This window comes from Macaca mulatta, chromosome 4, assembly GCF_049350105.2.
Source record: "Macaca mulatta isolate MMU2019108-1 chromosome 4, T2T-MMU8v2.0, whole genome shotgun sequence".
Taxonomy (NCBI): Eukaryota; Metazoa; Chordata; class Mammalia; order Primates; family Cercopithecidae; genus Macaca; species Macaca mulatta.
Genome location: NC_133409.1, coordinates 32,130,371 through 32,418,728, shown reverse-complemented (window position 1 = coordinate 32,418,728; position 288,358 = coordinate 32,130,371). Strand labels below are relative to the sequence as shown.

The 288,358-nt window shown below is 37.5% G+C and overlaps 4 protein-coding genes, 1 long non-coding RNA gene and 3 pseudogenes across 30 annotated transcripts; 4 read left to right on the top strand and 4 right to left on the bottom strand.

Moving 5' to 3' along the window:
- The first annotated feature begins 26,858 nt into the window (after positions 1–26,858).
- On the top strand, positions 26,859–29,040 carry LOC711833 (charged multivesicular body protein 3 pseudogene; annotated as a pseudogene). The gene has a single exon (XR_013416889.1). The product of XR_013416889.1 is annotated as a charged multivesicular body protein 3 pseudogene (transcript).
- Positions 29,041–54,558: 25,518 nt separating this feature from the next.
- Positions 54,559–55,449, bottom strand: LOC106998156 (large ribosomal subunit protein uL18 pseudogene; annotated as a pseudogene).
- Positions 55,450–58,894: 3,445 nt separating this feature from the next.
- On the bottom strand, positions 58,895–59,793 carry LOC711913 (14-3-3 protein zeta/delta pseudogene; annotated as a pseudogene).
- Positions 59,794–66,430: 6,637 nt separating this feature from the next.
- Positions 66,431–120,807, top strand: ECHDC1 (ethylmalonyl-CoA decarboxylase 1). Of its 12 annotated transcripts, none has more exons than XM_077998718.1 (7): positions 66,431–67,251; positions 70,297–70,418; positions 77,871–78,092; positions 81,756–81,898; positions 92,797–92,849; positions 94,418–94,498; positions 119,240–120,807. In XM_077998718.1, the coding sequence occupies exons 3-7, from the start codon at positions 77,873–77,875 to the stop codon at positions 119,646–119,648; spliced, it is 906 nt and encodes a 301-aa protein (XP_077854844.1). In that variant the 5' UTR covers positions 66,431–67,251; positions 70,297–70,418; positions 77,871–77,872; the 3' UTR covers positions 119,649–120,807.
- On the top strand, positions 85,089–85,392 carry LOC144340277 (uncharacterized). The gene is made up of 2 exons (XR_013416193.1): positions 85,089–85,196; positions 85,326–85,392. It is a non-coding gene; the product is annotated as an uncharacterized LOC144340277 (long non-coding RNA).
- Positions 120,808–121,150: 343 nt separating the features above from the next.
- Positions 121,151–142,468, bottom strand: RNF146 (ring finger protein 146). Of its 14 annotated transcripts, none has more exons than XM_077998725.1 (5): positions 142,238–142,468; positions 129,151–129,260; positions 127,096–128,977; positions 123,330–123,457; positions 121,151–122,900 (listed from the first exon to the last, which is right to left on the bottom strand). In XM_077998725.1, exon 5 carries the CDS (start codon positions 122,897–122,899, stop codon positions 121,820–121,822), a length of 1,080 nt encoding a protein of 359 aa, XP_077854851.1. In that variant the 5' UTR covers position 122,900; positions 123,330–123,457; positions 127,096–128,977; positions 129,151–129,260; positions 142,238–142,468; the 3' UTR covers positions 121,151–121,819.
- Positions 141,565–243,789, top strand: LOC106998157 (uncharacterized). Its single transcript, XM_078001031.1, has 6 exons — positions 141,565–141,926; positions 142,078–143,649; positions 226,642–226,789; positions 231,447–231,561; positions 238,901–238,975; positions 241,313–243,789. The coding sequence occupies exons 1-2, from the start codon at positions 141,565–141,567 to the stop codon at positions 142,826–142,828; spliced, it is 1,113 nt and encodes a 370-aa protein (XP_077857157.1). The 3' UTR covers positions 142,829–143,649; positions 226,642–226,789; positions 231,447–231,561; positions 238,901–238,975; positions 241,313–243,789.
- Positions 208,207–284,153, bottom strand: RSPO3 (R-spondin 3). The gene is made up of 5 exons (XM_015137486.3): positions 283,538–284,153; positions 254,206–254,397; positions 252,444–252,590; positions 247,541–247,738; positions 208,207–209,426 (listed from the first exon to the last, which is right to left on the bottom strand). The coding sequence occupies exons 1-5, from the start codon at positions 283,632–283,634 to the stop codon at positions 209,239–209,241; spliced, it is 822 nt and encodes a 273-aa protein (XP_014992972.2). The 5' UTR covers positions 283,635–284,153; the 3' UTR covers positions 208,207–209,238.
- Positions 284,154–288,358: the final 4,205 nt, after the last annotated feature.

The window sequence follows — 288,358 nt, the reverse complement described above, 5'->3', positions numbered from 1 at the left end:
TGCCTCAATTTCAGAGCCTGCTATTGATCTATTCAGGGATTCAACTTCTTCCTGGTTTAGCCTTGGGAGACTGCAATTGTCCAGGAAATTATCCATTTCTTCTAGGTTTTCTAGTTTATTTGTGTAGAGGTGTTTATAGTATTCTCTGATGGTAGTTTGTATTTCTGTGGGGTCGGTGGTGATATCCCTTTATCATTTTTTATTGCATCTATTTGATTCTTCTCTCTTTTCTTCTTTATTAATCTTGCTAGCAGTCTATCAATTTTGTTGCTTTTCAAAAAACCAGCTCCTGGATTCATTGATCTTTTTGGAGGGTTTTTTAAATCTCTATCTCCTTCAGTTCTGCTCTGATCTTAGTTATTTCTTGCCTTCTGCTAGTTTTTGAATTTGTTTGCTCTTGCTTCTCTAGTTCTTTTAATTGTGATGTTAGGGTGTCAATTTTAGATCTTTCCTGCTTTCTCTTGTGGGCATTTAGTGCTCTAACTTTCCCTGTACACACTGCTTTAAATGTGTCCCAGAGATTCTGGTATGTTGTGTCTTTGTTCTCATTGGTTTCAAAGAACATCTTTACTTCTGCCTTCATTTCGTTATGTACTCAGTAGTCACTCAGGATCAGGTTGTTCAGTTTCCATGTAGTTGAGCGGTTTTGAGTGAGTTTCTTAATCCTGAGTTCTAGTTTGATTGCAATGTGGTCTGAGAGACAGTTTGTTATAGTTTGTGTTCTTTTACATTTTCTGAGGAGTGATTTACTTCCAAATAAGTGGTCAATTTTGGAATAAGTGCAATATGGTACTGAGACAAATGTATATTCTGTTGATTTGGGGTGGAGAGTTCCGTAGATGTCTCTTAGGTCCACTTGGTGCAGAGCTGAGTTCAATTCTTGGATATCCTTGTTAACTTTCTGGCTTGTTGATCTGTCTAATGTTGACAGTGGGGTGTTAAAATCTCCCATTATTATTGTATAGGAGTCTAAGTCTCTTTGTAAGTCTCTAAGGACTTGCTTGATGAATCTGGGTGCTCCTGTATTGGGTGCATGTATATTTAGAATAGTTAGGTCTTCCTGATGAATTGATCCCTTTACCATTATGTAATGGCCTTCTTTGTCTCTTTTGATCTTTGCTGGTTTAAAGTCTGTTTTATCAGAGACTAGGATTGCAACTCCTGCTTTTTCTTTGTTTTCCATTTGCTTGGTAGATCTTCCTCCATCCCTTTATTTTGAGCCTATGTGTGTCTCTGAATGTGAGATGGGTCTCCTAAATACAGAAAACTGATGGGTCTTGACTCTTTGTCCAATTTGCCAGTCTGTGTCTTTTAATTGGACCATTTAGTCCATTTACATTTAAGGTTAATATTGTTATGTGTGAACTTGATCCTGTCATTATGATATTAACTGGTTATTTTGCTTGCTAGTTGATGCAGTTTCTTTCTAGCATCGATGGACTTTATATTTTGACATGTTTTTGCAATGGCTGGTAACTGTTCTTCCTTTCCATGTTTAATGCTTCCTTCAGGATCTCTTGTAGGGCAGGCCTGGTGGTGACAAAATCTCTCAGCATTTGCTTGTCTGTAAAGGATTTTATTTCTCCTTCACTTATGAAACTTAGTTTGGCTGGATATGAAATTCTGGGTTGAAAATTCTTTTCTTTAAGAATGTTGAATATTGGCCCCCACTCTCTTCTGGCTTGTAGAGTTTCTGCTGAGAGATATGCTGTTAGTCTGATGGACTTCCCTTTTTAGCTAACCCGACCTTTCTCTCTGGCTACCCTTAACATTTGTTCCTGCATTTCAACTTTGGTGAATCTGACAATGATGTGTCTTGGAGTTGTTCTTCTTGAGGAGTATCTTTGTGGCATTCTCTGTATTTCCTGCATTTGGATGTTGGCATGCCTTACTAGGTTCGGGAAGTTCTCCTGGATGATATCCTGCAGAATGTTTTCCAACTTTGTTCTATTTTCCCCATCACTTTCAGGTGCACCAATCAGATGTAGATTTGGCCTTTTCACATAATCCCATGCTTCTTGGAGGCTTTGTTCATTTCTTTTTACTCTTTTTTCTCTACACTTCTCTTCTTGCTTCATTTCATTCATTTGATCTTCAATTACTGATACTCTTTCTTCCAGTTGATCGAGTCAGTTACTGAAGCTTGTGCATTTGTCATGTATTTCTCGTGTTATGGTTTTCATCTCTATCAGTTCTTTTAAGGTCTTCTCTGCATTGATTATTCTAGTTATCCATTCATCCATTCTTTCTTCAAGGTTTTTAGTTTATTTGCCCTGGTTATGTAGCTCCTCCTTTAGCTCTGAGAAGTTTGATCGACTGAAGCCTTCTCTCAGCTCGTCAAAGTCATTCTCCGTCCAGCTTTGTTCCATTGCTGGTGACAAGATGTGCTCCTTTGGAGGGGGAGTTGCACTCTGATTTTTTGAATTTCCAGCTTTTCTGCACCGCTTTTTCCCCATCTTTGTGGTTTTATCTGCTTTTGGTCTTTGATGATGGTGACATACTGATCGGGTTTTGGTGTGGGTGTCCTTTCTGTTTGTTAGTTTTCCTTCTAACAGTCAGGACTCTCAGCTGTAGGTCTGTTGGAGTTTGCCTGAGGTCCACTCTAGACCCTGTTTGCCTGGGTATCAGCAGCAGAGGCTGCAGAAGACAGAATATTGCTGCATAGCGAGTGTACCTGTCTAATTCTTGCTCTGGAAGCTTCGTCTCAGGGATGTACCCCACTGTGTGAGGTGTGAGGTGTCGGTCTGCACCTAGTGGGGGATGTCTCCCAGTTAGGCTACTCAGGGGTCAGGGACCCACTTGAGCAGGTCGTCTGTCCATTCTGAGATCTCAACCTCTGTGCTGGGAGATCCACTGCTCTCTTCAAAGCTATCAGTTAGGGGCATTTACCTCTGCTGAGGTTTCTGCTGCTTTTTGTTTAGCTATGCCCTGTCCCCAGAGAAGGAGTCTACAGAGGCAGGCTGGCCTCCTTGAGCTCCTTGAGAGGCAGGCTGGCCTCATTGGCTCCACCCAATTTGAGCTTCCCGGTGGCTTTGTTTACCCACTTAAGCCTCAGCAATGGTGGGCACCCCTCCCCCAGCCTCGCTGCCGCCTAGGAATGAGGGAGGCTCCGTGGGCATGGGACCCTCTGGGCCAGGTGTGGGATATAATCTTCTGATGTGCCATTTGCTAAGACCCTTGGTAAAGCGCAGTATTAGGGTGGGAGTTACCTGATTTTCCAGGTATTGTGTGTCTCAATTTCCCTTGGCTAGGAAAAGCGATTCCCTTCCCCCTTGAGCTTCCCAGGTGAGGTGATACCTTGCCCTGCTTCAGCTCTCGCTGGTCGGCTGCAGCAGCTAACCAGCACTGATTGTCCAGCACTCCCCAGTGAGATGAACCCAGTACCTCAGTTGAAAATGCAGAAATCACCCGTCTTCTGTGTCACTCACGCTGGGAGGTGGAGGCTGGAGCTGTTCCTATTCGGCCATCTTGGGCTCACCTTCATTAACTTTCTTCTAACTTGTTATTTAATCATAGATTTTGAGTTTATTTTAACAAATGTATTTTTTATTCCAACAAGTTCCATATGTCTTTGTTTTCCAAATATTGGTTTTTTTTGACATTCATTGCTTACCTATTTTTGTATATGAATAAGCTACAATCTTTTTTTTTCTTTTTTTTTTTTTCTTTTGAGATGGAGTCTCACTCTGTCGCCAGGCTGGAGTGCAGTGGTGGGATCTCAGCTCCCTGCAACCTCCACCTCCAGGTTCAAGTGATTCTCCTGCCTCAGCCTCCTGAGTAGCTGAGATTACAGGTGCATGCCACCACACCTGGCTAATTTTTCATTTTTAGCAAAGATGGGGTTTCACCATGTTGGTCAGGCTGGTATCGAACTCCTGACCTCATGATCCACCTGACTCAGGCTCCAAAAGTGCTGGGATTAAAGGTGTGAGCCACCATGCCTGGTCTGGATCTGTATTTTTATAATAAGGTGTCAATGTGATTTCTCACAATCCACTGTCTTTATGGTCAGAATTATGAAATTCCAACACTTGAAGTATCATAAAAAAATCACAATTTGACTGTGATACAACATTTATCACAAGATTATTTGGGATATTTGATATTGCAAAATGACTGTCTAGTGGACATGCTCATTTTCCAAATAGTCTAATTTCTCTAGTCTGCATTTGTTTCATAAATTAGCCCTCAGTGAAACAATAATGATGTCATATTTCTGTCATTTACTGAACAATTTCTATATGCCATATATTAACTCAAAACAATTTTACAAGATAGGCACTCACATTATTCTCATTTTACATATAAGAAAATTCAAACTTAGAGAAGTTGAAGAATGTGCACAACAACTATACAACTAGGACCCAGCATTCAAATTCTGAATTGTTTCATTCCAATTCCAAAACCATTTGAAACATGGCATGAAGTAGTTTACCAAAGTAGTACCTAATTTCCCTTACATATAGACTGAAGAAAAAAAATTCCTGGCCGGGCGCGGTGGCTCAAGCCTGTAATCCCAGCACTTTGGGAGGCCGAGACGGGCGGATCATGAGGTCAGGAGATCGAGACCATCCTGGCTAACACGGTGAAACCCCGTCTCTATTAAGAAATACAAAAAACTAGCCGGGCGAGGTGGCGGGCGCCTGTAGTCCCAGCTACTCGGGAGGCTGAGGCCAGAGAATGGCGTAAACCCGGGAGGCGGAGCTTGCAGTGAGCTGAGATCCGGCCACTGCACTCCAGCCTGGGTGACAGAGCGAGACTCCGTCTCAAAAAAAAAAAAAAAAAAAAGAAAAAAAATTCCTGTTTAAATGCAGTCTAAGATTACCACTGTACTCCAAATTATTTGCTTTCTGCTGTAAGATCATGAGAAGTATAACATTTCATGTGATTCACAGATGTTTGGTAATAAACATCAACTTGCTTTTATCAGGTGTTTGCTTTTTACTTGTACGTTTTCTTAAAGAGTTTCAGATATTTTTGTAATGCAGTCAAAGCATGTCTACAAAACTCATTATGCTAGGTATGAAGAATTTTCATTGCCTCAACACTAATTGTCTAGTTTAGCTTATTTCAACTAAAATTAATTACTTGGTTGTTTCAGGAGCTATCTTTAACGTTAGGGATACAAAGTTAACTGTGACATAGGCTCAACCTCTGGGAGTTTGCAGATACAGTCAGTTTGATTCCCAGTGGAGGTGTGGTCTGTTGTGACTTTCTTAGGCACATATATTAAACACTACAGCTAGCAAAAAACTTCCCTTTCAATGCCTACCATCATCACCACTATACCCATACCACATACCCCCCAGTATCAAAATTTTGGATGTATTACTACACTTATATATTTTTAGAAAGATTAGACCCAAAGGATGTGCATTAGCATTTTTTATTTAGTCTGCTAAAAAAGTATTCTAAAAAGTTGCCAACAGGCAAGAGACATATTATGTTTTCTATTGTTGGTGCCACTGAAATCCCATTTGTAACCTTCTATCATGATAATGTTTTAACTTTTTCATCATTGCAAAATGTATATCTTTTAGAATGAACTAAAATTATTTCTTCCTAGTTAAGTCTTTATTAAGAGACTATGATATTCAAACTTGTACTAGATGTTATAAAATAAAATAAAGCAATTGAAGAAAGTTTAAAAAAACAAAGATTAAAAGTATGCAAAAATAAACAACTCTAGAGGTGCAGTTACAACTGTAAAGGTGCAGTTATATGATGCATGCAAGCCAGAGAGGTGCATGTCTCTACACATATGCAGCAAAATGTCAATGTGTAACTTGGTATCAGTCAGACAGTCCAGCATTTTAATAAGATGGAAGGCTTCTCTCATGGCATGGCATGAGCAGAAAGTGTACAGGAGAGAGTGAAGGAGTGTGGTCTCTCTGAGAAATATAATAGGAAACAGGAATCAAAACCATTGTTAACAACACGAGAGGAGAAAGAGTGGAAAGTAAAGAGGATGGAGAGTGGACAGCAGCATAGTACAGCAGCTGAGGACACCAGTTCTACAGCCACATAACTAGAGTTAAAGTCTTGGAGGCCAATGAACAGAGGACCTTAAATTTCAGGCTGATACTTCTGAAGGATAATAGAAAGAAAATATTTCACTTAATTTTCAAAGGAGATGGCAGCTATATCTTCTGTTTGTGCTTGCTATGTTTTAAAATAGAAGTTGTTACATTCACCTAGACAAAACAGTCAGGAATAAATTGAAAGACAGGAGAGGTTCCAAGATGGCCTAATAGGAACAGCTACAGTCTACAGCTCCCAGGGTGAGTGACACAGAAGACGGGTGATTTCTGCATTTCCAACTGAGGTACCAGGTTCATATCACTGGAGTTTGTCGGATATGGGTGCAGGAAAGTGGGTGCAGCCCACAGAGTGTGAGCTGAAGCAGGGCAAGGCATTGCCTCACCCATGAAGCACAAGGGGTCAGGGAATTCCCTTTCCTAGCCAAGGGAAGCCATGATAGATGGCAACTAGAAAATCAGGACAATCCCACACTAATACTGTGCTTTACCAATGGTCTTAGCAAATGGCACACCAGGAGATTATATCCCATGCCTAGCTCAGAGGATCCTACACCCACAGAGCCTCAGTCACTGCTAGCACAGCAGTCTGAGATCAAACTGCAAAGCAGCAGTGAGGCTGGGGGAGGGGCCTCCAGCATTGCTGAGGCTTGAGTAGGTAAATAAAGTGGCCAGGAAGCTCGAACTGTGTGGATCCCACCACAGCTCAAGGAGGCCTGCCTGCCTCTGTAGACTCCACCTCTGGGGGCAGGGCATAGCTGAACAAAAGGTAGCAGAAACTTCTGCAGACCTAAATGTCTCTGTCTGACAGTTTTGAAGAAAGTAGTGGTTCTCCCAGTATGTAGTTTGAGATCTGAGAACAGACAGACTGCCTCCTCAAGTGGGTCCCTGACCCCCGAGTAGCCTAACTGGGAGACACCTCCAGTAGGGGCCAACTGACAACACATACAGCCGGGTGCCCCTGTGAGACAAAGCTTCCAGAGGAAGGATCAGGCAACAACATCTTCCATTCTGCAATATTTGCTGTTCTGCAACCTCCGCTGGTGATACCCAGGCAAACAGGACCTGAGGTGGACCTCCAGCAAACTCCAAGAGACTTGCAGTTGAGTGCCCCGACTCTTAGAAGGAAAACTAACGAACAGAAAGGACATCCACACCAAAACCCCATCTGTACATCACCATCATCAAAGACCAAAGGCAGATAAAACCACAAAGATGGGGAGAAACTAGAGCAGCAAAGCTGAAAATTCTAAAAATCAGAGGACCTCTTCTTCTCCAAAGGAATGCAGCTGCTCACCAGAAACAGAACAAAGATGAACGGAGAATGACTTTCATGAGTTGAGAGAAGAAGGCTTCAGATGATCAGTAATAACGAACTTCTCCAAGCTAAAGGAGGATTTTTAAACCCATTGCAAAGAAGTTAGAAACCTTGAAAAAAGATTAGACGAATGACTACCTAGAATAAACAGCATAGAGAAGACCTTAAATGATCTGACAGAGCTGAAAACCATGGGACGAGAACTACATGATGCATGCACAACCTTCAGTAGCCGATTCAATCAACTGGAAGAAAGGGTATCAGTGATTGAAGATCAAATGAATGAAATGAAGCAAGAAGAGTTTAGAGAAAAAAGAGTAAAAAGAAATGAACAAAGCCTCCAAGAAATATGGGATTATGAGAAAAGACCAAATCTACATCTGATTGGGGTACCTGAAAGTGACAGGGAGAATGGAACCAAGGTGGAAAACACTCTTCAGGGTATTATCCAGGAGAACTTCCCCAACCAAGCAAGGCAGGCCAACATCCAACTTCAGGAAATACAGAGAATGCCACAAAGATACTCCATGAGAAGAGTAACTCCAAGACACGTCATTGTCAGATTCACCAAAGTTGAAATGAAGGAAAAAATGTTAAGGGCAGCCAGAGAGAAAAGGTCGGGTTAGCCAAAAAGGGAAGCCCATCAGACTAACAGCAGATCTCTCAGCAGAAACTACAAGCCAGAAGAGAGTGGGGGCCAATATTCAACATTCTTAAAGAAAAGAATTTTCAACCCAGAATTTCATATCCAGCCAAACTAAGCTTCATAAGTGAACGAGAAAAGCCTCCAAGAGGCTTTTACAGACAAGCAAATGCTGAGAGATTTTGTCAACACCAGGTCTGCCCTACAAGAGCTCCTGAAGGAAGCATTAAACATGGAAAGGAACAACTGGTACCAGCCATTACAAAAACATGTCAAAATGTAAAGTCCATCAATCTAGGAAGAAACTGCATCAACTAGCGAGCAAATTAACCAGCTAATATCATAATGACAGGATCAAGTTCACACATAACAATATTAACCTTAAATGTAAATGGACTAAATGGTCCAATTAAAAGACACAGACTGGCAAATTGGACAAAGAGTCAAGACCCATCAGTTTTCTGTATTCAGGAGACCCATCTCACATTCAGAGACACACATAGGCTCAAAATAAAGGGATGGAGGAAGATCTACCAAGCAAATGGAAAACAAAAAAAGCAGGGGTTGCAATCCTAGTTTCTGATAAAACAGACTTTAAACCAGCAAAGATCAGAAGAGACAAAGGCCATTACATAATGATAAAGAGATCAATTCAACAAGAAGAGCTAATTATCTTAAATATATATGCACCCAATACAGGAGCACCCAAATTCATAAAGCAAGTCCTTAGAGACTTAGACTCACACACAATAATAATGGGGGACTTTAACACCCCCTTGTCAACATTAGACAGATCAACAAGCCAGAAAGTTAACAAGGATATCCAGGAATTGAACTCAGCTCTGCACCAAGTGGACCTAAGAGACATCTACGGAACTCTCCACCCCAAATCAGCAGAATATACATTTGTCTCAGTACCACATTGCACTTATTCCAAAATTGACCACTTATTTGGAAGTAAATCACTCCTCAGAAAATGTAAAAGAACACAAACTATAACAAACTGTCTCTCAGACCACAGTGCAATCAAACTAGAACTCAGGATTAAGAAACTCACTCAAAACCACTCAACTACATGGAAACTGAACAACCTGATCCTGAATGACTACTGAGTACATAACGAAATGAAGACAGAAATAAAGATATTCTTTGAAACCAACAAGAACAAAGACACATTGTACCAGAATCTCTGGGACACATTTAAAGCAGTGTGTAGAGGGAAAGTTAGAGCACTGCAAGCAACAAGAGAAAGCAGGAAAGATTTAAAATTGATACCCTAACATCAAATTTTAAGAACTAGAGAAGCAAGAGCAAACAAATTCAAAAACTAGCAGAAGGCAAGAAATAACTAAGATCAGAGCAGAACTGAAGGAGATAGAGAAAGAAAAAACCCTTCCAAAAGATCAATGAATCCAGGAGCTGGTTTTATGAAAAGATCAACAAAATTGATAGACTGCTAGCAAGATTAATAAAGAAGAAAAGAGAGAAGAATCAAATAGATGCAATAAAAAACGATAAAGGGGGTATCACCACCGATACCACAGAAATACAAACTACCACCAGAGAATACTGTAAACATATGTACACAAATAAACTAGAAAATCCAGAAGAAATGGATAAATTCCTGGACACATACACCCTCCCAAGACTAAACCAGGAAGAAGTTGAATCCCTGAATAGAACAAATAACAGGCTCTAAAATTGAGGAAATAATTAATAGCCTACCAGCCAAAAAACTCCCAGGACCAGATGGACGCACAGCCGAATTCTACCAGAGCTACAAAGAGGAGCTGGTACCATTCCTTCTGAAACTATTCCAATGAAAGGAAAAGGAGGGAATCCTCTCTAACTCATTTTATGAGGCCAGCATCATCTTGATACCAAAGCCTGGCAGAGATACAACCAAGAAAGAGAATTTTAGACCAATATCCCTGATGAACATTGACGGAAAAATCCTCAATAAAATACTGGTAAACTGAATCCAGCAGCACATCAAAAAGCTTATCTACCATGTTCAAGTGGGCTTCATCTATGGGATGCAAAACTGGTTCAACATAGTCAAATCAATAAATGTAATCCTGGCCGGGCACGGTGGCTCAAGCCTGTAATCTCAGCACTTTGGGAGGCCGAGACAGGCGGATCATGAGGTCAGGAGATCGAGACCACCCTGGCTAACACAGTGAAACCCCGTCTCTACTAAAAATACAAAAACTTAGCCGGGCGAGGTGGCAGGCGCCTGTAGTCCCAGCTACTCGGGAGGCTGAGGCAGGAGAATGGCATAAACCCGGGAGGCGGAGCTTGCAGTGAGCTGAGATCCGGCCACTGCACTCCAGCCTGGGTGACAGAGCGAGACTCCGTCTCAAAAAAAAAAAAATAAATAAATAAAATAAATGTAATCCATCATTAAACAGAACCAAAGACAAAAGCCACATGATTATCTCAATAGATGCAGAAAAGGCCTTTGACAAAATTCAACAGCCCTTCATGCTAAAAACTCTGAATAAATTAGGTATTGATGGGACATATCTCAAAATAATATGATCTATTTATGACAACACCAAAGTCAATATCATACTAATTGGGTAAAAACTGGAAGCATTCCCTTTGAAAACTGGCACAAGACAGGGATGCCTTCTCTCACCACTCCTGTTCAACATAGTGTTGGAATTTCTGGCCAGAGCAATCAGGCAGGAGAAAGGAAAAAAAAAAAAAAAAACGGTATTCAATTAGGAAAAGAGGAAGTCAAATTGTCCCTGTTTGCAGACGACATGATTGTATATTTAGAAAACCTCATCATCTCTGCCCAAAATCTCCTTAAACTGATAAGCAACTTCAGCAAAATCTCAGGATACAAAATCAATGTGCAAAAATCACAAGCACTCCTATACACCAATAACAGACAAACAGAGAGCCAAATCATGAGTGAACTCCCATTCACAATTGCTGCAAAGAGAATAAAATACCTAGGAATACAACTTACAAGGGATGTGAAGGACCTCTTCAAGGATAGCTACAGATCACTGCTCAATGAAATAAAAGAGGACACAAACAAATGGAAGAACATTCCATGCTCATGGATAGGAAGAATCAATACTGAGAAAATGGACATACTGCCCAAAGTAATTTATAGATTCAATGCCATCCCCATCAAGCTACCAATGACTTTCTTCACAGAATTGGAGAAAACTACTTTAAAGTTCATATGGGACCAAAAAATAGCCCGTATTACCAAGACAATCCTAAGTCAAAAGAACAAAGCTGAAGGTATCACCCTACCTGACTTCGAACTATACTACAAGCCTACAATAACCAAAACAGCATGGTACTGGTACGAAAACAGATATATAGACCAATGGAAAAGAACAGAGGCCTCAGAAATAATACCACACACCTACAACCAACTGATCTTTGACCAACCTGACAAAAACAAGAAATGGGGAAAAGATTCCTATTTAATAAATGGTGGTGGGAAAACTGGCTAGCCATAAGTAGAAAGCTGAAACTGGATCTCTCCCTTACACCTTATACAAAAATTAATTCAGGATGGATTAAAGACTTAAATGTTAGACCTAAAACTATAAAAACCCTAGAAGAAAACCTAGGCAATACCATTCAGGACATAGGCATGGGCAAGGACTTCATGTCTAAAACACCAAAAGCAATGGCAACAAAAGCCACAATTGACAAATGGGATCGAATTAAACTAAAGAGCTTCTGCACAGCAAAAGAAACTACCATCAGAGTGAACAGGCAACCTACAGACTGGGAGAAAATTTTTGCAATCTACCTACCTGACAAAGGGCTACTATCCAGAATCTTCAAAGAACTTAAACAAATTTACAGGAAAAAATCAAACAACTCCATCAAAAAATGGGGAGACGTTAAGAACAGACACTTCTCTAAAGAAGACATTTATGCAGCCAACAGACACATGAAAAGATGCTCATCATCACTGCTCATCGGAGAAATGCAAATCAAAACCACAATGAGATACCATCTCACACCAGTTAGAATGACGATCATTAAAAAGTCAGGAAACAACAGGTGCTGGAGAGGATGCAGAGAAATAGGAACGCTTTTACACTGTTGGTGGAACAGTAAACTAGTTCAAACATTGTGGAAGACAGTGTGGTGATTCCTCAAGGAACTAGAACTAGAAATACCATTTGACCCAACCATCCCATTACTGGGTATATACCCAAAGGATTATAAGTTATGCTGTTATAAAGACACATGCACACGTATGTTTATTGTGGCACTATTCACAATAGCAAAGACTTGGAGCCAACCCAAATGTCCATCAATGATAGACTGGATTAAGAAAATGTGGCACATATACACCATGGAATACTATGCAGCCATAAAAAATGATGAGTTCATGTCCTTTGTAGGGACATGGATGAACCTGGAGACCATCATTCTGAGCAAACTGTCACCAAGGACAGAAAACCAAACACTGCATGTTCTCACTCATAGGTGGGAATTGAACAATGAGGACACTTGGACACAGGATGGGGAACATCGCGTACTGGGGCCTGTTGTTGGGTGGGGGGAGGGAGGAGGGATAGCATTAGGAGATATACCTAATGAAAATGATGAGTTAATGGGTGCAGCACACCAACCTGCATGTATACATATGTAACAAACCTGCATATTGTGCACATGTACCCTAGAACTTAAAGTGTATTTTAAAAAAATCTGAAAAAAAATGTAAAGACAGATGATACAGACACCTTTTTGCCTACAAATACGGCCTTTTTTCAGTGATAACATTTTGTTTCCTTTCCTGAAACTTAATGTTTAATAGTCTCAAGGAAAGCATTTATAAAATATAAATGATACTACACTGGGGTCGGGGTGGAAGCACCTTGCACTTCATCCTGTTGATTACTGAGCTCAATCCAAAAGCAAATAAGTTCCAGTTGCATGTGGCTTTTGTGTCCAAATATGGTAAAGCCACGAGGTCAAGAGGTTATGAGGTCAAAGCCAGCCTTACTTGTTTAAGGAGTTGGTAACTCCTATGCAATGTTCCTTCACAGACAACAGGAAGGCTGCTTACCACTCAAAAGAACTCCCCTATCTATAGACTGACTTCTGATGCTTTTATAGAGGAAGAAGCCTTCATTCCTTCTTTAAAAAGACTTTTAAATAAAAATACACTGTGCTACAAAAGGTCGTGGTTTAAATTTACTTCAAGGTATAAATGAACAATGTTGATTCAATCATGCCTATAGAATATTCACTTCTTTTTTTTTTTTTTAAGAGTCTCGCTCTGTCACCCAGGCTGGAGTGCTGTGACATGGTCTTGGCTCACTGTAACCTCCGCCTCAGGGTTCAAGCAATTCTCCTGTCTCAGCCTCCTGAGTCGCTGGGATTACAGGCACCCACAACCACGCCCGGCTAATTTTTTGTATTTTTAGTAGAGACAGGGTTTCGCCAGTTGGCCAGGTTGGTCTCGAACTCTCGACCTCAGGTGATCCACCCACCTCGGCCTCTCAAAGTGCTGGGATTACAGTGACTCATGGGAGTCACCGTGCCTCATGTGAATATTCACTTTTGATCAATCAGATAGTGTGATCACCTATCACAATTCTCTTTGCTCAGGGAAAAAATACTTCTCAGTGTGAAGTAACATTAAACATTCTGGACCACTGATTTACTTATTCAAATAACTTATTGAAATACATTAGGAAATGCAGCTTCAATTTTACCCACCATCTATAATTTATATGTTGAATAAAATTTAAATTTCAGCCTTACTACCTTCAAATTTAAAAAAAAAATTTAAATTTCCAATACTAAAGAGCTTAGTCTCTGACCTCTAATAAGTACCATTTCTTAAATATCAAGGACTCCATGTTATTATAGGAAGATAAATCATATGAGAAAGACTCTAAAATGGATTTACTCTTAGATTCTATGTCAATTGCTGTAAAAGGCAGTTACAGTTGGCGTGTAAAAACCACACAGCTTTCAAATATTAACAGATTCCATGTGGAACTATGAGCAGTCTCTTTTAGGCAAAAGGAATAAGGAGAAAATTCAACAGAAGCAGCAGAAGGAGAACCTGACAAGTTAGTATAACAATTAACAAGTGGATGCCCATCAATTTGATAACTATCTAAGTATCTATCTTTATAAGGCAAATCTATTGCATATTTTAGGAGCAACACCTGCAGTTTAAAAAATTTAATAATGCATGTACACACACACCTACACACACATATACATACATACAAATGTATATATGTAATATACATATATATATAAACATATATATATGTTCCATAGTTATAATGCATGGTTTAAAGGAGAGGAAAGGAAGCTGGGCACGGTGGCTCACGCCTGTAATCCCAGCACTTTGGGAGGCTGAGGTGGGCTGATCATGAAGTCAGGAGACGGAGACCATCCTGGCCAACATGGTGAAACCCCGTCTCTACTAAAAATACAAAAATTAGTTGGGTGTGGTGGCGTGTGCCTGTAATCCCAGCTACTCAGGAGGCTGAGGCAGGAGAATTGCTTGAACCAGGGAGTCGGAAGTTGCAGTGAGCCAAGATCATGCCACAGCACTCCAACCTGCGCGACACAGCAAGACTCCATTAAAAAAAAGGTGGGGGGTGGGGAGAGAGAAAAGGAAAAAAGAGAGAAGCCTGAAGCCGGTTAGAGGTCTGAGGGATTCTAGGGAGAGAAAAATAGAAGGGAGGACAAATTTAGGGAAAATCCAGTGGCCCAAAATCCCAGTGTCCCACACACAGCCCAGCCTTGGAGCAGGAGTGAAGAATTAGATCAGTTTTGCACATGAAAAAAAAAAATAAGTTAAATCACAACAAAGCTGACTTGGTTTCCCTTTGAGCCTCCTGCATCACCACATGTCTGTCTGTCACTCTGGTCATTCCTGCCTCTCCACCACATACACTGTTTCGGCTCTCCTAGGCCTGCACCTGTGTGCCAGTCTGGGGTTTTCATGGAATGTGTACACAAAGTTAGAGTGAGGCTGCTTCAGAGTCTGGCCCATGTGTCCATCCAGACTCCAAGTGGAGTGCAGGGGTCCAGGGGAAGAGAGGGGTAGGTGTGGCAGACCCTGCCCAGGCAGCCTTCACATTGGACATGGGTGTGTGTGTTTGTGTGTGTGTGCATGTGTGTATGTGTGTGTATATCTAGTTCCAGAAAAAAGAGCAACTAGAAAGAGGGAAAGGCAATATTTGGAGAGATAATAGTGGATATATTTTTATAACTGATGAAAGACAAATCTTTATAATTAGAATATATAAAGGCATATTCTTCCATAACCTATCATAGTGAAAATAAAGAAAAGCAAAGGCAAATAAATCAGCTAAAAACTGTCAGAGGGGGAAAAAAAAGGATCATACCTGCAAAGAAACAACAATTAGAGTCAATGCAGACTTCTCAACCTCAGCAGTGGAAGCCAGAAATGTTTCAAAGTACTGATACAGATTAATTTCACCAGTAATTATACACAGATAAAAAATTATTCAAGAATATGAACAAAATAAAAACATCTCAGAGCAACCAAAAATAGGTTAGTTCTCCGTCAGTAAACTCACAAAAAAGGAAATTCCAAATACTATATTTCAGAAAAAAGTAAAATGGTCCCAGAAAAATGAAGTCAGATGAAAGAAGAAATAAATGATTTAATAATTAACAAAAATTAAAAGGTTGATAAATCTTTTTTTAAAGACTACATCAAGTAGTCTTCTCTGCCTACATGAAAGAAGAGACTTCCACATAGAACAGATGTCTATCATTATATCTTAGTCTACACATTTAAAGTGAATTCCTTTCAAAATCCTGCCTAAGTGTGCTATGCAATTTGACAGACTGGTTTGAAAGTATATATGCATGAACTAATTTCCAAGAACAGCCAAGACAATCTTGAAAAAGAACACGATGGAGGGATTTGCCTAACTATAAAGCAGTGCTTATTACAAAGCACTAATAATTGAGACAATATTGTATTGGCTCAGGAGCAAACAAAAGACCGAAGGAACAGAATAGTAAGCCTAGAAACAGAATCACACATAAACAGAAACTTTATATATGACAATTTGAATTGCAAATTAATATGAAAAAGATGGAAAATTCAATAAATAGTGCTAAATAATTATTCGCATTTACTAAAAAATAAAATTTTATCCATATGTCACATCATACACAAAAATCAACATCAGTTAAAGTCCCAAATAAGATAAGAAAAAGCATAAGGCTTAGGAAATTATGAAACTACTTAATGACTTTAGACCAAAAAGGAATAAAATTTTACTTGTTTAATACATTTAAAACTAAACCACAAACAGGGAGAAGTTATTTGCAATACATGAGTCCAGTTTCTGGTTAAAACCCTTTGTGTAGTTTCTCAGGCCTAGCTGTAGGCAATTACAAATGTTTTACCCGGCAGGCCTCACAGGGAAGCTGTCCTCTCCACAGCAGACTTGGTGCACAGCAAGTGCCTGACAGTCTCTGAAGACAGTTGCAGTCAAGAACTCATATTCCTCTCTGGCTAGAATATGCTCTTTGCATATCCACATTCCTAGCCCAAGTGCCTTCTTTCCTAGGTTTCTTTATCTGAGGCTTTGGGTAGAGGTCTTCTTCTGGTACCTTGCTGAGACCTCCCTAATGGGCCAAAAAGAGGGGAAGAAAGTCTGAATATGGTTTTCTTCAGTCTGACTCCCCAGTACTTTTCTGCTCTTAGGCCCATTCCTCTTGCCCTCTCCCCACCTCAGGGTTCATAAAGCTGTCAGAGACCTTTGTTCCATCAAAAACAAAATAAAAAAAGGCAGGGCACTCTCAACAGTAACATGACCCCCATGTCTGTGCTGATCCACCTTACCCTCAACCAGGACACCTTTCCATGGAGAAAAATGGAACAGGGAGTGTAGGTGCTTTCTCTGGTGTTAGCCTATTGCCTTTGCCATGGGAATAATTAAAGCCTTGACTCTTCCATTTTTGACTTGTTCTTTAGTCAGCTACTCTGACACCTTACAGCTCAGCTATCTCTATCTCTTAGCTCGTCTGAGCTCTTAACTATATACAATTGATAAATGTTGAATATCCAGAATATAAAATGTTTGCCTACAAACATTAAAAAATTAGGAAATGGGGAAAAACATGAATGAATTACAGAATTAGAAAGAATGGTCCATAAACATACCAAAGATGCTTAAGCTTAAGCTTTTCACACCTATCAGATAAATAAAAGTGTAAATTTGATAATATAAAGTGTTGACAAGGATATGGATAAATAGGAATCCCAATATGCTGGTGGCCATAATCTGCTTTCTGCAAGCTGGAGACCTAGGAAAGCTAGTGGTTTAATTCAGTCCAAATCCGAAGGCTTGAGAAGAAGAGAAGTCCGTAATGTAAATCCAAGCCTGAGGGCAGGAAAAGATAAAATGAGGAGCTCCAGCTCAAGCAGTGAGGCAAGATAAAATGGGCTAATTCCCCCTTCCTCTACCTTTTATTCTATTCATGTCCTCAGCAGACTGGTTGAGACACAATTCTTTTGGGGGGGACATATTCTCTGACTGCAACATAATAAAACAATGTAATAATAAAAGTATTTTTTTTAAAAGTTAAAAATTTAAAACTCAGAGGTTTCAAATTTTTATACAAAAAGGAATAGAACCTGCACTTAAAAACCGGAGCTGTGATTTCCTTATAAACATACATTCTGAAACCCCTAAGTAAATATTAAATGAAATGAATTCAGTCATATGCAGAAAGTAATAAACTTAGTTTAAATGACTCTAATCAAGAAATACTAGAATAAGCTGGGCGTGATGGCTCATACCTCTAAGTCCCACCACTTTTGGAGATGGAGAGAGGCAGATTGCTTGAACCTCAGTGTGTGAAACAAGCCTAGGCATTGTTTCAAATACATGGCAAAACCCTGTATCTACAATGTTGGGGTCTGCGTGTTTCCTAAACAAAGGAAGACAACACACAAGACAACACAAGACAAGACAAACATGGTGGCCACCTCCAATGGCAGCCACCTCGAATGGTGTGCTCTGCTTTACTTTATACAGTCGTTTGTGGAATGTTGCCAAGTTATAAGACACATTGTTGTTTTTCTGACCTTTCCCTGACTTTCTGGATTTTCAAGATGTTTACACATAAACAAGCCCCCAGGGTCTGCTGTTAGCAGCTGGCTCCTTTGTCCTCCCTGTTTACAGGGAAGGAACACCCTGCTTCGTTTGCAAGAGCAGGACTTATGGGGAACGCCCTGCTTCGTTTGCAAGAGCAGGACTTATTGGGAACGCCTCGTTTGCGAGCATGTAGTCCTCTATACTACAAAAGATATAAAAATTAGCTGGGCCTGGTGACATGCACCTGTAGTCCCAGCTACTTGGGAGGCTAAGGTTGGGGGATCACTTGCACCTGGGAGGTTGAAGCTGTTGTGAGCCAAGACCACACCACTGCATTCCATCCTGGGCAATGAAGTAAGGCCCTGTCTCAGAAAAACAAACAAACAGCAACAACAACAACAAAAAAAAAACACAAAAGAAAATAAATACTAAGATCAGGCATGGTGGCTCATACCTGTAATCCTAGCTCTTTGGGAGGCCAAGGTAGGTGGATCATCTGAGGTCAGGAGTTCAAGACTGGCCTGGCCTACATGTTAAAACCCCTTCTTTACCAAAAATACAAAATATGAGCCAGGTGTGGTGGTGGGTGTCTGTAATCCCAGCTACTCAGGATGCCGAGGCAGGAGAATCACTTGAACCTGGGAGGCGGAGGTTGTGGTGAGCCGAGATCTCACCACTGCCCTCCAGACTGGGCAACAAGAGCAAAACTCCATCTCAAAACAAAAAACAAACAAAAAAAAAAAAAAAAAAAAGAAAGAAAGAAAGAAAAAGAAATACTAGAATAGCTTAATTATATTAAAAATGTATTTATATAATTAAGTCCATTTATGGCCACCAGCATATTGAGGTTCCTATGTATCCATGTCCTTGTCAATACTTTATATTATCAAATTCTAACTTTTGTTTATCTGATAGGTGTGAAAGTTTAAGCGTCTCTGGGGTGGTTATATAGGATTCTTCCTCTTTCTGTGAACTATTTATGTTTTTCCCCCAAAGTCCAAAGTGTATAATTATCTTCCTAGAAGTCATAACAAAATTCAACAAAATTTAATATACATTTCTGCTGACTCTTCTCAATAGAATAAAAATATATTTTTGGCACATATTAATTAATAATCACATGGTGCTCTCACTTCTGGTATTAGCAAAGGACTTTACTGTAGACTAGTCCTATAACAAGTACCTAGAAAAGCTAGATAAAATATAAAACACATTAAATAGGGGGTAGGATCTTAAAGAAAAGGGAAACATATCAAAGCTTAGAGCAAAGGAAGACATATCAGAGCTTGACATTCCATGACATTTTCCCTCCTTGGCATTTGTCAACTTACAAATGGCACAGCCACAAAGCCAAGTACAAAATAAAGGCTAAAAGTGTGAGACTAAGCTGAGCTTTCACAAATTTATGTGCTCACAGAGACAAAACTTAAAGTTTGATACTACAAAGGCAGACAAAGCTTGGAAATTCTAGATTACAGAGAGAAAGGAAGTATATTTTCCACAAACATTTGCTTATTTATAACCAGCATGAAATCTAGAGACTAAGTGGCCAACCAGGAATATTCTCATAATGTTCTTATAGTTGCCTCACAGATTTCAGAGGCAAAACTTGCAATTCAGGACCCATTAAGGAAAAGGGTCTATGGCAAATATGTATGAATTTCACTTTGGTTCCCAGAGTAATGCAACTCAAGAGTAAAATTGATTAGAGATGGTTCAATTTTCTTTTTTTTTTTTAAATTTTTATTTTTGTTTTAAGTTCCAGGGTACACATGCAGGATGTGCATGTTTGTACATAGGTAAACATGTGCCATGGTGGTTGGTTGCACCTATCAACCAACCACCTAGGTATTAAACCCAGCATCTATTAGCTATTTTTCCTAATGCTCTCCCTACCCAATTTCTAAGGAGCAAAGCATTCAAGATGTGACTTGGGTGCTGTTAAAGGCATTCAGTTTCAAAAGGGAAACAGAGCATACAAGTTTGGACAATGTGCAGCCTGCCAATGTGAAAGAAAAGAAAATACCATTTTCTGAGGAGAAATTCAAGCTGACTATAGAAATTTGCAAAAGTAAGGAGAAGCTGAATGTTAATCACCAAGACAATGGGGGAAATGTCTCCAGGGCATGCTAGACATTTGTGGCAGCATGTCCCATCACAGGCCCATTTAGGAGGAAAAAAATGGTTTTTTGGGCCAGGCTCAGGGTCACTCTGCTGTGTGCACTCTAAGGACTTGGTTCCCTGTGTCTCTGGCACTCCAGTCTTGACTAAAAGGAGTCAAGGTACAACTTGGGCTGTTGCTTTAGAAGGTGGAAGCCCTAAGCGTTGGCAGCTTCCAAATGGTATTGAGCCTGCAGATGCAAAGAAGTCAAGCATTGAGATTTGGGAACCTCTACCTAGATTTCAGAGGATGTATGGAAACGTCTGGATGCCCAGGAAGAAGTTTGCTGCAGGGGTGGGGCCCTTACAGAGCATCTCTGCTAGGGCAGTACAGAAAGGAAATGTGGGGTCAGAGCCCCCACACAGAGTCCCTGCTGGGTCACTGCCTAGTGGAGCTGTGAGAAGAGGACCACTGTCCTCCAGACCCTAGAATGGTAGATCCACTGACAGCACCATGGTGCATGGTAGTACCATGCACCTGGAAAGGTGGAGAAACTCAATCTAAACCTGTGAAAGCAGCCAGAAGGGATGCTGCACTCTGCAAAGCCACAGGGGTGGAGCTGCCCAAGACCTTGGAAACCCACCACTTATATCATTGTGATCTGGATATGAGACATGGAGTCAAGGGAGATCATTTTGGAGCTTTAAGATCTGACTGCCCTGCTAGATATCAGACTTGTATGGGGCCTGTAGCCCCTTTGTTTTGGTCAATTTCTCCCATTTAGACTGGTGGTATTTACTCAATGCCTGTACCCTCGTTGTATCTAGGAAGTAACTAGCTTGCTTTTGATTTTACAGACTCATAGGCAGAAGAGACTCGCCTTGTCTCAGGTGAGATTTTGGACGGTGGACTTTTGAGTTAATGCTGAAATAAGTTAAGCCTTTGTGGGACTGTTGGAAAGGCATGATTGGCCTTGAAACATAAGGACACAAGATTTGGAAGCAGCCAGGGGCAGAATGATATGGTTTGGCTATCTCCTCACCCAAATCTCATCTTGAATTCCCACATGTTGTGGGAGGGACCCAGTGGGAGGTAATTGAATCACGACAGTGGGTCTTTCCCATGCTGTTCTCATGATAGTGAATAAGTCTCATGAGATCTGATGGTTTTATAAAGAGGAATTCTGCTGCACAAGCTCTCTCTCTTTGCCTGCTGCCATCCATGTAAGACATGACTTGTTCCTCCTTGCCTACTGGCATGATTGTGAGGCCTCCCCAGCCATGTGGAACTGTAAGTACATTAAACCCCTTTCTTTTTTAAATTGCCCAGTCTCAGGTATATCTTTACACCAACGTGAAAATCAACTAATACAATTCCCTACTTAATAAATGGTGCTGGGAGAACTGGCTAGCCATATGTAGAGAATTGAAACTAAATCCCTTCCTTACACCTTATACAGAAATTAACTCAGGATGTATTAAAGACTTACATGTAAAACCCAAAACTATAAAAACTCTAGAAGGAAACCTAGGCAATACCATTCAGGACATAGACACAGGCAAATATTTGATCATGGAATCACCAAAAGCAATAGCAACAAACACAAAAATTGACAATGGGATCTATAAACTAAAGAGTTTCTGCACAGCAAAAGAAAAAATCATGAAAGCAAACATGCGCCCTACAGAGTGGGGAATTTTTTTGCAATCTATCCATCTAACAAAGGTCTAATATCCAGAATCTCCAATGAACTTAAACAAATTTATAAGAAAAAGACAACCCCATTAAAAGGTGGGCAAAGGACATGAACAGACACTTCTCAAAAGAAGACATTCATGTAACCAACAAACATATGAAAAAAAAGATAGCTCAATTTTCACAGTGATTGAAAACCAACTTTAAATCAGCTTAATTCCCACTTGGTTTAAAGTGTTCTATTCTCCTTTAACTGCCTGCTAGAAAGCAAAAGTAAATGCTGAAGGAAAACATGAGTAGCCAGAGCCTTAAATTATCTATTAAAAGTTTTGTATACATTTTTATCATTTAATCAAAATTATTAGTTACATCAAAAAAACAGAACTAAATGATCAAAAAGAGAAGAAAAAAATAATAGAAACATGTACACAGGTTTTAGAATTTGGAATTATTGGGCCTAGATTTTAAAATATTTACAACATAGCAAGAATCTCACCAAAGAATGAAACTCTATTTAAAACAACAAAAAATTTAGAATGCAAAATTTAATAATTAAAAATATGAACTCAAATAAATGTATTTGACAGTAGCTTTAAAAAACAAAAGGTATAGAAGATTAAAAATATGAAGAGAATGGAGAAGAGAAAAATTATTAAAGAGCATAAGAGAGAGAGAGGAAATGTTAAATCTGTCCAATTTAAACATAATCTGAGTTCCAAAAGAAGAGAGAACAGAGAATGTTGTTGAATACTGACTGAGAATTTTCAAAACTATTAAAACGTATTAATTCACATCAAGCACTTTAAAACTGAAGCAGGATAAATACAAGAAGAAGAAAAAACACTGCAAATTTCTGGGAAAAAAAAAGTCAAAGATAAATTTTTAAAAAATAATCTGAAAAAAAGACATATTACCTTCAAAGCAGCAATAATTTACCTTACACCAACTTTTCAGCAATGACAAAAGCCAAAAACTATGGAATGACCTTGTGATGGTTAATACCAAGTGTCAACTTGATTGGATTGAAGGATGCAAAGTGTTGATCCTGGGTGTGTCTGTGAGGGTGTCACCAAAAGAGACTAACATTTGAGTCAGTGGGCTAGTAAAGGCAGAGCCACTGTTAATCTGGGTGGGCACCATCTAATCAGCTGCCAGCATGGCTAGAATATAAAGCAGGCAGAAAAACGTGAAAAGACTAGACTGGCCTAGCCTCCCAGCCTACTTCTTTCTCCCATGCTGGATGCTTCCTGCCCTTGAACATCAGGCTCCAAGTTCTTCATTTTTGGAACTCGGACTGGCTCTCCTTGCTCCTCAACTTGTAGGCAGCCTATTGTGGGACCTTGTGATCATGTGAGTTAATACTTAATATACTCAGCTTGTCAGAAAATATATATATCTCCTATTAGTTCTGTCCCTCTGGAGAATACTGACTAATAGAGACCGCTTTAAGTTGCTGGCAGAAAACAGGTAACAAACTAAAATTTGATAGCTAGTAAAAAATAACCTTCAAAAGTGAAGGTAAAACAAAAGTACTTTCGGGTTAAAAAAAATTTAAGAGGCCAGGCGCAGTGGCTCACGCCTGTAATTCCAGCACTTTGGAACGCTGAGGCAGGCAGATCATGAGGTCAGGAGATCGAGACCATCCTGGCTAACACAGTGAAACCCTATCTCTACTAAAAACACAAAAAGTTAGCCAGGTGTGGTGGTGGGCACCTGTAGTCCCAGCTACTTGGGAGGCCGAGGCAGGAGAATGGCATGAACCTGGGAGGCAGAGCTTGCAGTGAGCCGATATGGCACCACTGCACTCCAGCCTGGGTGACAGAGCAAGATTCTGTCTCAGAAAAAAAAAATTTAAGAGAGGCCAGGTGCAGTGGCTCATGCCTGTAATCCCAGCACTTTGGGAGGCCGAGGTGGGCAGAATGCCTGAGGTCAGGAGTTTGCCACCAGCCTGGGCAACCGTGAAACCCTGTCTCTACTAAAATACAAAATTTAGCCAGGTGCGGCAGTGGGTGCCTGTAGTCCCAGTTCTTTGGGAGGCTGAGTCAAGAGAATTGCTTGAACCCGGAATGTGGAGGTTACAGTGAGCTGAGATTGCACCACTGTACTCCAGCCTGGGTGACAGAGTGAGACTCCATCTCAAAAAAAAAAAAAAAAGGAAATTAAGAAACTTCATGGTTCTATGAATCACCAGATAATAATGTATCTCTATTTTCATTTCAGAAAGAAACACATCATGGACTACAAGTCTCTTTAAATAAACATTGTGTACTGGAGGCCTAAGAATCAGAGCTACTCTTTCTGGGCTCCAAAAAACTGGGTTTTGCACACTACAGTGCTATCACTGAGTGAGTTGCTCCTGAGCTGTGGGGTAAACTCATTTGAGCTCTCTTCTGAATTCCACTCAAATGCTCTTTGAATGATGGCTACCAGATTTCCTACACAGACAAGAGGAAATAGAAGGTATGTACTTTATTGAAATAAGGCAGACCCCATACCCCTGCATCCATTTTGCTCAAGAAAGGAGCAAAAGAAATGTTTACTCTAGGTTTCAAAGCCAGTTGATGATGCCAGAATATACCCAAGCCTGCCACACAGACCAGAGACAGATCAAGTCACAAGTTCCATAAAGTGGAAATTAGTTTTTGCAACAGTCAGGAGTACATTTAAAAACAAACAAACAAACAAACAAACAACAACAAAAAAAAACCTGTCTAAATATTTCAGATGAAAAGCTCCCTCTGATATGGCTAAAATGCACACTATATCCCAATTTCTTTTCTTTTTCCACCTTCAGGCACTGCTACATAAACCTGTCAGTGTTATTAATGCTTCTCAGTCTATTATTCCATGGATTACTAAATATGGGAAGATCAGATAAAGAGGTCCTTAAAAGAAATAAACGTTATTGCCATTGTAGGATGAACAATTCTGCCCTTCCCTTTTCTATGGCTTAGGGTGCTGCAGGCCTCCACAGAGGAGTGTGTGCCATAGAAAATAAAATAAACTAGCTCCATCGAATGCTCAAACAATAAGCTATAGAACAAAAATGCACTCTCTCAAAATCTTAAAAAATAATTTACTGTAATAAAAAGTTTCCAGAGTATTGTTAGCTGAGATTTTCAACTATTACTATCATTCAATTGTGACTGTTATGTTGTACTTCAAACCATTTTGCACAGTTACTGCATAATAATGTTTTTAAGTTATTTGGCTTTTCCTTCACATCGTGTTTCTTTTCCAAAACCTATAAATAACCTGGAAATGACAAGTGTAGATGGTTTCAGAAGTTTGATAGTGATCCTCTTCATGTAGAGACTATGATCTACTCTGCGGCCTCAAATGCTATTTGTTCTCCACCCTGCCCCTGTCACATCCTGGTCTTTGCCCACGTGTCAGGTAAGTGGGACTGGTTGTCTCTGTTTTCACACAACAGGTCATCTTTATCACTCCTTTCATGTTTATTTACCCTGCCAAATTAACAGCTCTTATTTATATTTTCTTTCTTCCTTCCATTCTTCCTTTCTTCTTTCCTGCCTTCCTTCCTGCCTTCCTTCCCTCCCTCCTTCCTCCCTTCCTCCCTTCCTCCTTTCCTCCCTTCCTCCCTCCCTTCCTTCATTCCTTCCCTCCTCTCCTCCCTCCCCCTTCTCTTCCCTCCTTCCCTCTTCCCTTTCTCTTCACTTCTCCTTGTCCACTCCCCTCCCCTTCCCTTCTCCCCTCCCCTCCTATCCCCTCCCCCACCTTCCCTTCCCTTCCTGTCATCCAGCCACTGAGTAACTACTTTACCTAGACCCTGTGCTTGGCTTTTAATACCTTTTTCTTTTGTGTCAATCCTCCAACATTGATTCTTTTAAGATATGAAAATGGAAACAAACCAGTGTTGTTTAGTGACCAACATATTGCTCTGTCATATAACTAAGGATTTGATATCAAAAGTAAAATAAACTCAAATGCATATTAAATTAGAATGAGAAAGTATTTTCTCTTTAGGAAGTTGTATTAGTTGATTCCAGCATTGCTATACAGAAATATCTGAGACTGAGTAGTTTATAAGAAAAGAAGAGGTTTTGTTGGCTCACGGTTCTACAGGCTGTACAGGAAGTATAGCAGCAGCTGCTTCTGGGGAGGCCTCTGAAAGCTTCCAATCACTGAGGAAGGCCAAGCGGGAGCTTGTGCCTCACATGGTGAAAGCAGGAGCCAGAAGAGAGGGGGGAGGTGCCACATACTTTTAAATGACCCAATCTTGTGAGAACTCACTCATTATCTCTAGGACAGGATCAAGGGGATGGTACTAAACATATCATGAGAAATCTGCCCACATAATTCAGTCACCTCCCATCAGGCCCTACCTCCAACATTGGGGATTGCATTTCCAACATGAGATTTGAGCAGGGATGACACATCTATATATCAGAAGTCACAAGTGGAAATAGAAAACATATGAGAAATTGGACAGTTACATAATGAAGAGATGGAAGATTTTTACTGGTAAGAGCCAATGTCCCAAAATGTGAAAATCAACGGAACAACCAAACTGATTTCAAAAAGAATTTAGGCCAGGTGTGGTGGCTCATGCTTGTATTCCCAACATTTTGTGAGGCTGAGGCAGGAGGATGGCTTGAGCTCAGGGGTTCAAGACCAACCTAGGTAACAGTGAAACCTCATCTCCACAAAAAATAAAAAATTAGCCAAGCATTTTGACACGTGCCTGTACTCCTTGCTACTCAGGAGGCTGAGGTGGGAGGGTCGTTTGAGCCTGGAAGGTCGAGGCTGCAGTGAGCTGTTCCATTCTGGTGACAGAGTGAGATCTTGTCACACACACACACACACACGTAATTCAACTTGATTTGTGTTTATAGAAGGGAATAAATATTTTGTGCATTGGATTTGTTAATTAAGAAAAAGAGCACAAAGGTAGTATTGAGAGGTGACAACATGCTAGCAGCCCTCACCAGAAGGGGCAAGACGGGTTCAATTCGTCATGGGACTGTTTGGAAAAACCCAGGAGAAGCCTCCCAAAGAACCAGTCAATGAGTGGTCATTGAAGATAAGAAAGGAAATGAGAGTTGTGGACAGGCAAATAAGCGATATCCAAAGAGAAAAAGAAAAAGTGAAATGGTCTGTGAAAGATGCTGCCAAGAAGGGCCAGAAGGATATCTGTGTAGTTCTGGCCAAGGAGGTGATCAGGTCAAGGAAGGCTGTGAGCAAGCTGTATGCATTCAAAGCACACATGAACTCAGTGCTGATGGGGATGAAGAACCAGCTCGCCGTCTTGTGAGTGGCTGGTTCCCTGCAGAAGAGCACAGAAGTGATGAAGGCCATGCAACGTCTTGTGAAGATTCCAGAAATTCAGGCCACCATGAGGGAGTTGTCCAAAGAAATGATGAAGGCTGGGATCATAGAGGAGATGTTAGAGGACACTTTTGAAAGCATGGACGATCAGGAAGAAATGGAGGAAGAAGCAGAAATGGAAATTGACAGAATTCTGTTTGAAATTACAGAAGGGGCCTTGGGCAAAGCACCCAGTAAAGTGACCGATGCCCTTCCAGAGGCAGAACCTTCAGGAGCGATGGCTGCCTCAGAGGATGAGAAGAAGGAAGAGGCTCTGGAAGCCATGCAGTCCCAGCTGGCCACACTCCGCAGTTAGGGGCTGCCTAGCCCACTGGGTGTGCTCACACTCCGCTCAAGAACTGCCATTTTATGTATCTCTTGCACTACATCTCTGTTGTGAGGACTACCATTTTGGAGAAGGTTCTGTTTGTCTCTTTTCACTCCCTGCCCAGGTTTTGGGATCACAAAGGGATTGTTCTTGTAAAGGTGGCATAAATAAATGCATCACTTTTAGGAGTATAGACAGAAATATCTTGTTGTGGGGAGGGGAAAGAAATCCATCTGCTCATGAAGCACTTCTGAAAATACAGGTGATTGCTTGAATGTCCAAAACTCTACTTTCATCTATAAAACACTATATAAATGAATTTTAATAAATTTTTGCTTTCGCACTTGGCCCCACTGTAGATTGCCCTGTGCAGTAAACTTTCCAGGTGTTGGCTTCCCCAGATTACTTCATTTGTTGGGCGTGGAAAGAGTTGCTATGGCCAGGCATATGGGATTTGGAAGCTCAGCAGAAATGACTTCTGCTCTGCAGATGCTGCTCCCCAGCTTTCACAGACATGGTGTGGCAGCCGTTCTTTTATCTATTTAACCAAGAGGATGCTTGGGAATTGTGCTGCTTTTCCTGTTGGCTGGTGGCTGTAGTATGTCCTAGGGTGTGTATGTGGGTCTATTTAGAGCTTCTGTCCCTTCCTTCCCATTGCAAGTTGCACCCAGATCAGAAGCTGTAAGACTAGGTCTCTTTCACCTCTCAGTGCCTGTCGCTGCTTTGAGCTGGTTGTCTTGTGCATGGGACATGGGCCTTCCTATCCTTGTTTTCTCAAAGTCAGGAGCTGACCAGGAGCACACGAAGATGTGGTCATGCATCCTAACCAACATTCACTCATCCGGGACATTCTTGAGATACATTTATAAATCATTTCAGCAGTAGCACTTTGTATGTGTTGAGAGGTTACAGAGCTTTTCGACATATGCGATCTCATTTAATCTTTACAAATAAGGAAAACAGCTCAGTTTGGGAAGTATCAGAGCTGGGATTCAAACCCAGATCCTCTGGTCCAAGTTGTATGTGCACTGAACTAATCAGGCAGGAAAAAAGCCCAGTCACTGTCTCACAGATTGGTTTTCATATATTATAGCAAAATCCTGAAACAATAGGGTCCTTCCAGTCTTATCATACAAAATGGCAATCTTGGCTGGGTCCAGTGGTTCATGCATATAATCCCAGCGCTTTACAAGAGTGACACAGGAGGCTCTCTTGAGAATAGGAGTTCAAGACCAGCCTGGGCAACATAGCAAGATCCTGTTTCTACCAAAAAAAAAAAAAAAAAAAAGAAGTCATTCTTGAGTCCAGAGGACCCTCCTATTACTCTTGATTTCATCTTTAGAGTATAGTTTAAAAAAATTTTTTTTAAATCAGTTGTAGGTTCACAGCAAAATTGAACAAAAAGAAATTTGTGATATATCCCCTGCCCTCACACATGCGTAGCCTCCCACCACTATCAATATCCCACACCAGACACATCATTATTGCCCAAAGTCCATAATTTACATGAGGATTCACTCTTGGTATTGTACATTGTATGGGCTTGGACAAATGTATAATGATATCTACAATTATGGAATCATACAGAATAGTTTCACTGCCCTAAAACTTCTCTGTGCTTCACCTATTCATCCCTTTCTTTCCTAATCCCCTGGCAACCACTTTAAAAAAATTATTTTAGGTTCAGGGGGTACATGTGCAGGTAAACTCATGACAAGGGGGTTTGTTATACAGATTATTTAGTGACCCAGGTACTAAGCCTAGTCCTCAATAGTAATTTTTCTGGTCCTGTCCCTTTCCCACCTTCTACCTTCAGGTAGGCCCCAGTATGTTATTCCTTTGTGTCCATGTTATTTCACTCCCACTTATAAGTGAGAACATGCAATATTTGGTTTCCTGTTCCTGTGATAGTTGTTAAGGATAATGGCCTCCAGCTCCATCCTTGTTCCTGCAAAGGACATGATCTCATTCTTTGGCAACCACTTTTTACTGTCTCCCTAGTTTTCCCTTTTCTAGAATGTCTTATTGGAATCAGACACTATGTAGCCTTTTCAGACTGGCTTCTTTCACTTAGTAATATGCAATTAAGGTTCCTCAGGGATAGTACGAGATGCCACCCGGCGTTTACAGGAAGAGACTTCTAAAATCAGACGCCTTTCAAACTCTTATACCAACCTCTGGAATTGGCAGCATGGCTTTCCCCCTTTCTAGGTCCCATGGCAGCCATTTTCCTGTTACTCACCTTTGGACCCTATATCTTTAACGTTCTTGTCAAATTTGTTTCCTCTAGAATCGAGGCCATCAAGCTACAGATGGTCTTACAAATGAAACCCCAAATGAGCTCAACTAACAACTTCTACCAAGGACCCCTGGACCAACCCACTGGCATTTTCACTGGCCTAGAGAGCTCCCCTCTGGAGGACACTACAACTGCAGGGCCCCTTCATCACCCCTATCCAGCAGGAAGCAGCTAGAGCGGTCATCGGCCAAGTTCCCAACAGCAGTTGGGGTGTCTTGTTTAGAGGGGGGATTGAGAGGTGACAATATGCTAGCAGCCCTCACTCTGGGTGCCTCCTCTGCCTTGGCGTCCACTCTGGTGGTGCTTGAGGAGCCCTTCAGCCCACCACGGTACTGTGGGAGCCGTCTCTGGGCTGGCCAAGGACAGAGCCCGCTCCCTCTGCTTGCGGGGATGTGTGGAGGGAGAGGTGCCGGCGCCAACCGAGGCGGCGCTCAGCGCTCACCGGCCAGCGAACTCGGAGCACCAGTGGGCGCCGCCAGCCCCAGACAGTGAGGGGCTTAGCTCCTGGGCCAGCAGCTGCAGAGGGTGCGCTGGGTCTGCCAGCAGTGCCAGCCCGCCAGGCACTCAAATTCTCGCTGGGCCTCAGCTGCCTCCCCGTGGGGCAGGGCTCAGGACCTGCAGCCCGCCATGCCCGAGACTCCCCCTGACACTCTGGGGTCCTGCACAGCTGGAGCCTCCCCAACGAGTGCCACCCCCTGCGCCACAGTGCCCGGTCCCATGGACCGCCCAAGGGCTGAGGAGTGCGGGCTCACTGCACAGGACTGGTGGGCAGCTCCACCTGCAACCCCAGTGTGGGATCCACTAGGTGAAGTCAGGTGGGCTCCTGGGTCTAGTGGGGACTTGGGGAACTTTTATGTCTAGCTGAGGGATCCTAAGGGCACCAATCAGCACTCTGTGTCTAGCTCAGGGTTTGTAAATATACCAGTTGGTACTCTGTATCTAGCTAACCTAGTGGGGACTTGGAGAACTTTTCTGTCTAGCACTCTGTGTCTAGCTCAGGGATTGTAAACACACCAATCATCACCCTGTCAAAACAGTCCAGTCAGCTCTCTGTAAAATGGACCAATCAGCTCTCTGTAAAATGGACCAATCAGCAGGATGTGGGTGGAGCCAGATAACGGAATAAAAGCAGGCTGCCAAAGCCAGCCAAGGGCAACCCGCTTGGGTCCCCTTCCACACTGTGGGAGCTTTATTCTTTCACTCTTTACAATAAATCTTGCTGCTACTCACTTTTCGGGTCCACACTGCCTTTAAGATCTGCAACACTCACTGCGAAGGTCTGCAGCTTCACTCCTGAAGCCAGTGAGACCATGAACTCACCAGGAAGAACAAATAACTTCAGACCTGCTGCGGTTAAGAACTGTAATACTCACCACGAGGGTCCGCAGCTTCATTCTTGAAGTCAGCGAGACCAAGAACCCACCAATTCCGGACACAGTAGAATAGAACACAGTATATAGTACCATTAATTTAGAGTTGAATTAGAAAGATGGAGGAATAGCAGAAAATTAAAAAGAAGAAGATAAAAGGAAAAAATAATATATAAACAAAGACACAAAACAGACACAGGATAGGGTGGGGAAAGAATGAGAAGAATAATTTATGTTGAACACAGTCAATATCAGGCACTATATTCGTGATTTGTTTATAGACTTAATTAAACCCATATAGAACTCTGAAAAGTAGGCATTAATTACTTTGTTTAATAGATGGATATTATTAGCTACGAGTGGAAAGAGGATATACGTATCTCCCCACTTCTCATAGCTCTGCCTTTGGGATCAGCTTATTAATACAGCCATTCTGCTCTCCTCCTGTTGCAAGGGAACAGGCTCAGCCTCTGTGTGACAAATCTGCTGCAACTGACTCAAGAGAGCTGTGTGATTTCAGGGGTGAGTATTACGAAACCAGTGAACAAATATACTTAAGTCTCATTCTCCAAAATACTGTTGCAACAACACTGCATAACAAAGAAACACAAAATTTCAGTGGCATCTGGTAATAAGTATTTATTTCACTTCTAGATGTGTGGGTCAGATGGTGAGGCTCTCCTCCCTTGTGTGTTGTTTGTTCATTTGTTTGTTTTGAGACAGAGTCTCGCTCTGTCGCCCAGGCTGGAGTGCAGTGGTGCCATCTTGGCTCACTGTTGCCTCCGTTTTACAGATTCGAGTGAGTCTTGTGCCTCAGCCTCCCTGCCAAGTGCCACCAGGCCAGCTAATGTTTGCTGTTTAGTAGCGATGGTTGCACCATGGTGGCCAGGCTGGTCTCACTCCTGACCTCAAGTGATCCACCCACCTTAGCCTTACAAAGTGCTGGGATTACAGGCAAAAGCCACAGTGTCCAGCCTGCATGTGTTCACTCGGGGGTCTCAGCAAAAGAAACAGCAGCTACCAAGGGAAGCTTTCTGCATAAGAAGAGCAGAAGAGCAGAGGTACAAGAGGGCAAGCCCTCCTCTTCGAATACATTTCAAGTATTTGAAATGCCTCAAATATGTTTATATCCCATTGACCAAAGTAAAGCCACTGGGATAGACACTTTGCTTTAGAGTGAGTGGCAAAGGGCAAAGCAGCAGATATACGGAGAGAGAAAGAATGCGGTCAATAATTTAATTTACCACACTCTAAAATCCCCAACAATTATAATCAAGAAAAATAGAAACATGCAGGCAGCTTAGTAGGCATTTGAGGTGTTCGTGTTTTTCCCCCCACTTCCACTAGCCAGCTATACTTTCAGTTCTCTGAATGAACCATGCTGTTGCATACTTCTGTGTCCGAAATTGGTGGGTTCTTGGTCTCCCCAACTTCAAGAATGAAGCCACGGATCCTCGCAGTGAGTGTTACAGTTCTTAAAGATGGTAGTCCGGAGTTTGTTCCTTCAGATGTTCAGATGTGTCCGCAGTTTCTTCCTTCTGGTGGGTTCATGGTCTTGCTGTCAGGAGTGAACTGCAGACCTTCATGGTGAGTGTTACAGCTCTTAAAGGCACTGTGTACCCAAAGAGTGAGCAGCAGCAAGATTTACTGTAAAGAGTGAAAGAATAAAACTTCCATAGTGTGGAAGGGGACCCAAGCCGGTTGCCGCTGGCCAGCTCAGGCAGCCTGCTTTTATTCCCTTATCTGGCCCCACCCACATCCTGCTGTTTGGTCCATTCTATAAAGAGTTGATTGGTCCATTTTACAGAGAGCTGATTGGTCTGTTTTGACAGAGTGCTGATTGGTGCGTTTACAATCCCTGAGCTAGACACAGAGTGCTAGACAGAAAAGTTCTCCAAGTCCCCACTAGGTTAGCTACATACAGAGTACTGATTGGTGTATTTACAAACCTTGAGCTAGACACAGGGTGCTGATTGGTGTATTTACAATCCCTGTATTTACAATCCCTTAGCTAGACATAAAAGTTCTCCAAGTCCCCACTAGACTTTGGAGCCCAGTTGGCTTCACCTAGTGGATACTGCACCAGGGCTGAAGGTGGAACTGCACTCCTCAGCCCCTTGATGGTTGATGGGACCCGGCACCGAGGTGCAAGGGGCCACACTCATTGGGGAAGCTCCAGGCACATGGGGGCCCACCGCAGGGGCAGGGGCTGGGAGGGAGCGGTTCTGGCATTGAAGGGGTGGCCTGCCCCTTCACACCTGTGGGCGTTTCTCGTTAGGTGGAACTAGAGACTTGAGAAAAGAAATGAGACACAGAGACAAAGTATAGAGAAAGAAAAAGGGGGCCCAGGGGACTGGCACTCAGCATACAGAGGACCCACGCTGGCACTAGTCTCTGAGTTCCCTCAGTATTTATTGATCATTTTCTTTACCATCTTAGAAAAAGGGAAGTGGCAGGATAATAGGATCATCCTAGGGAGAAGGTCAGCAGTAAGACATATGAATAAAGATCTCTGTGACATGAATAAGTTTAAGGAAAAGTGCTGTGCCTTGATATGCATATGCAAACATCTCCACAAACCTTTTTAGTGCATAAAGAGCAGCATTGCCGCTAGCACGTCCCACCTTCAGCCCTAAGGCGGTTTTCTCCTTTCTCAGTAAACAGAACAATCCTGTTTTACACCTAGATGTTCCATTGCCCAGGGACAGGCAGGAGACAGATGCTTTTCTCTATCTCAACTGCCAAGAGACCTTCTTTCCTCTTATACTAGTCCTCCTCAGCACAGACCCTTCACGGGTGTCAGGCTGGGGGACGATCCGGTCTTTCCCTTCCCAGGAGGCCATGTTTCAGACTATCACATGGGGAGAAACCTTGGACAATACCTAGCTTTCCTAGGCAGAGGTCCCTGCAAACTTTGGCAGTGTACGTGTCCCTGGGTACTTGAGATTAAGAGAATGGTGATGACTTTTCACAAGCATACTGCCTTCAGTCACTTGTTTAACAAAGCACACCCTGCACAGCACAAAATCTGTTAAACCTTGAGTCACCAGAGCACACGTCTCTTGCAAGGACAATGTTGGGGGTAGGGTCACAGATTAACAGCATCTCAAATACAGAACAAAATGCAGTCTCTTATGTCTACTTCTTTCTATATAGACACAGTAACAGTCTGATCTCTCTTTCTTTTCCCCACAGGGCATGGTGATGGTGGGCTGCAGGTCCTGAGCCCTGCCCTGCAGGGAGGCAGCTGAGGCCCGGCAAGAACTCGAGCGCAGTGCTGGTGGGTCGGCACTGCTGGGGGACCCAGCGCACCCTCTGCAGCTGCTGGCCCAGGTGCTAAGCCCCTCACTGCCCTGGGCTGGTGGTGCCGCCCGGCCACTCCAAGTGCTGGCCCCCGAGCCCGTGCCTACCGGAACTCATGCTGGCCTGTGTTGCCATGTTGCCCAACTCCAGAGGTTGGTATAAGAATTTGAAAGGCGTTGTCTGATTTCAGAAGAAACCTTTTCCTATAAACGCCAAGGTGGCATCTTGTACTATCCCTGACTGGTTAGTGTAAAAACAACACTTCCCCTAAGAAGATGCAGAGTCCTCCTTTCTCAGCAGTGAGGAGATCTAGGCCTTGACGGTTTTGGAGAGTCACTGCTGCTAAAGAGTATATTTGGGATTGAAAAGTAAGGATAGATTTCATTATTTCTTGCAAACTGTCTGAGAAATCCTTTGAGAGCATGTGGTAGTAGGATAATGAAGTAGATAAACCAGCTATTCTGGTTCCTGTAGCAGTAGCCATTCCTAACCCTACAAATAGGGGTATTAGTTGTACGACTCTGCGCTGACGGACTTAAGCTGTGATGGGTACTGATAAGGTCTGATTTCCTGGGGCAATATTAATGTTGGGACTTAGAAAGACTAAGGTGCAGGTGCCTGTCCACTTAGTGGGGAGGCAGATAGAGGTCGACATTCCACATAAGAATATGCCTTGACTGGGTAGACAGAACTTTACCCTGGCTTTTAAAGGAATAGTGTACACTGTTTTTTCTTTACTGCTTCTTTCTTTACTCTTCTACTTCTTCTTTGTCTTTTTCTGAATCTCTTTCTGTCTTTCCTTCTTTGACTGTCTGTCTCTTCCTCTCTCTGACTTCCTGTCTCTCTCTCTCTCTCTCCTTTCCGCTGGTCTTTCCTTGCCTCTGCCAGCTGCTTAGGATGCTGTTCTCCCTCTCCTTCCCATTTTGATGGCTTTGGCAGTGTAAGACTGCCACTTCCTTGTGTTTTTGCATGGCGTGCTGTAACTCCATGATCTCCTTGTGGTATTTAATGGGGGTTCCCGCAGAGGTTAGGAACTCTATTTCTTTCCATATTTCAGCATGGGCATGTAGTAGTAGATAAGCATACTTGCTATCTGTATACACATTTATTCTTTTTCCCTTTCCCAGTTCTAAGGCTTGGGTAAGTGCCACTAGTTCTGCTAACTGGGCACTGGTCTCTGGGAGAAGAGGCTCACTTTCAAGTACAGTTACATCACTAACTGTGGCGTAACCTGCCCTTTGTATCCCATTCTCCACAAATGAACTTCCATCAGTATACAGGTTAAGGTCAGGATTAGTTAAGGGGACTTCTAAGAGATCATCTCGGGCGGCATAAGTGTGGACTATAATTTGGTGGCAGTCATGCTCGACTGGTTACATTACTTTGAATCTGTTCATGTCTGTCTGGTTGAGTGATAACATGATAAATATGTAGTAAACACTTTTTTAAAAAATGGCAACTTAACAAAATATAGTGCTAAACAGTTTATTTTTTTATAACCTTTCAATCACCTCCTCCTTCATGGTATAAATGGAACCACTGTAGCCATACACCAAGGATATGCTATTCTCTGGGCTATATGTAGCTCATCTATTTTAATTTCTTGTGAATATTTTAAATCAAGGCAACAACTGGAAGTTCTCTGTCCTTTATCCTAAATTGATCATAAGAACACCCCAGAGGGGCATTTCAGAATATGTTACTGACATAGAAGAATTTGGATTCCTGAGCACTATTTACTGTTGTGCAATTTCATCACACAAAGAGATTGTTTGTTCAGTTCATTATATTTGCTTGCCGACTACATGACCTTTGCCTACCTTGTATAATGCTTCATTTTCTTCCACTTCCTTTTTGTAGTAACTGAGTTACTTTCTTTTAATCATGGCAAAGGACTGACATTAACACATCCCTCCTTTACCCCACCAAGGGGCCTTCCTGCTGACCTCATGAAGAAGGACAAAATGTCAGCGAGATTCATCGTGAGATCTGATGTGATGAAAACAGATGTGAAAAATCCAGACACTGCCCACATTGTGACTCCTGGAGAGAGCATGTGTGCCTTTGCACTCTTAAAATTAATATAAGCCAGGTACAATGGCATGTGTCTGTAATCCAGCTACCTGTCAGGCTGAGGCAGGATGATTGCTTGAGGCCAGGAGTTTGAGGCCACCCTGGTCAACATGCAGAGATCCAGTCTCTAAAACAACATTGAAAAAATTTTAAATTTAATACATCTTGTAGGGTTTCTAAAATTTCAAAATAAATTCTTCCCTGTTTCCTACTGAAGTAGATAAATAATATTGAATTTCAAAATGTCTGAGTCACTGGTAAGAGTCATTCAAGTTCAAATTATTTGACATAGAAAAAAATACAGGAAACAATATGTTTCACATTGAAAGAGAACTAGTTCAGGGTTCACGTGGTTTTCTTCTGGTTCTATACATCCACATCAGGCTTAGCATCCCCACTGTGGGCTTTTCAAGTTAGTTTCATAAAGTTCCTTTTTTTGCCTTTGGTGCATTCAAATATTCCACCTTTATTTTAATTATTTGAGCAGTTATTACTAGTTTTATGTGTGTGAATTGACTTTTCCTGGCACTTAGATGACATAAGTTTGTGTCAATAAATATAGAACCAAGTCAGCTCTGCTCTGTCTGTTGCAATTTTACCTCATTACGTCCAGTAGCAATACAAGTGAGGTGGTGACTGAGATGCCTGCAAGAGAGAAAGACTTTATCCATCCATTCATTTGTTCAACAAGTAATTAAAGCTCCTACCATCTTCCAATCACTATGCCATAAAAAGGTGAGGAAGATAAATATGGTCTCTCCTCTCATGGAACTTAGAGTGCACCAAAGAAGACATTTATTTAATATATAAACATGAGTTTTATACTTACACATAAAGTATTATGCATCTGTGTCAAGATCTAATCACAAAACAAAAACCACTTGTGTAACTAGAACAGAGGGAATTGGGAACTGGCTACACAAGTGATAAACAATTAAGAAACCCAGTGGAGGATGGTGAGGCCAGGCAGAGGCTAGCAACAGTGGGAAACCACCATTTTCCTTTTCACAGCCCAAAGGGATATAAGGAAGAGGCAATGTTATCAGAGCACAAGGGTCACGTCACCTGGCAGGAGCTGGAGCCACATTAGGAAACACAACTACTGTCAATTACCACACCAGTGAAAAGAAGATTGAGGAAAGCCTTGACTTCCATTTTTCTCCACCCTCCAGTTTCTCTTCAATAGTTGTCATTGGCTGTAAAGCAACTTGCATGGGAGTTCATTCTTTTTGCAAAATAGAGCAGAGCAGGACAGGGATTGGAGGGTAAATTGGCCCAGAATATACAACATGACAATCTAACCTAATATTGGGAATATCAGGGACAAAACCACTATTTATTCCTGACCATCATGTCAGCCTGGCTATGTAGCTACATAGTTAGAAATAGTTGCTGACAGTCTTAAGATATTCTTTCCTCTTTTCATTCAGACATAAACCTGAGTAATGGGAGGAAAAGAGAGAGGAAGTTCTAAAAATGGTATAGGCAACCAAATGGAGGGTGGGCTTATTTTTTCTTTATAGCCAGGAGCTTAGTACAGACGCAAATCGGAAACATAACAAGTATTGAACTACTATTTTCAAAACCTCACAAGGTTTGTGTTCAAATTTTATCTTTTGCATTTATAAGCTTTGGGACCTTTGGCAAGTTCTTTAACCAAACTGAATTTAGTCTCTTCATCTGTAAGATGAGGTTAATAGTATCTACCGTGAGATGTATTATGAGGATTTCCATATAGCAGAGACATAGGGATGTCAAGCTGGATGGGATTAGGGGGTAGGGGCTTCAAGTCACATTTGCACAGAAAACCAAATGCCCACTTTGTACTGCCACCAACTAGAGTTAATATATGTTAATGACTTGGATACATAGTAGGTGCTCAATAGTTACTTGTGTTACATTTCTAAGTCTGCCTAGAATATGGTTTTCTAGGATGCAGAACTTCCTAAAATAGTTGTTAAAATGCAGGCTATACTTCATTAATCCTCTCTCTGTCACCCAGGCTGGAGTGCAGTGGCACCATCTCGGCTCACTGCAAGCTCTGCCTCCTGGGTTCACGCCATTTTCCTGCATCAGCCTCCCAAATAGCTGGGACTACAGGCGCCCGCCACCATGCCCGGATAATTTTTTTGTATTTTTTTAGTAGAGATGGGGTTTCACCATGTTAGCCAGGATGGTCTCGATCTCCTGACCTCATGATCCACCCGCCTCGGCCTCCCAGAGTGCTGGGATTACAAGCGTGAGCCCCTGCACTCGGCCCATTAATTGATTGTTTAACTGGTAATTCTGAAATAATTAAGTTGCTGAGAGCTACAATTACAAAAGATTGCTTCCTTCCTAACACACCTTCTTAGACTGGATATTAAAACTACTGTTTCCACAGTGGAACAAATAATTCATGGAAATAGAATGAGTTGTGCAGTCAACTCAGCTGAATTCGTCAAGTGCCAGTTTAACTTTATAAATAGGAGCTTACTATAAGATTTTAAAAGTTATTCAGATAAGCAAATTTTAGAATAATGGTTGAAACAAAAGGACTGATTTAGTTAAGTTCTTCTCTGTGAGTCAGAAAGACTAGAATAACACTGTGAATAACACTAAATAAGACAGATGGACCAAGTGCGGTGGCTCATGCCTGTAATCCCAGCACTTTGGGAGGCCGAGGCGGGCAGATCACGAGGTCAAGAGATTGAGACCATCGTGGCCAACGTGGGGAAACCCCGTCTCTACCAAAAATACAAAAATTAGCTGGGAGTGGTGGCACACACCTGTAGTCCCAGCTACTTGGGAGAATGAACCAGGAGAATCGCTTGAACCTGGGAGGCAGAGGTTGCAGTGAGCCGAGATCACACCACTGCACTTTAGCTTGGGTGACAGAGTGAGACTACATCTCAAAAAAATAAAATAATAAAATAAAATAAAAAGCTGGGTCTGGTGGTGTGCACCTGTAATTTCAGCTATTTGGTAGGCTGAGGCAGCAGGATGCCACTGCAATGCAGCCTGGACAACAGAGTGATACCCTGTCTCAAAAAAAAAAAAAAAAAAAAAGAGAAAATCTACTAAAACTCAGTGAGAACACTAAGAATCTGGGAATCTAGATCATTTGAATCACAACCTGCTCCCTCTCTTCCTTCTTCCAACTCAGTATGAGAGAAATTTCACTTCAGACAAGCAGCCAAGGACAAGGGTTCCCTCCTGTCATAGCTGTCAGGCAAGGGGTAGATTTCCAGCATTTTTCAAATGCACCAGCTATGTTTTGCAGAGGCAAAATTTATCTGCTCCTGAGAGGTCAGAGGCTCCCTTCTTCCATCCAGCCCCTACTTAGTGCAGAATCTCTACCATAGGTGTTGTGGCTGGCTGAGAAGACTGAGAGCCTAATTGCTTTCACCAGAGTTCATTTATAGGGTGAAGGTTCCACTTTCGTGAGGAAAGCCGGGAGGACCAGAAGGTGCTGCCTCCATCTTGAATCCTCCTCTTAAAGGAAGGGTGTCATTCATAGCAAAGTCCCTACTTTAAGCCCCATGGCTCGGAGATTTTTCTCTCAGGAAAAGAAGTAGGCCTTCAGAAAAGAGTTTCCCATTTCTCCACAAAGAACTAGCTTTAATCTGAACCAAGTGTAAGAAAGTTCAAGCTTAAGGGTGTTCTTTAAAACTGAGGTGTTGAAAGATGGTGAATGCAACAAATTAAAAAGTTGGCCAGCAAGTTTGCTAAAGAGAATAAATGATGAAAACAATACAGAAACTACCTCTAAAATGAGGCCAATAGTTTAACTGTGTCAAACTACGGAAAATTTATGCCCAAGGGCATCTTAAATATAAAAAGGCAATCAGCCACCAATTAAAGAAGGCTAACATCTGGGTGTGATGAAGGAAAGAAAGAGGCAAAGAGAGCACTGCTAAAGCTGCTCTCATCTCAGCTGAATGTTCCCATGCCCAAGGTTGTGCCCTCTAAGGAGCCACATCAAAGGCTTCCCACTAAAATAGTACCATCAGAAACTAAAGGAAAAAACAGGCAAATAATAACAAGCACCATGAAATGAGGGACAATTATATCCACAATTGCTACAATATATTATTTAAGTGTCTAGTTTTCAGAAAGAAAAAAAAAAATGACACATGAAAAGCAACAAAAATGTGTGACCCATACATACACACACACACTTTCACACTCACACACACACACAGGGCTGGGTGTGGTGGCTCACGCCTGTAATCCCAGCACTTTGGGAGGGGAGGAGGGCAGATCACGAGGTTAGGAGATCCAGACCATCCTGGCTAACATGATGAAACCTCGTCTCTACTAAAAATACAAAAAAATTAGCCGGACATAGCGGCGGGAGCCTGTAGTCCCAGCTACTTGGGATGCCGAGGCAGGAGAATGGCCTGAACCCGGGAGGCGAAGCTTGCAGTGAGCCGAGATCTCACCACAGCACTCCAGCCTGGGCGACAGAGCAGGACTTTAAAAAAAAAAAAAAAAAAAAAAAAGCAGGCAATAGAAACTTCCTTTGAGGAGGCCCAGACTTTGACCACTTCTGACAAAGACTTTAAAGTAGCTATTATAAATATGTTTGAAGAACTGAAAAATAAAAATCAAAAACAAAAAAACAGACTTAAAGGCTTAAAGAATTGTATGATGGGTCTGGCACGGGGGCTTACGCCTGTAATCCCAGCACTTTGGGAGGCCGAGGCGGGCGGATCACAAAGTTAGGAGATTGAGACCATCCTGGCTAACACGGTGTGAAACCCCATCTCTACTAAAAAATACAAAAAAAACAAAAACAAAAACAAAAAAAACTAGCTGGGCGAGGTGGCGGGCGCCTGTAGTCCCAGCTACTCGGGAGGCTGAGGCAGGAGAATGGCGTGAAGCCGGGTGGCGGAGCTTGCAGTGAGCCGAGATCGCGCCACTGCCCTCCAGCCTGGGCGACAGAGTGAGACTCCGTCTCAAAAAACAAACAAACAAACAAAAATCAAAAACAAACAAAAAAAGATTGTATGATGGTAATATCTCATTAAAGAGAGAATATATTAAAAAGAAATTATTAAAAAAAAAAAAAAAAAAAAAAAAAAAAAGGACCAGGCCAGGCGCAGTGGCTCACGCCTGTAATCTCAGCATTTTGGAAGGCGGAGGAGGGCAGATCACCTGAAGTCAAGAGTTGGAGACCAGCCTGACCAACCTAGAGAAATCCTGTCTCTACTGAAAATACAAAATTAGCTGGGCATGGTGGTGCATGCCTATAATCCCAACTACTTGGGAGGCTGGGGCAGGGAATTGTTTGAACCTGGGAGGCAGAGGTTTCGGTGAGCTGAGATCACACCATTGCACTCCAGCCTGGGCAACAAGAGCAAAACTCCATCTCAAAAAAAAAAAAAAAAAAAAAAGACTAAATAGAAATCCTGAAGTTGAAAGTACTGGAATCAAACTTTAAAAATCACTATAGGGCTCAACCACAGATTTGAAGTGGCAGAAGAAGAAATGAGCAAACATGAAGCATGAAGATAGGCTAATAGAGAATATCCAAAAAGCAGATAGAAAAAAAGAATAAATAAAAATAAAAAATGTCCCAGAGGAATGTGTGACACTAAGAAACTCACCAACACACATATAATAGGATTACCAGAAGAGTAGAACAAAAGTATTCAAAGAAATAACTAAAATTTTCCCAAATTTGAGGAAAAACAATATAGATATATCCAAGAGGGTTAACAATCTCCAAGTAGGAAAAACAGAGCGCTATACATAGAAACATCATAGTCAAAGTGTTGAAAGTCAAAGACAAAAATAACTTTTTTTTTTTTGAGATGGAGTCTTGCACTGTCACCTGGGCTGAAGTGCAATGGCACAATCTTGGTTCATTCTGACCTCTACCTCCAGGGTTCAAGGGATTCTCCTGCCTCAGCCTCCCAAGTAGCTGGGATTACAGGTGCCTACCACCACGCCCAGCTAATTTTTTGTATTTTTAGTAGAAATGAGGTTTCACTATGCTGGCCAGGCTGGTATTGTACTTCTGACCTCGTGATCCACCCACCTCGTCCTCCCAAAGTGCTGGGATTACAGGCGTGAGCCACTACACCTGGCCCAAAAAGAACATCTTAAAAGCAGCACAATGGCCGGGCGCGGTGGCTCACGCCTGTAATCCCAGCACTTTGGGAGGCTGAGGTGGGCGGATCACAAGGTCAGGAGATCGAGACCACGGTGAAACCCCGTCTCTACTAAAAATACAAAAAATTAGCCAGGCGCGGTAGTGGGCGCCTGTAGTCCCAGCTACTCAGGAGGCTGAGGCAGGAGAATGGCGTGAACCCGGGAGGCGAAGCTTGCAGTGAGCTGAGGTCGTGCCACTGCACTCCAGCCTGGGGGACACAGCCAGACTCTGTCTCCAAAAAAAAAAAAAAAAAAAAAAAGGCAGCACAATGAAGCTGAAACAAGGACAATTGCAGACAAACAAAACCTGACAGAATTGTTAGCAATCCTATCTCATAAGAAATACTAATATAACTGCCCAAGGGGTTCCTCCTGCCTCTTGCACAAAGACAGACCATGGCATTGCAGTAAAAGAGTTTAATTAGACATGAGGCCAGCCACACCACATGGAAGGTGGAGTTAGTACTGCAATAATTCTCCTCTAAAGCTTCTAAATTACAGATTTTTCACAGGCAGTTTGGGGGAAGGGGTGGGAGGTTGCTAGGCTTGGTGCTGATTGGTTGGGGTGGAGATGAAATCAAAGGGGGTCAAAGCTGTCTTCTTGCACTGAATCACTTCTGGGTAGGGCCACAGGAGCAGGGTTGGAGGGTCCAAGTGGTGTCAGACGTGAAAAAAAACCTGAAAAGATATCTCAAAAGGCCAATCTGCAATAGTAGTATCTGCAGGAATGGTTGGCAATCTATGTCTACACCTCAGCAGAATCAGTCTCCTCTCTGCCCCCTAGCCTGATAGCCTCTCATTAACTTTATGAAAACAGATGAGTTTGGGGGAAGGTCTATTATTTAAACAATCATCTGGCCAGGCCTGGAGGCTCACACATGTAATATTAGCAGTTTGGGAGGCCAAGGTGGGTGGATCATGAGGTCAGGAGTTCAAGACTGCCAAGATGGTGAAACCCCGTCTCTACTGAAAATACAAAAATTAGCTGGGCATGTTCTCAAAAACAAAACAAAACAAAACAAAAAACAAACAGCCTTCCAGAGTTAGCTCAGCCTAAGCCCAGGAATAATTGAGGCAGCTTGAAGCTAAAGGCAAGAGGAGGGGTGGGCTAGATCAGATCTTTTTCACTGTCTAATTTTGCTGCTGATATAATTTTTATAAAGGGGGTTCACTAGGGGAACTTCCTCAGGATGAAGGCAAGTGGCCTCAAAACATATTTTATAAGAAGCAAAATAGAGGCCAGGCGCAGTAGCTTACACCTGTAATCTCAGGACTTGGGAGGCTGAGGCGGGCAAATCATGAGGTCGGTAGTTCAAGACCAGCCTGGCCAATATGGTGAAACCCCGTCTCTACTAAAAATACAAAATTTAAGCAGGGATGATGGCACATGCCTGTAGTCCCAGCTACTCAGGAGGCTGAGGCAGGATAATCGCTTGAACCCAGGAGGCGGAGGTTGCAGTGAGCCAAGATCATACCACTAACTTCAGCCTGGGCGACAGAGCAAGACTCCATCTCAAAAAAAAAAAAAAAAAAAAAAGAGGCAAAATAGAAAAAGAGCATGCTTAAAGGTAATTATGTAGTTGTAAAGGTAGTATAAATGCATATTAATTCTTCTCCTAATTGATCTACAAAACAAATGAATAAAACATCATGCTTATAATTTCATTGTTAGGCCTATAACATATAAAACCAATAATATTACAACGAATATGGGTGTGAGCAAAGCAGTATTGGAGTAAGGATGTGATACCAGATGATAACCCAAATCTACAAGATAAACAGAAGAAGAAATGCTAAATGAGATGGCTAATATGGCAAAACCTATAAGCATTTGATCTCTTTTGTTCTCTCAGGTTCTTTAAAAGACATACAATTATATAAATTAATACTTATAACAATGTATTGCTGCATTTGTAATATGCTTAGATGTAATATATGTAACGATAACTGCAGCAAAAGGCAGAAAAAGAAAAACTATGCAGGGGTAAATTTCCATATCTTACTGGAATTGTCAGTAAAACTCTGTAGTAGGTTCTGACAAGTTAAGATGCATGTGACAACTCTTAGAGCAACCACTCAAAAAAAGAACTTAAAAAAATTGTTAAAGAAATAAAAAGTATAACCACACAATATTTATTAATACAAAAGTAAGCAACGAAGGAACTAAAAGACATGAGGCATAGAAAAAAAAAGTGGCAGAATTAAATCCATTTTACCAATAGTAACACTAAATATAAGTGAATTAAATAACTCAATAAGGCCAGGCACGGTGGCTCATGCCTATAATCCCAGCACTTTGAGAGGCCGAGGTGGGCGGATCACAAGGCCAAGAGATAGAGACCATCCTGGCCAACATGGTGAAACCCCATCTCTACTAAAAATACAAAAATTAGCCAGGTGTCGTGGCATGTGCCTGTAGTCCCACCTACTCAGGACGCTGGCGCAGGAGAATTGCTTGAACCCAAAGGCAGAGATTGCAGTGAGCTGAGATAGCGCCACTGCACTCCAGCCTGGGTGACAAAGCGAGACTCCATTAAAAAAACAAACAAACAAACAAACAAACAAAAACACCTCAGTAAAATGGCAGAGATGATCAAACTGGATGAAAAAACAATAACCAACTATATGCTGTCTAGAGTTGACACACTTTAGATTTACAGACACAAATAGATTGAAAGTAAAAGGATGGAAACAATATATCATGCAAATAGCAACCATAAGTTTGCTGAAATGCCTATATTAATGTTAGACATATAGAACTTTTAAAAATGTTACAAGAGAGAAAGAGGGACATCTTTAATAATAAAAAGATCATCCTTAGGAAGATACAACATTTATAACCACATAACCACATATTCACCTAAAAATGGTCCCAATATACATGAAGAAAATTAACAAAATTGAAGGGAGAAACAGACATAAAGAAATAGATATTCAACAATAATATTCAGAGACTTCATGGTCCACTTTCGACCAATGGAGAAACAACTATGAGGAAGATCAACAAGGAAACAGAAGACTTGACCAACATTGTAAACCAGTTATACCTAATAGATACCCATAGAACACTCTATACCTAGATGAGACATATTATTCTCAAATGGAAGTGAAACATTCTCCAAGATAGACTACATGGTAGGCAACAAGAAAAGCCTCAACACATTTAAAATAATTGAAGTCATACAAAGTTCATTATCTGGTCACATTGGAATGAAGAAATCAATAACAGAATGAGAAAATAACAAGAAATTTGGGGGATGCACAAATAGTGGACATTAAACCACACACTTCAAAATAATCAATTGGTCAAAAAAATCATGAGGAAAATTCAAAAACACTTTGAAATGAATAAAAATGAAAACATAAAATATCAAAACTTATTACCTTAGAGCAGGTAAAACAGTGTTTGGAGGCAAATTTATGCCTATAAATATCTATATTTAAAAATTAAGAGATTTGAAATTCATAAAATCACCTTCAGATATTAAAAAGGAATAAATTTAAAGTAAGCAGAAAAAAGAAAAAAATGACTGAAGCAGAAACTAGTAAAACAAGAGACAATTAATGAAAATTAATGAAGCCCAAATGTAGCTTTTTGAAAAGATCAACAAAATTGACAAAGCTTTATTTAAACTGACAAAAAGAAAAAGAGAGAAAACTCAAGTTATCAAAATTCAGAATTGTCTTTGTTTGGGTTGCTCTAAAAAGCTACCATAGACTGCATATCTTAAAAACAACAGAAATGTATTCCTCACAGTTTTGGAGACAAGGAAACCTAATATCAAGACAGGCAGATTTGGTGTTTGGTGAGGACCTATTTTCTGGTTCATGGATAGTAGTTTCTTGCTGTGCCCTTATATGGTGAAAATGGGAAACCGGCTCTCTGGAACTTTTCTTATAAGGGCACTAAACCCAGCCTGACCTCATGATCTAATCATCTCCCTAAGTCCTTACATCCTAACACTATTATGTTTGTGATCAGGTTTTCAACATATGAATTTTGGAAAGACACAAGCATTCAGACCACAGCAAGAATAAAAGAGATAATATTGCTAGCAACATTACAGAACTAAAAAGGATTATAAGGAAATACTATTGCAATTGACTTCATGTTTATGTTCCCCATGATTTATATATTGAAATCCTATCTCCCAAAGTCATGGCATATACATTATTCTCAACTTTACATGGAACATTCTCCTGGGTAGGTCATATGGTAGGCCACAAAACATGTCTTAACAAATTTAGGAAGCTATAGATAATATGGAGTATCTTTTCTGGTAAAAATAGTGTAAAACTAGAAATCAATAATAGGAGGAACTGTGGAAACTTTACAAATACATGGATATCAAACAAAGTATCTTTGAATAACCAATGAGTCAATAAAGAAATTAAAAGTGAAATTAAAAAATTTTATGAGACAAACAAAAATAGAAACACAACATACATGCCAAAATCTATGGGGTACAGCAAAAGCAGTTCCAAGATAGAAGTTTACAGCAGTAAACACCTACATTAAAAATGAAGAATTATCTCAAATAAATGACCTAACATTGCACAGGTGGAACAAGAAAAACTAAAACCAAAAAAAGCAGAAGAAAATGATAATAAAGATTAGAGCAGAAATAAATGGAGCCTAAAGAAACAAACTTCAACATCCTTCATGATTAAAAAAAAACCTTCTCAACAAATTATGTGTATAGAAGGTCCATAGCTCAATGCAATAAAGACCATATATGACAAACCCATAGCTAACATCATACTGAATAGAGAAAAGATGAAAGCTTTTTCTCTAAGATCTGGAGAAAGACAAGAATGCACACTTCCATCACTTCTATTCAACATAATATTGGAAGTCATAGCCACAGAAATTACACAAAAGAAAATAAAAGTCTTCCAAATAGGAAGGGAGGAAGTCAAATTGTCTGTTTGCAGACAATATGATCTTATGTAGAGGTAAACCAAAAGGCTCTACCAAAAAACTGTTAAAACTAATAAGTGAATTCACTAAAGTTGCAGGGTAAAAGTAAATATGCAAAAATAAATAGCATTTTTATACCTTAATAGTGAACAATCTGAAAAAGAAATAAAATACAATTTCATTTATAATAACTACAAAAATCAATAAGATACCTAGGAATAAAGTTAACCAGAGAGGTAAAAACTGTAGAATACTGATGAAAGAAATTGAAGAGGACACAAATAAATAGAAAGATATCCATGCTCATAGATTGGAAGAATTAATATTGTTAAAATGTCCATATTATACCAAAGTATGTAGAGATTCTCTGTAATCTCTGTCAAATTTCCAATGACATCCTTCACAGAAATAGAAATGCAGTCCTAAAATTCACATAGAATGACAAAAAACTCTGAATAACCAAACCAATCTTGAGCAAAAAAATCCCCACAACAACAAAGCTGGAGGCATCATACCAGTGAACTTCAAAATATATCACAAGCCTACAGTAACCAAAACAGCATGTATTGGCAGAAAAACAGGCATAAAAAACAATGGAACAGAATATAGAGTCCAGAAATAAATCCACACATCTACAGCCAACTGATTTTGGACAAAGGAGCCAAGAACACACATTGGGGAAAGGACAATTTCTTTAATAAATGGTGCTGAGGAAATTGGATATCCATATGCAGAAGAATACTGGATCCCTATCTTTCACCATACAAAAATCAACTCAAAATGACTTAAAAAACTTAAATATAAGACCCAAGACTATGAAACTACAGAAGAAAACACAGAGAAAATGCTTCATGACATTGGACTAGGCAAGGATTTTTTTTGACAAGACCTCAAAACACAGGCAACAAAACCAAACAGAAATTGAGATACACCAAACTAAAAAGTTTCCACACAGCAAAGCAAACAATCAACAGAGTGAAGAGGCAACCTACAGGGTGGGATAAAATATTCAAAACTATACATTGACAAGGCATTACTATTCAGAATATATAATGACCTTGAATCAACAAACAAAAAATAAACAACCTCATTTTAAAAATGGTCAAAAGACTTTAACGGGCATTTTCCAAAAGAAGGCATACAAATGGCCAACAGGCATATTAAAAAATACTAAATATCACTTATCATCAGGGATAAGGACCCTGGTCACTAATAACCATGTAAATGCAAATCAAAACAATGAGACATGCCCTCACTCCAGTTAGAATAGCTGTTATTAAAAAAGACAACAGAGGCCGGGCGCGGTGGCTCACGCCTGTAATCCCAGCACTTTGGGAGGCCGAGGCGGGCGGATCACAAGGTCAGGAGATCGAGACCACGGTGAAACCCCGTCTCTACTAAAAATACAAAAAAAAAAAAAAAAAAAAAAAAATTAGCCGGGCGCGGTTGTGGGCGCCTGTAGTCCCAGCTACTCGGGAGGCTGAGGCAGGAGAATGGCGTGAACCCGGGAGGCGGAGCTTGCAGTGAGCCGAGATCGCGCCACTGCACTCCAGCCTGGGCGACAGAGCGAGACTCCGTCTCAAAAAAAAAAAAAAAAAAAAAAAAGACAACAGATAACAAGTGTTAGCAATTATGTGGAGAAAAGGGAAACCTTAATACACTGTTGGTGGGAATGTAAATTAGTACAGTCATTATGGGAAACAGTATGGAGGTTCCTGAAAAATTAAACATAGAACTATCATATGATCCAACAATCCCCCTATTGGCTATATATCTGAAGGAAATGAAATCAGTATATTGAAGAGACATCTGCACTCCCATGTTTATTGCATTACTATTCACAATAGCCAAGATATGGAATCAATCTAAGTGTCCAACAATGGGTGAATGGATAAAGAAAATGTGATATAATATAATGGAATATTATTCAGCCATAAAAAGGAAGGAAATCTTGTCATTTGTTACAACATGGATAAACTTGGAGACATTATATTTAGTGAAATAAGCCAGGCACAGAAAGACAAATACCACATGTTCTTACTCATATGCATAATCTAAACACATGAATCTCACAGAAGTAGTGAATAGAATAATGGTCACCAGAAACTGGGGAGAGTAGAAGTAAGGAGGAAAGGGGAGAGGATGGTCAACAAGTACAAAGTTACAATTAGAAAGGAAGAAAAGGTTCTGGTGTCCTATAATACAGTAGGGTGACTATAATTAACAAAAAAGTATTGTATATCTCAAAAGAGCAGGAAGAGAGGATTTTGTATGTTCCTACCACAAATAAATGATAAATATTTGAGGTGATGAGTATGCTAATTACCTTTATTTGATCACTGTACAATGTATACAGGTATCAAAACATCACATTTTACCATATAAATAGGTACTATCATTATGTGTCAATTAAAATAATTTTTTTAAAAGTGGTTCTGGGAAGGTGAGATATCTACATGCAAAAGAGTAAATGTGGGCCCCTACATCATACCACTTACAAACATGTACTCAAAATGAATCGAAGTCCTAAATGTAAGAGCTAAAGGTATAAAACTGTTAGAAGAAAATATAAGGATAAATCTTCACAACCCTGTAGTAGGTAACAGTTTCTTAAATGTGACACTAAAAGCTCAAGCGACAAAAGAAAAAGAGATAAATTGGATTTAATCATCATGTAAAACATTTGTGTTTCAAAAGACACCAGCAAGAAAGTAAAAAACAACCATGTGAAAAAAATATTTACCAGTCATATATGTGAGAAGAGATTCATATGTAGAATATAAAAATAACCTTCACAAGTCAATAATTAAAATATAAATTACATAATTTAAAAGATAGGCAAAAGATATAAAGGCAAAAGATATAAGTAAACATTTCTCCAAATAAGATATGCGAATGGCCAATAAATATATCAAGATATGCCAAAATCAATTAACTATAAGGAAAACACAAATGAAAACCACAATGAGATACCTCTTCACACTCCCTAACATGGCTATAGTCAAAAACACTGAAATATCAAGTGTTGGAGAAGTTGTGGACAAATTGAAACACTGTTGGCAGAAATGTAAAATGGTACAGCCACTTTGCAAAACTGTTTGGTAGTCCCTCAAAAGGTTAAATATAGAGTTACCATATGACTCAGCAATTCCACTCTTAGGTGTGTACCCAGAAGATATGAAAGCTTATGTCTACACAAAAACTTACCCATAAATGCTGATAGGAGCATTTTATTTGGAATAGCTAAAAAGTGTAAAAATGCAAATATCTATCAGTTGATAAGTGGACAAATAAAATACGATTTAGCCACAAATGGGAATATTATTTGCCAATTAGAAGGAATGAAGTACTGATACATGCTATGGCATAGATGAACCTTAAAAATGAGATAGGAGGCAGGACTCAACACGGGGCTCAGAAAGTGGACCAAATTGAGTACTAGCTAAAACAGATCTGATGCAGAAGCACCTGCCCATAAGACATGCCCACTAATGTGCCATGTCAGTTTACCATTGCCATGGTAACAACATACCATCCCTTTCCATAGCAATGACCCGATAACCCAGAAGTTACCACTCTCATCGTATAAATTTTTGCACAAACCACCCCTTAATTTTCATATAATTAACAGTGGGAAAAAATATGACTGCAAAACTGCCTCTAGGCTGTTATTCTGGGAGTATGGAGTAGCCTTGCTCTGCAAGGAGCAGTACTTCTGCTGCTGCTGTTGTATGCTGCCACTTCAATGAAAGTTGCTGTTTAATGCCACTGGCTCGCCCTTGAGTTATTTCCTGGGCTAAGCCAAGAACCCGCCCAGGCTAGGACTCAATTTTGGGGCTTGCCTGTCTTGCATCATCTGGTGACCAGCGAAGGGAGGAAGACAGTGGAGACGGCAGTGATTGGTGGAGATGGCAGTTATTGATTGGTGGAGACGGTGAGACCTGGATGCTGAGGCAGTACAGAGAGGTAGCGATTGGAGAGAGACAATGAAAGATGGCAGTCAGAGAGGCAGTGAGATAACAAGAGAGAGCAGTTGGTGAGAGTGAAAGATGGCAATCTGCAATACCACAAGGAGAGAGACAGCAAAAAAGTCTGTGATCTTGAGGCTGCAAGAGCTGTAACACTGAGGCTGTAACAATAAATAGCTTCTAACACTACAGAGCTATAACAATAACCAAAGACTCTTTTAAGAGCCATCATCTTTCCCTGGCAGGCAGCAGAGCAAAGTGGAGGAGCAAGTAGCCATGGTGCTGCTGCCTCATGGGACCCACTGCTCCAACCAGCAGGTCAGTGGATTACAGGTCACTGTGCTGCCCCTCTCACAATATGGCAGCTGCGCCCACCCAAGCTGGGGGAACCTGGAGAGACCTATACCCAAGTCATGCATGGGAGATCACTTGGTGCAGTTGGGTGAATGTCTCCTCTCTTCTCCTCCCCAACCATAATATTAGGTAAGGTAGGAAATAAAGGCCTTTGGCTAAGTGGTCAGTTAAAAGTTACCGGCAGTAACTTTTACCTGAAGCACATCTTTGTCACCATTTTTCCTGTTGTTTTTTTTTTTCCCCCCTCACTTTATTTTATTGCTCCCCATTTGTTTTATTTTTAGTTCTAAAAATGTATGTTTTGATTGCAATCATTTGTTTGTGGTCATGTTTGCTTTCACTTTCTGTTAACTATTTGGCAATTGTTTAAGGCGGGATACTTGGTTGTGAGAGGTCCCCCATTGTGTGGACTCGAGAACACCAGAGTCAAATTGTTCTGCGATCCCAACTTGGTCTGGAGTTCAGTCTTGGCCACCCCTGGGGTGCCTCAAGGTTTTTGGCATTTGGTGAGAGAACACTCATTGGCTGAACTTCGGACACTCCAGGTTTTCAGCATAGGTATTTTTGGTCACTCCACTAAATGCTCTGGGGTTTCTGGCATTGACATTCCCTCTAGGACTCTGGGTTATAGTCCTTCCCCCTAGGGGACTATTGGGCTTGCCATTTTCTACCCTAAAGTTGGAAGTATTATTTTCCTAATAGTCAGCTGCAAGCCCCTTCCTATGTGCTGTCATATAACTGCCTTGCTCAAGCCCTTCTTGTTCAAAGAAACTGAGAGTTCCCAGACTCCTGGCCTGATGAACAGCACCTACAGTAATAGGCAAGTGGCCACCTGAATATTTTTTGGTGTCTCCACTTCTGGGTAGGTTCTCCAGCAAGTCAGGGCCTCTGAAGTCTCCCCTTGGGCAATGCAGTTTACCCTTCCCTTCTTCCTTTCTACAATCACTATTTGTTAGTCCCCCCTTGTATATCGCTCACTCTCTGTGGAATTTAGGTTCAACATCCAACTGCCATTTGTAGTTTGTAATCTACTTTTGTAACACCTTGCTATCTGTAGAAAGTGTGAATTTAAAAAGGGAAAAGTAACTAGGCATTTGCTAAACTTAGGCTAACTAAAACCCCCTGTAGAGATTCTTAGTGTACATGGGGACAACAGTGAGCATCCCAGAGGATTCACAATTAGGGTGTCTTTTAGACAACTGAAGTAAGTTTAAATTAGTGCAAAGAAAACTGGCACGAGTAAAGTATGGGGGAAAATGTCCCCCACGATCCAATCACCTCCTACCAGGTCCCTCCCTCAACACATGGGGATTATAATTTGAGATGATATTTGGGTGGGGACACAGAGCCAAACCATATTATTCTGACCCTGGACCCTCCCAAATCTTGTGTCATTCTCATACTTCAAATCACAATCATGCCTTCCCAACAGTCCCCCAAAGTCTTAACTGATGATGGTATTAAACCAAAAGTCCAAATCCAAAGTCTCTTCTGAGACAAGTCAAGTCCCTTCCACCTATCAGCCTGTAAAATCAAAAGTAAGTTAGTTACTTCCAAGATACAATGGGGGTACTGGCATTGGGTAAATGTTCCTATTCCAAATGGGAGAAATAGGTCAAAACAATGGGGCCACAGGCCCCATGCAAGTCCAAAACCTGTCAGGGCACTCATTAAATCTTAAAACTCCAAAATGATTTCTTTTGACTCCATCTCTAACATCCCAAACATGCTGATGGAAGGGGTGACCTCCCACAGCCCTGGGTAGCTCTGCCCCTGTGACTCTGAGGGTACAGCCCCTGTGGCTGTTTTCACAGGCTGGTGTTGAGTGCCTGCAGCTTTTCCAGGTGTATGGTGCAAGCTGTCAGTGGATCTACTTTTCTGTAGCCTGGAGGACAGTGGTCTTCTTCTCACAGCTCCACTAGGCAGTGTCCCAGTGGAGACTCTGTGTGGGAGCTCCAACCCCACATTTCCCTTCTACACTGCTCTAGCAGAAATTCTCCATGAGGGCTCTGACCCTGCAGCAGACTTCTGCCTGGACATCCAGATGTTTCCATACATCCTCTGAAATCTAGGTGGAGGCTTCCAAACCTCCGCTCTTGTCTTCTGTGCACCTGCAGGCCCAACACCACATAGAAGCCACCAAGGCTTGGGGCTAGCATCCTCTGAAGCAATGACCCCGAACTGTTCCTTGACTCCTTTTAGCCACAGCTGGAGTTGGAGTGGCTGAGACACAGTGTGCTGGATCCTGAGGCTGCACAGAGCAGCAGGGCCCTGGGCCTAGCCCAGGAAACCATTTTTCCTTCCTAGGCCTCTGGACCTGTGATGGAAGGGGCTGCTGTGAAGATCTCTGACATGCCCTGGAGACAATTCCTCATTGTCTTGGCTATTAACATTCAGCTCCTCATTACTTATACAAATTTCTGTAGCTGGCTAAAATTCCTCTCAGAAAATGGGTTTTTCTTTTCTACCATATAGTTAGGCTGCAAGTTTTCCAAATTTTTATGTTCTGTTTCCCCCTTTTTTTTCTGTCCATAAGTTTATTGTCTTTATTTGAAAACCCTTATAGAAAATTGGTTTAGCTCTCAGCAGTCTGCTCCTGAGCTCTGAGGAAGCCTGTCTTCTTTTGAGCTACCTAATCTTTCTTCTGAGCAAGGGACATTTTGGAATGGTTCCACTTCTTCTTTCTAATTTCTTTCTTGGGCTTCTTTTTGTAGACTGGATTCTCTCATATAGCAGCACGAGCTTTCTTATACATTTCCATCATGTCTAGAGTTATACTCTTCTTTATGTATTGAGATAACTGTTTCTTGTAAGCATCTTCATCTTCTTCCATTAAGTAGCATATGTAATCTGCAACATTCTGGCCCATGATGTGCTTCTGGTGTACTTCTGAATTAAATTCTTTGCTTTCAGAATCATAACCAGGGAATCATTTGGTACTGTGAGGGATACAGAAGTCTCCATCCACAGCTCCCTTCAGGGCACCAAAAACTTTATTGCCAGTGGTAGTTCTGGCAAGGCCTGTATCCAAACAGCAGGTAAAGGCACCCGGATGACCATCAATGCTTTCCACGTTGTATTCATTGCCAGTCATCTTCACTTGGCCTTCATAGATCTTGTCCACATCAAACCTTTTGAGAAGCCTGTGGATCAGCAGCAGGCCAGTATAATATGCTGCAGCATAATTTGTCAGGTCGACCTTCACACCATATTTTGGTAGTTCAAGTGCATATGCTGCACAGACTATCATATCCCCCTCTATACAGGCATAAGCAATCTGACAAATGATACCTCTTTTTGTTACATGAACGATCATCCTATATTTGGGTGTGTTGTATTTATTTTTATCCTGTATCACCAAGCATTTCTGAGCACAGTAATCATTTTTACCCTCTCATCATCTTCTAAATTTCACTTGGTATCTCTCAAAGTAGGCCTTATTCTTAACAACTTTAAGAAACCCCATTCTGTGGAACAGAGACCTCTGCTTCCCTTTTAAACATAAGTTCCAATTTTGAACCATCTCTTTGTGAGTGCATATAGCTGAATGCTTTCAGAATCAGCCAGGCCACATCTTGAATGCTTGGCTGCTTAGAAATTTCTTCTGCCAGATACCCTAAATAATCTCTCTCAAGTTCAAAGTTCCACAGATCTCTAGGCCAGAGAAAAAATGCTGCCTGTATATTTGCTAAAGCATAGCATAAGTGACCTTTGCTCTATTTCCCAAAAAGTTCCTCATCTGCATCTAAAACTGCCAGAGGCTTTCAAGCAAAGCGACTCCATTTTGAGTGAGGGTTAGGAAAATGAGGCTGAGACTTGCTGGGCTACATTTCCAGAAAATTAGGTGTTACTAGCCTCTAGATGTTTTTGGTTAAGGGAACAAATTTATGATGTTTATTGAAACAGACCCAGACTTGGGATTGTCCAGATATCCTGATATCTGGAGAACAAGGACATTCCTAATTTTGCTTTAAAGATAATAATATTGATTCTTATAAAATATAGTAATTAAGAAAATTAACCGTTTATCACAAACCCTTGTAGCAGAGCACATCTCCCCAAGAGCTATTTTTATCCTATAAATATACAAGCATTGTACCTAGGGTGGAAGGGTTCCTCTTCTTACTTTCAGGAACATCCTACTCTGTCTATGGAGTAGCTGTCCTTTCACTGCTTTACTTTCTTAATAAACATGCTTTTACTTTGCACTGTGGACTAACCCTGAATTATTTCTTGTGTGACATCCAAGAACCCTCTCTTGGGGTCTGGATCAGGACTCCTTTTCAGTTAACAAAACCACCTCAGCCTGGACTTCATTGTCTATGTCACTGTCAGCATTTTGGTCGAAACCATTTAACAAGTCTCTAAGAAGTTCCAAATTTTCCCGCATCTTTCTGTCTTCTTCTGAGTTCTCCAAACTATTCCAACCTCTGCCTGTTGCCCAGTTCTAAAGTCACTTCAACATTTTCAGGTTATCTTCATAGCATGACCACACTCCCAGTAACAATTCTCTGTATTAGTCAATTTTCACACTGCTATAAAGATACTTACCTGAGACTGGGTAATTTATAAGCAAAGAGGTTTAACTGACTCACAGTTCTGCATGACTTTGGAGGCCTCAGGAAGTTTATGATCATAGGTAAAGGTGAAGGGGAAGCAGACACCTTCTTCACGAGGTGGCAGGAGAGAACTGGTGAGTGCAGAAAAAACTGCCACTTTTAAAACCATCAGATCTTGTGGGAACTTCCTAACTATCACAAGAACAGCATGGGAGAAACCACCTCCATGATCCAATCACCTCCCACCAGGTCCCTCTCTTGACATGTAGAGATTACAATTTAAGGTGAGATTTGGGTGGGGACATGGACCCAAACCCATATCACATCCCAATCTTGCTTATTTCCTTCCTTCTGCTTGTTTTAGATTTAGTTCACTGTTTTGTTTTCAGTGTCTTAAAATTGGAGGTCCTATTATTGATTGGAGATTTTCTTGTATAGGTATTTACAGTTATAAATTCCCCCTTTAACCATTGTTTTAGCCATATCCCATACTTTTTTTGTTGTGCTGGGTTTTTGTTTTCATTCATTTCACAGATTGTCTTTTTTTTCCCCGCTGTCTTCTTAAGGTATAATTGACAAAAATTGTTTATATTTATGGTATACAATGTGATGTTTAAACATATGTATACATTGTGAAATGTTTAAGCCAAAGTAATCAACACATTTAGCACTGCATATATTTATCTTTTGTGTGTGTGTGTGGCGACAGCATTTAAAATATACTCTCTTAGCAATTTTCAAGTATACAATACATTATTAACTATGGTCACCATGCTGTACAATACATCTCCATAACGTATTCATCCTAATTGAAATATTATACCTTTAGACCAACATCTCTACATTTTCTTCCACCTCACCCCCACCCTAGCCCCTGGTAACTACTATTTTACTGTCTGCTTCTATGAGTTGAACTTCTTTGGATTCCACATGTAAGTAATATCATACAGTATTGTCTTTCTCTGCCAGGATTATTTCAGTTAGCATAATGTTGCCAAGTTCCCTCATGTTGTTGAAAATAACAGGAATTTTTTTATTACTTAAGCCTAACTAGTATTCTATTGTACATATATACCACACCTTCTTTATCCATTCATCCCTCAATGGACACTTAGGTTGATTCCATATCTTAGTTATTGCGAATCATGCTACAATGCACATGAAGGTGCAGATATCTCTTTGACATACTGATTCTACTTCCTTTGAATAAAGAAAATATGGCCCAGCCTGGTGGCTCATGCCTGCAATCCCAGCACTTTGGGAGGCTGGGGCGGGTGGATCGCTGGAGGTCAGGAGCTCGAGACCAGCCTGAAGAACATGGCAAAATCCCGTCTCTACTAAAAGTACAAAAATTAGCCAGGCATGGTGGTGGGCAACTGTAGTCCCAGCTACTTGGGAGGCTGAGGCAAGAGAATCACTTGAACCTGGGAGGTGGAGGAGGTTGCAGTGAGCCGAGATCATGCCACTGCACTCCAGCCTGGATGACAAGAGTGAGAGTCAGTCAGAAAAATAAAAAAAAAAAAAATACATTTTTTTTCTTTGTGTATATACTATAGGTTTTTAAAACTCAGAAGTAAAAATGCTGGCTCATATGATCATTCTATTTTTAATTTTTTCATGAACTTCCATATATTGTTTTTCATATGGCTGTTCTAATTTACATTCCCACCAACAATGTGTTAGGGTTTCCTTTTCTCCACATCTTTGCCAACACTCATTATTTTTTGTGTTTTTGATGATAGCCGTTCTAACAGGTGTGGGGTGATAGGTTCTTGGGGTTTTGATTTTCATTTCACTGATGATTAGTGATGCTGAGCATTTTTTCATATACATATTGCCATTTGTATGTTTTCTTTAGAGAAAAGTCTTTTCAAGAGCTTAGCTCGTTTTAAAATCAGGTTACTTGCTTTCTTGCTATTATTTGATTTCCTTATATACTAGAATTTTTTATGGGGGGGTATTTCAGTTTCTCACCCTTATCATCAAGACTCACTGCCTCCCATCATCAATATTTATTGAGCATTTACTGTGTACTAGGCACAACAGAACATACAGAAAACATTGTCCCTGCTCTTGAGAAGCTTACATTCTAAAAAGGTGTAGATAAGAAGCTTACATTCTAAAGAGGTGTAGAAAAAATACACCTCTTTTAAAATGGAATTTTTGTTTGGTGTTTTCTGCAAAGTACTGAGGAAATATTTTGAAAAGTGTCTTTAGGTATAACTTAGCCCCATCATTATTTAGAGAATAGAGGAAGAAAAAGAGGAAGGATTTGAAAGACAGACAATGACAGGTCATTTAGGATAGGTAGGGTTTTAAAGGGAGATAAACACAATCTCATCAATTAAGGAGAGATGAGCTGCAGTAAATAGGATGAGGGAAATAGTTCATGGGATGCAAGCAAAGGAAGCAGGGTGTCTTAGACATTGAGTGGAGCCAGAAAGATCATGCGGCCTTTTTCCAAGTACATGGCCAGCAAGTAGGAATGGTTTTTTTAGTAGACACGGGGTTTCACCATGTTGGCCAGGCTGGTCTCGAACTCCTGACCTCGTGATCCACCTGCCTCAGCCTCCCAAAGTGCTGGGATTACAGATGTGAGCACTGCACCTGGCCGAGAGCAGGCTTTCTCTGGGGAGTTCAGAATCTCATAATAGAACACAGAGAAGTTAAGGGCCAGACCCAATCTGATAGGATGTGTTGGTTGCATTTCCTTTTTGCTGATTTCAAAAGCTTCTTGGTAGGATTGTTGTGACTGATTCACAATCCCTTTCTTGTCATCACCAGCAGCAACCTCAGCCAAGTAATGGTAGTAATCTCCTTTCATTTTGAAATAAAAGACTTTGCTCTCTGCATGTGAAGCATTGGGGAGCAAGACCTTTTCCAAAAGAGACAGTACATCATTGCAGATATCTATTAGCTCTGTCTCAATTTTCTTTGTATTGTCGGGCCATCTGCTGTTTTTTCTCAGCACCTTCCATCTTTTGTTCAATAATTGAAACGACCTTCAAGATGACCTATGGGCTCCTACAACATTTTTGCAAGCAACTGAGAGAAGGTTCCTCTCCTCACTGGACAATTGGGCTTCTCGCTCTGTTACAGATTTCATGCAGGCTACCATGTCATCATATCGCTCAGCCTACTTGGCCAGTTTGGCCTTCTGAAGCAGCTCATTTTTATCCATGATTAGATGTTCTGTTTCTGGATTGGGTGGTGGTGGCAGACCAATGGGGGCTCAGCAGTCTCTGGGGGGCAGCAGTGGTGGCAGTGGGAGGCTCAATTTCCTTATAAACTAGAATATTCACCCCTTTTAAGAAGTATGGTTTGCAAATATTGTCTCCCATTCCACAGCTGGTCTATTTCCTCTACTGAGCCTTTTTTGTGCAGATAGATGCTTTTTATTTTGATGTAGTCCCATTTGTCTACTTCTGCTTTTGTTGTCTATGCTTTGGGGTCATATTTTTTAAAAACCACACCCAGATCCATATCAAGAAGCCTTTTTACCTTTTTCTGTTTTTCTCCTCTTAGTTTTACAGTTTCATGTGTTACATTTAAGTATTTAATCCATTTTAATTTGATTTTTGGATATAGTATGAGATAAGGATCCAATTTTATTTTCTGTATGTGGTTATCTAGTTGTCCTAACACCATTTATTAAATAGAGTGACCTTTCCCATTGTGTCTTCTTGGTATCTTTGTCAAAGATGAATTGACCAAAAATGTGTAGATTCATTTCTGGCTCTCAATTCTGTTGTATTGGTTTACACATGCATTTTTATATCAGCACCATGCTGTTTTTTGTTAACTTTGTAGTACATTTTGAAATAAAGTAGTGTGATGCCTCTTGCTTTATTCCTTTTTGCTTATGATTGCTTTGGCTATTTGAGGCTTTTGTGGTTCCATACAAATTTTAGGATTGCTTTTCCTATTTCTGTGAAAAAATGTCATTGGAATTTTCATACGAATTGTATTGAATCTCCACATTTCTCTGGGTAGTATGAACATTTTAACAATATTAATATCTTCAATCCATGAAAGTGAAATACGTTTCCATTTATCTGTGTCTTGTTCAACATCATCTATCAATGTTTTATAGTTTTCAGTGTGTAGGTATTTCATCTCTTTGGTCAAATTTATTCTTAAGTATTTTATTCTTTCTAATGCTATTGCAAATGAGATTGTGTTGTCAACTTCTTTTTATTGATAGCTCATTGTTAGTGTATAAAAATGCAACTGATTTTTACTTGTTGATTTTTATTCTGTAACTTTATTGAATTTGTGGGTTAGTTCTAAGAGTTATTTGGTGGAGTTGTTAGGGTTTTCTATATACAAGATTATGTTATCTGCAAACAGATAATTTCACTCCTTCCTTTCCAATCTGCTTGTCTTTTTTTTTTTTCCTGCAATTGCTGTGGCTAGGACTTCCTGCATTATATTGAATAGAAACGGCAAGAGTGGGCACCCTTATCTTGTTCCTGATCTTAGAAGAAAAACTATCAGTTTTTCACTATTTAATATGACATATTAGCTGTGAACTTATCACATATGGTCTTTATTATGTTGAGATACACTCCTTCTGCTATGGTTTGAATATTTTTTCCCTCCAAAACTCATGGTGAAATTTAATCCTCACAGTGGCAGTACTGAGAGGTGATGCTGAGCCCTCATGAATAGACTAATCCATTTATGAATTAATGGGTTAATAGATGATCATGGGAGTAGAACTGGTGGCTTCACAAAAAAGGAAGAGAGATCTGAGCTAGCATCTTCAGCTCCTCCCCATGTGATAACCTGAGTTGGTTAATGACTCTGTACAGAGTTCCTATCAGCAAGAAGGCACTCACCAGATACAACCCCTGCCCTTGGACTTCTCAGTCTCTATAACTGTGAAAAATAAATTTCTTTTCTTCACAAATTACCCAGTTTCAGTTTGTTATAAGCCAGAGAAAACAAACCAAGAAACCTTCCATACCTAATTTGTTGAGACAATATGAGGGATATTGGCTTATACTTTTCTTCCTTCCCTGGCGTTTGTAACAAAGTAATGCTGGCTTTATAAAATTACTTTGGAAGTCTTGTCTTCTCTTTACTTTTTTGAAAGAGTAAGAGCAATTAGCGTTAATTCTTCTTTAGGTGTTTGGTAAAATTAACCAGTGAAGCCATCTTGTCCCGGGTTTTTTTTTTTTTTTTTTTTTTTTTTGCTGTTGTTGGTAGTTTTTTTATTGTAAATTTAACCTCTCACTCATTACTGGTCTGTTCAAATGTTCTCTTTCTTCATGATTTAATCTTGGTAGATTGTATATTTCTAGAAATTTATCTATTTCTTCTAGGTTACTGAATATATTGTTGTATAATTGTTTATAATAGGCTCTTAGGATCCTTTATATTTCTGTATCCGTTATAATGCTTTCTCTTTCATTTATAATTTTTAGTCTTCTCTTTTTTCACAGTTTAGCTAAAAGTTTGTCAATTTTTATGTTTTCAAAAAACCAACTGTTTCTTTGATTTCTGTTATTTTTATTATCTCCATTTCCTTTATTTCTGCTCTGATCTTTATTATTTCCTTTCTTCTGTAACTTTAGGATTAGCTTCTTCTTTTTCTAGTTCCCTGTGGCATCAAGAAAAGTTGTTCAAGATCTTCCTCTTCTCTTATAGGCATTCATTTGTCTCTATAAACTCCCCTCTTAGAGCTATGTTTGTTATATCCCATGAATTTTGATTTTTTTTCATTTTCCTTTGTCTCAACATTTTTTTTTTTATTGTAAAATTTCTTTTGTAAGACATTGGTTGTCAGTAGTGTGTTGTTTAAGTTTCATATATTTGCAAATTTTCCAATTTGCCTCGTTATTAATTTCTAGCTTTATATCACTGTGTTTGAAAAAGTTACTTGACATGGCTGGGCGTGGTGGCTTATACCTGTAATCCCAGCACTTTGGGAGGCCGAGGTGGGTGGATCACCTGAGGTCAAGAGTTCGAGACCAGCCTGGTCAACATGGCGAAATCCCGTATCTACTAAAAATACAAAAATTAGCTAGGTGTGGCAGTGGGCATCTGTAATCCCAGCTACTTGGAAGGCTGAGGCAGGAGAATCACTTGAATTTGAGGGGCAAAGGTTGCAGTGAGCCAAGATCATGCCGCTTCACTCCAGCCTGGGTGAAAGGGTGAAACTCCATCTCAAAAAAAAAAAAAAAAAAAAAGAGAGAAAGTTACATGACACAACTTCAAGCTTCTTAAATGTCCTAAAACTTGTTTTGTGGCCTAACACAGGATCCATCCTGAATAATGTTATGTGCACATAAGAAGAATGTGTATTCCACTAGTGTTGGATGGAATAATCTGTATGGTTCTTAGTTCTATTTGGTCTACCATGTTATTCAACTCTGCTGTTTCTTTATTTTCTGTCTAGATGATCTATCCATTGTTGCAAATAAGATGTTGAAGTCCCCTACTATTATTATATTGCTGTCCATTTCTTCCTTCAGTTCTGCTAATATTTATCTATTTAAGTGCTTTGATATTGGGCACATATGAATCTATGATTAATACATCCTCTTGGTGAATTGACCCCTAGATCATTTTATAATGACCTTTTCTCTTGTGAAACTTTTTGACATAAAATATATTTTGTCTGATAGAAATTTAGCATCCCTGTTTTCTTTTGGCTACTGATTACACGGAATATTTTTTCCATCTCTTTATTTTCAGACTGTATGTGTCCTTAAAGCTAAAACGAGACTCTTAGAGAGAGTGTATAGTTGAATTTTATTTGTTTTTGCATCCATTCAACCACTCTATTTTTGATTGGAGAATTTAATTTACATTTAATGTAATTATTGATAGGTAAGGAATTATGATTGTCTTTTTGACTGTTTTGTAATTTCTTTATTCCATTCTTCCTCCTTTGATGTCCTCCTATGTGATTTTTTTTTGTAGGGGGAGGGCGACGGAGTCTCACTCTGTTGCCCAGGCTGGAGTGCAGTGGTGCAATCTCAGCTCACTGCAATCTCCACCTCCCGGGTTCAAGTGATTCTCCTGCCCCAGCCTCCAGAGTAGCTAGGACTACTGGCACCCAACACTGCGCCCGGCTAATTTTTGTATTTTTAGTAGAGACGGGGTTTCGCCATGTTGGCCATGCTGGCCTTGAACTCCTGACCTCAGGTAGTCCACCTACCTCAGCCTCCCTAAGTGCTGGGATTACAGGCGTGAGCCACCGTGTCTGGCCAAGTCTTGTAGCTTTCTAATTCCACACTTCAGCTAAGGCATAGGAATTTTTCTGTAAATTTTCTGAGTGCCCATGGCCTAAATTCGCAGCCATCAGAGATACTATAGCTCTTCTCAGTGGCTCTGCAATGAAGCACTAGAGTACATTAACCTCTAGTTTGCAGTTTAGCGCAATGTTTATTGCAGTGAAAGGTATTTTCATACTAAGTGGTATGTGCAGGTAAACCGAAATGCTATACATATAAATGAGCCCTGAGAATATTATTGGAGGAAAAGTTTTTAAATGAGGAAGACTAAATCTTGGGTTAGAAAACTTTCCCTCTTTCTCCATGGTATGCAGAGTAAGTACCAGATATTTTGGTCTCAGCCCTCCTAGATCCCATCTGCCTGTCTTCTCAGGATGCTTAAATATCTTTTCTGTTTAGTCTCAAAGTCTATTCCAATTTATAAGAGTTAATTACTAATGCACATATGGGTATTGGGGGGAATTGCATGAAATACAAACCAATATTAACAGAAGTTATTATTTTGGTGTATTGCCTACCACTGAACATATACCTCCCTGCGGATCCCCATCTGCCTCCAATTATACTCCCACAGCTGTGGGTGAATAGGCATTACTTAAGTGGGAGTAAAAAAAAAATATGCTATTTTATCTGTTAGCCTATTAAATAGTTACAGTACTGAAAATATGTCTTTTGTGCCACCCTCCTGGAATTTTCACCAGCTGCCAAGCTTTTTCCCACCTCCAAATTCTTATTGGGCTTTGGTCCTCTTTTAATAGCTTTCATGTAATTTTTTTTACACATTTTATCTCAACTTGTTGTCAGTACTTATTGAGGAGATATAATTGAGAACTGGCAAGTAACCAAATCCTTGGAAAAAAGATAAAGCACGAGATAGTATCAACAAACAAATTTCACCCTTTTTTTCTATTTACTTAAGCAAGCTACTATCAGGGAGGTTCCCAAACATGTCCAACAGTTAAGCCGTCTTACCTACAGCTTCCACCCTGGAAGGCTGTAGTATCACATAACCATATACATACTTACAGCATAAATCATATATCTAATCATCCCCACTCACTGCAAAATGATAAATTCTCCCAAATTATCATTTAATCAAGCGACTTTCCTGTTCAAGAGTGTAATGGCTTAAGGTGCTCATTATATAACAAACTGGAATTAAATACGGTACTTCTAATAATGACTTCTTCCAATCAGTCCAAACTGGGTTCCCACTTATTCCCTATGATATACATCTCCGTACCGTAAAACTTTATCCTTTCTGCTCGGCGTGTTGGCACATTCTGTTCCTCCCACTAGAATATTTCCTGCACTTATTCAAATCATACCTATGACCACTGCAGAAATCCAGGCACATGATCATTCCATCCAAACCCCTGCGCTCAGAGACTTGACCAAACTCTAGCACAGCTTTAGCAGCATAAGGTCCTGTGCCCAGGACGACTGCCTCAGTAAGCTGAACTACGTGATGTAACCAGCACAGAACTGATGATAGGTCTCTGACATCCCTTTCTTAGAACATTTACTAAAGGGCCTACAGTTGTAAATACTTATTTCTTGCTACTCAGAAGTTCTCGCTCAAGGACCAGAGAGCCATTCCCTGGAAATGTAATCAAGAAGGATAAAATCCTCCGTAGGAGGATACAATCCTGCGGTAACTGTGGAAACACACACACACACACACAGCTGGCCTAATCACATTTACACTAACAACTCTGTAGGTTCACTTTCTCTACTGAGCGCCCGCATATCCCTTTTCTCCTTTTAAAAGGCCCCTTTAAAAATGCCCAGGTCACCTCTGCACAAATCGAAATAGTGCTCAGCTCTTTCCTGTCAAGTAGTTAACTGAACAAATGTTTTCACCGCTTTAACGTCCAGCTGCGCTTATTTTTGACATCGACTACCTAAGGTCTACCTTTAGTCCTACGACTCTGACAAAACGATCTCAATATTGGCGCAAAATGACCTCCCCTTTCAAGGATCTTCCAAAGCACTTCCTGTCTGAGGCATACAAAATGTATTGGCACGGAATTTTACACTTACTGAGCTTTATAAACACCTCGTCACATCCACACATTCAGGACACACACTAGGTATTCGGGTAAAAACAAAAAACAAACAAACAAAAACACAAAAAACTGGCTAAATACCCATTCCCCTCAATAACTCGGATGAGATATCTAAAAAGGGTCGACCTTCGGTACCTTTCTGTCCTCTCCCCTCTCGCTGTTTGACTACACTGGCTTCCTTGCCTCCCCTTTTTCCCACGTTTATCGGAGCCAAAACAAGCACGGTTCAGGAGCCTCCTTTCCCAGCCCTAACCCTGTGCTGCAAAAGCGAAAATTCCAAGCCAAGAACAGTAAGAGATCGCCCACCCGGGCTCACTCGCGACACTAGGGGGAGCGATACGGCTGCAGGAAAGGGGCAGCCTCGCGGCAGAGGCGGGATTTCCGGGGTCACGGGAACCGGCAGGGGAACAGGATAAAGTCCTCGGAGAAAGGAAAAGGAGCGTGGGATAGTAAAGGCGGCGACGCGAAAAGGAGGGGCTATACAGGAACGGAGGACAGGCGCGGAGGAGGTTCCCGGGGGGAGCAGAAACAAAGGCACGCAAAGCGGAAGAGCGTGTGTAAGGTAGCGGAAAAGGAAGTCACCGCCGCGGCCTGCGGGGCTACGAGGTCGTAAGGGCTGGCCTTAGCGCTTCAGTTTAGTGTTGTTAGTGGGAGAATCCTGAAATGTCGCCGTGGAATGGACTGTAGCGCTCGCTTCTCCAAACGTGTCCCAGACGGCGAGCCTCGCCGGCTCTGCGGCTTGTCTCTTGCAAGCGCCGCGCAGGCCTGCCACCTGCTGGACGTGGAGACGCGGTGCTAAGCGCCACGGGCCGACTGTACGCCGGGCGGGGAAGAAGGGCTGGGGGAAGAGATGAATCGGTCTTCGCAGAGCGCGCCGGGAGATCGCGAGATTACACTTTCAAAAGCATAAGGAGGCTTGCTTTCTACACACTAATTTCGGAGTACATTCGAGGCCCTGTGCTTAGTTAGGTAATGTTCCCTGTGACTTCTGTAATTGTCTTTTATGTATTAAATTGTCTTGCATAACTAAAACTTTTCCTGTATCGTGCCGCCAACTTTTCAAGAACGAAAGATGAGCAACTCCATTCTGGTAGAGGTGTTTTCATTGGAGAATTTTTGAGCTGCAGTAATCCTTTTAACGCTGCACACACATACAGGGGTTACACGTGTAGGGGATTAAAACCACAGTTAAGTTATAGGTTGAAGGGGCTGTTAAGGACTTCAGGCAACATCTAAATAAACACTCCGTTCTTTTCTCTGTTCCACATCTGGGAGCCTCCTGTATAGCACCTGTTGCTCTAGGTGCTAGAAGTACGCAGAGGAACTGGACAAGGGCAAGAAAAACAAAGGACCCCTTTCGAAGAACTAGCGTTCTGTTGGGAGAGACAAGCTTGTGGTGAGAAGTGTATTTGTGAAATCTACGAGGGCGGGGGAGGAGCGCAGTAATAAAACGGGTGATCCTTTCTTGATTTCTTATTGGGTTCTGGCCTGAAAGGCGACCGTATAATCAGCTGAGATTACTGCAGTGATTAACATTCCAGGAAGGGAAGCCAGCCTGTGAAGGAGCATGGCATTGAGACAGGGTGAGTGGTGAGATTAATAAACAGGATAGTTGGAGGTTTGATTTGTGGCCAGATTCTTAAGTCCCTGTATGGAATTTACGCTTAAGAAAATTATCGTTAGGCACTGCAAATACCCTCTTGCAGCTAAGACTAATTGGAAGACCTGGTTAAAAAACTAATTACAGCAAAGAGTGAGAGAGTGGTGATGAGAGATACAGATGTTGTGAGAGCAGACAATAAGGGGACTTTATGTAGTCCTATGTTAGAGGAGATGATTTGAAGTTACTCTGAGGAAGACAAAAATGTAACGGGAAGAGAGATCGCATATGCGAAAGCTTGAAATGGCGAAAAAATCAGAAGGATTTCAGGAACTGAAAGTTGTGCATTTTGCCTGTGTGAGGGAGAGTGTTGTGGGTGGCATGTAATGAACCTTGAAAGGTAGTTTATATTATGACAGCCTACAACCGAATCAGAACTTTTAAAAACAGGCGATATACAGACAGTCTGAAATCAAATGCTTCTGATTTCTATTGCGTGCTCTAGGCTAATTGTTTTCTAAGTATGAGTTTGCGTTAGTGTTCTGGATTTAGTGATTACAATATAAGGTGAAATAGGTAAGGGCTTTTAAGAGAAAATCTCACTTATTTCCTGTGCACTAAGGGGGAACAGATCACCTTTGCAGAACTTGAAAAAAAATGGAAAGTGCGACCTTTGAGCTCAGATGGGCTTTCTTTCCTCTTTTCAGTGGCTTGGTAGTGAGCTGCTCAGCTGCACCGAATCTTCTTTGTGGTGGGGCTGCGGGCTGCAACACATCCTGCTTGGCAAGTTTTAAACATAAGTTTTACCCCGAAGAAAGCTTATAAAATTGTAAATGCCTCAGAACCTTTTCATCTTCCTGTGATTCTGGAAGAAATCCAAAATACCAGTCGTTTAACTACATGCTTCTGCAGAACCTGAATCTTAAGCTCTGTTCACTTTGTACTATTAGATTCTATAGTAGATTAATAATGACTAACACCTTGTCATCTCATCGCTGAGCTTTTGTCTAAGATAGTCTCTGAATTTAGAACTGGGATGAAAGTATACATAATAGGCTATTATAAAATTTTTAGAATTGGATTTCTAAACTTGGGGTCAGTGAATCTAGCAGGCTCAAGCAGTGTTCTCAGGTTTTTCTGGCACAGACAAGGAATGTAAGAGGAGGAGAGAAAAGGAGAGACGGTAGTGGGAGAGAATAGAATGAGAGAAGAGAGAAAATATGGAATTAATAGTGAAAGGAAACGTGAAGTGTTATAAGATTTTCTTGGAAAAATTGGCATTTCAGTGATCAAAGATACTAATGAGACAAAATACTACTATTACATAAATATTTAATGTTTTAATGATTTGAGGATAAAAGGATATCTGATGGCATTCATACTAAATGCTGTAGTGTTGATGTTGGTGAGAGGGATAATGTATCAAGACAGAGCAGACAGACCCCTTTACAATGAGAGCAGAAGATATGTTGTTTACTGATTCTACTTTCCCACAAAATGCTAATGCTTTTATAAGTTCCTACTCTTTATTTTCTAGATTAACTCTTTGTTTCTTCCCCTAAACAGGATTATGGAAGACAGGCAAAAAGAAAAAAAAAAGGTTTTTTTTAAAGCAACCATCTATGTCCTTATCAGGTTTCTTTAGCACTTTTATTCTGAAGATATTATCAAGGTGGAAATCAGGGCCTCTGCCCCACATGGATCTCCTTCATTGAATTGTATCTTCATACCTGATTAATGGCATATTTTAGGCAAAAGCACCCAGGCATACTGTATTTGACTCTGAATGTGTAGGCCTTCCAGGTTTATTAACTGAACTGGTACGGGACCTTGACAGCTTCCCTAGACTAGAAGCATTCCTCAGGAACCCTGAGCTCTAGTCTATTTGGCCTTCTTAGAATGGGACACTTCCCAAATTGAAGGCAGCCATAGGTTGCAGAGAGGAGAGAGGAGGGAGAAAAGGAGAGAGGGAGAAAGCAAGTTCCCTTTGTTGCCTCAGTAAATAGAATGCAGAAGGGAGGGACACATTAAGTCAAGTCTTATCTCAATACGTACTGGGTAAATTGCCTCTCATTCTGAGAAAGTTGTAGAAAGTGTGTCAGGTTATCCTTAACTCATAATACCTAATAGCCTTGTGAGAAAAATCTGTTCAAATAGTTAAAGTAGAAAGAATACCACTAACCAGACCCTTATAAAATATGTATTATATATAGATATGTAGAATGACTTTGTATTGTCTATTAACCTCATTTTTTTTTGAGACGGAGTCTCGCTCTGTCACCCAGGCTGGAGTGCAGTGGCGCGACCTCGGCTTACTGCAAGCTCTGCCTCCTGGGTTCACGCCATTCTCCTGCCTCAGCCTCCTGAATAGCTGGGACTACAGGTGCCCACTACTACGCCCGGCTAATTTTTTGTATTTTTAGTAGAGACGGGGTTTCACCGTGTTAGCCAGGTTGGTCTCGATCTCCTGACCTCTTGATCCGCCCGCCTCGGCCTCCCAAAGTGCTGGTATTACAGGCGTGAGCCACCGTGCCCGGCTATTAACCTCATTTCTTAAAAAGTGTTAATATTTTTATTAGTGATGCAGTAGAGATTATGTTGCATACAAACCCGTTTTGTAAATATGAATAAAACCAGACAAGGAGCTCTTGCCCTTCTTTTCTGAAGAGGAGCAGAGATTCCTCAGCTAGGAGCGATGGAGAAGTTGTGGCTCTTTGGCAAGCTGACCAGAGGCCAGTGAAAGATTATTTGGCTATGCTACCCTCACTTGTAGCTACACCCCTGGGTTTGCATTTTTAAAGAACCCAAGAGTGAAATAGTTCTTCTTTCTCTTTCTTTGAGACAATCTCTCACTCTGTCACGGTGGGTGGAGTGCAGCAATATGATCTCAGCTCACTGCAATTTCTGTCTCCTGGGTTCAAGCTATTCTCCTGCCTTAGCCTCCTGAGTAGCTAGGATTACAGGTGAGTGCCACTACCCCTGGCTAATTTTTGTATTTGTAGTAGAGATAGGGTTTCGCCATGTTGGCCAGGCTGGTCTCGAACTCCTGACCTCAGGTGATCTGCCTACTTTGGTCTCCCAGAGTGCTGGCATTACAGGCGTGAGCCACCACGCCTGGCCTGAAATAGTTCTCTTTTCTTATTTTGTAAATATAGATTTTATCTTTAGTTTAGAAAATGATGACTAGGTACCGTATTACCTATACAGTAATAACCACAATATGTGTCATTAAGTTCCACAAAAATTTAATGTAAAATTCTGTGTTAAGAGCTGTGAGTAAGATGCAGTCCCTGTCCTGACCACCCCTAAAATTCTACAGCTTATCTCATATGTACCTTTCTGTTATGTTTTCTGGTTGTGCATGATTTTTTAAGAAATATCATTACCTTTAATAAGGACCCTTGCTTAGCTGCCAGACTTGTCAACAAAGAAATTTCAGACATCTGTAGGTGGTAATTATTGTCAGTGGCTACTGATGCAATATATAAAGCAGAGTTCTTAAGAAACTAGTTTTGCAACTGGCAGTTTAGGAGACTGGAAGGAAATCCTGGACAGGAAGAAAATATTTCCCGAGAAGTAAATGTAATGTAGCACACATATAGAGAGAGTAAAATGTGTCAGATGAGTTTAAAGAACAACAAAGTAAATAACTGTGGATGACATTATCTAGGTTAAGAAATAGAATTTACCCGTCTTCTGAAACTTAACTTTTTCAGCACTGGTTAGGTGACTCAACTGATATTTTTCTTCATTCTTCACATCTGTGTTTCTTTTCTTTCTGGTGAAATGCAATGTAACGTAAATTTCAACTCAGGGAACAAAAGTCATTTGTTATAGAAGTAATATATAGCTGTGAAACACTAGTATTGCACTGTTTCATAACCATAAAAATTCTGGTTACACATATGTAGGATAATTCTGGTTTTATATATGTGTGTATGAGTATATACATTTGATATTTACTTTACTCCCTAGCAGAGCTGGTATGTTGCTTGATTTTGGTTGTACTTCTGCTTAGAATTTTAAAAATTAGAATGAAAGCCAATAAAGCATCATAATTCCATGCACTGATTTAATGTTATTGGATCCATTTGTACCTAAAGAAAATCCTTAGACTACATGATAAAAGTTTACTGGTGGAAAAAAAAAAGATATCCTTTTATGAAGTTAAGATTATACATTAAGTTTAATGGAACTCTCTAGTAGAGCTCAATAAAAGGAGAGACTTTGCTCTATTTTCAATTAGATATTTGAGTTATTTTTGCTTTATGTGTGAGTATTTTGTTTCTCTGACAAAACTGCAAACTTTTAAAGATGTTTTGTTTCTCTCTGAAATAGCTAACAATGGGGTAATCACTAATAGGAATTCAATAAATAGCTGTTGAATTGCTACAGAACTACCTCTCACCAAATGCTCTTAACGTATGCATATGTGTCTATACACTTGGATCCCATTTCTTGACCAGAAAAGTCTACATATGAATGTAAATTTAATGGTCCATATGCCAAGAAACTAATAACTGTTTTTATTTCTGAGAATGCAGCTAAATGTCTACTTATCTACTTCAAATAATCCAATAAAGAATACCATCCTGTTTTAAAATATTTGTCTTAATTGCTAATCTAGTTACTATGTTTTTAAAATTTTGCCTTTAAAAAAGTAAAGGGAGCTTCAAAACTCATTTTGAATGACATATTTTGGTATATTTTCCTATTTTTCTCACAGACTTTGACCACTGAACTTCGGTCTAAGGGTAGTGAAAGGGGAGGTGAAACAGAAAGAATAGTGGTTGAGTATGGGAGAGTTATGGTTATGAATGGAGATTACAAACATAAACTTAATAATAAATACATCCTACCATGAGAATATAGGTGTTGCTGATGAAAAGAGTCAAACTCTGTAAAATATTTTAAGAGATTTATTCTGAGCCAAATATGAGTGACCATGGCCTGTAACATAGCCCTCAGGTCCTGAGAACATGTGCCCAAGGTGGCTAGGGTACAACTTGGTTTTACATATTTTAGGAAGGCATGAAACATCAATCAAATACATTTAAGAAATATATTGGTTTGGTTCAGAAAGGAGGGACAACTTAAAGTGGGGGTGCTTCCAGGCTATAGGTAAATTTAAACTTTCTGGTTGACAGTTGGTTGAATTTGTCTAAAGATGGGGATCCATAGAAAGGAATGTTCAGGTTAAAGATAAAGGGTTGTGGAGACCAAGTTTTTTTGGGGAGAGGAATCTCAGCAGACTTCAGAGAGACAGCAGTTGTAAAATGTTTCTTATCAGACCTAGAAGGGTGCTTGGCTCTTAGTTGATTATCTCCTGGATCTGGAAAGAAAGCAAGGAAAACAGGGGGAAGGAGATGCTCTATATTATGTGGATTTTTCCCATAAGAAACTTTGCAGGGCAATTTCAAGGTATGGCAAGGAAATATATTTAGGAGTTAAATATTTTCTTGTTGTCTCATAATGTTATGCCAGAGTCAGATTGAAAAGTAAGTCACAATATATAGGGTCAAATAAAACCCATCTGATGAGAATTTATCATTTGTAGGGCATGAGTCCCCAGACCCCTTAGGTGGGAATTTGGGCAAGATTAAAAAATCAGAGCTTAGTCCTCAGTGTGAATAACCAATTTGTTTCAAGCCACATTGCTTGACATTTCTCAATAATGTCTGAAATTTTTAGTTTAGGTTTCTTCCACTAGCTAAGAGATTTTGAGGTAACTTGATATTTACATTTGAGTGATAACTTAGTGTCTAAAATCCCTGGTGTTTTTTTCATAACCACTTCGTACTTTGTAATTGGTAACAACATTTTATTTATAAGACTTTTCCCCCCTTCTGTTTTCCACAGACTTGAATTTTCTATGCTTATCACTTTATTTCTCCTTCAGGGTAAAATATTTAAAAATACACTTCTGTGTGCCTTAGAGCAAGAAAACTCTCAACAAAAGAATTTGTCCTTGCCCAGGAAAGTTTTGCTTTCCAGTTAAAGAGAGATAGTTTATTTGACCAGGATAGCTCATTTTCTAATAATGGTAGATAACTAATGGTAATAATTTCAGAAATACTTCCTTTCCATAGACAGAACTTTTATTTCCCTCTGGGAAAGCAGGGAAATAGGTCTTTGAACCAGACTGCAGTTTTGGGTAATGGAACTATATAAGGGAAAGAGATAAGTTAAATATGGGGAATAATATTCAGTGAATTAAAATCATATTTGCAGGAACATTATTCAAATGAATCATTTGTTTAAAATTAAATAATTTATTATTTAAGTATATGGCAGTAATTTTTGGCATTTAAAAATTTTGTTTAGTTTCACAGTATCCTCTCATTCTTCTGCATGCCCAGTAATTTTATATAGTACTGGTAAAGTACCTATTATTGCACTAAATTAGGTGGTGAGAACATCTGTGATGTAAGCTTTCATTCTGCCTTTATTGTGTCAGTAAACATTTCCATGTTCTAATTAGATTCTTTTATTTTGAAGTTTATTTTAAAAATCTTGCAAGGTCCCTTGAGTTAACTGAAAATATCCTGGAATGTTGCAAAATCATGTGTGATCATTGTTCCCACTAGCTTTCTAGTTCTTCAGGAGGCCTTAGATACCTTAAAATCTGTTAATACCATAGAATCAGTTAATATCCTTTTCTAATTTGACAGAACAGGTGATGGGATGGAAGGATGTCACGAAAGTTACACTATATGAGTTTTGGAAAAGGAGTATGGAATTGCCATAGATGAAGACATTAAAGTATTGAAAATACTAAATATTTAGATATTTTGCAACTTGTAACATTTGACTTTCCTTATTAGTTGCTTATTAGTTTTGTATATTACATTGACCCAAACCTTATTAATCACAATTCATTAAGTAGGTCACCCAGTGCTTTCATTATTCTTTATTCGGGAACCATAGCTGTTGGCAACTGGTGACTTTCGGTGGGAGGGAGGATACAAAGAAAGATGATAAGAAATTTGAAATTAAGGGATAGAATAAAATTATGACAGTTAAAAGCAGGTCCCATCAAAGACATGATGGCAAGTTAGAACACCTTTCTTTTCTTGGAAAAACAACATCCAGTTTTTATTCTTAGATATCATTTTTTAAGAAGACAAGCATCTCGCTACTTGTTTTTGTCAATCTAAAATATAGTGTATTAGGTCATGATTTCTCTGAGTTACACTTCAGTCTCCTTGAGGAGATTTAAGAAATGTCTTGGTATCTTCAATATTGTAGTTACAAGCCACCTTAGTTGGTAAAGTTTTGAAATACTGTTCTCAAGTTTTTGAAATATATCTGTTTGAGGAGATTACATCCCACTGTGTGTTCAGATAAGTATTCATTGGAAACACTTTGGTAAAAATGTCACTTGAAGGCCACGTGACTTAAAGTGGAAAGGGGATATTGTATTGTAACCTTTATGAGGCATGTTCTCAGACAGTTTTTGATACCATTTTATAACTCACATAGTAGATACATTTTTAAAGCTATAAAACAAGTTTGTGGCATTCCTTTTGACTGCCTGATGAGTTATTTTTTTTACTTGCCTACATTCTCCCTCATTATCTACTAAGTACCCTTTATGTATTCAGTACTGTAGCCACTAGTGACACAAAGTATGTACTCAGAATAACTACTCTATAGTCATGCCAAAAGCTAGAAATAATTCAAATGTCTATTAAGATTAGAATAGATAAACTGTGGTATATTTATATACTATGTGAAAGGAAAATAGACCTCAGGACCCCAAAATCACTAAGCCAAGGGAAAAGTCAAGCTGGGAACTACATCAGGCAAACCTTACTCCTATATTATTCCTAAATAAGATGGCTGAAAAGATAACAGCTACATACCTCCTTCACAATTTGCCCACAAGGAAATTCCTTGTGATCCTCACAATCTTTACCCTAAAACTAACTTCTGTTGAATTTCACTCTGACATTTAAACAGATAGCTTATGTTCATAGGTGCTGGACAGAAAGCCATCCCTCTGGGCTGGGCGTGGTGGCTCACACCTGTAATTCCAGCACTTTGGGAGGCCAAGGTGGGCAGATCACTTGAGGCCAGGAACTGGAGATCAGCCTGTCCAACATGGCGAAACTCTGTCTCTACAAAAAATAGAAAAATTAGCTGGGCATATTGCCACATGCCTGTAGTCCAAGCTACTCGAGAGGCTGAGGCATGAGAATCGCTTCAACCTGGGAAGCTGAGGTTTCAGTGAGTGGAGATGGTGCCACTGCAATACAGCCTGGGCGACAAAGGAGAGACTGGCTCAAACACCCCTCCCCTGCCTGCAAAAAGGAAGTCATCCCTCTGCTAACCTCAGACAAATGCACATCTGATTACTTCCTCTGCCCTATTTATGTGAAAATGCAGATTCACTGAGCCAGACTAAACTGCGTATTCAGTAGAAGGCTGATCAGGTACTCAAAAGAATGCAACCTTTTGTCTGTTATCTACCTATGACCTGGAAGACCTGCCTACATCTACCTCCTGTCCCCTCCCCACCACCACCCTGCCCCCTAGAAGTTTAGAGTTGTCCTGTCTTAGCTCGGTCAGAACCAGTGTACATCTTACACATATTGATTGATGTCCCATGTCTCCTCAAAATGTATAAAAGTAAGTCGTACCCCGACCACCTTGGGCATGTATGGTGAGAACCTCCTGAGTCTGTGTCTTGGGCGCATTCTTAACCTCCGCAAAATAAACTTTCTGAATTGGTTGCGATGAGACCTGTCTCAGATATTTTGTGTTCACAAATAGAATACAGCAATGAGAAGAATGGGCTATTTAGACTCTGATTACACATAACACTAATGGATGTTAATAAAATTGAAACCAGACACACAATATATAATATTCAATTTATATAAAGTTCAAAAGTAGTCTTGTGTATTAGAAGTCAAGAAGTTACTTTTACTTGAGGGTTTTTTTGTTTTTGTTTTTGTTTTTTTGAGAAGGAGTCTTGCTCTGTCGCCCAGGCTGTAGTGCAGTGGTGCGATCTCGGCTCAATGCAAGCTCCACCTCCCGGGTTCACGCCATTCTCCTGCCTCAGCCTCCAAGTAGCTGGGACTACAGGTGCCCACCACCACGCCCAGCTAATTTTTTGTATTTTTAGTAGAGATGGGGTTTCACCGTGTTAGTCAGGATGAGCTTGATCTCTTGACCTCGTGATCCACCAGCCTCGGACTCCCAAAGTGTTGGGATTACAGGCATGAGCCACCGCGCCCGGCCTACTTGAGGGGTTTTGACCGAAAGGCGACACAGAGAATCTTGTGAAGTTCAGGTTATGTTCTGTTTCTTGATTTGGGTGCTATTTACTAGAATGCATTCACCTTGTGAAAATTCATTGAACTGTAACTTATATTTTATATCCTTTTCTGAATGTAGTCTTGTATCAACAATAATGTTTAAGTAGGGTAAGAAAAGCTTATGGGCAGAGAAGAGATTACTCAGGAGGTGAAAGAATAAGAGGAGAAGAGTGACAGAACCTTGGGGAACAGAAAAACCACACAGACATTTGTATTTCCCTCCCCATTATTCTTAGGACCCTTTCCAGCCGTTTGCCTGAAAGCTTTGCAGAAAGTAAGAATAATGTTAAGAATAAAATTTCTGTTAGAGAGTGGGATTGCTCTTGTAGCATTTCTGCATAGAGGCTGTTTCCAAAGGGACACTTGGACTCTATTTATTCTTAGATTTTGAAAAAGTTAAGAGTTGGAGAATGAAGAAGCATGTGATGCAAAAGGCTACCTGGAGGCAGGAGATGGTGCAAAATACAGAGCAGCATTTTTTCTAAGCTTTCCTATTGTATTAGAACACAGTAAATATACTGAAATTATGCCATTGTCTCTCAGTGATATATACTGAAATGATATGCTTTGTGAATTATTTGGTTTGAGAAGGCGGGAAAAATGAAAGGAATTCTGTACTGATCATTTCCTGAAAGAGTGCTTTTAGAAATGGGGAAGTGGCCAGGCGGGGCGGCAGGCGGGGCGGCTGACGGGGCAGCTGACGCCTATAATCCCAAGCACTTTGGGAGGCCAAGGTGGGTGGATCATTTGAGGTCAGGAGTTCGAGACTGGCCTGGCCAGCATGGTGAAATCCTGCCTCTACTAAAAATACAAACATTAGCCTGGCATGGTCGTGGGCACCTGTAGTCTCAGGTAATTAGGAGGCTGAGATATGATAATCATTTGAAGCCAGGAGGCAGAGGTTGCAGTGAGCTGAGAGAGCTCCACTATACTCCAGCCTGGGCAACAGGGTGAAACTCTGTCTCAAAAAAAAGAGAAAGAAAGAAATGGGAAGTATTCCCAGTTCCACAGAAGGGTCCATTACTACAGCCTATTAACACATAATGAGTGCCTATTCATCTGTACTACTGCATACTTATTTCTCTTTTCCAGAAATGGCAAAAAGTCTTTTGAAGACATCCTCTCTGTCTGGAAGGACAAAATTGCTACATCAAACAGGATTGTCACTTTATAGTACATCCCATGGATTTTATGAGGAAGAAGTGAAAAAAAAACTTCAGCAGTTTCCTGGTGGATCCATTGACCTTCAGAAAGAAGACAGTGGCATTGGCATTCTTACCCTGAACAATCCAAGTAAAATGAATGCCTTCTCAGGTATTAGGGATCTTTTTATTCCTGAAGAATGACACTAAATCTAACCCGTTATCACATATTTTTTTATCCTTGCTCTGGTGACAGAATGTTTTAAAGTCCTGGTACTCTTGGTAGAACATGAAAAAAATAACAAAAACAACAACTCTGTAATATGAACCAGAAACACTTTAAGTAATTTTTAATAATTATGGATATTTGAATGCTTTCAGAAAATTCATTAATACAGATAATAATAAAAAGGAAACCTAAATTAATCTTGATTATATTTTCCATTGAAATTCATTAACTGTTTAATAACTTCTTTGTTCTCAGCTAATTCTTCTAGGAAACAAGGAGGAAGAGGTTTCAAAGAGTTCCTGAAACTAAAGAGAAAAGAGAAAAGCCTGTTAATGGAAAGAATTATTTAGCTTAATTTTTTTCTATGAATTGAGATAAAATCAGTGTTAGTTTTTAACCTTTTAATTCAATGGTTACAGAAGAAAAACGGCACTTGTCTAGCTGTGGACTCTTCCCTAACTCTTAGATGCTAGTGAATGCCTTCTATTTTCTAGTCAACACTCTTAGCATATAAGAATTTTATGTTTAAGAGAACTGAAGATGCAGGACATGTGGTACTTTGTAATTTTTGCTGAAGCTCAAATTTGAATTATGCTACAACTATGTTATGCAAGAGCTAATGAGTAGCCTTGTTGAATATTCACCACTCCTATTTTCAAGTTGATTTTACTAATCTCCCCTTTTCAGTTATGCACTTCATGATTATAATCTTTAGTAGCATTTGAAATTTGGGGCTTAGAAAATCTCACAAAATTTTCATATATCTACTTTATATACAGTCGTACTATAGACATAATTCAATAGTCTGTAAACTTTTTGTAAATTACCAGTGGTGAGTCTTTAAACCCAAGATGACTTTTCTCTCCACTTATCAGAATTCAGAGAGATTTCTCTGTACCATTGCTGACCAATGGAAACATAATATAAGAAACAAAGGTGAGCCACATGTGCAATTTTAAATATTCTAGTCGCCATAGTTTAAAAAAATAAAAAAAGGTAAAATTAATTTTAACAATTCACTTATAACTCAGTATATCCAAAGTATTTTTTCAATATGTCACTAATCTAATAATTATGAGGTATTTTTCTTTTTATTTTCACACTAAGTCTCTGAAATCTGATATTTATTTTATACTTATGACACATCTCAATTTGGACTAGCCACATATCAAGTGCTCAATATATACAGGTGACTATTGACTACCTTATGAGACTCTGTAGTTCTATATGTTCTGTTGGTTTAGGGAGTAAAAACCAATTTAATATTAGTCCAGGAAAAATAGAAATTGAAAGGTAAAATTTCTCTAGAAGGTTAAATTTGGATCAATAGTGATGATTTGTTTCTGAAAAGTTACAAATAATTTTTCATTCAATTAGAAACAAATATTATTTTGATACATAATATATAAAACTAATAAAAGGAGTCGTGCTTTGATTTGGGTAATGATATTTGGTGAAGTTGGATTGAGACAGGATGAATGAGCACTCAGGGCCCTTGTTTAAAAATCATTCAGTTAGATATTCTTTAAGGTCTCTTCCATCTTTTGAGGTTTACTTTGCAAAGTTGAAAAGATTAGTTTAATAGTAAACTACTGGTATGGATTTTTCTTATTCTCATAGCCAGCGTTTCAGCATCGTAGGAAAGGGTTAAAAAAAATCAGCACCATAGGAAAGGTTTTAAAACAAAGGCCAGCATTGTTTATTTATTTAACTATTTTTATTTTATTTATTTATTTATTTTTGAGACGGAGTCTGGCTCTGTCACCCAGCCTGGAGTGCAGTGGTGCGATCTCGGCTCACTGCTAGCTCTGCCTCCCAGGTTCATGCCATTCTTCTGCCTCAGCCTCCCAAGTAGCTGGGACTACAGGTGCCTGCCACCACGCCTGGCTAGTTTTTTAATATTTTTGGTAGAGATGGGGTTTCACCATGTTAGCCAGGATGGTCTCGATCTCCTGACCTCATGATCCACCTGCCTCCACCTCCAAAGTGCTGTGATTACAGGTGTGAGCCACCGCACCTGATCTGTTTTTAAGAAGCTTAAATATTATGAATGATTAAAGATGCATATTAACCTATACAGATTTATTCTTATACTAAAAGTGTGGGTTTCTTCTTTCCCTTACTAGACTGTAAATCACTTGAAACAAAAGAATGATATTTCTGAAGCATCTAGGACATCCTTGGAAAGGGTTACAGTTTTAAATGCAGTCATTTGTTGCTTTGTGATGGGGATACATTCTAAGAAATACGTTAGGTGATTTTGTCATTGTGTGAACATTATAGGGTGTACTTACACCCATAACCTATTACATACCTATACCATATGAAATAGCTTGCTGCTCCTAGGCTACAAACCTATTCAGTGTGTTACTTCCCGAATACCATAGGCAGCTGTAATACAAACATGTGAATAATGCGTTGTACTACATTACAATGACTATGATGGTTACTAGGTGATAGGAATTTTTTAGCTCTGTTTTAATCTTGGAACCACCATAGTATATGTGATATATTGTTGATGCATGACTGTAGGTCATAATTAGCCATAAGAAAGAATAGCTACGTTAGACATTTGTGAGTTAGTACCATTAATATAACATTTATTGTGGAACCACCTCACTCCTGGTTACTTCAGAAAATGGCAAAGAAAATAAGTTTTTGACATTGTGGGATTTATATTCCAAAGAAGTGTACATAATTTAATGGGGCCATGTTTTGGAACCTTGTGGTACTAATTTTTTGCCAGTTTTTAACCCTCTGTTATGATCTTTATACATTGGCTTCTAAAAGCATTGCCTAGGCAGAGGAAAATAAAACTAGTCATGTTGAAAACCGTGAACTGTATGAACTTGGAAGATCACCAAAGATAAGCATATCTAAAAGTTATTGATTAGATCTTAAAATGCCAGTCCCAGCTGTTCCTGTGTTAAATTTGTCTATTATAAAGAAGCTCTAATAGAACTTTGGAGTGATATCAAGGTAACAATCTATAAATCATAGAATTAATGGTTGGTAGGCCTGTGAAGAACTTCCATCGTATGCCTCAAGCCCCTCAGAGGACAGTTTGTTAACCATAGAGAAAGATGGTATTTATTACTCATTTCCTCAACTAACATCCTATTCTGATGTCAGTAGTATAGGAATTGCACTTTGTTCTGTATACCGTGTGTCCAATGTATCATAAGTCTCACAGTCATGTTATACCCATAAAGCTTTATTGACTGAGACGTGTATTGCTGAGAAGTCAGGTCTATGTCTTGTCTCTACCCTAAGAAATAATTTTTTCTTATTACCATATCATTTTCTTATTCTTAGGACAGCATGGTATATTCTTATTCTTCTACATAATCATATATTTGTGTGATTTCTTAAGATAGATGGAGAGAGAGACACATAATAAATTTACACTTACAATGCAGGGCCTGCCATATATATCTCTCCTATATACTCCATAGTGCCAGTGCAGTAGGCATTTGATAGACATTCAGTAAATATTTATAAAATATAGGACCTAAGAGTATGCTTGACACCTTATGATTTATAAATTATTTCTATTTTTCCAGTCACCTTCATATATTTGTGATTTCCCCCTCCCATCTCTGGCAGGTGTTATGATGCTACAACTTCTGGAAAAAGTAATTGAATTGGAAAATTGGACAGAGGGGAAAGGCCTCATTGTCCGTGGGGCAAAAAATACTTTCTCTTCAGGATCTGATCTGAATGCTGTGAAATCACTAGGAACTCCAGAGGCAAGTGTTATATGAATTATGCATTAGATTCTACATGTTTATTAGACATGTATGACTGTGACATTTATATTTTACTAATGGTTATTATGATGACTTTAATAACTTTCAAAGGATTATAGGGATATTTTGGTTTGTTTTCTTTTTTAGAATTATAGGAGGAACAAGATAACAAGCAAATGATTCTGAGGTTTTATTAGTAGTATATCTGCAAAAGGCTCTTGTTAAAAGCTTTGAAATTACTATAATTTCTAGTTTAGCAGAACACTCTCAGTTGTGTTAGATATTTTGGAGGGATTCTCTCTCTCTCTTGCTGTTAATGTTGCTCCAGCCCCCTCAAATGCCCCACTTTGTCTCTTTATTTTTAAGGTGAATTGATTTCTTTTTTAAAAATATTTTTAAGTTTAGAATAATTTTAAATTTACAGAAAAGTTGCACATGGAATACAGAGTTCCTATGCACCCTGCATCCGGTTTCCCCTTTTGTTAACGTCTCATATTCCTGTGGTACATAGATTTGTTGTTACTAATGAACCAATGTAGTAGTCTGTTCTCACACTGCTATGAAGATCTACCTGAGACTGGGTAATTTTTGAAGAAAAGACATTTTATTGACTTACAGCTCTGCACGCTATATAGGAAGCATGCCTGGGAGGCCTCAGGAAACTTACAGTTATGGTGCAAAGGAAAGGTGAAGCAAGCACATCTTACCATGGTGGAGCCGGAGGGCGGGGGGAAGTGCCACACATTTTTAAACAACAAGGTCTCATGAGAACTCATTCACTATCACAACAGCAAGGGGGATATCCACCCCCACAATCCAGTCACCTCCCACCAGGCCCCTCCTTCATCCTTCAACACTGGGAATTACAATTTGACATGAGATTTGGTTGGGGGACACAGAGCCAAACCATATCATCCAACATTGGTACTTTACTATTAATGAAACTCTGCTGTATGATTTCATTTATATATGGAATCTAAAATAGTGAAACTCTGCCTAGCATGGTGGCTCACACCTATAATATGAGTGCTTTGGTAGGCTGAGATGGGAGGATTGCCTGACTGACCAGGAGTTCAACACTAGCCTGGACAACATAGCCAGTCCTTGTCTCTACAAAAAAATAAAAAAATTAGCTGGATTTGCTGGCACATACCTGTAGTCCCAGCTACTTGGGAGGCTGAGGTGGGAAGGCTGCTTGAGTCCAGGAGCTTAAGGCTTCATTGAGCCATGTTGGTGTCACTGCACTCCAGCCTGGGTGACAGAGTGAGACCCTGTCAAAAAAAAAAAAAAAAAAAAAAGTAAAATTCAGAGAAGCCAAGACTGGAATGGTGATTGTCAGGGGCTTGGTGGTGGGGATGGGCAGGGATTGATGTTGAGTGTTCTTGTTACACATACACACAAAATTAATATTAATAATAATAAAAGGGGTGGGAGGAAACTTTGGGAGGTAGTGTATATGTCTAGGGCCTTGATGGTGGTGATGGTTTAATGGGTGTATACTTGTCCACAGGCTCATCAAGTTGTATACATTAAATATGTACAGCTTTTTACCTGATAATGATAATTCAACAAAGTAGTTAAAAAAAGAAAAAAGAAACTCCACACTTCGTTCATATTTCAGTACTTTTTCTACTGGTGCCTATTTTCTGCTTCAGGATCAAATCCGGGATACCACAGTACCTTTAGCTGTCATGTTTCAGATTCCTCTTATCTATGACAGTTTCTCAGGCTTACCTTGTTTTTCATGACCTTGGCAGTTTTGAAGAGCACTAGTTAGATATTCTGCAGAATATCCTTCAAATGGAATTCGGTGTTTTTCTCATATTAGACTGGGGTTGTGGGATTCTGAGAGAAAGACCAGAGGTAAGCTTCTATTTTCATCACATCACATCAAGGGAATATGCTGTCAAGGTGACTTATCACTAATGATGTTAACCTTGGTCACCTGGCCAAGGTAGTGTTTGCCTGGTTACTCTATTTTAAATTTACTTTCCATACTCCACTCCTTGGAAGCAAGTCACTAAGTTTAGTCTACACTCAAGGGGGAAGGGAAAATAAATTCCATCTCCTGGAGGGGGGACATATATGTCCATTATTCTTATGTAAGGGGGATTTGGGTCTTCTCCCCCATTTATTCATATACTTATTTATTCAGTTGTTTATATCAATATGCACTCATGGATATTTATTTTATATTCATTATTCATTTTGTTGCTCAAATTGTTCCAGCTTTGGCCATTGGGAGCCCAAAGACCAAAGGCCCAAAGTCCTGTCTTCCTTTGACACATCCTTTTGTTTTTTGAGTATTCCCTTACTTTCTAGTATTATAAGATACTCCAAGTTAATCTTATATTTTCCCTGCTCCAATTATGTAATGAGTGATTTCTTCAAGGAGTCCTGGTTATGGAAAATGGTAGAGGATGGTGTTAGAAACTAAGATCTAGGTGTTAGGTGTTTCTTTTTTTCAAGTACATTGATATAGCACATTCCTGGGTTAGTTGAGCCTACCTGTGACTATAATAGGATCAAGAAAAGCTCTTAATGCAGAGTGAGACGTCTTGGGTTTAGACATAGGTCTGCTACTCATTGCCACTCAACTAATTAGCCTTAGCTCCATGGGATATATAAAATCTATCTCACTAAAATCTATTGAGGATTGAGTTAGCTATTCTAAAGTGCTTTGTAAGCTAGAGGGAGCTACTATAACATTTTAAATAGGTAATATAAATTAATAATATTAAGATGATAGATCAGCCAGGTGCGGTGGCTCATGCCTGTAATCCCAGCACTTTGGGAGGCCGAGGTGGGCGGATCACGAGGTGAGGAGATCAAGACCATCCTGGCCTACACAGTGAAACCCCGTCTCTGCAAAAATACAAAAACAAAAAATTAGCTGGGCGTGGTATCAGGCGCCTGTAGTCCCAGCTACTCGGGAGGCTGAGGCAGGAGAATGGTGTGAACCCAGGAGGCAGAGCTTGTAGTGAGCCGAGATCGCGCCACTGCACTCCAGCCTGGGCGACAGAGTAAGACTCCGTCTCAAAAAAAAAAAAAACAAAGATGATACATCAAATTCAATATCATCACTTTTCCTTTAGCAGTCATATGAAGTTAGTACTTTTGTTATTGTTGTTTATTTGTTTCGCTTTTTAAAGATGAGGGTGCAGTAGTGTGAAGGGCTGAAAAAAATGAAGGACAGGAAGATTAGCAATGAACAAAGATGGTCATCATTAAAATCAGCAAGAATTTGAATGCTTTTAAGTGGAAGCTCTTTAGCATCTCATAAGAAGTTTTACATGAGGTATGTACATAAAGCACCTAGTTCTGGCACATAGTAAAGTTCAAGAAGTAGTAACAACTTTAAAAATATGCTTTTGAATTACCCTGATAGAGTAAAAATGCTATCATCTTCCTTTATCAATCTTACAAGGAACCTGTTTTTCATGAATTCAGTGCTCCTTCCCCCTCTACCACATCTTCTAGGAGAAAAAAAGAAAGGAAATGAAATTAGAAAGGGAAAAAAGTAAGTAATATTTGTTTCCATTTAATTATAGATGTGGGCTGTAGGTGGGTAATAAAGTTTTCATGATATTATACAAGTCTCATACCACTGTATGTAGTATATGATTATTATTTGCATATGTGAGAAAGAATCTTTCAGATAATCAGAACACTGGCTTTGATAAACTTGGATTTGAAAGCTGGTTTCAATACTTTCTGGCTAAGTGATTAGGCAAGTTACTTAATCTTTCTAAATCTTATTTTCCTAATCTATAAATGAGGATTATTGTAGATATTTCGCTGAGCTATTGTGAGGATTCAAGATAATATATATAAAGTGCCTACTAGAGCTGTATCTGAAAAAGGTAGCTATTATTTTTATTTCAAAGATCTTGAGATTAATAAACATTTTCATTAATGAGATGATGCATAATTTGTAGCACTCCCACTAGACTTAAATTTGTGATGTATCTGAATGGTTATAGCACTAATCTGGAAATTTGAAAAGACAGATTTTTCTCCCCCAAGATCTAATTATTAGCTATGTCACCTGCAAGTCATTCGATTATACAGGTTGAGTATCCCTTATCCAAAATGCTTGGAACTATAAGTATTTCAGATTTTACATTTTTTCAGATTTTGGAGTATTTGCATATGTGTATATATCTATATATAATGAGATATCCTGGGAATGGAACCCAACTCTAAACAAAAAATTCACTTATATTTCATATACACCTTAAACACACAGCCTAAAGGTAATTTTATACAGTGTTTTCAGTAATTTTTTACATGAAACAAAGTTTGTGTACATGAGGTCAGCTGTGGAATTTTCCACTTATGGTATCATGTCAGCACTCAAAAAGTTAGATTTTGGAGCTTTTAGATTTCAGATTTTCGATTTTGGAGTGTTTAGATTTCAGATTTTCATAGCTCAACCTATATATATGTATTTTTCATCTCTCGAATGGTTGTATCACTGTTCACCTTAGTTCATGAAAGACACTGTTAAAGACAGAATAATATAATAGACTCTTGTGGGTTTGATAGAAGCTGGTTAGGAAAACATCTCTAGTAAGATGAAGGGTTATTTTACTTTCTTATTTTCTTCTAGTTAGAAGGTTGTTTCTGCCTCTTTAGATCATATAGCCACTATTCTTTTTCTCTGTACTTAAAGATGGAAGTGGAAACATGCTCATTGCTTTATATATACATCATTATATATATGTAGTATATATACATCATTGGTCTGGCGTAAGTCATGCAGGAAAACATGGAGAGAGTTTTTATTCCAGCTTCAAATAAGGAATCACTTAGTAAAGTTTATTCTTTCTAGTACCTACATTCTCCAAGTAATCTGCTCTTTTCAACGCCTGAAGTAAATCTTGATTAACAGCTGAGGAGTAGTATTACTGCAAGTGTTTGTCACTTGTTGCTATATGCATCTGCCAGTCTCATCAAGGAAATGTGGAATTGTGAATCTGCTTTACAATGAGTGTGCTTAGAACTCAGATCAGATTCTTATTTTATTTAAAACATTGATCTCATTTTATTTTATTGAGACAGAGTCTTGCTCTGTCGCCCAGACTGGAGTACAGTGGCAGCAATCTCAGCTCACTGCAACCTCCGTCTCCCGGGTTCAAGTGATTCTCCTGCCTCAGCCTCCCAAGTAGCTGGGATTACAGGCATGGGCCACTATGCCCAGCTAATTTTTGTGTTTTTAGTAGAAACAGGTTTTCACCATGTTGGACAGGCTGGTCTCAAACTCCTGACCTCAAGTGATCTGCCCTCCTCCACCTAACAAAGTGCCAGGATTACAGGCATGAACCACCAGGCCTGGCTGGTTTTTTGTTTGTTTGTTTTGAGACAGAGTCTGGCTCTGTCACTCAGGCTGGAGTGCAGTGGTGTGATCTCGGCTCACTGCAATCTCCACCTCCTGGGTTCAAGCAACTTTCCTGCCTCAGCCTCCCAAGTAGCTGGGATTACAGACATCCGCCACCACACCTGGCTAGTTTTTGTATTTTTAGTAGAGACGGGGTTTCACCATTTTGGCCAGGCTGGTCTCAAAACTCCTGACCTCAGGTGATCCACCCTCCTTAGCCTTCCAAAGTGCTAGGATTACAGGCGTGAGCCACTGCACCCAGCCCGACACCTGGCTATTTAAAGCATTTTATAAGGTAGATGAATTCTTTATTATCCTTTTATGAAATCTCTGAAGTCACAGTATAAGAAATATATAGCATAAAAATAAACACTTTGAATATTTATGGATAATTTTAAGAATTGTAACAATACGTGCAAGAATTGTATGTATGTAACAATACATACAAGAATTGCAATAATACATATGGGGTGTGTTTATCACATTATGATATTAAAATTAACAAGAACTAGAAGTAGTTTATGTAAAGTTCCTGATGTTTCCTATAAACTATATTCCTATATACTTGAGAAGGAACTATAAATCTGTGTAAAGCTGAAATTTAAAATGACCTCAGGACTTTTGAGGCTCATACATGTGTTATATATGAGTTACAGCTGCAATATATAATTGCATCTCCCCCTCATGGCTGAAACATTCTGAAACTTACCATGACTTTAAGTTGTAAACAGTTTGTCTGTCAGTGTCTTTGTTGTTACAGATGCATCACTAGCATCTACTTAATTTGGTGAATTTGCTTTCTGAGGATGATGAGATAACTGAAATATATGACAATTTTGGCAACTAGATTATAATTCCTTCTAATTGTAATAAAATGCTTGGAAGTGATTATTAAATGGCTTTTTTATCATAAAAATATAATTATTTTGATGTTTTTGCTATTTGTTCAGTTTTCAAAAGCTTTTTATTAATATAAATTACCAAATATGGGTAAAAGCAGAGACTAATACAGTGAAACCCTCATGTACTCATAAGAGCGTCAAGCCTATCAACATTTTATTATATTTGTTATCTATTATTCCACTTTTTTTTTTTTTAGTGTAACTGATCCCATAAGAAGTCGGTCGCATCTTGGTATGCTTTGTTTATTGTGTAGGAAAAGAGCTCCAACTGTCCCTATTAGGCAGGTAATTCTTGGTTCAGATGGTAGAGGCCAGGAGATCCACTAGGATAACACAAAGATTAACCCTGCTGAAAAGTTATGTATGGGAAAGACAAAGGAATAAAATAGAAAAAAAATATTTAAATATTAAGACTTGGATTTGGTGCCACAGATGTCCTGTAGGCTACAAGAAGTTTCCTTTCAGAGGGAATATGTAATCAAAGTGCAGTTATAGGCTTTAGAACGTAGGGAAATAAAACCTGCTTAGTCTGCAATGGATGGGTATAATGCCTCAAGGAAAAGTGTGGCATTTAGAAACCTTTCTGTTCTTAATCTGTCTCCTCCTTTGTCCCTTAACTTTCCTTGTTACTTTTCTCCCAATCTATTGTTCCTTAGATCTCTGTTCCTTATATTTCTACAGTGACCTCAAAGTTCTTGTCTAACTTCCTTGTATTTGCTACTACTATTGTACAGTTCCATACCCTGATTAATTTATAGACAATCGGCCAAGCACAGTAGCTCACACCTGTAATCTCAGCACTTTAGGAGGCCGAGGTGGACAGATCACCTGAGGTCAGGAGTTCGAGACCAGCCTGGCTAAAATAGTGAAACCTGTTTCTACTACAAATACAAAAATTACTTGGCCATGATGGCAGGTGCCAGTAATCCCAGCTACTCAGGAGGCTGAGGCAGGAGAATCACTTGAACCCAGGAGGAGGAGGTTGTAGTGAGTCAAGATCACGCCACTGCACTTCAGCCTGGGTGACAGAGCAATACACTAGCTAAAAAAATAAAAAAAAAAAAGACAAGCTATTTTAATTTTCTCTAAACCTTTCCGTGTATTTTGAGGAAATTAATAAATCCATATAATAAACAAGAAAGAGGCTTATTTATGTTTCTAAATAAGATACTTCTACAGGCTGGGCATTTTTCCACTGTAAACATGGCTTAATATGATGTTAATCCTTCCTTTTGGCATTTTGGCTGAGCATTGTTCTTCTTGTCCTTGTTTTATGAGAAGGATCTAGAAGAGTAGGGTTGGATCTCAGGTATCATCCAGATAGCATGAAAATACCACTGTCTGCAGCAACTTTCAAAACCTTGTTTTAGTACTTCTCAGCTTCCAGCTTTTATACATAGAGCAGGTCTAGCTTTTTATTGGTTCCTCACCCACAGCTTACTCTATCACAGGTATCTCTTACTGGCTTGTTTGCTTTCTTCAACCCAGTGAGAGGACAGAGCATTTAACCATTGTGGGTTTAATAACTTTGGGGGACAAATTTAATGAAATCTTTCTTATCTCTAGGGCATGTTGGCCAATACTGCTTAAACTTCTGTTTTATGATACACTTAAAACCAAAACATACTCATTATCTATTGCCAGTATTGTTAGTAATATTAATAATAATGATAGATAACTTTTATTCTCTTACTATATGTCAGACACTGTTCTAACCTCATTTGGTGCCGTAACTTGCTTAATCATTACTAGCTCCCTTAATAAAATAGGTACTACTACTAGCACAATTTGCAGATAAGAGACTGTAGGACAGAGAGGTTAAGCAGGTTGGGCAAAGTCAAACTAATTAGAAAGTGCTAGAGCCCAAATTCAAACCTAGGCAGACTGGCTTTAGAAACTGTTGTTCTAACCGTTTATTTCATATGGCTTCTAATAGACATTTTTAGTGTGTGCCTTTTGTCTTTTGAATGAAAATTATAGTAGTACACAGGCTAATACTTGCTTTACCTTTATTTCTACCAATTCTATATACTTCATGGGAATTTTAAGTAATCTAAATCTAGCAAGAGCAAATATGCATATTAAAATTATTTGATGTAGGTAATAGAACAGGTTTTATTGGAAAGGTTTTTAGCAGAGGATAAACCAGTTCACTTTGAAAACTTTTTAGCTCTTTGTGCCTGTGTTAATTTTCTCATCACTTTGTGAGCTACACTGATCTTCCTGATAACAGCTTTGGATTAGGAAATTCCTTCCACATTGGCTTTTACTTTTTCTTGACTGCATTTGTTTTATAAATCAACATAGTTCTCCATCTAAAATTCATCTAATTTTGTTAAGTTCAACAAACACTATGTGCAAAACATTTTACTAGCATCTGAGGAGGGAGAAGGCATAGTATCACCATCAAGGGACTTACTGTCTAGACCTAGCAAATGCCACGTTCCCTTCTCCTCTCTAAAGCCTCTCTAACTACCCCCATCCCAATTGAAATGAATAATTTCTTCTTTGACACTCTTCTCAGTTTGTTCAAGCACTTTTTATAATACTTATACTTTGATAGTTGTTGTATTTCTGTATCTCTGGCAAAATTATTGAGAACTTATTATTATGTTCTCTAGTCCCCGTCTTGTAAAGATGATGTGTCTGATAATGCATCTAAACACATATTCATACAACACAATTTATAAGTACTATAATTAAGGCATAAAAGTAAAAATACTATGGAAACACAAAAGAGAAAATTGTTATTGTGAAATTTAGAAAATCTTGATGGAAAAATATATGATCTGGGCATTCCTTGAAATACGTAAAGAGAAGGACAGCCTACTCCAACTAGTAGGAATGATGAAAGCAAAGACACAGGAGCCACAATAAGTGTAAGGTGTTAGAGGGATGACAAATAGTTTGTGTGGTGAAATTAGGATGCTTGGATGAGGGGTATGGTAGTCAAAGTTGATAAGATAGTTTGGAATCAGGTGGTCTTGCCAAGAAATTCAGGTTGTATTCTATAAGACATCATCATCCTACAGGAAGGATTATTAGGTAGCAGGATGGAAGATTATATTTAAGAGGAAAAAGAAATTAAATACAGAAATCAGTGAGGAAGCAAAGCTGTTGTCTCCGGCCATACCACCCTGAATGCACCCAGTCTTGTCAATCTTGGAAGTTAATCGGTGTCGGGTCTGATTAGTCCTTGGGTGGGAGAAAGCAAAGCCATCTTATTGTACTTATCAAGGCTTGAGTAACACAGGTATGAACTAATGCAACAGCAGCGGAAATATAAAAGAAGGGATCAATATTCGAAATATTTCTAAGGAATATCCAAGGAGAAGTACTTGGTAAATAACTGAGTGTGAGAGAATTGTGAAATAGGAAAGCCAAACATAGTACCAAAATTCTGAGCCTTATTGACCACTAGCTCAGAACTCTTACACTAACTTTTTCCACTAACACAGAACTCTTATGCAATCTTTTACAGAGTTTCTAGGTATATTGTCATCTTTCTAAACATCCTTTAAGTCAAATAGTGCAAATGTTTTAAAAATTTCTCATTTCTTATGGATGAGGAAACTGAATTACATAGTCATGACTTGCTCAAATTCATGTTGTTATTAAGTGGCAGCACTAGGATTCAAACTCAGTTGTTTTACTTTCAGTTGGTTTTGCTGTGCTGAGTTTGAGGTGCTATCAGAATGTGAAAATGTCTAGTAGATTTTAGCACTTTATATGGAAGTAGATGAGACTTCCAAAAAAAAAAAAAAAAAAAAGAAAAAGAAATTATAAATAAAGAAGAGAGTAAATCATGGATTGGATTTTTGAAACTGCATGGATTTAGGGGATTAGTTGGATAAGAAGAGCCATGGAAGAAGACTGGAAAACAACAAACAAAGAAATAAGAGAATCTGGAGTGTAAAATGTTACTAGAATGTGAGAGCAAATATGAGAATGAAGAAACTGATTAAAGAAAAGTACTGTGTGTTATGAAGAGAGAAAAGATGAATAAGGAAAAGTCATTTAATTTGACAAGTAGGAGATTATTAAAAGCTTTTCAGGAGAGATTTTGGGATAAGGCAGAGGGCCAGATTACACTGGATTGAAGAAAGGTATGTGAGCTAAAAAAAAGACAAGGCAATGAGTTTGGAGTACTCTTAGGAAATTTGTTTAAGAAAATTATAAGTTGTGGCAATACCAAAATAAAGCCTTAGAAACATTTTTTTAAGAAACCAAAACTTAACATAACTTTTCCCTTCTTTCCCTTCTTCTTTGATAAGTTTATCGTCTTAAGGATAACAGATGGGTATATCTTACGCCTTTCCCCCCATCATTACCCTGAGTAGAACTCCATAGTGATCTAGAGTATGTGATCTGTCACTTATCCCTACATCTTTGCTAATACCTCATGCAAAGCTGAGCTCAAGGAGCCCTAGGATGTCAACAAAGTCAAATACAGCATTATTTGCATTTCAGACAACATCAAAGAGTTTTAAATGGAAACATCATTGTTTAAAAAATACATATTTTTGGCTTCATTACTTTGTAAAAACTTAATTAAAAAAATTTAATGTAATATATTTGCATTATACCTTTGTGTTTCTGCTTATTTTTATTTAAAGGATGGAATGGCCGTATGCATGTTCATGCAAAACACCTTAACAAGATTTATGAGGTAATGCATCCTTCTTTTTAAAACACGATTTCTAAAAGACCAAAAATAGCTTTTTACTATTCCATTATTTGTACTAGTTAAGAAATAATAGCTAATTTTTAAATTACATCTATTCTAATGATGTCCTATTTTTTGTGCTATAGAGGATAATCATTTAATTACTTATAAGGATAATCATTTAATGAGGTATATACATATATATTTTAAAAATAAAAGAAATGAAAGATAAGAAGAATTTAAGACATATCCCCTAAAGAGCTCATATAACTAGCTGTATTTAGGAGTAGATATTAGGAAAGTTAAATACTGGTGTTAGAGCAGAATAATAAAGACACTGATCTATATGTGACACATAAAGGTTACCTAACATTCCAAATTAGTAGAATGTGTAGTGAAGTGGTCTGTATCCAGAGATGAGAGAAAGAACTATGGATTGGAAAGTTTTTACAGCTTTCTGAGGAAGATGAATTGACTTTGTACCTACGTAAAGAAGCAAAGAGGAAAAATTCTTGTTGGCCTGTCAAGGTATGTTTGAGGTTACAAACTGTGACATGTTTTGGCTGATTAGTTTCCTACTTTCACATTCCAAATGTAGACAAATTTAAAATTAAGAAAACTAAGGAAATTCTTATTTAAGCAAGGTTATTAATTGTGCACTGCTGTATTTTTGGTACTCATTGTATCTGAGAGTCTAGAGGGAGTAATAGAATCATAACATTACTATTCTAAAATAGTATCTTCATTTTCTTAACCCCTGTTCACCTCCCTTTTCCTATTGCATTTGACTTTTTCTTACATAAATCTGAAAAGTTACTATTTTTTAAAAATAATTCTTTCTACATGGGAGCGGTGTATATTAGGAAATTTTCAATTAGTTTAGACCTGCACCTTTGCATTGTAGGTTAGAACCTACAAAAATTCCATACTTGCAAAACTTTTTAGATTTACCTTGTATTCACACACCCCTGCAAAGTGGGTCTTTGCAAACAGGAAAGGTAAAAGATTTATTTTTACCGCAAAATCATGCCTTTATATAGGATTAGTATGTGGATTATTTCAGGCAGCAATGAGTTGATTTTTGAAGGAACCTTCATAACACAGTTTTGGAGCTCTATCTTGTGTAACACATTTCGAACCTTTGGATATAGCCTTGATTTTCCAACTTTTAACCTGATACCAATAAAAATGGACAAGGATGATATCACATGGAATTATTCTGAAGAACCACTGCTGCTGATAAGTTCCAGGAGCTATAAATTAGACAAAAGCATCCATTTATTTGGGAGTAAGTTACAATATGGCTATAGCCTAAAAATATGTAATGATTCAAGGAGGTATTTTGATGAACTTACATGGCATTTATTGTGAACTACTGTATCTTTAGTATTACACTGTTTTTCTTCTCATGATGTAAAGGTTCAAGCTTCTGCTATCCTTTGATGTGTGTTTGTTTTTATGAAGACTGCAATATTTTGTTTCCACTGCATTTTAAGATTTTTTAAAAATAACATTTGTAAGTGAATATTGAAATTAAAAATTGTAACATCAGTTTTTTCTTCAATATACAGACTTCCTTTAATAAGTGTTGCGCTGGTTCAAGGTTGGGCATTGGGTGGAGGAGCAGAATTTACTACAGCGTGTGATTTCAGGTAGGATGAAAATTGCATTAATTTCTTGCACAAATATAATTAACTTGCTCAAATTCATTTTTGTCTTAATATCAATATTTCATATATTCTTAAATAGGATAAACCTATTTTCTTTTTTGAATATTTTCTTTTTGTCAGTCATTAGATAATTTTTATCTAATATAACTTCATGATCACTTCATTATTATGCATTTTCAAAAAATTAACAAAACACAAGGTTTTAAGATTTTGAATAGAGCAAATCCATATTAGCAAAACTCCTGGAAGGAAAGCTAAGGAAATATATGAAACTTTAAAATCCAAAAGAATTATACAAACAAAGTAAGCAACGTTAAAAAAGAAAAATAGAATGCAGAAAGAGAGACTGCTGTAGCTGTTTTCTCACCAATAAAAAGAGATTTTCTGAGATCCCTTTGTCTTCTTTCTGCTGTGATTTATAGCAACTTTGTGGGACTTTTGGGAAGATTAGGGAGTAAAGATAGAGAAAGTTCTTTGGGACCAATAGCTCTTCAGTCCCTATAATTATTTTCAGTATTTGATAGCTATATTATATAGAAATGACATTTTGTAAAATCTAATGCTTTAGACATCTAAACTGCTTTCTCAGTACCATTCCCAAGGCCTACTAACACAGCTAGCTATAAAGGGACCAATACACTGCTCCATAAGTTATCTGTACAGGCTCACACACTGGAGCCTCTTTATAATGCAAAAGGTAGTATATATAGCATAATTAGAGGTAAACTGGCAAAACAGTAAATAGCCTGAGCACTGATGTCAGGTGGACCTAGGCTGAATCCCAGTTTGCCACTTTTACCTATTTGACTTTGAACAAGTATTTTACCTCTCTTCATCTCAGTTTCTTTATCTATAAAATGAAGTATCTCCCTTAAATATCTATAAATTTAAATAAGATAGTGAATATATAGGTTTTAGCATAATGTTTAACCTAAAGTGTATGTAAGTATTCACATAATATTCTGGCTTAGAGTTTTAAGATTGCCTTATACAACTGTCTCTTACCAATGCCAATATGGTAACATTCTGGCATACTTTGAAACTCATTGTCTTTTCATTTGGAATGTTTTTCAGTCTTTGGGCTAACCCTGGCCTTGCCATTTTTTAAAAAAATCATTATACGCTTGACCCTAGCTAAGAAAAATATTGGAGTATACATTAAGAGAAGACTTCTAGTAAACTTTTTGTCTCACTTTCAGACACTGAAGAGAAAGTCGTTCTGCGCTGGCATGTAATGCTCTAGATATTTCAAAACATCATGTTGTACATTTAAAACATTTTTAGGCCTGGCATGGTGGCTCATGCCTGTAATCCCAGCATTTTGGGAGGCTGAAACGGGTGGATCACCTGAGGTCAGGAGTTCGAGACCAGCCTGGCCAACATGGTGAAACCCTATCTCTACTAAAAATACAAAAAATTAGCCAGGTGTGGTGGCACATGCCTGTCTGTAGTCCCACAACCTGGGAGGCTGAGGCGGAAGGATTGCTTGAACCTGGGAGGTGGAGGTTGCAGTGAGCCAAGATCACACCGTTGCACTCCAGCCTGGGCAACAGAGTGAGACTCTGTCTCAAAAAAAAATAAAAAATTAAATAAAAAATTAAATTTGTTGAGCTACAAATTACATACAATAAAATGAATCCATTTTAATTGTATGGTATAAATGGATTTTGATGCATATATACATCCATGTAACCACCTCCACAATCAAGATTGAGAACATTTTTATCACCCCTATCTGTATGTCTTCGTATACCTCTTCCCAGTCAGTTCCCACCAAGGTAAACACTGATCACTTTCTCATTTTAAAATAGATTTTTAAAAAAGAATTTTACATAAATACATTTCATAGAGTATGTACTTTTTAATGTCTGCCTTCTTTAATTCAGTATAATTACTTTGAGAGTCATCCATGTTGTACCATTTATGAATACTTTGTTCCTTTTTAATGTTGGAAAGTATTTTATTATGTGGATATTAAAGTTTGTTTCTGAGATTTATCTGTTTTTGCATTTTTCAGTGGTTTGTTCATCTTATTGCTTAGTAGTATTGCTTTCTATGCCTATGTAGCACAGTAAGTGTCATACATTAATGGGCACATGAGCTATTTCTGGTTTTGGCCTATTATAAATAAAGCTGTTGTGAACATTCATGTATAAGTATTTGTGTGGGCATATGTTGCCATATCTTTTGGGTGAAAATCTAAGAGTGGAATTGCTGGGGTGATATGGTAAGTGTAAGTGTATGTTAACTTAAGCAGCAAATATATTGATTTCTTATATTTTCTAGGTTGGTTGTATAATTTTTATTCTCATAAGCAGTGGAAGAAAGTTCCAGCTGCACCTGTCAAGCTGTTTAGATTTAGCCGTTTGATGGGTGGGAACCATTGTGAGAGCTCATTGTGATTTCAGATTTGAATTTCCACAGTGAGTGGTGTTGAGGATCTTGTGTTTATTGGCCATTAGATATATCTTCTTCTTTGTTGCTTCAAATCCTTTGACTCTTTAAAAAAAATTGATTTGTCTTATTATTATTGAACTGTAGGAGTTTTTTATATATTCTGTATAAAATTCCTTGGGATAGCAATAATTATAGTAGCAGAGGTGAAGTATGCTCATGTGTCTATGTCTATCTCGACTGTAATACTAAATACTATCCACAGCCTTAGGAGCAAGAATACTTTCTCACAGCCTGTGAGTTGTTTTTTTATTAGTAGTATCTTTGGAAGAGCAGAAATTTGAATTTTTAAAACACTTTCAACTTCTCATTTGCTCTAACTATACACTTATTACAAACTTGCAGAAATCATACATGTAACTCCCACATAACTTTCAATCAGTTTCCCCAAATGTTAGTATCATATGTAGCCACAGTGCAATTATGGGAAATTAACATTGATTCAATACTTGTAATTAATCTACAGACCTCATTCAGTTTTTTTCAGTTATCATACTAATTTTTTTTTTTTTTTTTCTGGCCCAGGATTCAGTCAAGGTCTGTTTTTTCGGATATAAATATAGCCATCCCAATTTTCTCCAATTTTCTTTCTTTTTTCTTTTTCTTTTTTTTTTTTTTTTTTTTTTTTGAGACAGAGTCTCTGTTGCCCAGGCTGGAGTGCAATGGCATGATCTCAGCTCACTACAACCTCCACCTCCTGGGTTCAAGCAATTCTCCTGCCTGAGCCTCCTGAGTAGCTGCAATTACAGGTGCCTGCCACCACTCCTGGTTAATTTTTGTACTTTTAGTAGAGATGGGGTTTCACCATGTTGGCCAGGCTGGTCTCGAACTCCTGACCTCATGATCCAGGGCCCACCTCTGCCTCCCAAACTGCTGGGATTACAAGCGTGAGCCACCATGCCTGGCTCCCAGTTTTCTTATGGTTAAGATTTCTGTGGTGTATCTTCTTCTGTCCTTTCATCTTTAACTTGGCTGCCTTGTTCAAAGTAGATTCTAGTAGACAACATATACTACGGTTTTGCTTTTTAATTCAGAATGACAATTTCTGCCTTTTAATTGGAGTGTTTGTTCCATATATATAGCCAATGTTGTATTGATATAACTGGGTTTAAATCTGCCATCTTGGTACAGGCATAACTCTGAGATATTACAGGTTTGGTTTCCTCCAGACCACCCCTATAAAGTTAATATCACAATAAAGTGAGTCACACGAATTTTTTTTGTTTCCTAGTGTGTATAAAAGTTATGTGTACACTATACTATAGTCTGTTAAATATGCAATAGCATTATATTTGAAAAAAACAATGCGTCTATCTTAATTAATAGGTAATTTATTGCTGAGAAATGCTACCAAGCATCTGAGCCTTCACCGAGATGTAATCTGGTGGGGAATCTTGCCTCAATTTTGATGGCTGCTAACTGATCAGAGTGGTGCTTCCTGATGATTGAGGTGGATGTGGCAATTTCTTAAACTAAGACAACAATGAAGTTTGTTGACCGATTGACTCTTCTTTCACAAAAGATTTCTGTGTAGCATGCAGTGCTGTTTGATAGCATTTTACCCACAGTAGAACTTCTTTCTGCCATTGATTTTTCAAATATAAATTTATGTAATATTCTAAATCCTTGTTGTCATTTCAACAATGTTCACAGCATCTGCACCAAAAATAGATTCCATCTCAAGAAACCACATATTTTGTTCATCCATAAGAAGCCACTCCTCATCTATTCATGTTTTATCATGAGATTGCAGCAATTTGGTTACATCTTCAGGCTCTACTTCTAATTCTAGTTATCTTGCTACTTCCATCACATCTGCAGTTATTTCCTCCACTGAAGTCTTGAACTCCTTAAATCTTCATGAGGGTCGAAAGCCAACCATGAGGGTTGAAAACAATTTTTTTTTTTTTTAATTTTTAACATAGTAGATGTATGTATTTATGGAGTACATGAGATGTTTTGCTACAGACATGCAATATGTAATAATCACATTATGGAAAATGGGGTTTCTATCCCCTCAAGCATTTATCCTTTGTGTTACAGATAATCCAGTTATACTCTTTTAGTGATTTTTAAATGTATAATTAAGTTATTATTATAGTATTGACTATAGTCACCCTGTTCTGTCAAATAGACCTTATTCATTCTTTCTATTTTTTTTGTACCCATTAACCATCCCCATCTCCCTGCCAACTCCACACTACCTTTCCCAGACTCTGGTGATTATCTTTTTATTCTCTATCTTTATGAATTCAATTGTTGATATGGTTTGGTTCTGTGTCCCCACCCAAATCTCATGTTGAATTGTAATCCTCAGTTTTGGAGGAGGGGTCTGGTGGGAGGTGATTGAATCATGGGGACAGACTTCCTCCTTGCTGTTCTCATGATAAGCGAGTAAGTTCTCACAAGATCTGGTGGTTTAAAAGTGTGTAGCACTTCTTTCGCTCTTTCTCTCCTGCTCTGTCATGTGAAGATATGCCTGCTTCCGCTTCGTCTTCTGCTATGATTGTAAGTTTTCGGAGGCCTCCCCAGCCATGCTTCCCATACAGTCTATGGAACTATGAGTCAATTAAACCTCTTTTCTTCACAAATTGCCCAGTGTCAAGTAGTTCTTAATAACAATGTGAGAAAGGGTTTGTGGAATATTGCTCAAGAAATTTTTGCCAAGTACAGTGACCCTGAGATTTTCCCCAGTGTTTTCTGGTAGTAGTTCCAGAGTTTGAGGTCTTAAATATGTCTTTAATCTATTTTTTCCTTTGTGTGTGTGTGTGTGTATGTGTTTTGTTGTTTGCTTTTTGGGTGTTTTTTGTCTTTGATTTGATTTTTGTATGTGGTGATAGATAGGGGTCTAACTTCATTCTTCTGCATACAAATATCCAGTTTTCCCAGCATCATTTATTGAAGAGAATGTGTTTTCTCCAGTGTATGTTCTTGGTGCCTTTGTTGCAAATGAGTTGCCTGTATATCTGTAGATTTGTTTCTGGGTTCTCTATTCTGTTTCATTGGTTGTCTGTTTTTATGCTATTTTGGTTTTTGTAGCTCTGTAGTATGATTTGAAGTCAGGTAATGTGATTCCTCCTGGGCTGTTCTTTGTGCTGAGGATTGTTTTAGCTATTCTGTGTTTTTTGTGGTTGCATATAAATTTTAGGATTTTTTTTTTTGATTTATGTGAAGAATGTCGTTCATATTTTGATGGGAATTACACTGAATATCTAGATTGCTTTGGGTAGAATGGACATTTTAACAATGTTGTTTCTTCCAATCCATGAACGTAGAATATCTTTTCATTTTTGATGTCCACTTCAATTTCTTTCATTGGTGTTTTATAGTTTTCATTATAGACATGTTTCACTTCTTTGGTTAATTCATAGGTATTTAATTTTATGTGTGGCTGTTGTAAATGGGATTACTCTTTTAATTTCTTTTTCAAATTGTTCACTGTTTACATATAGAAAAGCTACTGATTTTTTGTATGTTGATTTTTTATTTCTCAACTTTAGGCTTTTTCCAGACATAGATTGTATAATCTACAAACAAGGATAATTAGATTTCTTCCTTTCCAATTTGGATGCCCTTTTATCTTCTTCTTGTCTGATTGCTCTAGCTAGGACTTCCAGTACTATGTTGAATAACAGTTGTGAAAGTAGGCATCCTTGTTGCGTTGTAGATCTTAGAGAGAAGGCTTTCACCTTTTCCCCACTCAGTATGATACTAACTGAAGGTCTGTCATATATGGCCTTTAGCATATTGATGCATGTTCCTTGTATACCTAGTTTCTTGGTGTTTTTTTTTTTTTTTAAATCATGAAGGGATATTGAATTTTATCAAATGCTTTTTCAGCATGAATCCAAATTATTATATAGCTTTTGTCCTTCATTCTGTTGGTATGATGTGTCACATTGATTCATTTGTGTATGTTGAACCATCCTTGCATCCCAGAGATAAATTCCACTTGATCATGTTGAATGATCTTCGTAATGTATTGTTTAATTCAGTTTGCTAGTATTTTGTTGATGATTTTTGCATCAATATTCATTGGAGATATTGGCCTGTAGTTTTCTTTTTTCAAAGTGTCTTTATCTGGTTTGGTATCAGGGTAATACTTGCTTCAGAGAATGAGTTTGGAAGTATTCCCTCCTCTATTTTTCAGAATATTGGAATAGTTTGAGTGGGATTGCTATTAGTTCTTCTTTAAATGTTTGGCAGAATGTAACAATGAAGCCATTGCATCCTAGGTTTTTCTTTACTGGAAGACTTTTTATTACATCTTCAATCTCTTTACTAGTTATTGGTCTGTTCAGGTTTTAGATTTCTTTCTACTCAATCTTGCTAGGTTGTATGTGTCTAGGAATTTGTCCATTTCTTCTAGATTTCCCAATTTATTGACATGTAGTTGCTCATAGTAGCCACTAATAATCCTTGAATTTCTGCAGTATTAGTCGTAATGTCTCCTTTTTCATGTCTGATTTTATTTATTTGGAATTCCTCTTTTTTTTTTTTCTTTGTTAGTCTGGCTACAGATTTGTCAGTTTTGTTTAACTTTTCAAAAAAAACCAACTTTTTGTTTCATTGCTCTTTTGTATTTCTTTTCTTTTCTTTCTTTTTTTTGACAGAGTCTCACTCTGTTGCCCATGCTGGAGTGCAGCAGTGTGATATCAGCTCACTGCAACCTCCACCTGCTAGATTGAAGTGATTCCTCTGCCTCAGCCTCCTGAATAGCTGGGATTACATGTGCGTGCCACTATGCCCAGCTAATTTTTGTATTTTTAGTAGAGATGGGCTTTCACCATGTCAGTTAGGCTGGTCTCGAACTCCTGACCTCGTGATCCACCCACCTTGGCCTCCCAAAGTGTTGGCATTACAGGTGTGAGCCTCCATTCCCAGTCAGTATTTTTTTAAATTTTGATTTCATTTATTTCTGCCCTGATCTTTAGTATTTCTTTTCTTTTTTTTTTTTTTTTTTTTTTTGAGACGGAGTCTCGCTCTGTCGCCCAGGCTGGAGAGCAGTGGCTGGATCTCAGCTCACTGCAAGCTCCGCTTCCCGGGTTTACGCCATTCTCCTGCCTCAGCCTCCCGAGTAGCTGGGACTACAGGCGCCCGCCACCTCGCCCGGCTAGTTTTTTGTATTTTTAGTAGAGACGGGGTTTCACCATGTTAGCCAGGATGGTCTCGATCTCCTGACCTTGTGATCCGCCCATCTCGGCCTCCCAAAGTGCTGGGATTACAGGCTTGAGCCACCGCGCCCCGCCTAGTATTTCTTTTCTTCTACTAATTTTTCGTTTGGCTTGCTCTTGCTTTTCTAGTTCTTTAAGATGCATTATTAGGTTATTTGAAATGTTTCTTGTTTTTTCATACAGGCACTTATAGCTATAAACTCCCTGTTAGTACTGCATTTGCTGTATAGGCTTTGGTATGTTGTGCTTCCATTATCATTTAAGAGAATTTTCAGTTTCCTTCTTAATTTTTTAATTGACCCATTGGCCATTCAGGAGCATATTGTCTAACTTCCATGTATTTGTGTAGTTTCCAAAATTCTTCTTGTTATTGATTTCTAGTCTCCATTGTGATCACAGAAGATGTTTGATGTTGTTTTAATTTTTTGAATGTTTTAAGATTTGTTTTTTGACCAAATATATATGGTCTACCTTTAAGAATGATCCATGTGCTGAGGAAAAGAATGTGTATTCTCCAGCTGTTGGATGAAATATTGCATAAATATCTATTAGGTACAATTGTTTCTATAGTGCAGATTAAGTCTGATGTTTCTTTGTTGATTTTTTTGTCTGGAAGATCTGTCCAGTGCTGTATTAGTCCATTCTTGCATAGATATAAAGAACTACCTGAGACTTGGTAATTTATAAAGAAAAGAGGTTTAATTTGCTCACAGTCCTACAGGCTGTACAGGAAGCATGGCTGGGGAATCCTCAGGAAATGTACAGTCATGGCAGAAGATGAAGGGGAGGCAGGCACATCCTACATGGCTGGAGCAGGAGAAAGAGAGAAAAAGGGGAGGGTACTACACGCTTAAACAAGATCTCATGAGAAATCATTCACTATCACAAGAACACTAAGGGGGAAGGCTGCCCCCATAATCCTGTCACCTCCTCCTACAACGTTAGGGATTACAATTCTACAAGAGATTTGGGTGAGGACACAAATCCAAACCGTATCAAATGCTGAACGTGGGGTGTTGAAGTCTCCAGCTATTACTGTATTGGGGCCTATCTCTCACTTTAGCTCTAATAATATTTGCTGTATGTATCCAGGTGCTCCAGTGATGGGTGGCATGTACATTTAAAATTGTCATATCCTCTTGCTTAATTGGCCCGTTTATCATTATATAGTGACCTTCCTCATCTTCTTACAATTTTTGTCTTGAAATCTATTTTGTCTGAAATAAATATAGATACTCCTGTTTTCTTTTTGTTTTCATTGGCATGGAATATCTTTTTCCATTCCTTTATTTTCAGTCTTTGTGTGTCTTTATAGGTGAAATGTGTTTCTGGTACGCAACAGGTCATTTGGTCTTTTTTTTTTTTTAATCCATCAACAGTCTGTCTTTTGATTGCAGAGTTTAGTCCATGTACATTCAATATTATTATTGGTAGGTAAGGACTTACTCCTGCCATTTTATTTGTTTTTTGAGTTGTTTTGTGGTCTTTTCTTTCTTTTCTTCCGGTCTTCCTTTTTGTGATGATGATGTTCTCAGTGATTTGTTTCAGCTTCTTGCTTTTAATTTTTTTGTGTATCTTTTACATTTTTTGGCTTGCAAATACTGTATCTTATTAGGCTTGCAAATACTGTCTTATAACCCATTATTTGAAGGTGATAACAACTGAACATTGTTTGGATAAACAAACATGCAAAAAGAAAATAATAAACACTTTATGCCTTAACTTTATCCTCCTGCTTTTTAATTTTTTGTTGTTTCTAGTTATATCTTATTGTACTGTCTATGTCATGTAAAGTTGTTTTAGTTATTATTTATGATTGGTTCATCATTTGGTCTTTCTACTTAAGACACAGTTACAGTGTTTTAATATTCTGTGTTTTTTTGTATGCTTACTATTACTAGTGAGTTTTGTACCTTCAGATGATTTCTTATTGCTCATTGACATCGTTTTCTTTCCGATTAGAGTGCTCCCTTTAATATTTCTTGTAGGACAGGTCTGGTGTTGATGAAATCCCTCAGCTTTTGTTTGGAAATCTTTATTTCTCATGTTTGAAGGATATTTTTGCAGAATATACTATTCTAGCATGAAAGGATTTTTCCCTCAGCACTTGCAATATGTCATGCCATTCTCTCCTGGCCTATAAGGTTTTCACTGAAAAGTCTTCTGCCAGACATATTGGAGCTTAATTGTGTGTTGCTGGTTTCCTTTCTCTTGCTGCTTTTGGGATCCTTTCTTTATTACAGACCATGTTTTTATCCTTGACCTTTGGAAGTTTATTAAATGCTTTGAGGTACTTCTGTTTGGGTTCAATCTGCTTTACTGCTCTATAACCTTCTTGTACTTGGATATTGATGTCTATCTCTAGGTTTTGGAAGAGCTTTGTTATTATTCCTTTGAATAAACTTTCTAACCCTCTCTCTTGCTCTGCCTCTTCTTTAAGGCCAATAATGCTTAGATTTGCCCTTTTGAGACTATTTTCTATATCCTGTAGGAACGCTTTTTTATCTTTTTTCTTTTGTTTCCTCCAGCTGTATTTCAAATAGCCTGTCTTCAAGCTCACTTCTTCTGCTAGATCAATTTTGCCATAAAAAGACTCTGATGCATTCTTCAATAGTATGCCAGTTGCATTTTTCAGCTCTAGAATTTCTGCTTGGTTCTTTTCATTTCAATCTTGTTCTTAAATTTATCTGATAGGATTCTGAATTCCTTCTCTGTGTTATCTTGAATTTCTTTTGAGTTTTCTCAAAACAGCTACTTTGAATTCTCTGTCTGAAAAGTCACATATCTCTTTTTCCAGGATTCGTCTGTGATGCCTTATTTAGTTCATTTGGTGGGTACATGTTTTCCTAGGTGGCCTTGATACTCGTAGATGTTCTTTGGTATCTGGGCATTGAAGAATTAGGTATTTATTATAGTCTTCACAGTCTGAGCTTGTTTGTAGTGGTCCTTCTTGGGAAGACTTTCCAGATATTCAGAAAGACTTAGGTGTCATGGTCTGAGCTGTGTCTGCTTTAGAGGGCACCCGAAGCCCAGTAATGCTGTGGTTCTTGCAGACTTGTGGAGATACTGCCTTGATGGTCTTGGAGAAGATCCAGAAGAATTCTCTGGATAACCAGGCAGAGACTCTTGTTCTCTTCCATTACTTTTTCCCAAACAAATGAAATCTCTTTCCCTGTGCTGAGTCCCATGGAGCTGAGGGTGGAGTGAACCAAGTAGCTCTATGGCCACCACCACTAGGACTGTGCTGGGTCAAACCTGAAGCTAGCACAGCACTGGGTCTTGCCCAAGCCTTCCATAACCACCCCCTGGATACCTCCTATGTTCACTTGAGGCACTAGGACTCTATAATCAGCAAGTGGCAAAGCCAACCAGTCCTGTGTTCTTCCTTGCAGGGTGGTGATTTCCACTAGACTCTGGACAAGTCCAGAGGTGCTGTCTGGGAGCCTGACACTACAGTCAAAAACTTTAGAAGTCTAGCTGGTATTCTGACTTGCCTGACCTGTAACTCAGACCACAAGACGTAGACCTTTCCAGTCTTCTCTCCCCTTTCCAAAGGTGGAGGAGTGTCGCCCCATGGCCATTGTCACCACTGGCTCACAGGGAATACTGCCAAATGATCATTGATATTACGGTGAAAATCTGTTATCTAGTGTAGCCACCTTCATCAATAACCCTAGCTAGATCTTCAGGATCACTTGCTGCAGCTTCTATGTTACACCTTACTGCTTCACTTTGCACTTTTATATTATGGAGATGACTTCTTTCCTTAAACCTCATAAACCAACCTCTGATGGTCTCAAACTTTTCTTCTGCAGCTTCCTTACCTCTCTCAGCCTTTGTACTATTGAAGAGAGTTAGAATCTTGTTCTGGATTAGCCTTTGGCTTAAGGAAATGCTGTGGCTGGTTTGGTCTTCTATCCAGACCACTAAAACTTTCTTCATATTAGCAATAAGACTGTTTCACTTCCTTATTATTCATGTGTTCACTGGATTAGCACTTTGAATTTCCTTCAAGAACTTTCCTGTTGTATTCATAACTTGGCTTTTACCCTGAATTTTATGGTAATTACTTTCTTGCTTTTCTTTATAGTTTTATAAGCTAAATATTCCAAAATAAATATAATTTTTATTTTTTTGACTTCATATAAATGGCATCATATGGTAGTAGAAATAGAATGAGAAAAGATTCATATGCTAACTTATGAAAAACAGTAAATTTTATATTTTTCTTTTTTATAATTTATGACTCAGGTTTCAATTCATCCGTTAAAATATGTCACTTCATGTTCACACATACAGAGATTTTCCAGTTTTTTTGGTGTATAAGACAGTTTACAGAAATCCTAACCTCTTGAAAACTAGTGTTCAATAATGGGCAGAATTCTTATGCACAATTAAAAAAGGTTATTTTATATGACAGTGCCCTCTGCTGTCATCAGTGCAGATTGCATTAGAATGCTGCTATTACTACATTTTATTATGTGAGGAGAAAGCAGTCATTGGCTTTATGCTTGATATGTGACTAAACAGGAAATGTTCTATGTGTGAAAGTATTAAATACATTCCTCACTTTACATTGAAATACAGGTAGTTATGAAATATATAATTTCAACACATAAATATAAAATGTACATCTCAATGTATAATTTAAAAAAATTTAAGACTGGGCACAGTGGGTAAGGCCTGTAATCCCGGCACTTTGGGAGACCGAGGTGGGTGAATCACCTGAGGTCAGGAGTTCGAGAGCAGCCGGGCCAACTTGGTGAAAACCCATCTCTACTAAAAATACAAAAATTAGCTGGGCATGGTGGCAGGCGCCTGTAATTCCAGCTACTCGGGAGGCTGAGGCAGGAGAATCGCTTGAACCCGGGAGGCGGAGGTTGCAGTGAGCTGAGATTGCGCCACTGCACTCCAGCCTGGGCAACACGAAAAAGAAAAAAAACAGAATCTTAAGCTATATGCAAGTGTGTGTTATTACACTGAAAAATCCTCTGTGTAAAAGAAAATGAAAATTCAAGAAAATTAAGACTTTCTAGATGTCATTTGGAACAAGTGAAAACCCTCTAACGTAGATTCCGGTGTTGATCTTTATTAGATTTTTGCACCATCCTTCATATTGATTTCTCATCGATGTTTAAGTGTATTAAGGTTTAGGACAGAAAAGCACAATAGCAGGAAAAATAATCCTTTAATACTGCTAAATTGCCTAGCTGTCATTCTCTAATTGAAGAAAATGTGATGAATCCTAGAGCTTCATAAAATATTTAATTTTATTTGTTACAAGATGTCTGAGGGTATTGCCTACTCTCAGTATCTGGAGATACCAGGTGCTTTTGTCAAAAAGCTTCTGATGAAATCTTATTCATTTTTGGACCAGCTTTTCTGAAAGTGGTGTTTGTTTATTAAACATATTTTAGCACCCACATGTGCTAGGCACAGCCATTCACAAAACTTATGCCTTGGTTTTCTGTTTCATTTTTCTAGTAATATGTTTTTGTTATATTTTACCAAATTATTGGTCTGCAATCGATTAGACAGCTTTTTTAAAAATGAAGAAATTGATCCTTGACCAGAGAAATTTGACAAGCACTGTCCTAGGCTATTGAGCCTTTTAAAAACCCACATACCAAAAGCAACTATAGTTCTTAAATGTTAGAGGCTAATAGAGAGGATTGCATACTGAATGAACTACCTTGGTAGCCCCAGTTTCCAGGAAGTGATAAATCAGTACAAGTTCCTCTAGCTGATTTTTTCCCCTTTATTTTATCAATACCTCACCAGTTATTTTCTATGACAGATTGTTTTAATTATTTCCTAAGAATGTCTGCTTGTTCTAAAACAACACGGAAAGCTTTGATATTATTTGCTAAAAAGATATGTTCCTTCTTTTATGTGTGTTGGCCCTTTTAGCTTGTTTAACTTTCTTACCTTGGAGAATTGCCTGGAATTCACTCAACTGACATTTTCATCCATGCCAATGGAAGTACTTCAGCAGACGGAGATACTTAATATGAATATATAAAAGAAATGAACTCATGTAGCATTCTAACACTGTTCCCTTCCCCCAAAACCCTGTGAGCAACAGCTGAAAATAGATGTAATGAATACATATGTCAGAAACACTCAGTTCCATTTTGCATCAATAGACCCTCACTTGAGTCATACTTTTCATGTAAAATATTCCAAGAGAAAATGGCTTTTAAAAACCATTTTTTAAAAGCAAAAAACTAACATGAATTAAAAATTGGTATTTCTCAATGGTCAGAATCTAGTCAAGCATTATGTTTCCATTTTAGTGACAACATTGATGTGAGGAAATGAAAAGCTAGAAATGTGATAAAACAATATAGCCTCTCATTTTTAATCCACCTTGACAAATTAAAGATATTTAGAATGAAATATAAATTAAGAAAATGTTAATACATGTAGTAGTTTTCTGTTGCTGCTATAACAAACCACCACAAATTTTGTGGCTTAAAACAACACAGTATTATCTCACAGATGTATAGGTCTGAAGTCCAGCTGGGCTCAGCTGGTTTTTCTAAACCTTGTCTCATGAGACCAAAATCTAAGTGGAGTGGGTTCTGAAGACTGTAGGGGAGGATTAACTCCCAGGCTCATCCAGGTTCCAACGGGTAGAATTTGGCACTTGAAGGACTGAAGTCCCTGTTTCCTTGCTGCCAGCTCGGGGATGAGTCTTTGCTCCTAGAGGCTTTCTGAATTCCTTCTCATGCTTTCCATGTGGCTCCTCCAGCAGTGGCGAGTCAAATTCCTCTCATACTTTGAATCTCTCTTATTTATCCTTATGCTTCATTTCTCTGACTACAGCTGGAAAATTTTCTCTGCTTTTAAGTGTTCTCATGATTAGATTGGGTCCACTCAGATAATCCAGGAAAATTTTCCTATTTTAAGGATGTGACTTTAGTTACATCTGCCGAGTCTCTTTTGCCATGTATGGTAACACATGCACAGTTGCCAGGGATTAGGTCATCTCTTCAGGGCCAATCTACCTACCACATATGGGCTTGGCATAGGGAATTTAATTGTCAGATTTGTTGCTAACTTTTATATTTCTATTTCATTGCCAGTGAAAAGTGATAACTTTGTTATTCTAATTTTGTAAACTGTATTTTTATTTTTTTTAATGTTTGCTTACTTTTTAGAAAACAGTAATAGTACCTACATACAGTCATGCATTGCTTAATGATAGGAACACTTTATGACCAATGTGTCATTAGGTGATTTTGTTGTTGTGCAGACATCATAGTATGTAGTTAAACCTAATTATACCATCTAGGGTGCAGCTTACTACATACCTCGGCTATATGGTATAGCTTATTGCTCACAGGCTACAAACCTATAAAGTCTGTTACTGTATTGAATGCTGTAGGCAGTTGTAACACAATGGTAAGTATTTGTGTATCTAAACAGAAACGGTTCAGTAAAAGTACCGTATAAAAGATAAAAAACTGAAAGCTCGTTTAGGGTATTTATGGTGAATGGAGCTTGCAGGACTGAAAGTCGCTCTGGGTGAGTGAGTGAGTGAGTGAGTGGTGAGTGAATGTGAAGGCCTAGGACATTACTGTACACTTAGAATGTATTCCTTTTACTTTTATATATAAAAAATTAAATGTAAACAGCCTAAGGCAGGTCCTTCAGAAGAAATTCCAGAAGACAGAATTAACTGTTAACTTTTGTACTATATAAGCTTTTTAATTTAAAAAAACTTTTTTTGTTCTTTTATAACAGCACTTCATGTAAAACACAAAATACATTGTACAGCTGTACAAAAGTATTTTCTTTTTTTATATTCTTATTCTATAAGCTTTTTCTATTTTTATTCTATTCATCTTTTTTTTTTTTTTTTAAAGCTAAGACAAACACACATATTAGCCTAGGCCTACATAGAGTCAGGATCTTCAGGGGCAGTAACATGCATGCATGGAGCTGTCATCTACTATGATGATAATGCTGTCTTCTGGAATTCCTCCTGAAGGACCTGCCTGAGGCCATTTTACATTTAATTTCTACATATAAAAGTAAAAGGAGTACACTCTAAAATAAAAAGTATAGGTCGGGTGTGGTGGCTTATGCCTGTAATCCCAGCATTTTGGAAGGCCAAGACAGGAAGATTGCTTGAGCTCAGCAGTTGGAGACCAGCCTGGGCAACATAGTGAGACACAAAAAATACAAAAATTAGCTGGGCATGGTGGCACATGCCTGTAGTCCCACTACTGGGGGGGGGATGAGGCAGGAGGATCGCTTGAGGCCAGGAGGTCAAGGCTGCATTGAGCCATTATGGCACCACTGCACTCCAGCCTGGGTGACAGAGTGAGAACCTTTCTCAGAAAAAATAAATAAATAAATAAAGCATAGTACAGTAAATACCTGAACCATTAACATGGTCATTTGTTATTATCAAGTATTATGTAATGTACATAATTGTATGTGCTATACTTCTGTACAGGTAGCAGTGCAGTAAGTTTGTTTTTAACAGCATCACCACAAAAATGTGAGTAAAGCATTGTTCTATGACATTACAATGGCTATGATATCACCAGGCTATAGTAATTTTTCAGCCCCATTATAATCTTATGGGACCATTGTCATACAGTCCATTGTTGACTGAAATGTTGTTATTCAATGCATGACTGTATACCTAATTTATAAAGGATTCTCTGATAGATATTATTTTAAACATACCTGTAGTATGAATGGTTAGCTTGGTTTCAAGATCAAGATTCTAGAATGTGCTTCAGGAAGTACTTAAAACACTCATTCCTTGATTCTACTTTCTAATTCTAGTTATTCTAAAAACATGGGAAAATAGAGAAAAATATTATTCTAAAAACATGGGAAAATAGAGAAAAATCTCTCAAAACTACCTTAGAAAATAGAAAATGACAGACTGCTTGGCTTTTAGCATCAACTTTTGGCAAAAAAGGCATGTACACATTTCTATATATCTAATATTTAATATTTTACTATTGAATTTGGTGTGAGAGAGAAACTGGAATTGTGTTTTTTAATTTTAAATTTTGAAATAATTACAAACTTGCAGAAAAGGCATGAGAGTAACACAAGTAATTTCCCTGTGCCATTCATTCAGATCCAACGATTTTTAACATTTTGCTATTGTGTTTTATCTTTGTGTATCATATATTTTTTTCACCCAGACTAAGGGTAAAGTATTGTACTGTGTTCAAAAGTTACTTAGATTAGTTCACTGTTGTTTTTGTTGTTTTTCCTTCAAAGGATGTTGAAATGGTCTTGGGTGAATGGTCTCGTTGTCTGAGGTGTTATCCAAGCTCGTTGTCTCACAATCAAGAAAATTAAGGAGCGTCGACACAAGGGGGGAGGTTGGAGTGAAAGTTTATAAGTGAAAGAAGAAAGCTCTTCACAGTGGAGAGGGGGCCCGAGTGGGTTGCTGTTTTTACAGTTGAATCCAAAAGCTTTTATAAGAAACTCCCCTCATCTGTAGCTATTTGTGTAACTCTCCTTATCTGTGCAGCTGTGGGTATGTCTTGGGTAAGCACAAAGTGCAGCTTCTCTTGTTTGTGTAACTTGCAGGTCTGTTTCAGGTAAGCCCACCCCCGTTCCTGTGCAAGTTCCCACAGAGCCTACCATGTATATGCCTGAAAAGGGGAGGAACCTTTTTCCTGGAAGCCCGCTAATCACACAAAGGAAAAAAGGCTCTGTTGGGTCTTGCTTTCTTATTAGTGTAGTTGCAGTTTAGTTTTTCCCCAGGCTGTTCTGTTTGTGCCTGTAGCTGTGATTTTTCAGGCTATTTCTCCAAGGACTAGCCTTAGCTGTCTGCCTGATTTTTCCTTTTCTCCCTCAGTGTGATTTCATTTGAAAATACCTTCCTTTAGTTTTTGCATTCAGTTTAAATTTTTTCCCTTGTTTCCAGCCTTATTTTATGTCTTGAATATGTTAGAATGTTGCACTGAATAACTTTATGTATACTTTTTAGTAATATTAGTGGCATATCTTAAGGATAAACACTAGAAATAGGATTGCTGAATCAAAAGTTAAACAAATATTAATGAGTTAATGAATATTTATTATTGCCGAATTTTCTTCCATAAGAGATAGACAAGTCTGCATTCCCTCTAGTCTGTTTCACTTAGCCTTGTCAACAGAGCCTACTATTAAACTTTTGAATTTGCAAATTTCATGGGTAAGGAACAACATTTCAGCATAGCTGTAGTATGCATTTCTTTCTTCTTTTTTCTTTTTTTTCTTTTTGAGGCAAGGTCTTGCTCTGTCTCACCCAGGCTGGGGTGTATAGTGGTACGATCACTGCTCACTGCAACTTCCGCCTCTAGGGCTCAAGTCATCCTCCCACCTCAGCCCCTGGAGTAACTGGGACTACAGGTATGCACCACCACACTTGGCTAATTTTTGTATTTTTTGTAGAGACAGGGTTTCGTCATGTTGCCCAGGCTGGTCTCAAACTTGTGAGCTCAAGTGATCCATGGCCTCCCGAAGTGCTGAGATTGCGGGCATGAGCCACTGCACACAGCCCATTTCTGTTAAAGTGAAGTTGATTATGGTTTAATATGTCTTAAGGACCATTTAAAAAAAATTTTGGTGAATTATTTATTCACATTTTGCTTATTTCTCAACAGGATATTTGTTTTTTTCCCTCAATTTTTTTTAAAGTTCTTCAAGTATTAGGGATAGTGTCATTATCTGTGGTATGTTTTGCATATATTTGCTCAGCTTGTCTTTTGACTTTGCTTGTTTTTGGTTTTTATTCTTTTTTGCCATGCAAGCCTTTTTAAAAAAACACAATCCACTTTGGGAGGCTGAGGTAGGCGGATCACGAGGTCAGGAGTTCGAGACCAGCCTGGGCAATATGATGAAACCCTGTCTCTACTAAAAATATAAAAAAATTTAGCCAGGTGTGGTGGTGTGCACCTGTAGTTGCAGCTACTCTGGAGGCTGAGGCAGGAGAATCGCTTGAACCTGGGAGAGGGAGGTTGCAGTGAGCCAAGATCGTGCCACTGCACTCCAGCCTGGGCAACGGAGTAAGACTCCATCTAAACACACACACACACACATGCGCGAAAGTAGTCATATCTGTCAATCTTTTTAAAAGTTGCATCTGGATTTCGAGTGGTAATTTAAAAGCCTTTCCATATACCAAGGTTATAGAGAAGTTCATGTGTGTTTCTTCTAGTACTTGAATGGTTTTGTGTTTTACATTTATATATCTAATCCATTTTGAGCTTATTTTCATGTATGGTGTGAGTAATGGATCTTATTTCATCTTTTTTCCAAATGATTATTTGTCCCAACAGCATTTGTTTTAGAAAGCCTTCTGTGTTCCAGTGATTTGAGATAACACCTGATCATGTACTAGATTTCCACTTGCAGTTATGTCTGTTGAGAGATTTTCTGTTGGTCTGTTGTTTCCAATTTTTCTCTAAAATGATTAATGCTGTGATAATTACCTTATGCAAAAGGCTTTACCCACATTTCAGATTATTTCCTGAAAATAAATCATGTAAGTAGCACAAATACTTAATCAAAGGATATGCAGTGTTAACAAGGCTTTTGATAATTGCTACGTTATCTTCTAGGAAACATTCTACCAATTTATATTACCACCAGCAGAAAATGTTTGAGAGCATCCTTTCTTACAATGAGTATAATCTTTTAAAGTATCTTTTATAATTTTGATAATCAAAAATTATATTTAAATTTTATTTGCCTTTTTAGAGATTTTTGGTGATGCATAAATTTTCATGTTGGCTTATTTATATGTGTATGAATTCTCTGCATTTTCTTTTCCCATTTCTCTTTTGGGGTATTGAGCTGTTTATACACCAAATGAAAAGCACATTTTTATTCCTTTATCTCCCTAGTGAAATAAAATTCTCAACTATCCAATTAGAGCCTGCCTATCTGATTTGTTTTCAATCTCTAATGCTGTTTTCATGAATATAAATAACCCTCAGCCAAGGTATTAGCATTTCCAGCTGCTACGCATTAGTTCAAAGTATATTACAAAGAAAGGGAGCTATAAACATGCTTATCCCAAAGGAGCTTACAAGGTAGCCTTTTGCACTTTGGGAGGCCGAAGCAGGTGGATCACCTGAGGTAAATAGTTCGAGACCAGCCTGGCCAACATGGTGAAACCTCGTCTCTTCTAAAAATACAAAAATTAGCCGGGTGTGGTGGTGGGCACCTGTAATCCCAGCTACTTGGGAGGCTGAGGCAGGAGAATCACTTGAACCCAGGAGGCAGAGGTTGCAGTGAGCCGAGATCGCACCACTGCACTCCAGCCTGGGCAATGGAGTGAGACTCTGTCTCAAAAAAAAAAAAAAAAAAATACTGGCTTAATAAATAAAGTACAATATTACACACACTTGCACATACACAAATAAATGCATGCACACACAATCCCGCCCCCACCCCAATTCGAAAATAACAAATCCCATTTTTGATTTGGAAGTAACTTTACTCTGAATAGGAGATGTCCACCTCAGGAAGCAGTCACATTGCCCATGTTGCTTTGTTTTTGTAGTTACCACATTACTTGGAAGTTCTTACTTCAGAGCTGTGACATCAAGAAAATCTACCTCTGATCATGCCAGGATTACTGAATGTTAAAATCAGACTTAAATATCACAAAACATTTTTATGTCTGCTCCCCCCTCTCAACCACACACACAAATAAAAATTTTCACACATTCAACTATATACCTTCTTATTCAAGCAGTGTCTTTGCATAAAATGAATGGAAACTCATGAAGCCAATCATCTGAGACTTGGAAATCAGAAAGCTGAGATTATAGGGAGAATTTTTGGGTTCTCTTTTCCATAGTTTGTTTTGTGATGTTATAGATGGTAGAAAACAAAAGGGAGAAGGTGCCAGGAAAATATATGTGTGAACAAGTAAGTTTATGTTTGAGGCATAATTGTAAAAGTATTATTTGTGGTCAGAGATGCTGTTGCTAATTCTATAATTTTCTATGCTATATTTCCCCATGTGAGCAATTTACGTTGTTGTCCTTGGCCCTTTATGCAATCAGTGTAAATGGACTAGCAGAGTTTCTGGCCCTAAACTAAAGCTTATTTATACTTAAATCAGTGATTCCAAACTTTAAATGTGTAACATGATGTTAATTTTGTAACATCAATGGTTTAAAATTTCAAGATATTTATCTTACTTGTATTGAACAGTTCTCTTTAAAGAAATCTTAGAGGGATAAGTGTCTTATCTGTTTTTTAAAAGATCAGCTTGCAATCTTCTGCTTCAACTGTATCTGTAGTAGAATACAGCATTATTTCTAATTTTATTTGGCAATATAAAAATTTAGTATGTCTTTTGGTCTCCATTTATATAACCAGCATCGAAGAACAAGAGTGTTTGCTGGTTATACAGTGTTGAGCATTGCTCTTTTACTTTGAATATTTAGAGGTTATGTGATTTTAATCCAGGGGACAACTTTATACTACTTCACTAGCAGAAACACTACTGTTATTTTTACTGACCTATCAATACCACCAACTTAATAGTAATAAAAGCTAGTATACATAGAGTTTATTATGTATCAGACAACAAAATATGTACAACTTTTATATTTCGAAATAAAAGTAGGTAATACTGTATTCTCTTGTAGACTTGTCTGAGGCAATTTCACACAGATTTTTTAAAACATAAAGACACTATAAAAGAATTGTGGAGTACATATGTTCAAAGCATCTATCAAGAGATGCAGAGATGTTAAGTACCTTCCTAAGATCTAGAGATGAATCTTCCTCTCCTCTTTGTACCACGTTTCTTTTGCTTTCACTATATTTTACAATGTGTGGTATGTAGCCAGTCTAGTGGTCATGCTAGGATTTCAAGCCCAGCAGTCTGGCCCCTGAGTATATGCACTAGGACACATCAAAGCTGTACATTCTTCCAATTCAATTATTTATATTTCCATCCTTCATCACAGAATTTACTAGGAGTACCTTGCTTTAATAATCAACATTACAAAAAAGGCTGGTTTTTTTTGTTTGTTTTTGTTTGTGTTTTTTTTTTTTGCAACTTTTCCACTAAAAAGTTCCTATTAGAGTAACATTTGATAACTTTTTTTTAGAATGTTCTTGAATACATTTGTTCAAAGACCTGAAACTTAAGTTACTACATCAAAAAGTAGTAACTCACTGAACAGTCTTTCCTGGTGCCATCAACACTTGACTTTGTATCACCTGTCAAAAGTGAAACTCTTTCCCCAGTTGTCAGTAGTTTTTCCTATAACATTGTTTCATCCAGACAGTGGTAACAAGAAGTATATCCACATTTGATTAATCTCATCTCATCTCCTTTGCCCCAGGATGTCAGAGGAAATTTTAAACATTGCCAATGATTATGCTATTAAACAGTCAGAAGACACCATTCTTTTACTTGTCAAAAAAAGCTAGTTTAATATGGCTTTATAAATTAAGTCTGTCATAAGTCTTCAAAATTATAAGAACTAAGTCTTCCATTACTCTGCATAGATTATCCCTTGCAATAATTATATTACCAGGCAACTGCATCTAAACTCTGGAAGGAATTAGTGTATAATCCTGTAGGATCTATCAGGAAACTGTTTTGGGATATATCTTGTTGATAATAAAACAATGTCCTTCTTAAATTAGGTTTTTCAGCATTTTAAATTTTATATTTAAACTTTAAGTTTTAGGTTAAATTAGTCTTGTAAAGGTTACCATCTGAATGCTGTGTTTATTAGAGGAAACTACTTGTGTTCTTTTGTCACCAATGAATTTTTTGGTCATATTTATTTAATATATATTTAATGTATATCAGTACACAAGCACACCCAAGGTATACAGTTTGCAAAGAATGGATGTTAGATTTTGATCACAAAAGGTGTTTTACAAAGATAAAATTTGTTGAGTTGTAAAATATTTGTTGGAGTTGTAAAATATGATTCCAAAAGACATACTTTACCTTATAAAGTAAGGCAAATGGAAAAAATTCACCATCGAGATGATGATTTTTCTTTAGAAGCAAATAATTCCAAATATGAATGTACTTACATAGGTAATAACTTTTGTTGTCATAAGCTCATCTACATTAATCCAACATCTAGGACTTTAACCACTTTTTATATTCAGCTGATTCTAAATGAATTTATTCCTGGCATAGTCCTTTACTCCATATAGTCGCAGCTCTGAACCAATTCCAGGATTCAGTTCAGAACAGTTACATATTTAATGTATTATGTGAAAAGCCTATAGGATTGGGTTCAATATTGACAATATTCCTATTCTAAGAATATTAGACATTATTTCTATAATTTCTATTCCTTTTGACCTTCTTTTGTGTTTAACAAAGCAGTATTCCTCTTACAATGTTGTGATAAATTCAGATTTTTATAAGACTTGTTCTTTCTTCCTCCCAATTTGAAAATTATTTCTTGAAAACTATTATTTTTCATAGCTATTTGCCTCTAGAAGCAATTGTTCATAATCAAGGCATATTTTCCTTTGTAAAAATTCACAACTGTGAAGACAAAGTTTCCCAGTGAGTTAATAAATGGGCATTTGTCAGAATTCTCTGGGGTCAAAGAAAGACTGAGTTTTTTGTTCTTAGTGCTAATAGAACCAAATCACCTGCATTTCAGTATTTAACATGTTGGAAAGCCAAACCAACTTATCTTCTTTTTTTGTACTGAGTAATTTGAAAGTGAAAGCTTTTTGAAGCATGCATTCAAAGTAAAACGCATCAGCATCATTTCCTAAATCGTGTAACTTTACTCAGTCTGTTGAACTGGCAAATGTCAGGCCGTTTGCTATGCCCACCAATTTCTTTGTGTTAACTCCCCTTTATTGCTATTCTTTCCTTATTAATCATCCTATTCATAAAAATCCCATGATTGGGGAAAATGAACCCGTTAGGGAAACTCACTGCTATCAGTCTAATCCAAGCCTCTATCAATAACTTTCTTACTGGTATACCTGATTCTACCTTGCCTAGCTAACTATTATGTGTACCATGAAGATACTGAAGCCAACCTGCCTAGGTTTAAATCCAACTCTGCAATAGTTGTATTGCCAGTTCCTTAAAAAAAATGGTATAAGAGCTTTGAAATGCTAAATAAGGTCGTCATGCACATGTCAACTAGAGCAGCCCTTGTAAAGTGTCAGACGCTAATTCTTTGGTTGACCTCCTCTAAATAACTGCACACTTAAAAAATAAATAAAATCCGAACTCCTTACTAAGGCCTGTAAGTGTGCTTCTCATTTTATTCCCCATGTTTCAGTTACACTGTACTTGTCTCCAGAGATACTAAGCAGTTCTACTTCAAGACTTTTGCACTTCCAATTCCTTCTTCCTGGAACATCTTTTCCCAGATTTTTGTATTGCTCACTTCCTCAGGTAGCTGCTCAAATGTTCAGTCCTTCTTCGTCCCAAATAGCACACCCCCAGCACACATATCCTCAAGTCAATAGTCTCCTGCCTCATTTTTTCTTTTTTTGCTATAAAGCACTCATTGCCACTGACTTTATAATAGTTTAGTGCCTCTCTCTCCAAACTGAAAACAAGCTCCTGAGCACAAGGATTTTATTTTGGTCATTCCTGTAGTCTCAGCACCTAAAACACCACTTGGCATTGGTAGTTCTTGGTAAATATTTGCTGAATAGATGCTGTATTTAAAACGGTTTTTTTTCCCCCTAAGGACTTTTGAGAGTCTTAACTTAATATGCTTGTTTGTTTTTCATAGTATGCACCTAACATTTCCTACTCCCATACTTTCACTTGATCCGGATCCTCTCATTAGGTCACCACTCAAGAAATACCAACTTTGGGCTTTTAGAAACAAAGAGTAGGTTCTTGTTTGCAAAGGGTAAACAAGCACAACAAAAAATGTTGATACTGTTTTCAAAGGAAGTTTTAAATACTATTAGTGAATTAAATTCTAGACAAAACAGCCATATTTTTCAAACATTGTTTTTAATATATCTACCTATAAAGATCTGTGGAGAGTTCACATCAGATCATGAATGGGTAGTACTTTATGATTAGGGCATATATACACACACTCAGAGAGTTACAATTAAGCTTTTCTTTTTTCTCTTACAGGTTAATGACTCCAGAGAGTAAGATCAGATTCGTCCACAAAGAGATGGGCATAATACCAAGCTGGGGTGGCACCACCCGGCTAGTTGAAATAATCGGAAGTAGACAAGCTCTCAAAGTGCTGAGTGGGGCCCTTAAACTGGATTCAAAATACGCTCTACACATAGGAATGGTTGAAGAGGTTTTGCAGTCTTCAGATGAAACTAAATCTCTAGAAGAGGCACAAGAATGGCTAAAGCAATTCATCCAAGGGCCACCGGAAGTAATTAGAGCTTTGAAAAAATCTGTTTGTTCAGGCAGAGAGCTATATTTGGAGGAAGCATTACAGAATGAAAGAGATCTTTTAGGAACAGTTTGGGGTGGGCCTGCAAATTTAGAGGCTATTGCTAAGAAAGGAAAATTTAATAAATAATTGGTTTTTCGTGTGGATGTACTCCAAGTAAAGCTCCAGTGACTAATATGTATAAATGTTAAATGATGTTAAATATGAACATCAGAATTACTTTGAAGGCTACTATTAATATGCAGACTTGTTTTTAATCATCTTTTGAATATCTGAACTCATTTACCTCATTTCTTGCCAGTTATTCACTTGGGTATTTACTGCATAATCTGGAACATTTAGCTAAAGTATACACTTTTGGCTTAAAAATTATTGCTCTCAATTCCAATAATAATTCTTAGCTTATAAGCAAAGAGCAGTGTTTAAAAGGAGAGCTTCTATACAAAACCTATTCCTGGTGTTACTTTTCGTAAAATTTTGTCTTACCTGGAAATAATTTACCAAAATAATGAGTATTGCTATTAAAGAGCAAAAGTGGGGAGGGATCAGGGAACAAGAAAACAAGAAAGGATATGATCAATTATTTTCTTCTGCTCCAAACAGCCGGAGTAAAATTCATGGGAAATGGCCCTTAATTTAAAAAAAGATGTACCTCACTACCCACTACAAATTTGGAACTTTATTTGATCTTTTCAATAATTAGTTTTCTATTATAAATTATCTACTAAACAGTGGTAGCCATGACATGGAAAGTCAACTGATTTTACAAATTGAACATTCATTTGTGTGCCCTGGAATTTCCAACTAGTAATAAACAACTACTGTTGATGTAGTTTTAAAATTAAAACCACTCGAAGGGACTCATGAAGCATCTTGCAACATAAATTTGCATTTTTACATCAGATTTTTTTTTCCTGAAAAACAACCTTTTATAACTGTCTTTCAAAAGTAAACGTAAAAATGCACAACATAAAATGTTTATGATCATCCCAGAAATACACTTTTTAAAAAATGTGAAAGTCCAAGAATTAAGTTCTAGTTCTGACTCATCACAAGAGGTCAAAAGTATTTGCTACTGTAACATTCAATTCACATTTGAGAATCATGGTAAAAATAACTTGCATTTGCCTTATACATGATCCTACTGTTGAGTTCGGAAAATATGGTTAGACAGACTTACGTTACTTTTTTTCAGAGGTAAATTCTAGATTACTGTGTCAACCTAATATTTTCTATTTGGCCATAGATGTAAAATCTACCAAATAAAAGTGGATTTTGTGGTCTACAACATTTTGTTTAAAGTGAATTCATGTCTGCTAACACTGTAAGTCTGCCATTTAATCCAGAGTGTTAGACTACTAATGAATATGGTAAGGAAAATATAAAATATTAATGGTATCTGCTTTAATTTTATTTCCATATATATTTATTATATACACACTGCCTATAGGTTCTGTTTAAATAATAATCTGTTAAATAAATAATCTCTTAAGAAAAAAAATCAGACTTTTCTGGGCAGGTGATTTAAAGCTGAAAACAACCAATTAAAACTACCACTTTTTAAGTGACCTTTGGTCACAAATGTCAAAATGTTTCCACACCCTTTCCACACTCAAACAAGAGACAAATTGTTTTTGATAAACTCTAGTATTTATTAAATTATAAATTTTGTAATCAAAAAGAAAAATGCTGACCAGAAAAACCTCAAACTATAAGACTAGACAGCAAAGCCTATGGGAACGCCATGAAGTGTGTTACAAACATTCTGAAACATAAGTTACTGGCTGTTTTCATTTCCGTATCAATAACTTTACTATAAAATAGTAGTTATTCATCTATTTTGAAATCCCAAATTCACATCTATTCTTACATTAAATTATGCTTCCTGCTCATAATATCAAACATCTCACAGGTGCCAAATTTTAGTAATGGTCTTATGCCAATCCATGCAGAAAAATAAGACACAATGCAGGAGTCAGATGAGGACCATTAATGCACAGATAATACAAACACACTGGCCAAAAGAACTACAGAAGTTTTTAAAAACTATAAAGTAAACAGACCTCGAGAAAACTGGGTTATTACTAAACAGCTCTCAACTATTAACACCCAAGTTCCTTACATTAAATAAATTTCTCAACAGAGACATGTTAGACATTTTGATTACGGGTCTATCCTTCCCATACCCCTTCCCACCCCAACTCCCAAAATGCACTACTAGGGATGAGTATAATGTTATGTGGGCAGAAATTTACAGGTAACCTTTTCAACCTTGAGCATGGAGCTGAAGACATTTTTATTTAAACTTCAGTTACTGTGCACTGTCCATCAGGCCTTCTAGATCTGACACTGACACTCACTGTTCCACCCCCTGCTACTGATCGATCAGTTCCCGATTGATCTGATCGATCGGATACTGTCTGGTTTGCATTAGAAACCAAAAGTCTCTGTTGGGTCAAGGAGTGCTGTGCAACAACTGCAGATGATACATTCTCACTATCACTACTGGCATCTGATTCAGTTTCTTCAATGGAGGTGTCTGGTGCTGGTACCCTGCCTGAAGATGGTGATTCATGATCTTCTTCTCCTTCTCCCCTATGACTCCTTTCAGCTATGCTGTCTCCACTGAGTTGTAAATGAGCAAAAGAGTCTTCCAGAGAAGTGCTTGCATCAGGGGATGGTGTTGCAGGGCTTGTTAACTGACCATCTACTGACGTTAGGGGCCTTACAGAAGACACTAGGGGCTGAACAGAAGCTCCACTCTGTGCTGATACACTGTCCGCTCCATCAGCAGAGCTCTCTCTTGCTAGGTTTACGGTATTAGCATCACAGTCTAGCCTAAGTCCAGCTACTCCCTTCTTTGGTATATCTATTATATCTCGCTTAATCTTCCTGCGACGTCCATGTTCATTTCTCCTATATTGAACCATGTTTTCAAGATCAGCGACATACAGAAAGCCAGCAATTAACATTTCAGTGTTCTTTTTACCTTTGGAAAAAGCATCTTCCAGCTCTCTACTAGTGCGCTCATCGTACTGCCACCACCCATTTCTTCCTTCATAATACCATGCATATTCACCATTTCCTCTACTTGCTGCCTTGAGTTCTTCTGGTGACAACAAGGTTGGCTTGTCAAGGAAATCCTCGGGAATTTCTTGTCGACAAAGAGCACACCGCTTTCCAAGCCATGAAGCTCCTTTTACACATAGATAGCAGAAAACGTGCTTACAGGGCAGACTGACTGGATGAACACATGTTTGCAGACAAATGGCACATTCAGGGACGGTTAAAGAAGGTGCAGTATTAGAACAGGACTCGTTTGCTTTCCTGTTTGTAGGAAGCATGTTTATTGAATGATCAATTTCACCACAGCCAGCCATCCTAAGAAAAAATACATAAAATATTAAAGTCATGTTTTAATTCTTGCAATATCTTAATTCAACAATTATGAAAATACTAACCACCTATTATGTGCATTATATGCAAGCCACATTCTAGACAATGGGGATATGAAGATGAAAGTAGAAGAAAAACTCTCCAACCAATGAAAACGTTTTATAAGCATTTACTTGTACATACTTTGGGAATGTATAAAAATTCCATCAGTGCACTTACAGATCGGCCCTGGAGAAACACACTGAAGAACTATATAATGAAAAGCTGCATCCAGTGGAGGGAAAAAGGATCATGGCAGCTATTATACAGTGAAATGAATGCTAGACAAGAAATCTAAAAATCTGAGTTTTAGAGTTCTTTATTAACTATGTGCTCTTAGGCATGCAGTTCAACCCTTAGTCTAAATTTCCTTACCTGCAAATCAGAGTTTACAAAGCTCAGGTAAAAATGAACAAAAAAAGTGCTTTGTAATCACTAAAGCTTCATAAAGGTAACAATCACATAAGACCAAGGGAGAAAATAACATGAATATTGAAGATGCCCTGAAGAGGAGGAAGAAAAAAGATTTGTCAAATTGGATGTATCCAGCTTAAACACTGACATAAAATTTATAATTTCTGCCTTGCTGATTCAGATAAACGTTTACCAAACACCTACCATGGTCTAGATACTAAGTACTGATGGGTCTAATGATAAATAAGACACTCAAGTACTCTGTTAAATAAGGAAACAAATATGCAGATAATTACAATATGGCCTGATTCCTGCATAATCAGAATGTATTAACATACTTACAAAAATAACAATGAGAGAGACAGAGATGAGAGGATGGACATAGGTTAGAAAGTTTAGTGTTCATTCAGAGGGGCCTGGGCAGTGGAGCAGATTCCAGGCAGAGGCATGTGCAAGACACTGAGTCAAATAGTCATACAAGCAATGGAAGAGCAGGAGATGAAGGTGTAAAGATAATCAAAAGCCAAGTCATGAAAGCCTTATTGTGCCCTGCTAAGGAAACATTTAATTTTTTTTTCCCCATAGTTAAAAAAAAAAAAAAAATTAAAAGGGGAGAAAATAATAGAGGGAGGAAACCACTGATAAGTAAAGAAGACTGAGAAATGAAGATGAAGATGTGAGAGATTAAAGCTTAAAATGCATGACAATCTTTGTGCCAGCTAATTCTGCCATTCTAAATGGGTCCAGTAGTTACAAAAGATATAGTCACTAACAATGCTTACGCTCATCAAAAATTGAAAAACAATAATCCTAGGCTATCATCACAGCACATCCAATCTTAAAACAATCCTTTTTTTTTTTTCTTTTTACAGCCTTTTCTGTGTTCTTGGTTCCTCAATAGACAAGGCTCAAAAAGATGGCAATTTTCTAGTAAAGGAAGCAACACATTAAGTTTTTAAAAAGATGGCACATATTTAGTAAAGGAAGCAACACAGTTTCAGTGGAAGAACTGATCACTAAAATGCTTAATTTCCAAATTATTTTCAACTTTTAATAACATTTCCAATCAATTCCTTTACCAAAAATTCTAGGTTATAGACATCAAGAAAGTACAACTTTTTCCTAACCTATGGAAAGTTCTAAGTCAGGGGTGTCTAATCTTTTGGTTTCCCTGGGCCACACTGGAAGAAAACGAATTGTCTTGGGCCACACATAAAATGCATTAACACTAATGATAGCTGATAAGCTAAAAAAAAAAAAAAAAAAATCACATAATGTTTTAAGAAAGCTTATGAATTTGTGTTGGGCTGCATTCAAAGCCACCCTGGGCCGCATGTCGCCCACAGGTTGGATAAGCTTGTTCTAAATAAACCCTAATAGGACGTCTTAGTATGTTAAGCACTATAAAAGCTTTCACATATTTTGAGATAAACACTTGCCTTCAAAGATCTTGTAACTTGAAGCAACAATAAGTTACAAACTAAGGCATATGTTTTTTAAATAGCCAATTAACATTCCCTGCCTATTTCCTCCCCTAAAAGAATTGGCTGTGCACACATTTTGTTAGGTTTTCAGAAACTTTCATCCCTTTCAATTTAGGTCAAAAAAGTAAGTTTCCATAAAATTCCTGAAATTCTTTTTGTTCCAAGTTCCATATTTATTTAAAGCTCCAGTTAAGAAAAAGAACAAGAAAGCAATCCATTTACAAGTAATAATTTAATAGAGTCTACTCATAATTCTATTCATAAGACTAAATAGAAAAATGGGCTGATGATCATCATTACTTTGGAAAAACAACAGCAACATCTTTACATAAGAAGTCTATATCTTAAACCATCTAAGTACCTTATGAACAAAGGACAGGCTCATAAATTTAAAACATAAATAAAAATAAAGTCTGGTAAAATGTAAACAAGATACCCAACATGTCACATGGACCAATGCCATGCTTTTAAATACGTAATTCCAAACCTATTGTATTTGTTTTAAGTAAAACTGGTCCAAGAAGTCAGTTTTCCATCACATACAGCTCGTTTATCTACAGAAAAAAAAGTTTTCAACCTAAAAATATTATCCTCCACCCTACTTAATATGATCAATATTTTGCATGACTCTTACTCTTGCATGTATGAATAAACCAAAACACGTAATTTCAAAACTAAGCAATTACAATCATCCCAGGAGAAGGCATGAATTGTAACAACAACACAATTGGAAAGGCAAAACAATTCGGTTTGTGCAGGTATTTTGGTTCTGTCATTAGAATGAAGTAAAGTTGAACAAAGTTAATCTGAAAACAATGGACACCAGACAGCTAAGTGGTCATTATTTCATCTGAAGCACTCTTAACTATCAATTTGCCATAGCAATTTATAAATTCTGATTCTGTTTAGACCATCAAGTATCCTGTTAGTCTATCACCAACAAATGGGTAGAAAAACTCAGTAATATTTCTTCTTTAATTCTGAATGAGGCACATGCAATAAGCAAGATACACATAAAATGTGTAACAAGATAGACACAAAGTAACCCCAAACTGCTAGTCTACCTGTAAGACATACTTCAAGGCTTTTTAAAAAACCATTTTAATCTACCCTACACAGGCTCTATTTTGCATACTTTCAATGATCTTAAAATAGGTAGGAGACTAAATGTATGCAGATGATCATACCAATATGTAAATAAGAAATGCTTTTCCCCTCCCTTTGTGTAAAGCAAGTATTAATGCTAAGCAAAAGAGGTATTCCCTATCTCATAAGTGTCTCATAAAATTCTAATTTTGAATCATTTTGAAAAAGGGAATTTATTTCCAGTTTACTAAACTAAAAATTTAACACATAGAAATTTGGAGTGTAGTCCAATTCTATTAATAAGTATAATACATCACTTATTTTCAAAGACGTTTTCACTGAATTCTTCATGTGATATTCCAACTTTTAAGTATAAATCACCTTCTTCCAATAGATAAACCATGTGAAGTATTTCTGTAAGACTATTAAGAGTTTATTAATACTAAGTCGTCTTCTTAAGAAGACAAAATATAAGAGGGGTATGGGCAGAGTTAGTGGAAATCTCCAAGAACTCAGATTTCCTTGAAACTTCTTGGTTAATTAGTCAAATGGAAGGCAAAATTATTATAAGCAAAAAAGGTCTTTAGTATATGTAGTATTCAAGAAATTTTTAGCCAGCAATAAAAACTCCAAATATTAAAAATCAGATTTTTAAAGTCTGAATTCAGAATCCAATTACAGACACAAAAAAGGGAACAATCCTACACATAATTTCAAGGGGCTCAAGGATTTCTATGAAGCTGGTCCACATATGAACCACTAATGAGACAAGAGGAGTTCACTGAAAGGTTTTACATCAGGTAATAACAGCCAGTTTAGTAGCTTCCAGACCATTTGAACAGCAGGTTGGAGGAAAGTATGGTAATGCAGGAGGAGGTAGGTGAAAGGGAAACTAGAATATCCAGGTAGTAATGCAAGTATAAGATAATTAGAGGCAGGGTTCCAATAATATAAGAACGCTAAGGAAAAAGAAATGAAAGCATTTGGTTACTGATGGGTGGTGACACATTCACCAAAATTCAGAATTTGAGGAGAGTTCTGTCTCAGACATAATGACTTTATTAAGGTCTCCAGGTGGAGATAGATAGATGACAGCTGAATTTACTCGTTTGGTACTCCAAGGATAAATCTAAGCTGAAAAAAGTCTGGTGACTCACCAACACATACATGGTCCTTGGAGCCATGAAAATGAGTAAATGCCCAAATTAAACCTGTAGAGAGAGCAGTCAAAAGGGCCAGCCACAGAATCTTGAATTACTCCAATATTTGTCTGGTAAAATAGCCAGGAAGGGGTGTAAGGAACGGTCAGAGAAGAACAGGGAATAAAGATAGACCACCACCACAAAAGCCAACAAGGGAGACATTCGCAATAAAGAATAATCAAGCAAGTTACTCTAAGTGACAAAAATTTCACCATACAATTCACTTTTGTGTGGTGCAAAAGTTGTGAACCCCACACACTTAGTAGCTATTTTGATTTCCTAAACACCATCAATCCCAGTAACCTTTTACTCGGCCAAGACATCTTTCTTTCCCTATTCCCCAAAGACTATCATAAAACTTCTCCCTCCTAGTTTATCAATATACTAACACCTCTATCACTGAGAAATTAGGTAAGTCAAAAATAAATCCTGAAAATCTATCTTTACCTTTACTCTGTCTTATCATTATTCCTCCTGGCTCAATATGGGGTACTGCTACTTGTTTACAAAGCTAACCACTCAACATCTAGTTAGTACTGTCACCTAACTCCTCCAAGACTGATCAATATACTCTGTCCCTAAGTATAAAAATCAATTAATATTGATTTTATGTTAAATAAATGTAAAATCTGGTAATATAGTAAGTACTAAATAAATGTTCATTCCCGGCACTTATTTTGAATTCTCTTTCTCCTACCCTGCCTTCCCACATATTACTGTTACCTGACTCCTCTAAAATGTGTTGATGATTAGGCAGTTGTTTCCCTCCTCATTCCCTTGGCTTGAAAAATGTTTCTTAATTTTCTTTGACTGTTAAAATTCTACTCATTCTTTAGAGGCAAAGTGAAACTTACTCTGTTCACTCTGAACCGTTCAGATAAAATTAATCTCTCCCTCTGTTCAGTTTCAATAGCATCTTATTGTTACCTTAATATGGCATCTATTCCACTGTTTGTTAATTACATACATGTCTCATTTACTAGATCACAGTAAGCTCCTTGATGACCAGCACCTAGACTATCTGACCTATTAAGATATTTAAAAATGTATATAGATAGATAAATGGACAGGATTAAATAAAAGATGTATTTTTAAAGACAAATGTTTATTAGTATCATTTTTCAATTATCAAATTTTCAATACTGAATAAAAATATGGTCGTACTTTTAAGTAATAAATTAATTATTGTTAATACATATCATTACATGTAACCAGTATCATACTGGAAGAGTAGATAGCAAGTTTTATGTCAAACTGGGAAAATGTGAAATAGGATCTACTAAGGTCTCTCTTGGTCTAATAAGAAAAATGCTATAATTAAAAGTCAATAAAATATTCACTACATTTTTCATGAGTGATATCAAGTTGCATATGGTTTATATTACTTTAGAAAACAAATATATTCATAGTGCAAAAATGTTTCATCAGTAATAGGGTGAAGTTAAATATGGACAAATCCAAGGTAGTATGTAACACTTTAAAGCATTTCATGCAAAGATAAATGATGAAAGCACAGCTAGTAAAACTGGGGATCAGAGTGAAGTGATATGAATAAAAAGCAATGAGGTACTACATTAAAAAAATCAATTATGTAGAAATTCCTTTAATTTAGTGAAACAAGTTTTTAGTAACTAGAGTTTTTATAACCCAGTAGTTTGTCTTATTTATAAAAGCTAGTACTACTTGCCTAGCTTAGTTATTTAAGAAAATTATTATGTAAAAAGAAGGTAGAACCCAGAGGACCTGGAGATCTCTTCAGTATTTTAGCCTTCTATGAGCAAACTCCTGTGTCTTCAGTTTTTCTTAGAGATTTTTCCCTCTGAGGAGACTTGGAAATCTACATTAACGATAATTTAATGTAAATAAATTGTTAATAAAGCACCTATAAGTCAACAGAAAATGCTCATTTTATATAATTAAAACTAAATATGAAAGATACTCAATTTACTGTGCTTTAAACCAATCCACTTAATTTACTGCAGCACTGAAAAAACATGATGCTACACTTACATTACTATTACAGATCCCACAGATGCCTGCCATAAAAATAAAGCATTTTCTTCATCAGCAGTCAGCCAGCTTGCAGTATTTTCTCTTCCACTGCTGGTTCATTCTTTATGCTGCAAAAGAAAAAAGAGTAATTAAAATCAAGAGAATCAATTAATTATTTATAATCCTTTCACAAAATTCAGTGGAAAACTTTATCTTAAAAGTGGAAAAAATTAAAGACAAGATGCATGCTTTTACCACTGCTATTCAACATGACTGTAAGTTCTAGCAGAGCAAATTAGGGAAAAGAGATAAAGGTATACAGATGCATAAGGAGGAAGTAAAAGTATATTTATTCTCTCTATATAGAAGATCGCATAGAATCCCCAAGAAAGCTAATAAACAAATTCAGCAAAGTTGCAGGTTACAAGTTTGACACACATAAAAACCAGTTGCATTTTGATACACCAGCAGACAACAATCCAAAAAAGAAATCAAGAAAGCAATTCATTCATAATAGCATCTAAGGGAATAAAATAGCCAGGAATCAACCCAGGAGGTGAAAGACTTGTACACAGAAAACTATAAAGCATTACTGAAAGAAATTAAAGAAGAGCTAAGTAAATAGACAAGTGATGTATGGATTGGAAGACTTAACATATTAAAATGACAATACTACCCGAAGTGATTTACAGACTCAACACAATTCCTATGACAATTCCACTGACCTTTTTTTGCAGAAATGGAAAAGCAATCCTCAAATTCATATGGAATTGCAAAGGACCCTAAGTAACCCAAACAATCTTGAAAAATCCAATGTCAAAACTTACTACAAAGCTAAGGCAACAAGACAGTTTGGTGCTGGCATAGGATAGATATAAATATACCAATGACATAGAATTGAGAGCACAGAAATAAACTCATACATCAATAGTCAACTGATTTTTCCAAAAGGGTATCAAGTCTACTCAATGGGGGAAAGAGGAGCCTCTAACTAATGTTGGGACAACTGGATTTCCACATGCAAAATAATTAAGCTGGACCTCTACCTTACACTATATATAAAAGTTAACTCAAAATGAACCAATAACCTAAATATGAGAAATAAAACCATAAAACTCTTAGAAGAAAACACAGGGGCAAATCTTCATGGCCTTAGATTTGCAATGGATTCCTAGTTATGACATCAAAAGCATGAGAAACATAGGAAATAAATTGGGCTTTACGTAAGTTTAAAATTTTTGTGCATCAAAAGACACTGTTAAGAAAATAAAAAAACTGCAGAATGGGAGAATATTTTGGCAAATCATGTATCTGATAAACATTTAGTATCCAGAACATGTAAAGAACTATACAGCTCAACAACAAAGACAAACCAATTAAAAAGTGAGCAAAAAATGAGCAAAGAACTTAAAGAAGATATACAAACGAGCAATAAACACACAAAAAGATCCTTAACATTATTAGCAATTAGGGAAATGTAAATCAAAATCACAATGATACATCTATAAGGATGCTACAACTTTTTTAAGGTGAAAATAATAGTGTTGGTAAGGATGTAGAAAAATAGGACCTTTGAACACTGCTGGTAGGAAGGTAAAAGGGTGTAGCTGCTGTGAATAATAATTTGTTGCTTCCTCAAAAAGCTAAACGTAATTACCAATATAACCCAGCAATTCCACTCCCAGGGATATAGCAATAGAATTGAAAACAGGTTCTCAGATACTTGTATGCCAATGTTCACTGCAGAAATATTAGGCAAAAGGTGGACACAATTCAAGTATCTGTCCACAGATGAATGGATAAACAAAATGTGGTCTACAAATACAACAGTACATTATTCAGTAATAAAAAGAAATATGTGCTACAACATAGATGAACCTTGAAAACATACTAATAAGCCAGATACAGGAAAGATTGTATGATTCTACTTATATGAAATATCAAGAATAGGCAAATTCATAGAAGCAGAAGGTATCAGAGGTTACCAGAGACTGAGGGAAGGAAAGTGAGGAGTTATTTGCCTAATGGGTACAGAGTTTCTGTTTGTAATGCTAAAAAAAAAAAAAAAAAAGTTGTGGAAAATCTATAATGGTGATGGTTGCACAACACTGTAAGTGAAATTAACTACATGGAATTGTACTCTTAAAAAATTGTACCATCTCAGTCATTAACCTTCTTTCTTCTCATTTAGTATTTCCTTCTTCACTTCACCATGTCCACTACAGGACACACATCACATTACACAGAATAATCAAGAACACATGATAACGAAAGAAACGACAGATCTCACAGTAAACACAAAATAGAAGAGACTTGAATATTCTTTTAGTTCCATGTGGCTCTCATACTATGGGCATCTATCTCCCTAAGGTATCTCAAAATTCTAGTGTTCAAAGAAACATATTCTTAAGGCCGTATGTAACCTCTAAATACAAGCTGACTTATCCTACCAAATGTTTAACAGAACAAACAATTTGTTTTAAAATCAGAGAACTTTCAAAAGTGACTGTGATGGTTAACACTGAGTGTTAACTTGATAGGACTGAAGGATACAAAGTATTGATCCTGGGTGTGTCTGTGAGGGTGTTGCCAAAAGAGATTAACATTTGAGTCAGTGGGCTGGGAAAGGCAGACTCACCCTTAATCTGGTGGGCACAATCTAATCAGCTGCCAGTGAATATAAAGCAGGCAGAAAAACGTGAAAAAGAGAGATGGGCCTAGCCTCCCAGCCTACATCTTTCTCCCATACGGGATGCTTCCTGCTTCGAACATCTGACTCCAAGTTCTTCAGTTTTGGGACTCGGACTGGCTCTCCTTGCAGACAGCCTGTTGTGGGACTTTGTGATTGTGTAAGTTAATACTTAATAAACTCATATATCTATATTCTATTAGTTCTGTCCCTCTAGAGAACCCTGCCTAATATACTGACTAAACAGGGTTTCTAAGAAACCTGGCTTTTTGTTTTACTCTGACTTTAGATGATATGGACTCCACTGTTTTGACTTTCCTCTCAACCCTTTCACCACCTTCAAGGAGCCTACAACTTCAATGGCATCAAAGAAGGCTATGTTCATTTCCTTGCTGCAGCCTACTCCAAACAGAAACTGCACATTTTCATACACTCCCTATATATAGGACAGGAGGAGACAATTTACTGCTCCAACATCATTACTTCTTTCAAGTCTCTATCACACTGACTTTAACATACCCTATAATCCCCTAAAACTGCTCTCTCACCACCTATAAGGGATTAATGTCATCTTTTCACTACTGATCATCCTCTTCATCCTAACTGCTGACATAACTATGAGCCTATTTAAATAGCCTTGAAAATGAACCATCCAACACCTATTGCACAGGTTCTGAAACTTGTCCCAACTTCAGTGATCAGAATCACTGAAACTGCTTGTTAGAAATACAGATTCTCAGCCCCTTTCCTTAGGAATTCTAGGCCAGTAGACATAGGTTTAAACCTAGGAATCTCACCCCAGGTGGTACTCATGCATTAGTCCTTCAAATGCAATCTGAGAAACACTGTCCTCAATTTTCAGTTCCTTAAATCCTAAATTCGAAGAAATTAATCTCCTCTCCGGCAACCAAATGTTATGATCACATTTGAAACTAGTTGTCACCTAAACTGCTGCCTCTCTGAAATCTTAATCCGACTCTCAGATCACAAGCTCTGGTTCTTCCAGCCCACTCATTCCCACACCTGCTCTTCAATTTTCATGGGGACCTACAATCTCTTGACCATCTCATTTCCTTTCCTGCCCATTCTGGAACCCAATCTTTTTTACTTCTTACTTAACAGAACCCTTGGCTCCCTCCTATCTTTATCTCTCATATACACACATTTTACAAACCCCCATTTCTGCATAATTCTTACAATATGACATCTCAGGTTTCATGCCTTAACTACTTTTGTGTTCATGGAGAAAAAGACAAAGTCCTTTCTCTCACCACACAGCCTCCTGCTCCCCCACCCCAACCAACCACAACATAAATTCTGTCAACTTTTATTCCTAATCCCTTTGGAATCTATCCTCTCTACCCATTGCTAATGCTCTAGTTTAAACCTACATCATCTCTCACCTGAACTATTGTACAGCCTGATTATCTTGTGTCACTATCACCCTCAAATTCATTTACTAAGCCTTTGAGATTCTCTCTCTCTCTCACACACACACACACACACACACACACACACACACACTCACTCTACAGTCTGTTTCCCAAGCTGGAATGCTGTGGCATGATCATAGCTCACTACAACCTCAAACTGCTTGGCTCAAGTGATCCTCCCATCTCAGCCTCCCAAGTAGCTAGGACTGAATGATATACTTAAAAGGCAAAATGAACCAGGTTTCTTCCATATGTGAAGCACAATATTGGCTCCTCAGCCTACACAATAAAGACAAAGCTCCTTAGGACAACATTAAAAGGTTTTAAAGATATAAACTGTAAATAACTAGTCTCTAGTCTTTTTTATCTTCAACAACCACCCATAGATTAATAATCTAGTTGTATCAAATTACTCATAGTCCTGCAAACCTCCCTTTGTAGCTCTGTATTTCCTCCTGCCTGGTACAATCTATTCCCTTTTACAGCTTATGAATGCCTGTTTGTTCTTTAATATATTACACAGAAATGGTTATCCCTACCATTTTCTCTGACTACCTCCAGAAAGTTAATTGTTCTCTCTATATATTTTGTATGTTTTTTTATTACTGAATTTATCACATGCACTAATTTCATTCATTTGTGAAGTCTGACTCTTCTGTGAAATCATGAACCCCCTGAAGATAGGGACCTTTTTATATCTCTAAGTAGCTAGTAAAGTGTCAATCAATTTTTGTTGAACTGATATTTTTTGGATGAATAAAAAATCAACTCCTAAAAGTAACTATTGTGAGGAACAGAATATCAAAGGATTCGATTTATTCAAATAACACTTGAGTTCTAATCGTGAACAAGGCACCCAGCTGGAATCTGTAAGATACATAAAAATATCTAAGTTTTAATCCTTTCTTTATATAACTTAAAATCTAAAGGAGTTCCTACATTTACAAATATAAAATTCAACACATCTTTGTATCTTCTGGCAAGCAAATCATTTACCCAGCTATTGTTCATTGGCAATGAATTCTCCAAAATGGAGATAAAAATCTAAGCATAAACCAAGATGGGTTTCTGAACAGCCAAAACAGCTTCACAAAGCTCTTTCCCCAATAAAGGTTATGATTCTTCACTAGGATGACCACATACGTTAGCTCAGCATCTGTCCAGTTTGCCCTTGGTCTCCTAACAAAAGTGTTCCAGTTCAGAAAAATTATACAGACATTCTACCCTTTACCCATCACAAAGGTTTTCGGACCATCACTCAAAAGTCAATTTGCTCTTACTTTACCCTTTTGTTTTAAGAGACAGGGTCTGTTAACCAGGCAGGAGTCCTGTGATGCTCCTACTGCAGCCTCCCAAAGTGCTGGGATTACAGGTGAGGGCCACCATGCCCAGCCTTTACCCACAATTCGAACATGAAGTTTTTTGCTCAAGAAAGTCCTGCTGGGTGTTGCTGTTGGTCATTAGCACTGTCTATCCTTCGCTATCTTACAAGTCTTTTAAGATGTACCAATCCATCATTCTCAGAACCTAACTGATTGAATGTTAAAACTTCTAGTGTGGGAGATTCAATTAAAACATTTCTTCTAAAAATTTTGTTTAATCACTATTTGTACTTTAATAATTCAGATGTGTAGAAGGTACCATTTTATTCCTATGAAATACACAAAAAATATGTCCTTGTTTCTAATTCTCCTTATCTCTTGAATTCATTTACACATTATCTCTAACCAATCTAATTTATTCCTCTAGGTCTTCCCCATAAATATCTTATCTCCGAAACAAAAGTTGATTCTTAAAGGAATCTAAGTTAACTGAAACAAAGCAGCTTCAAAACAAGTACAAAAAAATCCTCTAAAGACCCCATATTTGAACACCTAAATAAGCTGTGATCTTTTCTATAAAACTATTTCACATCGTTGAAATAAAGCTATAGCCACAAATATTGAAATAAAAGCTTTGCTGCATATCCACTAGAACAAAGGTACTAAAAAAAAAAAAATCTGATTAATTCAAGGAGATGCAGTTCTCTCATTCTGCTTCCCTTATTTAAAGACTAATGATTAAATTCAAGTAACTTATCAATAGCAAAATTATTTGAAAAAGCCCCTTACAAGGAACACACACACACAAACCCAGGAGCAGAGAACTATTTACTTAATTGTACTGAAATAACAGCAAAGTATCTATGAATAATGACTTTCCATCAACATGACCTTTCTCCTTCAAAAGAACATCCTTGCCCTCATCACACTCCTCTAGTTTAGTTACGTTTAGGAGTAAACAAAAGAATGTATCAGTGACCATAACTCACATTCCAGTTTCATTATATTAATGCCATTTTCAAAAAAAAACACAGCCAAAGACATATTTATTTTAGCCGATTTCTTCAATTTTTTTTTTCTAATTCTTGCCTGAAGTAATTTCTAGGATTCTCTTAGAAACGGCTTTCTCTAATTTTCAAAATATTGATGATTTCATTTCTTCCTTCAAAGATCTTTGACGATAACTTCATACAGTTGACCTTTCAACAACACAGGTTGGAAATAAACAAAATGACTTATATACGTACAGTTTTTTCAATAAATATATTGGAAATTTTTTGAGATTTGTGACAATTTGAAAAAACTTGCAGATGAATCATGTAGTCTTGAAATATCAAAAAAAGGAAAAGAAAAAATTAGGTATATTATGAATGCATAAAACATATAGTCTATTTTATCATTTAGTACTATAAAATGTAGAGAAATTATAAGTTAAAGTGTATCAAAACTTAGCAAACACAGACACATATGGTGCCATTTGAGGTGGTACAAGAAATTTAAACAAATGTAAAGATGCAGTATGAATCATAGCCATATAAAATTATAGTACATATTGTAATAATTTCCTGTTGCTATTATGAATTTCCACTTAATATGCTGTGTGACACTAATCATCTCTGCGTGTATTGGAGTAAAACGTAATTTCTTGTTCCTGCGCATTTTTCATCATTAGTGCAATACCATAAACCTTGACCCATGTGAAGTGCCACTAGTGATGCTAGAAGTGATCCCAAGAAGCCAAGAAAAGTCATGCCATTACAAGAAGTTAAATTAACTTGGTATGTGCCCTAGATGGGTCTGCAGCTGCAGTTACCCATCATTTCAGACAGACACCTTGTAAACAGGTAACATAAACACAGTATCGGTAAATGCAGTACTCTAAATGTAATTTTTCTTCTATTTTAAGAATATAGTATATAATGCATATAACATACATAACGTGTTAACTGACTTTACAGTAGGCTATTAGTAGTTAAATTTTGGGGAAGTCAAAACTTTACTCAGATTGTGCAAGGAGTTGGCACCCTTAAGCCCGTGTTGCTCAAGGGTCAATTGTACTGCCCTCTGATTGTCTTTGAGCATTCTTTTATTTCACCTCTAATTATGCATTATCTTTCAAAAATACATTTGTGTAAAACAACATAACTAGGTCTTCTTGGCTGAGATTTAGCAGTATTACCCAACCAACAAAAGTGACTCCAGCTAAAAGCAGACCAAAAACTTAACAGATGTAAACAGGAATCCTACAGTAACCCTGAGTCCACAGTTCAAATAATTTTAGTCAATCTTGCATGCTTTGGTGACTTTTTCAATTTCTATATCCTCATGAATAATTTTTTCAAAGTGCAGACTAACTGGATAAACGCCAGGGAAAGAAAATGAATTAAAACTAATATAATGCTCTAGATCCTAGCTATACAAACTGGGATTCCCAACTAGCACTATCAGCCCTACCTGGGAGCTGTTCACAAACGAAAATCCTAAGTGCCACCCTAGACCTACAGAACCAGATCTCCAAGTGATTCGCATATTACAGTTAGTGAAACACTACCAAATCCATGTCACTGAATCCTCAAAACAACTGTGAAATATGACTGTACCTATTTTACAAATGAGGAAGCCTAAGCTCAGGAAGTTAAATGACTTACCCAAAGTCACAAAGCCATCAATATTGGGAGATGCGATTCAAACTCAAATATACCTTTAAACAAGTCTTTCTACAACGTATTGTCTCTCACAGAAAAGGTCAAGTATTATCTAACAGAAATATGATGCAAGCCACATATGCAGTTTCGAATTTTCTATTAGCCACATTAATAATAATAAAAAGAGGCCGAGCATGGTATCTCACATCTGTAATCCCAGCACTTTGGGGGTAGTGAGGCAGGGGGATGGCTTGAGCCTAGGAGTTACAGACCAGCCTGAGCAAGATGGTGAGACCCCCATTTCTACAAAAATAATAATAGAAAAAAACAGGTAAAATTAATTTCAATAATATATTTTATTTAATCCAACGTTTCTACATTACCACTTCAATATGTTTCAATATAAATTGTTAATGTAATATTTTATGTTCTTGGGTAAGTGTATGCATAGTCTTTGAAATCCAGTGTGTATTTTACACTTACAGCACAACTTAATTCAGACTGGATACATGTCAAGTGCTCAATAGCTCCATGTGGCTAGTGGCTACTTTACTGGGCAATGCTGGTCTAGAATGTCTTGCATATTAACCTCATTACAAAACTGACAAGTCATTACAGGAATCATTTAATAGAGACAATGAATTCAATGTTAATTTACCTAGACTTTTGCCAAAGACAGATAAAAAAGAAAACTGCATATTCTGTTACAAAGTTAACAGGTTTAGGTAGCCCCAATTCTGCCAAACTGACTCATCACCTACTAACTCAGAGAATTTATACAGTTGACCCTTGAACAATGTGAGGAATTAAGAGTGTCTACCCACTGCACAGTCAAAATTCCAGGAAAACTTTTGACTTTCCAAAAACTTAACTGCTAATAGCCTACTATTGGCTGGAAGCTTTACTGATAATATAAACAGTGGATCAATATATATTTTCTATGTTGTATTATATATTGTTTTCTTGCAATAAACTAAAAAAACGAAAATGTTATTAAAAAAATCATAAGGAGGCCGGGTGCAGTGGCTCACGACTGTAATCTCACCACTTCGGGAGGCTGAGGTGGGCAGATCATGAGGTCAAAATATCAAGACCATCCTCGCCAACATGGTGAAACCCCATTTCTACTAAAAATACAAAAATTAGCTGGGTGTGGTAGCGCACACCTATAGTCCCAGTTACTTGGGAGGCTGAGGCAGGAGAATCTCTTGAATCCGGGAGGCGGAGGTTGCAGTGAGCCGAGATCGCACCACTGCACTCCAGCCTAGTGACAGAGTGAGACTCCGTCTCAAAAAAAAAAAAAAAAAAAACCATAAGGAAGAAAAATATATTTACGTTCATTACGTAGAAATGGATCATCATAAAGGTCTTCATCCTTTTCAGGATAAGGAGAAAGAGGAGGCATTGGTTTTGCTCTCTCAGGGGTGGCAGGGGCAGAAAAAAAAATTCTTGTATAAGTGAAACTGCACAGTTCAAAGCCTTGTTCAATGGTCAACTATAATTTCAACTGGGCACAAAATAGGGCATACATGTAATACTTAGAACAGTCATGTGAAGAAGTCCTCAGAAAACATCCATATTATTTGAAAACAAAGATTTTTTTAAAGTTGGAGGAGAAGGGATGCTTTTATTTTAACCAATAGGGGGATGTAAAACAACAGCATAATTTTAACTGCAGGCCAGAATTAATTTGCCAAACATAAATAACTCAAACATACATAATTCCTACTGGAATGAATGACTTGTAAATTTTACACCAAACTTAATATGATGATCTATTAAGAAGGTAACATAAAAAAAAAGAAAAAGTCTAAAACCAAATTAGATACTTTGCCCCTAACAATTCTGAAGGAAAAAAAAAAAGTGACAAGTAAAACTTAAAAATATACAAAGCGGTTTAGGGATTATCAACGAATTTAAATCTTGACCCATTCAAATAAGTGAAAAATAAATACAACTAAAAATGAAGTAATATTGTACCATTTATAATTTGTAACAACTCCAAATATTCATACTCCCACTTTTCAAGTCAGTCACAAGATCAAAGTCGAGTTTTTTCAGGTAATAGATTCAAGCAAGCGATTATCTTTAATCAAAGAAAAAAAAAGAGCATGTAACATCAATATAAGTACATATAAAAACAAAGACAAATATCAATTATAAATATTTGAAGACTTACTGTATTTTTCCAATTATTAACAGCTAATGTAAGATTTTTACCATTTATTCAAAATACACAAAACAGGAAATGTTCTACATGAAAGCACTTAGTAACAGAAAAAATACTTGAAATGTTCCCACTCTTAGTATACAACTCAAAAAAAAAAATTATATATACATAAAAGGAGTAGATAAATCTAAATGTGAGTTAGCAGACGCATCTTAGTATTTTTTATGAACCAGTCCCAAATTGAGATATGTAACTAAATGCCCTAATCATCGCCTGCTAAAAATTAGCTGAGAAAAAGAATAGGTCATACTTGGAAACTTCAGACAAAACTCATTTCAACTAAATGGGGTCTGATACTTTATTTTAAAGAATCACTTCCCTTTAAGACGTTACTATGTGGCAATCTACTTACTGCCTTCACAATCTTTATACTAGCGCATTAAACCCTTTAATTTTTCTCAAAACAACAAAAAAGTGGGCTTTGCATTTTATTTCAAAACATGAGATGTAAAAGTGAACAAATACTGTCTTTTAATCATATCACACACAGATGTTTCTTAGCCAGCAACGATTTCATAAATAAGGAAGCTCTTTGGCAAATTATCTGTGTGACCTTGGTCAAGTCAAAAGACCCCCAGTCTTTTGTTATCTCATCCTACTCTATAATTCTGTAATTCTAAGTTCTAAATGCTTTAATTAGCAGTCAGTTAACAACACTTTGGATTTGAATTAACCCAAAAGGTCATACGCCACAAAAACTAAACACAGTCCATAAGTAAGCACAGGTGGTTGTAGCCAAGTGTTACATAAATTGGTTTCTATATCTACAAAGATGTTGTTCCACAAATTCAGATTCCTCAGGCACAAGGCAACCAGATAAGAGAATGGAAAAGGCTCAGTACCTTCTGTTACTAACACGGGAGAAAAATACGCATTCGAATTCCCAACTGTCAGAGCTGTTAGATGTTTCCTGGTAGTATATGGTTAACATATAAAATAATACTCTTTAAACAGATCGATATTGTGAAAACAACATATTTAATATCCTTTTCTTCTTTTAACTCAAAATATCGTTTTGGATCCTTTTTAAAAAAAGTCTGTTCCTTTCCTCTGACAATTTTAAGTTGATGGAGACTGAAACAAAACACTTTGTAAGTTGACATCTCCTTTTAAAAAAAGTTAATTTTTTCTTTCTCTTGTCTAAAAGACCAGCTATTTGGAGAAAGTTTTCCTGATGATTATAATTCTACCAAGTTTTGAACAACCAGCGAAGAAAAAAAAATATTTAAATGTATTTCCATTCTGCCCACATGACACACTGGCCCATTTGAGACATAAATTCTAAATGAAAGATTGGACTGAACAACATCCTCCACTTTAAGATATACAAGGCACCAAAACAAACACATCCAAAATCTATTTTTAGAGTGGTGTTTCACTCTTCCGGTTTTCTCTTTAAAACGAGATTTACTTGACCTATTTTCAAGTGTTTTTAGGGCACCCAGGCACTCTATACAAACAATACTTGCTAGTCATAAAACAGCAAAGCAAAAATCACAAATCCTGGTATTAGTGTGGGACATTTTCTCCATGTGTCCTTACGTGCCATGTCTTTTAAAAGTCTAAATATAGATTCACTGACTAAAATGTCCTAAGTCTTCCAAATTCTATAATTATATACTGGATTGAATGCCATCATACGTTCACATCCCATTTGAAAAGTACACACACGGGGTGGGGGTGATGCGCCCAGTACCTGAAACGTCAATCATACAAAGAACAAAGCGTTCCCTATCTTTGGGCTTTCTTCTCACCTCAGTTCTACATTGTTTCAATATTACAAAAATATTAAACAAAATGTTCAAAACTTGAGATATAAGTGCTCACTAAAATGGCACTTGTAGAAAAGAAATTAAAACGTATACCAAAATGATTAACGATAAAAAATTCTAGTTGCCAGGATGTGTGTGTAAACTTACAGTCCTGTAGGTTTTACCTGTGGAGAGGACGGTTCCTTCTCCACACTCTTAAAAACAATTTTACATTCTTTAGAAGCCTTCGCAAAATAAATAGCGACAACAATGGAAGACCGACACTCCTCTCATGGGATGGAGGGTAGGAAGAGAACTCCCCACCCAACAAACAGAACAAAGCAACAGTCTCAGCTTTCAAGATGCACAGAGGGTTTGGAGGCTCAAGGGATACTGTGAGATCTCTTAATTGTCCCGATGCTTCAACAGCCGTCAAAACAACTAACAATATGCAGCGCTGGGCTTCACTAGAACAAGGTGCAGGGATTGCTCTCTTCGTATTAGCCAAGACCAAGACACCGAGGAGGAGGAAAAAAAGGAGGAAGAGAGAGAAGAGAAAGCAGCAGCCAGAGACACTCCGGGAAAAGACAAAAATGCAGACTCTACGCCCTGGCTTCGATCTGACCCAAGGCCTAAACTGTCTGACCCCACACGGGAAACAGGGAGCAGGCTACTGTCGAAAAACCATCGCCGCCCCTACACCTCGAGGCCAGGAGGTCCCCGGGTAAAGGCCTGAAACCACGGCCCAGGGGGAGGAGAGGGACCCGCCTGCCACCCGAGGCAGCGACGCGGGCTCAGGCGGAAGAGGCTGCGCAGTAATGGCCGCTGCTCCGCCCCTCGCACCCGGACCGAGACCAGCTCCGGCCGTCACCTAGGGCAGGGGCTGCGGGGCCCTCGGGCAGCGCATGGGCTGTCACGGTCGTCTTGCCTGCCCCAGCAGCCAAGGCGGGGGTGGTGGAAAGGGCTGAGCTGTCCCATCCCGCCTCTGCGCGGACAGCCGGGGCCGCGCCAGCCCAAGGGCGTCCATCTACGTACCGGCCCCTGACCCCGCCGCCGCCCCTCTCAGGCCCCGAGCGCAAGGCCGACCCGGAGTACGCTGCGGCTGGAGGTGACACCGCGAGGTATGCCTCCTCTCCCCGAGTGAGGATCCTGGAGTGGCCGGCGTTCACCCTGCTCCCCCGAGAGGGCCTCGCTCCGACTCCCACCTCTCCGGCCACAGCTGCGGCCACCTCGCAGTCTTTTCTCTCTGGCCTCGGAGCCCGCAGCGGCCGGGAACGCGCGCGGCCGTCACGTGACCACTCGGCGCGTCACGGAGGCGGGGCCGCGCGGGGCGGAAGCCGTGCCGCGCACCCGCGAGCTGGCTCCGGCGTCTCCTTTTTCTGTCCCTGCATCGCTTCGCTGCCTTCCCGCACTCTCTTGCTTGTGGGGACCGGCGACTTCCCTGCTTGGATTCTTCTGGCTGCTTTAGAGTGTGCTTTGGTTGTATTAGGGCCCAGAGCCACTGAAAGAATGCAGTTCCAGCAGAGAGAGGTTTGGGGTGGAGGAAGTAAAACGTGTGTAGGCCCGGCAGGTGGTGCTGCTCAAAAATCCAGCTTTGCTATCCCGAGGAAGCCCTGGGGCGCCTAGCTGAGTTTCGGCTTGAAGATCCCTTAGCAAAAGTACTGCTTGTTCCACTTCAAGAAAAAAAAAAAAGGAGGGTCGTGGGCGGGGATGGAGGGGAGAGAGTACTTTAGGACTTTCCAATTTATTCACCTTTTTAATGGTTGAGCAATTTAATACGGGAAAAAATTGGTATTTTATTTTGAGCCCTCCCCTTTTTAAAAAAACAGAATAGTGCCTGAGAAACTGAAGAAAGAAATTAATCTGCGTGAGAATCTAAAATTAAATAGGTTATTTTGGTCGCAAGCCTGTGGTTTTAAACATCAGACCTCTAGCAGTAATTCACCGTTTTAGCATGTACGTTTCCTTTTTCAGAACTGATAAAATTTTCCTAATGTGTAGGAAAATGAAGAGGGTGGAAGAGCAGACCTTTTATCTTTAAAAGAGTATGTATTTCAACATTCTGTGACAGTGTCTTCTCGCATTTTGGGATTTCATTAACTGATTCAGGATTGGAAGTTTTCAGTGCCCTTATAGGTATAGAAATGTATATGTTTTCTGTTATTCCCCTGAAATCAGTTTATTTCAGGGTTTTTATTCACATATATTAATATGTCAACCAATCTCTTGAAGGGTGCATCTAGTTCAGTGATGCTTGTGCATGTATGCAATACTGTTTTTCTTATAAGTTCTATACATGTAGAAATATTGAAGTGTATATCCTTTAAGCTTAGTTTTCTATCTTTATCTTCTTATTAGCCACTCAGTTTTGTCCCTGTATCCTACACAGCCCAAGAACAGAGAATCGCTAAAATTTGATATGTACTCGAAGATTCCAGCTTAAAGAGGTAATGCTAGTATTAACTAACGATGTACCGGGTGTTTCTCTAAGTGCTTTATTCATATATACCCATTTAATTCTCCTAATAAACTATGAGGTAGACACTATTATTCTTCCCATTTTACAGAGAGAGACACACAGCTAAGATTTGAATCCAGGCACAGACTGTAAGATGTCAACTAGTTCCACCTCTTCTCACTCATACCCAGGGTCTTTGTATTTCAAATGGCTGCATTTTTCCTTGTTCAAACCCATCTTTAATTCATCTCTTTTATGTCTTATATACATTGGCATATAATCTGTTGGCTCTTCCTTCAGAGTATATCCAGAATCCAACTGCTTACCACCTCCACTACAATCTGCATTATCACTTGTTTGGATTATAGTATTATGGTAGACCAAGAACTAGTCTTTTCTTTGACTCTGTTCTCAATACAGAATCCAAAATTACTTAAAAAGAAGTGAGATCATATCACTCCGTTACTCAAAGTCTCCTATGGCTTCCCAACACAAGTAGAAACCAAAGTCCTAACAATGACTTTAAAATCCTCCCCTCATTACATCTTTGACCCCACAGACTGTTTACCCAGCTTTGTATTCCCAGAAAGCTCTCCACAGGCTCCCAACCTCATAGTCTTTGCAGTTGCGGTTTCCTCTGCTTAGAACACTCTTCCCCGTCATGCTCCCTCCATATGTGCTCAGATGTCCAACTCTTCAGTCAGTCCTTCTACTTGTCACCACATTTTAAATCATGACATTTCCCATTCCCGATATTTCATATTTCCTCCTTTACTTTTTAATACTTATCACAATGTAATGGATAATTTATTTTACTTACTAATCTTCATCATATGTCTCTCCACATTAGGATGCAAGACTTGGGAGGCCAGGAATGTGTGTTCTATTTTGTATCTCAACTGCCAGGAATAGTGCCTGACCCATTTAAAGAGGTTCTCTGTAAATATGTGTTACATGAGTGAATGAATGAATGAATGAATGAATACACGCATGGCCGGGCACGGTGGCTCACGTCTGTAATGCCAGCACTTTGGGAGGCCGAGGTGGGCGGATCACGAGGTCAGGAGATCCAAGACCATTGGGGCTAACACAGTGAAACCTCGTCTCTACTAAAAATACAAAAAAATTAGCCAGGCATCGTGGCACACGCCTGTAATCCCACCTACCCGGGAGGTTGAGGCAGGAGAATCGCTTGAACCTAGGAGGCGGAAATTGCCTGAGATCATGCCACTGTACTCCAGCCTTCACTGCAACAGAGCGAGACTCTGTCTCAAAATAAAAAACCACATTCATGTATGTGACTGTGTTTATATATACACATACATATGTATATACTTATGTATACACATATGTATACATATATACATGATACTTATGTGTATGTACATATATATGTATATACGTATATACTTATATGTATATACTTATATGTACATATATATACACTTATGTGTGTATATATACATATACACACTTTTTATGTATATTAATAAAAGTGAACTCATTATTTTTCAGTAGTTGCATATGAAGAGCAGAATTGAATGCATGGAATACTATACACCCTACCTCTATCAGCCACTTGAAAGAAAGATAGTGAGAAGTTTATATCTTTGAATAATACAGGACAGCACCTCTCAACATTGTCAGAGCGCTGGTTTCCAGTAATTAAGAGTAACTGGTTTCCAGTAATTTTAAGTACCAAAACTTCAGATTATTTGCTTAAAGAAATAAATCCGAGCCTAACAGTTTCAATATATTTCTGTAACAATGTTACTATAACTGGGATTCCATTTCGCTTCATTCAATCAAAGGTAAAGAAGTTGCAGCTGACTGCTAGGAATTACCCAGTGGCCTGTTTGATTATAGCTCATTGTCTATTTCCCACAACTTGCAAAATGCTTTCCTGAATACTACACATCTCCAAGCGCCTACTCTTCTCCACATATCCTTCCAACACTCAAAAGTGTCCAATGTTGTTTGTTTTACTTAAGGATCAAAGCATTTTTTTTGTTTACTTAATATTCTAAGACATCCATGAAAATGCATTTCATGAGAAAATGATGTGTTACAATAGAATGTATGTTGAAACCATTGATGTGGCTAATTTAGGGTGGCGGTGTTCAAAGTGTTATCTAGTGACCTGTATGGGTCTTGTGACTCTTGTGGAGTGTCTGATAGTAAATTGTTCTTATAATACTACTAAGACTCTAGTTACTTTACTTGCACTCTCTCAAATGTACAGTGGAGTTTTCCAGAAGCTACATGATATGTGATATAACAATAGATTGATTACAGAAGCAGATATGAGAATTTGGCTGTATCTATTAAACCAGTCATTAAAACGATGTACAAAAAATGTAAAACTCATTCAGTTAGCTTTGTTTTGGAAAATGTAGGGTTTTTTTTTTTTTTTAAAGTATGGTAATACTTAATGGGTCTTATTTTTAAATGAACTAGTACATATTGTAAACCATTCTCAGTTTCAACTTTTAATTTGGTAAATATTGGTTAACTCATAAACAAAAGTTCTTTGGGGTCTTCTATAACTTAACACTGCATGTGCCACGTTGGTTTCCCGCACCCATTAACTCATCATTTACATTAGGTATTTCTCCTAATGCTATCCCTCCCCCAACCCCACAACAGGCCCTGGTGTGTGATGTTCCCTGTCCTGTGTCCAAGTGTTCTCATTGTTCATTCCCACCAATGAGTGAGAACATGCGGTGTTTGGTTTTCTGTCCTTGTGATAGTTTGCACAGAATAATGGTTTCCAGCTTCATCCATGTCCCTACAAAGGACATAAACTCATCCTTTTTTAAGACTGCATAGTATCCCATGGTGTATATGTGCCACATTTTCTTAATCCAGACTATCATTGATGGACATTTGGGTTAGTTCCAAGTCTTTGCTATGGTGAATAGTGCCACAATAAACATACGTGTGCATGCGTCTTTATAGTAACATGATTTATAATCCTTTGGGTATATAGCCAGTAATGGGATTGCTGGGTCAATGGTATTTCTAGTTCTAGATCTTTGAGGAATCGCCACACTCTCTTCCACAATGGCTGAACTAGTTTACACCAAACTGACAGTATAAAAGCATTCCTGTTTCTCCACATCTTCTCCAGCATCTGTTGTTTCCTAAATTTTTAATGATCACCATTCTTACTGGTGTGAGATGGTATCTCATTGTGGTTTGGATTTGCATTTCTCTGATGACCAGCGATGATGAGCATTTTCTCATGTGTCTGTTGGCTGCATAAATGCCTTCTTTTGAGAAGTATCTGGTCATATCTTTTGCCCACTTTTTGATGGGGTTGTTTGTTTTTTTCTTGTAAATTTGTTTTAAGTTCCTTATAGATTCTGGATATTAGCCCTTTGTCAGATGGGTAGATTGCAAACATTTTCTCCCATTGTGTAGATTGCCTGTTCACTCTGATGGTAGTTTCTTTTTCTGTGCAGAAGCTCTTTAGTTTAATTAGATCCCACTTATCAATTTTGGCTTTTGTTGCCATTGCTTTTGGTGTGTTAGTCATGAAGTCCTTGCCAATGCCTATGTCCTGGATGATATTGCCTAGGTTTTCTTCTAAGGTTTTATGGTTTTAGGTTTAACAGTTAAGTCTTTAATCTATCTTGAATTAATTTTTGTATAAGGCGTAAGGAAGGAATCCAGTTTCAACTTTCTACGTGTGTCTAGCCAGTTTTCCCAACACCATTTATTGAATAGGAATCTTTTCCCCATTTCTTGTTTTTTGTCAGGTTTGTCAAAGATCAGATGGTTGTAGATGTGTGGTGTTATTTCTGAGGCCTCTGTTCTGTTCCATTGGTTTATATCTCTGTTTTGGTACCAGTACCATGCAGTTTTGATTACTGTAGCCTTGTAGTATAGTTTGAAGTCAGGTACGTGATGCCTCCAGCTTTGTTCTTTTTGCTTAGGATTTTCTTGGCAATGCGGGCTCTTTTTTGGTTTCATATGAACTTTAAAGTAATTTTTTCCAATTCTGTGAAGAAAGTCATTGGTATTGAATGGCATTGATCTATAAATTACCTTGGGCAGTATGGCCATTTTCACGATATTGATGTTACCTATCAATGAGCATGGAATGTTCTTCCATTTGTTTGTGTCCTCTTTTATTTCGTTGAGCAGTGGTCTGTAGTTCTCCTTTAAGAGGTCCTTCACATCCCTTGTAAGTTGTATTCCTAGGTATTTTACTCTCTTTGTAGCAATTGTGAATAGGACTTCACTCATGATTTGGCTCTCTGTTTGTCTCTTATTGGTATATAGGAATGCTTGTGATTTTTGCACATTGATTTTGTATTCTGAGATTTTGCTGAAGTTGCTTATCCGCTTAAGGATGTTTTGGTCTGAGATAATGGGGTTTTCTAAATATACAATCATGTCCTCTGCAAACAGGGACAATATGACTTTCTCTTTTCCTGATTCAGTACCCTTTATTTCTTTCTCTTGCCTGACTGTCCTAGCCAGAACTTCCAACACTGTGTTGAATAAGAATGGTGAGAGAGGGCATCCCTGTCTTGTGCCAGTTTTCCAAGGCAATGCTTCCAGTTTTTGCCCATTCAGGATGATATTGGCTGTGGGTTTGTCATAAATAGCTCTTATTATTTTGAGACACATTCTATCAATACCTAGTTTATTGAGAAATTTAGCCTGAAAGGCTGTTGAATTTTGTCAAAGGTCTTTTCTGCATCTATTGAGATAATCATGTGGTTTTTGTCATTGGTTCTGTTTATGTGATGGATTACATTTATTGATTTGCATATGTTGAAACAGCCTTGCATCCCAGGGATGAAACCAACTTGATTGTGGTGGATAAGCTTTTTGATGTGCTGCTAGATTCGGTTTGCCAGTATTTTATTGGGGATTTTGCATCGATGTTCATCAGGGATATTGGTCTAAAATGCTCTTTTGTGTGTGTGTGTGTCTCTGCCAGGCTTTGGTATCAGGATGATGCTGGCTTCATAAAATGAGTTAGGGAGGAGTCCACTTTTTCTGTTGATTGGAATAGTTTCAGAAGGAATGGTACCAGCTCCTCTTTGTACCTCTGGTAGAATTCGGCTGTGAATCTGTCTGGTCATGGACTTTTTTTAGTTGGTAGGCTATTAATTATTGTCTCAACTTCAGAGCCTATTATTGGTCTATTCAGAGATTCATCTTCTTCCTGGTTTATTCTTAGGAGCATGTATGTGTCCAGGAATTTATCCATTTCTTCTAGATTTTCTAGTTTATTTGTGTAGAGGTGTTTATAGTATTCTTTGATGGTAGTTTGTATTTCTGTGGGATTGGTGGTGATATCCCCTTTATCATTTTTTATTGGACCTATTTGATTCTTCTCTCTTTTCTTCTTTATTAGTCTTGCTAGCAGTCTATCAATTTTGTTGATCTTTTCAAAAAACCAGCTCCTGGATTCATTGGTTTTTTTTTTTTTTTTTTTTTGAAGGGTTTTTTGTGTCTCTATCTCCTTCAGTTCTGCTCTGATCTTAGTTATTTCTTGCCTTCTGCTAGCTTTTGAATGTGTTTGCTCTTGCTTCTCTAGTTCTTTTAATTGTGATGTTAGGGTATCAATTTTAAATCTTTCCTGCTTTCTCTTGTGGGCATTTAGTGCTCTAAATTTCCCTCTACACACTGCTTTAAATGTGTCCCAGAGATTCTGGTATGCTGTGTCTTTGTTCTCATTGGTTTCAAAGAACATCTTTATTTCTGCCTTCATTTCATTATTTACCCAGTAGTCACTCAGGAGCAGATTGTTTAGTTTCCGTGTACTTGTGTGGTTTCAAGTGAGTTTCTTAATCCTGAGTTCTAATTTGATTACACTGTGGTCTGACAGTTTGTTGTGATTTTTGTTCTTTTACATTTGCTGAGGAGTGCTTTACTTCCAACCATGTGGTCAATTTTGGAATAAGTGTGATGTGGCGCTGAGAAGAATGTATATTCTGTTGATTTGGGGTGGAGAGTTCTGTATATGTCTATTAGGTCTGCTTCATGCAGAGCTCAGTTCAAGTCCTGGATATCCTTGTTAACCTTCTGTCTCGTTGATCTGTGTGATATTGACAGTGGGTTGTTAAAGTCTCCAATTATTTTTGTTTGAGAGTCTCAGTCTCTTTGTAGGTCTCTAAGGACTTGCTTTATGAATCTGGGTCCTCCTGTATTGGGTGCATATATATTTAAGATAGTTAGCTCTTCTTGTTGAATTGATCCCTTTACCATTACATAATGGCCTTCTTTGTCTCTTTTGAACTTTGTTCGTTTAAAGTCTGTTTTATCAGAGACTAGGATTGCAACCCCTGCATTTTTTTTGCTTTCCATTTGCTTGGTAGATCTTCCTCCATCCCTTTATTTCGAGCCTATGTGTGTCTTTGCACATGAGGTGGGTCTCCTGAATACCGCACACTGATCGGTCTTGACTCTTTATCCATCTGTGGATCTCTTTATCCACAGCCCATCTGTGTCTTTTAATTGGGGCATTTAGTCCATTTACATTTAAGTTTAATATTGTTATATGCTAATTTGATCCTGTCATCATGATGTTAGCTGATTATTTTGCCTGTTAGTTGATGCAGTTTCTTCCTAGCATCGATGGTCTTTATAATTTGGCATGTTTTTGCAATGGCTGGTACCAGTTGTTGCTTTGCATGTTTAGTGCTTCCTTCAGGAGCTCTTGTAAGATAGGCCTGGTGGTGACAGAATCTCTCAGCATTTGCTTGTCTGTAAAGGATTTTATTTCTCCTTCACTTATGAAGCTTAGTTTGGCTGGATACGAAATTCTGGGTTGTAAATTCTTTTCTTTAAGAATGTTGAATATTGGCCCCCACTCTCTTCTGACTTGTAGAGTTTCTGCCGAGAGATCTGCTGTTAGTCTGATGGGCTTCCCTTTGTGGTTAAGCCGACCTTTCTCTCTGGCTGCCCTTAAGATTTTTTCCTTTATTTCCAACCTTGGTGAATCTGACAATTACATGTCTTGGGGTTGCTCTTCTCAAGGAATATCTTTGTGATATTCTCTGTATTTCCTGAATTTGAATGTTGGCCTGCCTTGCTAGGTTGGGGAAGTTCTCCTGGATAATATTCTGAAGAGTGTTTTCCAACTTGGTTCCACTCTCCCTATCACTTTCAGGTACACCAATCAAATGTAGATTTGGTCTTTCACATAGTCCTATATTTCTTGGAGGCTTTGTTCATTTTTTTTCCTCTTTTTTCTCTAAACTTCTCTTCTCACTTTATTTCATTAAGTTGATCTTCAGTCACTGATACCCTTTCTTCCACTTGATCCAATCAGCTATTGAAGCTTGTGCATGCATCCCATAGTTCTCATGCCACGGTTTTCTGCTCCAGCAGGTCATTTAAGGTCTTCTCTACACTGTTTATTCTAGTTAGCCATTCGTCTAATCTTTTATCAAGGTTTTTAGCTTCCTTGCTATGGCTTCTAACATCATCCTTTAGCTTGGAGAAGTTTGTTATTACTAACCTTCTGAAGCCTACTTCTGTCAACTCGCCAAAGTCATTCTCCGTCCAGCTTTATTCCATTGCTGCCTAGGAGCTGCAATCCTTTGGAGAAGAAGAGGCACTCTGGTTTTTAGAATTTTCAACTTTTCTGCTCTAGTTTCTCCCCATCTTTGTGATTTTATCTACTTTTGGTCTTTGATGATGGTGACCTACAGGTAGGGTTTTGGTGTGGATGTTCTTTTTGTTGATGTTAATGCTATTCCTTTCTGTTTGTTAATTTTCCTTCTGTCAGTCAGGTCTCTCAGCTGCAGGTCTGTTGCAGTTTGCTGGAAGTCCACTTCAGACCCTGTTTGCCTGAGTATCACCAGTGGAGGCTGCAGAACAGCAAATATTGCAGAACAGCCAATATTGCTGCCTGATCCTTCCTCTGGAAGCTTCATCCCAGAGGGGCACCCGCTTGTATGAGTTGTCAGTCGGCCCCTACTGGGAGGTGTCTCCCATTTAGTCTACACAGGTGTCAAGGACCCACTTGAGGAGGCAGTGTGTCCATTCTCGGAGCTCAAACACTGTACTGGGATAACCACTGCTCTCTTCAGAGCTGTCAGACAGGGATGTTTAAGTCTGCAGAAGTTTCTGCTGCCTTTTGTTCAGCTATTCCCTGCCGCCAGAGTTGGAGTCTGCAGAGGCAGCAGGCCTTGCTGAGCTGCAGTGGGTTCTGCCCAGTTTGAGCTTCCCTGGCCACTTTGTTTACCTACTCAAGCCTCAACAATGGTGGATGCTCCTCCTCCTGCCAGGCTGCTGCCTTGCAGGTCAAGCTCAGACTGCTACACTGGCAGTGAGCAAGGCTCTGTGGGTGTGGGACCTGCTGAGCCAGGCATGGTATATAATCTCCTGGTGTGCCGTTTCTAAGACCATTGGAAAAGTGCAGTATTTGGGCAGGAATGTCCATTATTCCACGTACAGTCTGTCACAGCTTCCCTTGGCTAGGAAAGAGAAATCCCCCAACTCCTTGTGCTTCCCGGGTGAGGCGATGCTCCGCCCTGCTTAGGCTCACCCTCTGTGGGCTGCACCCACTGTCCAACCCGTCCCAGTGAGATGAACCAGGTACATCAGTTGAAAATGCAGAAATCACCCATCTTCTGCGTTGACCACGGTGGGAGCTGCAGACTGGAGCTGTTTCTATTCAGCCATCTTGGAATGGACAGGTAAATTATTTTCTAAACTGAAACATAATTTCCCAAGAAATATAAATTTAAAATCCGTATCTTTTTTTTTTTGAGACAGAGCCTCACTGTGTTGTCTAGACGGGAATGCAATGGCACAATCTTGTTTCACTGCAACCTCTGCCTCCCGAGTTCAAGCGATTCTCCTTCCCCAGCCTCCCAAGTAGCTGGGATTACAAGTACCCTCCACCACACCTGGCTAATTTTTGTATTTTTTTTTTTTTTTGAGATGGAGTCTCGCTCTGTCGCCCAGGCTGGAGTGCAGTGGCGCGATCTCGGCTCACTGCAAGCTCCGCCTCCTGGGTTTACGCCATTCTCCTGCCTCAGCCTCCTGAGTAGCTGGGACTACAGGCGCCCGCCACCGCGCCCAGCTAATTTTTTGTATTTTTAGTAGAGACGGGGTTTCACCGTGGTCTCGATCTCCTGACCTTGTGATCCGCCCGCCTCGGCCTCCCAAAGTGCTGGGATTACAGGCGTGAGCCACCGCGCCCGGCCTCTAATTTTTGTATTTTTACTAGAGACAGGTTTTGTCATGTCAGCCAGGCTAGTCTAGATCTCCTGGCCTCAGGTGATCTGCCTGACTCGGCCTCCCAAAGTGCTGGGATTACAGGCATGAGCCACGGAGCCCGGCCTTTTTCTTTTCTTTCTGTTCTCTCCTCCTTCTTTTTTTTTTTTTTTTTTTTTTTTTAGTAAAATCCATATCTAATTTCTTGACATTTTCAATAATATAGGTTATACATTTTAGTTTCATAAATAAGATTTCATAAATGAGATTTAAGCCTTAGGAATTATATTGTTTATGATGCATTTTCAATATAGAAAGTTTTAATTTTAATTCTGTTAATTCCAGTTTGGGGAAGATTCTTTAGGAGTAACTATTGTCTCTCTGCAGTCAGGGAAAACTAAAAATAAACTTTATTTTGCATAATATGGAATGCTCATAAACAGAATTGTCATGGTAATCCACCCTTAAACTTTGTCATTATTATTTTTAGACAACATTAGCTATTGTGACAGAATTAAGGAAATAATCACCTTTGATGTAATCTTGGCTCATGCTAGAGATTTTCAGATTTAACTTGTGCTATTGCTATTCTAGGGCAATATTTCCTTCCCCCACCCCTGGGAAAATATCTTTTTGAAATGCATGACTCAAGTAAATGTTGGACCTGATGCAATTATAGGACTGCACACATCCTTGTAGCAGGGAAGGTAATAGTGTATCATTAAATAACAAATATGTGTAACCTGCAGCTTTTGCTGTCTTCTTATTTTTTAAGATGCTCAAATTTTTGGATGAGTCAAGCTTTATTCCAAATTACTGCAGACTGGATATTATCAGTTTTCTTGAAGTAATAGGAAGATTTTTGTTGTTGTTGTTTTTGTTGTTTTTATTTTTTTGAGTCAGAGTCTCACTCTGTCACCCAGGCTGGAGTGCAACAGTGTGATCTCGGCTCACTGCAACCTCCGCCTCCTGGGTTCAAGCAATTCTGCTGCCTCAGCCTCCCGAGTAGCTGGGATTACAGGCATCTGCCACCACGCCTGGCTAATTTTTGTATTTTTAGTAGCGATGGGGTTTTACCATGTTGGCCAGGCTGGTCTTGAACTCCTGACCTCAGGTGATCCACCCCACTCAGCCTCCCAGAGTTCTGGGATTACAGGCGTGAGCCACCACGCCTGGCCAGTAATAGGTAGATTTAATTTTGCTCAACAGAGTCGGATCCTTAACAAGAAAAAAAAAAAAAAGCTTTTAAGTAGTATTGGTACTCTCTAGTTTCTGTCCTGGTCTGTTTCAGTTATGATCACCCTGCAATTTTTAACATCTATAGTATTCTAAATATGAAGTTCCTTAAAATTCAGGACTTTGATGACTTTCTTCTCTATTTAACTTCAGAGGCCCATGCCCAGGGATCTAGGAATTTTTTTTTTTTTTTTTTTTTTTTTTTTTAAGACGGAGTCTTACTCTGTTGCCAGGCTCAGGCTGGAGTGCAGTGGCATGACCTTGTCTCACTGCAACCTCCACCTCCTCGGTTCAAGCAATTCTCCTCGCTTTGCCTCCATAGTAACTGGGACTACAGGCGTGCACTACCACATCCAGCTAATTTTTGTATCTTTATTAGAGACAGGGTTTCACCATGTTGGCCAAGATGGTCTCGATCTCCTGACCTGATAGTCCACCTGCCTTGGCCTCCCAAAGTACTTGGATTACAGGCCACCACACTCTGCCAGACCTAGGAATTTTCTATTCCTCTGACTAAAATTTGGTTTTCCCCTCTTCTCTTCCCTATTGTGAAAGTTAATTGAATATGTCAACTCTCCTGGCTAATGAATGACCACATAGCTGGTATAACATTATTTCTGAGTGTGTCTGTGAGGGTATTTCCAGAAGAGATTAGCATTTGGATCAGTAGATTGAATAAAGAAGATCACCCTCACCAATGCAGATGGGCATCATATAATCTGTTGTGGGCCTGAACAAAAAGGTGGAAGAAGGGCAAATCCACTCTCTCCTCTTGAGTGAGGACATTAATTTTCTCCTGCCTGATGGCATTGGTGCTTATGGTTCTTGGGCCTTCAGACATGACTGGGACTTACATCATTGGCTTTCCTGGTTCTCGGACTTTTGGGGTTAGATTGAAACTACACTGCTGGCTTCCAGGGCCTCCAGCTTGCAGATGGCAGATGGTGGGACTCATAATTGTATGAGCCACTCCCTCATAATAAATCTTTTTCTATATATGTATTTATAGCCATTTTGTTCTGTTTTCTGAAGAACCCTGACTAATGCACCAGTTGTCCCTGACTTCCATTGAGGGGCCATGACATTCTGGGAAACAGTACTTCATTCTTGTAAGTGGAGCATGTAAAATAGATGAAGCCAGTGAGTGCATACCAACCCCTGGGCTAGTGACTATAAAGATGTGACCATTTGACCTCTGTTACCATATGAAATTCCCGAACTTTTGTAAATAATTTGGGATACAGACTCTCTTCTCCTCTGGTTAGCAGCAAGTGCAGGTGTCACACCCGGAGCTGGCTCATTCGTATTGCTACTGTGAAGAACGCCACTTGAAGTTGAAACTGATACATGAAGAACAGCGGGACTAAGAGAATGGGGAGGCCTCAGTAAAGCACAATTAAAAGCTGTCTTTTCTCTGAACTTCTCAATTATGTGAGCTTATACAGCCTCAATATTGTTTCAGTCAGTTTGAGTTAGCTTTTCATGTAGTATTCACAACACAAAACATCCTTATACATGTTACAGGTCCTAGGTCTGGCTACAAATAGTTTCATACTCTAGCTACAAACTTTCACATTTCTGGCTTTCCTACTTTCTGAGTCCTAGCAGACTGTTAAAAATATAAAAAACATTTGAAGAAAAAAAATTTGGGGCAACTGATGCATCTCTCAACCTTTGTTAGATTAAATAAGTGATAAAAAAGATAATGACAAGAAGAAATTGCATGATTATATAAGGATAAATCAATAGATACATGAGAAGCTTTAAAGCTTTATATCCACAAGAGAAGACTATAACTTATTTAGATGCCCATGAAATACCAAAAAGAGACAGAAAAAAATAAACTCATGTACTTAGACTGAAAGAAATACTTCAATACATTTCTCAAATCAAAAATTCATATTTTCTGACCATGATAGAATTAACTGGATATTAATTTAAAAGTATTAGATGGGAATAAAATATCATTTAAATGTTCAAAGCAAAATCTCCTATCTTAGACAATGATAAAAATAATATAATCTGAGACAATTTTGAAACAAGAATAGAAAGAATACAAAGAATACAAGGCATTAGCCTTTTTTTTTTTTTTTTTTTTGAGTGTGGACTTAACTTACCTCAGGGAATATTGGTAGTAAAAAAAAAAAGTTTATTACTAAAAGTAAAAAGAGTTTTAAATAGGAAGCAAAAATAGAGGAAAAAAATCTAAATATAAAAATGAAAGTGGAATTGATAATCCAAAACTTTTAATTTAAAAATAAACGCGTAATGTAGCAGCTATATCATAGGCGCATTTTATTAAGAATGATGTCAAAGACAAGCATTATTAAGGATGGAAAAAAGAAAAGACATGGAGGAAGTTAACAGTATTAAATTATGTTGTACTAATAAGTCTGAAAATTCTGGTCACATGGGTAACTTGGAGCATGCCAATCTTTGTATACAAATAAATTTTTCCCGCACTCTGGACTAACTGTGCTTTCTACATGGAATCTCTTTCCTTGGATTTTTGATGGTTCCTTCTTGTCAGTGATGTCTCAGCTTAAAAGTCACTTTCTCAGAGAGGTTTTTGTTTTGTCTACCCATAGCTTCTCAAAATCCCTCAGCCTGCCACTCAGCATAATATCACACTCTTTTAATTTCACCTGGGCATTTATCATTAGCTGATATTTTAAAATTTTATGTGTTAGTTTATTATCTGTCTTCTGAGAATATGTTTCTTTCATATATAAGGACATACAGAGGATTCTGTGTGTCTTTATTACCCAATGCACATAGAACAATGACACATAGTTGGTATCAATAAAGTTCTTAAGTAAATAGTTTTTTAGGAAAATAAACATGAGAAGAATCAAAAAAATATATATCCAATAATCATGGTATTACCTCAAAAAAATAGTTCCAGGCATGACAGTTTGCTGTCAAACACTTTCAAGCTTTCTATAACTCAAAACTCTTCATGTTATGTAAAATGTTCCATAGCCCAGAAAATGGGCTATCAATTGATCAGATAATTATATGCTTAGAAAACCTAAAATAATACATTTTAAAATTCTTAAAACCAGAAGAAATGTAAGTCAAACATTCAGATACAAAATAAATAAAAAGAAATTTATATATTAGCAATAACCATTTAGGAGATAAAATTTCAATTAACATATCAAAGGATATTGTTGAAGATGCACAAGATTATTCTTAAATTTACTTAAGTGTACGGGAAAGAAAAATTTGTAAAACAATACCAGTGGAGAGCTGCTGGTTTTTAAATGGATGAGGATTTTTTTGTAGTTTTAAAAATGCTTCCAAAAATAGTAATAGTTAAAATTGTGGAATTTGTTATGAAAATAATATGGAAGTGGTGGAAGAATATACTTATTAGTAGGACAGTTGCTAGTATACAAGTATACAGTGTTTGGTGGCGGAAGGATAAGATCTTAACGAGAAAGACTGTTTCCAACAATTTTGGGGAAATATTGCCTACTTGGAGATAAAAATATATATGTTACATTCACCTCTTATACTGTAAACCAAAGATTGCAAACTGGTGACCACCCTTGTACTATAACTGGGCCACAAATGTATATGGTTTGTTGCATCGTATTATAACACTCAAAAAAATTTAAGACAAACTATAATTTTTTTTTTTTTTTGGTTTTCTGTTTTTTAATGTGGGAGGAAAAAGTAAAACAGAAGATACAACAACACTGGACTCACATTCCCAGATGGCAGCATTTGGCAAGAACAGAGGAGTGACAGCTCCCCTGGTGCTCTGCAATTTGGCACAATTCTTCCCACCTCCTGTTTTATGCCGGTTTGCCTCACACATTTATGTGAATGGCTCCATTCCCATAGCCATTTGAGATTCAAAACTTCAGGTGGGTCAAGAGTTGGCTACAAAAGATAAAACTCAGAAATAAGTGAGAAGAAGATACAGGTGAATATTTAACTCATTCTCATGAAATGGTGTAAGCCAATTCAATCTTGTATAACTCTTAGGTTATTTTTAAAAATTAGTAGTAGCCTCCAATGTTCAGAGGTGGATGAAGTTCAACTACTTCCCCACAACCTATCAGGTTATAAAGAAAGCAATTGCAGATCAAATTCTGCCACCCATACATCCATTAGAAAGCATGCAAAAAAAATCTTACTAGGGATCACGGCTTGGTGCCATCCTTAAGTGAGTAGGATATGACTCTCTGAATGCTTGTGGAAGTGTCTCTGAAATCTTTTATTCGATATATGTATCTCCCATACCATTAATTTCATCAATAAGCACCAATTTCATCAAAGATAAATTAGATGCAGTACATATAGTCTTTGAAATGTGGCCTTTCTGATTAAATGCTAAATAATTACCTTTTGTATGAGCATTCCTGATTAGGGCAAATGATCTCATATAAAGCATAAGTTAAATCAATTGTCCCTTAAATAATAGCACATTACCTATGCCAAAGTTTAAAAAATAAATTATAGAGACCACAACATTGGTGTTTTGAACAAAAGTACTTTCTAAACATAGAAGAAATGGAAGAAATTACAAACGAAAAGGATAACGTTTTTGACGTCACAAAATTGGCAAGCTTTTGCACATCAAAAATACCTTAAACAAATAAAAAGGGAATAAAAAATTGTTTGAAAATATTAGTAGCAAATATTTCCTAAGCAAAATTTCTCTCTTGTTCTATTATATACAATAAAACACGATTCAAAACTTTATATATGTGTGTACATATATGTGTGTATGTATGTGTATATATAAACAAAAGATTGCAAACTGGCCACCACCCTTGTACTATTATTTATATATATATATATACACACACACACGCATATATGTATCTGTTTTCCTCTTAGTGTTTTTGTATGTTACCTTATTATACAAGAATGGTTAAATGGATTTTCACTGAATATGTAGAATTTAGAAGTTGCTCTGGAAGAAGTGCTTTCTTTCACTCTAGCACTCTCATCTTGCATCTATGCTGTGTACTGTGGCTGCTGATTCTCTTGAAGGTTACTCTGCTGACCAGATTGTCCCCTGATCACCAGTAGTGAAAACTCATCTTGATCTTGGGCAACAGAAACTTTCTCCTGCAGTGCAAGTGACTATTTTTCTGTTTTGTTTTTTGATGGGAAGGGCAGTGTTTTTTGTTTTTCGTTTTTTCTTTTTTGGGGTGTGGGGAGCAGCATGCATCAGTTAGCCACCACTCACTGAGAGGCACCTTTTCTTGACATAGGAGGATGCCACAAACACTGTCATGAATACTGGAAGCTCCTAAAAGTAGCTTATCTTTCTTCATGGTTGGTGTTGTTGCTACTTGCACAGTGAACAGAGGTGCTCAGCAGCCACCATGGTCAGGGGTAGCTTTACAATAACATCTTGGTTTCAGCACAATGCCTCCAGCCCCAGAGAGTGAAGGAAGACCCTTCCTCCCCCAGAGAAAGACCCACCTCATTTCTTAATCTACTACTAACCACTTCCCAGAATGTTTCATCTTGAGAGAATTCTTTCTTTTATCAAAAAAGAGGGGTTCTGCACCAAGGTTCAACTGGTAATCATAAGATTGCTCTACATGGATGCATTTCCCAAAATCTGTGTTATTCAGTCATGCAGTGGACATCTGTTGTTTATGCCTGCCAAAAATTCATTTCCCTTTCTTTTGAAATGATGCCCTGAACTTGTACTGGAAAAGCTACTTCTTCACTATTGGCAGCCATAGAACTGCCAATCAAGATGTCCCCATTTCTCCCAGCCAAGGGATAGACATGTGACCCAAGTGATACCATCAGATGCTTTTCTCTCCTTGAAATTTGGAGCTCATGTGAAATGCAGAAAAAGATGGAAAAAGCAGTTTGTGATGATTAATCCCAGCTGGCCGTGACTGTCCATTAGTTTCTCCTCTCCCCAGAGATACTTTGGCTCATGACTTCTTCAAGACTGACCCTAAGACTGTGTAAAGGTGTCCTATATTCTCCACTCCTCTTATGCATTCCTATGTGCTTGTTAGGCCGAGGTGGTTTCTGTTTCTTTCACCTAAGGAATCCTAACTGATACAAGTTCTACCCATGATTGCACTTTTATGTAAGTATATTATTTTCCCAAATTTCCTGTTACTAGTTTTCACCTATCTACCAGGATAGAACTGTAAAATAATTCTACCATCTTACCAATATCATCTGTCTACCTGGTTTACTTTTCTCATGAGATGTTGGATGTAATACCAGCGTAGGGAATAGCACAGGATCACACCTGAAATGTGGTTATTGAGGTGAAATGACTGCCATGATTCGTTTTCAATCAAAATGAGTAGTTTTATTTTTGTATTTTATTGCATCAACTTGAAAGCACTCTGATTCCTTGACAGAAAGAGAAGAGAATATGAATTAAAGAAAGAACCAGTGACATGGGGGTTCTCCTTTCCCCTCTTGTTGCAACCTGGAAGGAATCAATAGGCCAATGCAGTTATAAACAGAGCTAAGGTTTCTGAGTTCTGGGGTAAAACATTGAATTTATCTTTGAGAAAGATACTCCTCTGTTTGGGGTTAGACTTCTTAGAAGTGTCTCTTTAAACATACAGGTCTAAGCCAAAAAACTACCCATTATTCTTGGAAAAGTAATTTTCATATTTTTACGTTACATGCCTTACTCTTCCATGTGAATTTTAGAATTATTTTTAAATTCTACAAAAAATTATGTTGGGATTGTACTGAATTGATAGATTAATTTAGCATAGAGTTGCCCAATAAAATACAGGATGCCCAGTTAAATTGAAGTACAGGTAAACACATTTTATATACACTCCTGTGCCACATAATGACATTTCAGTCAATGACATATTGCGTACACAAGAACAGTCCCATAAGATTATAATACCGTATTTTACTGTATCTTTTCTATGCTTAGACACACAAATACATACCACTGTGTTACAATTGCCGGCAATATTTAATACAGTGACATGCTGTGCAGACGTGTAGCCTAGAAGCAAAAGGTTATGTTGCATGGCTTATGTGTGTAGTAGGCTATACCATCTAGGTTCATGTAAGTACATTGTATGATGTCCACAAGATGATGTAATCACCTAATGATGCATTTCTCAGGATGTATCCCTGTTGTTATGTGACACGTGACTGTGTATCTGTATATTTATATCTAACTATCTCCATCTCTATTATCTATCTATCTATTTATCTATCTATCTATCTATCTGCCTGTTTATCCTATGTCATAATTTTTTATTCAACAGTATGCAGTAATGTTTGGGACACACTTATATCGAAAAATTATTATTCATGTATTTGAACTTAAGAGTTAACTGGCTTTTCTATATTTTTATTTGCCAAATATGGCAATTCTAGCTTAGGAAGAAATAACAGCTTTCAAATATTGAGTCATCCTTTTCACAAACATGATGTACTCTCTATTTATTTAGGGTTTATATCACTAAATAATTTGAATTATATATCTTGCTTATTTTGTTAGATTTATTCCCAAGTGACTTAACATTTCTAAAATTATTGTGAATGAGATCTATTGCTATTGCAAAGGAACCCTATTCATTTTTATAGTGATCTCATAGCAACCTTATTGTACTTAATTTGTTCATCAGGTCTTAAAATTTTTGTATTCACAACAATATAACAAAAATAATAAGTTTATATTTCTTCCTTTCTATTCCATATTCATTTTGTTTGTTTTTATTATTTTACTATACAGATTACAACCTTTAGTACAATGCTGAATACAAGTGGTAATGGCAGATATCTTGTCTTATTCTTAACTTAAAAGGAACATATTATAATTTCCTTAAAGATATTATATTTATTGAAAGTTTTAATATATAGTTTTGGTCAGACTAATACTTTTCTATTTCTAGTTTGCTAAGAGTTTACAATTGCTATTAGCATCATGAATGATTATTAAAACTTATCAAAAATACATTCTGTACCTATAGACGTTATCATATCATTTTTCTCTTTTAATTTGTTAATGTGGAAATTACAGTAATAGATTTACTGATACAAAAAAAAATCTTTTGATGTAGATGTTTCCAACTTAGTTATGGTATACTCAGATGGAGGCATACAGACAAACATTGAAGGTTCCATTTGCTGATTTTATTTAGAAGCCTTTGTGACATCAACTTAAAATTTTCCTTTCTTATAGTATTTACGTCGGATTCTGGGGTAAAGGCTACCTTGGCCTGACAAAATGAGATCACTACAGAGAAATTTCTTCTTTTCATATCCTCTAAATCATTTGTATAATTTGGGGTTGATCTTTTCTTTCAAATAGTAATTCCAGTACAAAAAAAGAGCAATAAATTAGCTGGGTGTGGTAGTGCATGGCTGTAGTTACAGCTACTTGGGAGGCTGAGGCAGGAGATTCGCTTGAACCCAGGAGGCGGAGGTTGCAGTGAGCTGAGAGTGCACCATTGCACTCTAGCCTGGGTGACAGACCAAGACTCCTTCTCAAAAATAAATAAATAAATAAATAAATAAATAAATAAAATAAAATAAAATAAAAATTAGGTTACACTCATTTTAAAAATCTGGTGGGCCCATTTGTTTTGCTTGTTTTGTTATGTTAAGTAATTGATGTATTTTAAACTGTTAATTCACTATCTTTACTATTTAAGCTATTGATTCACTATCTTAATGATCTGGTTTTTTAAAACAGTTTTTTAAATTGGCACATAATTATGTGCCAATAGGTAATAATTGTACATATTTATAGGTACATAGCAATGTTGTGATACATATAATAAATAGTGACCAGATCAAGGTAATTAGCTTATCCATCATCTTAAACATTTATCATTTCTTTGTGTTGAGAACATTCAATATCCTCCTCCTAGCTATTTGAAACTATATAATATATTATTCTTAATTATAGTCATTCTACAGTGCTACAGGACACTAAAACTTATTCTTCCTATCTAGCTGTAATTTTGTTTTTGTCATGTTTCCTTTGGGGTCTATTTTGGTAAGTTACATTTCTCTAAGAAATTGTCCATTTTGTCCAAGTTTTCATTTATATTGACAGAGTTATTCAGAATATTCTTATAATATTTTAAATTTTTATTCCACTGGCTCCTGTTTTTCCATTCTAATATTTTTTCTTTGTGATCTTTCCAGTGGTGTGCTGGAGCTGACTTGTTCCAGCTGCCAAGAGCCAAGTGTCTATGAATCTCTTCCCAATTTGCATTCAGTGGCATCATGTTGGTAGATTAAAATCAGCATTGGTTGCAGGATCTACACCATGGAAATCAGAGACCCCTATGAATAGGAACCAATTCCCACCCTAGAGAGAGCTGGTTTACCAGCACAACTCTACTGCTCTCTATTTCTGTCCTTCCCTTCTTCTTGCATTGTCTTCCTCTCTTTCTCTTTCTCATCAAACGTGTTATAGATTTTTCTATTATATTACTTTGTTCAAAAACAATTTTTGGTTTATTTTATTCTTTGTTTTGTATCTTTGTTTTTAATATTAATTGATAATTGATTTTAGTTTTATTATTCTCTTTGTTCTATTTCTAGGATTTACTCTTATTATTTTTAGTTATTGGGTGAATTATTCATTAATTCTTAGTTTTTCTTATTTTGTAATATGTGCATTTTAAGACTATACATTTTTCTTTAAAAACTGTCTTAATTACATTGCACAAGTTTTGCTATTTGAGAGTTTAATTGTAATTCATGACTTAATGTTTAATAATAATCACTGTCCATATGATTTCTTCTTTGACTCATGGCCTGTCCAGAACTTTGCTCTTTTAAATGCCCACATGTTTTCCACTAAGATGTTGGTTTACTTGTTTTTTAAGGCTATCTTTTCATTAGTACTTTTATTTTAGAGCCAAGTACTTATAAAATGTGGTATATACCTTAATAGCTTTTCGGCATACACTGAGACTACTTTGTGGCTTAGAACCTGGTCAACTTTAAAAAATGTCTCATTTGAGCTCGAAAAGAATGTGCATTCCCTAATTGTTCTCTAAATTATAAATTTTGTTGCTCAAAACTTCTTATCCTTAAAAAATTTACCTGCTTTGACTATCACTTTGTGAGAGAAGTGTGTAAAGATTTTTCACTGTTTTGATACCTTGTCATACTTCAGTCAGCTTGTTTGACTTAGAATCCCAGGCCCTACTGAAATACCTGGTTGAATACTCCATGGGCCAGGATATTAGCTTCATCTTCCTTCCCTATAATTGTTTTACTTCATTTATCGCTCCTGGAGTCTTTCAAGTTAAGAGTTGTATTAAGCCATTTAAAAAATTATTTCTTCCACAATTTTCTGTTTATAGTCAGAGAGAAGCACCTGTACCAGCTCTGCTGGCTGTATTTGCTCATGCTCTTCTCGTGTTTTCCAATTCTGCCATTTCATTCTTTTGCTGAGATAAAAATTCCAACTTTTAGCTTTCTTAATTCCTTTCATCTGTATCTTTATTTTCTTTTTATTTATTTTCTTATTTTCCCTATACTTAATGCTCAGCATCTTTCTTATTTTTCATTTGCTATTCCTTTTTTCTAATTTCTTAGATGTAAACCCTTATTTTCTTGTTCTTTGTTTATTTATTTATTTATTTATTTATTTATGAGATGGAGTCTTGCTCTGTCACCTGGGGTAGAGTGCGGGGGCACGATCTCAGCTCACTGTAACCTCCGCCTCCCAGGTTGAAACGATTCTCCTGCCTCAGCCTCCTGACTAGCTGGGATTACAGGCACACACCACCACACCAGGCTAATTTTTATATTTTTAGTAGAGACGAGGTTTTGCCATGTTGGCCAGGCTGGTCTGAAACTCCTGGTCTTAAATGATCTGCCCACCTCAGCTTCCCAAAGTGCTGGGATTACAGGTGTGAGCCACCACGCCCAACCTTGTATTTAACTTAATAAAGGCACTTAAGACTATTGATTTCTCTTTAAATAATTTTTTAAATGAGTGGCATATGTTTTGAATATCATTTGCTTAGTGTCACATTATTCTATGTCTATTCTGTACCAATTTTTCATTCTGTTAAGGTTTTGCTTATGCAAAATCCTGCATTCAAAATTTTTTTTCATATTACAAAGATACTTGAAAAGGCAGTGTAATTTCTGCAGAATTTAATCAATACATAGCTATTAAATGAGTCTTATTTATAAACTTATTCAGGTATACCCTATACTCATAATGTTTGATCTAATTGACCATTGATGACTTAAGAATGACATGATGCATTTATTAACTCCTTTTGTACTTCTAAAAATTTATTATTTAATTTTAACTATTTTTTGCATTATATATTTAATGGTACTTAAACAAACAGTATTTATTCAAATGGTAGTTAGATATATTAGTTAAAAAGTGGAATACCATGAAATACTATGCAGCCATAAACATGGATGGATCTGTTGGTCATTATCCTTAGAAAACTAATGCAGGAACAGAAAATCAAAATACCACATGTTCTCACTTATAAGAGTGAGCAAAATGATGAGAACACATTACACGTAGAGGGGAATAGCAGACACGGGGGCCTATCAGAGGGTGGGAGGATGGAGAGGATCAGGAAAAATAACTAACAGTTACTAGGCTTAGTACTGCGTGATGAAATAATCTGTACAACAAACCCCCATGACACAAGTTTACCTGTATAACAAACCTGCATATGCACCCCTGAACTTAAAAGTTAAAAAAAAAGTGGTATGGTATGTAAGAGATGCAGTGGTATGTAAAGTTACATTACTATTAAGTAGTCATTGGAGCTTTTACTCTTTATCACATACATCACCCTTTTTCTATTTACTTTTTGTTGCTTGAATTATGATATAATTTATTTATAGAATTCAAGATTCTATAAATAAATAAAAATTGCATCCTTTATATTTTCTACATTACCCACTTACATATTCTATTTACATTGTCCATGCTGGTTAAGATGATCAATTCTGGAAACAGAGAAACCATATACACATATGAAGTACCGTGATATATTTATGGTGTATATTTGTGTATGCCTTTAACTGTCTATTTACTCAACTGTAAAATGGAGATGGATATAGAATCTACTATACAGAGTTGTATTAAAATTAACATTTTATTACATGTAAAGTACTGTAACATATATAACCTATATTATATGTGTAAGGTATAATATGCATATGTAATATATAGTGTTATATATATTACGTATGACATATACTATATATTACACATATATATTACAGATGCGTATTATAATATATAAAAGTGAGAAGAATTATCCCTTAAAGCAGCATTCAAATACTGACAAGTAGATGTTTAAAAATAGGAAGCTAATCATATTTTAGTTTAATACCATTAAATCTGTGACCTTCACTACTAGCAGAAATAAGTTAGAAACACATTCTGTAGGGTTTTGAATTGTAGGCAGAATGTAATACTAGTAGTAGATAACATTTGTTTTATGGTATAGGTTATAAGGCAGCTCAAATTTTTTAAAGTTTTGATTTAATGATGTAAGCATTAGAAAACTATCAGTTTTGAGCAGGATAGTATTATGGTGAAGATAGTGATAAATAACAATCTGTTTGGCATTGATGAGCAAGAGATTGAAAATAGGGTCGAGAACGGAAATAGATTAGATAATCCAGTGATATACGATGACAAAAGATCTGCAAGATGGAATTGAGAAAAAATGGGAAGCATTGCTCAGGAACAACAAATACATCTTAGTGAAAATTGAGTTTCTAGGGTTTCAAAGTAAACCTTTAAGACTAGGTCCTTCATACATCTATAAATATCTCAGCATTCCTTCAAAGGGAATTAGCTTTCATTTCTATTTGAAAAATAAACATTTAGAGGCCGGGAGCGGTGGCTCATGCCTGTAATCCCAGCACTTTGGGAGGCTGAGGCGGGAGGATCACGAGGTCAGGAGATCGAGACCACCCTGGCTAACACAGTGAAACCCCGTCTCTACTAAAAATACAAAAAATTAGCTGGGCATGGTGGCGGGCGCCTGTAGTCCCAGCTACTCGGGAGGCTGAGGCAGGAGAATGGCGTGAACCTGGTAGGCGGAGCTTGCAGTGAGCTGAGATCGTGCCACTGCACTCCAGCCTGGCGACAGAGCGAGACTCCGTCTCGGAAAAAAAAAAAAAAGAAAGAAAAAAGAAAGAAAAAACATTTAAAAAGATTTACGAGCAAACAAATATTTGTTTAAAAATGCACTTAAAATTTTTAATTTAGAACTTTTCTGGTGATTTGAATTTGTTCAATATTAACTAATAGGTACCAGATTTTACCCACATCTATTGCCTTAAACAACTACAAAGATAGATACACGGGGCACAGAAGTTTTTAGAAATTGGACAAGAAAACAGCACAGTACTGTGATTCCTGAAAGAAGGGAAATAAAGTGAGCCCTGTGATTTTACCAATTTATTGGTTAGAGGCAGTTTTCATGCTGTTGTGCAGGTATAGACACCGAAACAGAGCCTAGTGGTCTTGCTAAGTTGAAAAGAAAAAAAAAAAAAAAATCTGAGCTTGGGGAGGGTGAACTGGCTAGAATTTGCTAGTGAGATTACTAACAGAAAACTGCACAAAAAGAGTTCCAGAGATTTTTAGAGGGGCCCCTTGAGTCTTTAGCTAAGTGATCTACACATGAGTGAAAAGAAAACTACCTGAGGATCACAGAAAGATTTTCCATAAAGGGGTAGGCAGAATAATTTCTACAATTCATGCAGAATTGAGAGCTGTTCATGGTCCTAGCAGTGGATGTGTAAAGATCATGTAAAACGAAGTGCATCAGATAGAATTATTGAAAGGGTATCACTTTAGTGGTGCAGCATTGGTCTCAGATGGAGGGCTGCTTTTGACACTGTTTTGATGACCTTCTACTCACCCCACTGGTAAAGAAGGGATTTCTCACCCTAAATAGTATAAGATGACTGAACACAGGATACCTAACAATGGACAGAAAGAGCTTGGCAGTTTATTGGTCACATATACTCACAGCATGGGAGTGGATCCTGTGAGGCTCAAAGATATAAAGACAACACTTGAAACTTTAGTTTTTATACTACAGACACACTGTAATAAAGTTTAAAAGAAGACTCAAAATGATACAACTAATTATAAGTAACTTATCTCTTAGATAATTAAAATTTTCCAAGTAACATGCCAAAACAAAACTCAACATTATTTAAAGGAAAAATAACAAAACAGAGCAATTGATAATATAAAATCCACAATGCCCATTACCAATCAAAACTAAAATTAAAATGTTCAGCAAAAGAGCACAAAAATAAGACCGATAACTAACAGAAAAATCAATTAATAGAAATTGGTCCAGAAATAATAGCAATGATGAAATTATCAACAATGTATAAATACTCTTACAAACAAAATTCACATGTTTAACGATGTAGAGCAAAACATAAAATGATAAGAAAAAATAGATATAAAAACATTTCACATGGAACTTTTAGAGGTGAAAAATATAATAACTACAATAAAAAACACCATATGGAATTAAGAACACACTAGACATCATAAAAGAAAAGATTAATTATCTTGAAGACATAGCAATAGAAACTGTATACAATAAAGCAAACAGAGAGAACAAAATCCTGATTTATAAAAAAACCAAAAAGATTCAAGATCCTTGGGACAATATCTACTAGCTAATACATGTATAATTGAAATCTCAGAGGAAAGGGGGTGGAGGGAACTCACTGATCCAGGAAGTTCGGTAAAAATCATTAAGAAAGAATGCCAGGTCACATCATAATCAAATTATAGAAAATCAGAGAAAATCTTAATATCAGTCAGAGAAAAAGTCACATTACAAAGAATAAGTTTAAGAATAACAACAGACTTCTGTTAAGCCAGCAAAGAGTAGAGTAACAGCTTCAAATATTTGAAAGAAAATATGGTCAACATAGAATTCCTTATCCAGTGAAAAGATGTTTCAAATAACAAAGCAAAATAGAACTTTTTTTCAGACTAATAAACCTGAAAAAATTATTGCCAGCAGACATATACAACAGGAAATATTAAACAAACTCCTTTAAGCAGATGAAAAATGATATCAGAAGGAAATTTAAATGTAAACTAATCAATGAAAAGCATCTGAAAGAAAAGATAGATAAAAATGAATATCAGACTTTTAACTCATTTTTTAATTTTTAAAAAAGATGATGTTTTAAGCAAAAATAATATCAATGTGTTGTGAAGTTTAAAGTTCTCAGAAAAAACATTACAAAAATAGTAGAATAAAATATATGACAAGGAACAGGAGGGAGAAACGGAGGCATATAATTATATGGTTGCTAGACTATATACAAGTTTAAAAAATATTATTTGAAGGTGGATTGTGATGTTATTGAGGTATATTGCAAACTCTAAAGCAATCATTGAACAATGAAATAAAAAGGAGTAGATAATAAGTCAATAGTAGAAATAAAATGTAATAAAAATAATACTTAATCCAAAAGAAGGCAGAAAAAAACTAAGTTGCAGAAAAGACAATTAGAAAACAAATACCAAGATGGTAGATTTACATCAATATATACTAATGATTATATTAAATGTAAATAGCCTAACATGCCACATAAAAGGCAGAGATGGTCAGATGGAATTTTGTTTTTCTTCAAGGCAGACTCAACTGTATACTTAATATAAGAAATGAAGTTTAAATAGAAAAGACAAAGCAGATAGATTAAAAGTAAAAGCCTGGGAAAAGATATACCATACATCGGATAATATATACCATGCAAAGGCCAATGAAAGGCATGATGTATAATTTTCACTTTTAGTGAAAATTAAGAAGCAGGGATACCCATGCATATAAGACAAATTTAAAATGTATAAGTATTATGAAATAATAATTTTAATCCATTTTACATAAGGCAACAAGAACAATAATTTCTGAGAGATGGGAAACAAATGGGGCAGCCCTATAATCACCTTAGTTTAATGCCTTGAGAGAATTTCCAGGCCATGAATCATTGAAAGACATTAAATATCAAAGCTCACTCAAAAAGAAATAGGTAATCTGAATACACCTATATTTGTTAAAGAACTTGAAATTGTAGTATTGTAGTTATAAAACTTCCTATAGCAGAGGGGGTAGGGAGTGGGAAAAAAGCAAAAACAAAACAAACAAAAACTTCCCACAAAGATAACTCTAGGCTGATTGCTTACCTGGTGAGCTCTAACAAATATTTAATAGGAAAACAATATCAATTTCACATAGACTGTTTCAAAAATTAATAAATCAGGAATACTTTTCAGTTTGTTCTCTGAGGCTACTATTAAACTAACATCAAAACCAGGCAAGGGAATTCCAAGGAAAAAACAAACAAACAAACAAAAAACCAAGAACATCTACTGATTTGTATTTCTCATAAACATTTGTACAAAAATTTCAAACATATTAGCAAATTGAGCACAAAATAGATTGAATGGATAATACATCATAAGCAAGTGGGCTTTATTCCAAAAATATAGGGTTGGTTTAGCAGAAAATATATCAATGTATTCACAATGTTACAAGCTAAAAAAGAAAAATCATATTAAAAAGTTATTGCAGTGAACTTGCAAAATTATCTCTTGTAGCACTTACAAAATCCTCCATCTATTCCAGAAAAAAATTCTCAGCAAAGAAAGAACACGAGGATACTCTCTCAATCTGATAAAGGGAATCTATAAAAGTCTATGGTAAGCATATTTCTTCATTGTAAAAGAACTAATGTTCTCCCTCTAAGGTCAGGAATAAGTCACATGTCTGATCTTCCCAAATTCATCATTGGCAGGAAGGACTTCCTCATAACAGACTTACACATCTGGAGTGAAATTTCCCTATGTATAGCTGTGTGTATGCGCAATGCCTACGTGCATCATGTGCTCAGTGATGGGGTGAAGAGAAAGGTCATACTCGGCATGATTTCTTCCCAGCAGCCAAAGACTACAAAATTTCCATTCTTCTTTTTAATTCAATAACTTTTGGTTAATTTGACAATTTGCAATATGTGATAACTATATTTTGGATCCCAAATTGCACCTAGTATTAACTCAAATTCCATTTAGTATTAATTCAAAATCATTTTGTTTCGACTATTGAAGGGAAGAGAGCCCAGGCTTGGGATCAGGAGTTCTAGTTGGGATCTCAGATCTGCCACGTAGACATGAACCTTATCCCTTTCTAATCTCAGTTTCTCATCCAGTTGAAAAAGGACTAGACTAAAAGGCCCCCAGATTTTTTCTAGCTTCGAGATTTCATATGTATCTAGATTAATATCTCAACATTTAGCATACATCAGAATCACCTGGTGAGTTTGTTAAACGACACATTCCTAACTCCTGTGAGAGAGTCAGGAATTGTAGAGATTTGCATTCTGTAGATCTCAGGTGGAACCAGATGATTACATTTCTAAATAGCTCCCACATCCTAGTGATGCTGCTGGTCCTCAGACTGTACTTGGAGTAGCACTGGTTTAAAAACTAAAGATTATACCAGTTGCAATTCTCTTTTAAGATACTAGATGATGTATTTTTCGATTAAAACTAGTTGGAAATACTCTAGTATGGCTAAATGATTTTAAAAGCCCAACATAAGAAATATTTGTGTTTGTATAAAAAGCTAGTATTTGTTGTTTCATCTATCTATCTATCTATCTATCTATCTATCTATCTATCTATCTATCTATAATACTTTAAGTTCTGGGATACATGTGCAGGTTTGTTGCATAGATATACATGTGCCATGGTGGTTTGCTGTACCCATCAACCCGTCATCTACATTAGATATTTCTCCTAATGCTATCCCTCCCATAGTCTCTCACCCCCTGAGAGGTCCCAGTATGTAATGTTCCCCTCCCTGTGTCCATGTGTTCTCATTGTTCGACTCCCACTTATGAGTGAGAACATGTGGTGTGTGGTTTTCTGTTCTTGTATTAGTTTGCTGAGAATGATGGTTTCCAGCTTCATCCATGTCGCTGCAAAGGGCATGAACTCATCCTTTTTTATGGCTGCATAGTATTCCATGGTATATATGTGCCACATTTTCTTTATCCAGTCTCTCATTGATTGGCATTTGGGTTGGTTCCAAGTCTTTGCTTTTGTGAACAGTGCTGCAGTGAACATATGTGTGCATGTGTCTTTATAGTAGAATTATTTTTAATCCTTCAGGTATACAACCAGTAATAGGATTGCTGGGTCAAATGGTATTTCTGGCTCTAGATCCTTGAGGAATCACCGCACCGTCTTCCACAATGGTTGAACTAATTTACACTCCCAAAAACAGTGTAAAAGTGTTCCCATTTCTCCACATCCTCTCCAGCATTTGTTGTTTCCTGATTTTTTAATGATCGCCATTCTAACTGGCATGAGATGGTATCTCATGGTGGTTTTGATTTGCATTTCTCTAATGACCAGTGATGATGAGCTTTTTTTTCATGTTTTTTGACTGCATAAATGTCTTCTTTTGATAAGTGTCTGCTCATATCCTTCTCCCACTTTTTAGTGGGGTTGTTTGTTTTTTTTCTTGTAAATTTATTTAAGTTCCTTGTAGATTCTGGATATTAGTCCTTTGTCAGATGGATAGACTACAAAATTTTTCTCCCATTCTATAGTTTGCTTGTTCACTCTGATGGTAGTTTCTTTTGCTGTGCAGAAGCTCTTTAGTTTAATTAGATCCCATTTGTCAATTTTGGCTTTTGTTGCCATTGCTTTTGCTGTTTTAGTCATGAAGTCTTTGCCCATGCCTATGTCCTGAATGGTATTGCCTAGGTTTTCTTCTAGGGTTTTTATGGTTTTAGGTCTTATGTTTAAGTCTTTAATCCATCTTGAGTTAATTTTTGTATAAGGTGTAAGGAAGGGGTCCAGTTTCAGTTTTCTGCATATGTCTAGTCAGTTTTTCCAACATCATTTATAAAATAGGGAATCCTTTCCACATTGCTTGTTTTTGTCAGGTTTGTCAAAGATCAGATGGTTGTAGATGTGTGTCCTTATATCTGAGGCCTCTGTTCTGTTCCATTGGTCTATATATCTGTTTTGGTAGAAGTACCATGCTGTTTGGGTTACTGTAGCCTTGTAGTACAGTTTGAAGTCAGGTGGCGTGATGCCTACAGCTTTGTTCTTTTTGCTTAGGATTGTCTTGGCTATATGGGCTCTTTTTTGGTTCCATATGAAATGTCAAGTTTTTTTTTTTAATTCTGTGAAGAAAGCCAATGATGTCTTGATAAGGATAGCATTGAATCTATAAATTACTTTGGGCAGTATGGCCATTTTCACAATATTGATTCTTTCTATCCATGAGCATGGAATGTTTTCCATTTGTTTGTATCCTCTCTTATTTCCTTGAGCAGCGGTTTGTAGTTCTCCTTGAAAACGTCCTTCACATCCCTTATAAGTTGTATTCCTAGGTATTTTATTATCTTTGTAGCAATTGTGAATGGGAGTTCACTCATGATTTGGCTCTCTGTTTGGTCATTATTGGTGTATAGAAATGCTTGTGATTTTTGCACATTGATTTTGTATCCTGAGATTTACTGAAGTTGCTTATCAGCTTAAGGACATTTTGGGCTGAGATGATGGAGTTTTCTAAATATTCAATCATGTAATCTGCAGACAGAGACAATTTGGCTTTCTCTCTTCCTATTTGAATATGCTTTATATCTTTCTCTTGCTCAATTGCCCTGGCCAGAACTTCCAATACTGTGTTGAATAGGAGTGGTGAGAGAGGACATCCTTGTCTTGCACTGGTTTTCAAAGGCAATGCTTCCAGCTTTTGCCCATTCAGTATGATATTGGCTGTGAGTTTGTCATAAATAACTCTTATTATTTTGAGATATGTTCCATCAATACCTAGTTTATTGAGAGTTTTTAAACATGAAGTGGTGTTGAATTTTATTGAAGGCCTTTTCTGCATCTATTGAGATAATCATATATTTTTCATCATTGTTTCCCTTTATGTGATGGATTACATTTATTGATTTGTGTATATTGAACCAGCCTTGCATCCCAGGGATGAAGCCAACTTGATCGTGGTGGATAAACTTTTTGATGTGCTGCTGAATTGGGTTTGCCAGTATTTTATTGAGGATTTTCACACTGATATTCATCAGTGATATTGGCCTCAAATTCTCTTTTTTTGTTGTGTCTCTGGCAGGTTTGGTATCAGGATGATGCTGGCCTCTTAAAATGAGTTGGGGAGGAGGCTGTCTTTCTCTATTGTTTGGGAAAATTTCAGAAGGAATGGTACCTGCTCTTCTTTGTACTTCTTGTAGAATTTGGATGTGAATGTATCTGGTCCTGGGCTTTCTTTTTTTTTTTTTTTTTTGGTTGGTAGGCTGTTAATTACTGCCTGGATTTCAGAACTTGTTATTGGTCTATTCAGGGATTCTGCTTCTTCCTGATTTAGTCTTGGGAATGTGTACATGTCCAGGAATTTATCCATTTCTTCTAGATTTTCTAGTTTATTTGCATAGAGGTGTTTATAGTATTCTCTGATGGTAGTTTGTATTTCTGTGGTATCAGTGGTGATATCTCCTTTATCATTTTTTATTGTGTCTATTTGATTCTTCTCTCTTTTCTTCTTTATTAGTCTGGCTAGTGGTCTATCTATTTTGTTAATCTTTTCAAAAAAACCATCTCCTGAATTCACTGATGTTTTGAAGGGGTTTTCATGCCTCTGTTTCCTTCATTTCTGCTCTGATCTTAGTTGTTTCTTGTCTTCCACTGGCATTTGAATTTGTTTGCTCTTGCTTTTTTGTTATTTTAATTGTGATGTTAGGGTGTCGATTTTAGATCTTTCCTGCTTTCTTCTGTGGGCATTTAATGCTATAAATTTCCCTGTAAACACTGCTTTAGCTGTGTCCCAGAGACTCTGGTATGTTGTATCTTTGTTCTCATTGATTTCAAATAACTTATCTATTTCTGCCTTAATTTCCTTATTTATCCAGTAGTCATTTGGTAGCAGGTTGTTCAGCTTCCATGTAGGTGTCCAGTTTTTAGTGAGTTTCTTAATCCTGAGTTCTAATTTGGTTGCATTGTGGTCTGAGACACTGTCTCTTTGTAGGTCTCTAAGAACTTGCTTTATGAATCTGGGTGCTCCTGTATTGGGTGCATATATATTTATAATAGTTAGCTCTTCTTGTTGCATTGATCCCTTTGCCATTATGTAATGCCCTTCTTTGTCTTTTTTGATCTTTGTTGGTTTAAAGTATGTTTTATCAGAGACTAGGATTTCAACCCCTGCTTACTTTTTTTTTTTTTTTTTTCGCTTTATTTGCTTGGTAAATATTCTTCCATCCCTTTCTTTTGAGCCTATGTCTGTCTTTGCACATGAGCTTGGTCTCCTGAATACAGCACACTGATGGGTCTTGACTCCTTATCCAACTTGCCAGTCTGTGTCTTTTAATGGGGGGATTTAGCCCATTTATATTTAAGGTTAATATTGTTATGTGTGAATTTGATCCTGTCGTTATGATGCTAGCTGGTTATTTTGCCCATTAGTTGATACAGTTTCTTCATAGAGTCAATGATCTTTACAATTTGGTATGTTTTTGCAGTGGCTGGTACCAGTTGTTACTTCCCATAGTTAGTGCTTCCTTCAGGAGCTCTTGTAAGATAGACCTGGTGTTGACAAAATCTCTCAGCATTTGTTGGTCCACAAAGGATTTTATATCTCTTTTGCTTATGAAGCTTATTTTAGCTGGACATGAAATTCTGGATTGAAAATTCTTTTCTTTAAGAATGTTGGATATTGTCCCCCACTGTCTTCTGGCTTGTGGGGTTTCTGCAGAGAGATTTGCTGTTAGTCTGATGGGCTTCCCTTTGTGGGTAACCCAACCTTTCTTCCTGGCTACCCTTAACATTTTTTTCCTTCTTTTCAACTTTGGTGAATCTAATGATTATGTGTTTTGGAGTTTCTATTCTCGAGGAGAATCTTTGTGGTGTTCCTGGTATTTCCTGAATTTGAATGTTGGCCTGCCTTGCTAGGCTGGGGATGTTCTCCTGGTTAATATCCTCAAGACTATTTTCCAACTTGGTTCCACTCTCCCCATCACTTTCAGGTACACCAATCAAACATAGGTTTGGTCTTTTCACATAGTCCCATATTTCTTGAAGGCTTTGTTCGTTCCTTTTCATTCTTTTTCTCTAATCTTGTCTTCATGCTTTATTTCATTAAATTGACCTTCAATCTCTGATATACTTTCTTTCGCTTGATCGATTTGGCCATTGATATTTGTGTATGCTTCATGAAGTTCCCATGCTGTGTTTTTTCAGCTTCATCAGGTCATTTATGTTCTTCTCTAAACTAGTTATTCTGGTTAGCAATTCCTTTAGCCTTTTTTCAAGGTTCTTAGCTTCCCTGCATTGGGTTAAAACATACTCCTTTAGCTCAGAGGAGTTTGTTGTTACCCACCTTTTGAAGCCTGCTTCTGACAATTCGTCAAACTCATTCTCCATCCAGTTTCATTTCCTTGCTGGTGGGGAGCTGTGATCCTTTGCAGGAGAAGAGGCATTCTGGTTTTTGGAATTTTCAGCCCTTTTCCACTGTTTTTTTTCTCATCTTTGTGGATTTATCTACCTTTGGTCTTTGATGTTGGTGACCTTCAGATGAGGTTTCTGTGTGAACATCCTTTTTGTTGATGTTGATCCTATTCCTTTCTGTTTGTTAATTTTCCTTCCAACAGTCAAGTACCTCTGCTGCAGGTCTGCTGGAGTTTGCTGGAGGTCCACTCCAGACCTTGCTTACCTGGGTGTCACCAATGGAGGCTGCAGAACAGCAAAGATTGCTCCCTGTTCCTTCATCTGGAAGCTTCGTCCTAGGGGGCACCCACCAGATGCCAGCTGGAGCTCTATTGTATGAGCTGTCTGTCGACCCCTGCTGGGAGGTATCTCCCAGTCAGGAGGCACAAGGGTCAGGGACCCACTTGAAGAGGCAGTCTGTCCCTTAGCAGAGCTCGAGCACCGTGCTGGGAGATCTGCTGCTCTCTTCAGAGCTGGCAGGCAGGAACTTTTAAGTCTGCTGAAGCTGCATCCACAGCCACCCCTTCCCCTAGGTGCTCTGTCCCAGGGAGATGGGAGTTTTATCTATAAGCCCCTGACTGGGGCTGCTGCCTATTTTTCAGCGATGCCCTTCCCAGAGAGGAGAAATCTAGAAAGAAAGTCTGGCTACAGTGACTTTGCCTACCTGCAGTGGGCTCCACCCAGTTTGAACTTCCTGGCAGCTTTGTTCACACTGCTCACTTTGTTCACACTACTCAAGCCTCAGTAATGGTGGTTGCCACTCTCCCTACCAACCTCGAGCATTCCAGATCAACCAGACTGCTGTTCTGGCAGCAAGAATTTCAAGCCAGTGGATCTTAGCTTGCTGGGCTCTGTAGGGGTTGGATCAGCTGAGCTAGACCACTTGGCTCCCTGGCTTTAGCCCCTCTTTCCAGGGGAGTGAATGGTTCTATCTCGCTGGCATTCCAGGCATCAGTGGGGTATGGAAAATAAAATTCTGCAGTTAGCTCAGTGTCTTCCCAAATGGCTGCCCAGTTTTGTGCTTGAAACCCAGGGCCCTGGTGGCGTAGGCTCCTGAGGGAATCTCCTGGTCTGCAGGTTGCAAGGAAAAGTGGAGTATCTGGGTTGGGGTGCACCATTCCTCATGGCGCAGTGCCTCATTGTTTCCCTTGGCTAGGGGAAGGAGTTCCCCTACCCCTTGCACTTCCTGGGTCAGGTGATGCCGCACCCTTCTTCGGCTTGCCCTCCCTGGGCTGCACCCACTGTCTAACCAGTCCCAGTGAGAGGAGCCAGGTACCTCAGTTGGAAATGCAGAAATCACCTGCCTTCTGCATTGATCTCGCTGGGAGCTGCAGACCAGACCTGTTCCTGTTTGGCCATCTTGCCAACCCTATTGTTTTGTATTATTACCAGTGTCTGGTTGGGTAATGAAGTACATGATTGGTTTATGTGTGTGCATTAGTAAATTTAACCTTTTTTATTGAATATCTTTTATGTATAAAGCTTTCTGGTTTGTATTTTGGGGACATGCGGTTAGTTTTCTTCTTTTCATGAGTTCATAATCAAGTATGGGAGACAAACATAAACACAAACGACTCTTAAATAAAGCACCAAATTAAAATGCCAAAATAGTTCTTAAAGAAGACTAGGTGCCTTTGGGAGGCTGAGGCGGGAGGATCATTTGAGGTCAGGAGTTTGAGACCTGCCTGACCAACATGGTGAAACCCATCTCTATTGAAAATACAAAAATTAGCTGGATGTGGTGGCAGGTGCCTGTAATCCCAGTGACTTGGGAAGCCGAGGCAGGAGAATTGCTTGAACCTGGGAGGTGTAGGTTGCAGTGAGCCGAGATCACGCCACTGCACTCCAGCCTGGGTGACCAAGCTTTATTTCCGTCTTAAAAATAAATAAATAAATAAAAATAAAAAATAAAAAATTCTTACAGAAAAAAACACAACATACTCCCCTTAAAAACAAAGAATTCTGAGGGAGAGATTAATTATACTTGCGTGGTCTACACGGAGAGTTTTGAGGATACCTGCAGAGAGAGAGAAGAAAAACAGAACTAGCAACCAAATTCTGGAGATATAGCAAAGAGAAAATGCCAGACTAAGGGAATATAAAAAAAGAGATATAAAGGTCATTTTTAAGTATTCTTCTGTTTTAGAAGACAACCAACTTATTGGAAACTTTCTTTTGTAGTACTACTTGCATTTTTAAGTAATATTAGTTTTATGTTGTGGAGAATCATTTAAAAATAATTGTTATCTAAAGAATATGCTTAGTCACAAAAACTGTCATTGGAACCATAAAGTATTTTACTTTTCAATCTATTCTATTAACTTTTAAATTCTATTCATCTTTAAATTCATTCTATTTCTATTAACAATAATATCTTCTAATGTTCACGTACATGAAAAATGTGTAAGCAAACAGAAAATTTTCAAGTCAAACACTGGTCAAATCAAATCCACAAGAGAGCAAACACTACTTCTAAAACTAAATTTTGGTAAAAACCATAATGTAACATGTATCTTCATATTTAATGACAATATATAACCATATGAGTAACGTATGGATATTATATTATTATTTGTTTTAGAAATTAAAGTTCTGGAACACAGATATTTAACCAGATTCATGTGCTGTATATATGGGATTTTGTATTTTATTATAGTTCCCTACTTGCATTATATTATAGTTGAAATAATATTCATAATAATTATTATGATTTATTGAATAGCTCTTATGTGCTATCTACATGTTATACCTTTTCTCAGATGATCCTAACAACCCTAGAAAAGAAGTAGTACTAACTTCATATTAAGTATGACTTAAACAAGTTATGCACCTTGCAAATGGTATGGCAGATTTCTGCTTGACCACACAGTGAATGCTTTACCCATACCACCTATTTTGCTTTGAACTATTCTGTTTTGGCCTGGGAAGGGGAATTACTGATGATATGATTGTTTAATGGTTAGACCTACTACACGAGGCTTGTATCCATTGCTACCTTTTTGTATGTCTCTGAATTATCAGATAGAACAGGAGCCTCCTGATTGAGACTATGTACTATTAATGGATCATATGTATCCAGATATATTTACAGATGGGAGACATTTCAGAAACATAAAGGACAATAAAAAATAGCAGAATTTACAATCTTAAAAACATGGTTGCAGAAGCAGAATGGGAAAATCATGTAGGCAGTCAAGACAATACACACAATGGAAACTTGTCATCTAGGACATGAAGAAAACGTTTTGGGCCAAGTAGTACAGCATGTTTCGTTAGATCTAAACAAATGTGCATGTCTACAACCCCAAATCTGTCATCTCATTTCTTTCCTTTTCCACAATTATCCAATCTTCAGTTTTGCCAGTAGTATCAGAGACATTTTCTGCTCTTAAACTCTAGCTTTCCGTGACACTTCCTTCTGGAAAGTGTCCAAAGCGTGATCCCTCTCTAGTTTCTCACACATCTGTGCATTATTAGCCTGTTTCTGGTTAAATCGTGTGGCAGATGAACTACAGCCACAAATTCTTTGACATTCTTCCTATAGGGAGGTGGGGCCTATTTGCCATCTCCTTGAATCTGGACTGCCATTAATCTGTTTCCACTAATGGAGTGCAGTGACAGGGATTATGACAGTTCTAGACCTTATTTCTATGAGGTTGGCAGCTTCTACTTCAGTCTCCTAAAGCCCCCAGGGACAGAATAAGAAGTCAGATCACACTGCTGGAGAGACCACATGGAGAGTATTGAGAATATGTGGAGAGAGACAGAAGAATCTAGCTGAGCCCAGTCTTCCAATTGACCACAGCAAGACATAATGCATGGAAGTAAAAGCACCTTGGATCCTTGAGCCCAGCCCAGCTTCCAGGTGAAAACTAGTGAGTCAGCACCCTGTGGAGCAAAACAATTGCCCAGCTGAGTATGCCATATATATATATGAATATTCTGCCTTGCTTTGCATGTTGGTCTATTTTTATAAAATATGCATGTCCTTTTTTGCATATGGATCTCTGTCTGTAATTATGTTACAATGAGACTCTCTTTATATCAGTTTCCCATTGCCTCTGTGGGATGTGTCTGTGTTTATCTCGTTGATTCCTTTCTGCCTGATCTTTATGTTTATATGAGTCAGTTTTGCCTATTTAGTTAACTTTCTATTTCCCTTTTCTTTCCTCTTCACTGTCTCTTTCTAATAATTTCTCTCACTTTCTCCCAGGACAGGTAGTGAATTAGAACACAGATACTGGAGCCCAATTGCCTGGGACCAGACTTCAGCTCTGCCATTTACTGTGGGATGACTTCAAGCAAACTTTTTCATATCTTAGTGTTGTTGGGGTTTTCTCATCAGAAATATGAAGGTATAATAGTCTTCACCTTATAGAATTGTTGTGTGGATAAATTAATATCTAGATAAATACATGTGTGTATATATGTACATGTATGTCTATGTACACACATATATATGTGTGTATTAGAATGATAGCCCTAAGCATTAAATATCATTTATAAGTTCTAATTCTCACTGTGTTTCCTTGTCTCTATTCCTTGTCTTTTTCTCTTCTACTTCTCACATTTCTCTGGAAAGTAACTGACATGAAAATGTTATTTTCTGAGTAAATCAGTAGAATTCAACACTCCCATTATTAATTTTAAAAAATGAGTAGATTGTAATACACTTCTCTCTCTTAAAAAATTCCTCAATTTAGGCTGGGCACAGTGGCTCATGCCTGTAATCCCAGCACATGGGAAACCGAGGTGGGCAGATCACCTGAGGTCGGGAGTTCAAGACCAGCCTGACCAACATGGAGAAACCCTGTCACTACTAAAAATGCTAAATTAGCTGGGCATGGTGTTGCATGCCTGTAATCCTAGCTACTCAGGAGGCTGAGGCAGGAGAATTTCTGGAATCTAGGAGGTGGAGGTTGCAGTGAGCCGAGATCATGCCGTTGCACTCCAGCCTGGAATTAGAACTTATAAATGATATTTAACGCTTAGGGCTATCATTCTAATACACACATATATATGTGTGTACATAGACATACATGTACATATATACACACATGTATTTATCTAGATATTTATTAATTTATCCACACAACAATTCTATAACGTGAAGACTATTATACCTTCATATTGTACTCCAGCCTGGGCAACAAGAACAAAACTCTGTCTAAAAAAAAAAAAAAAAATTCCACAGTTTATATAATAATCTTTAAACTTGTATAGACATTGACTTTAAAATTTTTCACTCCTGAAGTGCAATATATGAAAAGATTCCTCATCTAGGCTTAGTATAGGGAAGAATTTCAATCCTTTTTTTTCTGGAGTGGCACACCTGACAGATGACATTCTTAGGAGGGACAATTCTGAGTGAAATTGGGAGGTATAGTAGTCTGTTCTTATGTGGCTAATAAAGGCATGCTGGAGTCTGGGTAATTTATAAAGGAAAGGGGTTTAATTGACTCACAGATCATGATGGCTGGGGAGGTCTCAGCAAAGTTACCATCATGGCAGAAGGGGAACTAAACATGTTCTTCTTCATGTGATGGCAAGAAGGGGAAGTATCGATCAAAAGGGGGGAAAGCCCCTTATAAAACCATCAGATCTTGTAAGAACTCGCTATCGTGAGAACAGCATGGAAGTAACCACTCCCATGATTCAATTACCTCCCACCAAGTCCTTCCCATGACACGTGGGGATTATGAGAACTACAGTTCAAGATGATATGGTTTGGACACAGCCAAACCATATCAGGGTCTTGTGCAATTTCTGACAGAACATCTCTAAGTTTCTCATTTCTCTTCTATTCAAGACAATATATTGCCTTAGGTAAATTTTCTCAGCAACATATCAACCCTGAGACAAGAATGTGTGTGTGTACAAGTGATTTGTAAAGAAAGTACTTGCAGGAGATTCCAGGAAGGAAATAGTGTCAGCAGGACAATAATACAGGAGAAGTCAGGTAAGAGCCTCAACCTGATTTTGTGGAAACATTAAATTCTCTGAAATGTAAAATTCACCACAGCATTTTCCTGATTGAAGAAGGAAGAAGACCAAGCTTTCATATTTTTGCATCAGTAAGTAATCATCCAAGGACTGGGGATGTGGGAGGTACATAAGCTCCCAGGAACTTTCAGCTCCTTTGCTCTTAGCCTGTAGTCAAAATAGCTTCAGCTGTCTTCAGGCAGTTAAGAGTCTGAGGTATAGGCCAGAAACTGGAGGAGGGCTGCTCAGGAATGGTAAGGTCAATCCAAAGAGATCTAGACAGAACGCTGAGACTCTCCTGGCCCTACATATGTCAAAATGCAAGAATGGGAGTAATAACAATTTAAGAATAAAATTTGAATCTGTTCAAGTTTACTTTCTAAAAACAAGTCACTCACAAGTGTTGGTACTTTAACATCTAGCAGGTGGCATCCTCCCTATCTGGTGGCTACCTTTTGTGTCACAACATGGTTATATCTAACTAGCTAGAACTTAATTTCTCTTTCTTTTTAGATTAGTAACATATTTGTGCCTTAATTCAAACTCAGTTTTTCTGTGATTGTATTTGCAAGTTAGCACAAGTACCAATGACATAAGAGAATAAGAGTCATTTCAAAGTGAATACAATCACAGTTTAATTAACCTTTTCAGGTCAGCATGGCTTCTAAATTAGGTGTGAAGAGTTGACTTCTGATACTATTGGGCTATTCGAGGTGACCCAGGCCATCCTGAAAAAAATCAAGAGAGAGACAATTTCTTACGGATTCCCTGATTTCATAGGTGCCAAATGGACCCTTAAGTCCTCTCCTAAGCCCTGCAAAGCCTTTCCCTGAAGGGTGTCTAAAGCACAGAAAAGGCCAACTGAGGGCAAGGCATGAGGCACAGAAGTAGGGAAGCTTGTATTTGGCAGCCACGGTCTCTCTTTTGTTTGAGTCTCTTTTTGCCCCCTCTGGGTGTCTTGTAAATGTTTGCCTCACCTCTGTGCTTCTTCTCTACCAAAAAAGAAGAAAACTAATACGGAGTTTTAACTACGTTCACCATAAACTCTATGGTGCTATGTGTAAAATGGTTAAATAGATACACACTCAACTGCTGTAGTCAGTGTTGGCATAGGATGTGTCATACATGATATTCATACTTTAGTCAATGTAAAAGTTGTTATTACCCCTCCAGAGACAACTGCTCTTGCCCAAATTTGTGCAACATAATACCAATGCTCTCTTGAGAAGTTTCTTCTCTTCCTCCCTGCTTCCTTCCCTTCTTTCCTTTCTTCCACCCATCCATCCATCTTAGAAAGAAACAGATAAACAGGGAAAGGGAGGCGGGAGAGAGTAAAAGAGAGAGAGAGAGAGAGAGAGAGATCATGCACACACAAGCACACACGAACATTTCAAGGTTAAGAAATAAGGCAGGCTGAAATTATTTTGTGGCACAAATTAGAAGAGTCAACTCTCTGTAGAAATCAGATGATTAGTGAAATTTAAGCATTTGTAGATACAAAAATGAAAGCCAGTCTGAAAATAGTAATGAGGGCTTTTAAATAAGAAAGACACAAATCCCAGGGTAGGTGGCCTGATAAAAACTATCAGGGCAATAAATGTGAATATAAGAGGATTCCAGACAGGAGCAGTACAGATACCAGCTATCTTCATTCAAACTGGCTAAGGAGGTCTCATAAGCTCCTTAGTAAAATATAGCTAAAAGTCTATTTTAGAGCCCTGCTATATGAGTTCATCAACTTCCATATGTATATGTTTGTATTTAGTTATGACAAAATAGATGAATGTCTGATTATGTATACATATATACATGTAAACTGCAAGAGATTTTATGGAAAGAGATACGGCTATGACTAGTCAGGATAGGGCATCTCAATCACCTTAATTTGATTCTTAACAGGTACAATACCCACGAATCCAGGAAAAAATATATAGAGAGAAAACAAAACCAAATAAAATAATATTTTATTACTATCTGGGGTTGGCTCCACACTCGCATGGAGATCTTGGGTGGGATGAGCTTAGATTAACCATTCACTGATTCTTTTGGCTTGGTTGATTGGACCTATGTAGTCTAGGATAAAAGTTGAGTGGAAGACCTACTTGCTTTCTTTGCTTCTACTCCAAAGTTTAAATCTGAATTCTCAATGTCAACACTCGTCGAGTCAACGAAAGCACACCTCTAACAACAAGCAGTGGAGGAAAGCACTGAAGGCTAAGATAGTATTTGGCTCAAAGAGTAGGGCAGAGCTGGTTGGATTCCCATCCTCTGTGTTTTTTGGGTTGGCTATGAGGGGACCTCAGGGGAGCTTCTTTGGCTGTTCTTATGCAGCTGGGCGGAAAACTAGCCAGGGTTATACAACATGCACCAGACACAGCTTAGCTCAGTTACATAAGGCCAGAGATATAAAGTACATAAAGTTGATATTTTTTCTCTAAAACCGAACAAAATGAACCCCTCCTTTTAATCAAGAATGTCCTCTGTTCCCACAAAAGAAGTCCCTTAAATGGATTTTACCCTCAAATTATTCCTGACTAAACATTGAAATTCTATAATGGTACAGGAACATAGATTTTCTTTTTGCCTCTTTTCCTGCTGTTGGAACTGTTGTTCAGGACTTCCAAAGTGTTAGTATGTCAGCTCCAGATTTAGAAGAGCTCTGATGAATTTATTTGTTCAGTAGCTTTCCCCCTTCTTCATGTGCAGCTCTCATTCATTTGTATTTTCATCCACCTGGTTCGGATGGGAGCTGACAGTCATTTGCCCGTGGATGGGAATATTCCCCAAACTGAGCAAACCAGAATTTCTTTCCAGGAAGTGAATCTCTTTCTATTTCTTCTCTAATCAAGAACCTTGGGATGTTCCCCTTGATTAGTTAGTTAGGAGGCATTCCACATATTTACTGTATTGCAAAATTTAGGAAAATAAAGCTGTCACCATCCAGTTCCCCAAAGTAATAGAAATGATGAGAGGTAGGGGGAACGTCCCAAGAATATTACCATATTTAGAAGATGCCTTCAATATCTGTTTTATCCCTGAGGCTAGTTCAATACTTGTTCTCCCAGAGTTTTGGTTGTTTGGTAATTTTCTAAGTTCTGAAAATGAGACAAATATCTTCGCAAAAAAAAAAAATCTTCCTTTTTTCTTAAGCTAGTTCAAGGTGGGTTTCTGTCACATATGTCAGATACCAAGACTTATATTTGTTTTATTTTATCCCATGAATACATTGCTACACCATTTCTAACTGGGGCTTCAGCTGCAAACTTTATATTGGGAATTCTAGTTGATGAGACTGGGCCTTCAGATTGGGTTAGAATGAGTGACCTATTTATAAAACTTGCCAAAAGTTGTGGACTTTTCTTACTCCACTAAAATCTACCTCGGGGTTTTTATTGCACGGCAGGGACTGCTAGTGGTTTGCCATAGTTTGCATTCTAATTTTCTTTCTTGTAATTAAAACCGTGGATTTTAGCTGGACATTTGGTTCCCTGGAAATAAGGCTTTCTTTTCTAATCTTCCTTGTGGCTAGGTATGGCCATGTGACTAAGTTCTGGTCAACAAGACATAAGCATAAGTTTTTGGATTTTTGTTTATAGTTTCACAAAACCCTCTGTAATGGTCATCTGACATACGCCTTTTGCTTCCTTGCTTTTTCAGCTGGCTGTAATGCAGTCCAGATGGAACTTGACCAGTTTTCTTAGGTCATGAGGTGGAAGTCATGAGCTAAGGTTGATGTAGCTGGGTCTACTCTTCTTTGCCTCATCAATTAAAATGCCGTATGCATACTCTCAACTCCTAAATATATATCTCTAGCCCAGACCTCTCTCAATGGATGGAATTTAATATCTGAATGCCATCAACATCTCCACTTGAATGTCTAAAATGTCTCAAACTGAACTCCTGATTCTTGCCCCAAATCTCTCTGTACTCATAGTTTTCTCCATCTTAGTGGATGACTACTCCCATTTTCTGGCTAGTTAGACCAAACACCTTAGAGTCACATTTCCACATTCACTCTATCAGGAAATCTTGTTGTCCCTACCCTTCAAAACAAATCTCAGTCTAACCACTTCTCACTGATACTGCAGCCACCATTTTAGTCTTAGCTGCAATGTCTCTTGCCTCAGTTACATGGTAGCCTTTTGAAATCTACATCAGGGCATGCCATGGCTCTACTCAAAACCCTCCAATGGTAGCCCATTGTCCTCAAAGGGAGAGCCTGACATAAGCTGGCTCCACTGTAACCTCTATGACCTCATTATCCTATTCCTCTACCCCAGCTCAGTCCTGAAGCATAGCTCAGTCCCATACAGGCCCTGTAGTGCATATCTTTAGGTTTTTTTTTTTTTTTTTTTTTTTTACAAAAAACATGAGACTGAAATAAACTTCATTCTAGTTTAAGTCACTGTTACTTTGTTTATAGCCAAACTAACCATAAGTGATAAAATATTCTGGTTGGAAAAAATTCCAGTTGAAGTCACATCCAATAGCAAGAAGACTCAGAGAATAATTTAAGGGTCTTCAGTGACTAGAAAGCCCTACAATGACTGAAAGCTCTTAGCACAGTTAGCAAATATTGTGCCTATTTGTTTCTTTAGTTGTTTGGGGTTTTTTTTTTAGTCATCTTATTCTTCCTACTGAATTATATGCTCTGCAAAGGCTGAGACCATGACTATCTTATCATCAGTGTCTACCACTGTGCCTGGCACAGAGTAGAGAGCCAACACATATTTGTTAAGTGAATGAGAAGGATATGAATGAATTTAGGAAAAAAAAATCGAGAATTTGAGAAATCCTTGAGGTAATACTATTTCATAATGGTTCCTAGACTGAATTGATTATTATAGTTAAGATTCTGATGTTCAAAAAAAGATTACACAAAGTAGCACTTCTTATAAAATCTTGTTTTAATTGTTCTATTTATAGAGCGTGGGTGGCATGGTATGCTACATATAATGAGCAGAATTCTACGATGACTCTCAATGATCTATTTCTTTGTATTACTCCCAACCATTGAGTGTGGGTAAAACTGTGAATATGATATCACTTGCATGATTAGATTACTAATTTGTTAATCTCAAAATGGAAGTTATCCTCAATGAGCTTGACCTGATTAGATAAGCTCTTAAATAAGAAGTATCAGCAGATACATTCCTGCTGGCCTGGAAGAAAGCAAAGAGCTAGATTGTGCACTGTCGGTGGAAAGCACATGATAAAGAACTGCGGGTGGTCTCTAGAAACTCAGAATGGTCACCAGCCAATAGTCGGAAAGAAAATTGGGGCCCCAGTTTTACAACTGCAAGGGACCAAATTCTTCCCGTCACCTGAATGATCTTGAAAGAGAACACTGAGCTTTGAAGAAGAACGACAGTATGGCCAACACCTTGATTGCAGGTTTGTGAGACCCTGAACAGAGGATCCAGCTAAGCCGTGACCAGACTGCTGACCCACAGAGATGATTTAGCCTCTAAGTTTGTGGTAGTATTGTTAAGTAGCAATAGAAAATGAATATGAACACTTTCACATACACTATATTATTTATTATTATTATAATATAAGACTTATATTTGAGTTTAGGAAGGTTAAACAACTTGCTAAAGTTTATCCACCTAGTAAGTTACATAGAAGAATAGGGAGGCCAGGCACGGTCACTCATGTCTGTAATCCCATAAATTTGGAAGGCCAAGGTGGGAGAATCACTGGAGCCCAGAAGTTTAAGACAAGCCTGGGTAACACAGTGAGACACTCACTTCTAAACAAAATATAAATATTAGCCAAGGTGGCATGTGCCTGTAGTCTCAGCTGCTCAGGAGGCTGAGGCAGGAGGAATTGCTTGAGCCTAGGAATTTGAGGCTGCAGTAAGTTATGATTGTGCCACTACACTGCAGCAGCCTGGGAGACAGAACAAGATCTTTCTACTAAAAATACAAAAAGAATGAAAGAAAAAGGAGAGTAGAGAGACTTTTATGAAGACCATATTACAGGTGGTATAACTGTGTTCTCATGTGGTCAAAGGATGGAATAGACCAAGAAGTGAGACTGCAAACACTTCCATAATGTGGTACCATTGCTTTCTATTCAGCTAACAGTGGTGACTGGATACTATAATTCTAACCAAAATATGATAACCTAGGCTGAAATTTTCAACTTTTAATTGCCTAGAAATCTCCATAGGTGCTTTTAAGCCTATGTCTTTCTACTCTTGGCTTTCTACATCTACTTTTCAGGTTCTTATTATTTTATTGGATACATTCTTACTGAACTCTCTCAAATACTATGTGGCATAAGGTATAATGGAAGGAAGGGAGGAAGAAAAGAAGAAAAGGAGAGGGAAGAGGAGATGGAGGGAGGGAAAGGAAGAGAGAATGAAAGTAAAGATGAAAGGAAGGAAAATAAACAGGAAGAAAAGAAGGCAAAAACTACATAATGATGCCTTAGAAGTGAGGGAGCTATGATTCAGAGAGGTTATGTGACTTGCCCCAAATCACTCAGTTTGCAGGCTATAAAGCATAGTTTTCAAGTCTTCTGACTTTAAAATTTATGCAGTTTTTCAGGCTGACATAAATTTTTGATTATCTTTATCCTGAGGCTTTCTATTTTTAAAGCAATGTGTGTATTTCGTTCAGGCAAATCACGAGGCAAGCACCTACTCCACCTACGCACAATGAGAGATGCACCAGTGCCCTTCTGTTACCAATTAGGCTTCATAGTAGATTTGGGTCTTTTTGCAATGCTAATAGGAAGAGGCTGATTGAAATAAAACATGATGGATTTAGATGAGCTCTACTCCACACATGCTCCAGAAATCACACTTTAACTTCAGGAAAAAACTGATGTCTTAAAAATTTAATGGCCTACAGAGCAACTAAGAAAAAAAAATGCATTTTAGAAAGAAGAAAAAAGAATAAGCAGAAGGTAATAGAAAAAGAAGGAGGAGGAAAAGGAAAAGGAAGGTTATAAAACAAAAACTAAAGAAAAATAGAGTTTTCAAAAATAAACCTTAAAATCCACTCTGTTATTTTTATTGTACTTTTTCAAGTCTTAAACAGTCCATGTTTGGGACTCATTTATTATGGATGCAGTCTGAATTCTACTATTCTTTAGACCATATGGAATATCAGAGTATCTAGAATACACTGATCCATCCAACTTGTCATCACTATATTTCATAGTAAAATTTGATTGCTGGGTTCAGATTACTCTTTTCTCCAGGAATCAATATTTTTTTTTGAAGTTTTGATGTACACTAACAATTTCTGTTCATTGAGGAGGAAGGTTAAGCTTAAACAGAAATAATAAACGCTAAGACCTCACCAAAAGCCTTTCTATCACAGTTAATGGCCACTCCACCCTTTTAGTTGTTCAGACCAAAAAACATTGAAGTCATCTCTCATCCTTCTCTTTTGTTCACATCCTACTCATAACCTATGAGCAAATCTGGTAGCTTTATTTTCAAAATAGTTCCAGAATCTGACCTTCTATTACCAGTTCTACTGCATCCACTCTATTCTGTAATACCATCTTTATTCAACTGCTTCCTTTGCTCTTTGTCCCCTAAAGTTGATTTTCAACCTGGAGGCTAGAGTGATTCGGTTAAATATTAGTCCAATCGTAGAATTCCTCTGCTCAAATTCTCTAATGGCTCCCCATCTACCTCAGAGCAAAATCTCAAACTCACTCAAGTGGCACCTCCCTAAAGTCTTCTCTGTCCACTCTATTTAAAATTGCCACAACATTTTGGGGTCTTATAACCACAAGCCTCTATCTTATTAATGACCAGCAGATGTAGGATGAAGTTTCTAATGGTGTGCAAAGTAAGAAGGCGCTAATTGGTTAAAAATCTGGGTGTTTGGGCTATTCAAAAATAATTGGATATATACACATTTGAGTTTGGTGCTGGCGGACTTTTGATTTAATGGGTTTCAGCCTGCAGTGATGAAATAAACAACCTAGAGACCAAGATACAGAGGCCGTGTTTGGCTCAGTTATATAATAGCCATTATGAGCACACTTTTGCCAGTCAGAAAGTCTCTTGGTCAAATTCTGGCTTTGCTACTTCTATTCATTATTTAATCTTGGGTATCAAATTATTCTGACCCATTTATTTTTACTTTAAGGATTATTTTTAGCATTAATGTAAATGGCATATAAAAAGTTACTATACAGGGTAAGTACTGGATAATTTTGTTTAAAGTAATGGCAAACAATGGGGAAAATTTTTGATTGGGTGGATACCTGGCAGCAGTGGGATGATGAGTATTGCTCCAGTGGCTTTTAGCAGATTCAAGGAGGAGGCTTTTGTAGAAAACTACACAGAGAGCCAAACTTGAAACAGTAATCATAGAATAATAATAACAAAAGAGTGGATTTAAGAATTATTGAGGGAAAAACATAATAGGACTCAGTCAATAGATTGAATGCAATTTTTGGCTTGAGAAAACGGCTGGGAAGTAGTACTGTTTGCCAACACAGGAAAAACAGGAGATGAGCAAATTTCAAGGTACGAAAGAGATGGTGAGTTCAATTTAGGATATAATATGTTTGAAATGTGATATGACATTCAAGTCAAGAAGTAAGTTAGATGTTGGACTATTAAGGTTACTGGTAGTTAAAATCCTATAAATGAATGAGATTTTCTTTATGAAAGACAGAAGAGGCCTGACACAGTGGTTCATGCCTGTAATCTCAGCGCTTTGGGAGGCTGAGGTGGGCAGATCACCTGAGGCTAGGAGTTCAAGACCAGCCTGGCCAACATGGCAAAACCCATCTCTACTAAAAATACAAAAAATTAGCTGGGTATAGTGGCAGGCACCTGTAGTCTCAGCTACTTGGGAGGTTGAGGCAGGAGAATTGCTTGAACCCAGAAGGCAGAGGCTGCAGTGAGCTGAGATCATGCCCTTGCACTCCAGCTTGGGCAGCAAGAGGGAAACTCCATCCCCCATGCTCCCCTGCCCCCCCAGAAAAAGAAAGAAGAAGAGGAAAATCAAGAGTAGATGATGTCTTAACAGTCATAGGAGGAAAGAATTTCAATAAAGATGACAAGCAACATCATGAATAGAAGAAAGGTCATGTAAGGTAAGGACTGAAACATGCTTGTTGTTTTTAGTAATTACAAAGACATTTGCAAGATTGAATTTACTGTAGTAGAGATAGAAAAACACAGATATGGTGGTTGACACAGTCCAAGGAAATGGAGTCATGGAGGTAAGTATATTCTGCTCTTTGGAGAAACATGGTTCTAAGGTGAATGAAAAACTAAGGTGTTCACTAGAAGGAAACAGAGCGACAAAATAGGATATGCTGAAAGAAAAAGAGAAGTTGAAATACAGAAGAGAAGAGATACACGCAATGTAAGGTTCCCAAAGAAATGAGAAGATGTGATTCAAAGAACAGATGGTAGATTTAACATTTGAAATGTAGGACAACAATTTAGCTAAAATAGAAAGGGAAGAGGTAAGGCTGACTCTGACTATATTTACACTTGTTTGTGTTGTGGGGAGAGAAAGGAAGTGGAGAACGTTCTTGCAAGATGATCTGTATTTTCTCTCTAAAGCAGAGTTCGTTTGCTGAGAATGATGGAGGAAATCAGGTTAGCGAAAGTTTGAAAATATTATTGTGGTGAATGGGAGAGGAAGTGGATTAGGGATAGTTAGAAGTTTTACTGTGTAGTGTTAATAGCCCAACTGATGTGGGAGACCATAAATTTGTAGTGGCATCAATCCATGTGGTTGTGGAATTTATTTTCAGCAGTGCTTGGCAGCCAGATATGTGACTGGAAAGGGAGTGACTGGTTGATCCAGGGTTTGAGTTTTGCTAATTAGGTGCAGAAGAAGGACAAAAGGCAAGGGAACTGATGGTAATGGCAAGAGAGATTTCTAAGTAAAATGTCATGAGCTTTATGGGGATTAAGGTTGGTAGCCATCACTTAATGTCTACTTTTAGCATGGAACAACGTTATGTTTTACAGAATTTATCTCTAATTCTCACATCAAATATGTAAGGTGGGTATTCCTACTCCCATTTACAAGTGAGGAAAATGAAGCCCAGCTGAAAAATTTAGTGAAGCCGGGTGGAGGATGAGAAATTAAGTAAAACGGAAGGGCCAAGATGTCCTTAAAGAGATTGAAGGATATTATCAGTATTATCAGTGGACCAAAAAGTTGAGGAAGCAGAAAGCACATGAGATTGTGGACAGAGTGTGGTAACCAAGAAGTTAGAAATCTGGAGCTAGATGAATTGGGATATGATATGGACTAGGGTGTCCAGGCAGAGATATATAAAGAGTAAGGTTGGAGTGTTGGATATACTGTCCACACAGAAGTGGCAGTTGTCCAAGATTAGTATAGATAGGAGTGAAGTGGATTGATCTGTTCAAGTAATTGATGAGTCTATCAGGAGTGGTAGAAGTAAAAAAGTGGTAATGGTACAGTAAGTGTAAGGCATGATTTTGCCAGATGTTCTGACCTTTAAGATAAGTTAAGGTTTAGAAACAGTAACATGAAGTCCCATTCTTTTTTTTTTTTTTTTTTTTTGTCACGGAGTCTCACTCTGCCGCCAGGCTGGAGTGCAGTGTCACGATCTTGGCTCACTACAATCTTCGCCTCCTGGGTTCAAGCGATTCCCCTGCCTCAGCGTCCCAAGTAGCTGGGAATACAGGCGTGCATCACCACATCTGGCTAATTTTTTTGTGTGTTTTAGTAGAGATGAGGTTTTCCCATGTTGGCCAGGAAGGTCTCAATCTCCTGACCTAGTGGTCCGCCTGCCTCGGCCTCCGAAAGTGTTGGGATTACAGGCATGAGCCGCTGCGCCTGGCCAAAGTCCCATTCTTTTGGCTCTTCTTCCTTCATGTACATCTTTCTCATTCTTGGTCATTCCCCCCACCCCGAATTCTATGCTTTTCCTATTTATTTTGTGCTGCCTCAAGTCTGATTTAGCCATTTCTCACATCCATCTCTCTATCCATACCTAGAATCCAACAGGTAACTCTTCTAAATTGAGCTGTCTATTTCTTTCATTTAGTGGACATTTGAATAATTCCCTTAAAAACAGGAGTGGCCTTGAAAAATCCCACCTCATGTGTTGGAATTCCCTGGACTTACACTTCCTGATAGAGCTCATGGGTGAATTTGAACAGGCTGTGGTTTGAAGACATGAATGAATGGCCATTTTCAAGGCCCCAACTCAGTGTTATGGAGATTTTATTATGGTGCCTTTGAAGAAATTCTAGCCCAAGAATGCAGATGCTTAGATTAGCTTGTTCCCAGGACCTGACTTTGGGGGGTAGGGGCCGGAGTAGCAGCAGTTCCTGGGAATGGTGGGTTGTCCACAGCACCATTGCTTCCTTAGCTCCTTTGGGCACCATTATCAGCTTCTTAGCTCTTGGTAAGTTTGTGATCCAATAAAACCTCTGAGGGTTGACTTTTTCCATACCCAACTGCCATTAATTTCCTTGTACCATGTTTTTTGTTGTATTATAATGTAGGCCTATTCTTTCTTTTTTTACTGATTTTATCATTTTGGCCCAGCCTATCATTACACCTGCTATTTTACAGTTTTGAATTTCTCCTCCAAAGTATCAGTTATTTCCAACAGCATTGTTCTATTTTTTTTTTTTCAAATTCAAGTAGGAATGATTTCTTTAGCTTAATCTAAGCTATTGAGATGAGGCTAACAGGGCAAGATGAAGGACAAAGAGATTGACACAGATAATTTTATCAATGCTTCTTACATAGGGATGTTCAATCAGATATGGAGCCATCTAATTGTAGCTGCTTCTCTAAATCTTATATATAAATATATACAGAGAAGTTCCATCAAATCTCTTATTTAATTAAATACACATTCTGTAAAACTTCCATAATCGATTATTTTAAAAACTCTAAAAACAAACAAACTAAACCACAATAGAAAAATGGGATTAGTAAGGCAGAGAGCATGATGGAGAGGGGTTGTGATTCCATGTGTCCTGTCGTTTTCTCTGATGGTAAAGGCTGGTACTCTAGCTTCTTATCAATAGTTTAACATTATTTTTAGAATTTTATCAGATATCAACACAACTGTAATGTAGTCTTCAAAATCCACAATTGTTTCTCAGGGCAAGCCCTGTTATTTAGGCAAAAAGGAAATATGTTTTGAAAATAAACAAATTTTTTAAAATGAACAGTTTTGGAGGGGTGCTGAAACATAATTGATTTTTTTCAAAAGGATTTACAATAGATGTAAGATAATTTCCTTTATTTTCTGGCCTTATATAATAAATTTTATGATTTAGACTCTAACTTGAAAGCAAGCATTTCTCTTTTGTTGGCTTGGGAGAAGTTGTGAAGATGTGTGATTTTTTTTTACAGATCATCTGAGTTTCTATAGGGTAGAAACTAGAATTCTATATTTAGTATTTGATCCATACGATAACCATTACATTAGGTTTCTATTTTTAAGGATTAAATAATAAGTTAATGGAAACAATATAGCCCTAATTTTGCTGAATATGCTAAGCACAAGATGTGTTATATCAGCAACTGAATACATTAATAAAAAAATCTCATTTTTAATTGAATAGCTGAAATGATGCCAATATGTGAAAGAGTTATAAACTGTTACAAAAAATAACTGCTTGCATTAAACAGGATTGCATATAGTAGACTGCTGCTGCATGTATTTGAAAAAAGAAATGCAAATATGGAACATATATATGTATTTAATTAAATAAAATATAAGTAACAGGTTTAAATTTTTTAAGGGAAATTTTTCTACTAGGCAGTGATGTCAACCTGAGCTATTTTTTTCTTGTCAATGATTTATATTCATGATTCAAATATTGGCTTACAACTTGATCAAGGGGGAGATAAGGCATCCTTAAATTGATATTAATAATATTATCAGACTTCGTATTTTACAGCATTTTACATTTTAAAATGTTTCTGACATCTACTTTTATTTGTAATTTATTTACAAAATAATGTACAAAAAGTAGAAAGTAATATAGTATACATGAGTTTGGGGCACAGAGTTGAATAGGGAATATTGCATAAAAGTTGAGAAATTTGACTTAGGTGTTAAGGAGGGCAGCAACCAAGATTGATTTTACGTGAAAGAAAATCAGTTAAGATGAAGTAGCATTACCAAATGCATTTATATAGAAAAGGAGAAAGAGAAATAAAGGAGAAGGCAAAAAAAATATCTTACTGAGAATTATGAAGTGATATGGGGAATCAAGAGAGAAAGTTGGAAAGATGTATTGGAGAAAACAAGTGTGAATGGAAATGCTGTTAAAATTGACATTTATCCCTCATACTTAATATTTATAGTTGGACTTTTAGTTTTATCACAGGTTTGGATAATTCTACTCTTTGTTAAGTTAGAACATTTACTTCTTTTTCTCCTTTGCCTCAATAAGTTAATGGCTGTAGTCTAATTTCTTCATAAAGCAGACCCAAATAAAATATATGTTGACTCTCTGTAGGCTCTACCTTGAGTTTCCTTCTTACCCACAGATGGAAGAGCTTCTCTATTGAGTTGCCTACATTCCGCATCTTCAATTCCCTACCTCTCATTCTTTCTTGGCACACTGAGACCTGGATTCTGTCCTCAGAACTTTGTTGAAATAAGTTCTAAAAGAACACCATATTGGCAAGTCCTGGGGACACCTGCAAGTCTTCAGATTGATTGATTTTGTTGCAATATTTGATATGATCATGCCCCATAATGTTTCTGTAACACTGCTTTCTTTATTCTTGATCTGTTTACCTCTGAGTCCATCTTTCTCAGTTTCCTTCATAACTCCCTGTTCCTCTACTTATGCTTTAAATATTGCTAATTGTATTCAATCTTATTTTCTTCTCTTTCACTGAATTCTCCTTAGGCTCACTCACATATGCCTTCTGATTTATTTATTAGACAATTACTTCTAAATCAATATCTCTACCTTTCATACAGTTTAGCCCAGGGACAGACCTATAATATTCCAGACTCGTAGGAGATTATCTCCATTGAATATCTGTCACACACCTCAATCTCAACAAAGCAAATAAGCAATCCCACTCTCAGCTGTGGATGATTCTCTGATTAATGACACTGCTTGCCCAGGGAGACATGGGACTCACTTTGCTCCCCTGCTTCTTGCTATTGGTTACATGTTTCATGGCTTCTACCTTCAAATGATCTCTGGTGTCTATTCCCTCCTCCCCTTCATCTTTTTCTGCATTAATTCAGGCTCTTTTTATTTTGAAGTTGACTATGCAATTTTATACTCCTATACTTAAAACTGTTACTCATCTGAGTGTTCTTCATTCTTAAAAATCCATCTTTTCATTGCCACCAAAGGCAACTTTTAAGGCAAATAGAATTATCTCATTGTTCCTCATAAAACCCTTGATAGACTCATCACTGTTTTCAAGATAAAGTATAGACTCTTTCGCATAACATATTAGGCCATTTATCATCTGTCTCCTAGTCACACCTCCCAAATCTCTTGCCAGACAACACAGAAACTACTTGTAATTCCTGAAACTGCATATTCTCATTTATGCCAGGCTTTTCTCATGGCCTGTGATAACCAACCTGACATTCATTTCCTATTTTGTTTCACTGCCAAAGAAGTGCTCATGATTGACGAATTAGCTCATGTTACTAAACACTCATCCTCTCCTGCTCCTGCATCCAAGCCTGAGTTAGGGCTCATTCCTCTTGACCTCCACACCAGGAGGCACAGGCTTGGGTAAAATACACTCATAGCATTTGGGTATCTTATGTGTTTCTTCTAGTAGGAAAGTTCAAAGACAAGAATTTTGTTTTGTGGATTTCTATTAGCAGTATCAAACATGTTGCCTGGTAAACAGTAGAAATACTGTAAATACCTATTGATTAAATTAAATATTATAGAAAGATGGGTTATTGAAGGAAATATATGTGTGTTTTCATGAGTGCATTTATATATATTTACATATAAGAAAATATCTATATTTCTGTTTCAGAGTGACTTGGAAATTCTATTTTAAGTAAAGCACATACATTTTAATTAGTAGCAGTTTACTGGGAACCCACTATGTACTTGGCATGCCAGTTTCCTTTAATCTTCACAACTCCATACAGTCCGTAAAAAATATTATGTTTATTTTATATATGAATATATGGAGAATCAAATAACTTAAATTATTTTTCCAAGAGTGCACAGTCAATAATAAAGAGATTTAAATGCAAGTCTTTCTATCTGCAAAGCCTAAAATAGACAGAACTTTTAAAATTTTTCTTTGTTGAATTATTGTTTGTTGAAAGAGAGGACATACTAATCATGGAAGCCAAAGATGATTCTTTCATATTTATTACAACTTGTAGGTTGGGTAAATTTGATCTTACTTTCAACCTTTGCAGTATCTGATGAAAGAGGGTCTGGAATTTAGAATATCCTTTATGTAGCCTGCCTACAACTAGCATTTTGGCTAATCAAAATAAGAAAAAGAGGAATGTTTAGTAAAATGCCTGTTATTTTCAAAAGGGCATTTTTTTTTTTTAAAAAAGGAAAGCTGAATTCCTCATTTTGCTGGTATAGTTTAGGCCATGAAAGAAACACAATAAATGTGTGCTATCAGGAGCAGACTGTGAGCAGATGAAACTCTCTCAGACATAGCTCAGCAGTTTTCCTCTGCCAGACATTACTTCCTATGGAAAGAGAGACAAGTATACTTTTAGAAAACACTTATATGAGATTAAATATCCTTACATATTTATTTGACTAAATGGAAGGCATTTACTATTCTACTGATAGTTAACAAGCTTATTTAATTTTATAAAAAATAAAGATTTACACATGGGGAACAAAAAATAAGTTAGGGTATACATATTTGGAATAATTTATTTTGCTATTATTAGTAGTAGTTATTGCAAATTAGGTATAATGATTTTTAGGAGGTATTATAATTTACTCATAAGTTACATATATTTCTTTCCTTTTATTGTTTTGAGATGGAGTTTCGCTCTTGTTGCCCAGGCTGGAGAGCAATGGTGCAATCTCGACTCACTTCAACCTCCACCTCCTGGGTTCAAGCGCTTCTCCTGCCTCGGCCTCCTGAGTAGCTGGGGTTACAGGTGTGTGCCACCACACTCAGCTAATTTTTTGTATTTTTGGTAGAGACGGGGTTTCACCACATTGGCCAGGCTGGTCTGGAACTCCTGTCCTCAGGTGATCCACCCACCTCAGCCTCCCAACGTGCTGGGATTACAGGCATGAGCCACGGCACCTGGCTGTAAGCTACATATATTTCTAAGGGTTTTTTTTTTTTTCTTGGCATTGGAATACAATGCTTACTATGTCATCTCCAAAAATCTTATCAGAGCATTACACAAAATAAGAGAAGTAATTCCTAGGGCAATTATCTACATGATAACATTATAGTAAAATTTACTAGGAGCAACTCAAGCATTTGAGGTAATGATTTTGTACAGGTAGAGAGCTGGACCAGTTGCTGTTGGCCTACGGTAAATGTTAATTGAATGGGATAACCACACATAAGTTGGATGCCGATAGGAAGTGCATGAAACATGGTCTCTACCATTGCAGTGAGAAACAATGGTTGAATGCCATAATCATTATAATACACTCTTACAATGGAAGCATTATGTTTTTCTGGTATATTATATTGGAGAAATTGGTTTCCCAAGACAGAAAGAAAGAAGATTTTTATCTAACAGGACAATAATAATTAGACCTAAATATAAACCATTTTCATATCTAAATTAACTGCTTGGTAACTGAGTGCTAGTTTCATATAACAGAAAACAAGGGAATTAAAATATAACTAAGAAGATTAGCCCAACTTGCAAAAAGACATTATGGACAGACAGTATTACATTCTTTGGATTTTAAAGTAAAATCAGTAAGTCTTTGATTTGTTTTTGGTTAATAATGGAAAGCATTTTCCAAACTAAAAGAAAATGAAATTAATACTTTACTAATGGTGCTAAGAAAAGCTAGCACACCCTCTCATCCCACTCCAAGCAAATCTTTGCCTCCGGATGTTATTTTGTATTTATTTTGCAGTGTTTATTATGGCAGTCCAAGATGTTTATGTCTTAAAGAGACATTGGTCAGTTTATTTACGGAGAGACAGCTTCTTGAAGTGAAGGCAGTTTACTCTGGGTTTGGGTTAAGCTACATAGCACTAGAGAGAATGAGTGTGGCTGGTTTCCTCTTGTGTGTTCACTCATTATATCTTTAATTTCTTTTCATTACAAGCACTTTCTCTCTCTCTCTCTCTCTTTTTTAATCCTGTAAGGTTTCATATGATTTGTCCTGTGAGAAATAGTTGAGTTTTTCTGAGCAGTTACCCTGTACAGGAAATGAAAGAAACAAAAGGCAGAATGGGTGGCAGGGCCTTGGCCCCTTGCTTACCACCTTTGCCTCCTGTCAAAGGTGACACCGAAATAGCTGGAGAACTTCTCAAGGCACTCAGGATAGAGAGCAGTCTGTTGTATTTGACAGAATCACTGATACTTCTCAAAGAAGGCTTAGGATTGACTAGCGAGAGAGAAGGGAGGCAGTAGTTGCTTGTGTTTGTGCAGTAGGGCTGGACCAAGGATTTTGAAAGATTCTGTCATTCCTTTTTTTTAATGTATTGCCAACTAACACAGAATTAAACTGTAAAACCAGCATAAGAAAGTTCAACCGGCCGGGCGCCGTGGCTCAAGCCTGTAATCCCAGCACTTTGGGAGGCCGAGACGGGCAGATCACAAGGTCAGGAGATCGAGACCATCCTGGCTAACATGGTGAAACCCCGTCTCTACTAAAAATACAAAAAACTAGCCGGGCGAGGTGGCGGGCGCCTGTAGTCCCAGCTACTTGGGAGGCTGAGGCCGGAGAATGGCGTAAACCCGGGAAGCGGAGCTTGCAGTGAGCTGAGATCCGGCCACTGCACTCCAGCCTGGGCGACAGAGCGAGACTCTGTCTCAAAAAAAAAAAAAAAAAAAGAAAGTTCAACCAAGTTCTCACTTTTCTCATTATGACTATTTCAATGCCATTTCAGTAATATTGAATAACATTTATTTGAAATATTGCTTCATAATATAAAAACAATATTTTTAAAATTGTTTTTTCTTACCTCTGCTTTGTTGAGTTCATCAGAGTGTACTAACACTCTGATGGGAAATCCAGTTTACGGAAGTGCAAGAACATGACAAAAGAGAAGCTGGCAATGTGATATCTGGTGAAGGCTGGAGAAGGGCTGAGGATATGTTTTGGTTAGGACTGGTGTGGCGTCTTCATATCCGCAATGTAGTATTTTGCAGGAAGAGTGAAGCTTCATCTTGCAAATTAGAATATATAGGGCATTCCACTTTTAATTATTTTCCTCCACTTTAGTATTATTTTTCTTCCCATGCTTTAAGGAGTGATTTGGGCATACATTTGTTTTCTGAAGTATTCTCAATACACTTTTAACTTAATATTCAAGTCTTGTATGTTTCAAGTGATACAAGGGAAAAGCAGGACCATCTGCCGCTTTTTCTTTGTGGATCTGAAATAATCTTACACCTCTTAAAGAGACTTTTTGTAAACACTGCCTGTGGCTAGTCCTTATAATTGGCTACTTCTCCAGTTAAAATGATCCTCAAAGGTATAGTTTAATTTATTCAATTTGAGTCATTTGAAAATAATGACTAAATACTGCTTGAGTGGCAGATCAAGACATTAATTTTGCTAACCAGTTCAGTAGTTCAGTTATGATTGTTGTTACAGATAAAGAAGTTTTCTTTCAAATTGATAATTAAATCACTCAATCTTTGTGAAGCTATACTTAGATAACCATCTGTATTTCACATTTTCTGGAACTTTTTTGGTATCAAAACATACAAAGTTACATAACTATAAAAGCACTAATATGTTTTCATATCATTTTTACAGAATGGAAAACATCAACATTTATTGTGGATGCTAGGCTTAGTATATCAGTTATTACAAAATAACACAAGGCCTTGAACCTCCATCTAGAAACCTGATAGAAAATTTTAGGAGAATGTTTTGTTACCTATACATATGAAGGTTCTCTAATCTGGTAACTGTACTGGTACAGCAAAGCACTGTTGCTAATTTCCTAATGGTGGACTTGATAGGTTGATTGATTATTTATTTATTTAAAAGATACTTTATTAATGGATGGAAAGGGCATCTGCTATTTTCATGTTCCATGTTTTATATTCCTGTCCCAAAGTGACTACATTAAACCTGAAACAAGTGATTTTTTTTTTACACAGTCATTTCTCTTTAAGCTTATTAATTTCTAATTATACTTTGCTTGTCAATATGGTGTTAATTTATCCATTATCTAATTGACTGGTTTCTTTTGGGGTAAAAGGGGTAGAGGCAAGGAAACTGATATAGGCCCTGAATTTCAAATTGCTTAGGCCTGCAAGGATGTTTATGGCCAATCTATTTTGACAATTGTGGAAAGGATAATTCTCATAATAAATTTGAGAATTCTAGAGATACTAGAACAGCACATTCTAATGATCTCTTCTGTTCTATAAATAATACCATTTTGGATTTAATTGGATCATCTGGATATTCAAATAAAACTCTATTCTCTTGACCTTTCACATGTACATATTAAACTATCCTTTAAATATTCCACAGTTAACAAGTGGAAATATTGGTTTACCACAATAATTCATTTCCCCCGCCCCCCTCCTACCCTGAAACTCCAACATTAAAAGAAGACTGGTAATCAGGAAAGCTAGAACTGATTTGCATGAAACTGACTCACTTTCCTAAATTGACTCTGCATGTCTATGTCTTTTTTGGAATCATAAATTATTCTCACTGCTGGTTTGGATAAAACTAAAATCTATTTTCCTGTACCATTTGGTGTGTTCATAAAGTGAGTCATAATCATTTTTTTACTATGGAAAAAAGATCAGTAAGGGTGAACTTAGTGATAAATAGGACCTTCTTCTAAATAGTTACCACATGAGGAAAATCCCTTGTATGTGAAACACGAAGTGTTTTTATTTTTGTTTTCTAGTTTATTTTTATTGTTATTAAACTTCTTTTAAGAAGTATAAATGGGGCTGGGCGCAGTGGCTCACGCCTGTAATTCCAGCACTTTGGGAGGCCGAGGAGGGCGGATCACGAGGTCAGGAGATCGAGACCATCCTGGATAACACGGTGAAACCCTGTTCTCTACTAAAAATGCAAAAAGTTAGCCGGGCGAGGTGGCGGGCACCTGTAGTCCCAGCTACTCGGGAGGCTGAGGCAGGAGAATGGCGTGAACCCGGGAGGCGGAGCTTGCAGTGAACTGAGATCGCGCCACTGCACTCCAGCCTGGGAGACAGAGCGAGACTCCATCTCAAAAAAAAAAAAGAAAAAAAAAAAGAAGTGTAAATAATAGTCTTTCCATAGCTCTATATTTAGAGGAGTTTATTAAATTATGTCTTCTCCAGTTTATTCCTAGGTTAAATTTTACATAATTAGGTAGGGTTTATTTTCTTTCCCAAACTAGTCAATCAAAAAACATAAATAAGCGAAATGTAGAACGGAAGTAGGGAAGAAAGTCAAAAGGATGGAACGACTGCTGTCAGGGACAGCACAGTGCCTCGGGGCATGGCATTCATTTTTGGCATGTGGAGGGGCAGTATATGTCATGAGTAGCTGTAAGGATGAAAATAAGGGTCCCTTTCTTTTTGGGATCAGAATTCTTTTTACTTTTTTTCAGATCTTGAGATCATCATAGCCAGATAGTTGACTGAGTTTTCACTGAATTTTCTACCTCTTGGGAGATTGGGACCAACCTGGAATGTGCGTGTTCTGGGGAGACTGTATGTGGAAGCGTTAACTGACTCAGAAATGTCTCCAGTTCAAGATTCAACATTTAGTGATAGTTTATTTTATTGTATTTGGGTATCACACAGTGTACAAAGTAAAGTCGCACCTCTAGTTCTGTGTTTAATATAGCTCCATTGCCAGCAGCTACAGAAAAAAAAAATGCAGATATACTAGAAGGAAGTAAAGTATGTCCTCACTCCCTTCTAGTAAGGAAGGGCTACATTGTTGCATTCTCAAATATATAGTCTCATCACATACTTCTATTGACTCCTTTTGGGGAAGAATATAGATAATTTCCTCTAAGACCGAAATCTCCAGTGTGGGCAGCAGTGTGAGCAATGGGGAAAGGAATGTCAAACTGTTGGTGTAGCTAGGGACTGGCTAGCAACAGTCGTAGCTTATATATTTATTGTGCTTTACAATCTCAAAGCACTTAAAATGCATTTGATTATTTTAGATTTTAGTATAAAGGTAGATTCCTCTTTAAACTGTTTAAGACGTTGTTACATTTGTTGAAAAAATCTGGCTCTTGCTTGAAATTCATTTGTGATAGAAATTTGGAGCAGCTAAAATAGTAACTGATGCTAATAGTACAAAAGTGAATACTTCGATTAAATCTCAGCCAGAACACTTTGGTAAAGTTATTATTTAACCTTGTTTAAAAACTTTTCTAATATGTATCTGCCAGTTTTCTTTTTAAAAATAAAACTTAATCTTTTGTAGGTGATTCAATATATTGGATTGCCTTGACATCATATTGAACAACAATTTTCATTGCACACAGCTATAGATATAGAAGTGTAACTGTAACAGTTTACAAACTGTTTATATGTCAGATTATTTTGTGGTCATGTAATTGTGTCTTTTGAAATTATTATATAGCCAATTTTCCAATTAATGAAATATTTCCACTAGTTGGAGTTATGTTACCACTGTATTTTAAGGACTATGAATAAAAATGATAACTATTTTTGCTTTCTTGCCTCCCCCCTCCCTCTGTCTCTCCTATGTTTCTTCCTCCCTTTCTTTGTTTCTTCTTTCATTTTTTGTGCCTGTGTATGTGATGGATATGTTAGCCTCAGAATTACTTGAGAGCCAGTATGGGCAAGAAAAGGTGTGTGGCAATTAAAATCCTGATATTGAATGTCTGAAAGTAGCTGGGAGAAAATGAAGTATCTTCTGAAGAAAGTTGTTTTGGTAGTTCCAACAGTGAAGAAGATCCGTTACTATTTCTTCCTGGATCATTGTAATTCTGAAGAAGGACTGAGGGGAAAGATGATCGTGCTGGTAAATACCCTGCTTATACCAGAAAAGAACTGAATTGAGGGCTGCTCCACGCACATAAAGGGCTGTAACAATCAAAGGCTTCCCGAGGAGCCAGACTTGCTGTTCTCTTTCTGAACTTTGGTCCTTTTCTGATAGTACATATTTCCCATTTCTCCTTTTTATTCCTCTTGCCTATCAATGCACTTGCGTCCCCCAATACACTGTTCCCCGCAAACCCCACATCCAGCCAGCTCATAGTCTTCTTACAGCTCTCTCTCTCTCTCACCATCGCACCCCGCCCCCCACCCCGCGACCGCCCACCACACACACACACAGTCACATTTCGAGTTCAGATTCAGAGTTAAGTCTTATTCCGGGTTGAGGCCTCTAGAACTTGACTTCTCAGGCTTCTTAATGGGGGATAATAGTTTTAGATCATGAGGAAATACTTCACTATTGCACATCATGGGCAATCTTGGAACTAATAATACATATGACATTAGAGGTTATGATGAAGGAGAAGGAAAGTGGGTTTTGGAGTCAGCCAGAGCTGAGTGTCACTTCCAAACTCACACGTTGCTAGTTGTGTGACTTTAGACACTTCTCTGTGCCTCAGTTTCCTCTTTTGCAAAACAAGGACATCAATGACTCCCTTACAGGGCTTTTGGGATAATTACATAATATAATATAGTCAGAGGGTAAGTGGGTAATATAAAGGAGGTACAGTCATTTGTTTTGTTTTGCTTTTCTTTTTCTAAGAACATTTAAAATAAAGTTACAATAATCTACTATGTTAGTAAGATGAAATGTTATTGCTTAAATTTGGAAAAAATCTCAATTGGTTTGACCATGATACTTGTTTAATCTTACTTTTTCAGTGGAGGATGAATTCCGGACAAATTATCTTTGCATTACAAGAAGTTACACCCTGTTTGTAACAGATCAACCATGAATTTGACCAGAAATAGTTGCAGTTGTATTGAGAAAGAATCTAGTTAGTTCCTCTGCTATGAAAATATATCCATGGAAAATATATACTGTCTTTATTTATGCCCATTTATAAAAAATGTACTTTAAATAGTTTCCTAATTTTAAGAAGACTCAAGACAAAATTACATTTTAATTACTAGTTAATAGTACTCATTTCATTTCTATAATTCTCATATATATACTTATTCCTTGAAATTATCATGCATGTACATTTTTATGGACACTATCACATATCATGAATGAAGAAATAAAATTTAGTTATGTGTCTGACTTGTAGAATTAGTCAAAAACTTTTAACTGATATTTATTTATATGCAAAATATTTATTATTATATTGAGTGAAGAACCTTTTAATTTTCATAACTACCTTGCAAAAGAGATGATGCTACTTCCATTTTGCAGATGTGGGATGGAGGCTCTGAGAGATCAAACAATGTGCCCAAGGTCACACAAGCTGCAACTAGTTAGTAGAGGAATTGAGACATTAACACAAGCTGTCTAATGCTGGCACCAGTGCATTTTCCATTTTCTTTACTGTCTCCTTTTGTGAGGATGAATATCTATTCTTGTTATTAGCTGTATATATATATTCTTTTTCTTCCCAGTGTTATTTATTTCAATATTTTAATAACCACTAATGTGAACAGCTTTTAATTCAATAACATTAGAGAAGCAGAGTTAAATTTGTCTCCTCTGAGAGCTTATACATTTTCACTTTTGAGAAAAGCAGGGTTGGGATAACTTCCACAGGACACAGTCACTAATGAGGACTCAGGGACATCACCTTGCAGTAAACAAAGTGTGAAATCTTCCCTTGTCTGGAACTACAGTGATCATCTCCAGTCTTCCTCTTTCTTGTTGCACATGAGAAATGGGGACCCAGAGAAGTTAAGTGACTCACCAGTGGTTACGCAACTGCTACTAGAACCTAAATCTGAGGATAGAAATGAGGCCTTCACTTAATTATGAAGCCGAATTTGGAGAATAAGGCAGGAGCTCGGATCAGACATTAACAGATTTATGTTGCTGCACTCTCTCAATTCTTCAAATCAATAATTTACCGACCATCTGTTGATGAGGTAAACTATCAACAGTTTACCCATTACAGAGACAGAATCAGAGTAGAAAGTTAACACCTTCTGTGACTAGTGTAGGAACTTTACCATAGGTTGATAAAGAGTTTTTGCTCAAATTTGAGAAGGCTGCTGGTTTGAATACTATATGATTCTATAGTCTTAAGGATCTGTTACTGGTGGGTGGAGAATTACAGTTAAAATTGATGTTATTTTTTTCTTCATTTATATTTCATCCAATGTATGAAGATGAATGTTAGCTTTTATTTCTTTTTCCTTTGTAATAATTATACTTTTATTTAAGTTTTGCATCAAGGATTTAGACCTTCAGCCATTGTCAGAAGGACTACAGGGTAATAACTTTGAGTCAAACACATGGGAAGACCAGATAGTAATTTGCCACCATTGTCATGTCCTGGTTTACTTAACCCTTTTTCCAGCATTGCCTATGCAGGTGTAGACCTTCCCAGTGAGTGCTTGTTGAATAAATGGAAACATGAGAAACATAGAAAGATGTGCAAAAATAATTTGGCTACTTATACTTGACTGGGTAACACTCAGAAGAAAGATCGTATATGAAATCATCCGAAAGGTCTCAAACCTGGGGACATATTTCTACCTAACATCATTCTGTAGGATAAAGTTTGTTTCTTCTTGGTAATATATGTTTTAGCTGAAAATGGAATTAGAATTATTTTATACATTGGGAATAGATCTAGTGAGTTGAAACACTTATCTCATAGGGACAAGAAAGAAACACCAGAATAAGAAACAGGAATAAATCACTTAAAAGGTTTATATTTTGGAAGAGGAAGAGAGAAGTGGAAAATCAATTAAGCCAAGCAGACTACATGAACTGTACAATTGGTAGAGAAAGGGTGCCCGGAAATAGGCAGCCAGAAGCCAGAGCTATTGCAAATTCGTCAGAAAGCAGTGATCTTGAGAGGGCTAGGAATCACGGTGGGCAGAGCAGCCGTGCATCCTTCCATGACAACAGGAAGGTTAAGGTGGGTCATGAAATTCTGTGCTGCACGCTCAGAGGTACCTCCTCCTGCAAGGGGTGGGCTGTGTCCTCTGTGAAACACTGGTGAGGCCTTCAGCTAGGGTGACTTCAATCCCCTAAAGAGATCCACAGATAGAAAATATAGAGAAGAAAAGACTAAATGTTGAAGATTCAGGGGGATCTGACATACAAGAAATGATGCTCATTTCTAAGCAATGAAGGGGGAGCAGTGAAATCAGTTAGTGAGGCCCATGTGTCTATAATTAGAATGTTGATTAAAATAAGAAAGTGGAATAAATATCTCCTAGTACCCTATAAGTAAATCTCCATAGGCTCAGATAAAGGTGGATTCAAAAAACAAATATTACTGAGAAATGTAATATATTCTGAATTGAATAGGAACCAGGTTCTCTGAGTTAGCAGAATTCTCTTTCTTAATTCATGAGTCTCTAAGAATAAGAATTTCTCAATAAAACAAAGGGAACAAAACTTTAAAAACTATTAACAAATATATTTATTGTGGTGGCTTTCTCCCCTACTAGATATACCTTGTTAGAAAGTAGTATCCCTTTTAGTTCCAGGTGGACAATTAAGCAGGTAATAAAATTGTTTTTCCCTCATTCAGAAAGAAAGCACATGACTTTGCAAACATGTTATATTCTCCTTGCTCTATTTTTTGTTTTCTATAAAATCAGAATTTTCTTCTAATAAGTATGATTTTGTTTTTGGAAGTAAGTTACAGGCACATGTTTACAGGTTGATATTATATAATCCAAGGGGTAACAGAGGCTGAACCACATAGTGCTAACATAGATTGGAGACCTGTTCCAGGTGACCACAATCCTTCACAGTTTTGTAAAGCACAAAAGTAGTCTCCAGCTCTATGATTTCTTCCACATTTTGTCTTTCTCCAATCCCATATGGTATATTCAATTCTGGTATGCACTCTTGTGTTTCTCACAAAAATACATGATGAGGGTGATGGAACTAATCTTAAAACAGTTGTTTCTGTGATGATAAATCCTATGATTCCAAATGCCAGGCCTTAATTCTGAGCATTCTCTAGATCTCCCGGTCAAAACAACACTGTCCTTTGAAGGATGTTTCTCTTCCCTGATCTCCTATTTGTTTTGAAGGGATAGTGTGTCTTTGAATTTGCAGAATTATCTTTTGCTTCTTAAAACAACAGCTTGAAAACACATTTTTATAAGGAAAAGATGTTTCTTCTCCAGATGTCATCATTAGGCTGTTACATCTTATAGCCTATTGATAATATGTACAAAAATTTCTTGTCTTCTAAAAATGCAGAGAAGCACATAAGACAACCATCTGAAAGTATCCCTTCTTTGAACTTTTGGCTCTTTGTTGTTAACTATGCTTGTATGAAGAATATAGCAACTACTGGGAATGTTGTTTAGACAGAGCAATAACTGACATGTCCATTTGTGGTCCTAATGGCTAGAGCACCTGTCCTGGGCATCTGGTTGAGATAGCAGCATCATGAGTCTACAATAATCTCATGGAACCCTCTAGTGTACAGTGCTGACTGATACCGATTTCTGTTGTTTATCTTGGACTTTTCGCTTCTTCTGCTGCTGTTTGTTTTCTCGTTGCTCTGGGGTTTCTTTGCTGGATTCCAGACCTTTGCTGTCAGGTATTGCTTCTTTACTTTCTCCTTTATTAGGTTTTTTTCTTTTCCTCTCCCTTCCTTTTTTTCCTGAAATGAAAGGATAGTCTTTTAAAAATTACATTCAATTATGTTCTATTTTTTAAAAAATTAAATTAAAAAAGACTTAAATTTCTTAGATTATATATCATAATGATAGATGTTAAATATCTACTATTTAACTAATTCAACCATTATTAAGTCCGTGGTGTATTCCAAACAATGTAAATGTGAAGCACATATATGATATAATAAGGCAACTAACATATGACAGTTTGAAATCCAAATAGTTTTGTTCTTCTAAGTTTGGAACTTATTTTACATGATAGTTATTTATGCATGTTTCATGGAAAGTTTTAGACAGATTTCTTGCTGTTGAAAACATTTATTCAAATGTATATTTTGGTCGGGCATGGTGGCTTACCCCTGTAATCCCAGGTCTTTGGGAGAGTGAGGTGGGAGGATTGCTTGAGCCCAAGAGTTCAAGACCAGTCTGGGAAACATGGTGAGACCTTATCTTTACAAAAAATTTAAAAAATCAGTGAGGCATGGTGGTGCATGCCCGTGTCCCAGCTATGCAGAAGGTTGAGGTAGGAGAATTGCTTGAGCCTGGGAAGTCAAGGCCACAGTGAGAGTGAGCCCTGATAGTGTCACTGCACTCCAGCCTGAGCAAGAGAGGGAGATTCTATCTCAAAAAAAAAAAAAAAAAAAAAAAAAAAAAGGAGAGATTTTTTTATCTGGCTCCTATTTTTAAGGCACCATTTTGTATTTAATGTTTTTCCAAGTAGCAGTTACATAGTTATAATTTGTCAAGATATTTGCCTGCTATCTAAGAGAAGAGAACTTATTTGCATAACAAATGCAGAAATAATAATTTAGGATGAATAACAAGATAATTGTATTTTAACACAAATATTTGTATGTTGAAATTAATTTGGATTGTAATTTCTCTACTTGCAGGGTGATGATGACTATAACTGATCAATAACCCTCTGGTACAAGCTACCAGGGCAGGTTGAGTCTCTATCCAGCAAATGAGTAGATATTTATCGCATGTATACTGGATTTCATGCAGGCCCCTGACCTGGAGCTGGGTTTGAAGCATAGATTTAACTGAGATTCACATTATGAGAGGAGAAATTTTTAAAAGTGGAATCAACATGACTTTAAAGGTTTGGATGTGAAAAGGTATTATTGTAGCCAACAGGGAGCCACTTGAAGAACTGGATTTTATTCTGTCGGCATTGGAGAACTGCTGGGAGTTTTAAAAGAAGAGAATAATTTGATCAAAGTAGATAAACCTGGCACTAAATTGGATGATTACTTTTATTTATTTCTAAATAGTGAATTAATTGGATGCTTTGTTATCGTGTACACCTTTTACATATGCAGTCTACAGTGTAGTCCAAGGGCGTGGTTTTAGTAACATCCATAAACAAACATATCCCAATGAGAAATTACTTAGATTCAAATCAATATTATAGTAAACAAAAACTAGGAATCAACTATTCCCTGAGGTATGACAAATTCTGAATATGGATCCCACATACTGGGCCATTTAAAATTTGAAATTAGACTTTCTAAAATAAGTCACTTTTGACAAAAATATTTTGAAGAAATTGTTTGCAAGAGAGAACCAAAATATTTTCATGTCCCAAAGTAGGCTGCAAATATTGAATTCAGTGGTTTGGCTTTCCTTTTCTTGGGCTCTGGTTACAGAATCCTAGGGAGTGGTATTATTAATACTGCATAGGTATACAACGCCCATACGGTCTCCTTGGATTAATGATTTTATGCCACATCTAGCTTTCTCATGAGATTGTATTTATAAAACCTTCCAGTTACATTATGAAAGCTTTCCTTGTTGGGTTTAGCACAATATACCTTCAAATTCTGGAATCTAAAAGGACAATTAACAAAAATCAGAATTCATCCAAGGGTGAAGCAAATTGTTTCAGACAGACAGAAAGGAACAAACAACATTAGAGTCAACTATTAGGCCTAAGCTGAACTACTTATATTCTGATTACTCGATTCCATTATTCTTTTCACTGAAAAGAATTTTGCTGGGTTGATAAGATTTCTACAGAAGGGATCAGGGCCTTCTTTCCATGCTGGATTTAATGAGTACACATTTGATGTGCTGACTTGAATATAATAACCAAACAGGGAAAACTGAAGAGTAAGTTTACCTTTCTGAACACGTAGCATAATATAAATTTTATAAAACTGTACAAACAGAAAGGGAAAAATACTAGTTTTCATGCTATGTGCTTAGTTTTCAGAAGGAGATGGCTGCAAAGGTTGGATTACATAATATTTCCTTATTGAGGAGCATTTTGGAGGTGTTTGAGTTCAACTTGAAAAAATTGTCAGCGAAAACCATTCCAAAGTTCCATAAAAACTACTGACCCCAAGCAAAATGTTATTTTTATGGAAATCATCCAGAAGTTCAGTGTTTGACATTATTCTCTTGATGACGGTCCAACATCTTACAGCTGTGATCCCAACCATAATGTTTTGGACACATAAGAAATGTATTGTTTCTTCCTTGGTCACAGATTGATTTATATGTTTTTTAGTCACTTGTGACAACATCCTCAACTGGCAATGCATTTCTGCTTATTAGCAAACTGCTATGATTATTTCTTAAGACAGGCCTAAACATTTTTGGAAGTAGATTGAAACTCAGTATTATAACTTTATATCCAAAGAATAACTAGTCTGGGCAGTGAGTGGAAGGGAAGGCTCTAGTAAAGGAACAGGAAACTAACACATTGTACATTATTGCTGCTCAACAGAGGGCTATTGCACAACAGAAAAATGTTTTTTTTTTTTTTTTACAGGCCATGTGTTAGTGGTTGGAAATGCTAACTACCCTTTGCATAAATATATTTTCTTCTTGTCCAAGAAATAAAATAGAAATACAGAAGAGTGGCTGTAGTCCATTAAAAATCACGTGGAATTTGGGATAATTTTGTAAGGTTTTCATTAAAGGGGACTTCCTTTTTTATTCTGGTGACTTTTCATTGATGTGGTTAATATTTTTTCAACCTTTTTTTTGGCAATTTTGCAAAGTAAGCATTCCAGTTATGACAATCTGACATATATATACTTATGTGTGTATATATACACATATATATGCACACATATATGTATATATACACACACGTATATATATACACACACGTGTGTGTGTATATATACACATATGTGTATGTGTATGTATATACATATACACGTGTGCTTTGCCATTCATTCAATATTCATGTATGTGTGCACGTGTACATGCACGTACATGCCTGAACTGGGTTTTGGAATATTCTAGTGATTAAAACAGCATTCATCTCCCCTTGATGTTCGAGCTATGAGGGTGTTTGGGTAGAAAACATCAAAGAGAACTTGCTATTAGCAGTCAATTACAATCTGAGCCCTTGCAGAGAAGCACTATGGTGTCACATTTAAGAACACTGTCCTTAGGGTCAGAAAAACGCTGTTTTCAAATTCTAGGTCTGCCACCAACTAGTTGTGTGACCTCTGGCAAGTTGTTAATATTTCTTAGGATTAACTCTCTGTTATATCTAAAATGTGAATAATCCTTAATTCTTGCTAAACTTCATAAGGATTAAATGTGATGCTGGTAGAACACTTAGCATGGTGCCTGGCATATGTTACTCATGGAACAAATGACAACTAATGTTATTAACCCCTTTCACAAACATGAACAAAGCCCCTACTCCGTGCCAAAAATGTGTGATAAAACCTGGGCATATAAGTGAGATATGGAGACTGCCAATAATCATAGTCACATGCCAATGCTAAAATAGAGGTGTGTACAAGGTCCTGTTGGGGATACAGTGGGAAAGCATTGAACTCCATGAAGAGAGACTGAAAATGATTTCAGAGACTGAAAATAACTCCCCTGATGTAATGATGTTTGAGGTGAGCCTAAAAGAATGACTGTGAGTTTACTAGGCTGATGAGGGAAGAAGTGCCTGCCAGGCAGTGAACATGTACTAAGGCATGCAAGGACATGGTGAATCTGGGGCATTGAAAGTCGACTTCCTTGGTTTGATCAGAGTCTATATATAGACTATTACCCAGAGAAGCTGGAAAGATATATGGGCTTCAATTGCCATGTTGGGAGTTTGTCCTGAGGACCAGCGTGCTGAAAACTAGAGAAGGGCAAGTATCGAATTCAGATAGCAGGCCAGAGTTTGGATGTTTTTGTGATGAGTTTAGAAAAGGCCAATAGGCTATTCTGACATGTGACCTTATTTCCTATTTCAGAAAATTGCTGTAAGTAATAAGATGCCATAGAGGGAATGTAGTCAGTGGTTGGTATTTGTTTTTGAACCTTAATTTTTGAAAGAGTAGCTAAAATCTCCATGTAGACCAAAAAACCATATTTATTTAAGATTTTGTTGCATACTAGTATCACATAATTGAATATATAATTGATATTTTTAAGATTCTGAAATTATTTTCTGTTAGTATAAACACATACAGTCTTTTACATAAACATTTCCTATGGCCTTCTGCAGACAATGTTCCCAAACATATTTTTTTAAAATACAGATTCCTAGATCCCACCCCTGGAGATTATGATTCAGTTGTTCTTATGAGGGGCTCAAGAACTTGTAATCAATAACAAGTTCACCTCCCCCTGCCAGTTTATTTTGATGTGCAACCACATATAAAGGCCAAAGCTGCAGAGCAATAGAAGACCCAATTTCTTTTAATATATACTCTCAAAACTTACTTCAAATCACATGGTTCCTCCTTTGTTTCTTTCATTTTTCCTAATGAATATCAAATAAGCTTTTGACTTACTGTAGCTACTAATTTTAAGGCAAGTTTTCTTACTAGATACATTTGGAATAGGCACCCAGATATAAATTAAATTAGTTGCAGGTTATCTTTTTAAAATCTGTTCAAGTGCATGTATGAACTAGAAAAAATAAACATGTAAAAAATGACAAAGAGAATGATCCTGAATTATTCTTCCTAACTTATATAGTACATATTTAAATTCCAAGTGAAAATGCAAACCGTAGAGCACGTTCAATATCCTTTAAACATAATGAGGTTATGAATAAAAGAGTTTATATCCCTAGAATCACAACTGTAATTCATTTATTGAGAACCACTTAAATTGTGAATATAAGCTATTTTCTTGATGTTTGGATAAAATCCGTCTATAGGTCTTCATAAAATCTGCTGCTTTGTGAATTTCTTGCAAAGTGTCACTAAGGGGAGCCATTGAGCTGTAAGTACTTCACTTCCCAAGACAAACTAGCTTATAATTTTTACCCAAATGCTAAAAATGTATTCCACATTCCAGACTGAGGGCTAAATATCACGAATTCTATGACTCAAACCAATTAAATAAGTATTACATTTTTCTTTTTATTTGGTGTGGAATGAAATTCAACCGGAAACCCATGGCTTTATGCCTTCCATAAAGCACTTACGGTGTAAAAGGGTTGATCTTATTATTTTTGAATCTAGAGTTGGACCTGATTTTGATGTATGGAGAATAAAAATTCCAGCTTGTGTTCTTTTCTGTTTTTGTTTTTTTTTTTTCTTTTGAGACAGAGTTTCGCTCTTCTTGCCCAGGCTGGAGTGCAATGGCACAATCTTGGCTCACTGCAATCTCCGCCTCCCCGGTTCAAGTAATTTTCCTGCCTCAGTCTCCCAAGTAGCTGGGATTACAGGCGCATGCCACCATGCCTGGCTAATTTTGTATTTTTAGTAGAGATGGGGTTTGGTTTTACCATGTTGGTCAGGCTGGTCTTGAACTCCTGACATCAGGTGATCCACTCGCCTCGGCCTCCCAAAGTGCTGGGATTACAGGAGTAAGTCACTGCACCCGGTCTGTTTTTTTAAATTAAGATATCACTGGGAAAATGTGCAAGGAAGAGGAATTGCTCTAGTATGACTTTTTTCTTTTTTGGGGGCAATTATAATGTATTGTGTAGATACATATTTATAGGCCTATATTATTACCAAGTAAATTGAGAAATGCATAGAAACCGTTTGTCTTTTGTTTGTTTTAATAAAATAGAAAACTTATTCTTCTTGCTGTAAATTTAACCTAGGAATTTACAACAAATATAGTAAAAATATCAAAGAACGAATGTCTTTTGCTTTTTGATAAATAGGCAGACACTTAATTTCTCCAAATTGAAATTTAAAGCTACCTGATTTACCTATGCTGTAGGTTACACATGAATTCTATTGCCTTTTCTATTTAATTTTCAAGATGCTTCTGATTAATTATTCAAAGAAAAATAATTTGATACATCATTACATACTTTACTAAATGCTGTTAATTTGGGTATTACCTTGAGCCCACTGTTACAAAGATAGCTCTGATCATTAAAATATATTGAGATTGGAATAACATGTTATATCAATTTCAAAGGACCAGTTTAAGAGATGCAATCTATTTGTATCATGTTGTTTTGGGAATTCAGAAACAAGAACATAATGATTGGAAGGCATTGAATATAAACTTTAAGAGGTGAAAGCAGATAAACCCAAGCTTCTTAACGTGACCCTCAGGGTCCTCGTCTGCTGTGATATCTACTTACTTATCTACTTTTATCTGCTTATTTATCTACTTTGCTGGGCTCACACTTGTCTTTTTAGTCACCCCTGCACTTGTCCCGCCATAATGTTTCCTGATCCCATATATTGGATACATTTATCTAAAATGCAGTTTCTAGATCCCTTGCCCTAACTCAGACTTACTGTTGAATTCTCTGGCCTTCAGGGAAACCTTCCTCACTCTCTTAACCTCTTCGTAGGCTAGACTATTTACATTTCTCCTCTCTGTATTCTCAGCTCCCAATTAGGACCCTGCTGCAGATCAAGATGAAGATGACCTGGATAGTTTGTTTTTTAAAATAGTAAAAATAATTATAACTAAAATTCAACACACACTTTTATTAGGTTGGTGCAAAATAATTGTGGTTTGTGCCATTACTTTTAATATGTACCAGACCAACTTCTAAGTAAGAGTACGGTGCCTAGAAGCTCTATTCAACCCCTGTTCTACAGATGAGGACAAGGAGGGTTCCTAACCACAGCACCCTTCTGCTTCCACATTATTTCTCAGTAGAGCACAATGTGACATGCCATCCTTACTTATGTCACTTCAGCTACTGAGGCAAGGAAGGAATGCAGCTGTGGACTAACTTTTTAAAAGAGAGGAGTTTTATAAAAATAAAGATTTGGAGTGTACTTTCTTAATCTCTGGAAATTTGAATTTACTGGGCAAGAAAGAGCTGCTTATCAGAAATTAACTCAGAACTTAACAGCATTTGGAATAAACTTTTTGAGTCAGAACCATTCAGCACCATCTCATTCTCTATTCTCTTTTTATTTTTGCTACAAGCCTATATTTTAGTACTTCCAATCCCCCAACATATAGAGGTATGATATGTATATGTAACTTGAAAATTATATATCATTTATATCTAATTTAGAAATAATTTTCCATTAGACTACTACCATTACATTTTTGAAACTTTAATGAAATTATCACATATTTTCATATTTTGTTATACTTAATACTAAAAGAGAGAAAGAAAAATTATATAGCTTTAAAATTTTAAAATCCTACTGAGGTTTGAATGCAGTCCTATTATAAATCATTTCCCCTTATAACAAACATCATAAATATCAGTAATCACAATTTTTTAGAATACGTGTTTTCATAGTCTGCTTTAAGCATAATAAACTCTCTTTTGCCAAATTAAATACCTTCCTTACAAATGGACCATTGCCAATAGGCCTTTACAGATTTTTTTCTCCATTGTTTAAATAATTTTATTATCCACTAAAGATTCAGAATCTGAAATTTTGAATTTTGACTCAATGTCCTGATAGAAGTTTCCATGACCCTTTCATTCAGGCTAACTCCATTCCACCTCATTGCTTCTGCTGCCTGAAACCCCAGCCTGGAATCCTTGCTTCCATTTAAAAGGCCCATTAGCTGGAGTCCAAAAGAAACTATTAAAGGTATTAGGTACTGCATACTAGGATGTCTTCCTGCTCTATATTAAAAGAAAAGTTAAAAGTGATCGGGGAGAAAGTACCCAAAGATTTTTTAAAATATTGGCAATGTTTACAAATTTTACTTATTATAAAAGTAAAGGATATTCTGTATTTTATTGTATAATATTTTAAAAGCTAGCAGGCTATTATAATTTATATTAAGTATTTTAAATTTTGCATTCTTTTATATGTGGTTATTTCTCTTGAATCAACTACTTTTTGGTTAAAAGTTCATTTGCAGTAAGTAATTTTTTTCTTCAGTGCAGAAGTTCTTAAATTAACTTTGAAATCCTATCTATCATCTTAGGTTAGATCTTACGTATTCCTTTCATGACTGAGCATAGTGAAAGTTAGTTTTTATGTAGAGTAAAATAAAACTTGTATTTGAATTTTCCCTATTTTTCTTTAGTTAAATGTGTAGGCTCACAGCTCATTCGTTCGTGCTTAAAATACATGTTCTGGAATCAGTTTATGATAAATATTCACCAAATGCCTTTTATTTTTTCTAAGAATCACTAAGCCAAAAGCATTGTCTTCATCTTTGATGGAATATAACTTTCCAATTAACAGAAAAGTCCTTCATTTCAAAAGGCTGAGCAGAATGCTACTTGAAAATTTATTCCAGCTGGTTAAATTAAAGAATTGAAAGAATTCCAAAGAAAGAATATTCTCTGGGCATTTATCATTTGATTTTCATTTGGATAAATTTCCATTTGTTCTAAGAGTTTGTCTTAGAATTTTGTTCTTTTGAGACAGAAAAAGAAGAAGTGTTGATAGCCGTGTTTGGCACTGCTATACTCACTCCCTTACTCAAATTGTCTACTGGGTTGTATGGACAGGAGCGGATGGCCTCATACTTGCTGACATGTTTGCTGTGATTGATTATACAAGAAATCTTGATATTATTCTACTCTTTCATCATGTTATGCACTAGTTGACTATGCTATCTAATTCTCATTCTAACACAGCCCACTATGTGTTTCTCTGAAGCTTTTTATTGGTCTATAGGGAAAAATGTACCTTTAATCTGGAATTGCATCATGTGGGGAAAAATGACTCCAGTTTCTTATTTGTACTACTCTATGTATCATGTGGCCCACTCCATGCAATTTTAGCCACAGATAATACACATGTTTATAGTGATGGTTTAATGTTTTCAGCTATTTATTAATTACATATGTAAAGATGATTTTCATGCATCTTCAAACACGTTCTTGAATAGTTTCACTATGCTTCAGGATTTTACTCATTCTTCTTTTGTTGCAGATTTTGCTTCAAACTAATGGTTTCTTAACTAGTTTGAAAAACATAGAAAACCCCACTCAACCTCTACTACATTAAAATCTGTGATAAATTTTACCCATAATATATGATAAGAGAAGTATTTCATCTATAGCAGGTAATGCAGATTGTTCGAAGTACTTTTTCTCCCATTCTATTTGTTGAAGCAAATGTCTATTAATCAGAAATACTTTCAACATCCATTTCCACAATCATCAAGGTAGCTCCTTATAATTACTTCATCAACAGTGGTTACATATAGTACTTGGAAGGGAATACAACTGATTTAATAATCTTTAAAATTTGTTTGGAGGTTAAGTGTTAACTAATCTAGAAATATCCACCCTGTAATTTAGCAAGATTAGTAAGATTTTATTGTATCTATTTTACAGCTTTTCTCTGTGCTTTCTCTATCATGATTGATGAGGGTAGGTTTGGAAGTGTAGACATGGGCAACAAAAGTGTATGTATGTTTGTGTGTGTATATATTTTCATATATAAATGTATATGCACATATTTATTTATAGGTCCCTTTCCACCACTGACAGAAAAGTTATATTTTTTGGGGGTGAACTTTAAGTATCAATTCTAAGACAGCCTGTTTTCTAAAGTAATTTTTAATGATTCTGAAAAGAGTGTCATCCTTTTACAAGAGCTCTTTAGAAGTCTGAATCTTTCAATTTAGTGATTTCTGTAAGTTATATGACTTTTAACTTTTTCTTTTCAACCATATTTTCCATGTAGCATATTAAGACTTGTACCCTATCTACTTTTTCCCTTCACAAACTCTCAGAATGTCCTGAGGAAAATAGAATATGGCTTTCTAATAAGCATCTGATTAATGCAGAAGAGATCAAAGAATTACTTTCATTCTTTGGATAGTCAACCTCCTATGCCTAGACTTTCCCTCCCAACGTTAACATTATCATTAGTAGATTTCACTCCTCTTTCTTTGCTACTAACTAGTGTGTTTCCTTCTCTCGTTTGATTGGGTCCCTATGTGCAACCCAATATATTATCTACTAATTTTAATTGATATTTCTAGGCCCTTTTGCAATTTGTCAAGGTGATATTGAATTTTGTTTCCAGTTTTCATAGTATTAGGAAGAACAATTAATGTAGTAACAACTGCAAATATAAAGAACTTACTCTTTATAGAAATTCAACCTTAATTTTGATTTACCTATTATTGAAAAGGAAATGCAATTCACAGGACTGGTTATTTTGGAGTAGGATGGTTATATGATTTGGCTGCTTCCCTTCCCAAATCTCACCTTGAATTATAGTTCCTATAATCCCCATGTGTCGTGGGATGCACCCAGTGGGAGGTAATTGAATCCCGGGGGTGGTTACCCTCATGCTGTTCTCATAATAGTTAGTGAATTCTCATGAGAGCTGATGGTTTTATAAGGGGCTTTTCCCCCTTTTGCTCGGCACTTCTCTTCCTGCCACTATATGAAGAAGGATGCATTTGCTTCCCTTTCCATCATGATTGTAAGTTTCTTGAGGCCATGCTGAACTGTGAGTCAATTAAACCTGTTTCCTTTATAAATTACCCAGTCTCAGTTATGTCTTTATTAGCAGTGTGAGAATGCACTAATACAGGTGGGATGGATAGTATTGGGAGATTCCAGCAGTGATTCCCTGATCTATTAGCATAATTTTGTGCACAAGGGGAGACATATGAGGCCCATATTCCTGGTACATTAATAAGCACTGCTACTCTTGCTGTAAGGACTGTGGTAGCTCCACCTTTCTCTTTGGCAAGAGCCTGAGAACAGTAGTGAGTCTATAAATATTCGTCGAATGAATTAAATGAACAAGATAAATATTGTTCCCTTTTCTTGATTTCTTGACCATGACTTAATTTGAGTTAAAGTTGGAGAAGGACAGGCATAGACAGACATGCTTTGGTGTTACTCTGTCATATGCAGGCATGCTGTGATTACCCAGTGTCCCAAACAACCTGTCTTAATAAGTCCCACTTATTGGGGAGTACTCGGCCAGTTAGCTACTTCTGTTCCAATATCAGCTTCAAGAGATTACAGTGAACTCCAGAGAGCTATATCATGTTTTCAGGAATATCATTTTGATTTGTCCTGTTTGGTCCTTTGGGACCAAGTCAATGATGAATAACTAGAGTATCCCTAAAGCTGTTTTAAGAAATGGCATTAGGAAGTCCAGGTTGGAACAGATAAGTTAGGAAGAATTCCATTCTCTTCTCTTGTTTCCAGAAAGCATTTGAGTTCTAAGACAGTTTTAGTGATTTGAAGACTTCAAAGTTTCCCTGAGGTTGGGAATGTGGACCAGAGTCCATCTCTTAGACCAGAGCTGGAAACAGTGGCCTACCAAAAAGTTTTTGAGATTGTTTGGAGAAAAAGAGGTGGTCAGGAAGAGGAACAAATAAAAGAGAAATAGAGGAAGAGAGGAAAGGACTTGGGATGGTTGTCAAAAGTTGAAAGATGACAAAACAGCCTTGTCTTCCTTAATTATCTTCTATAGCAAGCATAAATGATGCTTTATTTGGTGGAGTTGAGAATGTAGTCTTCCTTTAAAGTCATGAAATATGATTCTAGCCCATCTCGCCTGATCTTGGGGCTTTTGTATCCTCTTTTGAAGTGGTACTACACAGTCTCAAAAGCCTGACTTCCCCTTGAGTTTCGAATAACTGTGGCTTTTGTTGTAATCCATTGAATTTTGCTTTCAGTGGAATGCCACCAAAATGAAGGACCATTGGGTAGTATGATGAAACTTTCCATTTAAGAGGGTGTGACAAGGACAGCAGATGTTATGTGCAATGCAATTAATGGGAAGAGAAAGTCTTAGGAAAGGCTTAAGCAAATGAGCTGAAAATTAAAGGAAATGTGACAATTCCTGAAAGAATGAACACTGTCTTACTCAATCTCTAAGAACACTGTCTTAATCTCTAAAATAAATATTTCTCATTTAATTGAAGTATTTAAGAATCAAATAAAGTGACCCTGGAAATAAGAAGGCCAGACGAAATAGATAGAAAAAAAGTTTTAAAGGGGTAAAGAGCTTGAAATATCCCATATTTTTTATTTTGTGAGTAAAGTAAACTTCCTGTGTACCATAAGACCTAGTTAAGGTAATGCTATAGTTTAGATATTTGACCCTGCAAACCTTATGTTAAAATTTGAGCCCAAATGTTTGGGGTGGGGCCAAATGGGAAGTGTTTGGGAGTCATGGGAGTGGGTCCCTCATGAATGACTTGGTACCATTCTCATGGTAATGAGTGAGTTCTCACTCTATATTAGTTCCTATGAGAGAGTTTCCCAGAGAGCTGCTTCTTAAAAAGAGCCTGGTGCCTTCTCTCTCTCTCTCTCTCTGTTGTCTCACACATTCTCTCTTTTCTCCTCTAGTCATATGATCTGCATGTGCCAGTTCCCTTTTTTCTTCTGTCATGAGTGGAAGCATCCTGAGGCCCTCACCAGTCAGATACTAGTGCTATGCTTCTTGTACAGTTGGAAGAACTGTGAGCCAAATAAACCTCTTTTTTTGAATGAATTACTCAGCCTTAGGTATTCTGTTATAGCAACACAAAAATGGACTGAGACAGGTAGAAACGGGGATATGTGATCAATGACTGTATATAAGCCATTCCCTTATCTCCAGAGAATATTTAGAAGAAAGAGTAGTAGTCAGGGAGTGACTACAAATAATGGGGAGTGAAAATACTGAAGGAAAGCAGAAGTAAGATTGACTTACTTGTTTATCTGTTATGCCAGAATTTGGGGAGAGGAAGGTGAATCCCTTTTTTGTCCATTACATCTTGCCCACCCTTAATCAAGCACACTTTTGGATCCTACAAACTCTGCTGGAACTTTTAAACTGCAGAGGATTTAAGGAGTTAAGCACAAAATGTCTCTGAGGAAGCCTTCCTTGAGTATGAATGGGTCTGGGTGTGGGCGTGTGAATCAACCCTAACAAACCGAAAACAATACCAGGTGATTTCTAAAAATCAGCAACTCTTTTCAGGCATCACTGAATAACCTCACAAATGATTTGCACTACTGCTAACAACACCTGGTAAGCAGTTGTATTATCTATGTATGATAATATATTTAACACATTTATATATGGGTTACTATATTTATATATTTTACTGTAGTAGTTGTTAAGTATCTTGAAGATCCCCCCTTACCTACCTACGTCCTTCAAGATACATTTTCAAGGCTACTTCTCTATTAATTCTTCCCTGATCTTCTCCAGCAGGTGAGGAGGGATGTAGTAATGTATAGCTGCTGTGACCTTGGGCTTTGAAGTTAGAAAGATCCAAGTTTGATTTTCTGCCAAGCTATTTAGTCATTGTCTATCCTTGGGGGATATTACTTAAACTCTCAGGACCTCATCTTTTAAAATGTGTGCTTAAAAAAAGTGGGGCATTAAATTTTAAATATCTGAAATAGGTATCAGGAAATATGCATTTTAAACTTGGCTATATTACTCATCAGCAATGTGACCTTAAGTATAGCACTTTCTGTGCTTTGTTTGCCTCATTTATAAAATAGAATCAATAATTCCTACTATTTTCACTATTTGGGGTAGGTATGAGAAACAAATGATATATAAGTAGTTGAAAATGAAAAGAATTCTAAAATTATAATCCCTAAAATAAAAATCATTAGTAATGATAATAAATGGTCTCTATGAAACTATAAAACAGCTGAGTGAGTCAAGTCACCTTTAAAATTAGAACAGCCTTAATCTGGTTTGGGTAAAATCTGAGGAGCACTTAATCCCTTTAAGATGTTTGGTGAAAGTCGTTAACCCACTTAGTTCTTGCATATCTCTCAAATGTGTCATTCCTTCTTTATCCTCATTCAGTTCAAACCTCTGTCATCTCTAGAACCTCTAGAATGATTTTTGCAAAGATCAGGTTTTTTGTTTGTTTGTTTGTTTGTTTTCTTCCAGATATTTTCCACTTTGCTGTCAGGTTACCTTCTTACAGTGCAGAGGGCTGGTCTTTTATTCCTGTTTGATTTTGTTTGTTTTTAAATCTGCCCGGTGCCTGTACTCCCAAAGTTCTCAGCATGGCTCAGAAGGCCCTTCCAAATCTGACTCTTGGTTATGTTATTGAGCAGCACCTCCTTCCCTAATTTGCCTTTGCTCAGTCACACTACATAGCTCACTATAATTTGATCACATCATGCTCTTTCTTGTTTTTGTGATTTTATTGATGCTATTTCTCAATGGAAAGTTCCTCTCTCTCTCTTTAGCTGGAAAATTCTACTTGGCCTTTAAGAGCCAATAATAATTTATCTCCTCTATTTCCAGAGGACATATCTGTCAATTTTGCATTTATTTGTTTACAACCAACTCTCCCATGAAATTATGAACTTCCAAAGGAGTCTCATAGATATTTGCATATCTTTGTAACGAATCTGTTGACCTTGAGATGCACAGATTATCTGAAATTATACAGATTGGTCCATTTAATTATGAGTCCTTAAAAGTGGAAAGTGGAAGAAGAGGCAGAAGAGTGTCAGAGAGATGCTGTGTGAAAAGGACTCAACCTGCCACTTGAGGTTTTGAGGCTGGAGAAAGGGGCCATGAACCAAGGTTTGTGAGTTGCCTGTAAAACCTGGAAAAGACAAGTAAGTGGATTCTACCCTAGAGTCTCCAAAAAGGAAGACAGCCTTGTTGATGCCTTGATTTTAGCATGGTAAAACTTATGTCAGCCTTCTCACCTACAGAATTGTAAGATAATAAATTTGTGTCGTTTAGGACATTAAGTTTTTGGTAATTTGTGATGACAGCAACAGAAAACTAATACAAACCCAACTTTGTAATGGTTTTCTTATATTTCAGATCACATATGTCCAAAACAGTTTTAAAGACCCTCATCCCACTATTCAAATGTTCTAGGGTAAACTAAATGAGATCATTTTGGTTATGAGCAGCATCTAATTTGTCTACACAGAATATTAGTACATAAAAGCTTTAATTTCCTTTCTGAAAACGTTGTTCCACCAAATTTGGATAAATTGAATTTATTGATAAGATGCAAACTAATAAATCAAAGGAAGTGGAGCATCAGAAGGAAACGACATTATAATTTTTATTACAAGTTTATACCTCTACTCTCAATCTAATTCTCTACTCTCAATCTAATTCTTACAAGAAGCAAAAATTTCCTTTTCCTAAACATGATCTGATAGATTATTAGTTGAATTATGAGAAAGGTATTATGTTATGCTTGGGTATTCTCCACTTTATTTTTACATATATGGTTGGCATATTTTTCTGTCCATTTGTGAACAAGAATTCCTATTAAGCAGAAATTCATCTGGACTCTATCATCTGCAAAATCAACTTTAAGACAAATGAAAGAATGTGAAAACAGGGACATTCTTTAAGAATGAAATTATGTCTTCCTCCATGCACCCACATCACTGTGGTTACAGAACTTTGGGGAATTTATTCCCATGTTTTCTCTCCTCTGGGTGTTCACTGCTTCGGTTCTTCCTATCAGAACCTCCTGAGGTCAGAGAGTTTTGCCCTTTTCAGAGACTTCTTTCGGCGGGTAAAGCCTTCTGAGCTAACCAGAAATCAAAATGGGATGCTGTATTATGTCAGAACCGTATGTTTAGTCTGCTTTCCTAGAAATAATCAAGAAAAGTTATATGTGAGAAGACACAGATGGTCCTTTCTCAGCAATATTTTCATATTTTTGAAGTATAATATAAAAGTATAGTTGATATCTACAACAATATTTTTTATATACACATATTTTTATTGATTCCATTTATAAAAGTTCACAAAGCCTGTGTGTGTGTGTGTGTATAATGTAATACAAGGCAATAAATGTTATATCATGTTGGCCCTTAACCCAGCATGTTTTTCTTTGAAAATCCATAGAAATTGATATTCTACTTCTGATTTATTACTGAGCATATTTATGGCGTGGAGAATATTTTTATTTGCCAGATTACAAATCATTTTAGGAAAATCTTTGAAGGGATACCTAAAACCATTTTGCGCCAATATTAATCATTTTAACCTGTCTTTTATTTTTACAATTATATAAAAAATAGGAAGCATGTTAAAGCTGCTTCAAGACACGTATTCTGTTATGAGTTTAGTAATTAAGAAGCTTATGTGTAGAACTTAGAGAATCTCAAGGAGTTGTCTGTGATATCATTAGCTGTCGTCCAGCCAAATAATACAATGTTTCCCCTTGCCAACTATAATATATAATCTACTATTTAAAAATCTATAAAGTGAAATATAATTAGTTAACATTTCAATATTTAAATTCAAGATGACTAGTAAAGGATTTCTCATATACTGCACAGTCCTAGACATGCAGCTAAATGTATCTATTAATATTCAATGAATACCAGGCTCATTTCATGCTCATTTCTATTTCAGGAAAGACTCAAAAAAGGACTGTGTTCCATTGATTATGAGACTAATACTAACGTGACAAAAGTTATTTCACCATTCTCTTTTTGCAAAAACAACAAGAAAACTATAATAACACAAACAAAACTCTAAGACCACTATTTGGCTCTCTCTGACTCCCTTCCCTGAAGAGCATTTACAACTGACTTTTGAGGAAAAACAAACACATTCATAAAAAAAAAAAAATTGGCTTCTTGCAAGTCCTTTTCTCCTTTGTCTTCCAACTCTTTTACTCAAGCTATAAAAATAAAGTAAACAAATATTTTCAATTTACCTATTTTAAAACTTCTGTTCTTGTTTTGCCATTTCAGTTTTTCACTCTGCTCTTATTCATTCCTATAGTTTGGGACATACTATGCTCATACCTTATCATTAATTCTAATAGCATACGAAATTAAGTCTTATGATCAGTGCTTATTACTGGCATGGAGCATCTGGTGCTAATCTCAAATTGATTCCAGATTACATTGCATCCCTGTTGTCTTCCCGACAGGGCAATACCCTCTGCTGTCTCAGGGTCAAACATGCTACTCCTGCCTGCTTGTATGGCCAGCTGGGCTCAAGAAGGAAGGAACCTCATTGTTGACAGTTACCAGATGAATGTGCCCCTTCTGTGCAACTAAGAAATGGAATAGACGTTGGTGAGTGTTGGATACAGTTTACAAGCTTGAAATGCTGGGAATTCACATTTGTGATACTTAAGCAGATTTTAGTCTCATTGGCTTATGCCCAAGAATTGGGTAACATGTTATAGTTTTTGATGATTTGTTGGTTATTTGTTATTCTTTGAAATTCCCAAGGAATGAGCAAAATATCCAGCGGGAATATTGATGTGAGCAATAGACTTAACAGTCTCTTTCATGGGCCATCAGCTGTGGCACTTCACATCATAAACTCCAAAGGCAGGCTAACCACGGGTCAAAATTCACCCTCGTTGGAGGAAGTCCTCGCAGTAAGGAACGATCAAGTTCAAAATTATTCTTGGTTTAAAATACAAGGTTTAGGAATCTCAATAAGGTGAAGGAAAAAACAAGTTGTGTTTACCAGAAATAAAAATTTGCTGCCACAGGGAATTGTAGAGATTATCAAGCAAGGGTATAAAGATTCAGCTTCACGGAATGACAGCCAAACATTTTCCTCAATATTTTGCAACAGGTGTCACCTGAGTTAAATGAAGATAATTTTGACTTTTATTTGAATTTAAATAATTATAAAACTCTGGAGTATAATATGTCTTCCTTAAAGTGTATCTTGAACTTTTTCATTGTCCAAATACTGGATTATTATACATTCATCCTAAATTACTTTCTGTTGACAATAAAATGAAGTGTCATGTTTCCCTAGACATGAAAACCCATTGTAGTTTTTTTAAAACTTATTCTTTGTATTTGTTTGACCATATCAAAAATAGTCATGGAAAATAGCTGACCCAACCAAGCAGAATTTTAGGACCCAAAGAAACCAGTAGTAAGGAATGAGTGTTTTAGGTCTATTCAAAAAAATAATAAATAAATAAAATAAAAAGGAAATAACAAGTTCCTTGATGTTGGAGCCCCAGCTCCTTTTGTTACAAACTTGTATTCGGCTTCCTTTTCTGCTTAGTCATTGCTTTAACTCCCACTCTGAGATTAATTGCGTGACCTCTGGAGATGAATGATCTTTCACTTAATCTTAGTCAATGCAATCTGGACAACCTCAGGTTTGGTGAGGTTCCTCTTGGGTGGTTTTCATTTGTTTTAGAACATTAAAGTATCTCATAAATCTATATTTATTATATTGGTGAGTAATCTACTGTAATTAAATATGAAATGCTGAAGACAATGTTACAGTAACATTAGGGTCAAAAACCCCTTTTTATGGTGATTCCACAGCTACAAAAATACCCTGGAATTTACTTTTGTCTTTATGTCTGGGTCTGTTTAACATTACAGAGCATCCAAAGGCATATCATTTTCAGATAGTCACTTTCTAAGTGTTTTAAAATAATAGTGATTTTTAAAATGATAAATACACAATTCTTATAAGAAAACAATTTAAGATGAATCTTAGAGAGAATCTGGCTAACAATACCCTTATTCAATATAATGTGTCCACATTTACTGGTATTATAAAATTTGGTGAACCAGTCTTAAAGAATCCAGGCTTTAAGAATATTCAGGTTTGATATTAGATCTCTTCTTACTAGTTTTCAGAATGAGACTAGTCTTAAGATGCAGAAATGAGGCTGAGTAATAACAAAATCAGTTTAAGCCCATCAATTTGTAATTTATGAGTTGGAAGGAACTGCCACAACTGTGCTAAAATTGGCCACTGCAATATTGACAGGGAGAAAAAGGATTTCTTAAGCAAATTAATATTGAAACAAACTATGATTTTTAGATGTACTTAAATGATCCAAAAGTATAAAGTTTTCCAGTAATTTATGCTCATATATGAACAAAATCGATATGGCCAGGTAGTATTATTTGATAACTGAAGTAGTCACCTATTCAGCAAGATGCTGAATATTGAAACACAAACTGAATAATATGCTTTGGGACTTTGTATTCAATAAGGGAATTCTATTTTCTAAGTTAGACAAATAACCAAAATAAAACAAATGGGCAAACTTAAGACAGACAAAAGAGCAAATATAGGAAAAAATATAAACGAATAAATTACTTTTAATTTGGGAAAATGTATACATTAGGAGACACATGAATTATTGAATGTAAAGAGAATGAGCATTGAAAGCTTTTGATGAGCTGGGGAAAATCACCTTTTTGCACTGAAGTAAGGTTGAAAACCTATTCACTAAGAAGTCTTAAAATCAAATAGATCTTCATGCATCTATGCTTAAAGTCAGGGATATAAATGAAAGAAGTCTAAGAGTTCCTCACTCATATGATTCCATGGTTAGCGTAAAGTTTAAGAGAAAGCTGCCCAAGGGTAGAAAGCTTCTCCATCAACCTAAACACTGTTTCTGTTAGACTTCCCTTTGAACTGCCCTAAGAAAACTTTCTTGGGTAATTCAAATGTAAATCTCTTATATCACTGAAAAGAAACACAAATAGACCATAAAATACTTAAAAAAAAAATGTGTTGGTGACTATGTTCAATTCTATGACTCCATACAATTACTTTCAATTATTTTATTATTGAAGTGATAAATAACTGTGTATCATACACATACTTAAATCTTTGAGGAAACAGAGGATGACTAGTTCTATTCTAGTGGCTCTAGAGAATACGGTAGCAAGGAGATCAACTAGAAAAGTTATAGTCCTATAACTTTCGAGTTCAACTCGAAAAGATAGTCCTATCTTCCCATAGGACAATGGTAACAAAATAAAAGCTAGCACAGAAGCAGTTTCTTAACGGATCTATTATCCTGATTTTTTAAACATGTTTCTTTTGCTCTCTTCATACTTCTTAGTCCTCTGATAAGAACATATCCACCATTTCAAAATTATGCTAAATGAACTGTTTGTAAAAATACTCAAGCAATGCTAAAATGCAAACACAAATTTGTTCTTTTTTCTATTAGGCCAACCTTGAATTTGCAAAGCTCTAGTTCTGTTGCAAGTGCCTTAGAAGGCTTAATAGACTGCTAGTAGGTTTTACCACATCTTAATTCTGAAAATCTGTATACAATTTAAACGAAACATATCCATGTGTTCCTGACTAATTTGCCATCGAGCTTATTTTGTGAGCTCAATTTCATGCCTAAAAAGTATTTAAAAGCCTCTTTGAATTTTTAAGCCTTTGCCACGAGCAAGGTATCACAAATACACATGCTATTAGAAGTGGATTGATGTTTGACAACCCAACTAAACTGTAAATAGATATCAAACAATACTGCTAAAGGAAATCAATGCTCCCATGCTTTTATAAAGAAATAGCTTAACGCCCACTGTGTGTCCACATGAATGAACATGTTGGGCAATTTTCATGTCAGAATGAAACTCGTATTCTGTTAACAGCCAGTTCCCCTTGCTTCCAAAGTTAAACTACAATACTCTAGGAGAAATTCTGCACCATTCCCTAGTCTCAATCTCACATGCCATCAGCAGATGTCTACAGCAATTGGGAGCAGCATGTATTTTTCCATATAGTTGTGTGTTTCCAAAGAAGAAACCCAAAGTCATGCTGCATCTGCTTTCCTCGCACATGCATGTTGTATTCCCTCTTGGAACTCTACTCACTTTCAGCTTGCTTCGGGCTGAGAAGCCTCCTGGGGTGGGGAGTTTGCTTCGTGTCTGACATGTCCAATGATTCACACAGCATTTAGGAGACCATATATGCTTCATAAGTTGAGTAGAAAATGCAAACCTTTGAAATACATTTTTTAGTAAATTTTATTTTGTGTCTTCAATATTATTTTATAGAAATTGGATTAGGTATTAATTTTCACAACCTTTTAAAAAGCTAAATGAGATTCTTTATTAGGATTTATATTTAAACATAATCCTGTGAAAATTGCACAAACCACTTAACAACCTGAAGGTCACTGACTCTACTGACTGACAGCGCCTTTGTTTAGACAACATAATAGCACTAACGTAACCATTTAGTGCATTTGAATATGATGTTGGCAATTTGTGAAAACTATTTGGCTTTAAAACATCAGTATGATTTGAAGCAAAAGAGGAAATCACTGGCCTATTTGCTAGTTAAGTTTGTTCTTTGAATAACAAAATGGTTGTCAACAGAAAGATGAAGCAGATTTGGTGGTAAAAAGAGGTTTTCAATTTTTTCAACAATGATAGTATCATTAACAAGAAATAATGGTTGATGCAAAGCCTCATGTGTGATAAGTATAGTTAGAAAAGAGCAGATGATTAGAAATAAATGATCATCTTGAACATGGGGCAAAAGTGTTGAAAAAGATAGAATGGAAAGATCAGATTGACAAAAGATTTAGGTTCTAGTACTGACTAACTTACTTATTAACTGGCATTCTTAAGGTAGTTATATACTCTTTTCATCAGCCTCAAATACTTGAAATATCAGTGGACTCAGAATTAGGTCTGGGTGTGAGTCCTGGTCTTTGAGTGTGAAATTCACTACTCACACTCAAAGTCTCAATTTCCTCATCTTTAAAATGCAGTCGATAACAACAATGCATATATGCCTGGAATATTTAAAGAATTAAGTGAGATAATTATGTAAAATTGCCAACAATTAAACAAATAATATTATTAAATCACAGTCCAATCGGAAAGAATTTATGTTAATATGCTTATGGTAATGGATATGGTTGAATAAGGACATATAACCCAAGCGAATGAATTTTTCTGTCTTTTGGCTTTTCGTAAGGTAATTTTGAGTCCAAGTGTAATTCCCCTGGAAAACCATTTTACCTTCATTGCAATAACTGGAGGTCTCATTTCCATTTTAATCATCATATGGATTCCCAGAATTATATAACCAGGTAACTGAACTACTGTGCCCTAACTCCTTAGTGTCTAGAGATGAATAAATCCCTGCCAGCTGTTATATTATTTAGTGGGGCTCTATGGAACATTAGGATTTAAAGCAACTCAGCATTTGGATATTATTTTTTTCTTTCTGATTATAAAAACCATATATATTAAACAATTTGGTTTTAGACTAGGAGATTAACAGTTAGGTGTGTGTATGTGTGAATGTGTGTGAGTGTATATATATATTTATATCTGTATATCTATAATGATTCATAAGTGTATTGTCCAGATTAATATAGGCTTGTGAAACAGGCATTTTAGTGTAAAAGTATAGAGGTTCATGGCAATACAATGTTTAATATGATGAGTTAAAAATACTTCTGTTTCCTCTGTAATTTTAGGTGCTTGTAGTTAGAAGATACTAGATCACATGTTGATAGTTTTGTTCTTTTCATTATTCCGATACATATATTCAAGTCCTTAAGGTCTTAACTAACTTTTTAAAAATTTGCTATTACACACACATTTTTAGTTAAGCAATATACATGTGTCATCTGCCATTTATTAATATTAATTATAAATGACCAGTGGTTAATGGGATCCAAGTCCAGCAGCTGAGATTTTTCTAAATTTGACTTCCTTAGAGTTTATATAAAAAGTTTTCAGAGTAGTTCTCCCAAGCTTCTAGCCAATTTGAGGCTAGTTTGCAATCTAATGTTTTAGATTATGTATTTAGCAATCAAAAAGAGGAAGGATAAGTGACAGAAATCATGAAAAAAAAACATTATGTGAGAGGATTCGATGGGACAAATAAGAGGAAGATATATTGTTTAAAGTGATACAGTGTCATGTGTTAAACATTACAAGTTAAAGGCTATGTATACAGTATATGTTTTAGGAATGTTACAGTTTTATCTTTGTTTTCCATAGTTTTACTATAGTCATAATGACAAATGTGGAAGGGATGTTTCTATAAGTTGGTATAAATGAATATGAACTTGAGGAGAAAACCTAGAAAGAAAGAAATACAAAGCCCAGCATGTTAGTATATCATTAGAGAGCCACTTCTCAAAGCTACTTATTGCATGCTACCCTACAAACATCCTACAGCTACAGCATAATGGACTCCAAGACATCTGATATAACCTCTGCACAATGCCTTGGGGAGCACACTGATATATTTTTCCTTCTGAGAGTCAAGCAATTTTCCTAAGAAAAACGTTTTGTGCTTTTCTGTAGCAAAAAGTCCACAGGAATGTCAAATACAGATTTTACCATGATTAAAACTGAAAAATGTAAAAGAGGTTTTAGAAAACATCTTGTTCAACAGTTTTAAAATACAGTACTTTGGTACAGAGCTACTGGTTGGCTAGACCTTACTTCAATAGAAGCACTTAGTTTGTTTTTATTTTATTTTAAATTGGGGTAAAAAACACATAACCATCTTAACCATGTTTAAGTGTACAGTTCAATGGCATTAAGTAAATTCACACTGTTGTATATCCATCACCATCATCCATCTTCAGAACTCTTTTCATCTTGCAAAATTTGAAGTCTGTATTCATTAAACAATCACTCGCCATTTAACCTTCCCTACCTCCTGGCAACTATCATTCTACTTTTTATTCTATTAACTTGCTACTTTAGGTACTTCATATAAGTAAAATCATATAGTATTTGCCATTTTGTAACTGGTTTAAGTTACTTAGTATAAGGTCTTTAAGGTTTATCTATGCTGTGGCATGAGTTAGAATTTTCTTCCTTCTTAAAGACAATAGTATCTCATTGTCTGTCTATATCACAGTTTGTTTAATCTATTCATCCATCAATGAACACTTTAGTTGCTGCCATCCCAACTTTTAGCTATTGTAAATAATGCTGCTATGAACATGGGTGTAAAACTATCTCTTTGAGATTCTATTTTCAATTCATTTGGGTGTATACTCAAATGAAATTGCTGAATTATATGGTATTTATACGTGTGTGTGTGTGTGTGTGTGTGTGTGTGTGTGTGTGTGAGAAACCAACATACTGTTTTCATAGTGGCTGACTGTACTATTTTACATTCCCATCAATAGTGCAAGATAGTTCCAACTTTTCCCACATCTTTGCAAATAATAAGGCACATCTATTTTTTATCATTGTATAAATTGGGCTCTACATACAATTTTAACCGAGCAGAGGGTTCTGTTGCTAAAATCCATTTTAAAACAATTCTTTTCTACTTCAATTTTCTCATCTTGTAAGCATCTGTAGATAGCCAAGCAATCTATTACCAGGAGGAAAGCAAGACCCAGTCAAATGCCCGCTAAAAGTTGCCCACTAAAAGTCTCCTCTTACTACTCCTACTTACATTTTTTTAAGCCTCAACTTTTTTGGCAGCCCTTCTCAGAACACCTTTCTGAGGATAACTCTCTTAGTCTAATGCTCAAATCTGCTTTACAGAATACCTGGCCCCAAGCCACATCGTTCAGCGAGAACAAACTGCTAGAACAGCCATTTTATTGAAGGGAGACTGTTTTCCATTGCAGCAGGGGAGAGTGGCTCAAGTTAAGTGGCTCCCCTTGGTGCTTAAAAATAAGGCTCTAAGAAGTGATTAAAAAAACAAAAGAAGCAAGTAAGCAGTTAGTATGGTGATACATTATTAAATATCTGGATAGCTCCACAAATTGAATTAACAACGTCAACACAGTTCATGGTAAACAATACTACGCAAAACATTGTGTCCATAAAGCCTTATGATACAGTGGAAACCATAATGCACTAGGATTCACATTTGTTTTCTGTCATTACCAGCCCTGTGATAAGGTCACTTAGGCAAAATCACTTCAATTCTTTGGTGTTGCTTATTGCAAAAAAGAATGATGAAGTATGCATCTCCAAGGTAACTTTTGACTTATTCTGATGTTTTATGTTTTGTTATTCCTACACAAGAGGAGGAAATCTAGAATTAGTTCTAACATAAGTCTTCTTAATTACATCAGCAGAGGCAGAAGAGTTTATGAGGGATACAGGGCAAGATAGCTTACATATACCTATGATCATAAGTACACGCAAAAATATTTACACTAGTGTGCCTAGCACTATGTCTGGCACACAACTGTCACCTGTAATGCTTGTGAATTAATACCCACACATGTAAGATTGCAGTACCTAACAAATTTTATTAAAATCAGCATCCGAGAAGGAGAAGTTGTAATTACAAAAACAAAACAAAGTAAAACAAAAAACAAAACAAAAAACAGAAAGCAGATTAAAAAAACCACCAAAACCAGATGCTGGTGAGGTTGTGGAGAAATAGACACACTTTTACATGGTTAGTGGGAGTGTAAATTAGTTTAACCATTGTGGAAGTAAGTTGGCAATTCCTCAAAGATCTGAAGGCAGAAATACCATTTGACCCAGTAATCCCATTACTGGGTATATACCCAAAGGAATATAAATCATTCTACTGTAAAGATACATGCATTCATATGTTTACTGCAGCACTATTCACAATAGCAAAGACATGGAATCAACCCAAATGGTGATCAATGATAGACTGGATAAAGAAAATGTGGCACGTATACACCATGGAATATTATGCAGCCATAAAAAGAATCAGATCATGCCCTTTATGAACGGAGCTGGAAGCTGTTATCCTCAGCAAACTAACACAGGACCAGAAAACAAAACACTGCATGCTCTCACTTACAAATGGGAGCTGAACAATGAGAACGCATGGACACATGAGGGAAAACAACATACACTGGCACCTGTTGTGGCCGAGGGGAGGGAGAGCATCAGGAAGAATAATTAATGGATGCTGGGCTTAATACCTAGGTGACGGGACGATCTGTGCAGCAAACCACCCTGGCACACGTTTGCCTATGTAACAAACCTGCACATCCTGCACATGTACCCCGGAACTTAAAATGAAAGTTGAGGGAAAAAAATAAACTAACTCAAGTATATCAGTAATATAAAAAAAGATAATCAAAACTCATTATAGTCAAATAAATACTAGAATAAGAAAAATATTTGCTATGCACATGACAAAAGGTTAATCTCTAATATACAAACAATTCCTATTAAGTGGTGTTTTGCTCAATAGAAAAATCAGAAAATTGGACAAAACATACAAATAGGCATCCTGTGGAAATTCGAATAGCCTCTAAACATGAGATTAGCCTTATAAATAGGAAAATGTCAATAAAACAATAGAATAGCATTTGTCAATCTATCATATTTGCAAGAGTTTAAAGGACTAATAACATACAGTTAGAGTCAGGATATAAGGAAACAGGTATTTTTGATGTATTCCACATGTGAACAGAAACACCTTTTTGAAAAATAATCTGGCAGAATATATTAATATTTACAATGTTCACATCCTTTGGTTTATCCATCCAATGTTTGGGACTACATTTAATATTAGATCTCAGGATTATTGAGTGCTTACTCTGCGCCAGGCACAAGTCTGAGAGTTTTATACATACTCATAACTTCTCCCTACAATTTTGTAACATAGTTACTGTTATTATCCCATTGTACAGATAGGGAAAAATGGGATATATAAAGGCTAAAGAATTTGCTGAAAGTCATAGAGCTAGTTAAAAGCACAAATGAAATTTGAAACCACATGGTTCCAAAGCCTGTGTTCTAAATTCCATGATGCATCACCTCCTTTTCCTCTGATAGAAAGTGAATGCATCAGTTCATTAACATGATAGAGATTTTTGTTATAGTAAGAAGAGCAAAAAAATGGGAAACAATTTTACTATCCATCAATGGCAGAATGGTTGAACACATTATGTGATATTCATAGAATGTAACATTCTGCAGCTATTAAAAAGATGAATTAGAAAGACGTCCATGATATACAAATTTTAAAATGACACAGTAAACACACACACTATTGAGCTACCAAGGTGCACAATTTACTCTTTTTCTGTAGACATAGAAAAGTCAAAAGCATTTTATAAAGAAAATAATATATTCATTCTCTATGGAACTTTTATATGTCTATTTCTATAAACAGAAGATTAATGTGGAATAATATACAGCCCACTTTCATATTGCTTTTCTCAGGGGAAGGACTGGACTGAGGGAGAGTGAGATTATTAATTTTTTATTTATGTATCTTTTAGGCTTTTGTGTTTTCACAAGAGCATGCACATCATTATTGATATTAAAAATATAGCTTTTGGGTAAACCAAACAAAGAAATGAATAAAACAAATAACAAACCCGTAGCTTAACTGAGATGGTTCTGGTTTTTAAATTATTTCAGTACTTTTTTAGTTCACTAGGTTGACATTGCAAATATTAAACATTAGCTTTTGAAGATCATGAACATGAGAAGAAACAGTTATTCTATGAGCAGATAATTTTAATTAAAATTGAAGAAATCTGCCGAGATGGAAGGAAAGGGTGACAAGGTAGAAGGAAGGGTATAAAACATGGTAGAAAGCCAAGGGGCTGATGGAGAGAAATTAAATTTAAAAACTCCCTTGTCTTATACATTTCAAGACCCTGACAAACTAGACAAATGTGAAGCCACTACAGGTTTGCCAATGAAATACTTTAGTAACTGTATCTTAGCTGTTGAAACAGACCAAATTTGAAATAAAACAAAATCCCTTCATGATTTTGCTGTTGGCTGGAAAACAGATAAGCAGCATAGCAGATGTTTACAATTGTATTTATTACTGTGAGAAATATTTTACTATCATATTTACATGTTCCATAAAAAATAATTAGCCATCCAATTAGTTACATTATGAAAACTACTAATTACATTATGAAAACCTAGGTTCTTATTTCTGTCAATTAAGACAATAATTTTTGTTCATGAGTTTTAATTAATTAGATATTAACTCATGATCCTAAGTATGCACATATTTTCTATATCTTTTATTTTTGGAATTAGCAACTATTCATCCTTTCTGCATGTGAATTTAGTATATTGATATTACCTAAAATGTGCTTTACTCAAAAAAGTGAATAGTAAGTGGCATTGTGCCTTCAGATATTACATTTTATGTAATGCAAAAGTAAAAGGAATGTCTCATTTACAGATGTACATGTTTTGCGTTGAGATGTAAAATGTAATTAAACTGTACTCAGAAACTCTTCCCTACATCTGATTCTTTGCAAAAATGGGAAAAGCAAGCTCTTCCAGCAGAAACAACAAGTAAACAAAACAACCATTTGCAAGACATATTTCTCAATTATGGCAGCTGGGGCTCACAGAGGCTAGAGCTATGACCTGGTGGTGTATACACAGTATAAACACCGGAGTTCAGTAATTAGGTTAGAGTTAATTTTAACGTTTCAGTGGCCTTGTGCATAATCAAGTAAAAGGTCATTGCCCACACTGGTGCATTTCACAAAGAACCCTCAGCAACTAGAAATGGACATGGACATGTCTTTACTTAAGCCTGCACAATTCAAATCCAGAAACCATTCATATGCATAGTAGATTATTTTTTCTATTCATTTAAAGCAGTTTACTTCCATAAAAAAGTTTCTAGCAAATGCAGAGAAACTAGAAAAAAAATAGTTAAATTGAAATATTCTTAACATTATCCTGAACGTGTGTTTAGTCTGAAATAGATGGAAAAAAACTTTGGTTACTCTTCCTCACTTAAAATTATTTTCAAAACCAGTATTGAAAAGGGATTATCTTGTAGAAGAACATACGTTTCTAGATTTGGTAAATTTTGTTTCTTGTTTGGTGGGGAGAGATGGGGGATGATTTACATCTGTTGTGTTTTTGTCAGTACCCTTGTTTCTAAACAGAGGCAGCAATCAAAATGGTTCACTTGACCCTGGCTTCAACTGCTGGCATTTTACTTAGACAGACCAATCTCAGGACCCTAATTCCTCTGCCACAGTGATTCAAAGCAGGGTCCACTGGAATCCTTTCATGAGATTGGGTGCAGGGATACTGAAAGGGAGAGTAAGAGCACTATCCTTTTTTATTTGGAGCAATGTGGATATATAGACTTGGAGCTGCCGGGAGCCAGTTTTCCTCCCAAAAGGAGAAAGACTCTGCAGCAGAGGAGAATAAGGCCAACAAACAATGAGGAATGAAGGCAATGTGAGCTGAAATGGTGAGAAAGGGTGAGAGCAGAAGGCGATGGACCCAGTGATACTGTTTGAGGACTTAGTGCAGTCTGTGGTTAAGCCAATAATTTTCTTCTTGCCTAAGATAATTTGAGATCTGTCATTTTCAATTAAAATGTCCTGCAGAATGGCAGAACAGTGAGCTTGGTGAAAAAAGGACTATCATTGAGAGATACATGCTAATATATTGTTTTGCTATTAAAGTAATAAGTATGTCATGTAAATATTTTTTTTACAGAAACTGAAAAACAGAAAAATTTTAGAAAGGTATTTCTGATTTGGGACGTGAGAAACGGGATGCTTTAAATGAAAGGTAAGGAACTGAGTAGGACATTAAATAGAAAGAGAAGGGCATGTAGAAGAGAGTGAGAAAAAGTGGATTAAGAGGTTTTGAAGAATTTTCCATTCCTATCCATTTTGTCATGCTAATGATAGCCTACTTAGTCACATCTCTTGAGAGGCCCAAGGATAAGGCATCTACTCCTTTCTGCAGACTATGACATCTACAAAGTTAGTCTGTAATGCTTCTATGAAGAAGTTGCTGGAGGAGATAAAAAGCAAGATAATGATCTATGGAAAGAATAATTCTTTGTGCCTTCAAATGTGGGGTGTCTCCTATGCCAAAGAGGTTTCGGCAACACTAGCAGTTTTAAGGAGAGACTCTATTAAGGAGATGGGAAGGAGAACAGGAGCATGAAAGGAGGGAGTGTCTTTTTGCTGGAGAAATGTTTACTTTGCAATTAGCAAAGGACAAGAAGCTTCTTTTGGAAACTATATTTGGGGGTCCAGAATTTAAATTTATGCTGATGCTCTCCGAGTCTCTCTCTAGGGAACCCTCCTAATTGGCAGGGATCTCAGCTGGCTAGAACAGGCTGTAAAGGAAGCCAAGGTCTTGGGGTCATTTCTCCAAAGGGCCGGTTAACTCAGCCTTGTTCCACAACCACAAGCTGTACCTTTAACCCTACTTAGCCATCTTACAAAAGCATATTAGCACATCAACATGGTGGTCACAGAAAAAATAGATGTATTAACATTGAGACCAAAATGAAATGTAAGCAGAGAAATTTCATTTTTGCCAGCATTAACAAATGTCTTTGTAATGTGTTAGGAAAATCTAATGAAGACAGTAGCTACTGGAGGTACAAATCACAAAGGTGAAAACTGTTAACAAGGGTATATGCTTACGAAAGGGCTGATCCTCTATGGTCATTACCATATGGACTGATATAAACCATTTAGAATATAAGATCTATGATGAAAAGAATTTTGTCTTTTTTTGTGTACTGCTTTATCCTCAGCACCTACGAGTGCCCAGCATGTGGTGGAAGTTTAATAAATATTTGTTGAGCGTATGAAGGTATCTTGGCCTCACATTTTATTTGTTCTTCCTATTCTGCCCTTTACAAATTAGAAAGTACAATAGAAATAATATCCAACGCAACATGTCCTGCATCAACAGTTGACTGTTTTTACAAAGGAAGGAAGGAAATTTACAAAGGAAATACAAATCTCTTACTGCATTTCAGACAGTAAGAGATTGTTAAATGAATGAGCAATCACACTAATCTAACTACAAACAAGAGAAAGACCTCTAGGGTAGATTGCAAAAACGGCTATAATTCTCCTCTCCCACCCTATGTATGCATGCCACCCTGCAAAGTAAGTTTGCACTTTTTCCTGCCAAGAGATAAAATCTGTTTCTTCAACTCTTGAATCAGGAATAGGCTTATAACTAGTATAGGCTGACAGAATGTGGTGGAAGTAAAAACTATGGCAGGTTCTGTGCCTAGCCTCAAGAGGAATGACTTCACTTTTTCTACTTTGGAAGGCTGTAGGACCTCCTGCCATCTTGATGATAATAGAAACATGGCAATTTCCTCATTCTCCAGCCATCCAACAATGTGATGGAGCCCAGCCAAGATCAAAATTGCCCAATAGGTTTCAGCCTTAATTGCCCAGCCACAAATTGTTAAGTGGTTGTTGTTTTAAGCCTCTATGTTTTGAGGTTATTTGTTATGCAGCAAAAGCTAGCTGAAACAATCCTCATGCAGCTGATCTAAACAATGGCAAGATCATTGTTTGCTTAGGAGCTGAAGAATGCTAACACTCTATTCAATAATCTGACCACTGTGTGTTATGTCACACTCACCAATGGGTCACAAAGCACTAGATATTTATAAATATCACTAAGTGAAATCTCAGAGAATATGGACATTTTCAAGGATCATTTATTACAAAGTCTGTTTTAGAATAGGAATGCTGAGGTACACACCAATTAGCAGAAAAGCCTACAAATAATTTTTATGCTATCATAGGAATGAAGGAATTACATGGATAATAATAACAATTAAGTATTTCCCACCACGAATAATGTCCACCATGATTTTTGACCACTGTTAATAAAATCCCCAAAATCTCAGGGAGCCTACAAAAATGGTATGGAGCAAACTTGGTCTGAATTGTAACTGCTGGTTGAGTTCTAAAAACTGATATATCAAGGATTGCAAGTTATGAACTAAAGGCTTTTTATTTTCTGCAGAGCTTTTTCTTTAATGTTGAGAAGTTTAAGAACATATAATAGGATGTAAAATGTGTTAGAGGCAAGAAACTTAATAACTGTTATTTCATTTTTTTTTCTACATTGATCCAGGTGTTGGCTGTGATTCTGCTGCTTCATTATGACACAGGCGAGTCAGCTGTGCATATAAAGCCTGTCAGTTCAGTCTTAAACCCAAAAACCTAGGCAACAAAGAATCTTCACAAAGATCCTGCTATTATAATGTCAATGGCAGAGGAAACAATAAGAGATTGGGGCCTGTCACTGAGGTTATAAAATGTTTTCACCTATATGGATAATACATTCTGATACTTGTCCACTGAATTTACAAGGTGATGTGATGTTTCAGCGATTAAATTGGAGGTGGTGGGAAAGAAAAAAAAAGGAATAAGGATTGAGTAATATAGCTAAGGAGAAAAAAAATCATATAAAAACAAATAATAGGTCATATGTGACCATGGTTAAAGAGCATCTGAAGACCAAACATGTTTTTATGAGAGATTTTAAAGATTAGTAGTGAGGTAGGAGGTAGGGCTTGACTCATGAGGTGAGACTTGACTCTGGAGGTGGAGTTCAGACACCAGACCAAACTGAGGACTAATTAAAACAGGCATGGGGTGGAAGCACCTTTCTAAAAGACATACCCACCAATGTGCCATGTCAGTTTGCCATTGCCATGGCAACACCCAGAAATTACCACCCCTTTTCATAGCAACAACTCAACGACCTAGAAGTTACCACCCTTTTCCTAGAAATTTCTGCATAATGTGCTGCTTAATTTGCATCTAATTAAAGTTCAGGGGTTGAGTTCAGGGGTTCAAGACCAGCCTGACCAACACAGTGAAACCCCGGGTTTACTAAAATACAAAAAATTAGGCAGGCATGGCAGCATGTGCCTGTAATCCCAGCTTCTCAGGAGGCTGAGACAGGAGAATCACTTGAACTCAGGAGGCGGAGGTTGCAGTGAGTGGAGATCGCGCCACTGCACTCCAGCCTGAACGACAGAGTGAGACTCCATCTCAAAAAAAAAAAAAAAAGGAGAATACATTCATTTACATTAAGGAATATCTCTCTGAAAACAAGGCTTGTTATTTATTACAATAGTCTACCTTTCTTGGAGGTTTTAAATATAGTAGAATATTTTTGTGTGGCTCTGGAATATTTTAAATTAAAAGAATATTAACTTTGAGTAAAATTGATTTTTGCCTTTATAGTGGGGAACAAAATATACCAACGGTTTTCATTGGTAGCAATTGATCCTCCCCAGAATCTGAACAAGCAACCCATTTAGGTAGGGAATGGCTAGGCCCCAAGAAGGATAAAAAGAGAGACAAGAGAGACCATTGAGTTTACACCAAGATTTCTCATCCTTGGTCCTCTTAGCAAATAATAATGTGTCTTGGGGAGCAAAGTTGTCCACAGTTGAGAACCACATTCTCTAATGCCATTATTATCTCAGCTCTGTACTTTGTTAATTTTTTTCTCAGAACTATGTCAAGAGACTAGTGCACTAACAGGTGTAGGGAAAGAGTAGAAAGATCCCACTCCCCAGTGCTTAACCAGGATGACTGTCTTCAGGTCAGCTGGTCTTCATGAGGTTAAAGTAGGGAGAGGACATGAAATAAATACTCAAAGCCAGTTGGCATCCACAATTTTGAGCTAATAAATCCATCTATATGGATTTGATGAATTGTACTGGGAATCTTAGCTAAATATCTTGTTTTAATCTGAATTAATATTTAATATAATAAATCCTTTCCATAGAACTCAATGATACAGCAGTGGAGTAGTTATTTTTTAAGGCATAAACTAAAGGACAGCAGAGGAAACACAACAGACTCACTGCCATTTTGGCTTAGATTTTTAAAAACTGATCTTATTGTAATTTAAATATAGTACTCACAATAAACATAATATGTATTTATAATATTGGTATTAGAGGGCATGATTCATAACACTTTATAAGTTAACACATAAGACATTTCCTTTATGTAATGCCTGGTAGACTTTTATTATACTTAATTTTGAGAAAGTATGTAAGGCAACCTAGAGTATACACAAATAGTGCAATAATACAATGATTCCCACATTTGTTTCTTCCGTGGAGTGTCCCTAAACATTTTATTTCTTTCTATTTTAAAGGGTTCCTTTTCTGTTTCTCTGGTGGAATGAATGCTAGCTTATCTTTATACCAGGAAGGTAGATCTCCACCTCACTTCCTCCAGCAACGTGCTCTTCTCTCTCCTTCCTATCCCAAGATCTTACACTAACGTGACTAATAAGAATCTTTTTCATAAAATTAACCAAAGAACAAAATTTCTTTTATTCTTGGTGTGTTGCCTTAAAAACCATCTATAGGAAATTCTCTTTAGTTAATTAGAGGAAGGTACAAATGAATGAAAAATGTGTTTGTTGACTCTGCTTCCACCACCACATACACAAAACTACCTTTTTACATCAAGTGCAGGTGTACACACGTCTTCCTGAGCTGTTTCAGTTTTCCTTATCTGAGATGGTTACACACTGTATGTCCAAAAAGTCAATAAATAAAATCTGGCAATCACTGGAAATGCATTTTCTCCTTGTTTACTTCTACTTAAATATGATGTTTCAATACACATGTGATAATAGTTTATATACTAGTCTGTATAATCTCTTAAAATCTATATTTTTGATATTTCAAATATATAATTCAATTAAGTTCAAGCTAGAAAGAATTCTATTGGTAATAACCTCTTACTAAAGTTAGTAATTGATGGAGAAATTCGGCTGATTAAAAGGTAGCATGTCAAGTAAAGGGGAATAATCTGAAATACTGTAAACAAATACATGAGATAATTAAAATGTAAGGATACAACAATTAAATTTATCTCCTCGGGTTAACTTATTCTAAGCATGAGAAAATGGTAGTGAAGAAAAAATGTGTGTAAGATTTTGTAACACATACATATTTGAAAAGCATCTCCCAACTAGATGAATCCACTCTGTTCCTACAAACTATTTTCTTCTATTCAACTTCTTATTTGTGTACATTTTGAAAAGTCATTTCTGGATCTTATCATTCTTCCCTGGAGATCTTGCCTTTGGCAATTTCAATGGAGCAGAAAAAATCCTGAACACATGCTTCCTACCTTTTCCAAATATGAGTTATCTACCTCTGTCTATTGTTAACCTCTTAGGCAGGGATCACAGACCTAACTTTAAATTCAAGCTTTAATTTTATAAGAAAAGCTTTATCTTTTAGTATGCTCATCTAGAAATGCTCAAGCTATGAACCTAAAAGAATCTTCTGATTTTTTTAATCTATAAGCATCTGGGAGCAACTCAAATAATAGCTATCCTAAGTGTGAGGGGAAGTCATGTCTGTACCGTACCACTTATGGTGTTTATCTTTGAAGTTGATTAAATGTTTCTAATGCTTACTCTACTTAAAATAAGAAATGTCAACTTATATAGAAAAATATAAAGATAAAGTCTTCTACTAAATTTGCTCTGATGATATGCTTCTCTCTATGTATATGTGGGGATCTTATCCTTTAGGTTATAAATTCAAGACGAGTAATTGTCAAGATATTTTTATTATATATTATACATAATATATAAATATATAGTAGAGCCTAAATGAAGACCCTGGATAATGTTATTATTTTGATATGATGCTTGATAGAGAGGATAGGGTGGGATGTCCAGAGGTCATTATTACTTTTCTATCTGGTTTGTGTTCAAATAGGATACTGGCTAACTAAACCTTAAGAGAAGTTAAGAAAACTGGAGGATTAGAGAGATAAACAACAAAGAGAGAAGTGATTTTCTTCCTACCTTAAGTTTCTAGGCTACTTAAAAAAAGTATTTGATAAACACCTTGAAAAATAAATGAAGAAAAATAAAAGTAGGACTAAATCTGGAAAGTAAATTGTAAATATGATTCGTATTTGCCACTTGTTAGTCTATATTTTATAAAATTTGAAAAAATAAAACACCTAAATTTTTCTAGCTGTATAAACTTCTCTTTGTAAATGTAAAATGTCACTGTATCCTCAGAGGGGAAGAAAACAAACCAGAAAGACAGTTTTGAGCAAAATCTTATGTCACAGGTTACTGTTTCAAACTTCTTGTGGTATTATTTATTTTATCTTTTTCTAGATGAGATAAATGCCAGTTTTAACAGCTGACATTTTCAATGTTAATGTTTAAGTCAAGTGCTACTAAAATATACTCTATTGAAAGATCACATTCTCAAGTAAAAGTAGTAAAATGTAATTAGAATTGTGATTTAATTCTGCTATTGGATAACTTTCTTCACTTATATTTTAAAAGGAATGCATACTGAATACTGATTAATAATATACAATCTTTGTGAAAAGAATGATATGAGCAAAGACCACCTACCTGTAAGTCATTAAATTTTAAAGAAATTTAGTAAACATAAGTAAATGTATGGCAATGGGAGCATACCAACAAGTAGAATGATGAAATATTTGACTTCCAAATCCAACTTTTAAAATCTAAGATGTTTTAAATTAATTGGTAACAAATGCCAAAAGGCTTTTTCACTAGCCAGCTTTCATTCCTTAAACTAAATTTTAATCAAAACCTCCTACAAATTTACAAAAGTTTGAAGTTCTCTTTAAATAGCCCATGTCTTCAAGAATTTTTTCACATTAACTACTTGATTAGAATGGCAGAAGCAGGTTTTATAGCTTTTGGTGAGGGCCAATTCTTTTGGCATAATGGATGTTTCTTTGCAATGTACAGGTGACCCAAATTCTCTCTTGTATAAGCAATGTTCAAGTTTGCAGTGTCCTCTTCCGTGTTCTCTTTAAACTAGTTCACATGTCTATAATCTCCCTTACTCTATGATGTTGTGATTATCTGTTCAAACATCTCAACCTTTCACGGTGTACCTTCACAATAGAGAGACAGTACGCCATTCAGTTGTGAATCCTTAGGCCCTAGTACTGTGCATAGCCATAAGGTAAGAATATAATAAAACCAGGTTGAATGAATAAATGAATGAAATAAGCTAGTAAATGAATGAAATAGCCTAATAAACGTCAACTATGGAGAAATAAGCTAAGAAAGGTCAACTACAGAGGCAATCAAACCCCTTTGGAATTAATTGAGAAGATCATTTATAGACTCACCAGATAACTGCCAATAGTTACATAAAACTACACAACGTATTATTTGTAGGAAGTGGTGCTAAAGATGTTAATGAGAAAGATAGAAAAATGATATTTTAAAGATCGGCAACTGAGGGTCTTCTAGCTGGAAGTTTATTCACCCTAATGGATCATATTATTAAATGGTATATTTCTCCTTGTTGATTTCATAGCAAATTCTAATAGTTAATACTGATGGAATAGGTTCTGTAATCTGGTCTATAAAGTTAGTGTGATATGAAAAGAAATCTGGAGACAAGTATCTTTAATGATTTTGCTATATTCATAAAATGTGGCCTTGATCATTTTATTCAAAATAAAGTCAGTATTAACTGTACTGACCAGGTATGGTGGCTCACGCTTATAATCCCAGCATTTTGAGAAGCTGAGGTGGGATAATTGCTTGAGCCTGGGAGTTTGAGGTTGCAGTGAACTATGATGACACCACTGTAATACAGCCTGGATGACAGAATGATATTCTGTCTTTAATTAATTATATATATATATATATATATATATAAGCTTTTGTAGCTAAGCATATATTATATATTATATACATTATATGCTTGTATATAATACATAATACATTATATATTAATATATATAATATATTTATATAATATAAATATTAATATATTTACATATTATATAATATATAATAATATATAATATATAATTATATATAATATATAATATTATATATTATATATATATATGCTTAGCTACAAAAGCTTACCACTAAATTTCCCTACTTTGGTTTGCAGGCAGTGAGGAAAGGAATGTTTGATGGCAGTGTTTCTTTGTCTTGTTCTTATACCAAAAGTCATTAGACTTTGTATTTATGAGACTTCCCAAAAATTTTCTAAGTACTAGGAAAGCAGATTATATTAAAGATAATGCCCTAAATGCTTACAATACAACGCAGTTCATCAAAGTTCAATTACCACACTTCTATAGTAGTTTAAAGTTCTGACATCAGGCTCCATATTTTGGAATTACCACATCTATATTCTGTAATTTATAAGCAACGTTCTTGTTTGGTACACATTTTAGGATATTAGGCATGAGAGATAATGCCAAATGTTTCCTAAGAAACAAAATGAAAAGTGCAACAGATTATGAGGATTCAAACAAGCACATTTTGTTATTATGATTGTACCTCGTTCTCCCTTCTGACACTTCTTCCTTTGCACTGTACACTTTCTTGTCTCATTTGTGGGGGGACACAGGTTACCCTTTGCTGAAGGATGCTGCATTATTTCTCGGACCCGTGTTTCAGTTCCTCTTTTGAAGCCACATGTTTTTCCCTTCTTCGTGCATGGACTCCAAGGATTCCATTCACTGACCTCACAGTGCACTGAAAGAGAACAGAAGAAACAGACTCAGTTGGCTCACAACCACTTTCACTATTGTTGAGTTAAAAAAAAAATTTGCTTCAATCAAAACTTGCTCAAATTTGAGCAGAAATCTTGCACATCAAAGTCGGGCAAGATGACCTAAATATAAAAACAAGAGAATGGGAAAGGCAGAAATTGAATGTTTTCAGTTTGGTACTCATTATCAGGTAAACTCATTTTTGCATTGGATTTCCTTTTTCTTTAGATTGATTAGCACAGGCACTAACCTTAATATAATCACTAAAATTGATCAATTCTTTATAATTTCCAGAGCACTGCTGCAATTGTTTATTGATCCTGACCTGAATTTGAAGAACAGTTGTTATACTATGTGTTAGAGAATTGATTCTCAAACTTTAGCATGCATCAGAATCACTTGGAGGGCTTGCTAAAACAAAAAATGCTAGAGCTTTCCCCACCAGCCCCCACCAGAGTTTCTGATTCAGTTAACTGGGGTAGGACTGTGAATTTGCTTAACAATACAGGTAATGTTGATTTGCAGGTACTGGGAACACCGTTTGAGAAACTCTGTGTTAGAGAACGCTTGAGCAGAAAATGAATCCAGGTCTTTGGCCTACTATTTACTGCCTTTTCTTACTTCATGTGCTGTTGTATGCTTAAATATTGATATCTGTTACTGAGTATGGTTCAGACATAGCGGTGTCTATTGTATGTGAATTCTGGGTCAATTTCAGCTGATAACCTGCTTCTAAAATTAACCTGATCAAGTGATTCCTAAGATGACCTGATGTACTTTTTCTGAAGCTTCTTTTGGAGATTTGGTTCCTTTTTCGGTGTTAGTTTCTTTTTTTTCAATAATGGCTTTCTCAGGTTGTAACAGATTTTTGCACTTCTAAAGAAAAGAAACATCTACAAGGTGCTATTATATTTATGTCCCTAAAACTTTCTAATGTATAAAAACAGCTAGCAACAGTAACTCTTTCAGATGATTTAAGACTGTCTTTCCACAAAAAGAAGTTTCCAGTAACCTCCCTTATTGCCTTCTGATTTAATGATTCCTTACTTTAGAGCAGAATACTATCTCTCATAACAGCCTCAAGAAAGATAACTTAAATGTTTTAGAAATTTAAATCCATTTATGATACATTTTTCACAGGCCTTTTCAGGCAGTTTTAGGTCCCTGAGTGCAACACGGAATTAAATGGAATTGATTAAATACATGACTTTAGGTTTCTGTTAAGTGAAATGAACTCTATTGAACCATTTTAAAATAGTCCTCATGCTCGGTTATACCATTACAATTTTCATTCAAGAGTAGAGTAACTAAGTCAATTAATAATATTATAATCTCTTGTTGGTTATGGATATTATCTTGCAGCATGCCATGCTGATATTAACCATTAAAAACTAGCGTATCCTTAGCATTCCAAAAAAAAAAGCACCTCCAAAAAAGCAAATGAGAAGAGGAAAGTCAATGTTTGTGAGCTGTCGCTTTGTCCAGTATTCATTTAATTCCAGAATTAAGAGGACTGAATTAGAAAAAATTATCTGATGTGCAAGTGACCAGAACTTCGGTGCTCTTTCGTAATAGCAAAAGTGGTCTAGGCAAATGTATACTTGGACTTAAGAAAAACATATTTAAAAAAATACAGCTTAGGTAATTATTAGTTTACAGTCAGAAGATGAATGGTTTTAAAAATTAAATTCTAAGGACAACCTTAGATAGTTTCATTGGTGGAGGGCACATATTCAAAACTAATGAGTTTAGGTAGTAAAAAGCTCTAATGAGACCAGAGGGCTAAAGCACCATGAGATGAGGCAAATTTATCTTAGAGAAATACTGTAGAATAAACCTACAATGTTAGCATCCAAATAATATTTCCAGAAAAAGAATGAAAACTGAAAAAAAGTGCTAAAGACAACACAAAAGGTGATTTAAGTTCTCTTCAGATCATTTAATGAATAATGTGGAATCGAAGCACTCCTTGGTTAAGAGGTAGTTAAGAAAAAACAGAATATTCACCTTCTGTGTTCCTTCTAGCTTCTGTATTAAGAACAATCTGAAAACTGGAAATCTTTAGCTATTCACTAATGAAGCAAATGAAGCACATGTCTCATAAAGGCAATGAGCTCCAGTTCCTGGGAATGATTGTGCTGTGGTTGATCATCAGTGCGAGATGCTGTAAAAGCGATTCCCGAATTGGTAAGAAAGCTGAATACGATGTCCTACTAGTAATGTCCTACTAGTAATGACTTTACTTGTCATTTTGCTCTAACTCTTGTTGACTAGTTGCATGGTTACCTGTAGAACACAGCAAGAGAATGTCCCTTACTACTCAGTGCTTGGCGTGAGACATATTCTCTCTGTGATTTCTTGAACAAATCCAACTCTCTAAGAGAGGCAATGAGGGTGACAAAATGACAGTGCAGAAAGGAAGCAAATATCTGGAGCACAAAGTGAAAAGAATATGTTCTCTTATAAAATTTGGTTCAGTGGATGTTTCTGTTCCATTTGACCTGCAAACCGTGGAAAGCGGATATATTGTGGCATACCTCTTTCATCCCAGCTCTGTATCAGGGTAGCATTTCCTCTGTTTATGACCTTTCCTCTCAATTTAAAATCTCGATAGAAAACTAGAAATACGGTGTGGATTTTAGCAATGAGAAAGACATTCTTTCTGTTGGGTGAGTAGTGGGAAGCTGAAGTTAAGTTACTAATGACAGCACTGAAAATAACTTAAAATGTTTCTTTGGGGTCATCATTTTGGCTCTCCGGATCCTAGTTTTCACATTTTTAAAAGGAACAGGCTTTAATATTCCTTCATGATATAGAAGCAGGTCATTGTCATCTTCCCTGAAATTCTGGACTGTACTAAAGGCATGGCAGGTGTAGTACCTGTAGGCTAGGCACCATATGATGGGAGACATATCTTATTGAGCAAACAACAGGAGCCAGCCCTGAACGAAAGTTGGTGATTTGTGTTACTACAGTGTTCTAGGTCATTTGCATCTGTTAAATGAACCAAATTCAGTAACTGGCCTTTGGACTGCTAAACTCTCTTCCAAAATATATAAACTTAAATGTAGTTGCGTTAAGAAATAAGTAGTCTTAGTCTTACTAGTAGTATAAATTATCAGTAAGCTTTAAAGACAAATCCAGTAGTGCCAAGTGTGAAATGATCTCCCTGACAGAAAAGCATTAATACATTTCAGGTAAATAGCCTTTCCAGAACTGAATGTTACAACTTCAACAGCTGAAAAAATCTAACTATGTGCCTTTTTTTTCCGGGTAGAGAAATGTTGCAAACATTCTGCAACTCATCCTGAATTTCTGCTCTTGAATATTCCACAGACGTGTTTTCTATTTTTTCCAGTGTTTGGAACTTATTACCTCTAATCATCAGTCCTCAGGACCTATAAGAAAAAGAACTTGTAGTGCTTTTCTTTTGTACTTTTTACCCTATTCCTAGGTTGCTTTTTTTCCATGTGTTTTGAAGAAAAAATGTAACCAAAATGAGCCATGAACTATTTCAAGACCGTTGTTTTCCAGATGCTTCTAAAATTATCTTTAAAATATCTATTTATTGTATTCTATCAAAAACATTGTTTAGAAATAAAAGTGCTGCGGTGGACTTGAAATGGTTAACCCACCACTTTAGAGTTATTACTCCAGCACTTTAGATTCTAAGGGACTCCTAAGATGGGGACCCCAGGGGAGTCCTGGAGACTATCTTGTACTGAATCAGGAGGGCAGTTGTGTGGATATGCCAACATCACCGCAGCATCAAAGGTTCTTATAATTCTTGCCCAGGGGATTTTGAGATTTCCTAGGCTATTTTCGCATTTGGTTTAGCATCTGCTTCCCAAGTGTTCATCAAAGTTGTAGCTGTAGTAGCTGCACAACGTTTAAAAGAGGGAAAATATAGCCTGACAGTGATCTGTTATTTAGACAAACAACTTGTCTGAGGGACCTCCCCTTCAGGAAATTCAGCCTGCAATTAATCAGACCCAGGGACTGTCTTAATCTGTCAGTGTGAGTAAGTCCACAATCCTCTTTATTATATATCAATACCCGTGGAAGCAGAATATTTCAGCATAGCAGTGTGAGAGAAAAAGAGTGAGATTTCAACTAAATCACTTCCAGTTCCTAGGTCTTTGATCCACTTACTGAGCATTAATGGGCTGTGTCAAGAGAGTATATGTTCCCTCCTTGGAAAATAACTTTGGTCATTAGTTGAGATCAGACTTAGGTGTTTTATGAAACTGTTGCTTTAAGGTAAAAATTAAGTTCAAGACATATATGTATGTCACATAACAGATCACTGTCAGATATATATATATATATGTGTGTGTGTGTGTGTCTTGACTGAATTTTTACTTAAATAAAATTCATTAAATAATAATTTAAATAAAAATCATTAAATAATAATAAAAATAAATCTATCATAAACAGAACAGTTGAAACAATTATTGATAGTCCTTAAGTAATAAGGAAGCACCCACTGTATTAAATTGTACTATAATACATACTAGATAAGGTTATAAAAAACACCTTTAAGAGAGTATCTTTATAAAGAAGGATAGAGACAGTCTTAAGAGATCTCAGCCCAAGAACCTTCAAGTTCTTTTGACAAAGGACTTTGAAAAGCACTTCCATGGAGACTGACATTATCACTTCTTCAAATTATTCCAGGTTCTCCTTACCAATATTGACACACTCCATAGTATGGTTGTTGGCTTCCAACCCTTCTGGGCAATTGTCAAGGCACTTTCCAAGGTGTAAGTAAAATCCACTTTTACATTTTGTGCAGAAATTTTTGTTGAAACAGGTATCACAGTCAGCTTTGCATTCTGAAAGAGAAAAAAGAAAGCGAAATATGCCTGCATTATGTTCTCTTAACATAAAACTATCTTTAAAACATAAAGTTTTATGTTCTGCATGTGTCAAACACAGGCACACACAACTTTAGTATCAAATAAACACCTGAAGTCCAAAATTATTTTGCCAGACTGAATTCAGGATTCCTCCACAGTGATTTAGTTGGTGTACATTGGTTGTTGATTTTAAAATCATTATACTGATTGCCCTATGAAAAAATCTTTGTTTTGTATATATATATAGCCAAGAATATTTATAAGATGAAATATCTGTTTATATTAAGTGATAGTGAAAATGTTTCATCAGAACCTTAAGAAAATATACAAAGGATATTGCCTTCATGTTGTTCTTGAGGGCTATTGATTCTTACAACAAATATTTGATTGCCTACTATGTGCCAGGCATTGTTTTCTATATTGGTTGACAGCAATGCACAAGAGAGGTAAGAGTCAGGCTTCAGAAAGTTTACATCTGGGAGAGGACATATGGTAAACAGTAACAATAGTTCACCCTTATATGGCGCTTACTGTAAGCCAGGATTGCTACAATGTTTTACAATATTATTAAGTCATTTAAAGTTTGAAACAATCCAATGAGGTAGTCATTGGTATAATTTCATTTTACACATAAGGAAACTCAGGCTAACAAAGGGTATGAAACTAACCCAGGACAACAGATCAGACTGCTTTTTGAAACCAAGCAGTCTAGTTCCAAAGTGATAGGTGCTCTGGAAAACAAACAACAACAACAACAACAAAAACAACAGCAAATGGTGGGAAAAAGAGATGGAGAATGGTTGACGGGGGAACAGGCTGATTATTTTGGATAAGATGATCATGGAGTGTCTCTCTGAGAAGGTGACATATGAGCAAAATCATCAATGAAATAAGACAGCCAGCCATGCAAAGATGTGGGCAAAAAGCTTTCCAACTGCTAGAACAGCCAGTGTAGAACATAATTGCAAAGGCTTGAGGTGAGAAGATCTTACAAGAAGGCAAGTGAGGCTGGTGCAAAATGGCTGAGGGGGAGTTGTAGGAGATGAGTTTGGAGAGATTGATGGAACTACATATGATATTTGAATAGAGTGGTATTTCCTAATTTACATTTTTGAGAAAGCACACTTGGTCTGCAGTGTGAAAAACAGGTTTTCAGGGTCCAGATGACAGTACTCCCAACATTTATTTCCCATTGATAAATAAATGTTTCAGTTGCTCTGGAATCTCTCTTGAAGTCAAAATAGCTGAAATGATTCGACAAGTTAGTTAATACTTGGATTTTGTGTTGATAATGGAAACTCAGATGGAATTGAGACTTACAGTACTTTTCTATAGGTTCAATGAGCAATAATCACATTCCCAGCTTTTGCTTTCAGAATTAAAAAGAAAACCAAAACATGAGTGCTTTTTTGTAAGTTAGTGATAAACATTTTCTGGTTCTGATGGTTAAGTCCAAATATGGTTTAGCCTAATTATCAGATAAACATTATTGTTTACTTAACATTGAATATCATAAATATATTAGAGGCCATTTCAATCTGGAAAAGTCACCAAGGATGAGATAAAAATACAATTTCGTGTAGGCACTTACTTGTACACTTATTTATATCTGGATATCGAGTTCCATAATATCCACTTGGACATGAAGAGAGACACACTCCAATCTGCTTCATGCCAATTCTTTCCAGAACAAAAAATAGTCTGGGCTTACATGACAAACATCCATTGTAATCTGAACATGTTGCACAGCCTCCTTGGCAGCCTTGACTGACGTTAGGATGCACTGCGGAGACAAATGTAGAAAGACATTACAAAGGTTAAACCACAGATATAAAAGTTAGATGACATTTTCTGGGCAGGATATACGTTTTCTTTCATTAGGTTTCAATTTGTTGGTAATGAGTAAATGAGGTGGGATTTTTTTCCTACCAGTTTTTGTGATCTTTTATTTCCCTTTAGCACATATATTGTTTTTAATTTCAAAGTTCTTAAAATTGAGCATTTGAAAAATAAGAATATACTGCCTCAAAGGACTTATCTATGTATGTGTGTGTATACATATTCTCTTTATATGTAATATATACTGTATAATTATGTATAACTAATTATACATATATTCTCTCTCTATATATAATATCCTCACTGAACTAGCACCCTGGGAGATTGGGGACTGGTAATTTTGTGCTCATTTACACAGTGAAATTAATACACATTTGCTTTGCTTTTCATTTACGTAATGGAGGATAAGCATATATTTCTAATTTCTTCAGTAAGTAAAATAATGTACACTAGGGCTTAACTTGAGTAAGGACACTAAGTTTTATAATATCTGTTTTGAACTGTGGTGTATTAGAGAACACAATTTTACTTTTTGATCCAATGCAAACTGATGTTGGAACTATGTTAGCTGTTGAGCACCCCACAATTCCTTCATGAAATATTTCTTCTCACACGAGCTTAATCATTGCCAGTTCAAATAGATATAATGGTGAGAATGTGATGCTTATCTCACCAGTATTTCCATGTGGATCTGTGACTACTTATGGTAATTTATGTTCAATATTTTCTCTTTTGGGACTGGAGTCTTACAGTTTCTGTGCCCTCATCTTCTACTTACTTGAGCGAAATGTATATTTGGTGAGAATGGACCAGTCTACCTTAAGAATCACTGTTACACACATTCCAGGGTTTTCAAGAGTTACCAATGTGTGAGTTAAGAGTGTTCGTTAGCAAGTCTGAACAAACAGAAACAAATATTTGGGAGACTTATGTTTACTTAAGATCATCACAACTTTAAATCTTCTTTTGACTATTAACTAGTCATCATTACCTCTGCATGAGCTGATAAAAACTGCTAAGGGGCGTTTCTCATATAGCTGGTGTTTAGGATTATTTCTTTTCCTATTGTGTTCTTCACTCAAGTATATTGCTAATAGCTTTATCGTCCTTTGAAGATGCCAGTGGAAAAAAAAATCATAATCCTTAGAGAAAGAAAGATTCATGCACAGGAATCTAAAGGCATCCCAGTGTATTTCTGGCTTCTTTTGTTGGTAGTAGAAGGAGTAGACTGTGATGGACCTTAGCATAGTTAAGTCTGTCTTTACAGTGACGTTTGGTTATTGCTAAGTTCTTTACCACAAAAACAAATCCCTCCAGGCTTAGTTAGAAGAGGTACCCATAAGACCAAACAGCCTTACCACAGGAGTGCACGGGTTAGTTACAGAGAGGTCATTCGGTTGACCAGCATCCTCTGCCTGTAGGAAACCATCCCCAAATCAGCCACAGGAACCACAAGCAGCTCATTCTCATTCCAAGACGTTTTGTAAATAAACTAAGGAAATGTGTGGGGGAAGGGAAGTCTGCTTTTCCTGTGCATGCTCCTCTGTGGGGGTGGGGCAGTCACATAAAGTGGCACAGGAGGTTTAGACATTACAGGGCCTGGGGGACTTGTAAGTAAAACTACTTTCCAAGTAACACAGTCATTTTTCATGCCAGTAACTCAGCATTTGGTGACTTACACAAAACGTGTACATATTGTAAGCTTGCAAATATCCTAGAAGGGAAAAGGGGCAAGAGATTTCCATGTGTTCAGACACGTGTTCAGAATCTATCATTATCCATTTCAAGAAGCAAGAGGTGTAGATAAAAACTTGTAAGACCTTTTCATAGAATTGTCTATGGAAGAGTGGACCTCAACTTGAAAGAAAAGTGCTTCACACTCAGGGCACTAAGAGACTCTGGGTTTAAGGAAGATGGACCATATTGGTTCATGCCAATCCATCCCTATCTCTGAAATGTGGCTGCTGAAAGAAAACACACAGTTCTAATTTTATGTATTCTGAAACTTTTGCCAATTATGATATAATTTTAAATATATCAATTATTAATGTAAACATGATTTACATATTCAGAGCTTCAAAAAGTGACATTCCTTAAGATAAATTTTATTTTTAAAACTAGGTTTTGAATGTTTGGAATGTTCTCCAGGAGAGAGCTTTGAGTAAGTCTCATGATTGTAACCGTATCCACTGAAATTATGAGATGTGCCAAAATACCTTGCTTGATTCCCTCTGTCTCTAAAACTTTTACTGATGAAATGCAGCACAGTCAACATTGTGCTACAATAATTCTTTTTGCTTTTTTTTTCATATTTTGATTTCCTAGGCAAAGGTTTTTTAAAAAATTGATTTTTGGAAAAGCAAGAAAGACCTAGTTGTCCCAACTTGCAATAAAATTTTGTGTCTTAATCAATGAATTTTGAATATGGGCAATGAATTTTGAATATCAAATGATGGCAAACCTTATTTCTTCAGGGAGATTTAAATGTTGGCTGTGGGAAGAGAGAGAAATGGAGACTATGAAGCTCAGATTCAATGAGTCTAGACTTTTTTATGGTTATGTAGTATAGTGACAGCTTTCTTGAATGCCGTATAAGGATCACACAAATTACACAGTCAGTATTACACAACTAGGTACAAATTTCCCAAACTTCATTTTAAGGCAAGAGATTTTACTTTTTATATGGAAACCACAAAAACTTTGGTCTATATTGACTGTAACAACACTTTCAGCCATAAAATCTTGTGATTCTGAGACAGAAAATAGAATTTTACTTTCTCATGTGTCTTTCTTTTTATTACCCATTCAATATTAACTTCATTTTGCATTTCTAAATCACCTTTTTCAAACAATATTTTCCTACTATTATTTGAAATTGTTGGTGGAGAGGTAGGGAATGTTTCACAGAATCTCAATGTTTGAACTTAATCTTAGAAAACGAGTTGGAGTTTATCAGTACCTAAGTGGCCATGTGTGGCTAGAGAAGGAAACACTACAATGACCCAAGCTGGGAAGGAGACTGGCATGAGTTTGATGCAACTGGTGCATAAGTAGTGGGGAATAAAGATATGGGGAATAACAAGAAGATTGGAAGCATAAAATAGATCTAGATTACAGAAACTTTTTTGAGATAGGCCAGTGAAATTCTTCCGTAAATACAGGGTGTTTCAATCACACTAGTGATTGAAATATAAGATTTGAATTGGAAAGGAAATTTCCCTGGCAGTGTGGCAGGCATGCAAACTAGGAAAAGAATAATGCAGTGGTCAAGGTAAGAGGCTGATGATAACTTAAAACACGGCAGAGGCAATATAATGTAGTGAGGAAGGGATGTATGTTTCAAGGATATTTAGGAAGTGGTATCAATCAAATATAGTGGCCAATGGCATGTAGGCTGAACAAGAAAGAGGATTTGAAAAGGTGTGTTTCTAAGTCCAGCCTGTGAATAGAGAGGGGAGGGGCTACCAAGCGAGTAAAAGTCTGCAGCTGGAGAGTAGAGCATGGTGCATAGAATACCGATGTTTAAAAAAATAAACCTGGCTTGGAATCATTAATTTTGCAGATTTTGTGAAATATCCAGAGAGTGATGCTTAATAGATGGAGCTTACTTTGGAGTGGCTGTTGGAGATGTTCACATGAGTCTCTGACAGTGGTTACTTAATTAGAAAAGGCATGGGAGCTACTGGGCCTGGCACAGTGGCTCACGCCTCTAATCCCTGGCGGGCTGATCACATGAGACCAGGAATTTGAGACCAGCCTGGCTAACATGGAGAAACTCCATCTCTACTAACAATACGAAAATTAGCCCAGTGTGGTGGTGCACATCTGTAATCCCAGCGACTGTAACTGCTTGAGCCTAGGAGTTGGAGATTGAAGTGAGCGCATATCGCACCATTGCACTCCAGCCTGGGCGACAGTGAGACTCTGCCTAAAAAAAAAAAAAAGAAGGAGAGGGGGGAACTAATGAAAACTTAAAGAAAAAGAGGGCATCATGCAAAATAGGGGACATTTGGTAAGAGAACAAAATGTATTATCAGCAGCTTTAAACAATACTTTGAATTTCTAGGTGACTCACTGTTGCTTTCAAAGCATACTCAAATGCTAAATTAACTGTGGTAATTGCCTTATGATATAAGTAAGTAGAAGCTATCATAATCATTTATTTCGAAACTTCAAACTTGGACTCAAATGAATGCTGTAATCTGCTGGAAAAATAGTGAGTTTAGATCAGAGGTGAAAATAGAGATCTTTGATATCTGGTAACTATATCTTTATATATAAGTACACTTTAGATGTGTAATGGGGGTAGATATGAATGGGAAAATGGGCATAATTCATGGAAACTTTAAATTGGGACTTTCTACTAAAAATGTGTCACATACACAATGAAATTAATATGTCTATCCTTAAAATTAAGACAGAGGGAAGTATTATTTCTTGTTTATTATGGTTAGTTGTACGAAAAGGGTATACACTGATACATAACTTAAACCTACTTTCAGTGTCTGAATTGTCAACACTCCCTGAGTAGGAAACTTGAATTTCACTATCTGTTAAAGAAGGCTTCCTACTATTTGATAACCTTTAACTTGTGATACATAACTAATGCAACCATTCCTAAGGGACTTGCTATTATCATAAGAGTTAATTCAACTTTGATAAAACATCCAGAATATAGAATTTTAAATGGAACCAGAACATTTGGTCAATATACAGCCTTTTGCTACTTGTTTTCAATGTTTATGATGAATCAACTAATACATTATTGGGAACAAAAATTCTGTTTCTGTGACAATTTAAGTGCAACAAGCTTCAAGCATTTGCTTTACTTTAATTTACTTCTAAAGCTCAGTTACAAATGTACTAACAGCTACTGTAAGTTGTTATGTGAAAAAAATCCACTATTGCATGCTGTTAATTACTGCTGATGATCATTTATTTGTAGCTAATTTCCAGAAATGTAAATTTTAGTAGACTTTAGACTAATAAAACAGGCTTGACTGAGTTGAAAAGAAGTGCCAGATAATAAAAGCAACATTGATTTTATAATCTAATTAAAAATTAATAAACTCACAAATTTGATCTAAGTTAGTTTTAACAACATCAAAAACATCATATACAAAGTCTCTCCAAAGCATACTTGTCTGCACAACATTCGCTGCCTGTTTTTCTGCATGCAGTGGCCTTAAGAGACAGGGTAGAGAGAAGAGACCAACTGAATTCTACAATCAAAGGTTTTTTTACATCTGTCCTTTCCTCCATGCCTTCTCTTTTTAGAAGTGTGCTCACATTGACTGTATACTTCCTAAGGGAAGAGGTCTCATGGTTTGATAATTTCTTCTTCTTTTTTCCTCTATAGTTTCAGGAATTTGAGATAATTCCCACCTTCCATTCAAGGCAGCTATTTATTGAATACGTTCTCAATAAAGTGATTTTGATTATTGAAGGAATGAACACAATACATATAAAAAAGCTACATTTAAAAAAATAATAATAAACATGTTGTTAGGCGCAGTGGCTCACACCTGTAATCCCCGCACTTTCCTTGAGCCAAGGAGTTTGAGACTAGCCTGGGCAACATAGCAAAACCCTGTTTCTACCAAAAAAAAAAAAAAAAAAATTAGCTGAGCACGGTGACGCACACCTGTGGTCCCAGCTACTCAGGAGGCTGAGGTGGGAGGATCCTTTGAGCACAGAAGGCCCAGGCTCCAGTGAGCCAAGATTGTACCACTGCACTTCAGCCTGGATGAGAGAGCGAGACCTTGTCTAAAAAAAAAAAAAAAAAGTTAAAGTAGTAAATATTTAACAGAAAGTATCTATAATAATTTAAGTGGGCTATGCCTATGAATATCTGGCAGAGAAATCAAGTTCCAATTACATAAACTTTGAATGCTTAATTATGAAATCAATCATTCAAAGTGAAGCCACATAACAGCTTTTTTATGTGTCATTTACTTCAGTAATTCATTCCCTTAGAGAAAGTGTGGCGCTTTTTCTTGCCTAAGTTAGGACAATGCATTTCTACCATATCTTGGGACTTGATTATTACAGAGTCACATTTAACTTTGGAGTAATATTATACTTATTGAAAATTAAGAGATGTTTCCCGATTCCTCTGGAATGTTTGGCAATGTTCACTTTAAGAAAAGTCTAATGTTAAAAATTTGAATTATTTGGCTGTCTCTCTAAACTTCTGCCCAGTCAACCCAAGAAAATATTCAGAGTCAAAGTTTCTTATTTGTTCATGTGTTAAAGCTTCTAAAGTAGAGCTGACAATGGTGGGATCTCTATAACCATTTAGGCAACTTGAGAAATTTAGGTATAGATAGCAAATTACGTACAAAAGGTTTTTTGAATAAATATAATTACTTATTGGGATACAACACTCCTTTTGGATCATGAAACTATGATATTTGGGTGAATACAGGTTTATTCATTATTATATTTTATTGATAACTTATTGAAAGAACCACATGTTTATATGTCCAAATATATACAGACCCTGCCATTTTTGAAATACTGTTTATCATCTGATGGTTTTAGGGTTTTAATATACCAACGTTTTGACCATTAAGTCAATTAAAATTCACCTATGCTATTTAAATACACATATTTAAATATGTGCACATATGTGTTTATATGTATGTGTGTGCATGTGTATATACATATACATATGCATGCATACGTGCCCATGCATGCACACACACACCAACATACAAATTCTATTGGTCTTTCATCAAACTCAAAAGTACAGACATTAATTGAACTGTAACAGCTAGGATAATAGAGTCTGCTGTATATTTTGCCCTACTAAATCAACATTTAATCTGAAAGTTTGTGCCTACACCAAAGATTGAAAGAATTCCTAAGAGTCTCAGAGAGGAATGTCTTCACCAGCTGCTGAATATAGCCCAGTTGGTGCGCCACCATTATTATGTGGGGAAACGTACTGTTTTTAATGGAAATGGTTTCTTTGAGAACTTGGAAAATCTTTCTTTTTCTCTTACTGAATAATAATTTCCTGAAGGGAGTCTAATATTTATATTCTATAAATACTTTAAAATAAAACCACAGCAATAAGACAAACCTAACATTAAACAGCAAATAGCTGGGCTTTCCACTAAAATCAAGTCAGCCCAAAATATTAAGAAAATGGCTAGCAAATGATGGTAGCTGTAGAATTCATGAAATCTAAGATATGATGAATATTTGGGAGCTCAGTGCCAACCTGCTAACTGAAGGCTATGCTTTGCCTAACCACATCTAGTACAGAATCAGGACTAGAAATGAAAGATAGATGCAAGTAGGCTTCACTGTATATGGATACACTGTGGAAACTATGATTAAGGTTTTCAACAAAAATTTCACCCACAGTGTGCTCAACATTTCACGTGATGCAGGAAAGGCAGGAATGAATAAGAAATCTAGTTCCTGAAGACATGATGTTCATCAGGTAATAAGTAAGTAAACAAGGAATCAAATGGTTAAAGATTGTAATGAGTGTTGTTAAGGCAACAAACAGGTGGATAAGGCAGAGAATAACTCTGGGATGCTTCCTTAAATACATGTCAGGGAAGACCCTTTAAGGCTACTCTTTAGCCAAGGCCTGCAGAATAAGAAGGAGTCATAACGTAAACCCAGGAAGAGTATTTCAGGTAGAGCACCAGCAATGCAAACAGTATAAAGCCGTGGGAGAAGGTGGGCACCAGGAGTAACAACACAGGAACCAATGAGGCTGCAGTGTGGTGAGTGCTATAAAATGAGTTACAAAGGGTGGTTGGAGGCAGATCCTCCCATCCCTTGAGGGCCAAAGTAAAGAACCTAAGTACATGTAGCCTCTGCATTTCTAAGTAAATATTAGAAGGAAAGGAAAGAACACATTTTGCCTGATATAGTTACTTTAATTTGTGTTAATTTTATGGATCTTGGAACTGAACCAGCATCTTGTATTCCATGAAAATATGTTCTCTTATTAACTTTTATATTAGAGGAGAATGTTCTAACTAGCAACAAACTTGGGAATTTACATCCAGATTCCAATCTTTGAAGACGCTGTGCATCAATCTACATGTGTTTTGCTCTTGGGACTATCTCATTTCCCCTCTGTTCCTCCCATCTTTCTCTAGTAGTAATTTTAGTTTGCTTTGGGGTTTTAATTTTCATTCTGTGTATGTGTGTGTGTGGGAATAAGTGGGGAGAAGTAAAAAAGTTATCAAATACATAAAAGGTCATAAGAACAAAGAAAGAATAAAAGGCAAAAAGATTACAGTCTTGCATATACTCTTTCCTTGTATTTTTCTAAATTCTTACCATTAGCAATGCGTATTGAAACAGTCTAAATAATTTAGAGTAACAACACTGTGCTTTTTACTTCTAATTTAATATTTCTATTAGTATCTTAATATTATGACCTTTAATTCCTTAAATTAATTCAAAATCTATGGACTAATTTCAAATTTGATACTTCAAAAGTAGTAAAAATCATATGAACTTTCCTGTGACCAACTGACGAGCTACAGTTGATGCTGCTGTTGAAACTGTTACAAACTACTCACAGAACCAAAATAAAGAGGTATTTGTTTTTTTTTTCCTAACTGCAAGTAGAAAAATCCATTGTAAAGTGAAAGCACTCTGCTATGAGTGTAAAATGTAAGGTACTGAATCAACATCCCCAGCTGTTGCTAAGAGAGGGAAAGCTTCCCCTTCTCCAAGTGGCCATGTTCCCAAGTGGAGGTGAATAGAGGACAAGAGGGGGTGGATGGGGGTGATGAGACCCAGATTCTGTAGAGAGCCAGGACCTGTTGATGAGTTAGTGGGTGGTAATAACAGCGTTTTTCATGAGACAGATCCAACAGTGTTCATCCAACAGTGGGAATCATTATGTGCTGTGGTCTGGCTGAGAGAGGCATTCCTTTTTTTTTTAAGGGAAGAAATAATTAGAAATCAACATAAACAGAAAATGTGATAGTTTAATGGTAATGAATCCGCATGAGTGAGTCCATAACTACTAACTTCACATTCTTGAAGGAAACAAACTTCAGTTTGTGCTAAAAACAAACTCCACTTTGTTATATTATAAATAAACTTGGATATTCGTGCTACATAGCATGCTAAAGTAGCATATCTGATGGCTGAGGCCTTAGCATAAGCAAAGAGCAAGTGAGAGACTTTTGGTAGAAGATGTACAAATAGTGAGTATACCATTTTAAAAAAATCCAGCTTTATGTATCACATATAAAATTCTGAGCAAAGGAAATAAGTGCATTTTTTTCCCTAGATTTACAAAATTGCTAACAGAATTGAAGAGGAATATACATGCACCTTTGTAAGTATGATGTATCTTTATACTTACATGCATAGCTCCCTGCATTGTGACCTCATTCAGAAATGGATCCCACACACTTCCTAGAAGAGCACAGGGACAGGGTGAAGAGGTACTGGCTCTGCACTCATCTAGAGTCTGATTTTGAACCCTAGTTCTCATGTTTTCTAGCTCAGTTACCAATATTTTTTTTCATCCAGTTATTCATTTAAAAAATTAAATTATTTGACATCCACACAGTGTTCTAGTAGGTAAGCATACAAAGATGAATATAACCAATTATCTGTGTCAATGAATTTCCAGTCTGATTATATATTTAGGCAAAAGTTGTTTAATTTCTTTGAGCCTAGGCTTCCTCATCTGTAACACCGGAATATCTGCTTGATATATATTTAAGAGGATTAAGTGAGATGCTGTGTAAAGTGCCTAGCACTCTCATAGACAATCATCAAAATCATAGGTATAAGACACTTTAACTCAAGAGGCACTAAACCCATCCTATATTATCATCATCCATATTTGAAGCAGCTGGCAGTTTTATCCAATAATAACTCTTAGAAACCTCTAAGCAAGGAGGCTGAAAAGAGGGCACATTCTGAGGCTTCTAATACAGGAGCTGTGAGAAGCTTGGGGAACCAGGAACTCACTAACAGTCATAGAGAGTGGCTACTTTTTAAGGACCATAGACACAGACTTTAACAGGAGTCACAAACAACTCGGGCAAGAACACCTCTGAGGCACTAGCTGCTCACTGAAGACAAACACCTACTTAAACAGACTGAAAAAGGTAAGATATGGCATAGAAATGATATCAATATGGTACTAAGAAACCGAAGGTCTATATGGTATAGAGAAACCAAAGGTCTAAAGATTCTAAAACTTTACTGTGTGTAAAAATGGCCTGGATTACTTGTTTACAATGAAGAGGTACAGACGCCACTCCCAAATATTTTGATTTGGAAGTGAATCCAGTGGATTTGGGTAAGTGCATTGATAAGAAGCATCCCAGGTGAATCTGATGAAGGTGATATAAATACCGCACTTTCAGTATTACGTTATCATTATCTTCACAAATAATTGTTTATTCAGTGATTACTGGAAGCAGTCTTCTAGGTACTGATCATACTGAGAGACAAAACATAGTCTCTGACTCAAGAAGCCTACAATACAATTAATAAAATAATACTTTTATATTCTAAAAACCATAAATGTATAGACTAGAAATTTATTGCAACAAATTAAAAGGCAGTAGCAATTACTGATAATTGAGATATTTAAAGACTACAGAGAGCAATTAGAAATGGTTATGGGACTTGAAGAAAAAGAAAAACTGAGACAAATGGAAAGAGGGAAAATGTTATGAACAAAATGCTTTATGTAGGAATACATACACAATATCTGAGAGGATGGTGAATTTACCTACGGAATTTAAAGGGCTCTTGAAGCTCTTCCTTCTGCCTTAAATTTGCAGATGAGAATATTAAGATCCATATAGTCAGCTTCCAGCCAATAGAATCATAAACTTTGGTAACTTTAGAGGTATCTAGTTCAAACTACTTCCCTGCAACAGTCCACTTGATTATGTCTAGTAAAACAAATATCATGATACTTTGGGAAAGCCCATACAAATTTCTTATAATGATATTTATTTATTTATTGAGACGGAGTCTCTCTGTGTCACCCAGGCTGGAGTGCAGTGACACCAACTCCGCTCACTGCAACCTCTGCCTCCTGGGTTCAAGCGATTCTCCTGCCTCAGCCTCCCAAGTAGCTGGGACTACAGGTTCACACCAACATGCCTGTCTAATTTTTATATTTTTAGGAAAGACGGGGTTTCACCATTTGGCCAGTCTGGTCTTGAACTCCTGACCTCAAGTGATCCACCCGCCTCATCCTCCCAAAGTGCTGGATTACAGGCATGAGCCGTGCCCAGCCTGTAACAACATTTATTAATAAACATCCCATCACATCAAAACTCAACTATTTCTCTCAGAAAGTTCTACTACCATAGAGAACACCCAGCAAGTTTTCTGCTTTTTCCTGAAGACAGTTTGTGAAACAATGCTTGATGCTCTTGCTTCGTATCTCCTTCTCCCCACAATAAGCTCATTCATGGGTATTCAAATGGGACAGGATGTTAAAGATCTGCCAGTTCACTTTGTCATCTAGTAAGAATCTCATCTATAATAAAGATTTCCTCTAATCTACATGCATTTCTTGTCAAATCCAAAGGAATTATACTAATAATAGGAAATTCAGGGTAGATATAAGAGAACTGTGGTAGTGCGGGAAAAGTCATAGAACTGTGAAAAAACAAAACAACTATCCCCCTACAAGAAATTTGAGGCTAAGTTTTGCAACTTCCTAGCCTATGATACCATATAAATCACTTACCACCTTTGAGCTTTAGTTGTGAAATGAGTATGACAAAACCTGTTCTGCCCATTCCAAAAGGGTGTTGAGAAAAAAATCAAATAAGATGATGAGAAAGTGTCTATATGCTGTACAAAATCATATTAATATAAGTTATTGCTAATAATGGGCAAAATGATACTTTTCCAGTTCAGGGTCAGATTTGAACTTTCCTCCTTCCCAGGAATAGAATATGTTTGATGAGAAAACGGATAACTGTGTTTGATGAGAGTATGGTATGTGTAATTGGTTTGTTTTTAAAAATTTTGCCTTGTCATGAGTCATCTTAGTTTAGGGCAACAGGTTATTGTAACTTTTTAAAGTTTGGCATATCTTGGTGTAATGAAATAAAGAGACTGTGAAGCAACTCTTCAGTCAATGAACAGATAATTCTCTCCAAAAAGGCCATTATTAAACACATAAGAAATCAGATTGGCAGAGGATCCATAGAGCCTTTCTCTGGAATGTCAACCCTTGGAACCATCTGCTGTGTAGCATTTGGTATTACAGAATGGCCACAGGCGTTATTTCTACACTTGGCTCCACTGCAAAGTGACTTCAGTGAAGTCACTTACTTCTCTGGTCTCTCTTTATCTTCTTCAGTAACACGAGTGGTTTATGCTGCATATAGAATTCACAAAAATCTTCCTAGCTATTACAACTCTTGTACACTTAATTGACATGTTCATTTATTTATTTATTTATTTTGAGGTAGGGTCTCAGTTTGTTGCTTAGGTTGGAGTGCAGAGGCATGATTACTGCTTACTCCAGCCTTGAACTCCAGGGTTCAAGTGATACTCTCATTTCAGCCCCACAGTAGCTGAGACTACAGGTGTGAGCCACCATGCCTGGCTAATTTTGGTATTTTTTGTACAGATAGTGTTTAGCCATGTTGCCCAAGCTGGTCTTGAACTCCTGGGCTCAGGAGATTTGCCCTTCTTGGCCTCCCAAAATGCTGGAATTACCTGTGAGAGCCACCACATCTAGTCAACGTGTGCTTTTCTGTTGCAGCAAATGGCTGCATGAAGATGCTACAATCAGAAATCTAGGAGCCCTCCTCATCCTCATCTCCAATCACCTTTCTTACAGATTCTACCTTTCTGATTAATAGAGTTCACATCTTCCCATTTCCTACTACTACTACTGCTACCATTACCAATCAGAGGGATCTTTTAAGAACAATAGTGGTGATTTTTTTTTTTTTTTAATGGAGTCTCACTCTGTCGCCAGGCTGGAGTGCAATGGCACGATCTTGGCTCACTGCAACCTCTGCCTGCCGGGTTCAAGCAATTCTCCTGCCTTAGCCTACTGAGTACCTGGGACTACAGGCATGCGCCACCATGCCTGGCTAATTTTTTGTATTTTTAGTAGAGATGGGGTTTCACCATGTTGTCTAAGATGGTCTTGATCTCTTGACCTCGTAATCCACCTGCCTCGGCCTCCCAGAGTGCTGGGATTACAGGAGTGAGCCACCGTGCCCAGCCAAAAGTTGTGATCTTATTGGGCCTCTGATTTAAAAACAGTTTAAGAGCTTGACCTGGCACTTCCTAAGTAACCACTCTGTCAAGTAGTCTGGTTTATTTTCTCACACCCTTACATTTTGTCTAATGAGGTATTATTAGTTCCATCTCAGTTGCAAAGGTAACTATTTCTCATTTAAACCTCCTCTGGCATTCTCTTTTACAGGCTTAATGCAAAGCAGAGTGTATTGGGGAAAGCTATTCATTAGGTCAGAAGATCTAGATGTACATTTTAGGTTTACCATCTCTGGCTATGTCATTTTGACCTGTTCCTTAGCTGTTTTCAGCCTCAATTTCTTTACTTACAAAATGAAATAATATCTCATGAAATTGTTGTGAAGGTTGCATAAGATAAACATGTGGAAGTAGCTGGTAGTGGCCTTTCTTTGCTCAAAGACCTTTACAAGTCAGTGATCACATACAGAAAAGAATTGAATCAAATTACTTTCAAGACTGAATTTTGGTAACTGATATATTTAAAGCTATCAACTGAGGTTAGGAAAGGTCATAACAAAGTTATATAAGAATCCAAATAACTTGTTGACATGTGTTTGCCAAACTGGTGCTTTAAGTAGATTGACTTGTATGTTTTATGTGGTGGTCATGGGGTTACCATAAAAGGTTTGAAAATGCTTCAGAGAGATGGACAAAAAATGCACTATTTTTAAACATACAATATGTTAGTGTTTGGTAAAAGTAATTCCAGTTAATGAACTAGTGTGAAAGTTCAGCTATAGAATTAGTCAATGTGCCGAAAACGGAAATTCACTCAGCCAAGCTATGCCACTCCATTACAAGGCTTACTTAAAAATGCTAACTACATTTAAAGTGGACAATAGCATACTTCCTATGATTGTCACAAACGGCATGCTAAGTAATGACTCCTATTCATTGCTCATAAATTTTAAGACAAGAAAATACCAGAAGGCCTAATAAATTCCCATGTTTTCAGTTAATCTTCCTTCCACCTTCCTGCTTCATCCCCATATGCTGTTTTGTTCAGCTTTGTCTCTATTTCCCAGAGAAAAATCTGGATAGGCATTAGGTTTATTGTAAACTAATTAATTTCCAGTGCTATTAAACAAATAAAAAAGGAGGTACTATATGGCTTAGAAATGATATCTAAAGTGCTCGAATTCATCTTTAGCCAAATATTGTTTTTTAATTCTGAATTAATATTTTCTTTCCTTAACCACTGTGAAATACTACAAGGGCAAGTTCCAGGTGTGTTTTGCTCATTTTCATAATTTTGGCACATAATAACTGTTTAATAAATAAATAAATGTATGATATTGTAGTTAGTGTTAAGTTCAATTTTGATTTTTCTGTATTTTTCCCCTAACAAGATTCCTTTTTTGGCTTGTTAGCTTTTTAAAAATATGGTCTAAAACTTCCATGAACATGCAAAAAGAACCTTAAACTTTTGAATTCTAGCCCTAACTCAGCAATCTAGACATTTGGATGGACAACTCTCTAAGGTTAGAGCATGTTACAAAAATGAAAAGGGAAAGCTCATTGATCCTACTGTTGGAGGGATGGCCTTTAAGATCAGTTTTCTGTTTTCAGATAAATGAAAGATTATGAATTCATTTATACAGTAGATGCAATCAAATCACAGACTAAATGATTTGTCTAAATTATATAGCAGTATATAAACTAAAATCAATGTCCCTGCCTCCTAAGGTGGGATTTTTCTCACTAGAGTCAAATCAAGAACATCTAGACTCTAAGAAGGTAATTAGAAAGGTAATTAGAAAGACACGATTATCTTCCAATTAAATTTATAAAGTTTCTATTTCATATGCCATAGATCCATTTTGATTATTTTCCTTGCTCATTTATAGCAAATACAGTATTTAAATAGGATTCATTTGGAAACTTAGCAGTGAATGACCGCCATTATGTTTGAAGCAAAACAAAAAGGAGTAAAATTCCATTGCATATGTTTTAACATCATTTACATTGAACTTTTACTAAAATGGTTTTTCACAAAAAAATCTTAAAATTTAAAAAATCCTATGTCTGCAGTGAGGAAAAAAAAATCTAGATATTAAGAAGAAATCTCATATTGTGACTTATCAACAAAGAAATGAAATTAAGATTAATGGGTTCTTAAATTTTAATGTAGGCCTTAAATCATCAAGGGAAGGAGGAAACATTAGTTAGTCTAAATGACATATGCCTTTCCTAGTCAAGTATCACAGGAATCATTAATGCTGTAGCATTAATTTGAAATTCAGTCAGTGAAGTTTCTGAGGTTTTAAATTGCTTAGCTGTGTAATCCCCTAGTATATAATAAACACTTGAAAATGCTGTGCAAACAGGAAAGCACAGAAAGGGAATACTGGTTTGCTTTCACCTCTTGAGGTCTAGGGTACTACCCTGTTTTAATAAATAATATTCAATATAAGGCTTAGAGCTCAGCAGTTATCCCTTTTAGTAGTTTTTGAATAATAATAATGTGGATATCAGAGTTTATATCAGATCAGATCTCAGATATGTTACTTCATTTTGGTGAGAATTTGGAGAACTAGCCAAGAATTGCATTTGAACTGGCATGATGATAAGATTTGTAAATGCCTCCACTTTTTTTTAAACCATTAAAGCTCCAGTAGTCAGTTTTTACTATTTTTCAATTTAAATGAACTCATTTCCCTTATATCCTGTGCACATTTAAAAAACTCATCTGTATAGTGATAACATAATATGTTGCAGTTCGATTACATACAGTTCATACTAACTCCTCTCTTGATTCTTTTTCTTTTAGCATTTTCTCCATTATACAGTATCAGAATCTTTGCATCAGATAGCATCAGACCTGCTGTTGCAAACACTACTGAGATCTATGATTTAGGAACAGTTACTTAAACTTTGTTTAATCTCTAATGGAAAGGATTTCTATAAACATTTACACCAGAACAGTTTGTCAGAATGAATCCTGCAAAATTGCTGGCATACTCCCAGGATCAGGGGGCTGGTGTTGGGGGAGAGGGGAGATTCCTGGTTATATAATTTTAAGCAACCCTAGAATTTCAGGGGTCTTCCTGCTAGAATATGAAGGGTTTGTATTAACAAAAAGGTATTTCAGTGCCCAGAGCAATTCAATTAAAGTATTTGAACAGCCACTTTAGTTTATTGCTCTTGTAAAAATGACTCTCCATTTGCTTCAGGTTTAAAGTAAAGGGATTATTTAGGTTTCAGAGACCCAGTAAATGAATTGTCTATGAGGAAAGAAATTTGTACAAGAAGTGTGAAGAAACACACCAAATTTATTCTGTGCAATGGTTCTTAAGGTGCTTAATACGTAGAAATGACTTGATCTTCCCATGAGTTGCTAGGAAGTCAGCATGAAAGAGTTAGTGGGGGGAAAACTGAAATCTGCCAAGATAAATGCAGCACTGTTTATAAATTAACTCGGCTGTCTGTGTCTTTGTTTTTTCTTTGGAAGATTATAAAATTAAGACTGTTCAACTCATCTTAGTAGGGGTTTAGAATTTGGGGAGTGGATGAGGAAGTGAATTTGAGCTAGGAAGGGTGACGAAAATATCCTGCACTGGGAAATCTTGGCAATTTTCATTTGAATGTGTTCTTATCTGATGACCTACAGCACTTCAGCCCAACAGCCTGTGAATTAAGTAGTATGGGTAAAAACTATTACATAACGTTTTCTTGGATTGTAGACTCTCCTTAGAGTATATACTAAGTTCAGAGGCAAACAGTTTAAAATGAATTCCTGGAATGTCAATGGGATGCCCACATGGATACTGAAGATGGTAGTGATAGCATGAAATGGTTTGGAGCTTCTCTTGCTGCAACTCTCCCTTATTCTGTTAGAAACTAAACTTTGGGGTATGGTCACATAATGCCCACAAGTTTAAAAACACAGGCTGGGTATGATAGCAAATGTTATTGATTGTGCTAGGGCCAAGTATGCATCTACGTGATACTGCAAGCCTAATTGGCCTCCAAGGAAATCCCACTGATCTATGTTAAAAGCTTGCATCTACATCAAGCTCTGGACAGAACTGGAAGGTTGGCTGGATGTCTTAGAAATGTGCTATATGAAAGAGAGACTGGCCTTTAAAAATTACATTCAGTCTTTGTGGAGGGGGCTGAGAGTTACCATCTTGAGGATGGCATGAAATGAGAGTGTGTGAATTAAAGTCAGAGGGGCTAAGGTTACCATGTTTGGACCTTGTTCCTTAACAAACAAGTAATGAGGGTCCTTTTGGACTCCAAATGAAAAAAAAAACTCATCATAAATTGAAAAAAAAACTAAATTCTATAAGAAACAAATATGTAGCTTCTCAGTATGTCCTCAGTTTCTGGCCAAGCAGCATTTGTCCGTACCATTTGTATTTTATGGCAGAAACTACATGACCAGTGGTACAAGTAAACACAGCAAAAAAATTTTGCTAAGTTTTTAAAAAATTAGAATTCTTCTATTCTTTGGTTATCTTATTGTCAATCTAAGACTAAAGAAAATCAAATACATTGTTCCACAATATTGGCCATAGTGACAATCAGGTAATTATAACTATTAGATGTGTGCAGTGCACAAGGACAGGGTTTATTTGCCTACCAAATGATACCCGGAGATTTCTAGTTGCCAGAAAAAGCTGGCCAGAAAAAGAGTTTGACTTCCTGTCTGTAGATTTAACATAAGCAATATCACTCATCCATATATTTAAACAGAGAACTGGTAGTCTAACCTCAAAAGAATATTGAAATATACTGAAGTCATTCTGAACCATAAAGGAATTTGAAATTTACCACTGTAAGGACAGTGTCTTTGTTCAGTTAAAGATCCATCACATGAAGTGATGGAGTATGTTTTCTGGGTATCCAAGCCAATGGTTTCAAAGGCAAACTTTTACTTTGGCTATTGAGCAAGAATACTTTTGTGCTACTTGAGTATTTTCCTAGGGAAAGGTTTAACAATCTTTTAATTTCTCAAATATTGAAAGCTTGGAATTATAGCACCACTTACTTGTTGATCATTTCTACTTAGATACTTACATCAGCATGTTTCTAAAGTGAATTGTTTTCAGTACAAGAAATCGTAAGTTTGTTCTAGCTCCAGATATTTTAGAATTGCTTGCCTGATATAATGTATTACCATTTTCTTGTTGCCAAACGTTACTTCAATAATATGATATTTAAGTTGACCTAAGGATGTTTACAAGAATTCCTTCCCTTCCATTTCCATGCTAGTCAGACACCTTCTTTTATGAACTTAGATTAAATTCTTTTGAGTTCTTTATCTACTCAGGAAGGGAGGAGGAGAACTTGCAGTGATGAATCAGGAGTTCTCTTTGTGGGCATGTACATTCACACAGGCAAACATAAACACAGGTTTATGAGGATAGTGACATAAACTGCACATACTGATGACGTATTTCCATCTCTTGCATGCTTAGGGTAAATAACCTATTGAGAAAAAAATTAGTGAAAAAGCATTGTTTTCTGGTATATTTCCTACTCTCTGGAACTCATGATTACTCTCCATCCTTAGGGACAAGTAACTAGGTCTGACGTTGGAGCAATGGCTAAAGCTTGCTGTGATGACCTTCCTCCCAAGGAGCCTGGCTTTCTTCAGTCTAATTACTTTTGGCAATTGCGGTTATTGGGATTTGGCCTAGTGACTCATTGGAACCCATATTATCCCAAAGAGCCACCTTAACTAGCAGGATTAAGTCTGTCAGGAAGCCCAGACTTCCACCCCACTTTTACATGGAGCTTTCCCCAGTTTATGGCAAGATTTGAAAATCCTTCACGGACTAAAAAAGACTCATAAACAAGATTTAATGGAGATAACTACCCAAAGAAGAGCACATTAGGAGTGAAGTAGAAATGATAAGTTCATGAATAAATGACCTACTGCAAAACGGAACTGATTAAGGTAGAGTTAAAACTATGCTATTTATAGTCGTTTTACTGATCACCAGTAGTCAATCTAAAGTGAGTCAGGAACTGTAGAAACTATAAAAGAAAAGGACGTTTATTTATCGTTAGGCATTTCCTAACCATTAAATTTTCCCTAAAAACAAGGAGGACTCTAGGGCACATTAGCAGTCATCTGGTAAGACATAAAAACAGTTGTTTATTATTAAGTAGCTTTGAAAAAAAAGTTGAGTATGGCTGATAACCATTTTCTACAACTGTCCTATTTATACCCCCTCCACACAGTATAGCTTAGCAGCAAGCACACTCCCCCATGGTTTGTACCTCTCCTAGTAGCTGTGTTTTTATTTTATGAAGCCAGCATCTGTTACATTCACTAGTGTGTCCTACTGTGTGCATTTTGCTGTGTTCTTTTGACTGAGATAATTCTCTATCAGACAGTCTTGTCTGTACCAATCAGGGCTACAAGTTTAATAACACTCTTGATCAACAATACAGATCAATAGAGTATTGATCAATAATATCAGAACACTTTATATTTTACACTACTATTTGTTCAAATGACATCTATCTCATTTGTAATCACACTCCACATATGCCTATTTTGTCCATCTAGCCTTCCTGAAACTGGCATGGTTTTCAATGGTTGCTTAGCTGCAATAGTGATTCCTGAATTAAGGCTCTTACAATATTCCTCCGTCTTGGCTGCACATTAGAATCACCAGAACTACTTTAATAAATACAGATATTCAGGTCCGATCCCCAAAGATTGTTTCATTTGTTCGAGGGTGGAGTCTGGGCATTAGTATCTTTTTAAAGATCCCCAGGAGATTCTAATGTGAACTCAGGGCTGAAAATCATTGTACAAAGACCCATAAAGCAAGAATTCAGAGTGGAGGTTACTGTTAATGCTCATGGTAAAAGTAATATAAATAACAGACTTTATGAAGTGCCATAAAGATAACTTTTTCTGGATAACAATAACCAGCCAGTAAAATATCTTTTGTGGTTGTAAATTACATAGAAGGATTCTGATTTTTAACTGCAAAATTATAGACTTTTCCCACATCCTCATGCCTACATTAATCTTTTCTTGGTTACGCACACCATAGATGGAAATAATAATCATAGAGTCTTTCATATAAACTGCAATCCCATTGTTTTTAATGAAAAAAAATCAGCAAATTTTTATGTTTAAAAGCCATCAATAAGACAAGTTTAAAGAAAGAAGACAAAGGGTAAAGGAAAGAAAGCGAGGTAGAGGAGGATACTTTAATATCAGAAGCAACCTTTATAGTAAATGTTTGAAAAAAGACTTATGGTTTGTTAAATGATGATAAAGAGAGAAAGAGGAAAGAAGAGAGTAAGAGAAAGAAAAAGGGAGGTGGAATTTAGAAAATGCACCATGAATGCCTCAAGTACCAACCCTAATAGTTAAGGTGGAGTGAAGAATCAAAGAAGGACCTTGGCTTTGGAGTCAAGCCTAGATTGGAATCTGAGGGGCACCTCACTTCCTTGAGTGATCAACAAAAGTGGGACTATTGGCACATTCCTTACAGGTGGATATGAAGATCAAATGAGGTAATTTTTGCAAAAGCATCAAGCAAAGGGTCTGGCACTTACTGGTGATTACAACATGGGAGCTATTGAGCAATAACTATTATCATAATATTCACTTTAGTAAGTATACATGCATATTAAGATAAGATGTATATAAATATAACAGTGGCTCTGAGAGCTAAAAAGCTGTTGTTTGCCATGTAACATTTATGCATATTTTGGCATATTATTTATTCTTGGCAAAATGTGATTGATATTTCCCTGGTGTATATGACAGTCTTTGTTGAGATGACAGTGTTCTTACCTTTGATTTCTCTTTGTAGAACAAGGGAACAAAACAATGAGAAAGGACTGCTCTTTTTCTTACCAACTTATTGAGCATATGTTAAGAAAACAGTGTTCTAAAATAAGCAGCTCACAAATTCTGTTATTTTATATTGTGTGGTAGTGGTTTGTATTATGTGGTTATAAAATGGGGGCTGCTTTACCACTTACTCTCAGGAATGTGCTTTGTATTGGGGTATAATTATAAATATGCTTACCAGCTAGTTTTCTAAGGACAATTTTTGGGAGTGAATATAGCACACTGCATTACTGTGTGTTCATTTTAGAAAGGTGTTTTAAGGTAACTAGATCTAATCCTATGTCCATGCCAAGTGCTCAGAAGAGGACTAGTAGAATAAACTGCTTCTGATACAGAAGCCCTAAAAATAGGAGGAAAAGGGGGGAGAGCTTAGGGGGCTGACTGTTACTGAGGCTAGACAATCACTCAGTGGGAATGTTGTAGAAGTGATCCCACACTGTGTAGATGGACTGGATTCTTTCAAGTTTTATCCCTTCCAGAGATTCTCTTATATTAAGAGAGCACACTTTGTAGAGAAATCTACTTAAAAGTAGAACGCTACTGTGATGAACAGATACTGGACCCAAATTCAATGGTTCAAAATTTTACTTTTATACCTTATGTAAACTTGCCTTTCATTATCATAGTTTTCCAGGTCTCCTTGTGATATGTGGCAAAGTTCCACAGGTAAGAAGACTTCTAAGTACAATTTTCAGCTGCAAGATTTGGCAACAAAAACTACAGCTCATGATACCAGTGACCATCCTCTTATGTAACACAGAGAATATTATTAAAAAAACATTAAAAACCACAGTTGAAAATGATATATTAAACTACTTAAAATAAACAAGGTACCTTAATGTAATTAATCTTATTTTGACATTACCAAGAAGAGTGAGTCTCAATGTCAGCACAGCACACATTTTTTACACCCCCATATCAGTAGGAGATCACACACTTTTGATAATAATAAACATCATTTTCATGTAAGAGACTCTAAAGTACTTGTGTTCAGCCCTAATACTCTAATCCCAGGTGTTTTGAGTTTTGAGTTCCTAAACGTCCTACTGGCTCCTCAGAAGAGAAACAGATTTCCAACAAGACCTGCTTCTCCTATTTTTCTTTTTGTTGATCGTCATCATTTTTCCATTCACCCAGACCTGAGTCCTTACACTCCAAAGTTTATTGCCAAATATGAGCCTACATCTCTTTCCCTTTCATATCCAATTAATTGCCAAGAACTACTGATTTGGTTAAAAGAAATTATCTGCTATATATACTCTCCTGTGCAATCATTCACTGTTGTAGCATAGGGCCTTATTTTCTTAAACCTGGACTATTGTAATCATCTCTTCCTCATCATTACAGGCCACCTCTGAAAGCCTGCCGCGCTAGGGAAGCTCTGAAGTGACCCTTGAGTCAGTATTCAGAACCAGCTCCCTAACCCTGAGCCTAAGGACAAGATGGACCTGCTATAGACTGAGTATGATGATTGTTGCTGTAACTATGGTTTTCAGACAAAAAAAATTTGAATGATGAGGTATATCATAATTAATTCATTATCCACATTGATCACTTACTTATTAACCTTTATGTGATGAATTTACTTATACTAAATGAATGTTTATTTTTGTTTGTACTCAATCTTTATCTGTTAAATTTAGTTGATTAAGATAAGCTATTATTTAACTCCCTAGTTGTGACTTATATTCTCTTACCAAAAGATTACATGTTGCGAAGACCATAGGGATCACTAGATCTAAGTTTTTGATCCACCTCCTCATTTTGCTGATGAAAAGCTTCAGCTTGGTACAGTAAAAGGACTTTCTTGGGTTATTCAGGCATCAGCAGTAATGCTGGATCTAGAACCCAGGTCTTCAACTTCTCAGTCTACTTTTTCTCAACATACACTAAGGAGGCTTCCTTCTCAGATTCTACCACAAACTTATGATACTTGCAATTAATTAAATTCTAAAGGTCAGATGAAACATTAATAAGGCAGTGTTTTGAAGAGTAGATTAGATGTTTGCATAAAACATAAGGACAGTTAAAAGCCATTAAATATTTATTTAATTGGACAATCTATTCTTTAGTACCAATGAATTTTCTCTAAAAAAATTCAAGAAAAATTTTAGCTACAGCAGATAGCACCTAGGTCCCTTGCTGAGATGACAAATGAAGCAGAAATGCTCTTGTCGGAGGCACCTGCAACCCCATTTTTTAAAAATAAAATTTAAAAATTATTCCAAGAGTTCAAATGTGAAAAGAATTCAGTTATTTTGCTTAAAAGATCTATGTTATTGAAACTTTAGAGCAGAAAATGGATTCTTAGCAATCGATGACATTTAGATATTTAGCATTCCCAGCACCCCCACAGTCTTTGAGAATGGAACACCCCCATTCTTTTCAGTATTGCTGGATGACTACTTTAATCAGAATGTCAGTAATATTCCTAAATGGAAAGATCTGATGGGCAGAATTGGAGAAAGAGAAAAGATGGCTAACACCTTTACATATGTATATGGTATACTTCATGTGTTTAGTTATAGTTGCAAAGCATTTCAAATTTACTAGGTTGTCAAACAGATATCAAATTTTAAGATAATTCAACCATGTGAAACCCTGAGAAAAATCTCTAATTAAGAAAGCAATCTACATTTTCCCTTAAAATCAAAGGCGAAGCAAAAAAAAAAAAAAAAAAAAAAAACTATGTAATTTATGATGCAACATTTTTTCAATTTATTATTCTAAAAAAAAAAAAATGCCAGCACAGAATGCACTGTTAGAAGAAATAGTTCTAACCAAGTTAAACACATAATTTCAACACACTGTCTTGCACGATCCTTACCGTCCTCTTAAAACTGAATAATGTTTTCCTAATGGTTACCAAAGTTTTTTCTTACATTTTATGAAACACAATATCCACTCTGATGGCATTTCAAGAATTCACTACTTGGAAAAGAATTTTTTGGGGTGGGGATGGGATATGTGAATGAATAGTGAAGAAGTAGGAAGAGAGAGATCAAGACATGTCTAAAATGAAACATTTGGATGGAGACAAAGGGGAAAAGACAATCTGGTAAATCAGTATATCGAGAACAGTTTTATTTTTTGATAGCTCATTCTTATAGTTGCGGAGGTGTTTTTTGGTCTTAACTCTACATAGGGCTCTGACAACTCTACATAGTACTCTGCCAACATTGCATAGGATTCAAAAGAATTATCACAACTAAAAAAAGATTAACCATTTAACTAGAAAATATTTTAGACATTTAGTAGCAATCTGGAGATCTCTGTCCAGATTCAAATAAGCTAAAATAATCCAATGTCTAATAAATTCATTTTGCAGCAAGCGTTTCCCCAAATAACTTGAAAATAAAATTTTACTACACGTTGTAATTTCCATTCATTGCTTTCTGGGGACCTAATTTGTACAATATCAAATGCCAGGGAATTATTTAATGGAGAAATGACTTAGTAAAGCTTATCTACTTACAAGTTCAAATACTCTTCATATTTCATGTTTAAAGGAATATTGAAATAACATTAAATCAGTTTCATACTCATTCTTATATTCTCATTATTTGAATAACTTGGGGCTAAAAAGACAATGTTTTAAAATAATCATTTCTAACATTCTTGTTAAAATACTTCTATTCAAGTAATAAATGGAGAATTAAAATAGCATCACCATGGGATATTTTGAGAAACAGCCCTCACAATGTAATGATGATTAAATTTGAATTCACAAAGACGTTTTTCCTTGCATTTAGATGTTGCCACTACTGCACATGAGTTTGCGTTTGTCTTGATTTATACAGCTATTACATGATGTATCAAAGAATACACTTCAGCAAATTCTACTCATATCTCTATCTTTAAAACACTGTTACTCTAAAAAATAAGGTAGACTGATGACAAATGTAGACAAGTGTGAAAAATACATTGTAGTCAATATCCAAACCAAACTTTCATTTGAAATTAATATTACAAAATGTTTAGTAGAATTAAAGGTTTTTTCTGTTTTATCAGTTAACTTGTTATTTTCCAGGATTCACAACATAATCACAAAGAGTGTGTCATAATTTCAAAGACTGGCTCAACATCTGAAACAATGTCATGGGCAATGACCAGTATATTCCAATAGTCTGTTTTTATTTTATTACCATGAAAATTATTTCCTTTGTGTTCTTTCTTTCTTTCTTTCTTTCTTTCTTTCTTTCTTTCTTTCTTTCTTTCTTTCTTCAGACTTCTTTATGAAAGACTTGTGAAGTTTTACAGATTGTGCAATGAATGCTTTTAAATTATTATGCATATAATGGCTTTTCAAAACTTGCATTTATCTAGAGTCAGAACAATTAAAACCCAGCTACTAGATGGCATCAAATAAAAAGGATGCTAAATGCCATCTGATGTTTCTAACAATAACCTTCTGGCATAATATAATCCTACAGCATCTTCTAGATGATCAAATAATATATACTATTTAGGAAGCTTTACTATTAGGTATTTAATTATTTGACGTTGATCATCATTTTGTAATAAATAATAATATCAGTTCAAAAATTTCCACTCAAGGAGAGCAGTTTATTTTCTAAACCTATTGAATAAATCATGGCCTTGAGACCATCTAATTTATTTCTTAATAAACCTAACATCTTCTCTGTGGCCAGAATATAGAATACATGTGTACATAACTGTGAGATTCATGGCAGGAGACAAGTTCCACTTGCTAGATATATGACATTATGTAGGTTACTAAGCTTCTAGTTCTCAGGCCTTTTCTTTGTAAGAAGGGAAGGCTAATCGTACCTGCCTCTACACTTCAGTGTCTTTTTCAGGGCCCAAATAACTAATCCAAGGGAAAATGTGAGGCCTCACTAAGATATTGCGGCTATCATTGTGGCAAAAACAAATGCTTCTTAATGTTATTAGCACACAATCTGGAATTCAAAGGTTGAGTCCTTTTTAAGATCTATATACCAATTCAAATAGACAAAAATTTATTGTGTATTTATTCACCCATAACTAAATAGACATTTTAAAGTACAAGAGTCTTGTTTAAAACATTGTTTCTTTTATGAGAAGAAACAATAGTTTGTAATAACTAGGATCAGCATTTATATCAAAGTAGAGACAAATGGGATTACAGTTGTTTTAGGGAAACAGGAGAATACTGATACGGCTTTATTTGCTATTTCCGAGGATAATATGGTTCTTTGGACATGACAATATTCAACACTTCAAATGAATGTTCTTGTTTACAAAAAACTTTCCTACTAAAACAATCAAGAGAGACCACTAAAATTTTTTTAAAACAGTTTTTAACACCTTAATTTTCTATCTGTCATATCTTTACTGATGATTTTAAGCTTAGGAAATTGAAACTATTTAACTACAGGCCAAAAGATTCCTTAAATATTCACTTAATTGTCTCTTGAAGAAACAGTTAGGATAGCCAGCCTCTTTTGAAAACACGTTTGACCACATGTTTTCGTTTTAAAAATGTTTCCTAGTCCTTACCTGAGAAACAGGAACTGTGAATTGAGTCTTTTTATTCGTTTATTTTTTCCCCCAGAGATTTCAAAACAAACGATATATCTGAGTTTGTGCATATGCAGTTTGACCTTGAGTTTCTGGGCATTTAAAGAGGACGTCTCTACCCTCCACTCCTTCCTCATTTAAGTCATACTGCACCTGCCGAGAGTCTAGTCTGTCTCCTCCAAGGACGCAAGGGGTCGCCCCTCTACCAGGATTGCACCAGCAAACCAAGCCGCAAACGCAGACTCAAGTGCGAAGGAGCAAGAGCATCGCTGCGGGAGCTGTCTGCCAGTCCCACTCCCAAAGAATAACCGGAATTGCAACCCAGTTCCACCCATTCCCTCTTTCATTCCCGCAACACAAACAGAGTTCGCCTTTGACTTGGCCTTGAGATGATTAAGGCAGGTCGAAAAGCTGTTTGCCTTTGACTCCTCTCGGCACAACTTAGAGGTGCATTATCCCACAGCTCCCTGAGACAGCGCCCCGGGAAAGCTTCCTGCGCCGTGGTCCTCGCTGGGGGAGATGGGCACAAATGGACTACAAGCTTTCTTTCCTGTTTCTTCCTTCGGAATCAGGGGCCCCAAAACTGCAAAGCGAGACGCCTCTGACACTCAGTACCCTGTTTCTCCTTGGCAAGTGTGTGGCTCCCAGCCCAGGGGTCCTCGGTGGGGCTAAAGGAGGGAGCGTGCTCTGGGACGCCCATTGGGCACGGGCTGGAAGAGCGGATGGAAAGCAGAGTGGGCTGCGTTTCAGCTCGGGCTCTCTATGCCCATTGACCCCGAGACTCAATTCCCCAGGTCAGACCCTGGGAGGAGAGGAGGCGGGGACCGCCAGGCGCGTGGACACCGCTGAGCCCCAGGCAGCCCCTTCCGCGTCCGGGCCGGAATGAAAGAGTGGGTGGGGAGTTACCAGAGTACACACCATTTGGAGGCCAAGAATAATAAATCGGATGCCCTGACATATTTAGTTTGGGTTCTCCTGCCCCCTGCTAGGCGATCCTAAAGGCGGTGAGGCCCGGCCAGGGCCCCTGTCGCTCTGGCCCTGCCACCTTTTTTAAAGGCAATTTTCAGGTGAATCAAACCTTGTCTGGCTGAGGCCAGCAATACAAAGGGAGCTTTCAGGGGACCCTCATGCCCAGGGGCAGGGCAGGGACAAACAACTGCCGAGAACCGATTACTAAATTTCCATCTCACACAAGCCCGTGTTGTGTCCTCCGCGCTGCCCCGACGCCTGCCCAGAAAGACTTCCCGGGCGGGACGCTGGGAGAGGGATCCCCTTGGGGAACCAGGTAGGGCCGCTGGGCATGGGCTGCACGCTGCGGAGGTGCGAGGGGCCAGAGCAGCAGCCTCGCTTCCTGCCCCTCGCGAGCTCCAGGAGAGGTTTCCTCCTCCCTCTCCCCACCAGCGCCCCCAGCCATAGAGCCCGGGTCACCCCTGCTTTGCCATCTGCGAAAGGACTCCTCATGGAAACACAGACACTAGAGCAGCGAGGGCGCCAGGATGCCCTGGAGCGAGGAGAGGTGACATCTTCGCATCTGTCCCTTCATCTCGGGAAGATTCCACCTTTCAGACAGACCAACCCGAGCTGAGGCTGCCCTGGTGGTGTCCGCTTAATTCCAGCTACGGCACTGTCTTAAGAAGCCACCACAATCCAACCTTCCAAATAACAGCATTAAGGGCAGCGAGGAGGCGAATCTTTAGGGGGACCCCACTCTCTGTACGTGTGTGTCTCAGGGGACACACTTGAAAGGGCCAGAGATGGTACAGATGCTCACATGTGACAGTCAACTCTGCACCTCCGGCTCCCCACAGCTGGGTTTCTGCTGTCTTCAACCCTCGGACGTGGGACGTCCGGCAGCTCTGCAAACGCGCAGACACGCGAACCCCAGCGCCTCGCGCGCCCTTTGGCTCCGCTGGTGCGTGTCGGGGATGCGGCCGCTCAGGGGCTCGCTCCCTGGCTTCCTGGCCGGGTAGCGGGCGCTCGGCTACCGGAGTCTAGCCTAAGGGCCCAGCCGAGGTCTCCCTGCACCAGGCGGTTGCGCGAGGTGAGCGAGTGCCGCGGCCGCGCCTCCCTCGGCATTTACTTAGGGGTCAGGGGCATCCTGTGTCTGGGCGTCCCAATTGCCTAGGGCTGGGTGCCCCTGGCCGATCCTCAAAAGGAAAGCACAAATCCCGGGTGCGAGTCTAACCCAGGACCGAACTTTCCCGCGAACCTGAAGTTACCAGGGGGCGGGAGCCACCTTAGCGCCGCGTCCGCCCGCCCCTCGCACCGGCTAGGATGCTGCGGGAGGCAGTGGCGCCGAGAGGCAGGGGTGAAAGACGCCGTCCATACCCCCAGAGCCCAAACCCGCATCTCCTCTGGGAGGCGCAGGGCGCAGGGCGGGAGGACCGCTGCCGTTGGGAGCCGGCTCCGGACAGGCAAAGCGACCCGACAGGTGAACGCGGCGGGAGGGAGCAAACGCGTAAAAAAACCCTGCACTTACTTCTTCGCTGGCGCCTTCCCCGGGAGGCGTTTTGGCTGCCGATGTATTCCATAAAGTTCAAAATGATAAAAAACCAAGAAATCAGTCGCAAGTGCATAGTAACCCAGTAATGCTTCCCTTCCTTTTCTCCTTTTTCTTTTGATTGTTAATTATATTTAATGTTTTTAAAATATATGTAGGTGTTAGGCGTATATAGAGAGTGCCCGAGCAGCGGGACTTCTCCTCTCACATCCGATAGGCGTGCTGTGATGGCAAGCGAAGCGGGGCGGGTGGACGGGGAAACCAACTATTGTACTTTCAAATTATCCAAGCACTGAACTGCGGGGCTTCGCTGGGGTGGCTGGCATCGCCGCGAACCGGGGTTCCAGGAGCCGCCGAGGCGGCCGCAGGTAGCATGTTGTGCGGCAACTGCCGCAGGCGGGATCCGGGCGGGCGAGCGGCGGCGGCGGCGGCAGCGGCGGCCCTTTGGGCTCAGAAGCTGCGGCGGCAGCGGCTGCAGTGGCGGGGGCCCCGGGAGCGCAGTGGAGCGGGCGCCGTCGGCACAGCGGCCATGGCCAAGGGGCGGCGGAGAGACCCCGAGCTGCTTCTGGCGTGCGCGAGCAGGAGACGCTCCAGTGTTGGGCTGGGCTCCCGGGAGCACCACATAGGGGAGGAGGAGGAGGGCAGGGAGGGGGGAAGGGAGAGGAGGGCAGGGAGGGGGAGAAGAGGGGGAATGGCTGTGGGGGGCGGGGGGAGCTCGGGGGCGGGGAAGGAAACTGCTGGAGCAACAACCCTGAGCGACCTCAATAACTTTCAATTTCAAGAGGGAAAGAGGGAGCTGGAAAAGTACAGGCGTTGGGATTTGGCAGAGGGACGGGAAGAGGCGCCTAAGGGGTCCCGGGTCTACAGCGCAGCATCTCTGGACACTGCAGTGACGGCGGGAGAACTCGAGCCAGGAGAATGGGAAAAGCAGTGCGTGCGAAGAGCCCCTCAGAAGGGCAGCTCCGGCGGGGAGACTTGGGCGCACTGGGGCTGGCAGGCAGTGTTGAGGTCGAAGACCCCCCACCCGTTCAAGTTCGGCTTCTCTCCGCGGCCTCAAGCTAGGCGCACCCGGCTGTCGGTGGCCGTGCGCCCCTGCGCCCCTGTGCCCCGGCGCCCCCACCCCACTCCCAGCGCCGGCGCGCAACTACCCTCTCCCCTTTGGCAGATCGCTGGAGAGTTTCTGGCTGCTGACTTGTTCCCGGCTTTCCTGACCTTCTCCTCTGTTGCCTTTCTCCCTTTCTCCCTTTCTTTCTTTCTTCCTTTCCTTTCTCTCTCTCTCTCTCTCTCTCTCTCTCTCTCTCTCTCTCTCTCTCTCTCTCCTCTCTCTTTCTTTCAATAAAAGTGGCTGCAGTTGGTCGCCAGGCGGGTGGTCGGGAGGAAACTCTGTGGGTGCTGCCGGTCAGCTACTCTGAGGTTTACCTGCTCTGAGCGGGGAGGACCCAGAAGTGTGTGCGCTCAGGATCTTCCCATTGGAAATGCAGTTGTGCTACGGCCTTTTTTTTTTTTTTTTCCCCAACCAAGCCTTTTCTGTGGCTTTGGAAGATTCCTTTCCCTCTCAGCAATTCCCTCTATAGTCAGCTCGCCCCCTCTTGGAGCTTTCTCTCCCATCCTCGGTCTCCCAGTGTTCTTGAGAGGATCTGCTGTACATATTGATATCTCATCTGGAAGAGTGGGAATAAGATTTGGAAAGATTTTCCCAGTCTTGGAGAAGGAAAGGGAAGGTCCACTACTTTCTTATCTTCCCAGCCCAAATGGAGGCCCAAGGCAGCAGGGAGTAAGATGCCCTGGCCCACCCAGGGATGGGAGAACAGAGGGCTGGCACCCCTGAGTGGGGCACACCCTGGCTGTCGGTAGTAAATGGTGAGCTTTCCTCGTCTTTTCTCTGGTAGCACTAGCCGGTGAACTTTTTAGTAATTACTGAAGAAGTATTTAGTCGAAAGTCACAAGCCTCAAGTGATTTTAACGTAAGCCTGACTTATGTATTATATTTAACAGAATATCTGGAGGACTGCACTAGCACTACAGGTTAACACAGCAGCAAACTTCTGGGAGGTCACTTTGAAAGAGTCCCTGATTCATAGGTGCCTTGCTAATTTTTGTGCTCAGCTCAAATAATTCAATCTAAGTAAATTGCTAAAGCCTTGCAGAGAAACAAGTGACACTTGTACTTCTATCTCCTTCCTCCATTTGTAATCCCTATTACTGGATTTCCTTTCATTTATGTAAATTAGGTAAATTTACATGAATTAGAGCATTTTGTAAGTTTGCAATGCTACGAATTTTATGTCTCTGGAGTCCTTTACTGGTATATTTGTTATACATCCCAAAAGTAGGATAGAGGCAATAAAGTGGCCTGGATGCAAAAGGAAAGGAACTTGAAATATGCATTATTTTCAAGATGCTAAAAATTAGAATCTCAGAGATCGTCTTTTGATGTTAATTCTTTAGTTAAATATCACTTATTATACTGCATGCTTGTGTTGGAATTTTGAAAGTATGCATAGCTTCCTTTAGGTTTGATATTATGAGGAAGGCAACACCTCAACAAGATTATGATTTTTGCCTTCTTTTTAAGAGTTCCCATTTACAACACCTCTCTTTCAGTGGTGGAACTTTTTCTGTACATTGTATGCACATGTGTGTGCACACCCCCACACGCAGCTTTTCCACCCTTTATCTGTTGCAAAATGTCTAGTTATAAATGACTGAGTTTATCACTTTGAACCAGCAAAGTTACAGATAACAGGACAATTCCAATAATGATTATCCAAAAAAGAAGCCACTCTATTTTACTATGCCTGTCCCCATCTGCTTTGCTTTCCTTCTTGCTTAATACCTCAAGTCCGAATATCTGCACCATAAAACATGGGGGATTTAAAGACTATGGGAGGCTCCCTTTGAAAAGAACTCCAGAGACAGCCTTTCTAATCCGGGATACTTGAGCCGGATGGGATGAGATTGCAAAAGGGATGTGAAAAAGCAATTTGATGAACAACTTCAGGGAAAGAAACATGAAGAAAGACACTTACTTTTCACTGTGCGGTTGTGCAGACATATGTTAGTTTGGAAGAGAACAGGAATGGCAGTGTAAGTAAATAAACAAACCCGATGAGAAGCTACGGTTCTTGAGCCATCCCAGAAAAGAAGTGCTAGATGCAGTGGGAAGGAAAAACTTGTCAAGGAATAAGCTCTGCTCAGAGGAAACATAAGGAAAACATTAAATAAAAGAGGAGAGTATTCTTTCTCTCTTGATGCTGTGCTTTAGAATAACTTTTTCCTGATCCGTGTTACCATCATATTAAATGTGTGTTTACTTGCCTGGCTGAGTTTTACGTTCCCTCAACTGTCTTAGAAGCTTATGGAAAGCATGCCATGGCATATTTTCTGCAACATAGTACTTTTTTTTTTCTTCAAACAAGAAAGCAGCACTTACAGAAGCCTGTGGCTGCCAGTGGATTTCAGAACTCAAGCCTAAAGAAAGTTAAAAACCATAGGCTCAGCATAGAGGTCAACGTTTGCTTATTTTTCTCTAAAACACATTAGTTCCAGGGAGTTTTGGATAACCAGGAGACTGGGAGGCTTGGGCCAGGAGAATAGAATAGCTTTGAACAAAGGTAGGAGGCTAAGCATATCCAGACTAGTTACTGCAACTTCTCATCTCTCCTTCCACTTATTCCAACCAGGCAGTGACAACAGTAACAAGTTATTTTTATCCATTGCAGCAGTGGCACTCTAAGGAAAGAAAATGATTGTCATATTGTTGAATCTATACTGCAAATATGTGAAAAGGGGGTGTGCTCCAGAAAGAGAGAGCAAGCCCAATAGGTTGGAAAGGGATATAACTAGTAGTGATGAGAGATGTTTGGCAAAGTTGGGGCTGACATCAGTCATTATACCACAGAGCGAATATGCAGATTCCGAAAATGCGCAGCCCTCCAGTTACTCAGATCGTGAGGCATCTGAGTCAGTAAGTCAAACAGGGTACTGCTGGCGGGGTGTGTGTAACTGATGCAGCTAGAAGTCATCCCTGAAATACAGAGTGGGGAGCAGCATTTAAACGCCATTGAAATTAGTACATGAAGGAAAACTACTATTTTTAGAGAGAGAAAGAAAGGAGACAGAATTATTGTAGCAATTTAGAAAGTGATTATATGGTTATATAGCATTAAGAAAATGAGTAAATCAAGACCCATGATGGATTACTTTCTGTCAACAAGAAAGAATGTTCTTCCTCCCAGATGAAGTTATGGGACATTTATGTAATTGTGGCAAGCACCATCTGGTATGCCTATGTTTAAAACTTCTTTCACAAATCAGTTGATTGCTGGGCTTACTTAAAATGTGAATATCCAATAGTACTCAATATGAAGAATTTAACAGCTCAGAAAACATTGCATGATCATGGAGGTTTAATAGAAAGAGGCTGTATGTTGTAGTAAGAGAGCACTAAATTGTGGATCTGGGGATCAAGGTGAGTCCTTGTTTTGTACTTACATTGTTGTGTATCAGATTTCTTCATCTGAAAAATGAGGAAATTGAACTAAACTATTTCCAAAGTCCCTTCAGCTCTGACAGTAATGGAACTATTTCTAAGAAAGAAAGACAGACTTGTAATTGCAAATGTCAGAGCTATTTCTAGTTGTGTGACATCACAGCTTTTACTTACAGAATTGTGTTTAATTGAATAGGTCCAGATTTAGAAATCTGCTTTCAAACTTGTTGATTTTCTGGAAATGCCTAACCCATTACAAGAATCCTAGATGACTCTGGCCCAGCAAAGATAAATTCAGGACAAGTTCA

Bases quoted from the DNA above. Each gene is read 5' to 3' on its own strand.
- ECHDC1 (XM_015137286.3), top strand. From the start codon at position 77,873: ATGGCAAAAAGTCTTTTGAAGACATCCTCTCTGTCTGGAAGGACAAAA. The intron at 78,093-81,755 runs GTATTAGGGATC...CATCTCTGGCAG, and splicing joins TAAAATGAATGCCTTCTCAG to GTGTTATGATGCTACAACTT. The intron at 81,899-92,796 runs GCAAGTGTTATA...TTTTATTTAAAG, and splicing joins AATCACTAGGAACTCCAGAG to GATGGAATGGCCGTATGCAT.
- LOC106998157 (XM_078001031.1), top strand. From the start codon at position 141,565: ATGCACAGAGGGTTTGGAGGCTCAAGGGATACTGTGAGATCTCTTAAT. The intron at 141,927-142,077 runs GTAAAGGCCTGA...GCCGTCACCTAG, and splicing joins CGAGGCCAGGAGGTCCCCGG to GGCAGGGGCTGCGGGGCCCT.
- RSPO3 (XM_015137486.3), bottom strand. From the start codon at position 283,634: ATGCACTTGCGACTGATTTCTTGGTTTTTTATCATTTTGAACTTTATG. The intron at 252,591-254,205 runs GTAAGTGCCTAC...TTTCTCTTTCAG, and splicing joins AGATATAAATAAGTGTACAA to AATGCAAAGCTGACTGTGAT. The intron at 247,739-252,443 runs GTAAGGAGAACC...GTTCTCTTTCAG, and splicing joins TATGGAGTGTGTCAATATTG to TGCACTGTGAGGTCAGTGAA.